The 214,938-nt window shown below is 46.4% G+C and overlaps 2 protein-coding genes and 1 pseudogene across 2 annotated transcripts; 2 read left to right on the top strand and 1 right to left on the bottom strand.

The window, feature by feature from the left end:
• Positions 1-13,697: 13,697 nt before the first annotated feature.
• LOC132581076 (uncharacterized) lies at positions 13,698-16,906 on the bottom strand (annotated as a pseudogene).
• Positions 16,907-24,924: 8,018 nt separating this feature from the next.
• On the top strand, positions 24,925-123,970 carry MXRA7 (matrix remodeling associated 7). The gene is made up of 4 exons (XM_060253498.1): positions 24,925-25,392; positions 67,140-67,200; positions 88,107-88,203; positions 123,742-123,970. Exons 1-4 carry the CDS (start codon positions 24,925-24,927, stop codon positions 123,854-123,856), a joined length of 741 nt encoding a protein of 246 aa, XP_060109481.1. The 3' UTR covers positions 123,857-123,970.
• Positions 123,971-131,194: 7,224 nt separating this feature from the next.
• ST6GALNAC1 (ST6 N-acetylgalactosaminide alpha-2,6-sialyltransferase 1) lies at positions 131,195-160,558 on the top strand. Its single transcript, XM_060253219.1, has 9 exons — positions 131,195-131,313; positions 136,643-137,423; positions 139,254-139,422; positions 141,787-141,955; positions 146,411-146,549; positions 151,060-151,163; positions 151,694-151,780; positions 159,587-159,686; positions 160,348-160,558. Exons 1-9 carry the CDS (start codon positions 131,195-131,197, stop codon positions 160,516-160,518), a joined length of 1,839 nt encoding a protein of 612 aa, XP_060109202.1. The 3' UTR covers positions 160,519-160,558.
• Positions 160,559-214,938: the final 54,380 nt, after the last annotated feature.

Genomic DNA, 214,938 nt, shown 5'->3' with positions numbered 1-214,938 from the left:
GGGCTCAGGTAGGAGTTGTGGGGAATGTTCATTTCACTTTTTTCTTTTTTTTTCTTTTTTTTGCTATCTCAGTTGGCCTCCCAGTGCTGATTGGCCTTGTAATCACCATGTGAGCACCTAAATGTAATCTGCTGCAAGACCTAACAATGGCCACATGGAGCCAACTGAGATAATAAAAATGGTCTGTGGAGAAGTAGTTAATTCCACCATCCCAAATGTCATCATTACCCAACGATAGGGGAGGTGCTGGTGCTATGGACGGGGTTTAAAAAACAAACAAACAGGATATCTGTTCATGGATCTCCATGTCTCGTTTGTCCTTGAGAGCTGCTGTGAACAGCTAAGCTTAGTAGCAAGCTCTAATGTTCCGTACTGAAATACAGTTGGAGCTGCGCAGATCTATATTGTATGTTACCAAGTTAAAGGCTAAGGCTTCGATCCACTGGTAATCTCACTGGTAATTTCGAAATTTCAGCAGAAATTTCTAAAACTTCCTCCCCCTTCCACCATTGCATCTCAAAATGTCTCCTGAAGCGCTGCTCCTGTGGGACGGAGACCCCTGGGAACAGCATAGGCTGGGGTTAGAGGTTTGCGGCAAACGTCAGTAATAATCCACCCCGTGACCACCACAGCCACCCATCCATCTGCAAAAATCCTCCACTGGATCCAAGCTATAGGGTGCTGTAACACTCAATAGAATAGTAACTCCTGTTGATGGTGGCTTGCTTTTAAGAGAATGACTGTTTTGTAGGTTTTCTGCCTATGAAAAATCTTACTGAGACATTGTGATTGCATCAACGAAAGTTGTGGTCGTAACTCTTCTTGCCGACTTCAGTCAAGCTTGATGCGCCCTGTTTTCTGGTTACTTTAAGCAACCACTTCTGCTTATTTGGAGAAATGTACTAAAAACTTTTCTTTCTTGAATTCCTAATGACCATGTCATTATGTTGATAAAAGCTTTTACCTGTCAAGTCCTTGGAGCTGCATTCTTCCCTTTGTGAGGGGAGAAGTCTCTTTGGACTCATGTTTTAACATTAAACTGCCAGCTCCACTAAGTGTCCATACATAGAGCCGGGGTTGCTCTGAATTGTCCTGTTTAGATAATAACTATGTTCCTTTTTATTTAAAATAAAGTCTGTTATTTTCCATTATCTCCGTTGTATTTTTGTTAAACCTAAATAATGAGAGATGCATCTCTTCTCTTGCATTCTTTATCAAATTTTATGTTTAGGATGCAATTCTAACTATTGTATAGATTTTGCCCCATATGTCCATGAAAGTAGCACTGTAGCTTCCCTTGAAGATGCGCAAGTCATTGTGGTTCTGCAACTCTTAACATTTAAAATAATGCCATTATATTGTGTAGTGTCTTCAGTCATTCATCATAGAGAGAGCCATCATAGAGAGAGCCAGTTTGGTGTAGTGGTTAAGTGTGCGGACTCTTATCTGGGAGAACCGGGTTTGATTCCCCACTCCTCCACTTGCACCTGCTGGCATGGCCTTGGGTCAGCCGTAACTCTGGCAGAGGTTGTCCTTGAAAGGGCAGCTGCTGTGAGAGCCCTCTCGGCCCCACCCACCTCACAGAGGTCTGTTGTGAGGGAGGAAGGGAAAGGAGATTGTAGGCTGCTCTGAGCCTCTGCCCTTGAAAGGGCAGCTGCTCTGAGAGCCCTCTCAGCCCCACCCACCTCACAGGGTGTCTGTTGTGGGGGAGGAAGGGAAAGGAGATTGTGAGCCGCTCTGAGACTCTTCGGAGTGGAGGGCGGGATATAAATCCAATATCATCATCTTCTTCTTATGAAATAAGGAAGGTTCATAGAAGGCAACCTGATGCATAATGGGAACTGTGGGTGGGCGGCACTCAATTTCATCTGGTTCGCCATAGATGCCACCCCAGTTAGACTGGAAAGTGACTTAAAAACGAACACCCACCTCCCTTGGTATGCATTGCTGCTCTCTGTATCACTAGATCATACTCATGATGTAGAGTTAGTTAAACGAAATCCTGAAGCCGATACTGACGGATCGCTCATCAGCCTACAGCAGGCAAAAGGGAATGCTCTGGGCTGTAAATGATCCACCCTGGAAATAACTGAGGCTGCAATCTTGTGCGAGTACATGTGGGAGTAAACGCCATTGAACTCTGGAAGTTACTTCCAAGCAGACCTGCGTAGAAAAGGTTGTGCTGAAGCTTAAAATAAAGGCATATTCATGATTTCATTATGGTAGAAAGAAGGCTGAAAAATAGCTACATACTTAGGCCTGTAAACTGCCCTGTATTTTTTGTCCAGAAATGTAAGTCCCTGGAGACAGGATGTAAACACCTTTATAGTAAGGAAGAGATGAAGGAATCTACCACAAAATCAGTGGGGTATTGGTGGTATGGGACATCTGGAAGGGTAAAGGAAATGGTGGTATTTGGGAATATGTTCTTTGGCAGCTTCTTCCAATTGCTTAATTAAAAATTAACATGGGGTATCTAACGGAAACCTAAAGCATTAACAGCAGCAAAGAAGCACTGTGTCCATGGGTTACCACTTCCTAGACTGAATAAAGTCTGGAAACCATCAATGTTTTCACCTGATCCAGGCAAACAACTGTTCAAAGGGGGTCATGAAGCACTGCAGCTAAGAAAGACCTGATAAGTGACACATCTCACCTCACAAAACAATCAGAGCCTCCAAGGATTATCTCAGTTGATGGTCAGATCCGTGTGTGAAAAGGTCTAGAAGCAAATCAGCAGCTAGTAACCAAATCAACAGAAGGGAAATGTGTTCCCTGTAAGGGATTCCAGTTAATCAAGCTGCCATATTCTGTGTCAGTTAAAAGCTTCTAAAATTACTTCAAAGGCAATCTCATGCACAGAGTTGTAAACAGGGTTCGATGAGAACATGGTTAACCATGGTCAAATCTTGTTTCTTAAATAACAGCCACAGCTCCCATACCGGCTGAAGTTGATAAAAAGCCGTAATTCAAGTACTATTCTCAAGTTGTGAACCTCCTTGAGTGTGCAGCTTCTTCTGTGGAACACTGATTGAAATTTATTTAGCTATATTGACCAAATGCACATGCTCAATATAAAAGTTTCAGTTGTACTAACGTTTTCCAAACTTGTGCTGCAGTTCTTCAGGCTGAACAGGCGCAAGGACAGTTTTCAGGGGCAATTGTGATGACAGCCTGGAGCATCCCTTGATTCCAGAGATTTACCAGAGCAGGGTACTTTCTGAGGGTGGCTGAGAAGTCTAGATCCATCAGTGTACTGGGGAAACCATCTGAATAGGTCCCTTACTTCTACAGAGGCTACTAGAAGACATCAGTTGAAACCTCACCATGCAGTAATTCATTGTGGCAAAGGGGATAATTTGAGGCCTATTTAACTCCATTCCAATGCAGGACATCAGATCAAATGTATGGCTTTCCATCTGCAAAGGGTTTGTTACATTGTGTGACAGTTCTGTGATAGCCACGAAGTCATAGTCATACCCAGTTAAGTAGGGTTTAGAACAAATGTTGGAAGTCCCCAGTAACTTCCAAGCTTTCCCCATCTGGCATAAGACCAGCTTAAGGAGTCCAGGTAAGCCAACTGATGAGGGGCAGTGTGGCACAGTAACCGAATTTCCAGCCTGTCAGGTGATCCAATCATTAGGCATACCTAATGAACCCTAAGCTCTGTTGATCGACGCACCTGGTGGGAAAATTATGGAAGTACAATAGGTGAAGAAGAGCTCTGTGGCGCAGTACTGCAGTCCAAGCTGAGTTCGACTCAGCAGAAGCTGGGTTCAGGTAGCCAGTTCAAGGATGACTCAGCCTTCTTTCCTTTCGAGGTCAGTAAAATAAGTACCCAGCTTGCTGGGGGGGAAAGTGTAGATGACGGGAAAGAAATGGCAAATCACCCCATTAAAAAGTTTGCCATGAAAACATCATGACGTGACGTCACCCCAGAGTCGGAAACGACTGGTGCTTGCACAGGGGACTACCTTTTACCTTTACAATAGGTGATGTGGCCTCCCAAGCAGGCTTAGACCTCAGGATAAGTCTACACAAAGAGGGCCAAACTGAGAGAACTTATCCAACCAAATGTCTGTAATACATGCTGCAGTATTAGACCTTTATCAACAACACTTTAAGGTCCAAAGGCACATTAACCTGGCTACTAGCTACCAGTTGTTTGGGTGAAAAACAGTGTTGGATAAGTCTTAAGCATTGGACCCCTTCTTCCCTTACCTGGCTTATCCTCTTGCTACTGCGGTATCTCCCTCTGCCCTCCCTGTTGTCTTCCATTCATCGTTTGCTACTTTCACCCATGATGGCTATGGGAAAGCAAGATAGTGGCACTTGCAATATTTCTCTGCTGCTTACTACCAACTGTATTTGCCAGCCAGCCATATGAAGATACACCTAACATACACATTAGTTATAGATGCCATTACGACCTTGTGTGTGCTATAGCTACCATATGGTACAGCTCCCCCCCCCACCAAACACCCCTTGAAATGTCTATCAGCCTTATTCACTATTCCTCTTTTGCTTCTCAATTCCTTTCTGGTATCAAGTAAAATCTGTATCAAATTGGCTTTGATGGCATTGAAGCTTTCTCCTTTCTCTGAATGACTTGACTGAGAGCCAGTATGGTGTAGTGGTTAAGTGTGTGGACTCTTATCTGGGAGAACCGGGTTTGATTCCCCACTCCTCCACTTGCACCTGCTAGCATGGCCTTGGGTCAGCCATAGCTCTAGCAGAGGTTGTCCTTGAAAGGGCAGCTGCTGTGAGAGCCCTCTCCAGCCCCACCCACCTCACAGGGTGTCTGTTGTGGGGGAGGAAGGTAAAGGAGATTGTGAGCTGCTCTGAGACTCTTTGGAGTGGAGGGCGGGATATAAATCCAATATCATCTTCTTCTTCTTCTTCTTGAATCTTCATAGTGGAGTATCAAAAAAATTGAGGGGCTTTTTATTGTATACCAAATAAACAATTGCCTTGCAGACATCAGGGTTTGATTGCACTGTGGCTGTCTGACATATCTGTACTACTAATAAGTGCAGCTGTGGTGTTTATGTCTGCACTGGGTTTGGAGAAATGTTATTGCTGAGCTGCCCTCTAACACCAAGTTTTTATTATGCAGCTCGATTAGTATAACAGAAAGTGCAGGTGCTATGATAAAATCCCTTCTTCAAAGATATGTTGCAGAGCCATCTTCTTCCAGTAGAGGGAAGCAAACTTCAAAAATAGAAAGCCAATGATTACCGAAATATCAGTTGAGATTTTCTAGTTGCAGATGCTTCCTTAAAATATTGAGTGGGTTTCATCTGAAACAGTAGCACAGTAGACCACATTGTTGGCACCTCAAGACCTGAACTAAGTTAGGTGAAAATGGGGTGTTGGAGAGGGGGGACTTGGTAAACAAATTATAACTAGGACTCTAGATTATTTTTATTTTAAAAATTAATAAAATGAATCTTCATGAGGATTCATAAATATTATTGGACAATCTTCTGTCAAGTTGCAAGGACCCAAAATATTTGCATGAATGTCTACATCCCTGTCTCAGAACATCAGATTCTGGCTATCCTTTATCCTGATAACTAAAATCTGGGGGTATCCTCATGAATATGTCAACACATTTCTGCCATTTTTCTTCTCATTCAGCTACCAAATGAAATTCAGAAAGCCAAACAATTAGATGGTTTGCACAATCCAGAAAACTTAATTTACAATTGTCGGGATTGTCTTTTTTAAATCTGTCAAAGTGAAACTGGAGGGTCAAGCTTCATAAGGAGTTTAGGCAGGTAGAAAGTACAGAGAATCAAACACATGTAGACTATCACTTTTATAGAGAACAATATCACTGTTTTGTTTTTGTCTCTTGTACATCATGATTTGGAACTAACTTTTCTGATAGTTTTCCTAAACTAAAAAATCTTAGCAACCGCTCTGGGACAAAATAAACACCCATCGATTGATGTTTCCCCAAATGTCTCTTGTAAATTACTTCCCCTTTGAGTTGTGCTTGGAGCCCTGCTCTGTTCATTTCATTTGAAATATAAAGCTTCATGGAAGAAAAGATTTACTGTGACTGTTTTGTTCCAAAAATGCAATCATCTGCGTGCTTAATGATCGCTGCCTTGATAGGATTACCTATATCCTAACTAGAACACTGGGGATGTTTCTCTTGCCCAGTCCACTGGTATTTAAGGTGGATTTCCTTGGTCCCTGTAGCTCAGAAAAGGAATAAACCAATTTCAATATATGAATTTATAGAGTCTGATAGTCCAGCTACATTCCTTTGATTTCTGCCAACTCTACTGACTGCAACTTAACTAAATTGGGCTAAATTGAAAGAATTTGATACCCGTTTTAGATTTTTACCTTTCTTCCGTTTTAGATTTTTACCTTTAGCACCTATTTATCTGTTTTACCTATTTTAAATAACTTATTATGTAATTGACTATATTTAAAACTGTTTACATTGTTTTACTTGAATTCTGGAATTTTACTTGAATTTACTGGAATTCCATGTTTGTGAGCCGCCCTGAGCCCGCCTTTGGCGGGGGAGGGCGGGATATAAGAATAAATTTATTATTATTTATTATTATATTCTACATGAAGCCCAAACCGAGTTTCACAGTGCAGAGATCTGGGGTTTATTTGAGGGCCTGTATAACATTGTGAACCTGAGGGGACGTACCTCCGACTGTAGGCACTATGAGGATGAGACCTGTGCCCTCGATTGCAAAGAAAGACAAAACACCACCAGTCTGCCATCAGCCAAAGAGATGCTGCATATTATAAGTATTAGTATGATGGAATACTCTGAAATGGCAAAGGGTGTCTTGCCTATGAACTGCTGACTCTGTCTCCTTTAGAACACTGTAAGTGGTTCCTGACACAGAGACTTTTAATCGGCTGACACACCAGGCAGTCTGCAGGGCGGTCATGTAGCCAGCCCGATCCCCTGTTACGTTTACGAAATCAGCAAGTCTCATAGCCTGTGGGTTTACTTGCCTCAGTGCAAAACTTTTTACCCACTATGATGTAGCAGGAAAAACCCCGCAGTAGGCAATTGATGGTCGGTTCAGTGACAGATGAGGCCTGAGGCACGGTCAGGAAAACAGCTTTTTCTTTATTGAAATAACATGCGCATGGATCAGGCCCAGGTGGCTCATGCCAGAAGGTATGGGTCTGACCCCGATTACAAATAGAACACAAGGTTTTATACTGCTTAAAGTTATACATCAGCAGAATCAAGCAAACTGGAAACACGTCGAGACACAGGCGGGACACAATTGGGCCTTTTCGGTACTTTCCACACATAGCATTACATGGCAGCATTATTTGCAGTCATAAGACAAGCTAAACCGTAGCTTTCTGGTTCAGTAAACATGTTTGGGATTCTCCAGGAATCGTTTCCCGGGGTGCAATACATATATTCATGTTTCAGCAAGCTGCCTTTCATAACATCAGTTTGCTAGCTACCTAACCACAGTCTCATTTCCTGGGGTCCTTTGGAACTTTCCAAGCAATGAAGCAAGCCCAGCTTTTCGCAACACAACAGACATATTTCACATCACTTGAAGTGCCCTTTACACTGCCCTTCAAGCAAGCTTATTTGCTTCTCTTTGGCCCAACCAGTTCGATCTCGCCCTTTTACTTATCAATTACCTATCAATAGCCAATTTTATTTTGATCCTTAATTAACACCTACCACATTCCCCCCGTTCAGGCTTGTCTGATCTATCACAGCTTAGCCTGATCCTCTAAATATTTCCCACAATTTGCTAACATTACTTCATACACAGGGTCAACTGCTACCCTCTCATGTGAGATTCGCAAACCTTTACAACTTCTTTTCAAGACTTGCGCACATCCAGGGAGGCATTGAGCACATCCACAGACCACAATACAAATCAAGATAATGAAAATTATAAATCCTCACAACCTGCTGAGATTTGGAAGCCAGCTGGTTAGCCACTTAAACAACTCTCCACCCGAGTTAAAGGCTTTATCATCGTTCTCGGCTTTCTTAACCAGGCTTTTCACACCTGTAAGTATCTGGCCGGACTCATTAACATACAAGCAGCAGACCTTGCTGAGGTAGGCACAACTTCCGCCATGCTCTGAAAGCAATTGATCCAGGACCCTTTGATTTTGAAGCACAACATTTGATATGCTGTCCACTTCCTTTTGCAAGCTAAAGAGGGACGATGCAGTGCTCTCCAGCCCTTCCTGCAGGATCTTGGACAAGTTCCTGGTGTACACTTGCAAATCATGGACTCCCCATCCGGGTATTACTGATCACAGGAGGTCCAAAAACCCAAATCCTGAATCACTTTCCAATGCACTTTGGCGTACCCTAGATTTAGGGGGTTTGGGGTTAAGCGGGTTTCCAAGATTTAACACTTTGTGCACCATGATGTCATCCCGTTTGTAACCTGAAACAGTTAAGTAGGCTACCATGCACATTCGTTTCCAGAACACGGGCAAATACTTATAGCCCATAGTTCCACAAACCCAATAGACACCTGGCAGGGTTATATATATCCCATCCACTTGGGTATAGGATTCATTGCACCAATTACCAAGCAGGGCTAGCGTCCTGGGGTGAGCAGATGTGTTAAAAACTTGCAGGTACGCCAGACTGCTGAACCAGACGGATAATAACCTCCCCATGTGGGGCTGTTACTATTTGTCACCCGCACCAGGCCCCTGGTATTCAGTTGTAAAGTATAGTTATGCTCCCCGGTCACTGAAAAATTAAGACAGATCTGCGTGCCATTCCACTTAGCTTTTCTGGCATTTGCTCCAGTGCAATTTTCCCACTCTGCTTGCATTTGGTGTGCAAGTATGCCAGATACTTTAAACCATTTGTTTGCCACCCAGCTTTACTCGGGTCCAGGTATAGGACATATTCACAGTCCTCTGCTCTCAAATATCCTACATCAGGACGAGAACCATTGCCTGTCATACACCAAGGGTAACGGTTATGGTGCTTAGCAACCATCGGGTACAAATCAAATATAAAGCCACTTGCATTTTTCACCCGAAAACGTGAGGGTTCCAAAAAGTCGTGCTTCCATTGGTTCTCTGGAAGACACGCTCTCTGGAGGTTTGAAACCCTATGTGCACATCTGGAGAACTAGAAAATGACATTATCCAATCTGGGCGATGGAGGGGCTCCCAGCTTAGGGCGCCTCTGGCTTCATGCATATGAGCACATAGCCAACATTTGGACAAATTAGCTACCTTGGAGATATATTTAATGGCTCATGAAAAGGATGGATAGGAGTGTGACCATAGGAAAGTAATTTAGCGGCCTCTTGGAGGGGAGATCTCCCAGCGTGCTCCCGAGACTGGGCGCTGTTTGGGGAAAGTGGTGTCACTGTCACTGTCGCCACCTGCAGGCTCGTTGGCACTGGTGGTGTTACCACCGACGGGTACGTTTGTCTCACTGGGGCATGCATGACTAGACTCCCCTTCCTCTGGCTCGGAATCTGCCTAATGGTGGCCACCTCCCACAGCACAATATTATGAGCAGCATCTCTCCTTTCCTTTCTTTTGCACAATAGATGAAGGCAGATATAGGCTATTATAGAAAAGCTTAAACAAGCTCCACCAATTAGAAGAAAGATGAACACGTACTCCTGAAAGAATTTCTTGACCATCTTTAGCCGAGTTTCTCTCTCTGGGTTGCCTGACCCCTCTCTAGTGGCTGTTATTTCTTGTTGGGCCTCGGCAAGCAATCGGTTACCTTCTTTATGAGCAGCCTTTATTAATTCTATGTCCTGCAGATTCCAAGGCTGCAATCCTTGCACTAAGGCCTCTTGCCATCAGAACTCGCTGGAAGTTATAGATTCTCGGGAATTAGGGAGGCTTTGCAAGGACCTACCACTCGGGGAAGTCGCTACAATTGAGCTTCTGTCGAGGCCCCTTCCTACACACCACCCCTGAATACAAAGGAAAAAACAAAATAACACATTACCTGCTACTTCCCCAGCAACAGTTGTATATACCCCAGGACCTACTTCATGCATATCATAGGAACCCTACTTAGTCTCTTGTCGGCACCTCCAACACACTCTGGACACAAAATTGTTCCACTGAAGGGGCTCATGAAGCACTTCTCTCACCCAGCTCGCAGGCCAGGACCCAAAGCAGCAATCTGGATTGCAAAGGGCCCAGGACTCTGCCGAGTGGCTTGCCTTTTGCCTCACCTTGGGCAGTTCCACAGGGCCTGTAAGACAGTCCTCTTCCGGTTGGCATATAACTGACCGGTACCTGAAAAACCCCAAAGGAAGGTTGTAGGATAGCACATTGATAGATCGTTTTCTTGCTTTAACTGCTGTAAACTACTTAATGTATTTTAATATTAATTAATCTTATTGTTAGAATTTTATGTTGTGAGCCGCCCTGAGCCGCCTCGGTGGGGAGGGCGGGATATAAATCGAATAAAATGAAATGAAATGAAAAAACAAACCATCAAAGCCTCCACCTACTGATGGTTCCTATGTCGTGAATATCTTGACTATATAGCAGTAAGGCCGTGAGGGAAGAGGTCCTATATCCCCAAACTTGCACACTTCTATGAGGGCAAAGCTGCTCTTGGCCTTCCAACCACAAAAGGTCGGTGTTGGGTGAGGTCCCGGACCCACTCAACCAAGGTCTAATAAGATTATCGAACCTATCTTGATAACTCCACTCCCTTCTTGATAACTCCACTCCCTTCTTGATAACTCCACTCCCTATGACAGGGGTCCTCAAACTTTTTAAATAGGGGGCCAGTTCACTGTCCCTCAGACTGTTGGAGGGCCGGACTGTTGTGGTGGCTGCCGTTACTGTACAAGGCCGCGGGCCGTCAGTTCTCCGTCTTCTGCATCTCTCTCCCTTCCCCACACCACACACCCCAGCCTGGGAACTCACCTCACCTCGGTATCACCTCACACTCTGTCTCTGCCGCCTCAGCCCAGTGCCGGAAGTGTGCATTGCTAACGCGAGTTTAGGTTGAACGTCACTTCCGGTCTGATTTTGCCACAACCCGGCGGGCCGCATAAACGTCCTCAGCAGGCCGCATCTGGCCCGCGGGCCGTAGTTTGAGGACCCCTGCCCTATGATATAGTTGGGGGACAATGACATGTTCCATTTATTCTGGCCCTTGGGAGTCTGGATCACTCAAGGGACACTTAATGTCTTGATTGCTAAAATACTTGTTCTTAACTTCCAACCACGACTCCAGTGATTCCAACTTGGGGCTACAGTATTTGCAGAAATATCCTTTATTCTCCCAGAACTCATGGCTTTTGTTTAACTTAGGCCAGAGCTCGGTAGAATCAGGGGTCAACAGAGAAGTCGGGCCAAATTTGTATCGTCTGGTCCACTGGCTAACCCCAGTGTCTACCCAAAACAACTCTTACGGGTGTTCTGAATCGCTCCTACCCAGGTTGTTTCGCCTGGGTCACAACAAACACTGACAATCTTAAAGCCGAGGTGGACCCATGAATACCACGTCCAGTCTTCAAACACACCTCGCTTTTTTTCAATCTTATAGTAATACAGATCTTCGTGAGGGCAAATATTATACTGACCAATCAACTGGAACCAACTGTTTCCCCTATGCCTTAACAGAAACCCTCCTGTTATCAGTTCCCAATTATCAGTCGGGGTTAGCGGAGTTGGATTTTGTAAAATCCAAGTCCAATATCTGTCCATACAGAAAAAGAATAAAGAACCACAAAATATCAGTTAGGGCTAATTGCACTTCTTCAGCTTGCCCAGCCATTTGCTCCTTTGATGGCGTCTTCTCCCAAGCGTTAAGCACGTTAGCTAACATGACGGCAGCTAGGGGTCATCTCAGTTGCTGTGAACCCCACCGTGCCAGTAGGTGAAGGTCCAGAGGTCAGTTGCCGGGTGAGTCTCAGTTTTATCCCAGTTCCGGGAACCTGCTGCACCTGCCAGTTGGATGAGGCTCGTTTAAGGTGCGACCAATGGATCTACCTGGCTAGCCCTTGGACTGCAGTTGGGGTAGAAAACAAGACAGTGAACGGGCCCCGCCATTTTGGCTGGAGCGGTAGCGCCCTCCAACTCTTTACCCCTGCAGTATCCCCAGGCTGGAATGGATGGACAGGATTGTGGGTCTGAAGGGGGAGAGTTTCCAGCACATATTTAGAAACATCATTCATGGCTCTTCCTAACGACTGAATCTCCTGGAACCACACAAGGTTCCCGATTTGCGCTGAGTCCCCTTTTATCCCTTTTGCAATCAGAGGGGTTCTGCCAAAAACTATCTCATAAGGGCTAAGCTTCAGTCCCTTTTGGGGCAAGCATCTCAGTCTGAACAGGGCGATTGGCAGGGCATCTGGCCACTTCAAGCTAGTTTCTTGGCACAGCTTGGCCACCTGGGTTTTGACTGATCTATTGGCCCGTTCACATTTACCCGACAATTGTGGCCAGTAGCTGGCATGTAAACGCCAATCAATGTGCAGCGTTTTGGACACTGCTTGCACTACCTTATGGACAAACGAGGGCCCATTATCTGAGGAAATGGCCATTGGGAGGCAGAATGTCCCTCAACAGGTGCTTAACTACCTTGGCTGCCTTTTCGGTTCTAGTAGGAAAGGCCTCTACCCAATTGGAATAGGTGCAAATAAATACAAGTAAATATTTCCAAGGGCCTGATTGGGGCATCTCAGTGAAATCTGTGATAATGGATTCAAAAGGGGTGGTGCCTACATGCTGTATTCCTGGGGGTTGGCTTGGGCCTTGCCTAGGGTTGTTTCGAGCACAGGGCACACACCTAGTGGCTGCCTTAGCACACACACTATGGAGTTTGGGAATATATAGCTGCCTATCTAACAATTCAGCCATGGCAGTCTTTCCAAAATGAGTTCCCTCATGAGTCTGCTACACTAGGGGCCAAGCGATTGCCTCGGCGACTAACTATCGCTCATCAGGTAACTGGATCCATCCCTGAACACAAGTTGAGGAGGCTGCTTGAGTCTCTGCCCATCTTTCTTCTTCTTTGGTGTATCAGGGGGCCCATTCAGACAACTGAACTTGGAAAACTGGGCAGACTGAATCGTCTGCTTTCAAGTCTTGTCCTTGCACAGCAGCTTGTTTCACAGCCTCATCTGCTTTCCGGTTTCCTTTGTTCACAGGGCTGAGGGGTTTCTGGTGAGCTTTGCAATGCACGACAGAGACTTTTCTTGGTGCCCAGACGGCTTCAAGAAGCTTCGAATTCTCTGGTCCATATCTAATGGTTTTCCCCGCAGAATTGATCAATCCTTTTTCTTTATATAGCGCCCCATGAGCATGGAGAGTCAAAAATGCATATTTAGAATCAGTGTAGATGTTAGCTCTTACGCCTTCTGCTAATTCCAGGGCTCTTGTCAGGGCAGTCAATTCAGCCTTCTGAGCTGAGGTGCCAGGTGGCAAGGGCCTGGCTTCTACAATGTTTTGCAACGTGACCACAGCATATCCAGCATATTGGATCCCATCTTGAATGTAGCTGCTCCCATCTGTATAGTATTCTACTTCTGGATCGGACAGAGGGACATCCATCAAGTCTGGGCGGCTGGAATATACTTCATCCATGGTGTGGATACAGTCATGATCAATTAGCTGGTCACTGATGGGAAGCAGGGACGTGGGATTAAGAGTGCCAATGATGGCTAACCAAATTCCGGGGTTTTCGCGCATCATAGCATGATACTTAGTCATGCGGCTGTTTGTGAACCGTTTCCTTTGTAGTCCATAAGTGTTAGGACTGCATGGGGCACCTTCACTTAGAGCTCCTGGCCCAAGGTAAGCTTGTCAGCTTCCTTAATGAGCTCCACTGTAGCCGCGACGGCTCTGAAACAGCCAGGCCAGCCTTTGACCACCGAGTCCAGTTGCTTGGAGAGGTAGGTGACTGGGCACTGCCATGATCCCAATACTTGCATCAGGACTCGAATTGCAACTCTACTCCGTTCATGCACAAAGAGAGTGAATGGCTTTTCCACGTCTGGGAGTCCTAGGGCCGGGGCCTCAAGCAGCAATCGTTTGAGCTCTTGAAAGGCATTCTTCTGCTCAGCTGCCCACTCAAATGGTTCATGCTCTCCCCCCTTTGTAGCTTCGTAAAGGGGCTTAGAGATTAGGGCGAAGTTGTGGATCCAGACACGGCAGAACCCTGCGGCGCCTAGGAACTCTCTGACACGCTGTCTAGAAGTGGGCTCGGATAGTGCACACACAGCTTCTTTTCTTTCTTCACTTAAAGCTTGAGTTCCTTGAGAGACATGGAACCCTAAGTACTTTACTTGGGGCTGGCATAGCTGGGCCTTCTTTCTAGACACCTTGTATCCAGCCCTCCACAGTAAGTCCAGGAGCTCCAAGGTCTCTTGGTAGCAGCGCCCTTGTCCTTCTGCTGTTATCAATAAGTAATCAGCATATTGAATAAGGACACATTTTTCAGGTTCTTCATTGAAGTCCTGAAAATCTCGCACCAGCGCACCGGAAAAGAGGATGGGACTATTTTTAAACCCTTCGGGTAGCCCTCTCCAGGTGTACTGGATCTTCCTCCCTGTTTCCTTTTCTTGCCATTGGAATGCAAAGATTGGCTGACTCACTGGAGCAATGCGCAGACAAAAGAAAGCAGCTTTAAGATCCAAAACAGAGAAATGGTCGGCCTATTGAGGCACTAGTCCTAGCAACACATAGGGATTAGGCACCAGAGGGTGCAAGGTCACAGTCCTTTTGTTCACTGCCCGCAAATCTGGGCAAGGCCTGAATTCACCAGTACCCGGCTTCTGAACCGAAAGCAAGGGAGTGTTCCAGGGACTTTGACACTCTTTGAGGATGCCATACTTCAGTAACCTGTCCAAGCGCTTCTGAATTCCCTCTATAGGTTTCCAGGGGATGGGCTACCGTCGCAGACGGATTGGCTGGGCTCCCGGCAAGACTTCTATCACAATTGGAGCATGATTTCTAGCCAGGCCTGGCGGGTTGTCTTCAGCCCACACTCAAGGGATCACTGAAGTCCATTGATCGGAGGCTATGGCCTTCACAGGGCACTCTTGGAAAATCTCTTCTTCCAAGGGGCAGGTTAACACATATACCCCCCCCCCCCCCGACTGGGTTCTAAATTCCAAGCTAGCCTGGCCATCCTCCTGGAAGAAAATCTGCTCTCAGCTTAGATAGGATATCTCATCAAGCAGTGAAAGAGGGCACTCAGGAACATACAGGAATTTGTGCTGGATGAGGTGGGTCCCCGAATCACATATTCAATCTTGCAAAAAGGACTTCAGACCTGACTGGCCAGTGGCTCCAGCTATGGGGATGGCTTGGGGCAATTTGAGTATTTACAACCGAGTATTCGGCTCTGGTATCAATCACGAAGGATAAATTCTGGCCCCCCAACTTGGCTTCGACCATAGGCTCCCGGGGGCCGAGCTTCAGGGAATCTGGTCTGGCCTAATCTTCCCAAGCATCCTGAGCCCCCATGGCAGCCATCCCAATAAAGTCCGCATCTTCCATTGATGCCCCCTGGCTAAACCTGGGATTTGTGTTTTGACCTCTGGCTGGCAGGAACCCCCATGGCCACGCTGTCTTCCCCGGCTTCAGGAGTCCAGGGGTCCACTCGGGGGTCTCTTATTGGGGCATGAATCCATCCAATGGCCAATCCCGTGACCCCACGCGCACTTGTTCCGTGCCGGGAGGGCTTCATTGCTCCTGGGGCCGAGCGGCACCTTTCTTGGTTCTGCCTTCCCTCTTTAGGACCCTTTGTGCTGCCTTGCTCTCCAATAGCAGCCGCGAGCAGGGCTGCCTTCATCTTAACCTTTTTCTCTTCTGCCCTCTTGGCCTCTTGGTCACGGTTTACAAACACTCTCTGGGCTATCTCTAATAGCTGGGTGATATTCATGCCTGCAAAGCCCTCTTGCTTCTGCAATTTGCATTTTATATCAGTGGCCGACTGACTGACAAACGCACAATTCACCATTCGCTGATTGTCTGTGTGCTCTGGGTCAAAGGGCGAATAGAGCCTATAAGCCTCATACAGATGTTCTAGAAAGGCTTCGTCTGGCTTTTGGAGGACTTTGGCTATCCGGCTCATGTTAGTTGCCTTTTTGGCCACTTCCTGCATCCCAGCTAGCAAGTAGCCCCTATAGGCCTTCAGCAATCTCATGTGATCTGTATTATTTGCATCCCAATTTGGATCTGTTTCTGGAAAGCTTTCCGCCAACCACTCTGCTCGGTTTGCTGCATCAGCAGGCATGCCTGCCTAAGCCTTCTTTTTAGCTGCCCTAAATATATGCTGGTGTTCCTCTGTTGTAAAAAGGGTCAGGAAAAGCTGTTGGCAATCCAGATAGGTAGGGCTGTGGGTCCCCATTATACTAGTGAGCAAATTAGTAAGAGCTTCTGGCTTTTCAGTGTGAGTGGCAGTATGGGTCTTCCAATTTAGCAGATCAGCCGATGAAAAGGGGGTGTAGATATATCGGCTCTGGCCCCCCTGAATCGCTCCATTCTGACCCAAAAACTGAGGGATCTGGACTTGATGCAAGGGCATCTCATGGGCACAAGGGGAGATCGCATGCAGACGGGAGGTCGCCCCCTCCTTCCCGGAGGGAGTATTAGGGGTGTGCAGAGCCTGAAATTCATCGGAGGAGTAGGTCAACACGCCAGAAAGGGCAGGCGAGGTTGGAAACCACGGGAACAGCTTTGTTGGGGCTTCATCTAGGTCTTCTGCCTGAGTTTCTATTCGGACACCATGCCCGGGGCTATGGCAGGACAGGGGAACCCTCACATGTGGAGTGGAATAGGAACGAGGCCTCTGACGACCATCTGGGCTCAGAAACCTTTCGTTCACAGAGCCTACTGTAGTAGGGCTCAAAGGAATCCCCAACTCTGATGGAGGAGGAAGGGCCAAGGTGGCTACTTGGGACCTTGTCATCATAGAATGTCTGACACCCGGCGGCCGGGCGCCAGGGACCAGCTGCACATCGGGCTGCTTGCTATAGGGGCCTGGGGCACCTCATCGACTCTGGGTAGAGGAGGGGGTGCAGCAGGGACATAGGGAGGAGGCCAGTCAAACTCGGCCGGGTCTACCCCTGGAGATAAGATAGGGTAGGCAGGCTTGGGCTTGGAATTTGATTTTGGCCCTTGAGCCACAGTCCGCAGTTCAGAGCGAGATGCTTCTCCAATTACAGAGGGACTCTTTTTGAGAGATGCCTTCTGCGGCATTGCTCTCGGCTTTAAGAGCAAAACAGTTTTTGTCACTTTATTGCATTGCCTAAGCGAAGGAGGCGGGTCTAAATGCAAGCTATACCAAGAGTCAATGTAGGGAAACTGATCTGGGTGGTCTCCCGATGGGGTGGTAACTACCACAAAGACTCTGCATGCTATTTCAGCGGAGAAGGTGCCTGCAGCGGGCCAGCCTACGCCGAAGGTAGGCCACTCCCTCTCACAGAACAATTTCATCCTGGCAGGGGTCTGTTCACCTTGCCCATAATCATCTGTGAATGCCCCATCAAAATGGGCTAGCATGCAATCCAAAGGTGTGTCTCTCGACTGAGAGCCTCCCATGTTTAAACAGAGTGAGAGTGACTCGGGGCTATGGCCGGCTCTTACATATGAACATATGAAGCTGCCTTATACTGAGTCAGACCCTTGTTCCATCAAAGTCAGTATTGTCTACTCAGACTGGCAGCGGCTCTCAAGCTGAGATTTTTCACACCAATTTGCCTGGACCCTTTTTTGGAGATTCCAGGGATTGAACCTAGGACCTTCTGCTTACCAAGCAGATGCTCTACCACTGAGCTACTGTCCCTCCCTTCTTCAGCAACAGATTCTGCGGCTGCATCTAAATAAACCTCCCTCACCGCTTGTATGTCCACAGGGTCCCAAGGGTGCAACCCAAGGCTGAGAGTTTTGTCCCACCAAAAAAAAGTCTGACTCCACAGGGCCTGATGAATTTAAATCCAGCAGGCTTGTACAGCCAAAACACCAGTAGCAGTGTAAAGAATGGAAAACTTCCAAGTATGGCTCAGCCTGAACAATCTGATCTTCCCAACCTTCTGTGCACTCTGTGATTTCTTGTCCAGCGTTCCGGTGGGTCACTTCCCACGCATGGATATGGTCCCTCACCTTTTGCCTGAGGAAATACCAACGAGCCCAAAAGGGACCCCCAGACGCCGCAGGAAGCCTTGCTTCGACGTTTTAACACCCAAGCAGTCGTGGTGTGGTCTGTTCCTTTCCACAATTGTATTTTATAGTTGGGACACAAAGCCACTTCCCCGCAGCAGGCCAATTTTTCTTGGGTGTCAACCCAGGGGCTAACCAAGTTAGTAAACCTTTCTGGTGGGCTCCAGAAAACCAATCGTCTTTGTGGAAGTCGAGGGGGCCGCTCATATAGCACTATAGGGCCAACAAGCCTTTCAACCCGCCTGGGGTCCCAGACAGACAAGACAGCTAGGACACAAGTAAGAGGGAGGGTGACACAACAGGAGCCTCAAACAACCGCTTCCCTGTGTTTGCCGCCCACTGCAGTCGCCTGAGTGGGAACTGGGCTACAAACAGGTACAAAAATCGCTTTGTAATGGCTGCTGCTTTCAGCAAATGTCACGTCATCCACGCTCCATGCACACTCTCACATTCCACAGATTCCTTCCCAGCTCTTCTACTAGGAAGGCACCGGTCCAAGGCTGCTGTCAGGGGAAACACTTCCCTCTCGTTCAGCAGGCTTTTAAAGGGTGCTGCCACGGGGTGATCAGTCTCGTCTTCCCTCTGAGACGGGCAGTAGCTAAGCGGTCTCCAACAGAGGGGTCCTATTCCCAAGGCGACAGATTCATACTTACCCTCCGGAGGCCTTCTAACCACTGCTGGTTCATGTTGCCTCTTCAGGTCCGATTAGGCTCGCAGCTCAGCCCGGCTGAGAACAGGGTAGACAGAGGATGGTCAGCCAAATGAGACCGGGAGCTCCTACAGATACTCTGGTCTCTCCCAGCCACCAGCTATGGCTGGCCGGGGCTAATCAGTGGGGGGATAAGTCCCCCCTTTAGACCGGTCACATGTGCCAGAAAAGAAGTAGCAGGAAAAACCCCGCAGTAGGCAATTGATGGTTGGTTCAGTGACAGATGAGGCCTGAGGCAGGATCAGGAAAACAGCTTTTTCTTGATTGAAATAACATGTGCATGGATCAGGCCCATGTGGCTCATGCCAGAAGGTATAGGTCTGACCCCGATTACAAAAAGAACACAAGGTTTTATATTGCTTAAAGTTATACATCAGCAGAATCAAGCAAACTGGAAACACGTCAAGACACAGGCGGGACACAATTGGGCTTTTTCGGTACTTTCCATACATGGCATTACATGGCAGCATTATTTGCAGTCATAAGACAAGCTAAACCGCAGCTTTCCGGTTCAGTAAACAACATCTTTGGGATTCTCCAGGAATCGTCTCCCAGGGTGCAATACATATATTCATGTTTCAGCAAGCTGCCTTTCATAACATCAGTTTGCTAGCTACCTAACCACAGTCTCATTTCCTGGGGTCCTTTGGAACTTTCCAAGCAATGAAGCAAGGCCAGCTTTTCGCAACACAACAGACATATTTCACATCACTTGAAGTGCCTTTTACACTGCCCTTCAAGCAAGCTTATTTGCTTCTCTTTGGCCCAACCAGTTAGATCTCGCCCTTTTACTTATCAATTACCTATCAATAGCCAATTTTATTTTGATTCTTAATTAACACCTGCCACAAAGACAAGCCAACAGGAAGAAAGTAGATTCCTTGGAAATGTGCTGGAGGAGAGGTTTATGGATACCGTGGACAGCCAAAAAGACAATAAGTGGGTTCTAGACCAAATCAAACCTGAACTCTCTCTAGAAGAGAAAATAAACTGCGGCTACCGTACTTTGGTCACATTATCAGAAGACAAGAGTCATCGGGAAAGACAAGAATGCTAGGAAAAGTTGATGATAGCAAGAAAAGAGGAAGACACAGCTTGATGGATTGATTCAATAAAGGAAGCCACAGCCCTCAGTTTGCAAGACCAGATCGAGGCTGTTAACAACAGGACATTTTGAAGGCCATTAATTCATAGGTTCACCATAAATCACAAGCAACTTGATGGCACTTAACACCCACACATAACACATCTCAAATAGTTCCTAGTTTCCTATATTCCAAACAAAACTATAAACTGTCAGTATGCAGTTGTGCTTTCTATTAAGCAATGAAATTGGGCTCATTTGTACATCTCTACTGAAAATGTGGGGGACTGTGCTGTTGATGTTGGGGGTGGGGTGGGGGGATGAAAGTCTGGGTCTTTCTAAAGTTCTATGCAATGCTATTTGTTTTTGTTTGGCTTACAGTTCTACAATTTCTCACAGAAGTCCCAGAATGTAGATATGAGGCTTGGGGTGGACTTCTCCAGCAGACCTTTATATTCTGCTTGCTTCAGTTAGTTGCATCCCTCTCCTTTGGGGAGGGACTGTGGCTCAGTGGTAGAGCATCTGCTTGGGAAGCAGAAGGTCTCAGGTTCAATCCCCGGCATCTCCAAAAAAGGGTCCAGGCAAATAGGTGTGAAAAACCTCAGCTTGAGACCCTGGAGAGCCGCTGCCAGTCTGAGAAGACAATACTGACTTTGATGGACCCAGGGTCTGATTCAGTAGAAGGCAGCTTCATATGTTCATATATGTTCTTTCAAAAAGGGGGGGATAAAAGCTCTGTTTTCTCTTCCAGGTCTCTACAAACAATAAAAGCAGGCCACCTCACACCACCATCACCACCACCCCTACTAAAACAATCATTGTCTGGCTATGTATCAGCCTGGCAAATAATGGTTGTACTGTAAGAGTGTTGTGTTCTCTCTCTCTCTCTCTCCCTCCCTCCCTCCCTCCCTCTCTCTCTCTCTCTCTCTCTCTCTCTCTCGCTCTCTGATGCAGGAGAGGGAGCTCTTGGACTTAATTGTCGCTGTTTTACAGGAGAGCACAACAGCCCCAGGAGACAAGTTTGGCATGAACTTTTTTAAATTTCCCTTTCCTGCCTTATGTCTTGCGCACAGGCTGTGGGACAAGTCAAATAATGTTCCTCTCCTGTGAAAGTGCTTTTACCTTCGGGTGAAAATACATTTTAGTCCTAGGCAACAATTAGCATCCTTCCTTATAAACCCAGCGGGGTTTAATTACTGTTTAGTACTCTTTGTGCTTTATTCCATGTCTATTTAAGGGTCATTCTTCCCACCTTGCCATTGTAGGACACTGGACTGTTTCCTACCGCTACACTCTGCAAAGTCTGAAACCGCCCTCTGCCCTAAGGGGCCTTCCACCAGCTTCCTCTGGTCACAAAGCTCTTTAAGATGGAGGAAAGCTTCAAACTCTGCTGAATGCAGAGGGGCTGGGTTAAAGGATAGGAAAGGGGGCATCATTTATACAGTGCTCTGAATTGACAAAGCGATCTTGATCTTGTTCATTCTCACAGCAACTCCATGAATCAGATATTTCATATTCCAGTTGTGTGTATGAGAGGGGTTGTTCCAAGGTCACCCATTTGTTCCAAGCAAGCAACTGAGATGCATGTACAAAAGTGGGCTTCTTCTGCATGCAAGTTCCACAGTGGATAAGGCACTGCATGCACTGATCAGAAGCACAACCATGTTGTGATGTGTATCGGTGAACTCCCCTGGTTCTGAATCCAAATTCGTCCACGAACAGTACCATTTTGATTATGTGAAGTGAAAGTTCACTTGATGGTGAAAGAAAAGTAAATGGGTCTAGGAATGCAATGATGAGAATAGGTAGGGCTGATACATACTTGTTGATTAATTGATCTGATAGGCTGAGGTAGAGTCTCTACAAGCATACTGGTATTGAGTGATTCAGAGGGCTGGTGTGCTGGTGGCGTTAGAGAGTGATGGACTAGGACCTGGGATGACCAGGTTCGAATCCTTTGCTCAAGCATGGAGGCCTGCCAGGCGATCTTGGGCCCGTCACAAGCTCCCAGCCTACCTAGTCTAGCCTCACAAGGTTGTTGTGAGGATTAAGCAGAGGAGGGAGGAATGATGGGGAAAGCCATTTTGGGCCCCTGACCAGGGAGAAAAGTGGGATTTTGTTTTAAAAACATAAAAATGAAGCACCAGATATTTATGTTGCAAGCAAATTAACAAAGAAGGCCAAGGGAAGGCTTACATGAAGACCGAGGGCTGGACTGAAGAATGCATTATGTAGCCAATTTAAAACATCCATTTGGCAAAACCCTACAACATCCCCTGTAGCTTCAGCTAGGCAAATTAGCTGATCGCATTTTGACTGCTCTGCAGCCGACAGACAAATCGCCCAATAAAATGCCTGTCTGCAGCCCTTATGCGCAAACAAGGATTACTGTGGAAGCCAGGATTGGATTAACTCCCTGGAAGCAGCGGGGGAAGTGCTCGGACAGAGCCATCTTCGCTCAAGCCTGATTAGAGAACTTGCTTACTGCACATCCCTGTCTCCACCCCCTCCTCACGGGTCTGGGTAGGAGAGAGGGCATTTCATTACCCAGTTTTATACACTCTTGTAGAAGATACTGGATTTATATCCCACCCTCCACTCCGAAGAGTCTCAGAGCGGCTCACAATCTCTTCCATCTCCCTCCCCCACAACAGACGCCCTGTGAGGTGGGTGGGACTGGAGAGGGCTCTCCCAGCAGCTGCCCTTTCAAGGACAGAATCTCAGAGCGGCCTACAATCTCCTTTACCTTCCTCCCCCACAACAGACACCCTGTGAGGTGGGTGGGGCTGAGAGGGCTCTCACAGCAGCTGCCCTTTCAAGGACAACCTCTGCCAGAGCTACGGCTGACCCAAGGCCATGCCAGCAGGTGCAAGTGGAGGAGTGGGGAATCGAACCCGGTTCTCCCCCCCACAACAGACACCCTGTGAGGTGGGTGGGGCTGATAGGGCTCTCACAGCAGCTGCCCTTTCAAGGACAACCTCAGCCAGAGCTACGGCTGACCCAAGGCCATGCCAGCAGGTGCAAGTGGAGGAGTGGGGAATCAAACCCGGTTCTCCCCCCACAACAGACACCCTGTGAGGTGGGTGGGGCTGGAGAGGGCTCTCACAGCAGCTGCCCTTTCAAGGACAACCTCTGCCAGAGCTACGGCTGACCCAAGGCCATGCCAGCAGGTGCAAGTGGAGGAGTGGGGAATCGAACCCGGTTCTCCCCCCACAACAGACACCCTGTGAGGTGGGTGGGGCTGGAGAGGGCTCTCACAGCAGCTGCCCTTTCAAGGACAACCTCTGCCAGAGCTACGGCTGACCCAAGGCCATGCCAGCAGGTGCAAGTGGAGGAGTGGGGAATCAAACCCGGCTCTCCCCCCACAACAGACACCCTGTGAGGTGGGTGGGGCTGAGAGGACTCTCACAGCAACTGCCCTTTCAAGGACAGAGGCTCAGAGCGGCCTACAATCTCCTTTCCCTTCCTCCCCCACAACAGACACCTTGGGAGGTGGGTGGGGCTGAGAGGGCTCTCACAGCAGCTGCCCTTTCAAGGACAGAGGCTCAGAGCGGCCTACAATCCCCTATGTCTTCTCCCCCCACAACAGACACCCTGTGAGGTGGGTGGGGCTGAGAGGGCTCTCACAGCAGCTGCCCTTTCAAGGACAGAGACTCAGAGCGGCCTACAATCTCCTATGTCTTCTCCCCCCACAACAGACACCCTGTGAGGTGGGTGGGGCTGAGAGGGCTCTCACAGCAGCTGCCCTTTCAAGGACAGAGACTCAGAGCGGCCTACAATCCCCTATGTCTTCTCCCCCCACAACAGACACCCTGTGAGGTGGGTGGGGCTGAGAGGGCTCTCACAGCAGCTGCCCTTTCAAGGACAGAGACTCAGAGCGGCCTACAATCCCCTATGTCTTCTCCCCCCACAACAGACACCCTGTGAGGTGGGTGGGGCTGAGAGGGCTCTCACAGCAGCTGCCCTTTCAAGGACAGAGACTCAGAGCGGCCTACAATCCCCTATGTCTTCTCCCCCCACAACAGACACCCTGTGAGGTGGGTGGGGCTGAGAGGGCTCTCACAGCAGCTGCCCTTTCAAGGACAGAGACTCAGAGCAGCTTACAATCTCCTATGTCTTCTCCTCCCACAACAGACACCCTGTGAGGTGGGTGGGGCTGGAGAGGGCTCTCACAGCAGCTGCCCTTTCAAGGACAGAGACTCAGAGCAGCTTACAATGTCCTATGTCTTCTCCCCCCACAGCAGACGCCCTGTGAGGTGGGTGGGGCTGAGAGGGCTCTCACAGCAGCTGCCCTTTCAAGGACAACCTCTGCCAGAGCTACGGCTGACCCAAGGCCATGCCAGCAGGTGCAAGTGGAGGAGTGGGGAATCGAACCCGGTTCTCCCCCCCACAACAGACACCCTGTGAGGTGGGTGGGGCTGAGAGGGCTCTCCCAGCAGCTGCCCTTTCAAGGACAACCTCTGCCAGAGCTACGGCTGACCCAAGGCCATGCCAGCAGGTGCAAGTGGAGGAGTGGGGAATCGAACCCGGTTCTCCCAGATAAGAGTCCGCACACTTCACCACTACACCAAACTGGCTCTGCAGCCTATTGTCAATTACAGTCCCCAAGGATCAGGACACACGCACACGCCCCCCCCCCCAGAAGGAGCAAGGAAGCCCCCGCAACTTTTTGTCGCCTGAGCGGCAGAAGAGGCGGCCGTGGGCAGGGCCCAGGGAAATGACGCGCGCCTCGTGCAACCCTGCCCAGTTTGAGAAAAGCAGGGCTTTCGCCGGCTGCCGCGGCCAGACTATTGTGCGCCTGCAGCCCTCTGAGATTAACCAGACGCGGCGGCCGGTCGCGCAGGGGCTCCGCCGCAGAGGAGAGCCTGGCAGGGAGGCAGCGGACAATCCCTCCGCCCGAGCAGTAGCTTCCCCCGGTCGGCTGCCGAGCGCACCGCCGCCGAGCCTGCAGCCGAGCCGCTGGAGGGAGGGAGGGATGGACGTGGCGCTGGAGTGGTACTACGCGGTGCCGCTGCTCTTCACAGCCCTGGCCGTCCTCCTCGCCTCGGCCTTTGTGAAGCTGCGAGCGCCGGCGGGGGACAAAGGGGCGGCCGCGGGAGAGCCCCGAGCCCCCGGCGCTGCGGCGAAGCGGCCGGGCGGAGGGGAGGAGCCCCCGCGAGGGCAGGAGGCTGAAGGGGCCGAGGAAGCCGCGGCCGAGGCGGGGAGGCCCGCGGAGGAAGCAGCCGCGGCTGGAGGGAAGGAGCAAGACGAGCGGCCAGAGCAGCACCGGCGGCAGCAGCAGGAGGACGAGGACGCCGCTGCATCTCGCACCGCGAACGCAGAAGCGCCGAGTCCCCCTCCGGAGGGGAAGGTTCCCAGCCACGCGGCTGCCGCTGCGCTCCAGGGAGAAGAGGCGGAGGACGACGAAGACGACGACGAGGAGGAGGAGGAGGAGGGAAGCAAGGTAAAGTCGACGCTGGGGGGGGGAGAGGGGGGAATGGGAGGTGGCGTCGGAAGCAGCCCGGGCAGGCCGCTTTTCCCGGAGCCCCCTCCGCGCCCGGTAGTGGCCGCTCTGCCCGCGCGTCTGTTGGAGCGGCGGGCCAGGCTTTTGCAGAGGCAACACTCTCCCCGCCCCGTGCAAGTGCTTGAACTGCGGGATGGGGGGGCCGAGAGGATAAAACGCCGCTCTCTTTCTGCTGCAGCCACATGAGACCCCCTGCTTCCGGGCGAAGGCAGCAAATAATGCTGATCTTAAAGACTCCCCTCGCGGGAGTGGGGGTGAACATGTGAAGCTGCCTTCTACTGAATCAGACCCTCGGGTCCATCAAAGTCAGTCTTGTCTACTCAGACTGGCTGCGGCTCTCCAGGGTCTCCAGCTGAGGTTTTTCACACCTATTTGCCTGGACCCTTTTTTGGAGATGCCAGGGATTGAACCTGGGACCTTCTGCTTACCAAGCAGATGCTCTGCCACTGAGCCACCATCCCTCCCCTGCTCTCCAGGGTCTCCAGCTGAGGTTTTTCACACCTATTTGCCTGGACCCTTTTAGTTGGAGATGCTGGGGATTGAACCTGGGACCTTCTGCTTACCAAGCAGATGCTCTGCCACTGAGCCACCATCCCTCCCCTGCTCTCCAGGGTCTCCAGCTGAGGTTTTTCACACCTATTTGCCTGGACCCTTTTAGTTGGAGATGCTGGGGATTGAACCTGGGACCTTCTGCTTACCAAGCAGATGCTCTGCCACTGAGCCACCATCCCTCCCCTGCTCTCCAGGGTCTCAAGCTGAGGTGTTTCACACCTATTTGCCTGGACCCTTTTTAGTTGGAGATGCCGGGGATTGAACCTGGGACCTTCTGCTTCCCAAGCAGATGCTCTGCCACTGAGCCACCGTCCCTCCCCTGCTCTCCAAGGTCTCCAGCTGAGGTTTTTCACACCTATTTGCCTGGACCCTTTTAGTTGGAGATGCCGGGGATTGAACCTGGGACCTTCTGCTTCCCAAGCAGATGCTCTGCCACTGAGCCACCATCCCTCCCCTGCTCTCCAGGGTCTCAAGCTGAGGTTTTTCACACCTATTTGCCTGGACCCTTTTAGTTGGAGATGCCAGGGATTGAACCTGGGACCTTCTGCTTCCCAAGCAGATGCTCTACCACTGAGCCACCGTCCCTCCCCTAATATGAACATATGAAGCTGCCTTCTACTGAATCAGACCCTCAGTCCATCAAAGTCAGTATTGTCTTCTCAGACTGGTAGCGGCTCTCCAAGGTCTCAAGCTGAGGCTTTTCACACCTATTTGCCTGGACCCTTTTTAGTTGGAGATGCCGGGGATTGAACCTGGGACCTTCTGCTTCCCAAGCAGAGGCTCTACCACTGAGCTACCGCCCCTCCCTCCCTCCTTGCCCTTTGCTTCGTTGTTGAGTGTTTCTTCAGCCTTGCAGACAACTGCTGTGCAGAATTCCAACTGTTCGGATGCCAGGCTCTAAACCAGGCAATTGTTTTTAGTATTTTGGCTAAACTGGTCAACCTGCATTATGTAGGAGATAAGGAAGGAAGAGGGCTCCTGGGTCCTGAATCTCTGCAAAAAATAAAGACCACGCGCACACACACACAGTTATAAAACAAGTTGCTTTGATGGGTTCTTGCAATTCTTTTGTATCCATTTCTTCTCTGCGTAGAGAGTGAGAACATCCTTCCACCCACTTCCCAAAGTCATCAGCACAGAAGGCCCACCTGTTGCTTCATTTCAGAACATGGGTGCAAAGATAGTTTTCTGCTGCTACCAGTGAAGGTTTCAGTCTCCTCTACCCTTGAGAAAATACAGCTTGAGAACATATATGAAGCTGCCTTATACTGAATCAGACCCTTGGTCCATCAAAGTCGGTATTGTCTTCTCAGACTGGCAGCAGCTCTCCAGGGTCTCAAGCTGAGGTTTTTCACACCTATTTGCCTGGATCCTTTCAGATTTCCAGAGAAAAGGCTATGCTCAGTAACTAGACAACTAAAAAGTATTGCACCCTCCTCATGCATGGTACCGATGCCTAACTGTAAGCACAGAAAACTGTATATCACATGAAGTAAACCTGTACACGAGATTCACAAAGACACTTCAGACAAAGGACAGATCTGTGCTTAGAGCCAGTTTGGTGTAGTGGTTAAGCGTGTGGACTCTTATCTGGGAGAACCGGGTTTGATTCCCCACTCCTCCACTTGCACCTGCTGGAATGGCCTTGGGTCAGCCATAGCTCTGGCAGAGGCTGTCCTTGAAAGGGCAGCTGCTGTGAGAGCCCTCTCCAGCCCCACCCACCTCACAGGGTGTTTGTTGTGGGGGAGGAAGGGAAAGGAGATTGTGAGCCTCTCTGAGACTCTTCGGAGTGGAGGGCGGGATATAAATCCAATATCTTCATCTTCTTCTTCTTCTTACAGTTAGTCTCTTTTCTGTCACTGGCCTTAATTCCAGAGGAGAAAGATAGCCTTGGAAACTCTACACCAGGGGTGGCCAATGGTAGCTCTCCAGGTGTTTTTTTTTGTCTACAACTCCCATCAGCCCCAGCCAGCTCTACACCTTCCTCACCATGAAATGTGAAATCCCCCCTCTGGTGGTCTCTTGTGCAGATCTAAAGAATGACATATCTGATTCCCCACTTCCTGCAGCCTCATGTTTTCCCATAGTCTAGAGGCACGCATCATGATGTCACCCCTCCCCCCCCAAAAAAAATCCCTGGCCACATGCAGAGCATGAGACAGTGGCATGCATTGAAAGTAAATCAGCTGCCCACATGCAGCATGGGATAGTTTCTGATTAAAAATAAATGGGCACAAAGAGGACATGTGCCATGTGCCAAAAAACACCAGCATTTTACACAGCAAGCTAGGCTTAGACAGGAAGCTAGGTTTTATTTGCCAGCTATGGGACAGCAGAGATCTAGTTTTCTATCTGGGAGTTGTTTCTGAATAACAAATATCCCTTTGCATTCCTGAGATTGCTTGAATGAACAAGTCCAAAGGAGGGGGAAGGGGATAAAAATGTCTCTTGCTTGGAACTGGTCAGGATGACCAAAAGACCAGAATCCCAGCTTCTGTTTCTATGGACCACATTCCCCGGTGGTGGTGATAGAACTAGTGATTAATTTCCAAAATAGGACATGTTGAGATTAAGCTCTCTGACTAGAAGCTGTTTCCTCACTTTTCCAATGTGGGCGCTGGTCATAATTAGTAGCAAAGGAAAGGCATTCCACAAACTATTATCTTTGTCCTGTATTTCAGGGCTGGCATTGGCAATGTCTTCTCTTGCTAACTCAAATTAACCCCCCCATTTATGACAGGTGCGCATTTATCTCACTTGGAAAACGAAGATAATCACAAGGGTTGGGGAGCTTCATTAAGGGCTTAAGTTCAGCCTTACCACTGCTGCAGGATTCTTGGTTGGTGAGGGAAAATCTTCATTCTTTTCTTATTCATTTATTTGATTTTTAGCTCACCCTTCGCTGCACAGCAAGCCTCAGGGCCGGTTACAACAATAAATATAAGACAATAAATTGAAAATAATAAAAGATAAGTAATTACACTATCACTAAAATCTGTACAAACATCACATAGCTAACTAATTAGATGGCAATCAGGCACAAGTTAACAACTGTTTCCATAAGTTCTATAAATGTGTGCCTTTGGATGATTAATATTAAGGCAAATGGGCTGCGAAGAACAGCAAAGCAGATGGCACCAGGCACATAGTATAGTACAAGTACCATGCAGAGCAATTTAGAGCAGGGGAAGCCAAACTAAATGACCTTTCACTGCTTCAGCCATAGGCCTGGCGGGATGTCTCCATTTTTTAGGCCCCCGTGGAACTGCAATAAGTCCTACAGGGACCTGAAATCACTTGGGAGAGTGTTCCATCAGGCCAGCTCCAGAGCTGAGAAAGTTCTGTCTCTGTGTGATGCGAAGCATATATCTTTTGGGCGGGAATTACCAGAAGATGTAGGGCCATAAAGTACAAGGCTCTTTGGGGGACATATTGTGAGAAACAATACTGCAAATAGTCCCAGGCAGCACAGGGCTTTGAAAGTTAGCACCATCACCTTGAATCTGATCCAGTATTCAACTGGAAGCCAATGCTGCTGGTGGAGCACTGGCTGTATGTGAGCTCTTAATGGCGTCCCCGTGAGGATATAGCACTGCTGAATTTTGGACCATTGGAAGTTTCTGGGTCAGTCTCAAGGGTAGACCCTTGTAGAGTGAGTTACAGTAATCCAGCCTGGGCGACAACTGCATGGATCACTGTGACTAACAGTGCAATCCTAAAGAGAGTTGCACCAGTCTAAGCCTATTCATTTTAATGGGCTTAGACTGAAGTAAGTCTCTTTAGGATTGTACTGTAAGTTGTGGGGAGAGAGATAGGGAGACGTTACTTGACCTGCCAAAGTTGGTAAAATGTAGATCTAACAGCATTTGTGATTTGGGCCTCTGCTGAGAGAGAGGCATCCAAAATCACACCCAAACTCTTCATCGTTGTCATTGGTGTCAATAACACCCCATCCAGAGTTGGATCCCTGCCCTTATCCCCCTATGGCACCCAGGAACCCCATCTCTGATTGATTTAATTTCAGTTTACTCTAACCACTGCCTCCAAATCCCTGGCCAAAATATCTGGGCCAGCCATCCCATCAACAGATACAGCTGGGTGTAGGCTTGCCAGTCCCCAGGTCCCAGCCGGGGTTCTTCCGCTTTCCCAGGCTCCTTCCTGCCCCCAGTCTGCTGGCCAGTGGGGGGGGGGAAAGCCCTGCCCCCAAAGCCACCATGTGACTTTCCCCCTCCGGAGGCTCCAGTCTCCGATTGGAAAGACTTCCTCTTGGGACAGGGTGTCTGTGTTACTTGGAAGAAGTTGGCTGCAACTTGTGAGTAGAGAGGCCAATCCCTCACTTCAGAGTCGCCAGAAACAGAGGGGGGGGGAATGTCTGCTGAGCACTTCATTATTTCCTATGTGGAGATCGATTCTCATAGGGTATAATGGGGAATTGATCTGGAGGTTTCGGGGGCTCTGGGGGAGCTGTTTTTTGAGGTAGAGGCACCAAATATTCAGTATAGTATCTAGTGTCTCTCCTCAAAGTACCCCCCAAGATTCAAAACGATTGGACCAGGGGGTCCAATTCTATGAGCCCCAAAAGAAGGTGCCCCTATCCTTCATTATTTCCTATGGTAGGAAGACATTTAAAAAGGTGTGCTGTCCCTTTAAATGCGATGGCCAGAACTCCCTTGGAGTTCAGTTATGCTTGTCACACCCTTGTTCCTGGCTCCACCCCCAAAGTCCCCAGATATTTCTTGCATGGGACTTGGCAACCCTAGCTGGGTGTCATCAGCATACTAGTGATAACCTGGCCCAAACTCCCAGACCAGCTGAGCAAGAGGGTGCATATAGATACTGAAAAACATAGGAGAGCATTCTGGAAACCAGTGGGATCCATCCATCTCTGGGGGTGAGCATAAATCAGCTTACCACCTAGACAAAGTGGAGTTGGGATATTCAAAGGAGCCTAGCTGGGCCCTGGAGTCTGAGGACTTTTTAAAGAACAGCCTCACCACAGCCTCCTTTAAAGCCCTGAACTCCAGAAGAAGTTGATGGATGTTAATAGTATCATTAAAAAAAAAGAACTGTTGTTGGGGCTTAGCAGTGTGATCCATAAGCTGGGAAGGAAGACTGCAATCATAAGGAATAACATAGGACTTACTTCTGATTATACCTGCTTAGGCTTGTTCCCCGCGTCCTCAGTTCACATTGATCTCTAATCATTCAGTGACAATCGGCAGTCTTGCTATGTCAGCTTTCTGTCTGTAAAATGGGGCTAATAATATCAGTCTTCCTTACACATCTGGGCAAACGTTACTGAAACGAGGGATGTCATGTTCTCTGAATATCCGAAAGTGCTATATAAGGGCATTATCATGATTATTACACATTGTTATGTTATGCACTGGCAAAGCAGCCAGGAATAAAAATAGGCTAGGGAGGGGGAAAGTTTCAGTTAAATTCTTTGGAAGGCCCAGTGTGGTCTTACCTCAGACAAAACATCACCGAAGTCTCTTCTCACTGGGTAGTTAGGAAGAGAGTTAGAAATGTTGCAGAGGGAGAAGGAGGGGACCAGAGTGGAGAAAAATCACAGCCGTAGCATGGGAAGGAAGATTTTGATACATAGACAGAGGAGAAAAGTTTTGACAGAACAATTTACTATTCCAAAGCTGTTTAGGGGTTTTCTGTCAAGTTTCCCTCCCCTCCCATTTTCAACAAATCAAGTCAGGTAAAGCCAGCTCGTTAAGGAAGCAAAAAAGAAAGAAAAACAAAATAAAGGCAATCAAAAGGCTTCCTTGGTTACAGCCAAATGGGTCACTGAGAATTTAAATTTATAGAGGACCGTCTGTTATTCCCCCCTCCTCTGCACCCCAGAATCAAATCTACAGCAAATGCTGAACTGGTAATTAAAGAAAAAAAATTTTTTTTTACAATAGTGACTTATCTATGCTACTCCAAGGCGTGCATAGAATGGCATCTATTATCCGTAGAGCTTTCTCCACACCCTTGTATCCTCCTCCACCTTTTGTATTTAATTTTAAAGTCAGTGTACTTCAAGAAAGCTGGATGCAAGATAGATACTATATTAAAATGTACTGTTATTTAAGATGTAATAAAGCAGTTTGACATGAAAAAAAAAAAAAAAAGGAAGAGAGTTAGAGAAATGGGCCTGATGAAAGAGGCTGGCATTTATACCGCTGGTTTTGCTTCTTGCTCATCCGTTTCCCGTGATACCATGTCCCTCCAGCATAAGCATCATCTTTGCTTGGTGAAGTGAATGGAAGCAAAGCAGTCTCAGCACATCCTAAAAACAGACCCCTATAGCCCATATGCCAGGAGGAGGAGACTTATTTGTTTTTATTTCTTATTCCTGGGCCCAGCGGTTACCTTTCAGGTCTCTAGTTTTGCGCCTGTGCATATTTACGCCTCCAGGCTCCGCAGGGAAAACGCTGGAGCAGTGCCCTCAGCAGCCTTGCTGATTATGACGGAGTTGTTAACCAGATGGGTTTCCGAGCACTGCTCAGACTAGCTGTTGGGTACAGAAGAGGCCAGGGCCTTTCCGGCTGGAAATGTACAGCGATCTCAGGGAAACAGCTGACAGTCCCAACAATCAGCTTGCTTGGAGTTGTACCACCACTGTGTTATGTTTCTTGCGTATAGGGTTGCCAATCCTCTGGTGGGGGCAGGGGATCCCCCGGTTTGGAGACCCTCCCCCCGCTTCAGGGTCGTCAGAAAGCGGGGGGAGGGGAGGGAAATGTCTACTGGGAACCCTATTATTCCCTATGGAGATTTATTCCCATAGAAAATCATGGAGAATTGATCCGTGGATATCTGGGGCTCTGGGGCGGGGGCTGTTTTTTGGGGTAGAGACACCAAATTTTCCATATAGCATCTAGTGCCTCTCCCCAAAATACCCCCCAAGTTTCAAAAAGATTGGACCAAGGGGTCCAATTCTATGAGCCCCAAAAGAAGGTGCCCCTATCCTTCCTTATTTCCTATGGAAGGAAGGAATTGAAAAGGTGTGCCGTCCCTTTTGAATGTGATGGCCAGAGCTCCCTTTGGAGTTCAATGATGCTTGTCACAGCCTTGATCTTGGCTCCACCCCTAATGCCTCCTGGCTCCACCTCCAAAGTCCCCAGATATTTCTTGAATTGGACTTGGCAACCCTACTTGGCGGAGGGATTTGGCGGGCATTCTGGGAGGGGCGTGAACATCCCCAGTGTGATGACATCACGCAAAGTGATGTCATCACGTCCCAAACGAAGCCCCTGCATCCCCTGCTTTTTTCCCAACCGTTTAAAGGGAAACTTCCCTTTAAATTCTGAGGGGTAAAGTGGGGGCTGCAGGCTCCTGCCCTGCAAGAGGCAAAATGCCTCTTGGAAGGTGGGCGCTGGTGGCACCTGCTTGTTAAGAGTGGGCCCCACCTGCTCCCACCTTCCAAGAGGCGACTGTGTCTCTTGCAGAGCAGCGGCACGTGGTGCCTGCTCTTTCCAAGCGGGTGCCGCCGGCTGCCTTGCAAAAGGCGACAGGGTCTCTTGCAAAGTGGGAGCCGATTACACCTGCTTGGAAAGAATGCTCCCACTCTGCAAGAGGCATAATCACCTCTGAGAAGGTGGGAGCTGGTGGGACCCGCTTGGAAAGAAGAAGATATTGGATTTATATCCCGCCCTCCACTCTGAAGAGTCTCAGAGCAGCTCACAATCTCCTTTCCCTTCCTCCCCCACAACAGACACCCTGTGTGGTGGGTGGGGCTGGAGAGGGCTCTCACAGCAGCTGCCCTTTCAAGGACAACCTCTGACCCAAGGCCATGCTAGCAGGTGCAAGCGGAGAAGTGGGGAATCAAACCCGGTTCTCCCAGATAAGAGTCCGCACACTTAACCACTACACCAAGCTGGTGCCGCATATTCCCACCTTGCAAGAGGCTCCCAGACAACTGTTGGGGGTGGGGCTTCCCCTGAGGGCCAGCTGGCTGGTGTTGGGGGGAGCCATAAAAACCACAGGAACCCCCACCAGCACCTGGGGACTGGCACCCGTAGAAGGGATGACCTTCCCCCCCCCCCACTTGTCTTGACCCTGTTCTCACCTTTTCCATCACGCTTTCCTTCCCTGCATTAGCCACAGCTCAGCCAGACATCCTCTGGTGTTTACAAACCCATGTACTTCAACTCTGTACATAAGATTGCTTCATTTTACTGCCTCTTGACTGGCTGCACCGATTCTATTATAATCATCGCTAAGGGGCAGTTTCTTCTGCCTCCTGGCTCTGTGTCAATTGAACTTTGCTCACAAACGAGGCTGTAGCATGAACAGGGGTTGGCTTTTGTGATTCCAAGTGATCTCCAGTGAAGAATGTTGATTCCTGTTCCTCTCCATTTTCAAGATTTTAAAAACAAAGTTTCTACCCCTCGTGAGTGTGAAGAGACTTTTAGAAAAATATGGTGGTACTTAGGAGTACTCAGCTCGCTGGGGGGGAAGTGTAGATGACTGGGGAAGGCAATGGCAAACCACCCCGTAAAATGTCTGCCATGAAAACCTTGTGAAAGCAACGTCACCCCAGAGTCGGAAACGACTGGCGCTTGCACAGGGGACCTTTCCTTTCCTATACTTAAGAGCCCCGCGGCGCAGTGTGTTAAACCTGCAGTACTGCAGTCCTAAGCTCTGCTCACGGCCTGAGTTCAATCCCCGGCGGAAGCTGGGTTTTCAGGTAGCCGGCTTGAGGTTGACTCAGCCTTCCATCCTTCTGAGGTCGGTAAAATAAGTCCCCAGCTTGCTGGGGGGGGCGGGGAAGTGTAGATGACTGGGGAAGTCAATGGCAAACCATCCCGTAAAATGTCTGCCATGAAAACCTTGTGAAAGCAACGTCACCCCAGAGTCGGAAACGACTGGTGCTTGCACAGGGGACCTTTCCTTTTCCTTTCTGCCTTTTAAGGCACAAGAGTTTTGCACTAAGTCCCCCATGTATTCTTTCTCAAGCTGGTAGTGATGGTGGTGGTGACTGGTGACTGGGGAGGAGAAATATGATCAAAGATTCTGGCATATTTCCTACCACTTCACTCATCAAAGCTGGAAGGCTTCCTGCAGTCTACTGATCCTCCTTAGGCTGGAGGAAGACTTAAGCTTTGAGCAATGGAGTAGAAGGATATTAAACTGTCTTTCCAATCGTATTTCTCCTACCCCAGCACAATCATAACTTTCCTTCACCTATAACACTTCTCCTGCTACTCTGGTTCCTTGTTGCTCTAAAATTTATTTCATTCGATTTATATTCAAATTGCAATTAAAAGTTGATCATCGTGTTCTGAATAAAGCATGCAAATCTATTCACAAAGAAATTTGCTCGGGCTAGCTGCTTTGCATAATTTATTTGCCTTATTATTTAAATTTTTCCTCCTGGATCATCTTCACACTGAACTAGTTACCCATGGCTATGCCCAAGAGTAAGAAAGTCAGTCAGTTTGAAAAACGAAAAAAGCAAGAAAATGGTCGACAAAAATTAAAAACAGCAGCAGCACTGATCTTTTCTAAAGGTCTTGCAGAATAGATAAAACTTAAAACAACTCTGTGAAGAAGTTGTATGATGGGTGACTCTGTGGAAGCCATTCCACATTTCTGTCACTTATTACAGAGAATGCCCTGCCGTGAATTCTGCATACTGAATATCTAGACAGGGTTACTTGGAGCAGGTTACTTCTCTGCCATTTTCAGCGTGTTTAGATTACTTGCTTTGCACAGCTTCTCTTAGCTGGTTCCAGAAGGAGGGAAAGACATTATTCTCTAGTGTCCTGGGCCTAGGTGCGTTAGGGCTTTATTATCAAAACCAATGCCTAATAATTACTAGAAATAAACTGTCTATAAGTGGTGCCCAGTTCCTGTTCAAAGACAAGCAACAACAGTCTTGATGGGCAGCACCGTGCAGAGGTTGGGAGCTGGTTGCAAAGTGCTGGGAGCCCTGATTTTTGTTGGTTGGCTGTGGTTTGCCATCATAATTTTTAAAAATGAGGTGAAATAGAGTATGGTTTCCTTCTGGTTTGGGAGTTACAAGGGTGGTGAACCCTGCTTTGTGTAAAAGTGGGAGTGCACAAAGAGTGGTGGAGATGGTCAGTCTTCAGTCTTGAAATCCACAATCATAGACCAGACTTGAAGCTATATTGCCTCCAGTATGAGTACCACACAAGCACACATCGCATCGCATGTGTCTGTCTGTAGCAGTATGCACATTCCATTAAAGGAGGAGTCTCAGTCTAGTTAGTTTATAGTTAGGAGACTTAAAAGAATCATGCTTGGTTTTTGTGTGTGAAAGTATATACTAGGTCAAAAGGGATTTATGGGGAGAGATTGAGAGACAGCTGGAATTCAAGTCTGAATACTGAATACTTTGAGATAGGATAATTTAATCCCATTGAGGATCAGCTGGGTGACCTTGGGTCAATCACAGCTCTTTCAGAGCTCTCTCAGCCCCTAAAAACAAGTCCACTTAGTGATGCATAATGCTAACAGCTAGAACTTGCAGCTGTCAGACAATCTTAGGATCTCCTGGTTATTCTACATGTAACGCCATATGACAATAATTACTATTATCAGTCTCACACCACTCTCTTCCCATCTCAGCCCATCCCCAGTCAGGATATTTTGATTTATTACTTCTCTTCCATTTGCAGCATGTTCTTTGTAGAAAGAATGGCCCCATTTATGTTACTTGCTTTGCACAGCTTTTCTGGGCTGGTTCCAGAAGGAGGCTGTGTCTGGCATCAAGGGAAAGGTAGCAGAGCGAGAGACATTTTTCTGTACTGAGTAAGAGTCTGAAAGGACTGACTCGGCAGAATGCATTTGAGATCTGGCACATGCCAGGGATCCTTTGAGCAAGAAATTTGTTTACTTGGTATTCAAGCAAATTATGTCCTCAGGATTCCAGATGGGTGGCAGTTTGTGGCAGTGCAGAGAAGCGCTGTCCCTTGATCCTTGAAAAGTTGACCTGAGACATTTTTGGTCTCTAATGTCTCTCATTAGAACTAAATTAACCTGTTAAAATTTTAGCTGAAAATAAGAGAGCTTTTGGGCAGAACGCACTGTTTTAACCATATGATTACCCGCTTTGTATTCAGTCCCCAGAAGACGATTTCCTGGAACTTGCTTTTGGGTTGCTAATTTTCATAAATTCCGTGACTTCTAGATAGGGTTGCCAAGTCCAACTCCAGAAATATCTGAGGACTTTGGGGGTGGAGCCAGGAGACACTGGGGTGGAGCTAGGGGGGAGGGGGAAACGGCGCCGGGGAGCGTGGCGAGCCGCCCCGTCTCGGAGCGGGCAACGCCGCTGCGCAGCTGCTGCCTCTTCTCCGCTCGCTGTGGCTGCTCCTCCGAGATGGGCTCAGGCTGGGCCCATCTCGGAGGAGCAGCTGCGGTGGAATCGGAGGGGGGGTGGAGGTGGGCCAGGGGCGTGGCAAGCCGCGAGTCCGGGTCCTAGAAGGGCCCAGATTCGCGGCTCGCCATGCTCCTGGCCTGCCTCCGCCCTCCCCTTCTCTGGTTTTGCCTCGGAGGCGGGGCGGGTGATGCCGCTGCGCAGCTGCCGCCTCTTCTCCGCTCGCCGTGGCTGCTCCTCCAAGATGGGCTCAGCCTGGGCCCATCTCGGAGGAGCAGCTGCGGTGGGCGGGGAGGGGGCGGCAGCAGCACGGCGGCGTTACCCGCTCCGGGATGGGGCGGCTCGCCATGCTCCTTGGCGCCGTTTCCCCCCCTCCTCCCACTTCTGTTTTTTGGGGAGCGGGGGAAGAGGCTGGAAATCCTGGGGTCCCCCACCAGGGCAGGAGGGTTGGGAAGCCTACATCTAGATCAGCCCTGTTAATTTTGTCAGCTAATCAAACTGTAATTTTAGTATATTTCATTGGCTCATCTGACTCATTCAGTCATTTAGTTGTACTATCTTCTATTTGAAAACTTTTAAATAAGAGGAAATGGCTTGGATCCATCTGAAAGTGTTTATGGATGGAAGGAATTTCTATCTTTGAAGGATTTTTTACTGTCTTTCTCCTCCCACTGAAGTCCAACTCTCAGGCGGTGAATAGTCTCACCCAATACCTACAATCTCTAATCCTTTCACTGGAGATACCAAGGATGGAAATTTCTGCATGCAAAGATGTATACTGTTAAGCTCAGCCCCTCTTCCAATGTAAATAAATGGTTTGGTCACCAGAAAGGGGGAATGCCACCCAGCTTTTAATAACTGCTTAAGTAGAAGATATCAATAGAAATATCAAGCAATACTAAGCAATCCTTCACGCTAAAAAATATGCTAATTTTACCAGGCTTTAGGAGACAAAAAACATAGCATAGAGATTTGGTAAGGCAGTGCCACAGGAGGGACGGTGGCTCAGTGGTAGAGCATCTGCTTGGGAAGCAGAAGGTCCCAGGTTCAATCCCTGGCATCTCCAAAAAAGGGTCCAGGCAAATAGGTGTGAAAAACCTCAGCTTGAGACCCTGGAGAGCTGCTGCCAGTCTGAGAAGACAATACTGACTTTGATGGACCAAGGGTCTGATTCAGTATAAGGCAGCTTCATATGTTCATATGAAAGGTCTCCTGTAAAGCCACAACTGCCTTGAATGCCAGGAAAGGTGTGGGAAAAGATTTGGTTATCCTGGCCATAACAACACTCCATGCCTTATGAGTAAGTTTTACATTCTGTAACGACCTTAGGGGTTCACTCAGAAGGCAGAGTTTTTGGATGTGGTCAGATGACAAGCTTAGTGTATTTTGGCTGCATGTCTAATTTTAGCCTCTCTATCTCTCTCTCACACACTCACTCTCTCTCGCTCTCTCTTTTGTGCTGGAGAATTTTGTCTGAACATCCTCCCATAACCCGCTGCTCCACATGCTCACCCTGTAGTTAACGGTTTGAATTATTGCTGTGCAGTAACCACGGTGAACAGCTGGGCAGCATCCTTTTTTCTCCCTTTCATGCATGCACATTAGTGTGTATTCAAAGCACCAGCTCCTTTTTGACAGCTTCTGGCACAGAGAGTTAAAGCTGCAGTACTGCAGTCCTAAGCTCTGCTCATGACCTGAGTTCGATCCCCAGTGGAAGCTGGGTTTTCAGGTAGCTGGCTCGAGGTTAACTCAGCCTTCCATCCTTCCGAGGTCAGTAAAATGAGTACCCAGCTTGCTGGGTGTAAAGCATAGATGACTGGGGAAGGCAATGGCAAACCACTCTGTAAAAAGTCTGCTGTGAAACGTTGTGAAAGCAATGTCTCCCCAGAGTCGGAAACAACTGGCGCTTGCACAGGGGACCTTTCCCAATCTCTCCACCAAGTACTGAGACCATTTGTTCCTATACAACTGTATTTCTCTGCCAGAAATCATTCTTTCCTGCCTGATCTTACTTCCTTTCCCACTCATTTCACAGGACTCTGTATATTTCTATGGCACTGCCTGAGCGCATCCTGCACCTGGCAGAATAATATTATGAAGTGGCTTGGAGCAAAGTTCCAGGAGTGCAATCCCGGCTGCCGATATGGAAGCCTAAATAGGGACTATTTCCAGTGCCATCCCATCCCAAGAAATGACAGAAAGGGTCATTTTCCTTGCATTTGTATCTCTAAAACAAACCCCCATGGGCTCCCAATAACAACAAAATGCTGTGTTGAAGAAGTACGCAAGCAGTGATTCAAAACCCTTGTGTGAAGATCCAGCGATGTGCACATTGCTTTTTTTGAAACAGCAAAAATGGAAGGGAAGGTTCAGATTTCGCAGACAGCTTGACTTTGCAACAGGGAAGTTCAGACATCCAGAAATGTGGGATGAAACCATGTATATCCATAAAACCTGAACTTTCCCCAGTGTTAGAAAATTCACAATTGAGAGGGGGTTACAACTGGGGAACAGGATACTGATAATGCTGTTTGAACATGATTTTTAAATCCTCAGGGTCGCAGCAATGACATCAGATCAAACAACTTGTCTGTCTGCAGCCTCTTGGTGTAGTGGTTAAGTGTTTGGTGTAGTGGTTAAGTGTGCGGACTCTTATCTGGAAGAACTGGGTTTGATTCCCCACTCCTCCACTTGCACCTGCTAGCATGGCCTTGGGTCAGCCAGAGCTCTGGCAGAGGTTGTCCTTAAAAGGGCAGCTGCTGTGAGAGCCCTCTCCAGCCCCACCCACCTCACAGGGTGTCTGTTGTGGGGGAGGAAGGTAGAGGAGATTGTGAGCCGCTCTGAGACTCTTCGGAGTGGAGGGTGGGATATAAATCCAGTATCTTCATCTTCATCTTTAAATTGAACCACTATAGATTGGGGTGGCCAACGGTAGCTCTCCAGATGTTTTTTGCCTACAGCTCCCATCAGCCCCAGGCAGCGTGGCCAAGGTCTGGGGCTGATGGGAGTTGTAGGCAAAAAAACATCTGGAGAGCTACCGTTGGCCACCCCTGCTATAGATGAAGAGCAGCAGGACAACAAGAACGAGTGTCTCCCCTTTAACTTTCTAGATACGCTGCACTGAGACATTCATGGATTTTGCCACAAGCATTCATCGGGTCACTAAAATGTTTATTGATAAATGTTTATTGATATTCTCAGAGTGTATGGAACTAATGGGCTGTCATCGATGTCAAACCAGAATGCTTTTGCCACACACCCTCGTTATATGAAATAAGAGCGGGCTTATACATACCAGTTTGTCACTTGATAACTTTATTATTAATTAATATATTTAGCACCATCCTTGTACACTGCTCTGTATCGAATAACTTCAGCAAAACAACAACAACAACTAGTATTTTCTTTTAAAGAATCACCCGCTAGATTAGCAGCAGAACAAGGAAAAGAACATGTGATCGATAACCACTGGGCTATACCATGCGTACGATGACCTTGCTTGCCATCTGGCGACCTAAAATGCTTTTAGACCATTTTGTCAGAGAGGCTTCCGGGGAGAGACTTCAGCTTATTCCTCAACCACATGTACATATGTACACACATCCTCACCCCCCATTCAGCAGATGAAATGCAAAAGGGATTTAATGGAATTATTTAGGAATAGAAGATGTTAAGCGGGAAAATTACCCTCTTTGAAATAAAGGCTGAGAAAAAGGACATACCGTATCTACAGAAGATGTGCTGCTAGGCCCCTATTCAGATGAGACGCCTTCGTCTTTATAAAATCTGATTTTTAAAAGAGCCATCTCCATGCTAATGAAAGGACAACTGGCAAGCATTTAAATGAATTTGCATGTGCAATTATACTTGTCATCACGTTTTGTGGGGTTGCATATGGAACGGCAGCGCCTAATCCTGCCAGTTGGCAAATCTAAACCAGTTATTACTAGACATGCAGAATATAGGGTATGAATTCTAAATGGATTCTGAGTGGCTAAGTTTGACGAGACCGTGGAAAGTGGCCTGCCAGAAAATCCTACTAGTATGGTTGCTGTTACTGAGCTTTCCTTCTTGTACTCTCTAGAAGGGCACAGCTTGATAGATTTTGACTGGAAATGGCTCTGCGTGTTTTGTTTTCAGTTCTCCAGGAAGCAGCAAAAAAAAAAAAAAAACAGGTGAGGTCACTACCTAACAACAGCCACATGTAACAATAGTTCCGCCTCCTCTGCCGCAAGGAGACAAAAAGCTAGAGACTGTAGAGATGGAAGGAATTCCTGAACTTAGTTCATGAAATTGGTTAAGCAGAATGTGATTTTTTCCTCTGGATGGCCTTGATTTCTGGAACTGTATTGTCATCCTGGATGCAAGACTGAGCCGGCTCACACAAGTTGATGGCATTAGCAGTTAGGAGGTGACACGGGAGGCCCCCCCACGTGCTTTGCAAGGTTCAGAAAAGCAAGGTTAATCTCCCCTGCACATTCCTCTGCTGCCCATCCTGCATGCCATTTCAGGTAATGGGAAGGGAAGGAGCATCCACATCGTTTCCTCCCAACATTCTTTGAATTGCTGAAAGCGATGTGAGCCTCCTCCGCAGTGTTTCTCCTCCTGCTCAAGACAGTACTTTTAATTCCCGTCTAACAATGTGCTCTTCAAAGCTTTCTTGGCTCCTTACAGATGGCTGTGGAGACGGAATACATTCCAGTGCCATTTCCCTCACTTCACTTCCTCTGTAGATCCAAGCCATCACAGTCCACCGTATCTAAACATCAGCTGCTATTACCCATTGCGCTGCCATTGGCCTTCAGAGACTTCAGTCAGCAAGCGTTGGCAGTAGGGTTGCCAATCTCCAGGTGGAAGCAAGGGACTCCCCTGGTTTGGAGGCCCTCCCCCTGCTTCAGAGTCATCAGAATGCAAGTGGGGGGGGGGCTGAGGGAAATGTCTGCTGAGACCACTTCTCATAGGATATAATGGAGGATTGACCCACGGGTATCTGGGGGCCTGTTTTTTGAGGCACAGGCACCAAATTTGCAGCATAGCATCTGATGCCTCTCCTCAGATGGCCCTCCAAGCTTCAAAAAGATTGGACTAGGGGGTCCAATTCTATGAGCCCCAAAAGAAGGTGCCCCTATCCTTCATTATTTCTGTTGGAGGGAAGGCATTTTAAAGGTGTGCAGTCCCTTTAAGTGTGATACCCAGAACTCCCTTTGGAGTTCAAATATGCTTGTCCCAACCTTGCTCCTGGCTCCACCCCCAAAGTCCCCAGATATTTCTTGAATTGGACTTGGCAACCTTACTTGGCAGTCCATACTGACACCCAATTTATCTGCTTTCAAGTGCACCTCAAGGATAGGTTGTGAGTGGCTCAGCAGCAGAGCGCATTCTTTGCATTGCTGGAGGCCTCAGCTGTAATCCTTGGCATCTTCGTCAAAACAGATCTCAGGTAAAAAGCTCTGAGAAAGACCCGCCTGGGCAGAGAGAGCTACTTTTTTTCAGAGTAATATCTACCTAGAGAAACTAATTTCTCAGTGGTGGCTTAGGGATGGACTACATAAGTGGTATGCAGAAAGTCCCAGGTTTGATTCCTGGCCCTTCTGGTTACTAGGGTTGCCAAGTCCAATTCAAGAAACATCTGGGGACTTTGGGGGTGGAGCCAGGAGACATTAGGGGTGGAGCCAAGATCAAGGCTGTGACAAGCATAATTAAACTCCAAAGGGAGTTCTGACCATCACATTTAAAGGGACGGCACACCTTTTCAATTCCTTCCTTCCGTAGGAAATAATGAAGGATAGGGGCACCTTCTTTTGGGGCTCATAGAATTGGACCCCCTGGTCCAATCGTTTTGAAACTTGGGGAGTATTTTGGGGAGAGGCACTAGATGCTATACTGAAAATTTGGTGCCTTTACCCCAGAAATTTCCTTCCCCTCCCCCCACTTTCTGAGGACCCTGAAGCAGGGGAAGGGCCTCCAAACCGGGGGATCCCCCACCTAGGGATTGGCAACCCTACTGGTTACTGTACCTCAGGTAGTAGGTGCTGGGCAAGCCCTTTTCCTGCCTGGGATCCTGGAGAGCAGCTGCCAGTTAGAATGGATGATACTGGCCACTAGGTGGACCAATGTCTGGCTCAGTTTGGTGTAGTGGTTAAGTGTGCGGACTCTTATCTGGGAGAACCGGGTTTGATTCCCCACTCCTCCACTTGCACCTGCTAGCATGGCCTTGGGTCAGCCATAGCTCTGGCAGAGGTTGTCCTTGAAAGGGCAGCTGCTGTGAGAGCCCTCTCCAGCCCCACCCACCTCACAGGGTGTCTGTTGTGAGGGAGGGAGATAAAGGAGATTGTGAGCCGCTCTGAGACTCTTCGGAGTGGAGGGCGGGATATAAATCCAATATCTTCTTCTTCTTCTTCTTCTCAGTTTAAGGCAGTGTCATGTGACCAGCATACAGTGATGACTTGTACTTGTGAAACAGTTATCTTAGTTCAAACGCCATTCTCATAACTCGACACTGACGAAAATGCAATGTTTTTCAATGTGAGGCCATTCCCATGTTCATTTGAGTAATCCATATACATCCCATGATGCTATGCATGTGCTAATCCACCCTTAAATGCTTCCATGCCATGATGATGAGGATGTGCTGTCAAGTCACAATCGACAAGGCACACACACTCTGGGGTTTTCAAGGCAAGAGATGTTCAGAGGAGGTTTGCCATTGGCTGCTTCTGCTTTGCAACCCAAGACTTCCTTGGCGGCCTCCTATCCAAGTACCGGCTAGGGCTGACACTGCTTAGCTTCCAAGCTCTCACAACATCTAACTAGCCTAGGCCATTCAGACTGCCTCCCTGCCTTGTTAGGGATTAATAATAAATTAATAAATGAAAGATCTGGACAACTGGGCCCATCGCCAACCAAGTAAATATGTCAAGACCACAATGCATCAGTCTTGGTCAGGGAGCACCTCTGACAGGCTCAGCAATGTGGGAAGCGAATGGCGCTAGACAACGGTGGTCTTGTTCACACAGTAAACTGACACTTCCCTTGCAAAGTCAGCTGGCTCCTAACTCAAGCACTGCTTTTCAGTCAGACAAGGTCCTGATTAATATGTAGGGGAGGGATGTTATCTCAGCTGCTCTGCAGGAGTCTGGGGGGAGGCAAGGGAAGTAGATAGCAGGGTTGCCAGATCTTTCTTGGACCGTTTTCGCACACAGCTCACCTTGCAGTCACAATCCTGTTCCCTACTCAGGGTCTGGTCAGATTTCCCACCATCTGTGCCGAAGTTACAGGAAGTGCCGCAGCTTCTGCGTAGCAAACGTAAACTGGGTTTTAGCGGTTTACATTTGCTACGCAAAAGCCGCGGCACTTCCTGTAACTTCGGCGCAGATGGTGGGAAATCCGACCGGACGCTGCGGATTGTGACTGCGTGGTAAGCTGTGTGCGAAAACGGTCTCCGTATAAGACCTTCCTTGGTTTTTTTTGGGGGGGGGGGGTATATATGTATGAGTCTCTTTTTCTGAATATCTTGATTTTTTTATAACACAATTACTGCAATGAGGTTTATATTTCTCTTTGTGATCTTGCAGTCTAGTTGAGTAGAAATATGGGGGTCATTATTTAGCATCATGTGTTGGTTGCGTTTGGTAGGAAATCAGTAGAGAGACATGGAGGACGAGATATCAAGTAGTGGCGCTTGAAAGAAGCACTGGAATTAATAATTATTATTATTTTATGTGTGTTCATTTAAAATCACTACAGTCCAGGGGTAGCCAATCTGCAGCGCAGGAGTGCAGTCTTAAAATATTTGCCCTAATGTAAGTTCCATTTATTTGACACTTACTTCCAAATACCAATGCTCAGTATTTTAGTCTGACTGTGCACACAGGGCCCCTAAAAAAAGAGCCATGTGGTGTCTCTGTGAGAAAGTTATGTGAGAGATTATGTGAGAGTTGAAAAAAGAGAAAAAAGTGTCAGCAGAGAGTCTTGACTACTAAACATATAATCAAACAGGCTGGGGATGAAGTGGAATAACAGAATATTGATCATAGCAAAATGAATGTCCAAGTCACCCAAAGGGCATTGTGAAGTTAGTGCCTGCTTTATGAAGTACTAACTTTCATGCTAAGAACCCTGCAAGTTCCCTACTTTTCTTGCAGGTGCAGTAGTGAATGGAGCCGGATATTATTTATTCTTCACTTTATACATTATTAGCTGTGCCTCCCTCCCAAGAAAACAAGGGTGCCAGACGGACACTATTCCCTTTTATCCTAACGACGTCTGTGAAGAAAGACATGTTATCCTAGGAGGTTGGCAAAGGGCAAAGCCTCCACTTTGCATTTTAACTGTTTTTTCCCCTTTCTCTGGGCAGAGAACAGGCTTACCTCAGCCCACCTTCATACAAATGCTGATGGTCTAGCGAGAGACAATGGAATGTGCGAGTCCTCCACTTTCTCCTTCCTTCAAGCAGAGAACAAAGATTTTTGGAGGAATGAAATGCTAGAGGAACACGAGGGAAGAAATGGTTGGAATTTTCAGAAAACGTTTTTTTTTTAATCTGGCATGGCCTGATCAGTGGGTGGAATAAGAGAGATTATAAAATCTCCTTTCAGGAGGAAGGTGATCTCTTTTCCTTGGGTGCCGTGACCAGGGGCAGCCCTAGGGCACACGACACCCTAGGCAGGGCTCTGCCTTTCACCCCACCGCTGCACCACTGACCACCCTTCTCTGGGCGCCCAGCCTGCCACCCACACCCTTCCGCCCCGCCCACGGGCTGGGGCAGAAGGGGTGCAGGCACCATGGAGGAAGATCTTTGTGAGACACCCAGGGAACTGAGACCGCTTTCTTGAGAATGCAGAAGGGCAGTGGGTATTACAGCAGGGGCATTGCCAATGGTACTGGACCGGGATGGGGGAGAGCCCAATTCAGTGCACCCCCAGGCCTGGTGCCCTAGGCAAATGCCGCCTCTGGCTGTGACCAGGAGCACACACAGACCTCTCCTTTGGAGCAGGCAGCCATTTTGACCATGGGCTCGCCTGGAGAATTTTATAACTTTTGATGCTGGGAGCAGTTCTCTGTACCACGCTCCCAGTCTTTGGAGAGCCAGTTTGGTATAGTGGTTAAGTGTGCGGACTCTTATCTGGGAGAACCGGGTTTGATTCCCCACTCCTCCACTTGCACCTGCTGGAATGGCCTTGGGTCAGCCATAGCTCTGGCAGAGGTTGTCCTTGAAAGGGCAGCTGGTGTGAGAGCCCTCTCCAGCCCCACCCACCTCACAGGGTGTCTGTTGTGGGGGAGGAAGGTGAAGGAGATTGAGCCGCTCTGAGACTCTTCGGAGTGGAGGGCGGGATATAAATCCAATATCTTCATCTACCTCACAGGGTGTCTGTTGTGGGGGAGGAAGGTGAAGGAGATTGAGCCGCTCTGAGACTCTTCGGAGTGGAGGGCGGGATATAAATCCAATATCTTCATCTACCTCACAGGGTGTCTGTTGTGGGGGAGGAAGGTGAAGGAGATTGAGCCGCTCTGAGACTCTTCGGAGTGGAGGGCGGGATATAAATCCAATATCTTCATCTACCTCACAGGGTGTCTGTTGTGGGGGAGGAAGGGAAAGGAGATTGTGAGCCACTCTGAGACTCTTCGGAGTGGAGGGCGGGATATAAATCCAATATCTTCATCTACCTCACAGGGTGTCTGTTGTGGGGGAGGAAGGGAAAGGAGATTGTGAGCCGCTCTAAGACTCTTCGGAGTGGAGGGCGGGATATAAATCCAATATCTTCATCTACCTCACAGGGTGTCTGTTGTGGGGGAGGAAGGGAAAGGAGATTGTGAGCCGCTCTGAGACTCTTTGGAGTGGAGGGCAGGATATAAATCCAATATCTTCATCTACCTCACAGGGTGTCTGTTGTGGGGGAGGAAGGTGAAGGAGATTGTGAGCCGCTCTGAGACTCTTCGAAGTGGAGGGCGGGATATAAATCCAATATCTTCATCTACCTCACAGGGTGTCTGTTGTGGGGGAGGAAGGGAAAGGAGATTGTGAGCCGCTCTGAGACTCTTTGGAGTGGAGGGCGGGATATAAATCCAATATCTTCATCTACCTCACAGGGTGTCTGTTGTGGGGGAGGAAGGTGAAGGAGATTGTGAGCCGCTCCGAGACTCTTCGAAGTGGAGGGCAGGATATAAATCCAATATCTTCATCTACCTCCCAGGGTGTCTGTTGTGGGAGAGGATGGTGAAGGAGATTGTGAGCCGCTCTGAGACTCTTCAGATTGGAGGGCGGGATATAAATCCAATATCTTCATCTACCTCACAGGGTGTCTGTTGTGGGGGAGGAAGGGAAAGGAGATTGTGAGCCGCTCTGAGACTCTTCGGAGTGGAGGGAGGGATATAAATCCAATATCTTCTTCTTTCCTTAGAAGGGCTGTGTATGTAGGCTTGTTAGGCTGGAAAAAAAGAACAAAAAAACCCTTTAAAAAATAAAATTGCTCAGCAATCCAGTCGTGGCCATAGCTAGTATTAGAACAATGCAGTAACACTTATTTGAGTCCACTGTCTCAGCCTGTTTATGCAACATAATGTAAATACACACACACCCCTTTAAAATGTATTGCAGTTCTTATCCCATTCTTCTTCACCATTTTAGGGCAAGTCATCCCCATTTTACAGATGAAAGATCAACAGTGTAATATATACTCCGATGTAAATCCCACTAAGTTCAACAGCATTTGTAAATAGCGTTGGCAGCCACAGGTTGGACTTAGGGCCCATGATGTCTAATTTGGCTCTTGGTGTCTTATTGTACCAAGACATCACCTGCAGCTATCCGTGATTCATGTCTGGGCGGGGAGTTCCCTCCGCTAGCATAGGCCCTTCAGTTGGGAGACAGATACCTATTCTGGCTGCCTGATAACTTTAGTAATTGCATAGAAGAAAAGCTTTTGACAGGAAGAGCTTGTCTTGATGGTGTGTGGGAAAAGTTCGCTCAACCTACTCTGACTGACAGTAGCCCTCAGGCAGAAAGGATTCTTTCCCAACACTCAAAGAGTCCTTCATGGGAGATGCCAGGGACCGAATCTGGGATTGTATACATCCAATATTTGTGCTCTGTCACTAACCAACAGACTTTTTCTGAACAACTATGGAAGATACAAGTGCCCACTAACTTAGTTACCTAATGTTTCCAGGTGAGTCCAAGTGGGTAGCTGTGTTGGTCTGAAGCAATAGGACAAAGGTAGAGTCCAGTGGCACCTTTAAGACCAACAAAGTTCTATTCAGGGTGTGCACACATTATTTCTCTGAGATGTGCCTGTACACGAAAGCTCATACCTTGAATAAAACTTTGTTGGTCTTAAATGTGACACTGGACTCCAAACTTGTTTCCAGATGCATGTGTGCTTGAAGTTCAGCTCTGTAGCAAAGTATTCAGCTGTGTGTACAGAGTCATTCCCTTAGGTTTGCCAACCTTCAGATCTGCTATTAATTCATCTTCAGAGGACCAAGTTTAGTTCCCCTGGAGAAAATGGCTGCTCTGGAGGGTGGCCTGCATGGCATTATACCCTACTGAGGTCCCTCTGTTCCCCAAATCCTGTCCTTCTCAGGCTCCACCCCCAAAATCTCCAGGTACTTCCCAGCTCAGAGGTGGCAACCCTACAGGATGGGCTTTTCACTTCCTCTGGAAATTCTCCAACTGCCACTCACAGGAAGCTTTTAAATCTCTATTTAGAAGTGTCCAAAGCTTTCTCAGGGTGACCAGAGGCAAAGGGTTCATTTAATGAGCTGTATAAAGAAGAGAAATCCACAACTGGCAAACTGCAGCTTCCAAAATAAAAATAAAATAAAATTCTTGTTCTCCTTGGCATCTGCTCTCCATTTCCCATCTGGTCACCATTTCCCACCAGGAAACAAAGAGAGGTGTTTATCTTCTCCATTTTTATGGAACTCCTTCTTTGAGTTCAGCTTATGTGTATCCATGCACATAGGACACATATACACCTACACAAACAAGGCAGCAATTTCAATTGATTGCTTCCCTCCTCTTGCTGTCTGCACGACAACCATCTTTCTTGTGAAGGAGACTGCACACTCATTGGCTCCTTGCTTCTCCTTTATATCAGCAACCGAGTGATCTAAGGAGTTTGCTTGTGCAGCTAAGTCCTTTAATAAAAGAGATTTAGATGCAGTATGAGTGAAAGGCAACAATCCATTATGTAGTTGTTTATCTGGCCATTGTCCTTGAATTGAATGGCTACCTCTTTCCTGCCTTCATTTCCAGACTCCATTCTTTCCCCTTTCCTCTTGCAATGTCTTGCATCAGGCGTAAATCAGAAAGCAGAGCCATAAATGGCAACATACAACATACTTCAGTAATGTTGCTAAAAGTTATTTTTCCAAGCTATGGCTTCCCTTAAACTCCTTTTTTCAAAGCTGGGTACTTGCATTCCTTCCTCTTCTCTTGGATGGAGGGATTGTACATCTTTCTTTTTTTTTCCAGCCCTTCTGCTTGAAATTGCAGCTTTACTTTTAATTTAAAAAGTAGGCAGGCAGACTTTGTTTCTTGTTCTTCTTCTGAAAGAAACATCAGGCATCTTTACCTGTTGCTACTAGACTGAATATGGGCTGGGATGTGCGTGTGAGAGAGAGAGAACAAAAGAAAAAGAAAAAAGGAGATCTCATGGATCTTTCTTTTCAGCAAGAAACTTAAAAATATACTACTGACTAGGAAAAAGGATCCCAGCATAGCTAAAACGTGTTTTTCTGCCCTTCATTTCCCCCTGTCATGTTGTTTGGATCATAGCTGCCAGTATTGAACAATGTTCAAAAGAAGCAGATCAAGATGGGTAGCTGTGTTAGAATCATAGAGTTGGAAGGGGCCTCTAGGGTCATCTAGTCAAACCCCCTGCACAATGCAGGAAACTCACAAACACCTCCCCCCTAAATTCACAGGATCTTCATTGCTGTCAGATGGCCATCTAGCCTCTGTTTAAAGACCTCCAAGGAAGGAGAGCCCACCACCTCCTGAGGAAGCCTGTTCCACTGAGGAATAGCTCTAACGGTCAGGAAGTTCTTCCTGATGTTGAGCCGGAAACTCTTTTGATTTAATTTCAACACATTGGTTCTGGTCCTACCTTCCGGGGCCACAGAAAATAATTCCACACCATGCTCTACATGACAGCCCTTCAAGTACTTGAAGATGGTGATCATATTACCTCTCAGCCATCTCCTCTCCAGGCTAAACATCCCCAGCTCCTTCAACCTTTCCTCATAGGTCTCCAGACCCCTCACCATCTTCTTCGCCCTCCTCTGGACCCGTTCCAGCTTGTCTATATCCTTCTTAAAATGTGATGCCCAAAACTGAACACAATACTCCAGGTGAGGTCTAACCAGAGCAGAGTAAAGCAATACCATCACATCATGTGATCTGGACACTATACTTCTGTTGATACAGCCCAAAACTGCATTTGCCTTTTTAGCCACCGCATCACACTGTTGACTCATGTTCAGCGTATGATCCACTAAGACCCCTAGATCCTTTTCGCACATACTACTGCTAAGACAAGTTTCCCCCATCCTATAACTATGCATTGGATTTTTCCTACCTAAATGCAGAACTTTACATTTATCCCCGTTAAAATTCATTTTATTGATTTTAGCCCAGTTTTCCAGCCTGTCAAGGTCATCCTGTATTTTGTTTCTGTCTTCTGTGTTTGCAACCCCTCTCAATTTAGTATCATCGGCAAATTTAATAAGCATTCCCTCTATTCCTTCATCCAGATCATTTATAAAGATGTTGAACAAAACAGGTCCCAGGACAGATCCTTGAGGCACTCCACTTGTCACTCCTCTCCAAGAGGATGAGGAACCATTCACAAGCACTCTTTGGGTGCGATCTGTCAACCAGTTACAGATTCACGTAATGGTAACAGGATCCAAACCACATTTTACCAACTTGTCAACAAGGATAGCATGTGGAACCTTATCAAAAGCCTTACTGAAATCAAGATAAACGATGTCTACAGCATTCCCCTAATCCAGCAAGGTAGTCATTTTCTCAATAAAAAGAGATCAAGTTAGTCTGACATGACTTGTTCTTGAGAAACCCATGCTGGCTCTCAGTAATCACATCCATTCTTTCTAAATGTTCCAGGACCAACTGTTTGATGATTTGTTATAAAACTTTTCCAGGTATAGATGTCAAGCTGACAGGTCGGTAGTTACCCGGATCATCTTTTTTCCCCTTCCTGAAGATGGGGACAACATTCGCCTGCCTCCAATCTTCCGGCACCTCTCCTGTTCTCCAAGAATTCTCAAAAATAATAGCCAGAGGCTCAGAAATTACATTTGCAAGCTCTTTTAGAACCTTTGGATGCAATTCATCTGGCCCTGAGGACTTAGTTTCATTTAAAGAAACTAGGTGTTTATGTACTACCCCTATGCTGATCCTAGGTTGGAACTTGATACCCTCTTTATATGTTCTGTTTTTGCCATGTTGAGCACCGTTTCCCTCCAAAGAGAAGACTGAGGAAAAGTAGAAATTGAGCAGTTCCGCCCTCTCATTACCCATTACAATTTCACTTTCTTGCCCTCGCAATGAGCACACTGTGTCCTTGCTCTTTTTCTTACTCTGAACATAAGAAAAGAACCCTTTTTTGTTGTTTTTAGCATCTTTGGCCAGCCTAAGCTCATACTGAGCTTTAGCTTTCCTAACTTTTTCTCTACAAGCACTGGTAATTTGTTTAAATTAGTATCATAATGCCCCTGTATAAATCGATGGTGCGGTCTCATTTGGAATACTGTGTACAATTCTGGTCACCGCACCTCAAAAAGGATATTATAGCATTGGAAAAAGTACAGAAAAGGGCAACTAGAATGATTAAAGGTTTGGAACTCTTTCCCTATGAAGAAAGGTTAAAATGCTTGGGGCTCTTTAGCTTGGAGAAACGTCGACTGTGGGGTGACATGATAGAGGTTTACAAGATTATGCATGGGATGGAGAAAGTAGAGAAAGTAGTACTTTTCTCCCTTTCTCACAATACAAGAACTCATGGGCGTTCATTGAAATTGCTGAGCAGTCAGGTTAAAACGGAAAAAAGGAAGTACTTCTTCACCCAAAGGGTGATTAACATGTGGAATTTACTGCCACAGGAGGTGGTGGCGGCTACAAGCATAGCCAGCTTTAAGAGGGGAGCAGAGGTCCATAGTGGCTATTAGCCACAGTATATATATGTGTGTGTGTATGTGTGTATATGTATGTATGAATATGTGTGTGTGTGTATACACACGCACACATATATTGGCCACTGTGTGACACAGAGTGTTGGACCGGATGGGCCATTGGCCTGATCCAACATGGCTTCTCTTATGTTCTTATCCTTGGTTATAAGGCCCTCCTTCCTAAAGGAGTCTTTTTTTATTTGCCCCCCCAGTTGAAATAAGAGACAGACACCAAGTATTGGGTTTAAAACCGGGCCGCTTTATTAAATTCATTAACCTGTGAACTCGGCAGGGATGAAACCTAACCAGACAAGCCCCTGGGGTCACCCACGGACCCCGCCTTGTCCAAAGGGCGAGCAACCCTGCCCCCAGCACAAACCCGCCGTATTCGGGTTGTAACTGAGCGGCCAGGCCTCCGCCTTTCTCCACCTGGGCCAGCATCGATCCCCCATGGAAAGATCCGCCCGAGGTGAGGCTCTCCGTGATCTGCAATCCCCGCACTGAGCCGTTTAGCCCATCTGCGGTTCATACAGACCACCCGCACCACAGGTGCTAGGCCATAGGTGCTCCCCTGAAAACACTATGGCCAACACATCCCCGGCCACCGCCAATGCCAAGCCTCCGCTTAGGCATTAGCGCCCGAACGGGCGGCCCAGAGCCGACCGCAACCCCTGCCGAATCTCCTCTATGAAGGCCCGGTTGCCCAATTCTGACAGATGCACCCCATCTGACCGATACAGGTCAACGTCGTCGACCCGTATGGCCAGATGAGGGAGGAAAATGCCCAAGCCATCTTCCATGGCTTTTTGTAATGCCCTGTTAGCCTTGCGCCTAGCGCGCTCAATCCCACCAGGGGAAAGGGCATACCTCCACACCCTGCGTGGCAGAATAGCTGACCACACCAGGACCACCCAAGGCCATCTACGTTTTATTTCACGGAGATCGGCCAATGCCTGCTGCGAGAGAGCTTTTCCCCGCAGCATCCCAAGGTCGTTACCACCTAGGTGAACAACCAATATGTGTGGAGGTGGACCAGCCCTTTCCCTGAACAATAAGGGCATAATACCCGGCCATCTCAGGCCACGTCGGCCAAGCCAATCCACAACCGCCCATGCACTGAGGCCCAGCTGGGTGCCCACTGCCGACCGCCGCGCTTGATGAGCGGCCCAAAACACCATGCTGTGCCCGCAGATGAGAATACGCCGCCTCTCACCACGAGCCACAGCACCTGAAAGACAAAAAAGGGGTCAGACCGGTGAACATAAACAGCAATACCAACCGCGCTCTGACCCACCGCCCCTTATGGCCCCAACGGGCGAACATACGTCTTGAAGGCCGCCGACCGCCAGCGCCCAATGCGCTGTATGGAAGCCGGCGTGTAACCCATTGCAGCCGCCGTGGAGGCGGCTCCAATGCGAAACGAATGGGTTCCAAACTTCACCCCCTTCAAGCCTATCGCAGCCAGGGCCCGACAGGTCACCGCCCAGAACTGGTACCTGGTGAGGGGTGAGGCATCCTCATGCCGGAAGAAGGAGCCCTCCCCAGCACCTCTAAACCGAAGATACTGCCTAACAGCCCACACCGGGCACAGCTCCTGGACCACACACTCCCCCAAAGTGATGACGGACCCCTTTTTCCATTGGTCGGTCTTGGACCGCCGTATCGTCAATACGACCTGCCCCTGACCCAATTTGACGTCTCCTGCCTGGAGCGCCCGCATAGAAACGTCCGTCTTGGATTGCAACACCAACTCACTAATCCTTAGGGCACCGAAAAAAGCCACCAACGAAGCCGCATGAAACAACACGGCCTCGAAGGGGGAAGAACAGATTGCCGGCCAGCTGCTGAAAAGCCCCTTCAAAATAGATGGGGAGATAGGCTGCCGGTCATCCGTGCGTGGGCCACGCTCCCTGGCCCAGCCCTCCAGCATTTTCCTGATCCGAAAGTCAGCCGTACTATCCACAAACCCCCGGGCCTTGCTAACGAAGGCCAACGCTGCCAGTTGGCCCCTAATCGTCTTTAGCCCCAAGCCCTTTTGCTTCTGATATACACAGAATTGCATAATGTGGGCCGTAGGAATCGGCCAGCAATCTTTCAATACAGCAGCCCTCCTAAAATCCCCAAATTGAGAGGCCGCCCTATCATAAGCCCTTCTCGTGCTAGGGGCTAAAGCCAACTGAATGGCCCTACCGGCTTCCGCTTCCCAAGCCGCCATAGGTCCAAGGGCATCCGCTCCGGGCGCAAGTCCGCTTCTGGGGCGAGCTGCCGAAAACGCTCCATCTGTAATCGAGATAGAGCGTCCGCCACCCCATTGCAGACCCCCGCAACATGCCTTGCCGTGAACAATATGTTCAGTCAGAGGCAACGCAGCGTAAAAGATCTCACCAGGTTCATGACAAGCGGGGACTTTGACGTTAAGGAGTTGATAACATGTACTACTGCCATGTTATCGCACCAAAAGAGCACGGAATGGTTGGCTAGTTGCTCACCCCAGAGCCAAACAGCGACTAGGATAGGGAAAAACTCCAAGAAGGTCAGGTCCCTACAGAGCCCACTGTCCAACCATTCCGGAGGCCATTGCTCTGCACACCAATGCCCCCGAAAGTACACACCAAACCCAGTAGAACCGGAAGCGTCAGAGGAGATCTGAAGCTCGGCTTCAATCCTCAGCTCCTCCCTCCAGAATGAAACTCCATTGAACGCTTCCAAAAACAACTCCCAAACCTCGAGATCCGCCCGCATTCCTGCGGTCACGCGGACCCGATGGTAGGGGGAACGCAGCTGCCGCATAGCGTCACAAAGACGCCGCAAGAAGGCCCTCCCTGGTGCCACCACTTTGCATGCAAAGTTGAGGTGACCCACCAATTGTTGCAGCTCCAACAACGAAACCTTGCGCCGACCCTTCAAGGTGGCCAGCCGGCCCCTGAGGTCCCTTACCTTCTCCACTGGCAGCCGAGAAGCCTGTGTATGGGTGTCCAGCTCAACCCCCAGAAAAGTGAGAACCGTACTGGGACCCTCCGTCTTCTCCTGTGCCAGGGGAACCCCAAGCTCGCTGGCCAAATCTTGAAAAGCCCCCAACAACATGGCGCACTGCCCAGTACCCGGAGGACCCACCAGAAGGTAGTCATCCAGGTAATGCGCTGTGGCATTGCACCCCGTCCTGTCCCGAAGCACCCACTCAATAAAGGAACTAAAACGCTCAAATGCGGCACAGGATACTGAGCAACCCATAGGGAGGGCACGATCCATGTAGAATTTGCCCTCGAAGCAAAAACCCAGGAGCTCAAAATCCTCGGGGTGAACTGGCAAGAGACGAAATGCTGACTTAATGTCACATTTCGCCATCTCAGCCCCAATTCCACAACCCCGCACCACTTTGACCGCTTGGTCAAAGGAAGTGTACCGCACCGAACACAGTTCCTCAGGTATAGCGTCGTTGACCGACGCCCCTTTGGGGTAGGACAGGTGATGAATGAGGCGAAACTCCCCCGGTGCCTTCTTAGGCACCACCCCCAGGGGGGATACCCGCAATGTTGTGACTGGAGGCGAATTAAAGGGTCCAAGGACCCTACCCTCCTTACACTCCTTGGCAATCTTTGCCCGGACTATATGTTCCAGCCCAACAACGGACTTAAGGTTAGGAGCCATAAAAGGGGCCCTAGGCCCCTGATAAGGAATCCTAAATCCGAATGAAAACCCCTCCCACAAATATTGCCCATCGGCTTTCCTCGGGTACCTCCTCAAAAACTTATTGAGGACCCTCAGCCGAATGGGACTGGGCCCCTTTTCCAGGGGGCTGCTGATTGTTGCCACCGCCCCCGGGACGTTTGCCCCAAGGTTTTGGCTTGGACCTGTTACAGGCGGACTGGGCATGAGCCCGCTACACAGCAGGCACTCATGCTTGAACTTACAGAGCTTCCGGGAGCACACTCCCTTAGAAGTGAACTCCCAGCATAGCAGCCGGGGTTGAACCGGCTGGCCCGCCGACGGGCGGGCTCCCATAGCAAGCTGCTGATGTTGTTTATGGACTAAATGTCCACTGTCCGACCTGTCACCAGGATTAGGCCTCGCTGGGGACATCAGCTGCAGCCACAGCTGCTGGTTGACTTGGTCCCAAGGCAACCCAGGGTTCACTGCAGCCCTCATCCTGAAGGCTTCGTCATATTGCAGCCACGCTGCCCCGACGAAGTCTGTGTATGCCCTATAGATGATGTCAATATATTGGAAAAGGGCAGCGGCCCGGGCCGGCTGCGCCCTAGCGATAACGCCCGCAAAAATCAAGAAACCAGGCAGCCAGTTTGCCCAGGTCCTATCAACTTTGCGACGTTTTAACTTTTCTTTGTCCTTCTCGTCGAGCTCGTCTTTACTTTTCTTTTCGAGCTCTCTATAGAGAAGGCCGAAGACATCAACATACTCCCCCCGGAGGATCCTTTCCCTGGTGGCCCCAGTTAAGTGATCCCCAAGCGGCAGGGAAGTGTCCCCGAAGGGGAAAGCATGCACTGGTATGCTGGTGTAAGGGGTTGGCGGGTAAAACCAACCGCTTCCAAACCCACCAGGCGACAGTCCCTGCATCTGAGCGTATTGCTTCCCCCCCCAAGGCAGAACCCCTTGGGGGGGCGGCCCTGTGGGAACTACTGGTGTCGTCGCCCCCGTCTGCGAACCTGCCATCTGCAAGCCAGCACTGCTCAGCCCCAGCCCCTGGATGCCAGAACTCTGTAGGCCCCATAGCCAGGGCAGGGCGGCGCCCCACTGACCGGCGGGTGTGCCGGGCTGCCCTGCACCCCAAGCTCCTCCCCCCATCCCCTGGGGGAGGGCGGGCAACTGTACCGGCGCCCAGGGCCACCCGTGAGTTTGTTGTGGAAACAACTTACCCCCAGCGCCAACCGGAGTTCCTCCACCTGCCGGGTTTTGTGGCCCTAAGCCACCGCCAACACCACCACTCAGCTGCTCACCAGATGGTCCCTCGCCAGGGTCCTCCTCCTCGTCCGGCTCTGGCTGCTGCTCAGGAATCGCCACTCCACCCTGCAATGCAGACAGCCTGGCAAGCATTTCGGTTTCAAAAGCAAGGCGCGTCGACCGCCCTGAAGCGCAACGACGCCCTTGCCAAATGGGGGCCCCCGCTGCAAGCTGTTGCTGCTCTAAAGCATCAACCTGGTTGATGATAGCCAACCGGACCTGCTCGCTCTGAGCCCGCTCATCCACAGAGCGCACACGGGGAGGGCGTGCAGGCTGCTTGCCCTTGCTTTTCCCTTGACCCTTTTTAGGAGCCATACTAATAACCCTGCCCTTATTACTGTTCGTCGGTAATACCCCTACACACCAGCACCCCTCTGCCAAGCAGCAGATACTTATGTGTTCCCTTTTAAAGATGTGTTCCTTTTAGCAAGGACCCCACAGGGCAAGGCACTCCACCCACCGGGCAAAGTAGCAGATAGCTATGTGTTCCTTTCAAACGGGGAACACACAGGGCGAGGCAACTCCACCCCCACCAAAGATTTCGTCCTCAAAATGGCCGCCCCCCACAGCAAATTCCTCCTCACAGGGTCTTAATCCGATGTCAGTTGGCACAAAGCAGGCCCCCCGAGGAACAGAAACCCCCCCGGATCAGGGCCCCGCCTCCAGGCCCCCGCTTAGTCTATCGTGCCCAACTGGGGACCAAAACCAACCCCTGCAAGCGCCTGTAAACTGGACCAAGTTTAAAATGCCCCTCGCTGCGCACAGAAAATGGCCGTTTATAACGGCCAGGCAAGATGGCCGCCGTGACTCCTTGCCGCCGAAAAAATTCGCAAAATGGCCGCCGCGCGCGCCTCGTGCAAAGCACGGGGTTACCCAACCGCCCCGAGAAGAGGGCTACCCAGTAACCAGGGGCTCCGCCGTGAGATTGACCGCCACCAGCACCCAATGCAGTGCCCAAGGAAAAACCCCCAACCAAATGGACTACGCCACGCAACGCGGCTGCCGCCCGCTCCAGGGCCGAGCCCGGCCGCCGATAGCCCAGCTAAGCTCCCCTCAAGCTCCCCCGGGGCCCTCTAATTCAGCCGCCGCTAGCGCCAAGAGCCACCCGCGCCTGTCACCAAACCGCCGTTCGCGACGATCCACCACCGGCCGCCAGCGCTAACGCCCACGCCTGCGCCAGTACTCCGCTCCCGACGCTCCGATCCCTCGTCGCTCCAAGACCCGCCGGCCTAAGGACGACGCTGCAACACCCGAGGCTCTCCTTCAGAGAGCCAAAAGACAACCACCCCCATTTAGGGCGGGGCCAAGGCTTATATAGCCTTGACGCCACACCCCTCCTAAACCCCGGATTGACTTACCTGTCAATCACTGTCCCTATTCTTCCGCGGGGGCAAAAGCGGCCCTCAGCCCGAACGCCGGCTACGCCGGCTTGGCTGAAAGGGCCGAGCCTTCTCAAGTCTTTAGAGAGCTGTTTATGGAGCCACTTCGGGTTCTTTAGGCTTTTTCCATTTTTTCTTCTCATAGGAATCGTCTGTGATTGCGCTTTCAGTATTTCGCTTTTAAGAAACTCCCACCCCTCCTGAACCCCCTTCCTCCTAAGTATTTCTGACCATGGGATTTTACCCAGCATAGTTCTAAGTTTATCAAAGTTTGCCTTTCTGAAGTTCAACTTATAAGTCTGACTATGTATAGCCTTTCCCTTCCCTAAGACTGTAAATTCCAAAATCACATGGTCACTACTGCCCAGGGTGCCCACTATTTCTACTTCTTCAATCAATTATTCCTTGTTGGTAAGAATCAGATCCAAGATAGCAGATCGCCTTGTTTCCGTCTTCACTTTCTGGAAATGAAAGTTGTCAGCAAGACAACTTTTTTTTTTTAATTTGACTTTTCATTTTTAGCAGAGATGGACTTCCAACAGATGTCCGGGTAATTGAAATCTCCCATGATCACTGTATCCCTTCTCTTGGAGAACTTTGCAGTCTGCTGTAGAAGTATCTCATCCAGTCCTCTGCCTGACTTGGTGGTCTATAGCAGACCCCCACAATAATATCACTGTTCTTTCTTACTCCTTTTATTTTTACCCAGAGACTCTCAACTGAGCTGCCATGCTCAGATTCACCCTTTTCCTCACAAGTAAATACCGTATTTTTCGGTCCATTGGATGCTCCGGACCATTAGGCTCAGGTGCCTGGCTGGGAGACAAGCGGCGAGATCACTCCCTCCGCCCCCACCGCAAACCCAGCACTTCGCAGGGAGTGATCTTGCCGCTTGTCTCCCAGCCAGGCACGCAGGCGCCGGCGTGCTTCCCTTGCACTTGCATGCCTGGCTGGGAGACAAGCGGCGAGATCGCTCCCAGTGAAGTGCTGGGTTTGCGATGGGGGCGGAGGGAGCGATCTCGCCGCTTGTCTCCCAGCCAGGCACGCAGGCACGGAGAAAGCACGCCGCCCCCTCCACAGCCGGCGCTAGTGAAGCACTGGGTTTGTGGAGGGGGTGGCGTGCTTTCCCCGTGCCTGCCTCCCTGGCTTCAACTGATGCTTACAGCAAGCGCCAGGATCGCTCCCTCCGCCCTCCGATCCCAGCACTTGCTATAAGCAGCAGCTGAAGCCAGGCAGACAGGCACAGAGGAAGCACCCACCCCCTCCGCAAACCCAGCGCTTCGCGAGCGCCGGCTGTGGAGGGGGTGGCGTGCTTTCTCCCTGCCTGTTTGCATGGCTTCAGCGCTGATGCTTAAAGCAAGCGCCGGGATCGGAGGGCGGAGGGAGCGATCCTGGCGCTTGCTGTAAGCGTCAGAGCTGGAGCCAGGCAGGCAGGCACAGGGAAGCGCCGGGACGGAGGCAGCGGATCGCCCCCCCCCCCCCCCGGAGGAAGGTACGTACGGTACCTTCGCTCCATAAGATGCACACACTTTTCCCCCCACTTTTTTTTGGGGGGGGGAAGTGCGTCTTATGGTGTGAAAAATACGGTACCTCTTTCATATATACTGCTATGCCTCCGCCCTTTCTCATTTACCTGTCCCTTTTAAATAAGTTGTACCCCTGAATCCTAATATTCCAGTTGTGAGTGTCATTCCACCAAGTTTCACTAAGGCCTATTATGTCATGGTTTCCTTCCTGTATTAGGACTTCCAGTTCCTCCTGTTTGTTTCCCATACTCTGTGCATTAGTGTAGAGACATCAGAATCCACGAGGGTTTAGTTTCCGTACAAGCCTGCAAATTATTACTTAGCATATGTGCCACTCTTTGCAAATCTTTAATGTTCTTATCCCCAGTTTGTGGCATCATACGAGGCTTTGAATTATTGTCTCGCTCCCCCGTACAATTTAGTTTAAAGCCCTCCTTATTAGGTTAGCACGGCAGTTACCAAACACCCTTTCCCCTACCGCTGTAAGGTGCAAACCATCTCCCGATAGAAGACAACCATCTTGAAAGTGTAAGCCAAGGTCCAAAAATCCGAATCTTTCCTGACGACACCATCGACGTAGCCAGTCGTTTATTTGAAGTATTCTTCTTTCTCGTCATCTTACAGTTGCATACAATTTACAGTTATGTCCAGTAAAAAAATGGTGTATAACCTTTTTAGAGGGGTGTGTAGCCTAATATGCAAAGGAGTTCCTACTACAAAAAAAAAGTCCTGCTTTGCATCCCAGCCAATTAACTCTAGTTCTAAAGTAACTATCCAGCCAAGAGCCATAACTATGTGATGCCCAAATGATCAGCTGTGCCTTAGTGTTAGCTTTGGAGTGAAGGCTGCAAAGAGCAAATGTCTGCAAGGTACTTCTGTGGCTGAAGACGTATTGAGAGAGTGAGATTGGTGGAAAGAGAAAGAACAAAAACAGCTGCAGAAATCCAGAGGACGATTCAGGAGCCTGGGCAGCTGTTGGGTAAGGAGGCCCCTTCATTAAGCCTCCAGAAAAACGACCTTTGTCTTTTACGGCAGCTGTCTAAACTGCCAGTGGACATGGCAGTCCTCCAGATGTCCCCAGATGGCAGTCCTCCAGATGTCCCTGTGCCTCCTCCCCCAGGCAGAAAAGTTTCCATTGCCCTCTTTCTTCCTCGCTGTCCGTGTGGATGCCATTCTCCAAGTCACAGCAAACAACAAGAGATCGTGAACTCAAGGGTGCCACGGTCCATGACCCAGGAAAGCTGAGCGGCTGCTCCTTTGCATGCTGCCTTGCCAAGTGGGCCAATCTCCACCCCCCACTTCCCCATTCCAGATTACAGAAGGGAGATTTGGCTTAAGAACTCTATGGGGATTTCTGGAACTACTTTGTGGGGCTGAATGGGTCCCAGATGCCAGTTTGGTGTGGTGGTTAAGTGTGCGGACTCTTATCTGGGAGAACCGGGTTTGATTCCCCACTCCTCCACTTGCACCTGCTGGCATGGTCTTGGGTCAGCCATAGCTCTGGCAGAGGTTGTCCTTGAAAGGGCAGCTGCTGGGAGAGCCCTCTCCAGCCCCACCCACCTCCCAGGGTGTCTGTGGTGGGGGAGGAAGGGAAAGGAGATTGTGAGCCGCTCTGAGACTCTTCAGAGTGGAGGGCGGGATATAAATCCAATATCTTCATCTACCTCACAGGGTGTCTGTCATGGGAGAGGAAGGTAAAGGAGATTGTGAGCCTCCCTGAGACTCTTCGGAGTGGAGGGCGGGATATAAATCCAATATCTTCATCTACCTCACAGGGTGTCTGTTGTGGGGGGAGGAAGGGAAAGGAGATTGTGAGCCGCTCTGAGACTCTTCGGAGTGGAGGGCGGGATATAAATCCAATATCTTCTTGTACCTCACAGGGTGTCTGTTGTGGGGGAGGAAGGGAAAGGAGATTGTGAGCCACTCTGAGACTCTTCGGAGTGGAGGGCGGGATATAAATCCAATATCTTCTTCTTCTTCTTCTTCTTCTTCACACAGCACACTTGACTGCAGGGGATATCAGGCTGGGCATACCAAGCCTATGCAGGGGAATGTGCAATGTGAGCATGAGAAACCCCATGCCCCCTTACCTACCCCCACTGATGGCTTCCCATGCTTTCAACTGTATGCTAAGGCATAACCATTCAAGTCATTTTCCATTCCAGTGTGCCCTTGGGCTGCATCCAAAGCTCCTGGCACCTCAGCGTGGTGGAAAGGGGGAGCTGCAAGGTACATGAAGACTGGAGGCTTGTTACTGGCAATGTAACAGGCAGTATCCTGCACACACAGTCTGCAGAAGACTCATAATAGCACTGAAGGCATTCACTGGGGTGCGGTGGGAAAACAGTATCTTCCTCTCAGCCCAGCTGGTTCCCTAAATTCTGTTGCTTTTAGTCGTGGGCTCTTTCAGTTCTCATTTTGCCTGCCTTGCATTTTTTTTGTCAGAGGCTGTGCGTCTCCTGCTGTCCTAATTTGGACAAAAAAAAAATTAAGGAAGCCTGTTTAGCTTTTATAGCTTCCTTAACTCTGCTAGTTAACCACACTGGCATTCTTGTAGGGCTGACGATACCTTTCCTAGCAGAACCGAACTGGCTCTCCCTCAGCTAAACCCAACACTCTCTACCATGCCACTCTGGTTAGAAAGCATTTTTCATTATAAGATTTGGTAAAGGGAAGGTGACAAATGCTTTGAAATATACTACTTCATCACAAAATAAACTAATTCAAGCACTGACTTTCTTCACTGCTTGGTATTCAGTTTATGGCAGACCTTGTTAGAGCCTAAAAGAGCATCACCAGGATCTGAAGCTAAAAAAGACGAGTCTGCAAAAAAGTTTTCAAAGAACTGAGAGCTGATCCAAGTGGTTCTTCTGCATGTTTGAACTGAGAGATACCATGGACAAAAGCTGTAAGAAGAAAGCACAAAAGAGTCCCAGGAATTCCTTGAGTGATTGAAGGCTAGTCACTCTCTCTCATTTAGCCTACCTCCTGGGGCCATTGTGATAATAAAATGGAGGGAAGGACCATATACATAGCCCTGAACTCACTGGAGAATGGGCAGGACAGAAATCATAGAAAGAACACCAAGAGATGAAATGCCTCTCAGCCTAGTGTATACTTTCTGGATTGAAGTATATGCAAACATTTAGAGAGATTTGCAGCGCAATCCTAAACAGAGGTACACCCTTTACATCCACTGAATTTAGTGGGCTTAGGAAAAGGAAAGGTGCCCTGTGCAAGCACCAGTCGTTTCCGACTCTGGGTTGATGTTGCTTTCACAACGTTTTCACGGCAGACTTTTTACGGGGTGGTTTGCCATTGCCTTCCCCGGTCATCTACACTTTCCCCTCAGCAAGCTGGGTACTCATTTTACCGACCTCGGAAGGATGGAAGGCTGAGTCAACCTGGAGCCAGCTGCCTGAAAACCCAGCTTCCGCCGGGGATCGAGCTCACGTCGTGAGCAGAGTTTAGGACTGCAGTACTGTAGTGGGCTTAGAAAGGCATAATTCTGCTTATGATTGTGCCTGTAATCATGTATTTTCCATGTAACTCCATGTAGCTCAAAGATCCAATTCAAAACTTGTATTTTGCAGACATGAGAGTGATTCCTAACCCTGCCTACATGAGGGGAAATGCATCACATGGACATGTGGGTCTAATTTGTAAGAACTGCATTAGACTCAAAAGGTCCCTGTACTTAGGCACTTTATTGCTGCTATGATTAGGTAGATACCCCTGGGAAATTTACAGCAGGGTACAATGGAGAACCCCTGGCTTTCGTCCCTAAAAGCTTTAAGTGAGTTAGGACTCTGTTTTACTGATGTTTTGCACGTATGAGCATTTTGCAGAAGGCTTCACATTCTTGGAACAGCATTCCTCCATCACAGAATTCCTGGACTTGTGATGGTCTTGAACAGCTTCCCTGACTGTTTAATGGGATCTTGTGGATCAGGGCTTTTGCTCCAAATGCTATGCTTGTATGAGGGATATAGAGCCAAGATCAAGAGTCTTGTGAAAGAACATACAGCATTGGCACAGCTTTTAAGAAGCTCATGTTGTCTGAGTACTCAAAGTATAATACGCGGGGCTTTTTTGTAGAAAAGGCTCAGCAGGAACTCATTTGCATATTAGGTCACACCCCCTGATATAACTATTGTTTTACACAGGGCTTTTTGTAGAAAAACCCCAGCAAGAACTCATTTGCATACTCATTTGGAACTGCATTGCTGTGCGTTTCTGATAATAAAAAAAAACCCTGATAATACTAAAAATACAGTATGGGTGTTTTCGCACTGACCTTACGCCGGAGCGACGTCCCTCTTCACCGCACAGCGTCTGCGTGGATTTCGCAGTAATTGCTCCGCAGAACCCGGAAGAGCCGCAAAGTCCCGCGGCTTTTGCGTCGCAAATGTAAACTGGTTTTTGGCGGTTTACATTTGCGACGCAAAAGCCACGGGACTTTGCAGCTCTTCCAGGTTCTGCGGAGCAATTAGTACAAAATCCGCGCAGACGGTGCGCGGTGAAGAGGGACGTCGCTCCGGCGTAAGGTCAGTGCGAAAACGCCCTATGAGTCCCAGATAATGCAGTCATGGTTATTTCATATTGCATTATCATGAGAAGGCAGCTAAAATGAACAAAAGGATCTCCCCCAATCTGGTCAACAATTAATCCTTAAATTCATTGCCGTGTGATATGGGCCTTCACATAAACACATACCTCTGCCTTATACTGAATCTGTCAGTGGCTCTCCAGGATTCTCCAGGCAGGGGTCTTTCACATTCCTAATACTTGACCATTTAAACTGAAGATGCCGGTGATTGAACCTAGGACCTTATGCATGCCAAACAGGCGCTCTACTACTGAACCACTGGAGATGACTAACAACTTGGTACCTCAAAAGCACTAGATCAGTTTTCCGTTAGGTCTGGAAAAAATCAATTTTCTAAAATGTCACAAAAAGTAGGCCTTATAGAGGAAGGCAGACCTGATCCCTGCTGAACTTAGCTGTTTCCTTGTTGTAACCCCCCCACACACGCACACACACAGACCTATCTGTCTAGAAAGTACTTTGCATTTCTCATTCATTCTTGCAACATCTCTATACTAACTATGTTTCAATCTTGTCAGCACTGTGTCACACCTACGGAGTAATCTGGTGGGGACACAGGGGCTCTACGCTTCTGGTCTACTTTAGGTCCACCTCCTTGTCTGAACCTCTTCTTTTCAGTATCGCACACACCTGGTAACACACCAAGAGAGATGGTTGATAAAGGCAGGACAGATGAAAGATTCTGTAGATGAGGACCAACAACTTAACCAGTGGGATGAAACTACTATGTGCTGTAGCCAGAACTTTACAATAACAACCACTGCCATGTATAGAGCCATGTCTGGTATATTCCTTACTGTGCAAAGGGACCAAGCTGAGTCATCTTGTCCCTGGAATTCTTTCCAGAACGATGCATTAAAGAAATCCTAGCTTGTTGGGTCATAACTTCCTCTTTCCCTCAAATATGGGCTGGGGAAAAACATGAATGAGAAGGCTAAGGAAGCTTCCATTTTTGGAATCATTGTCTAAAATAAATATGTGTGCGTAGGAGGTGAAGATGCAGGGCTTCTGTCTGTTTGGTGAGTCAGGAACCAGAGAATGCAAGAAGCAACCAAAAGGCAAATGAATAATACACATTCCCCAACTTGGCCAGGATACAACAATGTTTAAAAACTTTTTTCTCCAGTTGCTTTTAGAGTTCCCAAGACCTTTCCTGGAAGGAGGCAACTCCTGTTTTAGTTCCTTTCTCACCACATTCCTGACAAAAAGCATACTCTTTATGCTTGCATTAGCTGCCTTTGTTCTCCTTCGGTGGGGGAAGGCATGGCTCTACTCATTCCAAGCAGGGCCGTGAACATTTTATATGCCTTGCTTGGACCCAGTAAGGGCGTCCTTCCAGTTTGAACAGCCCTGCTGCTTCAGAAGGGCACTAGAGCAGAGGGGGCCAAACTTGCTTAACGTAAAACATTTTTCTGACACAGTGAGAAGTTGTCCATCATTCACTTGTCAAAGGATAGTTGTGTGCACTTCTGTATATGTTAAATGTAAAGTAGAAGAGAGGCGTTTTAAGACTATATACATGCTAGCCATGGAAGGGTTTACCTTTGCTTTAGAAAGCGCCCCCTCATATATATATTTCATGTCCTATAGGGAAACATCCACAGTACTCTCTGTTTCAGGCTCATTCCTTGGGTCCACTTATTCTGTCACTGTGTTTTAAGAAATAGCAGGTGTGCACCCAGGGTTTGTTACGGTGTGGATTTTGGGGAGGCTTGCCAGCTCCACGTTGGGAAATACCTGGAGATTCTGGGGGTGGGGCCTGAAGAGGGTGGGATTTGGAGAAAGGAGGGACTTCAATGGGTATAATGCCATCGAGTCCACCTACCCAAGCATCCATTTTCTCCTGGTGAACTGATCTCTGTCATTTGGAAGTCAGTTGTAATCCCAGGAGATCTCCAGCCACTATCTGGAGGTTGGCAACCCTAAATTAAACTTGCATTGCCTCATTTTTGCTGTGGAGGGAAATAAAAGTTGAACGAGGGATTTATTTAAGGCTGTTTTTCTGAGAGATCAAAGGAGACCTGCCTCTGAGCTGTTATGACTTGTGATATGCGGTGGTTCAGTTTGCTTTGCGATGTGCCTTTGCAATCAGTAACTTGACAGCAAGCCTGTGTTTAATTCTCCTGTTGCAGGAGGAAGACCAAGAATCAGAAACTGAGAAACTGGTGGAGAAGGAACTTGATTCTGAAAATGGTAAGTTCTGGGTTGTATCATGATTGGTGGCAGGGAACCAACGTTCTTTACAGCCAACCAAGCAATTTGGGGAAAGTTGATGTCCCTCCCAAAATATGACGCTTACCCCCTCCCTCTTCTCATAACGTACAAGGAGACTGTGTAGAGCAACTGGAAAACTTTCCAGCGGCAAACCTCAGTTGTATTGCTACCACATTAAAAGAACACCAGAAATCCTACTGGGGGTAGGGGTGGGGAGGGCTGCTGTGCACAGACGCCCACAGTCCCACATACACCAGCCTTGGGATGCAACTGAAGGGACTGATAAAGAACTGTAGTGTTTAAGATCAGAATCCGATATATTCTATGCTCCGGGCCTCTCCCTTGACCCAGTAAAGATGAGAGTCCAGTGAGCTGTTGCTTCCCATTTCTTTCTTCCTAACAGAGAAAGGCACAGGGAGGAGGAAGAATGTGGCAGGCAAGCGTTCCTCTTTGTGTCCATCAGAGCCCTGCATGCTGCGCGTGAGCTGGAGAGTCTGAGTTGAATCCTAGGCTCTACCAAAAGACTAGGGCAACGCTGTCACTTTCTATAAATATGGCTTCCAGTGAAGCAGGCCAGGGCACTGCCACATCCCTCTCAGGGGAAGGCAGAGGATTAACTGCGTGCCCCCAAGCAGCTGATACGCAAAGCAGGCTGCTTCCTCCTCCTGCTTATTGAGCTGTTAATTCTTTCAGTTGCTATGAAAAGCAGGGGAAGAACAAAAGGCAAGACTGCTGCTGGAAATTATATTTTTTTTAGTGAAATAATGGCAGTTTCCCAGGAGACCTGTGTAATAGGGGATCCTTAGGATAAGTTAGGGTGCTGTTGAATTAACTGGGCAAAAGATGGGAAACTGGGTGCTTGCCAAGCCTGTAAATTAATGGCCAAGTGGGTGGATGTCACGTTAAGGCGACTGCCAGACCAGCACTGCCCTTAATTCTGTAAGACTGTATGCAATAGCCAGGCTGTGGGTGCTCTTACAAGATTCTTGCTGCCACCCTATGTCCCTTCTGTGACCCCAGGACACGATTTCCACTTAGCAGTAATTCTAGCTCAACTGAAAAACAGATATTGGGGCTATTGTCATTTCTGTACGGTTACATTTCATCAGTCTAGAATAAGGGAATCCCATGTAGACTTCCTAACTGATTCTAGGTCTGCTGGCAACATTACTTTACAAAAGGATGGACGCTTGGTCACTGCTTGAAACAGTTTCGGTAGATTTTTTTAAATTAAACACAAACAAAAAGTGTCTCCAAAAACACCAGCTCTAGGCATCTCATTAGAATCCCAGTTTTCATTTTATTTAAAATTAAGTTCTAGTCCTCATGGTTTCAGAGAAAATGTTGAAATATAGGGATGTGCATGTTTTGTTTTTTTTAAAAAAATCAGTGTTTTTCAAATTTGGATTTCAGGACAGATCTAAATGCTAATATTCAGATGTATTCAAGTCCCCTGATACCATTCTGGAATTTGGGTTCAATTTGGGGGGGTAAGATTCTATAGGTTCAATTATTCCTTATGGGGGACATTTTCCAGAGAAACTGCAGAGACTGCTATTCAACCAAATGAAACTAAAATTGTGGGAGATCTAGCACAACCTGGCCATTACAGATTCCCCCAAGTTTCAAGCAAACTAGACCAAGGAGTCCAATCCGTAGGACCCTGAACAAGGTATCCCCAGCCATCCTATTTGTCTCTATTGTTTCTTACGGGAGGGGGATATTCAAAAGCCAATAACCAAACACACAGGTCAAATCCAAAAGCCAGTAGCCAAATACACATGCAAACAGAGCCAACAAGCCCAACAGAACCACCATCAAATCTGAGAATCACAGGAGTCACATATTTAAACCAGAAGTGACACGACACTAGCATTCTGCAGAAACTCTGTGATAAAACCATAGCATTTTTGTGAAATGCTAGAGCATGTCTTTATGTCACTTTCAGTTTAAACCAGAAGTTATATAGCGGTGCTGGCATAAAGCTGGTGCACTAGGCCTTGCCCTCACTTGTTCTTGGGGGTTGCCAGCAGCCACCTGGCACCCTTTCATGTCCCTGCCCCTTAACTTCTGCCAGTTGCCAGGCTGTGCCTGCCAACCTTGATGTAAAATAAGTTGCCCATTTTTAGTTCCAAAACGAAAATATTTAAAATCAAGAGCTTTCTTGAAGACCATCTCCATAGTGATATCCCTCAAGATATCACTTGAGAGCTGGTTTGGTGTGGAGAGCTGGTTTGGTGTAGTGGTTAAGTGTGCGGACTCTTATCTGGGAGAACCGGGTTTGATTCCCCACTCCTCCACTTGCACCTGCTAGCATGGCCTTGGGTCAGCCATAGCTCTGGCAGAGGTTGTCCTTGAAAGGGCAGCTGCTGTGAGAGCCCTCTCCAGCCCCACCCACCTCACAGGGTGACTGTTGTGGGGGAGGAAGGTAAAGGAGATTGTGAGCCGCTCTGAGACTCTTTGGAGTGGAGGGCGGGATATAAATCCAATTTCTTCTATCTTCTTCAACATTCCGCTTCAACATGTTTTCAGCTACTACCACCATCTTTTGCTTTACAGCAACTTAAAAAGCCACCCAAATACTACTTGCCAAGTCTGGAAGGGATCTGATCTCTGGAGTGGTTTATCTGGTGTGTTTAAGTGATTAGTCAGTCAGCTAATTAGAAAATGATTACTTGACTAATTTGAGAGGGTAACACAAAACGTTACCCAGATGGTGACATACAAAACATGTGGATGCTTAAGACCTTTTCAGGAAGTTTTTTGCAAATTGTATATTTTATGCAATGATCCTGCTTCAACAACTTGCTAGCATGTATCCCAGCAAGAGTTGCTGAATTTTTAATTGGCCTCTATAGCTGTGCTGTTTACAGTAGTTTGGCAATTACATTCATCTCCATTCCATAAACAACTTTGCAGATCAGAGTAGGCTGGGTCCCTCCCGCCAGTCAAATTGGCAACTCTGAACCTGATGTCTTGTCCCAGCGTCACTAGGGTTGGGCATGTATGAGAGAATCACGGATGCTGGCTTACAAAGGAGCCGTCAAGCAGTTATTGACAGTTTTTTCTTGTAGTTACATTAACTGGAAGAAGATTGATAAACTTATGCAGAACACATTGTTATCCCACTCTTCTACTAAGGAGCTTAAGAGGATATACATGGAGCAGGCCCGTATCTACGAGGGGGCCTGTGGGGGCACAGCCCCCTGACTTCTGGGTGAAGCCCCCTGACTTTGGACCCCCTCCCAGCCCCCAGGGTCTCTGCTCTCTTTCCCGCTGCCCTCCCTTCCCCATCACTCAAATCCTGAGCGGGGTGAGCGGCAGAAGCAGCCCTCAGCATCCGGCTGCCAGTTAAAGGGCCCACCGATCAGCTGATCATTGGGCCCTTTAAATGGGTGGAAGGCCAGGACTGCTTCTGCCACGGGTTGGCCCCTCATGCTGTTTTAGTAGCAGGGAAAGGAGAGCAGCGTTGCTGAGCCAGAAAGCGAGGAGCAGTTTCAGTGCCCCCAGAGGAGTCACCCGAGGCTGGTACCCCACCCCGGCATTGCCGTTGGGGTGCGGAGAGGTGAGACACATCCGGCCTTGTGGCTGCCTGGGCCAGAGTCAGGTCTGTGGCTGCTCTGCACTGCGCCGCTGCCTGAAGGTGCACCCCCTTGCTTACTTGCGGCCAGCCAGTGCCGGGAGGCTGAAGCCGACTCCACTAGGGTGGGAGGGGAAGGATCATGGGTGGAGCAGCTGGGCTTCCCTGCCTGCTGCCGGGCTCAATGCAGTCACCTTTCCCAGTCGGGCTTGACATGGACTTTTTGGGGAAAGGTGCCGAGGTCAAAAGGCTGTTCATTCAACCTCTTCTCCCTACACACTCCGGGTCCCTCCTCCTTCTCCCTGCTAGCACAAGACAGGCTCCGGCTTTTGCACCCCTCTGTGAGAACGCCAGATGGACTCTCTTGCTTTCTTTCCTGCCCGGGCAGCCTTGCAGCCGGTCACTGGCTGTCTTCCGCTCCCTGGGCTGGGTGAAACACAGAGAGAGGGGGCTTTGCAAACCCAGGAGGGGTCGAGCCCACCTCCCCTACCCGCCTGGGTGACTCTCTAGTCATCCAGGATCTCCTCCTAGTCCTCCTGGTTGAGTGGCTGGCACTTCAGAGCTTCCTTTCCAACCTCCCATCACCCTGCCTCCTGGGAGTGCCCCCCACCTCTGCGTTGCAGGCTGGCCCAGGCCCTGTCCACCCTCTTGAGCCTCCCCCCTCAGCGCAGGTATGCAGGGGTTGTGCAGCTGGGGGGAGTGCACTTCAGCCCCAACCCCAGACATGCTCACTCACTCATACGCACTCTCTTTCTCTCCAGGTGAGACCTAGGGATCCCCTGGAATGACTTCTCTCCAGACTACAGAGATCAGTTCCCACAGAGAAAAATGGCTGCTTTGGAGGGTGAACTCTATGGCATTGTGCCCCACTGAGGTCCCTGAGTGATAGGGAAGAGAGGGCAGCAGCGATGAGAGTGGCAGGGAGGGAAGAGAAGAGTCTTCTCTTCCCTACCTGCCATTCTCATCCCCGTTGCCCTCCCTTCCCTGCCACTCAAATAGTGTGTGGGGCCCTTTAACTCGCAGGGGGAGGCTGCTTTTGCTGCCAGCCCCATGTGCTATTTGAGTGGTCTGCTCGTTGCTGCTGCTCTCCCTTCCCCGTCACCCACAGGGTGGGCAGTACTTTGATTTGAAGGGAACCAAAGAGAAGGCTATGGGGTGGGGCTGCTGAGTGCCCCCTGAAAAATTCAGAGGCCCCCCTACCTTCCGTATCCTGGCTACAGCGCTGACATGGAGGCTAGCTGTTTTTATCCCGTGCCCAATCTTTTGATGCAGGTTAGGCCAAAAGACAGCAACTTGTCGAAGACCAGTGAGATGGCTTTGCAACAGACCAGGAATTTTGACTCATGGGATTCCCCATCTAAGGCCAACTGGCTGCACTGTCATCTGAACATTTAAGTGCTACTCTTTTCCCCTCCCCACTGATCAATACATCATCGCTGCTCATTTCTTGCTGTGTCCATGCTGTGTCTGTCTTGCAAAAAAGGGGGACGAGCACAGATGGACCCTCCTTGTCCCACTTTGTTATTGTCCCCTTTAGGCTCCATGCATATCTGTAATCCTATTGGCTCAGGAGGATTATAATACTTATGGACCATTTTTAATCCTCACACATCATGGCCACATGGCCAGGGGAAGAGGAGGAGGAGAAGAAGGAGGAGAAGGAGGAGGAGGAGGAGGAGGAGGAGGAGGAGAAGAAGAAGAAGAAGAAGAAGAAGAAGAAGAAGAAGAAGAAGAAGAAGAAGAAGAAGAAGAAGAAGAAGAAGAAGAAGAAGAAGAAGAAGCAGCAGCAGCAGCAGCAGCAGCAGCAGCAGCAGCAGCAGCACTGTACATGAAATTTGCTGAAGCTCATAACAGAAACTAGGAGTTGCTCCCATTTCTTTACTGGTCCTGATCCTCTAACTGCATGTTCACATTAGAAACTAAGCACATGTATGTTATCTTCATGACAGGAAGTTTCTTCTGGTCCGTTCCTGTGTATTGCACTGCTGTAATAAACACGGGAGCAGAGACAAGGTGGCACTCCTAAAAGTGTTGCCTGGAGAACACTAGAATTCCCGCATTCAATCAGTTAGAAGGCTTTTGTGTCTTAATACAATTTTATCCAGAGCAGTTGAACTTTGCTGAGCAGTTACAAGGAACAATCTCTAGGAACTTTTGCTTCAAAGTTTCCAGATGCAACAGGAAGGAGGGTGCCGGTGCCTTTAATAGTTCCTCTGTATAAAGGAGCATTTCACACCTACAGAGCAGAAGGGGAAATCCAGCTCTTGAATCTTCACTTGCAATGCAAGTGTTAAGGGAACTGGAGCCCATTCAGAAGACAAAAATCAGCTTCCCTTATGTAACCCAGTAAACATCTGGCTACATAAATCTCACTGTTTCTGAATTTTTCCAGATGAAGAAATAAGGTTGGTTCAAATAACGACAGACCTTTGTGACTTGCGTAGCAGCCAGTCTACTTAGAAGTTGCTCCAAAGATAGTAAACTTTTAAAGATTATCTATTTTAGTATCAAATTGAAATGTAGTAACTTACAATCACATGGATAACTGAAGTGTCAGTGCTGTGTCTACAGCAACCTTTCTAATAACAGTTTCTTCAGCTGTTCCGATTACTGTTCCAGAAAGAGTAATTGAAACACTGTCAGATTCTAGCAGGTTGGTGCCCAGTAAAATGAGAAAGTCCAAAGCAAGCTCTTAAGGACTTGCAGAACACCTTTCTTCTCTTAACGCTATGGAGCAGCTCTTTCACTACTGTTGCTTAGTATTTGACATTCTTTCTTTCAGTTTGGGCCTGTAAACAAGTGATTAGAAATCTCAGTTGGCCTCCGGGCTACAACTTTCTGTTGTGGGCTGGCTGACTGAAAGAGTTTGCAGTGGATATAACACAGGAACAATGTTATTTAACTGCATGCACCGAGTATAGACCAATTGGAGCCATTCTCTCAAACTTCATCTCCCATTCCCTTTTTTAAAATAAGGAACTAAAACGATAGCCATCAGCTTGAAAGAGATAGTAACATGGTTACAATGGAACTGGACAAATAAATTATATAGCTGAGGCAGACTGTGTAGGTGTCTCCTGCTATGTGTGTGTGAGGTGAACCTTTCGCGTGCAGCATGGTAGGTAATTAAGGCGAGTTCTCATGGGAGATTGCAGAGCTATTCTTCCTTGGTAAGGTTCAAATGGATGATGTGGCAAAAGCCAAAGATGACAGGGCTTCTGAATCCTTAATAACTGTTTAGAAGAGGGAGTTTTGCCGTTGTTGTTTTGCAGGTTTGAACAGGGCCTCTGACAAGGGGGAATGAGGAGACAAAATTTTGGAGGCACAAGTAGGGTTGCCAAGTCCAACCCCAGAAATATCTGGGGACTTTGGGAGTGGAGCCAGGAGACTTTGGGGTGGAGCTAGGGGGAGGGGGGGGAAACGGCGCCGGGGAGCGTGGCCAGCCGCCCCGTCTCGGAGTTGGCGACGCCGCTGTGCCACTGCCGCCTCTTCTCTGCTCGCCGTGGCTGCTCCTCCGAGATGGGCTCAGGCTGAGCCCATCTCGGAGGAGCAGCCACGGCGAGAGGAGAAGAGGCGGCAGCGGCGCGGCGGCCTCACCCGCTCTGCTCCGCCTCTGGGGTGGAATCGGAGTGGGGGGGTGGAGGCGGGCCGGGGGCGTGGCGAGCCACAAATCCGGGTCCTAGAAGGGCCCGGATTCATGGCTCGCCATGCTCCTGGCCTGCCTCTGCCCTCCCCTGGTTTTGCCTGTGCTGCTGCCGCCTCTTGGCTGCTCCTCCGAGATGGGCTCAGCCTGGGCCCATCTCGAAGGAGCAGCTGCGGTGGGCGGGGAGGAGGCGGCGCGGCGGCCTCGCCCGCTCTGGGATGGGGTGGCTCGCCATGCTCCCCGGCGCCGTTTCCTCCCCTCCCCCCGCTTCCGTTTTTTTTGGGAGCGGGGGAAGAGAGTGGAAATCCTGGGGTCCCCCGCCAGGGCGGGAGGGTTGGGAAGCCTAGGCACAAGTCAGCTGGATGGCCCCTGAAACCAGCAATGTGCTATATTTGCAGAGCAGGCATTCCCCTTCCCCCCCCCCCCAAATTTTCCTAGTGCAGTTCTGGCTGCAGCCGCTAGGAATTCAGGCAAGACAGAGCACAGCAAAGAGCTCCTGAGCCTTTCTGCAAAGTTTACTGGGGGTGCGGTCAGATGAACTGTTTGATCGGATATCATCTCATCACTGTTAGCCTGCAGACTGTCTATATCCTGTTCCCCAGTCATCCCCTCCCCCCATTGTCACCACTGTCCAGTTGCGAATTTTGCAACACTGAGGAGAGCCCAGAGTTTATGGATGTTTCCAGATGTCTGAACTCTCACTTGCAAACTCAAGCTGTTTGGGAAGTCTGAAACATCCATCCAGTTTTTGCTGTTTAAAAAAAAACAGTTAGTGCTGCTATATTTTGTTGGGATCAGGAGCTCCTGAGGGGGTTGTATTTGAGCAACAAATTCAATGAAACAAATTCTTTCTCCTGTTTTTTGTGGTGGGACAGTGGTGGAAATAGTCCCTACTTAGCTTTCTGTACTGGCTGCCATGATCTTGCCTCTGGAACTTAACTCCAAGCCATGTCACAATATTCCTCTGGCAGGAAAGTTTGCAGGCTAAACATAAGAAGTCCAAAAGAAGTCTCCTCAGGATCCTGAAGAAGTCTCCTGAAGTCTCCTCAGGATCCATATTTTTGAGGTTGACCAATCTGACAGCCAAGATTCAAAGAAGATTAGGAAAAGGAGTGAGTTCAGGCAGAAAAGGGAGTGATTGCTGACAAACGACAGTCGAACCAATGAGATCACGGTATTTGGCGGAGGGATTGCTGAGCTGTCAAAAAGGAACAGTGCTTTGAATATGTGCTTCTGAGCATGTACGAAAACCAAATTTTAAAAAAGGATGCTGCCTGCCCACTCCATGGTTACTGCGCAGTAATAATATGCAATAATCTGACTGTGCAGCAATAGCCTGAACAGTCAGCCATGGGGTTAGCATGCAGTGCAGCAGGTTAAGGGTAGATGTTTGGATGAAACTCTTTGGCACAAAAAAGCGGGGGGGGGGGGGGATAAAATTAGAAGCACAGCAAAAGCCACCAAGCCTGTCTTCTGACCGCGGCCTGGGAAGAACCCATTTGCTGATCAGATCTTGCTAAACCCCTCATCAGACAAACCAGCCCTGGAGCAATGGAAGACCAGCCAGGACAGGGTGCTGCCTCCTAACAGGGTCTAGAGCCTAGTTTGGTGTAGTGGTTAAGTCTGCGGACTCTTCTCTGGGAGAACCGGGTTTGATTCCCCCCTCCTCCACTTGCAGCTGCTGGAATGGCCTTGGGTCAGCCAGAGCTCTAACAGAGAGCCAGTTTGGTGCGGTGGTTAAGAGCACGGACTCTTATCTGGGAGAACCGGGTTTGATTCCCCCCTCTTCCACTTGCAGCTGCTGGAATGGCCTTGGGTCAGCCAGAGCTCTGGCAGAGGTTGTCCTTGAAAGGGCAGCTGTTGGGAGAGCCCTCTCCAGCCCCACCCACCTCACAGGGTGTCTGTTGTGGGGGGAGAACTGGGTTTGATTCCCCACTCCTCCACCTGCACCTGCTGGCATGGCCTTGGGTCAGCCATAGCTCTGGCAGAGGTTGTCCTTGAAAGGGCAGCTGCTGGGAGAGCCCTCTCCAGCCCCACCCACCTCACAGGGTGTCTGTTGTGGGGGGAGAACCGGGTTTGATTCCCCACTCTTCCACCTGCACCTGCTGGAATGGCCTTGGGTCAACCTCTGGCAGAGGTTGTCCTTGAAAGGGCAACTGCTGTGAGAGCCTCTCCAGCCCCACCCACCTCACAGGGTGTCTGTTGTGGGGGACGAAGGTAAAGGAGATTGTGAGCCACTCTGAGACACTTAGTGAAGGGTGGAATATAAATCCAATGTCGTCTTCTTCCTGTTGCCTTTAGTTCCACCCACCTCCTGCACAGCCAGATCTTGCCAGGGCAGCCTTGTTAGTGTAAGCTAGCAAAAAACAAACTACCCCAACTTCTAATTTTACTCTCCCCTCCCTTTATTTTTCAGTATTAAATACTGCCTCACTCATCCTGGTTGGCAACTTAGAATGTATTTATTATTAGTATAGAAGCAAATCACTTTTAATATTATGGACAGGGAGGAGGAGTTACTATTTCCCCATAATCTATTAAAGTAGTAAAAGGATGCTCCCCCTTCACCCTTAACATGCCTTAATCTGCCTCAGTGGTAACAAATTAGGGGGGAAAGTTGGAATTTATTTATATTCCACTTTTATCCTCGGGAGGGGGAGCCAAAATAACTTTCATTGTTTTCCTTTTTTCTGTTTTATCCTCACAACCACCCTGTGAGGTAGGTTAGGCTGAGTGGGAGTGACGGGCCAAAGGTCACTCAGCAAGCTAAGTGGGGATTTGAACCTGGGTTTCCCAGATCCTGGTCAGCACTTCAACCACTGCACAACCTTGGTTTACATTGCAAATAGCATGGGGATCTGTCGATAACCTGGGCCAAAATCATCCATTCCCTTTCATTTTTGGAATGAAACTCTGTAAGGATCTACCAAAGGCAGATGAAATGGTTCCTTAGGTACACCGGTAGTGAGGGCAGGGACTCTGTGAGCCTTTAGTCCCTTGAGCAGATATAAAAACTTTGGCATACAAGACACTGGCATTGCACAAGTATACACGGCTGTTCTTTCCCCTCCATGCCTTGAAGGAAAGCATTCAATAACAATTCAGGCCTATTAAGGGGCTAGGTAAGGCCAAGAAGTGGAGGCCTCCAGCAGAACCACATGCTCTTGCATTGTTAGCCAGCAAATGTGCTTTCCTAATGTGCTGTGTTCTCATGCATTTGTTCTGCCTGCAGCACCCCAGATTTTAAGCATCTGTCCCTTGCAAATGGATGTATCTGCTTGCACATCCTTAGCTCTGTGGAGAGCAGCCCTTTTTATGATAGTTTGAATGGCTGCGTGTGCGCGCACATGTGCCTTTTGTCCCCAGTGAGAACTTGAGTTTGGGTAAACATTCAGCAGGAGCTTGCGGCAACTTTCAGCACTAGATGTCCTTGCTGAATCAGCTTTCGGCCAATCAGTTTCAGTGTGCCTGACTAGATATGCAGAACTGTGTCAAAAACATTTATTCCTCTGTCTCACATATGTACCACTAGAGTTGCCAGGTCCATCCTGGCCACTGGTAGGGGGTGGAGAGGTAGAGTTGCTAGATTTTGATTGGGAAACTCCTGGAGATTGGAGGATGGAGCCTGGGGAGGATGGGATTACAGTGAATTACAATGCCATAGAGTCCACCCTCCCAAGCATCCATTTTCTCCAGGGGAACTGATCTCTGTAGTCTGGAGACAAGCTGTAATTCTGGAGGATCCCCAAGTCCCACCTGGAGGCTGCCATCCCTAATACCCCATCTTTCCTCCAAGAAACTCAGGCAGCATTCATACTTTTATGCAATCCCCATTTCCTCGTGGGCAGACCTTCCAGCCATGCTATCTCTGTTGATTCCCTTTGGATGAAAGAGAGCACTGAAGACTTTTGTTGCTTTGAACAAAAGAGGCATTTCTGAAACTAGTGGCCCCCCTAAACCACATCAGATCATGAGAGAGAGAGAGAGAGAAAGAGTCTGTGTGTGTTCGGTCAACTCACAGCTCTGTCTGTGTGCCTTTTTTTCAAATTCAGACCTGTCATCTCTTTCCACACTGGTTCCTCCCTTCTGCTAATATTAGCCATGATGGATATCTCCTCACTCCAGTGCCAGAGACAGTATGCTTCTTTGTATCAGTTGCTGAGAAGTATGGGCAGGTGGATGGTATTGCAGTCATCCTGCTTGTGGGCTTTCTAGAGACAGCTGGGTGGCCACTGTGAGGATCAGATGCTGGACTTGGAGGGCCTTTGGTCTGATTCAGCGTGGCTCTTCTTAGGTTCTTATATTCTTAGCACACCTTCTTCAAGACTTGATGTTATTTAACAAAGCTAACAATCAGCCACTTAGCACCCACTGGAGATATGGCAGCCATTCTTCCTAAGAAAGGAAAGATTATGACTAGTTTAGACGAGCTGATAGAGTTTAATAAAATTATACATTTGCGTTGGTGACTAGGGAGAACTTTCTGTCTTCTATAATACATAACTGTAGTACAATCCTACATCATAATAATATTATCAACAAAGTCACCAACAGAATCAGCAACACATGTAAGAAAATAAGTACATTCAGCAAAAATTTAGTAAAAATTCATCGCCTTGACAAACTAATTTCCATGACGCAGGCATAATTACTAATAAAAATTAATAATAAAATAATAATAAACAATTAATTTAAAATTTTAACAGGTGCTGAAGTGTAACATTTAGCTACCCCAAGGATGGTTTCTTTGGAATGATCAGAAAGGAGAAGGAATATGTAAAATTTGTCTTCAGATGTATTAAATTGAGACTGTGGGAATCGGAGGAAACGAAATTACGGCCAACAGACCCTTATATTTGCTCTCCAGCTTCCTTAGGTCTCTATGCTTTCTGTGGCAAAATGCCCAATTATCTATCCGACTTAACCATTCCAAGTCATCGCAGGGCATTTATGTTGGCTAGACTAAATGCGTTTCCCTCCAAAGTTTTACAAGGGAGATATCAGCGAGTGCCTTTAGCCGACAGACTTTGCTCCTGTGGAGCGAATACTCCCAACTCAATCCAGCATATATTGCTTGATTGTTCTTTTTACCATAACCTCCGTAAAGATTTATTTGGCAGTCTTTCTTTTTCCCCAGATTTGTCTATTCTGCCACCCTGTTATTATTTATTGAGTGATACTGAGGGGGTGGTTAGCGAGGCTGTGGCAAAATTTCTGGCTGACATCCTTCAATTTAATTCTGACCACGTTTGAATGCATCTGTAAGCTCGGTTTCATTTTGATTTTATCTCCAATGTTTAAATTTTTATATTCTGTGTATTTTTATTTGAATCTATTATGCCATTAAAGGTTTGGTATGGTATGGTATAAAATTTGTCAGATCTGCCTGGAAAATTGGATAGAATTAGGGTGAAATATAAGGAATGAATGTTCTTTTTGATTGGTAAGGACAGACAAGCAAGGCCGGCTCTGCCACGAGGCAAATGAGGCTATTGTTTTAAATAAATGAAATAAATAATGAAATTGAAATTTGCTTCCACTGAATTAAGTGACGGCCACTAGATTAATAGAGGATAGGTCTATCATGGCTACCGCCCTTGTGATTAAATAGAGCTTCCATAGTCAGTCAGCAAACCACTGTGATAAGAAGGAACATCTGAGGAAAAGCCTTGCCTTCTACGTCCTATTTATTGGCCCTCCAGAGCAATTGGTTAGCCAGGGTATGAAACAGAACGCTGAGCTAGCTGGATCAGTGGTGTGAACCAGCAGAGCACCTTGTAGGTTCTTATAGCAAAGATACCTTAAGTTTCTAGTGCTCTTTTAACTCCAAAGGAAATGAACTGCAGTAGCTTCTTTGAACATTCTTTTGAAAGCAAAACAAGCATGTGATCATGCTTTAAGCAACCCAAATGCAGAATAGGAAATACTTTCTTATTTTTGTATCCTTGACAGATGGTGAGGCCGGGTTTTCTTTAACTCCATACATCGCTGGGATATGACCGCTGATATGTATGAATGGCTGTTTGAATCACTCTTTCTAGCATTTATTGAGGAACTCCAAGATCAGTGACCCATTACAGCCCCTTTTCAAGGTCTCTTTTTGTGTGTAATAATTAAATGAGCTAAATTTCTGTTCATTTCCAGTTGATCAGGCATGTATGCCTGCTAGGGAACAGCATTGGTTTTTCCATGAAGGGAAATGACACTTTACAAAACTGAATTTTTTGATGCTCCTTGTGGAGTATTGTCTCCTGGAGAGCTGGCCAGCAGCCCAGAGCCTTTCCTATATATTTTACCAATTTTTATCTGTTTTTTCTCTAGTTAGAAGAGGAAGTCCATTTGTGGGCACATCAACTCACCTTTTTACAAATGCTATTGCCTCCAGCGGGAAAGACAATGAGATGGGTCTTCCCCCTTTCTCTCACCTCTTCAGGCAGAAAGCAGCAGGTTGGAAGGTGCAAAATGCTGGATATTCTTTAGGAAGCCATTTTCTGGAGATAGGGTTCCCAAGTCCCCCATGACCTCTGGTGGGGGATGTTTTGCGCATGCGCAATACATGCACAGCACGATGACATCACCCAGAAGAGATGTCATCATGCTGGTGATGTCGGGGGAGGTTCCCCCCCACCAGCCCAGTGTAGGCCGGTGGGTTGGGAACCTCCGGGTGGGAGAACCCCCGCCCAGCCAGGGAGCTTAGCAGCCCTACCTGGAGATAGGGTTGCCAATCCCCAGGTGGGGGCAGGGGATCCCCCAGTTTGGAGACCCTCCCCCCGCTTCAGGGTCGTCAGAAAGCGGGGGGAGGGGAGGGAAATGTCTGCTGGGAACTCTGTTATTCCCTATGGAGATTTATTCCCATAGATAATCATGGAGAATTGATCCGCGGGTATCTGGGGGGGGGCTGTTTTTTGGGGTGGAGGCACCAAATTTTCAGTATAGCATCTGGTGCCTCTCCCCAAAATACCCCCCAAGTTTCAAAAAGATTGGACCAGGGGATCCAATTTTATGAGCTCCCAAAGAAGGTGCCCCTATCCTTCATTATTTCCTATTGAAGGAAGGCATTGAAAAGGTGTGCCGTCCCTTTAAATGTGATGGCCAGAACTCCCTTTGGAGTTCAATTATGCTTGTCACAGCCTTGAGCTTTGCTCCACCCCCAAAGTCTCCTGGCTCCACCCCCGAAGTCCCCAGATATTTCTTGAATTGGACTTGGCAACCCTACCTGGAGACCATAGAAAAAGAAGCCTTGGCCTGGGCTGACTGGGGTCAAGTGGTTGGAGACACAGGGTTAATAAAACCTCCTTGATAGAAGAAGTTGCTCTGTTTCCTTGGGAGTGCAGCTGACAGGAGAATTCTAAGTTGGGGCCTACAAGCAGGCAGACTTTTTTTTAGCATGTGGTTGCGTTGAAGGATGCTGGAAGGTAATGGCTGCTCTGTAGAGAAATTAGGTTAGCTAAATTAAAGAGCCTGTCCTATATTTTACCACCAGAAAGGGCATGTTTAGAGCAGGCACAGGGGATTTGCATTTCTTACCAAGTTCTTTTGTTTTCCTTTGCTCAATCTAGTGCTGTGCTAAAAGTATGCTTTTCAATTTTTTTCTTTTAAATAAGTACTTTATAACTTTTCATTCTGGCAGTGGTTCTCTGTACCACATAGACCTCTACTGCTTTGGACACATTGTTTTTAAATGGGAGCCCTAGAGAGTTAGCGAGAGTTGGAAACTGGCTATTACTCCAGGGGTGCACAAAGCAGTAAACTGTCTCCATGGTAGCCTGGCATTGGGCTAGTGGAAAACAGAGATGAGGCCTCTGAGCTAGGAAGGGAAGCTGAGGGTTCTGATCCCCTCAGTGGGAAATCCCTATATTAATCAGGCGGTGGTGGCAGCTACTGAAGAGTAAAAGGAAAGTCTCCAGGGAGCTGGGAACCCCCTAGGAGGGCAGGGTGGAATGGGGCGTGAAGGTCAGAGTGGGCACATTCTGCCACATTCCTGAACCAAGACTTGGGTGTTTAGGGTAGTTGTAGTTATTGGCTGTAACACTGGCAATTGGGATGTGGGAAAGGAATCCATTTGTATGGTGCTGCTTTTTAGTGCTATGGACCAGCTGTTGAAATTCAAATGAAAATGCTGACAAATTGAGGTAAAGGGGAAAGAGGTTGGTTGGTACAAGAGAGTAGATTTCCTCCAGAAGAATGTTACGGTTTGTCCACCAGTGCCCTGCTTTAACAGCTCTTTATGGCCCAGGTTATTTAGGGTTGCCAATCCCCAGTTGGGGGCAGGGGATCCCCCAGTTTGGAGGCCCTCCTCCCACTTGAGGGTACTCAGAAAAGAGAGGGGGTTTGAATGTCCACTGGGCACTCCATTATACCCTATAGAGATTGATCCTCATAGGATATAATAGAGAATCAATCCATGGGTGTCTGGGGCTTGGGGGGGGCTGTTTTTTTTTAGGTAGAGGCACCAAATTTTCAGCATAGCATCTGGTGCCTCTCCTCACCTCCTCACCCCAGTTTCAAAAAGGTTGGACCAGGGGGTTCAATTCTATGAGCTCCCAAAGAAGGTGCCCCCATCCTCCATTATTTCCAGTGGAAGGCAAGCCATTCAAAAGGAGTGCAGTCCCTTTAAATGTGATGGCCAGAAGTCGCTTTGGAGTTCAGTCATACTTGTCACAACCTTGCTCCTGGCTCCACCCCCAAAATTTCCTGGCTCCATCTCCAAGTCCCCAGATATTTCCTTAGTGGAACCTGGCAACCCTAGGTTATACGTTTATGTATAGTGTTAGTGTACAAGATACAGTTACTTGAAAATGTTACAGTGTTTGTGGCCTTAGAAATATCTGAAAAGCAACACAACTGATCACTTAGTCCATCAAAGGGAGGGAGAACCGTGAAGCTGAGTCTAAATAAAACCAAATTATTTGCTCAAAACTGGGGGGGAAGGGGGGTTCATCTTTGGGTTTGCTTTGAGATTCTTTGTAATCTAACCAGTTCCATCAGAATACCCAATATTCCCTTCTGCATGGTCCAGTATTTTCCATGTGGAGCTTGGAAATCTCCTGCTATTACAACTGATCTCCAGACAGTAGTTTCCCTGGAGAAAATGGCTGCTTTGGAGGGTATGCCATTGTACCCTCCTTAGGTCCCTCCTCCAAATCCCAACCTCCCTACGTTCTGCTCCCCAAATCTCCAGGTATTTCCCAAGCCAATGCTGGCAACCCTACATATGTTATACCAGTGGATTTCTGAGATCACTGATTGTTTCTTCCTTGGAACTTGAATGGCCTAATCTGGGAATAGAGCAAGGGGGGCAGTGATGGGACAGGGCTTTATGCATCACTTGGGGGGCACCAATGACCACTGTGACCCTTTAAATTTATGTCTATCTGACATAATTGAAGTGATCGGACATGAAGTTCTAGAACTATTGGGGAAATTAAAACCAATATCTCCATATCCTGATGGAATACACCCAAGAGTTCTTAAGGAACTCACATGTGAGACAGTTGACCTACTAACTTATATATATAACCTATATAACTATATAACCTATATAACTAAATTCAGCTGCTATACCAGCAGACTGGACATTATCAAATGATACAGCATTTTTTTAAAGGGATTCAGAGGGAACCAGAAATTACAGGCCAGTCAGCCTAATGTCTTTCCCACCAAATTAGTAGGAACTGTAATCAAAGATAGACTTGTTAGGGTCAAAGCCTCCTGAGGGAAAATCAGCATGGCTTCTGCAAAAGGAAGTCCTGCCTCACCGACCTTTTGGAGTCCTTTGAGAAAATGAACAAGCATGTAGACAGCAGTTGTAGCAGGTAAATAACGAAGCCCCACACATTGCTTGGTTTGAAGCAAGGTATTTTACTTTGACATCAAAGTAGAACTTGTCAGCATAAGCTCAAAATGACTAAGTTAAAATCATCAGCCTTCTGACCATTTTTATTCATCCCCAAAACAAGCAGACAAGCTCCCTCTTATCTAATTCAAATGCTCCACCTCCTGCTTTCCTTCCAGTAATTTCTTGTAGCTTTCCCCTGCTCTGTCCCTCTGTGTTATCAGCAAGAAGCTCCTTCTCTGCGAGGCCCCTGTTATCTTGCATTCACACCCTTAGCTTGTCTGGTTTTAACAGTTTAGCAGAAGCTCCTCTGAGGGGCCTCTTAACAGTCACTCTGAATGTTGCATCAGACATTCTCTTTTGAAGGCACAACCATAGTTTCCATTATTATTATTGAGGTATTCATTAATTATTCAGGGGTCCCTCTTCGCAGTGACCCGGTACACATATACATGGACTTTCAAAAGACTTTTGACAAGATACCTCACCAAAGACTCCTGCGTAAACATAGTAGTCATGGGATAACAGGACCAGTTCTCTTATGGATTAAAAACTGGTTAAATGAGAGGAAGCAAAGAGTAGGAATCAATGGACAGTTCTCCCAATGGAGGGAAATAAGCAGTGGGATATTGGTATTGGGGCCAGTACTATTTCATTTCTTCATCAGTGATCTGGAACTAGGGGTGAGTGGCCAGGTTTGCAGATGACACAAAATTATCCAGGATTGTGAATAACTCCAAAAACTGGGTGAGTGGATGTGTGGCAAATTGAGTTCAATGTTGTTAAGTGAAGGGGATGTGCGCCGGCGGGGGCGGGGGGTTGAATCCCAACTTCAAGTATAGGCTAATGGGGTCTGCACTTGCTGAGACTGAAAGGGGAAAAGATCTTAGGGTTGTAGTGGATAGCTCAATGAACGTGTCAACCCAGTGTTCTGCGGCAGTGAAAAAGGCAACCTCTATGCTAGGAATTATTAGGAAAGGAATTGATAATAAAACAGCTGATGTTGTAATGCCCCTGTATAAATTTATAATGCAGCTTTATTTGGAATATTGTGTATGCTTCTAGTCACCATATGTCAAAAAGGACATTGCAGAGCTGGAAAAAAGTACATGATGCTTGAGGGGAACCTCCACATTCTGAGGCGCTAAGCCTCTGAATCCCAGAGCCTGAGGCAACACCAGGGAAAGGCCTTGGCCTCTATGCCCTGTTCTTGATTGTCCAGAGAAACTGGTCAGCCACTGTATGAGACAGGATGCTATGCTAGACGTAGGCTTGCCAATCCCCAGGTCCCAGCGGAGGTTCTCCCCCTTTCCCAGGCTCCATCCCGCCCCCAGTCAGCTGGGCAGCAGGGGGAAGCCCCGTCCCCCCACAGCTACCATGTGACTTTCCCCTTCAGAATGCTAGGAGAAAACTTGCAAAGGCATCCTTTTTGGATGGTGTGTCTGTCTTTAAGGCTGAATGGGGGCGGGGTGAGCAGACAGAACAATGTGGCTGCTCCCAGTAGCTGTGATTGTGAAAGCAGCCCAGACCCTCCGTTTGTTGTACAAGCCTTTCAGAGGTTGTTTGCATAGTATACGATAAACTTGAACCTTTGGTTTCCCTGTGTTATTGGAAGTTCAACAACTCATGAGTAAATTACCCCAGTGAGACCACACGAGTGTGGGATTACAGACTGTTTTATTTTTGCTTCTGTGTGTGTGTGTGTGTGTGTGTGTGTGTGAGAGAGAGAGAGAGAGAGAGAGAGAGAGAGAGAGAGAGAGAGAGAGAGGATTTGCAGCTGCTTGGGTGAAGAAATGAAGACTGTATTCGGGGGAACTGCACTGCTGAGTTTTTATTTATTTATTTTAGGGAAAGTCTCCTGGCTCCACCTCCAAAGTCCCCAGATATTATCTGAGTCAGACTTGGCAACCCTAACTAGATGGAACATTGGTCTGATCCAGTAGGGTTCTTTTTATGAAAATGAATAAATTAGTTGCACGCAGCAACGCTGTTAATTCCTGCCCTTCTATATGCCATTGGCTGTTTACTGTCATTCTTATCAAGGTCTTTAATTTGTACATTCCACCTTCCTACTCCTCTGAATATGGCTCAGAAGCTGAAGACTACATGATTTGCAATGAACCATAATTTGTTGTTTCATCTGAATTGGAGAAATGAAAAACTATGATTGTTACTGTTGTCTACAAACCAAGATTTCAGGTGGTTTGTAGGCAAGAGAAACGGTAGCTTTTAATCTGTCTGAATCTAATGAAATGATATAATGGTTTGTTGCAAATCAATCTTATGCTATGCATGAAAGGAGGGGAGTGTGTAAATCCAAGGTCTTTTCAGGCTAGTTGTAATTCCTGAATGTAGCGCCTGTCAGCCTTTGTTACAGGTTAGTCAACACTGGACCCTTCCTTTTGGTGCCCAGATTCCCCGTCTAGCTGTTGAGGTCCAGAAAGCATAGTTTATTTCTAGGCAACCTCCTGGTGCTTGCCTCCTTCTTGCATATTCTCTAGCCGAAAGATAAAGGCAGCTTGGAGCTTTAACTGAAGTGACATAATCCCATAATAGTCTGTAACACAGAATATATGCAAAGTGGCATTTGACTAGTCTGTTCTTCTAAATGAGATGCAAATTGCTGAAGGTATGTAATTATGTTGATGGCATGACATTAGTATATAAAATTAGCTGCAGTCTTTTGACTCATGATGAGTTCGTATTGTGGCTCACAGTGGTGAACAAGCTGCTTAGTTTACAATACCTTTAGTAGGAAGGTTGCAAAGGCTCATTAATGGTAAAGTTAAATTCCAAATAAAGCTAAATTCTAAGAATAGACTTTTCTTCACTTCCCTCGTCACTCCTAGGAAGAACCTGTGCCGCACTGGAATGTCTAACATGAGACAACATGGCTCCACAGTCCATTGCTTTCAGTGTTTATTTAAATCTTGCCCTTTTGTACAGGCACAGATGCAACCCTTGCTTTGATGCCTTTTAATTGATCTCTATTGTTTACTGAGATTCTTGTAGAAAGATAACCAAGAGAGTAAGCAAAGAGTTGTTTTTGTTTAGTTGTTTTGCTTTGCCCCATTGCTTTCTATGGACAACAGGGCTTTACCAAAAATTTCCGAATACCACTGATATTATCCAGAATTCAACTATTTGGAATTCCAGAAATAGGCTCAGATGCCTATCTGAAATTCTCTAATTCCGAATTTTACCGAAAAGGCAGTTTTCGGTAAATATTTGTTAAACCCTGTACTGAATTGACAGCCCTAGGATAAACTAAACTATCTGAACACACAGGGAGATAACCTCCAGTTGGAGTGTTAAGGTTGAATAATGCAGGGCAATCACAATGAGCATTTGCTTCTTTGTGGATTTGTGGGGTGTAGAAATGCAAACAGTTTCATCTCTTTCTGACAGCTCCGCGGGGGGGGGGGGGAGTGGGGGGGGGGGGACAAAGCAAAAAGAAGGAAAAAGCAAAGTCCAAGTCAAGTATGTAAATGACAGCCTGACACTTCATTTTACTTTGAGAGTAAATCCCACTGAGTTCTGTGATGCTGAATCCCAAATGGGTTTATGATTGAGGCTTTAGTTGTATTTCATTCCATAGGGGGATTAAACAGCTTGAAAGTCATTGTGGATTAAGTCCAATGCTATTAGATTTTTGACTAAGAACTGTATTTGTATTTTCCATGTTACCACTTTATATGAAAAAGTGAGATTGTTCAGAATGTACATTAGATTCATAAAATGGATCTGCTCTGTTTTCTGTTAGCACTTGGACAGCTGCCTCCCAGGAACAACATTTCTTGACGTTTCCCCCCCTCTTTCTTCTGTAGTAGATGAACAGTTCTCCTTTAAATATAGTCCTGGGAAACTGAGGGGAAACCAGTACAGAACCCTTCTGACCAAAGAAGAACTTGAAGAGGAACAAAGGTAGGTTGGCTTCCCTTTGTTTTTGGCAGAACATTTGATGATTATATGTGTATATGTGTGTGTATATGTATGTATGTTGGCCACTGTGTGACACAGAGTGTTGGACTGGATGGGCCATTGGCCTGATCCAACATGGCTTCTCTTATGTTCTTATGATTCTAACATAATTTCTGTTGTTTGCAACCTGCAACCAGGAACTATTTGGCTAGTATAGTTGATGCTGTCTTCTAAGGATATCATTACTGGCCTGGTTGTGCAAGCACTCTGGAAACTCAACATGACCCAAATATATTATTAATTATTTTATTGTAGTGTTTTTTCTTGGCAAGGTACTTCAAGCTGGATTTTGGAGAGTCAGCATATAGATTATCTAAATAAATAACGTGGGATAGTTCGTGAGCATAGATTGCCTTGACACACAACAGGGTCACACTTAAAGACCACCCTATGGCTCGGTTCATAGTAGGGATGACAGGCTGCTGCCAGAATGTAAAGCTTCTTTATTAAGCACTGTTAGTCTTAACAGTGGATTTGTGGGGTGTTTTGTGTTATGTTTAAGATGAGTCAGAGGTTCCCTTCGCAGCCAGGTTATGCAAAGGGATAAAGGAACCCTGCCCCAAGGAACGGGATTTCCTGATACCAGATGTTGCATGACCCCCCAGAAAAGGGAAGAGTTCATACCCATATAGATAAAATATAACTTGTCAAACTAACAAGCACTTCAGTAATACAACAGTAGGGCAGCTTTGTCTGAACTGACATCTCAGACACTGTGATTTTACTGTGATCATCTCAGTGGTTGTGCTGCTTTGGTGTCCCAAGGACAGGAGGTAAAGTTTAACTAGCGGGCAGGCGGGCAGAGACTCAACCGTGATTGTTTTCCTAGTGTGGAGGTACATTCATATGAACACTTTCATCTCTTATATTTCCAATATGAAAATATTAATAACATGGGAATCTTGCAAAGAAAAAAGATGGCAGCCTTTAGCAGTGCGTATGCTGTGTGCCCATCTGAAGCTGCATCAGTAAGCATTATTAAAGTAAACCTGAACAACAGAACGGCCGTTTTCCCACCGAGCTTACCTCGGAGCGACGTCCCTCTTCACCGCGCAGCGTCTGCGCGGATTTCCCACCAACTGCTCCGAGTAACCAAGTAGAGTCGCGGCTTTTGCGTCGCTAACATAAACTGGTTTTTAGCAGTTTCCATTTGCGACGCAAAAGGTCGGGAACTTCCTGGTTCCTCGGAGCAGTTGGTGGGAAATCTGCGCAGACGCTGCGCGGTGAAGAGGGACGTCGCTCCGAGGTAAGCTCAGTGGGGAAACGGCCAACATGTTTGAAACTCAAAATAATGTCTGCTAATGAGAAACAGGGTCTTCCACCTTTATCCGTTGTTCACTGTTGCACATTCTTGACCACTGAGTTCTTCCTGCTGCTTGTACTTGATTCCTCTGTGGCAGGCACTTACTAAAGGCAGCAGGGTGCTCTGCTTTGTGAACTATACCACAACTTGAAAAGAAGCAGCTCCTTTCCAGCTTCACTTTTGGGGATCTCAGATGATTGGATGTAAAACAGAAATTGATTGAGAATTAAGCATCATTCATATTGAATCAGTTGCTTAAGCTTCTTGTGTGGATGGTTACATTGGTTAATAATATGAATGGATCCTAGGCTCTAATCTGAGGCAAATTTAGACCTATGATTCTCCGTATTTCCCTCTAAAGCATGAGTCACAGCCAGGCCTCAGATTCAGCAGGAGCTCAGCTCCTGAACCTTTCTGAGAGTTCCCCCTCCTCCTCCCCACCTACCTTGTCCATTGAATAGTAGGTGTAGCTGCATAACAATCCCTGGATTAGGAGAGTGGGCGGCCAGCCAGCCACCAGGGGCTTTGCCATGCCCTCAGCAGCCCTCATTTACCCCTGGAGAAGCCTGCTCCACCCTTTCTCCACTTCTTATGTGATTTTGGGTGGCGGGTGGCTTGCTGGCCTTTTGACTGGGGTGTGGGCAGCAGCCAAGGAGAGCCCCTGGTGAGTGAGGCCTGCTTGGGCTGGCTGGATCTCTAGCCAGCCCAAGCAGGCCCTGCTCGCCTGAGGTTCTCCTTTCTTGCATCAGGCCGCTTTTGACTGGTGGGGGGCATATACTAATGAGTCATGCTAATGAGCTCCACCCCACCTACTTTTCTACAAAATGACCCCTGGTCACAACTCATTGTTGGAATGTTTAATCCTTGGGGAAGTACCATGGTTCAGTGGCAAAGTATCTACTTGGCATGCGGAAGGTCCCAGGTTCAATCCCCAGTTAAAAAGACTAGGCAGTAGGTGATGTGAAAGTGCTCTGCCTGAGATCCCGGAGAACTGCTGCCAGTCTGAGTAGACAAGACTGTACTGACTTTGATGAACCAAAAGATCTGAGTCAGTGTAAAGCAACTTCGTGTGTTCGTGTGCACCTGCCTCCTATAGCATTGCTTATTTTTTTTTCCAACAATAAAACAGTTTATTGAAACTTGTTTACAGTACAAAATACTTGTAAAAAATAAATTGGTTCAGCTATATAGTACATTTGGTACATTCAAAACACCCCCACCACCATTCCCACCCCACCACCAAGAGCTTACGGGGAGTTACCAAAACATAAATTCAAATTCCTCATTTCAATTCCCACGCTTTTTATCCATAGATACAGTGGATTCCAAATCTCTTTACAAGCCGAGTAAGACTGTCCTCTTAATTTCATTGTTAAAATATCTAGTTCTACAGCCTCTAATAACTTTTGCACAAACTCATCCCTTTCTGGGATTTCTGCAACTTTCCAGTACCTGGCATATAGGATTCTAGCCACAGTGACAATATATAACAGACGTTTTTTTTTCTAATTTGGGGAGATTTTCCTTTACTATGCTTAACGGGTAAAATTCTGGTGTATGCGGAAGCCTTATTTTAAAAAATTTTCGGCACCAGATATTGACTTGGGCCCAATATTTTTTGGCGTGAGCACACTGCCACCAAATATGAAATAAGGTTCCTTTCACCTTTCCACATTTCCAACATAACCTTCAACTAACTCTGGCTAATGAATTTAAGGAAAACCTGTATAAAATGGCCTATAGATGGTACTTAACCCCAGAGAGATTGGCCAAGATGTACCCAAGCTATTCCAATAAATGTTGGAAATGAGCATTGCTTATTTTTTAGCTGCATAGTGCAGATAGGCAGGCAGGCACACTACCCGCTTGAACTTTCCACCACAGAGGAAGACGCTGAAGCATGCCCTCCTGACTTTGGAAGGCATGCGACTCAATCCTAAGCATGTTTACTCAGCGGGTCTCACTGCACAAAATGGTATGAACAGCATTTTCTCCTGAGCTAGAAGTAATTAGGAAGACAGAGATGCAGAGGTAGTTCAGCATGGAGCCAGATGGATGGGGGCATCGTTTCTGTATGATGATGTAATTCTTGTGACCCTTCCCCTCTTGGTAGAATTTACAAGCATTCGCATCAAGAACTAAGTAAAGAACTTTTACTAGAAAAACTAGCATATGGTCAAGGGGCTCCCTTATCTTGCTAACATCCTGGTGATTCCCTCTTGTGTTGTTGCTTCTTCCTGCATTTTGCCTGGTCAGAGTTGTGCTGAAATGCGAGATTCATAACTAACTCTGAATAATGAATTTGGAAGCTTAAATATTTAGCCTTGTAGCTCTTTAAATCATGGGCTTGTTTTGAAAATTATTTTTTAATAATAAAATAACAGAAACAATAACACAGCATGGATTTAATAATTTCTCAGCAGTTACTGTGGTTTTCAGTTTCACTTTTAAGTTCTTTCCCTGCAACAATGAGGGCAATACATTCTACTGTTTAAAACAGCAATAGATTTTTCCAGTGTTTTGTTAGAGCCTAGATCAGAATTCTATTGGGGTTAGAATTCTGTTGAGGTTTTTCAGAACCTAAATGGTTTTGAAAATAACTTTGTGATAGGAGTAGGGTTGCCAATCCCCAGGTGGGGGCAGGGGATCCCCCGGTTTGGAGGCCCTCCCCCCGCTTCATGGTCATCAGAAAGCGGGGGGAGGGGAGGGAAATGTCTTCTGGGAACTCTGTTATTCCTTATGGAGATTTATTCCAATAGAAAATCATGGAGAATTGATCTGCGGGTATCTGGGGCTCTGGGGGAGCTGTTTTTTGGGGTAGAGGCACCAAATTTTCAGTATAGCATCTGGTGGCCTCTCCCCAAAATACCCCCCAAGTTTCAAAAATATTGGACCAGGGGCTCCAATTCTATGAGCCCCAAAAGAAGGTGCCCCTATCCTTCATGATTTCCTATGGAAGAAAGGAATTGAAAAGGTGTGCCGTCCCTTTCAATGTGATGGCCGGAACTCCCTTTGGAGTTCAATTATGCTTGTCACAGCCTTGATCTTGGCTCCACCCCTAATGTCCACTGGCTCTACCCCCCAAAGTCTCCTGGCTCCACCCCCAAAGTCCCCAGGTATTTCTTGAATTGGACTTGGCAACCCTAACGGGGTGGATGGGCAGATTCAGATGGGAGTAGGCAGTCTTTCTGTTGTGCTGACCCCATGCCATACAAGGCTTTAAAGATCAACATGAACACTTTGAATTGGACCCAGAAGTAAAGTGTAGCCCAGAAGCCATTGTAGATTATACAAGACTGGGGTGGCAGATGATACAAGACTCAGCTGCCCTGAGCCTGCTTTGGCAAGGGAGGGCAGGATATAAATCCAATAAAATAAAATAAATCTTTATGACTGCACTCTAGTCAAACTGTACTAGGCTTGCCAATCCACAGGACCCAGCAGGAGTTCTTCCGCTTTCCCAGGCTCCTTCCCACCCCCAGTCAGCTGGCCGGCGGGGGGAGAAACCCCGTCCTCAGAGGACCGTGTGCCTTTGCACCTCCGGAGGCTTCAGTCTCCGATTGAAAGGCTTCCTCTTGGGATGGTGTGTCTGTGTTGCTGTGAAGAAGTTGGCAGCAACTCGTGAGTAGAGAGGCCAATCCCTCGCTTCAGACTCACCAGAAAGGGAGAGGGGAGGGAAACGTCTGCTGAGCACGTCATTATTCCCTAGGTGGAGATCGATTCTCATAGGGTATAATGGGGAATTGATCTGGAGGTTTCGGAGGCTCTGGGGGAGCGGTTTTTGCGGTAGAGGCACCAGATTTTCTGTATAGCATCTAGTGCCTCTCCCCAAAGTACCCCCCCCCCAAGTTTCAAAACGATTGGACCAGGGGGTCCAATTCTATGAGCCCCAAAAGAAGGTGCCCCTATCTTTCATTATTTCCTGTAGAAGGAAGACATTTAAAAAGGTGTGCTTTCCCTTTAAATGTGATGGTCAGAACTCTCTTGGAGTTCAATTATGCTTGTCACACCCTTGTTCCTGGCTCCGCCCCCAATTTCTCCTGGCTCCACCCCCAAAGTCCCCAGATATTTCTTGAATTGGACTTGGCAACCCTAAACTGTAGCTTCCAGAAAGTCTTCAAGGACATATATATATATATAGAGAGAGAGAGAGCACATTGAAGTAATCTAATCCAGATGTTACCAGACCATGTACCACAAAATTTTCCCTGACCAGCTGCAGGTAATGAAAGGTCCCTTGGCGATTTCTACCATCTGTTTATCCAACAGGAGGCCTGGGTTTAGCAATACTTCTAAGCTATGAACCTGCTCCTTTAGGGGGAGTGTAACCCCATCCGGCACAGGAGATATCCCAATTCCTGGATCAAACCTTTTCCCTGCCAGTAACACCTTCATTTTGTTAGGTTTTAGGGTTGCCAGGTCTGTGTTAGAAAATACCTGGAGTCTTTGGGGGTGGATCCAGGAGAGGGGGAGCCTCCGCATGATACAATGCCGTAGAGTCCACCCTTCAAAACAGTCATTTTCTCTAGGGGAGCTGATTTCTGCCAGCTGGAGATCAGTTGTAAAAGTGGGAGATCTCCAGGCCCCACCTGGAGGCTGGTAACTCTAAATGAGTTTCAGTTTGTTGGCTCCTATGCATCCCCAAATTGCCTCTAGGCACCAGTTCATGGTTTTCCTAGCCTTCCTGGGATCTGCTGGAAGCACAAGATACAGCTGAGCAGGGCTTGTTTTGTAGAAAAAGCCGAGCAGGAACTCATTTGCATATTAGGACACACACCCTGACACCAAGCCAGCCGGGACTGCGTTCCTGTGCGTTCCTGCTTTAAAAATTAAAAAAAAGCCCTGGAGCTGAGTGTTCTTTATGTTGATGTTGAAAAATGGGAGACAACATGGAATCCTTTTGGACCCAGCAGTCTGCATCTGTTTACCATCTGTTTATCCAACAGGAGGCCTGGGTTTAGCAATACTTCTAAGCTATGAACCTGCTCCTTTAGCGGGAGTGTAACCCCATCCGGCACAGGAGATATCCCAGTTCCTGGATCAAACCTTTTCCCAGAGCCAGTTTGGTGTAGTGGTTAAGTGTGCGGACTCTTATCTGGGAGAACCGGGTTTGATTCCCCACTCCTCCACTTGCACCTGCTAGCATGGCCTTGGGTCTGCCATAGCTCTGGCAGAGGTTGTCCTTGAAAGGGCAGCTGCTGTGAGAGCCCTCTCAGCCCCACTCACCTCCCAGGGTGTCTGTTGTGGGGGAGGAAGGGAAAGGAGATCGTGAGCCGCTCTGAGACTCTTCGGAGTGGAGGGCGGGATATAAATCCAATATCATCATCATCATCATCATCATCTTCTTCTTCTTCTTCTTCTTCTTCTTCTTCTTCTTCTTCTTCTTCTTCTTCTTCTTCTTCTTCTTCTTCTTCTTCTTCTTCTTCTTCTTCTTCTTCTTCTTCTTCTTCTTCTTCTTCTTCTTCTTCTTCTTCTTCTTCTTCTTCTTCTTCTTCTCCCAGTACCACACTCTGAAACCTGTCTTTGAGGTTGAATTGAAACCACTGATCAGTCCCAAACCCTGAAGGCAGCCAAGTTTATTATGATCTGAGATCAAAATCGAATCAGCAGCAAACATTTACATTGGCTCCATATCTTAAATACACTAGAGACTGCTGCTTGCACAGTGGATTATCATTACTTTTTTTACACTAAGCATAGAATGAAAGGCTGGGTTAAAATGTTAAGACTGGGTCACATGCTTCTGTCTGATTACATATGCCTGAGCACAAAATCTGGCTACTTTTAGGGTTATTTTGTTACAACAATCTCCAAGAAGGATAAAAATATAAAACTGATAGGTTCTACCTGAGAAACTGGAGGAAATTGGAATAATATAAATATTTTGAATATTCTGGTAAAATAACAGTATAATAAAACATGTTCAATTGTTTCTACCATATCTGAGTGGCATGGGCAGAAATGTTGCTCATATGGAATTCAAACAAATCAAGAAGGGCAGATGGAGGACATTCAACTGGGCAAGGATGAAGGCTCTGCAGTGCTTAGGGTATTCCAGTTTATAGAGGTAGATGGGTGGATCGAAGTTTTGACTACAATTCCCAACAGCTGGGTCAAGATGTGCTTTAACTCTGTCCAATAGGTATCCCATAATCCCTGGTTTATTTATAGTTTTAACTCCTTGATAGTCAAGATACAAGAGACAAGCTGGAATCCCCTCACCGTTGGAGTTTGTTCTCTATTGCCTCCGACCACCTTGAACAAAAACTGTCTACTAGAATGAAGAGAGTTAATTTAGAAGGGTAAAGATTTAGCTTCAGCCAAAAACAAATGGCTTGCAGCCAAACCTGTGATTCTAGGGTTACCACGCCTGATCATGGCAATTGGATACACACTGAGGTACTCCAAATAAGTATTTTAAAAAGTTTAGACTGAACAGCTTCCAATTTTCTGTAATCCCTATATAAACAGACTCGTGATCCATACATAACTTTGGGTACAGCCTTGCCCTGAAAAACTTTCAGTGCATGAACTCGTGGGCATTCAATCACAATACAAGAACTCGTGGGCATTCAATGAAATTGCTGAGCAGTCGGGTTAGAACAGATAAAAGGAGGTACTTCTTCACCCAAAGGGTGATTAACGTGTGGAATTCACTGCCACAGGAGGTGGTGGCGGCTACAAGCATAGCCAGCTTCAAGAGGGGGTTAGATAAAAATATGGAGCAGAAGTCCATCAGTGGCTATTAGCCACAGTGTGTATATATATATGTGTGTGTGTGTGTGAAGAATATTACAACTAATGTTATCAAAAGCTGCTGAGAGGACCAGGAGAATTAGAATCATAGAGTTGGAAGGGACCTCCAGGGTCATCTAGTCCAACCCCCTGCACAATGCAGGAAACTCACAAACCCCTCCCCCCAAATTCACAGAATCAGCATTGCTGTCAGATGGCCCTCTAGCCTCTGTTTAAAAACCTCCAAGGAAGAAGAGCCCACCACCTCCCGAGGAAGCCTGTTCCACTGAAGACAACATGGGATTAGCAGGGTTGCACCCCGCCATCCATCTCCTGATGCAGCTCATTTACCACAGTTCTGAGCTTGTTTTGGGTAGCAGCATCTCTCTAAGGGAGAGTTTTCAGTTAACCTGGGTGGTGCTTAACTCAAACGACCAAAAATGAAATGAAGGCACAAACATATCGCCTTCATTTCCTCTGCTCCCTGAACAGTGGCCCTCGTTTTGGCATCAGCATTGCAATAAGGATATTGTGCACCTCAGTCTTAAATTCATTTACTTAGAAGTTTACTTAGAAAATTCATTTACTTAAATTCATTTACTTAGAAGTGTCGGCATTCTACTGACTTGTATTTTCTGTCATTTACTTAGAAGTTTAACTGAAATTCAGAAATTCTGCTGACTTGTACTTTCTGTCGTTCCAACGACAGAAAGTACAAGTCAGCAGAATTTCTGAATTTCAGTAGAATTTCCAAATTTCAGTAGAATTTCTGAATACAGGAAATACATGTTAGTAGATTTTCTGAAGTTATGCATGCGTACTAGAGATTTGCACATTTCCTGTTATCAGGACAGGGGTTTCTTTCCTTCTTTTGCTGGTAATTTTAAAAGGATCCATAAAGATCTGACCTACTGGCAGGGCCGGATCTAAGGGGGGGCAGAGGGGAGTGCTTGCCCTGGGCGCCGATGGAGGGGGGGCATGGAGTCCATTGTATTTTATGGGATCATAAGATAGAATGGCCCATAAGGGGGCGCCATTTTTTAGTCCCCCCCCCCAAAAAAAAACCATGCAGATCCGGTCCTGGACTCTTTACATCTCTTCTGCTTACTAATGCACAGGCTAGCTAGCAATGATTAGTTCTCTCTGATGCATCAGCAAGTAAAAGAGTCTAGGTGACTATTCCTTTTATATATTGATTTTTACAAGCCGTTGCATTGATTTAGTGTTAGTAACAGATGTAAAATCTTATTTTATATCTCCCTGTTGGAAACTCACATAATATGACCCTATAGTTCCTTCTGAGACATTCCTTATCCATGTTTCCCATACAAACAAAAAATATGCTGATAGGTTTCTATGAATTAGATTTGGCAATAGTTACTTGCCTGCTTGAAAGTTTCACCCTGTTACTCTGTAAGAACCCTGCAGAACATGCAGTCTTATGGCAATATGTTGCACACCAGTTATGGATGGGAGCGCTTAACAGGTTCTTGCTAAAGTGTCTATTGGTGGTGGGGGGGGAATGCCTGAACTTCACTGCAGAGCCAAGTGGTGTGATGTTATCCCTGAGTGCTTGAAAAGTGACAGAGCAGGTTATATATATTCCAGAATCCCCATATGGTGCCAAGCCTTCTCTGTAATAATCATGTCCATTCATTGTATAGATGCTAATAGAACAAAAATGTTAGAGAACAGATGCAAAAATAACTACATGATGCTCTCTAGCCTCCATTAGAGAGGTCTTTGAAAGCGATTGTGACAGTTCTTTTGACCTTCCATTCAACAGAAAGGCAATTAATTCTGTGCGACAGCTTTTCCACAGAGGACAAATGTATACTCTTGACACTCCTTCTGCACTGTCATGCTAGTGTTGTAAGCAAAAGCTTAGCTCATGGTTGACAACATTTCCTGTGCCAAGTATTACCTGCCAGGATTCACCTAGAAGACTGACGGCCTGCTTGCTGTCTCTGTGCAAAACTCCCCCCAGCCGCCTGCACTAATGGGCAGATTGTGTTACATTTCTTCTAACCAATTCTCTGTTTCTTGTCAATGTTTTTCTCTTGAGTGTTTCATTTTCCAAGCTGTGGCTTTATTCCATTTTTTTCCTCCCCTGCCTCCAAGTGCTGGCTGTGGCATCAGCAGTTTTTCATTTCAGGCTTCTCCACACCATCCTCTTTTCTAGCTGGTTTGTTGGGGCAGGGCTGCCCTCAGGTAAGGAGCGATACTGAATCAGCGGAGGGAAGCATACGACCCCTCTTATTTGCAGTCCCATCTGCACATGCACACACCTTTTCTTTTTGCTGCCAGGCTCTGCCTGATAATGCTGCTGTTGTGATGTGACCCAGGTTTGCTGCGTTTATGTTGCAGGATTGAGCTGACCTCTGACCTCACATCCCTGTAGCAAGTACCTTAGGTCCTCGGCCACAAAAAATCTTACAAATCTTTTTGGTAAGGAGACGATGCTTTTTAGAAGTAGTGGTACCACCTATAACCTCTGCTAATGTGATTTGAAACTAAAGTTGATAATGTTTTTCTCCCCTGCACCTCCTTCCCTCACTTCTTCCTCTTCATAACTAATGAATCGGTCTCCTCCTTTCCCTCTGTGCCCCTACTTGGTGTTCCATGAGGACCACAAATCAATATAGTGAAATGACATATGCTGGCCCTTTTCCTAGTGGAACGTCTGTGCTGACATTTATTGTCTATTCTGTGGGGTGCTGCCACTGGGCACCAAGACCTTAGAAGATCAGGAAAGAAGACTCCAGCACTTAGGGTCATTTTCCAGACCTCAACTATCACAAGCTTTTGCCTTCCAAGCTTGAAAAGTTTCAGTCCGGCTGACTGTCTCCATCCTGGACTCATCACTTATTTCCATTTAGCATTAGGATATGTTTTTGACTGTAGTCTTTGAGCCACCTTTTGTGCCTGGAGAAACTCTCCATCAAGGATGAAAGATGAATGACTTGTAGCAGGATGGGGATGATTACAATACTAAGAGTTCTTGTCTAGGAAGCAGAGAGTTCTAGGCACCTGGACCTGATTTTCCCAGCTCAAAGCTCATTTCTTATTTACTATCACATACCAATGGTACAATCCAGCCAAAATTAGGTACTGCTAGGTACTGCAGCGGGAGAGTGAAGGACATGGTTCAATTTCGGGGAAATCGCCGAGAGATTAAGGTGTCTAACTTTGGATGGATCATACCCTAGCACTTTAATACTGAAACATACTTGGTTTACAGGATGCATTGCCTTTAGTCTAATAATGTTTACTGTTCTAATTTGCTTAGTTATTTACAAGCTATGCTTGCATTTTGGAACAGATAGACATTAAAGGACAATAAACTGCTTAGCTTGTAGTATATGCTTCAAAAATAAGAGGGAGAACCAATTTCCCAGGAGCTACAAAGATTTTCATAATGGGGCGGGGGGGAAGCCATGCTCATCTGAAAATTATTATTACTTAGTGTTTACATCGTGCTGCGTGCTGAAAAGTACTTGCATATATTATGATAGCAGCAGTGCTACGAGGTAGGTCTCCATTATTCTGGGAAGGAGGGGAGGTTGAGGCTGAGAAACAGTAGCTTGCCTAAGGCCACCTACTGAGTTCACGGTAGCAGTAAGGCTTGCAATTTCCCAAACACAGCTCAGGCCCTTAAGGCTCCAAGGTTCTATAGCGGCTAATAGGATGGCATGGAGGGCACTTATGAGATGTACAGGCATGCCACTTTTCTGAGAGACAGCCATTTTAGTATCAGAACAAAAATGCATGCTGAATATGTTCAGTGCTTCATGTGGAGTGTTGTGGAAAGGGAATAAAGGGGTAAAGTTGAAGTTGGTCCAAGTCAGATGCCAAGGCAGTAGGCAAGTACTCAAGACTGTGGCCGATTGCCATGCCAGGAAACAAATCTTACTTCCTCAATGGGATCGGGAAGGAAGACACACTTCTAGGTACAAGGGGTAAGAGGCTGAAGCGACCTATGATGCAGGAGCAGGGGTTAGCAGCAAGTGAAGCTCTGAGAAGCAGAGAGGCAAAAAGCAAACTGGCGCAGGTTCCTAGCTCTGCCAGGTATCTAGCTGCCCACCAAGCCTGTTTCTTAAAGCTTGCGTCTTCTTGGCTCAGTTCATTCATAGAACTTGTCTTGATGCCTGTGAATCAATGTTAGTCTCACATATATTCCAATGAGACTATGGAGCTATTCTGTAATAAGTAGCTTTCGGATTGCAGCCATAAAACACAGGCCAACGATCGTTTACACTGGCATGGTGGTAGTGGAAAGTGCTGTGGAGTCACAGCTGACTTGTGGCAACCCCGGAGGGCCTCTAGGATGTACTTACACTTAAACAAGATTAGTCCCATAGATCTCAAGGGAATTATCACTCCATTCTAATCCTAAACACATGCCTGGAAGTACATTTGATTGATTTCAGTGGAGTCAAGCCTCGTTTTGGGCAAGAGCTCACAGAAGCAGAGCTCTGGAACCTTTCAAATTTTATTGTTCTCTTTCTTTCTTACCCTCCCCGTCCAAATACTTGCTTCTGGGCTTCATTGTTCAAACCCTCTGTGAGCATTTTGCTGAACTCTTAAGATCTGACAAACTTTCTAATATTTTCCCCCCCACAAAAAATGGGAAAATAACCAAAACATATAAAGCAGACAGATGGAAACCTTGATCATGTCACTGTGGCTACATAGGATAAAGTAATTTGAAAAGCATGACGGGAGCAAGATTTTATTAGAACAATTATAATTCAAGAAGCATTTTAAGGTAGATGCTGAGCTGATATGAATTAGTACACCTTCTGGTGATGTCAGAGGTGTGTGGTGGCATATGCAAATGAGTTGTGCTAATGAGCTCTAGCACCTCGTATTCTACAAAATAACTCCTGAGCAGTGTTCCCTCTAGGCTGAATTAGTGTGAGCTAGCTCAGGTTTTTAGCCTCCAGCTCACACATTTTTGTCTTCGCTCAGGGAGGATGACCCCAGAGCACAATGATTTATGCAGGAGCTCACAATTTTAATGCCAGTAGCTCACAAAGAAGAATTTTTGCTCAAAAGACTCCACAGCTTAGAGGAACATTGCTCCTGAGTGGAGTGTTATCTATTCCCTCTCTTCCCCAATAAATTTAGAAGTCAAAAACAATTATGTATATCACCAGTTCTGAACTCTGGGAATATGCAATTTCCCAATTCTCCTGCTTTTTAGGAAAAAATCTGAATCTAGGAAAAAACAAGTACAGGTACTTTTTATTTTTGTTTGTTTAGGATCCAAGCCGAATTTGCACCAGGATAACTCAGTATCTGAATATCTGCATTTGGGTCCTGAAAGTTGCAAGAATTCAAAGGATCTGATTGTAGATGTGGTTTGCTGGGTTCCCATGAAGACTGTAAAATTCCTGACACCGGAGCGCCCCCTGTAGGCTTTGGCAAGGTTTTCTGATTTGAAATCTGGTTCCAAATCCACAGCAGCAAAATCCCTTCATTTTATGGTTGCTCTGGGCATATTCACAGTTCAGATTTAAATTTATTTAATGACTGCTGCTTCACCACAGGGAAGCCTGGGAGTTGTAGTTCTTTGTGTGAATATACGTGTGAGAGATCTTTAATCAAATCCTCAGCGTCTAATTGATCTACAATTCCCAGGCATGACAACAGTATAAATACAGTGTAGTCATGTCCTATACATAGCAAATGGCAGAAACAGAGATTTGATGGATCACCCCACTGCAGCTCCTAACTGAAGTCCAGCATGTTCTGCAGGCTGATACAGCTAAATTTGCAAGTTTTATTTATTGCCCAGGATCAATAAAGCAGCAAGAGGCTTGGCAGAGTTAGAGCACTGTGACTTCGTCTAGCTATTCCATTGCAAAATTTTCTCTTAGTGCCCCATTTCAGTGTTGTGGATACGAGAAACAGAGACCAGCTTTTCTACTGAGTATTAATGTAAGATTTGGGTCTAAGCTTTAGCTGAGAGTTACAAACTCAAGGGGTGGTTTGCATGGATTTCCGTTTGAGGGAATCCACATGCTTGAGCTTAAATATTGATCCTTCGTTGTTTTAGAATAAGAAAGAGTCTAGGGACAATGTAAAAAAAAATCTCTGAGGTTCATAGAGTAAAATGTGACTCAGCATGTTTTTAGCTGTTTCACTTTTCTGGAGAAATATCAACAGATTCTAATCTGGCACAATTTAATCATGTTAGCATTGTTAGAGTCTGATAATGCTAGGTGATAGGCAAGTTTTTTTTTAAAAAAATGGCTAAACTAGGCACTATGGGAAATAAGCGATGGCTTCTGAAAACAACCACCACACTTCTGCCTTTCTCTCCACTTCCTGAATTCTAGTAGAACTTACTTCACAGAGAGCCAGTGTGGTGTAGTAGTTCGAGTGTCAGACTAGAATCCGGGAGATCCAGGTTCAGATCCTCACTCTGCCATGGAAAGTGGCTGGGTGACCTTTGGTCAGTCATACACTCTCAGCCTAACCTACCTTACAAGGTTGTTGTGAGGATAAAGTGGAGAAAAGGAGGGCGATATGAGCCGCTTTAGGTCTCCACTGTGGAGAAAGATAGCATATAAATACATAATAATACGTTATGATATCACAATGCTGAATGTTTCTGCCATCAGCAGCCAGTGAAATGGGACAAGGAAATGCAGATTATTATGACATTACAATACAAGATGAGTTCTGTTAGAAATTACAAGGAGAGGGGAATTTTGATAGGAGGCAGCTGTTTTCACTTATACAACCCTGGTGCTAGGGATTCTGCCACCCCAGGCAGAACCCCATGCCCCCACCCCCCATGAATGTGTGGCATCGTGATGGCGCTCTTTGCGCAAATGTTCTTTCTTGGCTATGGTCACTCAGAGCCAAGAAAGAACACTCAGCCTGCCCTCTGCTCAGCCTCTCCCGCTTCAGAGGGAGTTTGGCAGGGGCTGCATCCTTCTTCCTTTGCTCCAATTCCTCTGAGCAACGGATGTAGGGTGCGGGCAGCCACTGCCCAGCCAGCTCCCTCTGAAGCGGGAGAGGGCCGGGCAAGGGGCAGGCTAAGTGAGAATGCTCAACCCGCCCCTTGCCCAGCCCTCTCCCACTTCTCAAGAAGCTGGCTGGGCAGCAGCCGTGTCCGCCTTCCTTCACTCCGATTGCTCAGAGTGAAGAAAGAATGTTCAGCCCGCCCCTTGCCCAGCCCTCTCCCGCTTCAGAGGGAGCTGGGCAGGGGCTATGTCCTTCTTTCTTCACTCTGAACAATTGGAGCAAAGAAAGAAGGATGCAGAGTATCAGGGTCGGCATGAGTGGGGATGGAGATGGGGCGCCTGCCCCTGACCCCCGCAGCGAGGTGGCACCCTAGGGGACTGCTTACCTTGCCTACTCCCATGTGCTGGCCCTGGTCATATATTTAACATTGCAGCTGATCCGGTTTTGAACTTAAGGAACAGGAGAACGGTTCGGATGTGCGTGAGCACAAGCAGACGTGGAAGACACTTTCTTATTCTGTTCTTCATCAAGAGGGAAACGCTTCCAACAGTTCTGGCACCCGAAATTGGAACTGCTCCTATGGAAGGAGCTATTCTTTCTGTCCTTGAGAGTATTAAATTATATCCATTTGCAGAAACTCAATAGCGTAGAGTAGAATGGAGCAGAATTGTCCGTTTTGGATTCTGCCTCTTTTTTAGGGACCGCTGATAGGATTTTTATTCGTATACACAGCGTATCATTGTTGCTTTATTGCTGATTCCAGCAACGTTTGAACTAGAACCGTGATGCCATCTTCTCTTCGTGGCTTAAAAAAAAAAGAATGGCTGCAGAGTCTACAGCAGCTTTAATATTTTGCCAGCTTCTCATCCACAAATACAGCTAGGCTTTGAAGGTGGTCGTAGAGGATACATTTTGGGCAGGTTCCCTTTGGCATCCGCTGACCCCGCTGTCCAGTGCATGCTCCCACCTCTGCTTGCTCCTCCATGACTTCTGCTTGCTTATGTGTGTGTGTGTGTGTGTGTGTAGCCTTGGAATGGTATAAATCTCCTTGCATAGTCATTTGACCTTTCACTGCTTGCATTCCTGTCTTCCCACTTTCTTCTCAGCAGCTTTGCTTTTCTGTCCAGCATGGTGCTTAACTTTGGGATGAGAGAGGCTGGTAAGTTTTTGTCCTTTTTTGCTTTTATCTTCTGCAGCATGATAGAACCCTCCAAGGTAGGGGGAAAAAACCAGGAGTCTAAGGCCATTACTGGAATATTGCTATAATAAGCATAATTGACAGGCATTTATTTCTCTACAAGTATAGTCCATGACACTGTTCAAATGGTTAGACAGCATAAAAAACTACCACGCCAGAGAACATCTAATAACCTATTCATCCTGGGGGTGAAGTTAGCCGCAGTTGTACGTGCAAACACATTGACCACAGTTCGGGTTGCCATGTAATCAGTTCCAGCAGGCAACCTACCACCAAAACTCCATGTCCCCTGCCTTTGCTCAGTGGGGGAGGGGAGGGAGGGGGAATGGCATTGATTGGTGCAGGAAGTAATGTCACAAAGATCTAGAAATTTGCAAATCTCTGTAGAGAAAGCCAGAGAAATGTGTAAATTCCCAGATTGTTGTGACATGCTCTGAATCTAAAAGCGCCAATCTGACAATCTCCATCCACCCCAGTGCTCTTGAATGACTGAATGATTCAAACTATAGTTACAGGAACAAACTGTGATTTGTCATGGGAATAAGCTCAGGTTTATACAATCCCCTTTCCATTCACATGTGGCTCAAAAATAGAAATTTCCAATGAAATGGGAAATGATATTTTTGTTATGCTCAAATCATGAGCAAAGTTGGTTTTGCTCACAGCTCCAAATTGTGGCTTAATCCTGGTTTATAGGAACGAGAACCATAATTTCTTATTCCGACTTAACCAAAACTGTAATTTCCTACAAAAGCAGAGTTCTTTCATTATTGAGCCCTGGGTAGGGTTCCCAAGTCCAACCCCAGAAATATCTGGGGACTTTGGGGGTGGAGCCAGGAAACACGGGGGTGGAGTTAGGGGAGAGGGGGGGAAACGGCGAGCCGCCCCGTCTCGGAGCGGGCGAGGCCTCGCCCGCTCCGCCTCTAGGGTGGAATCGGAGGGGGGGGTGTAGGCGGGCCGGGGGCGTGGCGAGCCGCAAGTCCGGGTCCTAGAAGGGCCTGGATTCGCGGCTCGCCATGCTCCTGGCCTGCCTCGCCCTCCCCTGCGCTGCTGCCGCCTCTTGGCTGCTCCTCTGAGATGGGCTCAGCCTGGGCTCATCTCGGAGGAGCAGCTGCGGTGGGCGGGGAGGGGGCGGCAGCGGCGCGGTGGCCTCGCCTGCTCCGGGATGCGGCGGCTCGCCATGCTCCACGGCGCCGTTTCCCCCCTCCCCCCACTTCCGTTTTTTTGGGGAGTGGGGGAAGAGGGTGGAAATCCTGGGGTCCCCAGGGCGGGAGGGTTGGGGAGCCTAGCCCTGGGAGAGGTATGCAATGCTCAAACCCAAGATTCCCACAGGCTGTTTCCCATAATAGCAAGCCATGATTTCTTGTTCTGTGTGAACTGTGTCTGTGCCTTTTTAAAATATGCCTTGCAAGTGCCTACTGGGTCAAAAGTTGATTGCAATTAATAAAATGACATAGGAATGGGGGGGACCCTAAACACAGTTAAAACTGCCGTTTTCCTATGAATTTCCTATCCAGCATTTAATGAAAGGCCACTTGATATTCCTTCTAGCACTGTTCTGCTATCATGTTTCCCAAGGCATTAAGGGCACAATAGTTAAAGTGACAACCAGAAATAATTAGAGAGTTTTAGAAAGTAATGGCCAAGTAGCTTTGTATTAAACTTGCTGTTATTTTCAGGAACAGCCTCCATATTATGATGCAGGCTGGGTAATCTTATACAGGACTGAGCTGATATCACACAGGCTACATTCAGAAGTCACAAGAAGCTCCAATTAAACCAAAACATGCACAAAACCTGACTGGTTGCTGTGTTTGTGTTTTCACTGCAGTCTTCCCTCTTCCCCCCCTCCTTTGTCACACAAAGCACAATTAAGTATTCCCAGTCTGAAACATGTTGTATAAATGCGTGCATTCACACGCGCCTTTAGCTCTGTCTTACCCACGGTTCCCATCCAGATTTTATTAGCACGTCCAGGCAACCACATCTGTCCCTCGAATGCAACTCGTCAGCATCCCGACTTGCCCCAATTTGATGTTGGCGTTATTGGACACCAGAGAAAGTCCGGTCCTTTTCCACAGAAGCGGCACACATTCGGGTTATTCCTGTTTGGACAGCTCATGCGGGATACTGCCCCTTGGGATGTTTGGCATCTTCTGCCCCTCCCAGGAGACATGCACACAACCAGATCATCAGGAATCTGAGGTGAGGCTTCTGCTTCTCCAGTCAACACAGAATCCACATGAGTGGAAGAACAGGAGGGGGGGGGGAATCTTTTTTCAATGTGGAGGATTTCCAGATATCATTGTCACTGCCCGTTTTCAGAAAAGTAGTTCCTGGCAGTCCCCTAGTTTGAATCAGCAACGTTAATTCCTGGAACTCCTCACCCCCCCTTTGAAGCAACGTTTGATTCCCCACCTCCCAACGGTTGGGTGCATGTTGGGAGAGCCAGTTTGGTGTAGTGGTTAAGTGTGCGGACTCTTATCTGGGAGAACCGGGTTTGATTCCCCACTCCTCCACTTGCACCTGCTGGCATGGCCTTGGGTCTGCCATAGCTCTGGCAGAGGTTGTCCTTGAAAGGGCAGCTGCTGTGAGAGCCCTCTCCAGCCCCACCCACCTCACAGGGTGTTTGTTGTGGGGGAGGAAGGGAAAGGAGATGGTGAGCCGCTCTGAGTCTCTGTCCTTGAAAGGGCAGCTGCTGGGAGAGCCCTCTCCAGCCCCACCCACCTCACAGGGTGTCTGTTGTGGGGGAGGAAGGGAAAGGAGATTGTGAGCCGCTCTGAGACTCTTCGGAGTGGAGGGCGGGATATAAAGCCAATATCTTCATCTACCTCACAGGGTGTCTGTTGTGGGGGAGGAAGGTAAAGGAGATTGTGAGCTGCTCTGAGACTCTTCGGAGTGGAGGGCGGGATATAAATCCAATATCTTCTTCTTCTTCTTCAATGAAAACCCCATGGCAGAAATCGCCGTATGATTGCTCAGCAACTGAATGAGAGTGAGACGACTTTGAATCTGCTTGATCTGTTGTGTGCATGCTCCAAGAAAAGAGCGTGATAGCATTTTATATGTCTGATCATTCAATAACAGGATGATATCAGGACGAGACGTATTCTTAGATGCTCGTCTGATCGGCCCTGCATTGAATCAATATTCAGCGGTTCAAATTGGAGCGCTACACACCCGCTTTTAATGTGACGTGTGACTGCACCCCTGCTAAACCAAAGATTGTTTACTTCCTACAAACTGGCGTTCCAAGCCTGTTTTAAAGCTTGCGGAAATAATCTCTCATTCAGTTGTGTTAAATGTTAAAAAAAAATCATTTGCCTTGAAAGCACAGAAGCTTTTTCTCAGCATTCTCAATTCTCCACATTTTCCCAGTTAAAGGAAAAATGCCGTTCATACACATTACAAAGATGATCAATTCCAATGGTAACAAGAGAAAGAAATTTTACTTACAAAAATAGACTCACATTTTACAGTAAGGACATTTAACTTACCGTGAACAAATTAACTTCAAAAAGGTCAACTTGTTACAGCTCAAAGCCCATTAAAGAGAGAGAAGAGAAGTCCTATATAAGATAAAACAGAAGGCAAGCAACCACCAAAGAGGCTCAAAATCTAACCATTGAGATAGAAGGGCCAAGTGCCAAGTGTACCTGTGAATTCTCTTAACCCTTTCCCTCCCAGATCCTCTTGCATGCAGAGTTAGAATATCCAACATCCCTTCTTACGGTCGCATGCAAGAGTTCTCAAGTTTCAGTTTTTCTCATAGTTTTTCAAATCTATCTCTTAATAGAGGTTTGGTCAGGATGTCAGCCACCATCTCTTCTGTTGAGCAGTACTCCATCTCTATTATGCCCTTCCCAGTTAGGTCATACACTAAGTAAAACTTCACACTAATGTGTTTAGTGATTGCAGCCATTTTTTAAATTGAGAAATCTTAATGCAGCTCTGGTTGTCTTCTTTAAGCTGAACAGGCTTTTTCTTATCAACTCCAAAGTCCTTTAGTGACTGGTCTAGCCACAACAGTTCTCTGCATGCTTCAGCAGATGCTATGTATCAGGCTCTGTGGAACACAAACTTACTGTAGTTTGCTTTCTACTGGAGATTGGTTCACCTACATACAGAAACAAGTATCCACTTCTGGATTTATAGTTTACATCCATGTAACCAACTTATTTTTGGATTCTCTATAGTCCTTTGTTAGTTTTCTATAGTCATTTGCAAAGTGGTCTCTTCTGTTGCAATTAAAACAGTTGGTTTTTCTTCCTTTCTCTGGGTGGGACTTACTTGTTTAAGTTCTTTCTAGAAATGTAGCTTGAGCCATTTGGTGATTCAAACTTAGTAAACTGTTTTGAGCGTCTCTCAAAAGACTTTTTTGAGCGTCTGTTTTGAGCGTCTCTCAAAACAAACTGTTTTGAGCGTCTCTCAAAAGTCTCCTGCTATTCCTTTAGTGCCTGATTGAAAGTTTTTGTATAGTGGTTTGGTGCAGTGGTTAAGTGTATGGACTCTTATCTGGGAGAACCAGGTTTGATTCCCCACTCCTCCACTTGCACCTGCTGCAATGGCCTTGGGTCAGCCATAGCTCTGGCAGAGGTTGTCCTTGAAAGGGCAGCTGCTGTGAGAGTCCTCTCAGCCCCACCCACCTCACAGGGCGCCTGTTGTGGGGGAGGGAGATAAAGCAGATTGTGAGCCGCTTTGGAACTTTGAGTGGAGGGCGGAATATAAATTCAATTTCTTCCTTCTTAGCTTTGACTCTGCACACTTACAAATGCAGAAAAATCTTTCCTCAAAGTCCCAAGCATAAAATTTGCCTTTTGTTCATCAGTTAGAGTAAAGCTACAGATTGCTAGATTTTCAAACACCTGCCTCAGTTCTTATATATATATATATTCACAATATTCCCTGTTATGTAGTCTTATTTTGCAAAGTTTTCTTTTCCATATTTCTTGTGATTTAATGCTAGTAAACCCAAAAGGCTCTTCAAGGGTCTTAAGCATTTCTTTTGCTGTCTGGGAGTTTTCAAACATGAAAGTCTCACTGTCATCCAATGATCCCATAATTATGTTCCTGACAATCCCATTTTTGATTATCCAAGAGTTCAGTCTTTTAAGCCAACTTCTACTGTTTTCAGCAGTAAAATCCAAGATCTTCAAATATCTGCTTGATTCAACCATCCTTATCACAACAGCATGGAGAAGAATGAAGAATTTTTACGATAAAAAATATGGATATCTGTTGATCAAAGAATTTAAGTCCTTCTTAAACATTAAGTTTAATCTAAGCGCCTGAGATATTCTGGATCCATAACCTATTGGGTTAAAGCTTTTTCACAGTATCTGATTCCCCATGTTCCCCAGTTAAGGGGAAAATGCTGTTCAAACAAATTACAAAGATGATCTGTCTCCAATGGTAACAAGAAAAAGAAATTTTACATAAAAGACAAAAGCATATCTTACATGACATATTCATGTAGATACATTTAACTTACTGTAAACAGATTAACTTCAAAAAGGTTAACTTGCTACAGCTCCATGCCCATGTAAGAGAGAGAAGAGAGGTCTTATATAAGATGAAACAAAAGACAAGGAACAGCCAAGAGGCTCAAAATCTAACCATTGAAAGGGGTGGGGCCAACTGCCAAGTGTACCTGAGAGAATTCTTTTAACCCTTTCCCTCCCATATCCTCTTGCATTCAAAGCAGGGTGCCAATCCCCAGGTGGGGGCAGGGTATCCTCCTGTTTGGAGGCCCTCCCCCTGCTTCAGGATCATCAGAAAGTGCAGGGGGTGAGGAGAGGGGAATGTCTGCTGGGCACTTCATTATTCCCTATGGAGACCGATTCCCATAGGGTATAATGGAAAATTGATCTGTGGGGATCGGAGGGGGGGGGGTCCTGTTGTTTTAGATAGAGGCACCAAATTTTCAGCATAGCATCCCGTGCGTCTTCCCAAAACACCCTTTAAGTTTCAAAAGAATTGGACCAGGGGGTCCAATTTTATGAGCCCCCAAAGAAGGTACCGCTATCCTTCACTTAGGTTACGCAAAAAGCTTGCTGTGATGTCTGAATGCAGTCACAATGAATTTTCTGCCTTATAACAACATATCTGGGTGCTCTGTTGGCTATGTGCATATCTGAAGCTTGCTCCATCAGACTCCACAAAATTTCTCTGATGCGCTGATTGCCATGTCTTTCTAAACTCAGGAGCCACATAATTGGTTGAATCCTTCTTTCAGCCATGCAGAAGTTTCCTCTTGCCCACACAGATACACATAGAAACAGGAGTGGGTACAGGTACTTCACCTGTTCCACCACCTTTGTTCCTATAGTGATAGGTCTACCTGGCTTCAGACTGAAAGCTGATTGCTTTAGGTGAGGCTGTGGGCTCTGTTTCCCTAACTGCTTGCAAGTTTACTAGATCTAAAGATTGTGGGTGCTTCATTTTAGAGGTATTTTCTTTTCTTTTTTACACTCTGAAATCTGCAGAGGAGAGGGGTTTTGTGACACACAGAACATGGCCAGCCTTGTTCTAAGAAATGGGGGAGGGGGAGTTGCTTTATTACTGATGCAAGGACCAGCCAGTCAATCTGTGCAACTTCAGCTTCTTCTCCAAGAGGGGAAAAAGGTTCCTTACAGCAGATGCACAACTCAAAGTGTGTATTCGTCCTTTTTTGTCAGCTGAATGCTTGCACTAGTCGTACTGAACACTGATATTACTCCTACAGGGAAAGACGGGAGGGCACTCACTTTTCAGCACACTAGGTCAAAATCTCTCTGTTTTCTTAGTGCAATACAGAGTCTGATGGGAGTGCTGTTGCTCTAAGCTTTTGAGGCTTTTTCGTTTATGCTCATGTGTCTGTTCTCCTCTGATCTTTATTAATCATCTGTGCCCCACCTGACAGTCTTTCTCGCTGCATGTTTCTCATGTGTTCTGCTTTATATGGAGTCTTCCTACAGGCAGCCTGCCATTCTCTAGCTGCTAACTCGTTCCTGGGCACTCTTACATGGTGTCAGCAGTATTTTAAACTTTGACTCCTTTTGTAGTTCCCCTTGCAAAACAGACAAGGGGACTTGCTAATATTGCATCAGATTGTCTGCATTGTGGGGCATGATGCAGTTTCTTATGATCCAGGTTAAAATATAAATGCCCTTTGCTTAATTTAATTGGGCTATATGGATTGGATTGATAGGACCAGGTCAGAAATATGGAGGCACTCTAGATTCCTCAGCGTGGTGGGGGGACATGCACTTTCCCCCTTCCCTTTCAGTGGGGGGGACATGCACTTTCCCCCTTCCCTTTCAGTGGGGGGGACATGCACTTTCCCCCTTCCCTTTCAGTGGGGGAGACATGCACTTTCCCCCTTTCCTTTCAGTGGGGGGGCATGCACTTTCCCCCTTTCCTTTCAGTGGGAGGGACATTCACTTTCCCCCTTCCCTTTCAGGGGGGGCATGCACTTTCCCCCTTTCCTTTCAGTGTGCCTGTTCTGCTTCTGAACATCTACTGCAGAGAACCAGACCTTACGTGTCTATTCTGTGCATCTGATTTCTCTTTAAGAAGTGAGAATGGAGTATGTCATCAGTGCACACACACTCAATTTGGATATTAAACCTTCTTCAGAGGTGGGCCAGGTACACTAGACAGGGAAAGCAAGTATGCCTGCCCTTCCTCCCCACTATGAACATTACTTTCTCATCTTCCAATTCAATCCCAGCTTGTGCAGAAATAGACCTCCTCCTCAGGAGGCTGTGCAGGCAAATCGTACAGTCCCCAGCTCCCACAGTGATCCAATGGATTGTGCCTGGCTATCCTCCTTTTACTGTTCATAATGAAGATCTCTCTTAATCCCTGAGCCAGTAGACGTGAGCTGGAAGGTCCATGCTTAAGCTTTCTCAGGGTGAGGGGGATGGTCAGTTTGGGGCTATGATGTTGGAGAAGCATCCTTTCTCTTCCAGGTGCTCCAGGACCAAAGCTGGATGAAACTAGCTACTGGCATGCTGTCTTTTCTTGTGGATAGAACGTCTAGTCTTTGCTTGCCTGCTATAGCACCACATATTTCATATAAGACAGAAGAGGCAGGCCAGCCATTTAGCTATGCCTTATCCTAAGTAGTAACAGCCCCAAGGCGCAGGGTGGTAAAGCTGCAGTACTGCAGTCCTAAGCTCTGCTCACAACCTGAGTTCGATCCCAGCGGAAGCTGGGTTCAGGTAGCCGACTCCAGGTTGACTCAGCCTTCCATCCTTCCGAGGTTGGTAAAATGAGTACCCAGCTTGCTGGGGGGGAAGTGTGGATGACTGGAGAAGGCAATGGCAAACCACCCCATAAAAAAGTCTGCCGTGAAAACGTTGTGAAAGCAACGTCACCCCAGAGTTGGAAACGATTGGTGCTTGCACAGGGGACCTTTCCTTTCCTTTCCTATACTTAAGAGCCCCACGGCGCAGTGTGTTAAACCTGCAGTACTGCAGTCCTAAGCTCTGCTCACGGCCTGAGTTCGATCCCTAGCGGAAGCTGGGTTTTCAGGTAGCCGGCTTGAGGTTGACTCAGCCTTGCATCCTTCCGAGGTCGGTAAAATGAGCTTGCTGGGGGGAAAGTGTAGATGACTGGGGAAGGCAATGGCAAACCACCCCGTAAAAAGTCTGCCGTAAAAACATTGTGAAAGCAACGTCACACCAGAGTCGGAAACGACTGGTGCTTGCACAGAGGACTGCCTTTTTACCTTTATCCTAAGTATCTTTACTCAGCAGCAGGTCTCACTAAATTCAGTGGGGGTTTACTCCTGAGCTAAGTGTGATTAAGAATACACATATAAAGGGAAAGCAGCATGGAGCCACTTGGGAGGGGGCATCATATTTATATGATAATGTGATTCTTGTGGCACTTTATCTCTTTTTTTACTTCCCTGGAGCTATTTATCCCATGGCGAAAATGTACAAACATCCATATGGTACCCATATATTTCCTCCTGTGGGGTAAATAGCTGCTCTGTATACATGTGAGACTTTCATCAGAAAAAACAGTGCAGGGGGAGGAACTGCTCTGCCAGCATTGTAGACCTGATTGTATTTGCCCTCTTCCCATATTCCTTCTTTTTGGATGCATATACATACACGTGCACACGCAAAAAGGAAGTCCTAATCATGGAACTTTGGTTTATGCCCATTTTGTCCCTGCACATATATATACAAACATACTCCTCACAGATAGAATTCTGAAGAGCTATATTCTCTGAAAGGTTGTCCTTTTGTTGCCTTAAATTATTTCAATTTTGGTAGTGTGTGAAGAAGACTGGATGATAAAGACGCTCATATTTGAAAGCGTGACGGTATCTCTGATGGTGGAATTCACTTCCTAAAGATCTTTAGGAAAAACAGTTCCAAAGAATAGCGAATACATATCTGAGACTCATGGTGTGTGAATGTAACAGTTGTTTTGGCTGAGCAGCTTACAAAGACTTGACAGAACCTTGCTGATCATTAGGTTTAAGACTCCCACACAAAGCTATTTCAAGAACAAGTGTTCTGAAGAGAGCAAAAGAGACTTCAAATGCACACTATCACTAAGCCATTAAGCTACCTTGACACAGATGAGGTAAAACAGGTTTAAGTAGAGGCATTCCAACTTTAAGCAGCTTGTTGACTGTATTCTCATGGACCTATTATCACTTACATTGCTTTAGTCTAATTCCCTTCAGCAGGGCCATCATAGCAGAGTAAAAGTTATTGGGCGTTTTCGCACTGACCTTATTCAGCAGCGACGCCCCTCTTCAGCGCGCAGGATCTGCGCGGATTTCGCACTAATTGCCCCGGAGCACCCGGAAGAGCCGGAAAGCCCCGCGGCTTTTGCGGCGCAAACGGAAACCGCCAAAAACCAGTTTCCATTTGAAGAGGGGCGTCGCTGCTGAATAAGGTCAGTGCGAAAATGCCCATTGAGTCATCCCCCACCTTTCTACTCTATAAAAGGAAACTAATGTTTTGGATCATTAACAGATTCATCCTTATAAATCACCGCAAGCCCTTCCTGCATAAATAGTGCAGCATGCACTTTGTATACTGAATGCCTTGATATAAACGCATTTTGTCTGTTACGTTGTCCTGACCAAGCATGTAGAAATATATAAAAGAAGGATATAATGCTGGAAAACGTGCATTTTCAAGAAAGAATTTTGACACTGTTGATGGAAAGGTTGTTTTTTGCTGGGCACTGTAGTAATTCATTGCAAGCTCTAGTTTCTTCAGCCATTGAAAATGGCTTCCGACAACACTATACACCTATTTTATTAATTCTGGAGCTCCCTTAGTGCCACATCTGTGAATCATAAAACTTGTCATGAATCAGCAGCCCCATTAATTTGAGTATGTATCCCACAGAATAGCATTTGGTCAGGAGATCCAGTTTTCCTGGGACATTCTGAGTATGAAATGCTTTGGGAATTATTAAATGTAGATGCCAAAATGTCAAGGATTGTTCATGAGTTTATGGGGCTAGTGATGTTTGAAACACAACTGGCTACAAAGGGTTTTTACAAATTCTCGCTTCACTGAGGTGTTTGGGATTAGCCTATCCTGCTGCAAATGATGAAGCAAAATGCCATAAATCTTGAAGCAGTCTCTCTGCTAACTTGCTTTGTGTGTGTGCTTAAGTAATTCAGAAATTTTTAGAAATTCCCTCACTGCACGGAGTTCTTCTCCACTTACCACAGAAATGAATAGCAATATCCCGCCAAAGGTGAAATAACTGAAATGCATTCTCTTTATTTTTCTTCTTGTTTCTTTTTGCAGAACTGAAGACTATATGAAGTTATCCCTAGAGTCTCCCTAAGACTTTTCCTTTGGCATCTTTAAAGGCATGAAAGAAAAACAAAACAAATTCTACCAGATATATGCATACACAACAGAAAACTAAATATCCCCTCGTAATATGGGACTTTCTGTTTGGCTGAAGTGGAGTTCCTCAGAATAAGTCATGATAATAACATGACTGGAAAGAAGTCAATGTGTTCAGTCCCAAGAATTCTGTGGGCTAGAGAAAGTGACTGTGAAATGATATTTGAGGGTTCTGTTCTTAGATGTGAGAGTAAGACCCTTGAACAAAATCAGGCACACAATGTTGTGTTTGTCACTTCATATCTGCTCTGTCTCCATCACAATAGAATCCATTACATCAGACCACTCCACTTGCTGCTATATCTAAGTGTTTAGTCTTTCTTCACTTCTGACCCAGGACCAGAATTTTTCTTGGTATCTTTGAAGACTGTGCACTAAGATTTAAAACATTGTATAGGTTCTCTCTGCATCCTGGTGGAGAGATGGTTGTACAATGCAAATTTCTTGTGTAGTCAGTTTAATCCTGCTTTATAGCCTTTCAAAAAAGAAAAAATTCTCCATCATTAAGTAGGAGAAGGTCCTGAAAATTAAGAATGGCTTAGTGTTATAGTTAATGACAGACTTTCATCATGAGGACTTGAGCTTCATTAATGCTTGATAGGCAGTGCTTCTATTTACTTGCTCCTTGTTCCCAAGAGGGAAGTGTGAAAATTTAAATCCTGAAATGGAAACTTTTTGTTTGGGTATTAATGCTAAGTTTTCTGGAATAACAGGAGCAATATATCCCTTTCCTTTTACACCACCACACTACCACAGCGTCGTCTTCCTTTTTGTGGCACTCTCCTTCCCCAAATTTCCCTGTGTCGATTCATTAACCCTTTCAGATAATGCAGTCTGTTCAGCCTTAATGGTTAGTAGACTGAGACCATAATTCCACACAGACTGTAATTGGTTTTCAATATGTCTTTTCTTCTACAAAAGGAAGCACTTTGGTATTATACTGATGTCACTTTCTGCTCTGTAGAATTGCCATGAAGTTTGGAATTTCTCCGGCATACTTCTGTTTTCCCGTTAGGTTTTGAGGTCACGCTGCTTCCTTTCGAATGCTTCAAAATATATCAAACCCATGCAGTTTTTGCAAAAACAAAATTTTATGCAAACTATACTTGAAATTTAGTCAGTTATTCGAGGAACACCTAAGTTTGGGGATTGTTTATCTCTAGTGTTATTTTTTTTAAGGGCTTATTTAGGAAACAGCAGGAAGCTTTAGCTACAAAGAAGCAAAACTTCTGCTTCTGTATTCACTAGCATATTACAGTTTGCAATTGATTCATATTTATACATGCATATATAAAAAGACACTCGGCTTTGAAATACCCGTTAGCAACCACTCTGCCTCCAGTTCATGATGTCTGACAGATTCAGTGTTCTGAACACCATTAACTATGCAAAGAATGCCTTATATTCAACATATTGTTTCAGTTATACAGCAGTATGTGCATACATTGTACAAGGGACATCAGTAGCTGAGCCCAGATACTGCTAGTGGCAGAGAGCAAAGCTATCTCCTTAGTAATGACAAAAAAAATGGCTGTCTGGGTATTTTTTACATTTTTTTTTCTAAATGTGAAGGTGGATCTTATACAGAGGACTGTCATTTTTAGTGGCTTGAAATGTATATTGCCATTATTCAGTCCAATAAACCTTTAAGCAGTTTATATGAATGGTTGTTGTTGTTTGTTAACAGTTTTGGTATTCCTGGTTTTTTTGTTGGGGGGGGGGTGGCGTTTAAACACTTTCCAGCACCTTTAGTGTTGTGAACTCTGGGTTTGAAAATACCTGGAGATGAGAGAGTCGGGTTTAGGGAGGGGAAAGATCTTAGTAGGACATAATGCCGCACAGTCCACCTTCCAAAGCAGCCATTTTCTCCAGAAGATGTGGAATAAATGTTTTAAATAAATAAATATTAAATAAGCATTCTACGTAGTATGGAGATCAGCTTTAATTCTGGGAGATCTCCAGCCGACGCCTGAAGGTTGGCAGCTTTAAACAGCTTGGTTTATTTCAAAGATCAGGGCTTTTTAAAAGCAGGAACGCACAGTGACGCAGTTCTGGCTGATGTGGCAACAGGGTGTGTGGCCTAACATGCAAATAAGTTCCTGCTGGGTTTTTCTGCAAAAAAAGCCCTGTGTGAAATAATGGTGACATCAGGGGGTGTGGCCTGATATGCAAATGAGTCCCTGCTGGGCTTTTTCTACAACAAAAGCCCTGTCAAAGATTAAATAGTTATTTTCTAGTGGGAAAATACCAAACATACCTATAGCCCAGGACTGGGAGGTAGAAGACGAAGCCATATTTCAAAGACAGTGTCATGAGATTCTAAAATGGCAAGTTCACACCAGCTATGATTTCTTTCTGGCCTCGAGTATACACAGCACTCAGTCACATATAGCTCTTCCCTGACTTGTGTTTGGATTCTATATGTCATGTCTAGTTCGGGACAGGCATGCACAAGCACAAGCAGATGCCCACGTGAGTAATCTACTTATGTTAGCAATATTGCGGGGAGGGGGATTTGCAGAAGGCTGCAGTTCCTTGGCCATGATGTTCCCATCCAGTGAGGAAGGGCTGCAACTTCCTGCAAGTCCCTTCTTTTGCCATGATGCAAGTAGAGCACTTGGATATACAAGTAAGCTACCTAATAGATTACTGAAGCAGCTCAAAGTTATGCCAGGAAGAACATGACAGATACCACTTATCATTCCAACCATAATGCAGTGCAGCAAGTCTAAAGACCTGGGCGGAATCTGGGCAGCTACTGTAAGGGAACTCAGGAAGGCTCAAAAGTAATTACCGGTAACAAGCATGCAGGAATGAGGTGTACCTTATCGGACTGATGTTTATGAAGACTAGTTGAGAAATTGAGACTGTGGTCAGCAGGGAAAGAGGCAACCACATAGGAAATAGTGAATGAGGCTGTATCTGGATGGCAGCTACCAAACTGTAGCATTAAACTAGAAAGAAGAGAGGGGATGGTAACTTTGCAGAAAAGACACCAATAAGAATGGGAGAGGGGGTTGTAGCTTGGACAGTATAGTCTTGACTGCTGGCACTTTTGGACTAGCACAGATTAATGCAGTCCACATATGATTCGGAGGCATAAGAATGCTGATTTAGAGCACCTGAATTTCACAGTATTGTGAGGAACCCAGTCAGAGACTTTACTCAGGAGGTGACCACTTCAGATTTCTTCCGAGTCACCTTCCCTCAGTCTCTCAATCAGACTCACAGAAATCCTGTCAGAACTATTAATAATTGGCACCAGACGGTTTTAAAGTCAAAAACCACAAAATATTTATTAAGAAACAAAAGACAAGGAAGAGGGATGAAAGAATATAGATTGGAACTGTTTACTATGCAAGAGGCAAATCAGTTGGCAGCTGGTTGGCAGAATAAAACAATTACAGAGAGTAGAGACTAATCAGGCTGAGGTAAAATATAACACAACTTTGGCAGAGGATCTTTGAAATAAACTATAAACCAGGCAGGTTTCAGAGTCCCACGAGACTCGGCTTCACACAGGCTGTCTGTGCCTTCTGGGCACTCAGAATGCTGTTTCTTCAGATGTCTTACCCTAACTTAGGCAGTGTCAAATCATATAAATAACAAACTTCAATCACTTTTCCACACACACATAGAGAACTCTTGACTGGTGTCAGTATTCTTCCTCACAGACCCTTTCACACTAGCTATCTTCCAGGACTCACACCTCTCAATTCCGATGCATCTCAGCCCCACAGCTAGTCCTCTGGTCTGAGTCTTGGGCAACCCTGCTGACCACCAGAATCCAGTTCTCCCCTCAGTGTGTATGTGTGATCTAGTTTGTACCTGGAGATTGCCTGATGCACTGACAAAATCTCCCTCAGAGTTTCAAACCGTCTGACAACTCCCTCTTCCAGACAGAGTCTACTCAGTTCTGTCTCCCACAAGGAGCTCAGCCACTCTGGCCGCTCTCAGCCCCTTGTCCAGTTGGTTTTACAACTGCCCGGCCTAAGCCCACTGTCTTCACTTCAGACTGGTATACTGAAGACTTCTCTCGAAGACCCCCTGGCTAAGACTAAAAATCCTGAGGTGATTTTCTGCTGAGCAAACCTCCAAAGGATACTTTTCCATTGCTTGGGCAACGTTCCAGCCATTTGCTGCAAGCCTGTTTCTCAGCTACTCAGGCTAAGGGCCTGAGTCCGTCACAAGTATGCTATTGGAAAAGAGCCTAAGAGGCACCGGATATATCCTTACATTGCTTTAAAAAGATGTTGGTTGCACAGTCAGTCAAGAATGTCCAAGAATATCAACTACCAAATATGGGAACCTGGCTTGCAATAGATTTCTACAAGCCAAGTACAATGGATTGTTAACAGCGCATATCAGCTATTCTACTACATAAAAGCTGGTAACTAGGGATGGGCACAAACCAAATTACAATCTGAAATTCATTAGTTTGTGCTTCCCAAACCTCGGTTCATGCCATCCCATCTTCACAAACCTCCCAGGTGGCAAAGCCACACCAGCACTGCCATGGTGGCATGAACTTGTGAGTTGTGCTGTGGCATTGCCGCTTGCAAAAGCCATTTAAAGAGATCCCTTCAAATGGTTTTTGCAAGCCACACCACCACCAGCTCGCAAGCGTGACTCACAAGTTCCTGCCTGGTGGAACTCTCTACATGGTGATATCCGTGCCCTGTGGGACATTATACAGGGCATGCAAGACAGAGATGTTTGCCAGGCTATGGTTGAGAACAGCAATGGTCCCCCTCCCTGTTGCACCTGAACCATTCTTCGCCTTGTATGGAGGGAGAGAAATATACTAAATGCCATCAATGATTATATTTTAATGGTTTTATTTTGGAATCAATCAATTAATTGATATTTAATTTAATTTATATGTTTTAGCATGATGTACAATGCCCTGAGTCCTTTGGGGGAGAGTGGTTTATAAATTGAATAAATAAATAAATGCCTTCTGAGTTCACTTGCAAGTTGCACCACTGTGGTAGTATGGCTTGCAAAAGTCATTTAAAGGGATCCTTGAACCGGTTCTTTGGTGAGGGACGGTGGCTCAGTGGTAGAGCATCTGCTTGGGAAGCAGAAGGTCCCAGGTTCAATTCCTGGCATCTCCAAAAAAGGGTCCAGGCAAATAGGTGTGAAAAACCTCAGCTTGAGACCCTGGAGAGCCGCTGCCAGTCTAAGTAGACAATACTGACTTTGATGGACCGAGGGTCTGATTCAGTATAAGGCAGCTTCATATGTTCATTAAATGGAAAGATTTGTGGAGGTCTGTGGTTTGTGAGATATCACAAACCTTTACAAATCTCCATTTTCCCAGTTCATGCCCTTCCCTACTGGTAACCACTTTTCAGTCCACAATGACTAAAGGCCAAAAGTGCACATGATGCTAAACTGTGTGTAGTTTTTCTTCAGCATTTTCTTCTCTTACAAGATGTAACTATGGAGGCTGCAGTCTGCAATAGAAGGTCGCTCAATGGACTTAAGATTTTCCTACCCAGCTGTCTGTTGCTAAAAAAGGACTGGGAGAAAGCAGCAAGATTTTGCCATTTTATATGGAGCATCATTGCGGGGGGGGGGGGGGGAGTGTTAAGAAGCCCTTACATTGCATATTCATTTTAAAAAGCATTTCTAATGCATTTGTATGACTTACAAATGCTTCTTTATGTTGCCGCCTGAGAATCTGTTATTCTTCACCCTCATCGTGTCAACATTTCTACATTTCCCAATAAAGAAATTACCAGAGTGAAACTGCAGAAATTCAAGATGGCAGGTGCCTTTTAGCTCTTTGAAGCAGTGGCGTGGGGAGCTACTTTTCCATAAGTTCATCCCACAGCACTGATTCAACATTCAAAGGGCTCTCAACCCAGGGAGGTGGTGAGCCATGTTGGTATTTACCAAAGCTTTTTTTCCTGGGGAAACATGGTAGAATGGAGTTCCAGAACCTCCTTGTGTAAACAAAATTCTAAAACAAAAATGTTTTAAGTTCATGAGGAGCACCCGTGTGTTTCTCCTTCATTTTCCTTTTGAGAGTTCTGGCACTCCTTTTCGCAGAAAAAAAAGCCCTGATATTTACCTTGCAGTCATTACCTAGCTTGGACTGGGGTCAATGATAGGGTGGCAAGGACCTATACAATTTGACCAGCCCACGTGGAGATGGGCCTTTAAACATTTCAGCAGTATCACTGGATAAATTCATGGGGAAGTGGCTTCTGTGAGTTATGTGTAGGGTACTGTATAGAACAGGGGTGGCCAACGGTAGCTCTCCAGATTTTTTTTGCCTACAACTCCCATCAGCCCCAGCCAGCATGGCCATGCTGGCTGGGGCTGATGGGAGTTGTAGGCAAAAAAAAATCTGAAGCGCTACCATTGGCCACCCCGGTATAGAACATATATGATACCGTCAACTCCTTGTGTACTTCTGTTCTTGGATCTACTACCTTGGATATAAAGGCATGCCACAGACCTCCATGACTTCTCTGTGATTTGCTGGGTTGGGACAGGTGTTATTCCAGAATAAGAGCTGCATTAGTCTGTTGTAGAAAATAACAATAAAGTTCATGTCACAGTAATCTTATTAGCTTTTAGGATTCCAAATCTGCCTTAGAATTTGACTCAGTCAGTATCTTACATTGCAAAAAAGCCAGTACTAGTTTCCATTTTAAGCCTCAGCAGACTTCTAATGTGACTGTATAAGGGAAGGAACATATACTTGATTTTTGAATTGAACTGGGATTTCTAAAGTGCTGCTGAAATACTTTTCTATGGCAAAAGTGTGTTTAGGATCAGAGCCCCAAGCGGAAAGCACCTTCTAATGTAAGATGTTCTGAATACATTATGACCAATATATGGTATTTACATATAAAGAATTTGCAAAGTGGGTCTTCTTGAAACAGAAGAATTGCTTTTGAACAAGTATCCCATTGTGCTCTGCTCAGATCTTGTATCAACCTCCCATGAATTAAACCTGTGTTGCCCCTATGGGATTATGGCTGCATTTTGACAAAGATTAATTACTGGATCTGTTTATCAAGACTTTATGGAAGATTAGACCTTTTAAAAAGTCCATGAAGAAACCATATCTGTTGTCAAGAGCAATACATTCATTTCTGTAGAATTAAGATTCGTTCCAAGTTCAGGCTGTTCAGAGAAAATTCATTTCACATACATGAAACTGGCATGGAGCACAGTGAGGTGCATGACCACTATTTAAGGGATGGGGGAAATTACAAAACAAGGTCCTTACTGAGATTATGCCTTTGCTTGAAGTGCAATACGTTCCTCCACATCATACTCAACACTGAAGTTCTGCTCTCTTGTGGTCTGTGCATGCTCTGTTGGGACTCTCTGCTTGTGGAGACTGTCCATTAATGTCAACTTAGTATGTAATATAGTAGTTCAGCAAACTAGGACCCTTCCTCAGAATGCAGCACTAAATTAGAAAGGGAGGAAGAGAGACAATTCTCCATGCAGTTTGTGCTTACAGTGGTAATGACACATCCACAGGAAAGTTTCCTTGCTTCATCCCTCAGTGGCTGTCATTTCCACCAAATGCCCCCGAGGGAAATTATGAAAGCCAAGGCAAAAAAGATCTCATATTACACCATGTATCTGACAAAGGGGCTCTGGTGAATAACAAAAGAGGCTGAAGGTGATACTCAATGAAGAACTGCAAGGCCATCTCCTGATAATACATGAGCACACTCAGGATAAATCAAGCATCCAAAGTAATCTGTTAAGTAATAGTAGTGCCTTTCTCTGACACAAGGAACCTTCCACCTGCACAAAGAAGCTTCCTCCGAGCTTCTATAGCTCTACCATTAGCAGAACTGAATATCTGGCTCTAATACATAAAGAGCGTTTTTGCACTGACCTTAATCGGCAGCGACGTCCCTCTTCACCGCGCAGCGTCTGCGCGGATTTCGCACTAATTGCTCCGCAGAAGCCGGAAGAGCCGCAAGGTCCCGCGGCTTTTGCGTCGCAAATGTAAACCGCCAAAAAGCAGTTTACATTTGTGACGCAAAAGCCGCGAGACCTTGCGGCTCTTCCGGCTTCTGCGGAGCAATTAGTGCGAAATCCGCGCAGACGCTGCCCATTAAGGTCAGTGCGAAAACGCTCAAAGTTTCTAGCCTCTTTTAGGCTATCTTCTATTCTGTATGTCAGAGAAAGGCTTTGTTAACATGTCCAACCATAACAGGCTTTTGATTTTGAATGCATTTCATCACATTACATGCCCCTGACGCGCGCACACACTCTCTGTAATGACACCGGACATTACTGCAAGCTGTCATGATGTGTCTTGTTTAACTCCATCGATCCGATTCAGAAAGACTCTTGGAATTTCCATTTTTCCTTTTTTGTTATTTTTCTTCTCTTCTTGGCAGGATTCAGAGACAGCAGTTGGCTGCCATCTTCAGTCTCATGAAGGAAAAAGCAGAAACATTTGGGGAGATGACTGAAACTGATATCAAAGAACAGCTTAAGCTTTATGACATGTAAGCCACCAAGTCTCACCACCGTTTCCTTAGTCCTTTGGTACACTGAAAGCTGCAGAGTACTTCAAGATAACGCTTGAGATTGTTTAGGCCTCTGGAAAAGAAGTTAAGACCTGCTTCCTCAGAAGAAAAGCGTTTTACATAAATGTCTTGTGATTGTTTTTGGCTAGTGAAGAATCTCTTAATCCTAAAATTAACTGGGCTTTAAAATGTACTTAAAACAGAATGTACCAATTATAGCCCTAGGTTACATAGGCCATTACTTTGTAGTGATGCTTTGAGATAACTTTTGTGCAAAGATATGACGGATCTCAACAAAGATGTTTCTGAAGCCATGTGTACCAAGGAGAAGAGAGGAGCTGTGGCTCAGTGGAAGAACACATGCTTGGTGCACCAGTCTCTGAGCCTATCAGTTAAGGATCACCTTTCTCTGGCTCTGCTGCTGCCAGTCGTAGTAGTATCAAACTAGAAACAGACTAATGGTCTGACTCAGTACAAGAAAGTTTCATATATTCAAGATGCGAATGTACGAGCATAGCTCAAAATGTGAATGATTCATGTTGACAGAATGTCTGGAAATCAGACAGCTTTATAAATACTCAGCTCTTCAGAAACACATTATTGCTAAGAGTAAAGAATTTCTACTACATATTCACCATATGATCTCTCATTTGTTTCCAAAGAAATCAATTTTCTACAATCTTTTCTTCTAAAAAAATTCTGTGTTACAATTTCTTCAATAAATTTATCCTAGTTTAACATAAATTGAGCCTGGTGGTGAGACTGTATGTGTGTAATTAACTATAAGAGAGACTGCCTGAATACTTGGGATTTGTCCTTAGACTATTTAGAGCCATGCTAGCAGATTGGGACTCATGCAAAAGTAGAGAAGACTTCCCAGAGAACTCTGTGAACCTAGTAAAATTCTAATCTTGCCCTAATCTATCTTTATCTGGAGAGCATCCACAATCCCTCCAATATTTTATTAAAAAGCATGTTTGTTTTATGTAACAATTAACAAAAGATTCATAGCATGGTAGCAAACAAAGCAACTAACTAAGGTGCTTCTGTAATGTCTATGAACTAGCCAAAACAACATCAGTAACTCCTATAAACAATATATTTCCAGTTATCCAAAAAACATACTTTCAAAGACAAGAGCTTATCAGTTTTGTGTATTTTCATGGTCAAAACACACACATGTATTGAAATATTTACATTTTAAGAATTCTGTATATACTAGAAAATTTCTCAAAACCAGTTAGGCAGCACTACCCCTGCCAAATTAGATATATTTGGCAGGCAATGCCAAAATGAAACACAACTTAAGTAACACCGACATTCTTTACCCATAACAACAAGGTCCTGTACCTATTTCATTGATACAGTGTGAAAGTGTGCTAGTAGGGATAATAGCAACCAGACATTAAAACTATCGCACTTACTGAATCAGTTCTGTTTCAGCTGTGACTACTGCTATTCTAATTTCATCCTAGTTTGGATCAATAAAAGGTAGATAATTGCTTTAACCACCAGTTAGTGCAATCCTATATAAGTACTGCTCCAGTGTAAGCCTGTGGATTTAGAGAAGCCCACTTTCTCCTAGGCAAGGGCACATAAGAAAGAATTGTATAAATGCTTAGCGTTATTACAGCCATAGTACTTAGCATACTATTGATCACATTATCAGAATACAAGAGTCATTGGGAAAGACAATAATGCTTGGAAAAGATGAAGACAGCCGGAAAAGAAAAAGACCCAACATGAGATAGATTCTGGTGTTGAAAGCGATATTGGTTTGAAGCAGCAGAACAAAGTTTGCCTCTGATGGCTCCTTTAAGACTGACAAAGTATTACTCAAGGAATAAGCTTTCATGTGTACGCACACTTCTTCAGATACAGGGTGCACGCACCTGAAAGCTTATACCTTGAATAATAATAAGAAGAAGAAGAAGATATTGGATTTATATCCCGCCCTCCACTCCGAAGAGTCTCAGAGCGGCTCACAATCTCCTTTACCTTCCTCCCCCACAACAAACACCCTGTGAGGTGGGTGGGGCTGGAGAGGACTCTCACAGCAGCTGCCCTTTCAAGGACAACCTCTGCCAGAGCTATGGCTGACCCAAGGCCATGCTAGCAGGTGCAAGTGGAGGAGTGGGGAATCAAACCCGGTTCTCCCAGATAAGAGTCTGCACACTTAACCACTACACCAAACTGGCTCTCCATTTTGCTGTCTTTGCTGGTCTTAAAGGTGTCACTGGGCTCAGACTTTGTTCCCCAGCATCAAATGGATTGACTCAATCAAGGAAGCCTCAGTTTGCAAAACCTGAGCGAGGCTATTTTGAAGGTCATTAATTCATAGGAGCTCCATAAACTGGAATCAGTTCCATGGCACTTAACACACAAATATAGCATGCACAGATCATCTTCAGTGTTTTATTTACTTAAGGAACTTCTTCCCTGCTTTTCTCCAGGAGAGCCAGTTTGGTGTAGTGGTTAAGTGTGCGGACTCTTATCTGGGAGAACCGGGTTTGATTCCCCACTCCTCCACTTGCACCTGCTGGCATGACCTTGGGTCAGCCATAGCTCTGGCAGAGGTTGTCCTTGAAAGGGCAGCTGCTGTGAGAGCCCTCTCCAGCCCCACCCACCTCACAGGGTGTCTGTTGTGGGGGAGGAAGGGAAAGGAGATCATGGGCTGCTCTGAGACTCTTCAGAGTGGAGGGCGGGATATAAATCCAATATCTTTATCTACCTCACAGGGTGTCTGTTGTGGGGGAGGAAGGAAAAGGAGATTGTGAGCCACTCTGAGACTCTTCGGAGTAGAGGGTGGGATATGAATCCAATATCTTTATCTACCTCACAGAGTGTCTGTTGTGGGGGGAGGAAGGAAAAGGAGATCATGAGCCGCTCTGAGACTCTTCGGAGTGGAGGGCGGGATATAAATCCAATATCTTTATCTACCTCACAGGGTGTCTGTTGTGGGGGGAGGAAGGTAAAGGAGATTGTGAGCCACTCTGAGACTCTTCGGAGTGGCTGGCGGGATGCAAATCCAATATCTTCTTCTTCTTCTTCTCCACACAATGTGGACCCAAAGTAGTTTACAATATGCAAAAAGGACATACAAAAGAGACCCAAATTTCACAATTACTACTTGCATCAACAAACTAATCAGCAGGTCAATGCAGGCAGCAGCAGCTCTGCCCTTGATAAAAGTCTCTCCCAAGGCAGACACTCACTTCTGAATACTTTGCATATATAACGTCACAAGAGTCCCACAAGGTAGGTCAGTATTATTCTCCTATTGCAGATGGGGGAGGGGGGGCAAATTTGAACCTGGGACCTCCCCTATTCTTGTTTACTCTTAGGTGCTACATTGCACCCGTTCCCTATGATGATGAACATGACATAAATATTTTTCAGCACTCCTTATAATATTCCCAGTAGCACCGTAGCCTTCTTGACGGACCTTTGTGGAAGCAACAGGCATTCCTCTCACTTTGACACAGACCTGCTGACTGTCTCATGCACAAAATAGGCAGCAGAAGTTGGAATCCACCCCATTCTCGCAAGTTGAAACTCGTGGGCTCCATTCTGAGCCAGGCCTGCAATCCTGCAACTTCTGCTTCAACTATTTTTGTGCAGTCCTCCCTTTACCTATCACGTTAAGGATGGAGCACGACGAACATATGAAATGCAGCCGCTTTATTTTATTGACTCTGACTCCCACGAAGCAGGCACACACCCAACGAAAAACCGCCCTCCCGTGATACGCATCTTATGTGCTGTTTTCTAACAGGAGCTTTTTTAAAAAAAAAACAAAATTGGATGTCGATCGACGAGAGAAAGAGCTGGGCCTTTACTGCGCTTGTACTTGGAAATAATCCTTAAATTGCCCGGATGTGAGGGCTAAGTGAAACGAACTATCCGAGATTAATGTGACGTGTGGGTATTCCCCGATATGGCCCGGAAGGATATGTTTGCCAAGGCAGCGGTCTGAGTTCGGATAGAGTTGCCAAGTCCAATTCAAGAAATACCTGGGGACTTTGGGGGTGGAGCCAGGAGACTTTGGGGGTGGAGACAGGAGACATTAGGGGTGGAGCCAAGATCAAGGCTGTGACAAGCATAATTGAACTCCAAAGGGAGTTCTGGCCATCACATTTAAAGGGACAGCACACCTTTTCAATTCCTTCCTTCCATAGGAAATAATGAAGGATAGGGGCACCTTCTTTGGGGGCTCATAGAATTGGACCCCCTGATCCAATATTTTTGAAACTTGGGGGGTATTTTGGGGTGAGACACTAGATGCTGTACTGAAAATTTGGTGTATCTACCCCCCAAAATAGCCCCCCCAGGGCCCCAGTTACTCGTGGATCAATTCTCCATGATTTTCTATGGGAATAAATCTCCATAGGGAATAATAGAATTCCCAGCAGACATTTACCTCCCCTCCCTCCGCTTTCTGATGACCCTGAAGCGAGGGGAGGGCCTCCAAACCGGGGGTTCCCCTGCCCCCACCTGGGGATTGGCAACCCTAAGTTTGGAGTAAGCTAGCAGTTGGTGAGTTGGCGGCTTGTCGCTTTTCTGCTGTTTTGACTGCCTGACAACTGAGCGCGAAGCGATTGGGATGACCGGTCACTGCTGAGTGGTCTAGTTCAGAACAGGTGGGGGGAGACTGGCGGGTGATTTGTCCCTTAGTTAAAGAAGACCGCATGAAGTCACCTTTCCCCAAAATAAGAACTGGCTGCAGCAACTCTCTCCAAAGAAAGTTCCGAGCTGGGGAAGAGGGCTGCGCTTCGCTCTCTCCCTAGCAGCACAGTAACTATTGTCTATGCCTTGGGAGGTTGCCCCTCTAATGTAAAGCCTGTTATACCGGCCCAGCGCTTCAGGACTGGTAGTGATGCAGTCATCTCAAAAGTAAAGACTGCAAAGCTCAGCCTCCAAGTCGTTTTGAGTGTGTTTCGGTGGCTGCAAAGCAATAGTACAGGTGAGGTGGAGTGGGGTTTTCTCATACCTGCAGTAAAAATAAGTAAAAGTATTTTTCCAGCAATGCAGCCCCCCCATGAGAAGTAATGGCATTGTTAACAGCTCATATCCTCATTCTTTGTGGAGCTCCAGCAAGAAAGGTGCCCAAGCTGCCCATGTCTAATGATGACTCCAGCAAGCCATCCATTTTGAAAGCCTTGGAGGCAGTTGTAGCAGCTGATAGACAAAGCTTGCTTGGTCCAGAAGCAATGGTGGTAGTGGAAGCCATGCCAGACTTGAACCTGGAATTTTGCGATGGAAAGATTAGTCAAAAAACCCCCAAGTTCTATTCAACTTGTGGAAGAAAAGAAAATTGTGAAGGAAGGTTGTAATACTGTTGTGACTGGCAGACCACCAGTGAAAGGTAACCTGTGGGGTTACAAGCTCCAATATGCTCAGGGCAGTTTCAAGCAAATGCTTTTATTCTGTGTTTATATATTTTAACACATTTATAGATTGCCTTTTCCCCACATAGTGAGACTAAAGTGGTTTTAAAAGAGTTTACATTTCCAGTACAGAGAACTGTGCACTTTGACTTCAATAGGGCATGCAAAATTATAAAGGAGGGTATAAAGGACTGGTATTTAATCATAAAATGTGGGACTAAGGACTGCAGATGGAATCTGAAACAGTGGCATTTAAAATAATATCATCATCATCATCATCATCATACCCTATGGTGGTGGCCAAACGGAGCTCTCGCATTGGCACCCCATGCACTCCATAAACCATTGGCCCATCACAGCTAACTCAGCATCTCTGGCTTCCCGGCATGTCCCCTCCCCTGCCTCCAAAAAAGTCTTACCTCAGAGACAGACACATCTCAGATACTTCTCTGTGTCCTCTCTGTCAACCTGCCTCAGAAAAGGCTGCCGCTCTACTGCAGCCTCATAATGGCCACCCAGCACACGGAGCCTCCAAAGGGGTGGACCATTGCTTCTGGACCAAGCCTCCAAAATTAATCCAACGGTTTGGGACAGGTTGTCACCAGTATTCTGATGACACCAAGCTGTATCTTTTGATGGAGGGATGGCCAGACTGCACACCAGATATCTTGCCTAGGGTGCTAGAGGCTGTAGCTGAATGGTTAAAACAGATCCAGCTGAAGCTAATTTAGTAAAGACGGAGATCCTGTTACCGTGTCATGAATCCAACTAGGTCATGAATAGGCTCAGGAATCCAACTTCCAGCCCTTGGTGGGGTGCCATTGATCCAGCATCAACAATGAGGAGTTTGAGAGTGACCCTGGATGCCTGCCTTTCTATGGAGGCACAGGTCCCTATGGTTGCCTGATCAGTTTCTCCTCCCATGACTTGGCAACAGTGATCCATGCAATGATCACTTCCAGGCTTGATTACTTCAACTCTCTTTATCTACCCTTAAACCTAACCCAGAAACTCCAGCTGATACAAAATACAGTGGCACACGTGCTGACTGGGACACTTGTGTGGGTGCACATTGAGCCAGTGCTGGAAACTGTCTATTTTATAATCTGCTCTGATAGATTAAATGTGGCAAAAATCTTCATGCTTGACAGTCTTTTCATATTTCTGTGGAAGTTCTTCAAAATACCCAATATATGCATGGTGCACTATACCTCTTGCTTTAGTAATTGTACTTAATTAAAAATACGTATCAAAATTACTGCATTCTCATAATGTCTAAATGGCAGTCTTCCCAACTAGTGTAACTGTGGAATAGGAAGTTCCAGTTTTCTCTCCATCATGGTCTAATGCAGCTGCAAACATTGCTTCCTCTGTGCAGCTATTAAACTGTACGTGAACTGTGTCCTCCTTCACAACTAGTCACCATCACTCAGCTGCCAGTAAAATCATTACCACGCCATTACCTTTGAAAATAGTGACAGTTGTGTAGAAGAAGGAATTCTGGTAGATGCAGCTTCAGATACAGTGGGGAGAAACACCCCTGTTTGAATTAACTTCTTTCTATAGAACTGTCAAAGGGGCGGGAGCACAGGTGATATTATCTGCTCAAATAATATTTGCCTACAACAAAAGAGTTGCATTTCTTTCAACAGACCTGTTTCTGTGCGGAAAGCTCTAGTTTGATTTGTGGGTGTTTCTCTGCCCCACACAAATCTACACACAAAAGAAATCAGCCTGACATGAAGAAAAAACCTTCCTTATCTGTCTTTTCTGAAAGAAAAACTATTCTGAATAATCCCTAGAGCACCCAAATGGAATGTTTGTATTGCCCTCCCTTCCTGAGGGGAAACAGAGCTGTAGGTTTGATCATCTGTGCAATATACGTGTGGCAGGGAAGGCAGAGAGAGCACTTTGGGGCTGTTTCTCATGAGACCATGAGACCAACCAGGAGGATGCTTCCTAGAGTATCCTTCAAGCTGCTTCTCATCACCTTTTTGTTCCTCTTTGTGTCGTTTGCTGCATACATTGGCTTTGCAGAAAAACACCCATTAAGGTAAGAAGAGATCTGTCTTCTTAAACGTTCTTTATAGATTGCCCACCGTAAGTCATTTAACTATACTTTGTTTAACTGTTTGTCCCTCTCTTCTTTCCTTCAAGGTGTTCAGAATGGCATACAGGCCTCCCTCCCCCTTTCCCTCCAACAATCCTGCAGGATAGATCAGCCTGGGAGCGAAAGACTAACCTAAAGTCACCTAGTGAATTTCATGGTTCCCCACGGGGAACTGAACCCAGGTTTTTTAGAACCCAATCTGACATTCTAATCACTATAATACACTTACCCACTTAAAAGCATACAAGGTATCCTTTACTCATTTCTTTCTTCTTGTTAATAGACATGTCAAGGTATTCCCCAAGCAAATAAAACTTCTGTACAATCTAAAGTTAAAAGAATGTTTTAAAACAAATTTGCGCTTACCTGCCTCGCTGTTTAACCCTGCAGATTCCAAGTCATCATGTGTCAGGTTATGCGTAAGTGACACATCACCCATTGCTACACAACTGTATTATTTATGCACACTTGGTGAGTGTCACACTCTTGGGGAGCGGCGATCCCAAAGATATGCTGGTCCCAGACTATGTAGAGCTTTAAAGGTTAAAACCAACACCTTCAACCTGATCTAGTAATCAATCTGGAGCCAGTGCAGCTGGTGGATCACTGGTTGGGTATGGGTTCTTACCGGAGTTCCAGTGAGAACTCTTACTACCTCATTCTGGACCAGCTGAAGTTTCCAGGTCAGTCTCAAGGGTAGCCCTGTGTAGTGTGAGTTACAGTAGTCTAATCTGGAGCTGACTGTTGGTTGCATGGATCACTGTGGCTAAGCCGGGATGAGACAGGAAAGGGTCTAGTTGTCTGACCTGGTGCAGATGTAAGAACACCAATCTGGCGACATTTGTGATCTGGCCTCCATTGAAAGGGAGGTGTCCGGAATCATACCCAGACTCTTCACTGTTGGTGCTGGTCTTAAAGGCACTTTGTCAAGAGTTGGAAATTGACACTCCAATTCTGAGTCTCCCTGGCTCAGCCACAGGACCTCCATGATTGCAGGATTCGGTTTCAGCTGACTCTGCTTCATCCATCCAACCACAGACCCCAACCTGCATATTTGTACAACCACTACAACATACAAAGAGTATCACGGCAGAAAGGAACAAGGAAACAAAAAGCCCCACGTGAAACCAGCTTCTATATCCAATTACATAACAAGAAAAACCATATATTACTTTCATCAAAACAACTGTAATACTCAGTCCTTAGAACAAAAGGAAGCATTTACACCAAGAGTTCTTTTCCTTTATATGGTAAAATTGTCCAGCTTTTTCCATGTAATCCTGGTGTGATATTCCAAATGATGAATGTCTCATCAGTTAGAAAACATTTGGGCTATGATTGCCTTTGCTTTAAGAATTTGCTAAGAGGTTTATTGCAGCTTGAAGAAGCTCTCTGCTAAGAGGTCTATTACAGCTTGAATAAGCTCTCTACCAAGAGGTTTATTGCAGCTTGAAGAAGTTCTCTGCCAAGAGGTCTTTTATAGCTTGAAAAGGCTTTTGTGAAACAAGGGTATTAGTACAACCTTGTCCCTTTCCTCTTTGAAAATTGAATTATTTGGCTGCATCCATTGAGAGGCATTCATCATTTGGAATATCACACCAGGATTACACGGAAAAGCTGGACGTGGGGCTTATTGCTTTTTGTTTCCTTGTTATTTGTACAACCACAGCAGTTATGATAATGAGTAATCTGTGTAATGGGTCATCCATAAAGGCAAGGAAAGGACTTTTTAAGTTTAGTTACAAACATCCCGTCCTCCAATAGTGCAGGAATTGCATATTGGGAAATCCCCCTTATATCGAGGATCTGTGCGTATAGACTGATCTCATCTGCCGTGCCAGCAGAAGCACCTGTTCTGGTTCCATTGGATTGAAAATATGGAACAAGGGACTGGAGAATGGAAGAAGTAAAAAGGATAGTCATTGTTCCTCTAGCTGTTCCAAGACACAACAGGGCTGGAAGGGGTAGATGGAAACAGAACAGTAACTCCTTTCCTCCAGCAATTACACTTGCACTCCCAAACTGTTTTCCTTTCTTATTGTCTTTTCCAAGTGGTTCTATATATAAGCAGCCCCCCCCCCCGCACATTAATTTTGGCAGCTGCATTTCACAATGCAGCAGCTGTCCACAGTGTCACACCATCAAGCCCATCTATGCAGTTTCAGCTCTGCAAGTTTGTGTGAGTGTGAGTTTAATTAACTCATCTTCACTGCTTATAATTATTTTTTTAAAAGGTTTCCCACTCTGGGGTGACGCTGCTTTCACAACTTTTTCACAGCAGACTTTTTACGGGGTGGTTTGCCATTGCCTTCCCCAGTCATCTACATTTTCCCCTCAGCAAGCTGGGTACTCATTTTACCGACCTCGGTAGGATGGAAGGCTGAGTCAACCTGAGCCGGCTACCTGAACTAGGGATGTGCAAAAAAAAAAAAAAAATCAGTATTACACGGATTCAGAAGTATACAGGGGGAGAAAATTTCGGAATCCCCGTATACTGTTGAATACCGCATTCGGAATAGCCGCATATATGGTAGATGCGCGGCTATTTCCAAATATACGGCCCTATTATACCCTATGGGCCATTGAAATCAATGGCAAATAGGGTATATTTGAGGCCATCTGGAGGGGAGGGGGTTTGAGGGAGAGCCCCCAAATTTGCAGGGGACCTGCAGGGGACTCTCCCCTCCAAGCCCCCCAAGTCCCAAAAAGATTGGGCCAGGGGATCCCATTCCAGGGGCACCCAAAAAGGGTGCCCCTATTCCATCATTATACCCTATGGGCCATTGAAATCAATGGCAACATAGGGCATAATTAGAGGCTACTGGGGGGCAGGGGGTTTGAGGGAGAGCCCCAAAAACTGCAGGGAACCCGCAGGGGACTCTCCCCTACAAAACCCCCAAGTCCCAAAAAGATTGGGCCAGGGGGTCCCTGTCTTTGGGCTCCCCAAAAGGCCCATTGCCAACAATGATGGGGAAAGCCCAATTAGCCACTTCCTCACTGTAATTGTCGTGGGAAAAGTGGCTCTGGGGAGCAGGGGGTTTTGAGGAGAGCCCCCCAAACTGCTGTGCAGCTTCAGGGCACTATCCCACACAAAACCCACAAGGCCAAAAAAAAATTGGGCCAGGGGGTCCAATTCCTGGGGCACCCAAAGCCAAACCTAACTTCACACCAGAGAATCTCTATAGGACCCAAATGCACTACATCCCTCTATCTACTCTATGAACCCTGCAGGCCTGGAACCAATATAAACTCAGTTGCCAACATCACTGCCACAGAAAACACAATTGGCTCAAGGTCTGCTCTGCAGTGCAGACCTGGCTGCAGCAAACCCAGATGCCAGCTCTCCAGCTCTGCCCCAAATAACACAGGGAGAGCTGGCCAACCACAACAAGCCTGTTGGTTCTGGGTCTCTCACCCAGGTGCCAGCTTCCCTGCCACAGAACACACAATCTACAGATGCCAGCTCTCCAGCCCTGCTCCAAACAACATGGGGAGAGCTGGCCAACCACAACAAGCCTGCTGGTTCTGGGTCTCTCACCCAGGCGCCAGCTTCCCTGCCACAGAACACGCAATCTACAGATGCCAGCTCTCCAGCCCTGCCCCAAACAACACGGGGAGAGCTGGCCAACCACAACAAGCCTGCTGGTTCTGGGTCTCGCACCCAGGTGCCAGCTTCCCTGCCACAGAGCACACAATCTACTCTATAAAAACAAGAAAGTGACCCAGCCCACACAGCCCACACACACCCTCGCCAACCCCCACACCAACCAAATCAAACAGTAAACAAATCAAACAGTACTTTTAAAACAGTAAAAAAATTAACTTTTAACAATACGGGAACTTAGGAAATTAGGCCAAACAGCACCCCCCTGCCAAGAACCAGAAGAGAAGAGTAACAGCAGCAGCACAACACAGCAGCAACAAATCAAACACTGAATACTTTTAAAACAGTAAAAAACTCAACTTTTAACAATACAGGAACTTTGCCAACCCCCCCTCCCCCAAAAAACCCCCCTTCACCCTAACCCCAAGAAATCCAAGCCACCCAAATCAGGAGAAGTAAAAGGACACTGCACTTTTAAAAGTCCTCTCACTAAATTAAGATATGGGCAAATTAGCAACCCACCCCCACCCCCAGCAGAACCTAACCCCAACCCCAAATAGGCTACCCACCCAGTACTCACCCACCCAAATCTGGATAAGTAAAGGGACTCTAGTCCTTTTACCAACAAAAACTAAAACAAGAAGAACCCCAAAACTGTCGTACCTTGTCTTCTCTACTCCAGGGAAGTCTGGTAAGTCTGAGTGAGAGAGCAGCAGGCAGCAGCTGAAGCCAAGGGCCAGCCAGCAGCAGCACAATCTCTCACACCAACCAACATATACCAACACAGCAGCAATGGAGGAATCCAGCCAGGAAGACTCCTTAAAAAGGTTCTCTGGCCCTACAGAGAGCAATTTCAAAAAATAGCACTGCTCTCTGATTGGCCAGACAACAGTGCTTACTTGGATATCCAAGTAAACAAAAGATCAAAATAACAACAATGTAGCTGATGGCTGGGCCATCAGCTACACACAACAGCCCTGCAAAGCATGCATTTACAATGCATTTTGCAAATGCATGCTTTGGATTGGCTGCTGGGGCTCCTCTTCCCCCTCCCCCTCTCTCTGATCCCAGGGAGGCTATGGGAGAGGCGGGAAGAGGCTACTAAAGGCGGAAAAGTAGGCAAGCAGCTCCCCTGAGGCTGCAGAAGCTACTTTCCCGCCTTTTGCATTGACAGCCGTATACTTCCGAATAGCTATTCGGAGGTATACGGCGAGCCGTATTCGGCTGCCGTATAATGGGCGCCTATGGGAATCGGCTGCAGCCTATTCCTTATACAGCCGAATCAGTGGTGATTCAGCTGTAAATACGGTTCGGCCGAACCGAATGCACATCCCTAACCTGAACCCAGCTTCTGCCAGGATGGAACTCAGGTTGTGAGCAGAGAGTTCAGACTGCAGTACTGCAGCTTTACCACTCTACACCGGGGGCTCTTATAATTATTTTTACTGAGGTATAAAATCTTTCAATAGCCTTTCCACAATTATACAGTGGATTCCCACTTACTCCAGAAATGCTGTTTGTATGGAGTTCATTATGGACCAGAGTGGGTGGATATCGCATGGTTACCAGCGGTCTCATGCAAGCAGCAATCTGCAAAAATCTTTAGTATGAGTTTGCAATCCTCTATGAAAGTATTTTGGCGGTAAATGTTTTTTGAACTTCCCTTAGATCCTTTGGTTTTTTCCATCCTGCCACCCGAGTGCCGCAAATGAACATCCAGCAGCATGCCCAAAGAGCTGTGGCATCCCACCAGGAAAGAGTAAAGAGACTAAAGGTGATACTCAGCCCTGACAATATTGCACAAGAGCAAGCTGCTGTTAAGAGACTGGCACTTAACAACAACCTGGATGCCAAAGAACAGCATGCCAAGGAAGGAGGGCGGGCATCTGCATCTATTGAGCAGCAAACCAGGGATAGTTTTGTGGTACCAGCAGACAACAAAAAACAAGCTGTGGAGGAATTAAGACTCCAAGCCAATGAGATGCAAGCTAAAAGTAGAGCCGGGACACCTGTAACCGATCAAAATCTTGGTAAGGGTGCAACACCACCTGCCAATCAAAAGCAAGATTGGAGCATAGCGCCAATATCCAGTTCAAAGGAAGAGAAAAATAAAGATGTAATGCCAGATCACAAACGAGGGAAGCAATCTGAGGCTACGTATATGGCACCACCATCCGCTACAAATCAAACCAAGGGACTGTTAAAGGAAGCAGACACATCTGAACAGCATTTGGTGACTTCAGATCCTCTTTCAATGAAGTTGTCTGCCAAAGAAAAGTCAGTATCTGTTGCTGATTCTCACAATGCGTCTGCACCTGGAGCTCGACAAGGAACTCATACCATTTCTTCAGCAATCCACAATACAAGGTTCAAAGCATCTGACTTCAAATCTGAGCCCCATTGGGACTTTGATGACCAGTATCTTCTGGACAATGTAACTTCACAGTCCGTAAGTAGATACATGATCATAAATCGAAAGGTACTCGTGGTTTATTATCATTCAGATACAAAGCTGGTTTGGTGCCGTTAATAACAATCTGTGATAGAATCAAAAGCTTGTCTGTGTCTTTGTTCCAAGGTTTGTTTTTGTGCACTGAGAACCGTGTGGCTCATGGCCTTTCTCTCAGCTCCTATCACTGGTCAGGTTCAAGATGGTGAATAAAGCAACACAGTACAATAGAGTCTGACTGTTTTTAGGGTGCATTGTTCTTATTTGTGCTTCAGTTTTCTCACAAAATCCCAGTAAGATACAGATGGAGAACTTAGAGTGACGTGCCCACCTAGATAATTTCAAAGGGTAGCTATATTATTTTGCCGTAGCGAAATAAAACGAAGTCCAGAGTTTCAAGGCTACTGTTGTTAGTCTTTAAGGTGCTGTTGCACTTCTGTTTTATTTTGCCCACCTAGGACATCTAGTGAAACTTTGGCTAATCTAGGACTGGACATCAGTTCTGCAACGGTGAAGCCACCTTTACACCTGATGGTATATAGCATTTAGCCATGCAATGACTCGTGATCCAAGGCCCTCATCCATGCACACACACACATACATACACATGAAGCTGCTTTATACTTAACTAGACCATTGGTCCATCAAAGTTAGTATTGTCTACTCAGACTGGCAGCAGCTCTGCAGGGTCTCAAGCAGAGGACTTTCACATCACCTACTCCCTGCTCTTTTTTTAAAAAAACAACACAAGCCTGGGATTAAACCGGCTCCATAGGTACAGACTGGTTCTCCATGCAGCCAGAGACACCAAGCAAGTTTCTACATAGGTTATATTTATTTATATTTATATCCTGGCTTTCTCTGGAGGCGCTCAAACCAGTTTATAACTAGGGTTGCCAACAGGCCTTGAGAAAAGGCTCCTCTCCCTTTCACGTGTGTAAATGAGCAGAGGAGGCTTTCCAAAGCAGGAGAGGAATTACAGCAACTCGTAAATGAGATCTCATTAAGCCTCAATTAACGGGAAAGGATGTTTTTTCTCTCCAGGCAGCTGGCAACCTTATTTACAACCAGTATTGAAAACACAGGAAGAAAAATAATAGAAATGTAACAGTTATCTGATTTCTGTAAATTAATACCCCCTCCCTCCCGGTAAGTCAAATAGCTAATGAACTCTGTGTCTAGTGAATCCTTGACCAAAAAGATACATTTTAATGCCAGTCACCTAAAGGTCTCAGTTGAGCAGGCATGGCGGATCTCACTGGGGAGGGATTTCCATCCCACAAGTGCTACCGCTTAAATTGTTCTTTTTCTTCATGGAGGACAGTCTTAGAGCATAATGTGGAACAGGATTCTTATGGGGACCATGTATGAGAAAAGATGCTGTCTAAACTATCCAAGACCGATGCTGTAGAAATAATGCCAGAGTCAAAAAAAGCACCAGGAGAACTTGGGCATTCATAATATGTAAATAGCAGTCATGAGAAGATGGGCCACAGCTCAGTGGTGGAGCACCTGCTTTGCATGCCAAAGGTTTCAAATCAATTCGTTGGCATCTGCAGCTAAAAGGATTTCAGGTACCAAAAACTGAGAAAGGTCATTTTCTGTCTGAGAGTGAGGAGAGCTGCTGCTGGCCACAGTAAAACAATCCAGAGCAGGAGAAGGTATCATCATGTGTTCTGCTCTTAGAATGCTTAACACAGCATCAGATACATACTGAATTTCAGCTGCATTAATAGTCCTCTGTGAGAGAGAATACCGCTATTGATTGTGCAAATCCTCTGTGTTCAATTGTCACCTCCCAACTTTGTTTCCTTTTCTTTGTCTTTCAAGACCTGTCCAAATTCACTGCGGGTCAAGTCTGCCAAGTCTGACTGGCTGCAGGGCATTTTCCTGCCTAACATCACAATCTTTATGGACAGAAGTCACTTCAGTGACAGTGAATGGGAACGCATGGAGCATTTCCCACCACCTTTTGGGTTCATGGAGCTAAATTACTCATGTGAGTAACTCAACCAGGGGAGAGAAAGAAGGGGCTAATAATGGGTCTTCTTCCCACTGGAACAAAAAATTCTGACTTGTATACTGAGCAGGCTGTAGAGCCTTGTAAGCTTCCCACACCACAACTCAGAACCTACTCCTTCCTCCTCTCACACCCGATGAAGCAATGAACAGTTGCCAGTTTTTCCAAGCTGTGGGGAACTTTACAGAAGTCCAAGCTGAGAAGAAATGTAAGCCTGCCTAGCACCTAACACAAGCACTCAGAGTCATCCATTAGTCATCCCTTTCTCAATGCTGGAAGCAAAGCAGACCTTACTACAAAGTAGAGTTAGAGTGGGGCACATTTGAAGATTTTTGATTGCCTTTAAAGGGCAGCAAATGGTCAGTTATTGTAACTGGAAAGCACCATTTGGATTTTCCACTTCCAAAGCCAAAAATGTCTTGGGCTGCCCCTGTCAAAAAATGTCTGTGCTCTCAGCGTATTTTTACAGTTTGTACTGCTGGGTGAGCAAAATACTGCCATATCCTCAGTATCAGTGCTACCTCTAGAGGAAGACGCCTTATTGATAGGGGCCCGCTTCTGACAACAGCACAATGTATGTGCTCCACTGAGCTACTATGTAGTCACGAAAGCTTCCCTGTTTTGGAGGAAGAGGCTGGCATGCACAGTGATGGTATGGGTTAAGTCATATTACATTCCTCCTCCAGCTACAATATTTACTTATTCAGTACATTTTGCCCCACCTTCCTTCCAAAGAACACAGAGCAGTGTACATCGTTCTCCCCTCCATTTTATCCTCATAATAACCCTGTGAGGTGGGTTGGGTTGAGAGAACGACTGGACCAGGAACATGCGGCACGTTTCCTGGCAGAGTGGGAATTTGAACCTGGGTCTTCCAGATCATAAATAATCCTCATAGGTCATACCAGTGTCTGCTGTAGACCCAGGAGCTTCTGGTATTGGAAAGCCAGTTTGGTGTAGTGGTTAAGTGTGCGGACTCTTATCTGGGAGAACCGGGTTTGATTCCCCACTCCTCCACTTGCACCTGCTGGAATGGCCTTGGGTCAGCCATAGCTCTGGCAGGGGTTGTCCTTGAAAGCGCAGCTGCTGGGAGAGCCCTCTCCAGCCCCACCCACCTCACAGGGTGTCTGTTGTGGGGGAGGAAGGGAAAGGAGATTGTGAGCCGCTCTGAGACTCTTCGGAGTGGAGGGCAGGATATAAATCCAATATCTTCATCTACCTCACAGGGTGTCTGTTGTGGGGGAGGAAGGGAAAGGAGATTGTGAGCCACTCTGAGACTCTTCGGAGTGGAGGGTGGGATATAAATCCAGTATCTTCATCTACCTCACAGGGTGTCTGTTGTGGGGGAGGAAGGGAAAGGAGATTGTGAGCCGCTCTGAGACTCTTTGGAGTGGAGGGCGGGATATAAATCCAATATCTTCATCTACCTCACAGGGTGTCTGTTGTGGGGGAGGAAGGTAAAGGAGATTGTGAGCCGCTCTGAGACTCTTCGGAGAGGAGGGCGGGATATAAATCCAATATCTTCATCTACCTCACAGGGTGTCTGTTTTGGGGGAGGAAGGGAAAGGAGATTGTAGGCCGCTCTGAGGCTCTGTCCTTGAAAGGGCAGCTGCTGTAAGAGCTCTCTTAGCCCCACCCACCTCACAGGGTGTCTGTTGTGGGGGAGGAAGGTAAAGGAGATTGTGAGCCGCTCTGAGACTCTTCGGAGTGGAGGGCGGGATATAAATCCAATATCTTCTTCATCTTCTTCTTCTTCAAAGCATATGGCAGCAACACTTCCAGGAGAGTGAGTACAGGGAGCAATTCCCTGAAACTCCCAGTGCCTGTAACTGGAAGCTTGTACCTCTGGGAGTTATGGAGATGAAGCATGTACTCTGAGTACCAGAACATTTCTCAGGTAGGAAAAGAGGCGTGTCCGTTGAAAGGGCTGCAAAGCCATTTATTCCAGTAAACTTGGCATTTGCTTTAGATGGATAAATAGGCGATGTGTGAAGTTCCTCTCTGGCCTGTGGGTTCCTTGTAGTCCAAGCCAAACATACTAGAGGAAGGGCTGCATGCACTAGTGAATCTTCATGACCCATTTCCCCTCTCTCCAACAGACTACATGGACTCCAGTTCATTTCCTTAATTCTGTTATATTCTCACAGTTCAGAGTACGGCTGGATTCACACATCACTGGATATTGTGCCATCGTAATCATACACCTCCTGTGCAAGCAAGACTATCAGGAAGTGGATAATGCGTGCAGAGCAACAATTGTGCAATATATCCAATGGTGTGTGGATCTGGCGTGTGTTCCTGCTAGCCCTTTACACTGAACAATGATGCGTTGGTCTTTTTCAGTGGTAAAAGAAGTCATAACCATGCTTCCTCCTAAACCCTACCACCAAATTCTCATGGCACATAGCAGCCAGGCTTCCAGGTGTATTACCTGTGCTGTAGTAGGAAATGGGGGAATACTGAACAATTCCAGAATGGGCCCAGTGATTGACTCCCATGATTACGTCTTCCGGTAAGATGAACCTGTTTCTTCTTATTTTATTCTCCCTTCATTTATTGCCTGCCGTGACCTATGCAGAGAGAACTGCATTTGAAACACTCCTCTTTCACAGTTTACAGTTTTCCCATATTGGTTCTGTTACACTGCGGGCAGTAATGTGCATGGGCAACTGGGAGTTTGGTAGGGGGCCGAAGTTGGTTCCCTGTTCCTTATTTGTGAACCCATCCAAAAACACTCATGAAAAGCTGTGCACCCCCCCCCCCAAAAAAAAAAGTTTGGACTACCACATATCATTCACCCACATGATCAGGGGACTTTCAGCCTCCTGAATTGGGGGGTGTTTCTTTATTAAAGTACGCCCTTCTTCAGAGGCCATCCTCAAGCGGGGGGAAGGAGTTGCTTATGTCAGGATTCACTTTCCTTCTTGGTGGTAGATTTAGGTGTTGCCTGTGCATGTAGCATAATGAGGAAGGGCCACCTGCAGTAGTGATTAAGGGAGAAGATTCCTTTGGTGGTAGAACAGATTGCATAAACAAAGGGTTGAGAAACAACGGAACAATATAGGATGCAATATAAAATAATGATCCATTTCAGTTGTGTGCACAAAGCACCACATAGGTAATGCAAATATTCAAAAACAAAAAGCAAATATCCACATACAATGAGACAAAACAAAAGTTCATAACATATTTCAAGTGTGTGTGTGTATACACACACACACACACATACTTGGAATATGTTATGAACTCTTTATAACAGAACACTAGGGACTGTACTGATTATTTTTACAGTGTAAGCCACTGATGAAGACTGCTTGCCAAAATGCATATACCATTTTGTTTTGTCTCATTGTATGTGGATGTTTGCTTTTTGTTTTTGAATATATTACCTATGTATAGCTATTTCCTTTAGATTGGATAGGGATTGCCCCTCTTTTCTAGGAGCTGTTTCCCTCAGGCTTGAATGGGGATACTTCTTGATCTTCTCACTCCCTTAGCCTTCCTTCCCAGTCTGCTGTCAACTGTCAACTCTTAACTGCCCAGTCTAACTGACTCTCTCAACTGAGAGTTGTTGAAGGTTCTCAGATCAGGTTACAGCATTAACCATTTACTGTCCATCACAGCAGCCTATGTTGTTAGTTTGTTTTTGGAAAGGAGTGGGTTCTGACGCCAGAGTGATTTCAGCATAGCTCTTCATTAGCGAGAAACACCACTGAAAACACACACAGCTAGCCACAACTGTATACACAGAAACTCCACTCAAAACACACCTCCAGCAGTAAACAACCCAATAGAAAAACAGGTGCTCGGAACCCTCATTTACATGGGTTTCATTCAAATAGATATTATCTAATTGCACTCTGAGTGTAGCTGCAAGGAGCCTCTCAAACAATGGGCCTGATTCAAATGGATATTACCTGATTGGCTGGCTTAGCAAGAGCGGAGGATCTGAATGCACCTGCCTCTCAAGCAATGGGTCTTTGTTTGAAGCTTCCAGTACTCTACAGTTTCTTCACTCAACATTTTGTTTTATCCTATCTTTTTTTTGGTTAGGTGTTTCTCTCTCTCTTTTTGTGGGGTAGAATAGATTGTACTACTTCAGAGTGCAAGTGAAATTGACTTTTCTGAACTTGAACTGTATGTGAAAGATTATCCCAGCAAGTATTTATTTATTTAACTTTGTTTTTGAATCACCTTACTCCACAAAGGAGACCCAAAGCACCATTCATCATTCTCTCCTCCATTTTATTCTCCCAGCCCTTTGAGGTAGTTTAGGCTTGAGATACTTTAGGCTCAGGTGGAACCTGGAGATCTTTCAGAATTACAACTGATTTCCAGAAAACAGAGATCAGTTCCCATGAACAAAATCGGTGCTTTGGAAGATGGTCTCTATGGCACTGTACTCCACTAAGGTTCCCCTCCTCACCAAGCCCCAGTCTCCCCAGTTCCAATCCCAACTCTCCAGGGATTTTGCAACTCTTGTTAGGTTGGTGGTATATGACTGGTCATTCAGCAAACTTCCATGACAGAGTAGGGATTTGAACCTGGGTCTCCCACATCCTAATCTGACATTCTAGTTACCACTACGCACTCAGAGTCATCCATTAGTGTACACTGAAGGAAGCAAGGCAGACCTTATTACAAGGCAGAATTAGAGGGCTGCACATGTGGATTTTTTTTTTTTTTGCATGCCTTTGAAGGGCAGCAAATGGTTGAGACTACAAACAGGGTCTCAGTGAAACTGGTACAGCAAGGAATGTACTGGCCTAGACCCTTTCCCCCTGACATGCTACTTTTATATATGTGTGTGTGTGTGTGTGTGTGTGTGTGTGTGTGTGTTATTTTATATGTGAGTGTTCAAAAATGAGATTCCTCACTGCAGTCTGAAATAGCACAGACCAATTTACATTCACAGGAGTCTACCAGCTCACTGCTGCCTGTATAAATTAAGGTAAAGCACCAGTCATTTCCGACTTTGGGGTGACGTTGCTTTCACAATGTTTTCACGGCAGACTTTTTATGGGGTGGTTTGCCATTACCTTCCCCAGTCATCTACACTTTCCCCCCAGCAAGCTGGGGACTCATTTTACCCACCTCAGAAGGATGGAAGGCTGAGTCAACCTTGAGCCAGTTACCTGAACCCAGCTTCCACTGGGATCAAACTCAGGTCGTGAGCAGAGCTTAAGACTGCAGTACTGCAGCTTTATTACTGCACCACAGGGCTCTTCTGTCTTATATAAATTAGGCTGATTTGATTAACAAAGCACTCCCCTTTCCGGACTTGAATTATCACAGTTCTCAAACATTGTCAAAGGCTTATCTAGGAAACATATAATGACTGTTGTTGTGGCCATGGGGTACACAATCAAGGTTTAGCTATACCTCAAGTATGAAGCAGTCTCCTGCTGCTGGGGCCATACTTTTGATTGGTATTGCCTCATGCAGACAGTGGTCTGTCATTTCGGGTAAGTCTGATGACCACATTTTAACAGTGAAAACTGAGATTTTAATATGGGTCGTTTTCGCACTGCCCTTAATCGGGAGCGACGTCCCTCTTCACCGCGCAGGGTCTGCGCGGATTTCACACCAATTGCTGCGGAGCACCCGGAAGAGCCGGAAAGTCCCGCAGCTTTTGCGTCGCAAATGGTTTTCGCCGAAAACCAACTTTACATTTGCGACACAAAAGCCGCGGGACTTTGCGGCTCTTCCGGGTGCTCCGCAGCAATTGGTGTGAAATCCGCGCAGACCCTGCGCGGTGAAGAGGGACGTCGCTCCCGATTAAGGTCAGTGCGAAAACGACCATGGTCTGATTGGGATGACCACAATGACCTCACTTAGCAACTGATGAAGTGAGAAGAGACATTTAGGTCAGTCTGTTCTTCACATCTAATCTGGAATGAAATCTCTTTGGCTTTAAATTCTTCCTGAAATTGTAGGAAGAGGGTGGATTTACCAATCTCATTTAATTCAGTAGCTGGCTTTACAAAATCTGAATGTATTATTCCAAACTAAGTCAATTTGAAGGTTCCAAAACTATTTTGGCTACATTTCATTCAAAATGTGAGGGGATTCCTGCAGTTTATATAAAGTTTGGTATCAGAATCTGGTCATACACTTAGGTATATTTGGATTTCACTGAATTTCAAATTCTAGAAAACATCCATTATACTTGAACCATCTGTAACATGTAGGATGAGTGTGGTCTTAACTAGGATTTCTCTTTTCTATATGTTAGGACAATTAAATATCCTGTAGGCCTTCCTCTAGACTTATTTTTCCATAGAAACCCTAAGTCAGTTACGTTGCATAGGGTTGCCAAGTCCAATTCAAGAAATATCTGGGGACTTTGGGGGTGGAGCCAGGAGACTTTGGGGGTGGAGCCAGGAGACTTTGGGGGTGGAGCCAGGAGAATTAGGAGTGGAGCCAAGATCAAGGCTGTGACAAGCATAATTGAACTCCAAAGGGAGTTCTGGCCATTGCATTTAAAGGGACAGCACATCTTTTAAAATGTCTTCCTTCCATAGGAAATAATGAAGGATAGGGGCACCTTCTTTTGGGGCTCATAGAATTGGACCCCCTGGTCCAATCGTTTTGAAAGTTGGGGGGTATTTTGGGGAGAGGCACTAGATGCTATATGGAAAATTTGGTGCCTCTACCCCAAAAAACAGGCCCCCCCAGAGCCCCGGATACCCGCAGATCAATTCTCCATGATTTTCTATGGGAATAAATCTCCATAGGGAATAACAGAGTTCCCAGCAGACATTTCCCTCCCCTCCCCCCGCTTTCTGACGACCCTGAAGTGGGGGGAGGGCCTCCAAACCGGGGGATCCCCTGCCCCCACCTGGGGATTGGCAACCCTAATGTTGCATCAGCTATTAAAGTTCCTCAACCCTAAAATAGAGAATGAAGTCCAAGGATGCAGCCCTGCATGGCTAACTTAACAATTCAATATGGTCTCTTGGTGCAGGGTGAGTGGGGCCGTGATCAAGGGTTATGAGAAAGATGTTGGAACAAGAACATCCTTCTATGGATTCACAGCCTATTCCTTAATGTCTTCCCTCATGATACTGGGGGACCATGGATTCAATAAGATCCCAATGGGAACGGTAAGACAGTTGTATAATGTTTGTCCTTTTCTCCCTTGTTAGGACTTCAGGGTGGTTACTTTTAATTTGTTCTTGTGATGGACAGCAAACAGAGGCATGCTCATAGGCAGTGCTGCTTGGATGAGACTGAGTTAGCTGACCTGACTGACAGCTCGTGGAACTCAATGACTGGGGAACTGCAGCTAACTGTTGGGAAGAGGGTGACAAGCAGTTGGAGAGTTAGAGTGGGAGTTGGAGAGCTGGATGGAAAAGTGAGTGGGGTTTTTTGAGAGTAGTATCTGTAGTATGAGAAGAGTTTGAGAAACAGAGTCTGTTTCAGAGCCAGTGTGGAATAGCTTTGGAATAAGAAAAAACTCTGGAGGAGACTGTTCAAATCATATAAACACAGTCTCTCTGTGTGTAAAACCGAGAATCAGTACTTGAGAGGGGAATTAGTTCTCCGGTTTTAAGCTTAATATCAAGTGTAAGAAGACTGTCAATCTGGAAGATAAGGATTTGGCAAATGGTTTGAAGTGGCATTAAAAGACTTTAAATACGTCAAAAGCCTAGGTTATTGATTTTAAAGAGAAGATAATAATGATCTTGCCAGAGAAAAGGGTCTAGTTGAAAAACCCTAGTCTTAAATGAAGGGATAAAGCTGAGTATATTCTCAAGACTGTGTGATTAACCAGTGTGAAGTTCAAAAGGTAAACTAAAACAAGCATTGTAACATCTGTTATACCTTCAGTGAAAGCCAAATCAGCCCTAAGTCTAAAACATCTCTGGTTTATTCAGCAGCATAAGATACAGTTCTGTCATTATATGTAAGTTTCTGTCTATTAATTCCAAATCCCAAACACTGTGTAATTATTGATTCCCTTCCCTGCCAGCTTGTTTAAATAAACCTAAAAACTGTTTAAATAATGAAGAGTACCTAACATGCCATTTCAGGAAGGTAATTTTGGTAAATTGAGACATCATGATGATCATTTTATAGAGATAATTAATAAGACAATCACCTTGTTACAGGTCTCTATAATTTAGCTGCCAAAGAGCAGATCTATATCCCAGTTCTACCTACAGCACTCTATAAAGTAGAAGCTTTGGGTCCTTAGTCATTTTTCTGGAGTCTCAGCTATTCAGCTATTTGAAAAATTATGGACACTATGGTAAACCCCCAATATTAAATTGAATTAAATTAAAATTAAATTATGCATCTGTTTATTTTAAAAATGCTATTTATTTAATAAATAATAACAAGCTATTTCAACCAAGACAGTTTTGCAAATTTCATATTATGAGTTATAGCATATCAAAGAATATATATGGGCAGATTCCATATAAGGTTTTAGAATTTAAGGTTCTAGAACCTGTTCGTTAGCCCCTAAAAGTTTGTGATGGTTCGTGGTTTACAAACTGGGCATGCAACGAACTGAACCACATTTTCCTGTTTCATGCCCATCTCTACTCCAAATTTTGCAGAATTTATTCCCTCATACATTTTGACCCTTTTCTGCTGCTCTGAAAAGCTTGCATTATTTACATAATTTATTCAAAATGAGGTCTGGATCAGAATTTGAATTTTGGGGCGCTGGTATGCAGTATGTTCAGTCCTGCCCAATGATTAAATGCATTAGTAGTAAATAGACCTCCACACATTATTAATGAAGGGGGAGTGGCCAGAAACTGTGCCAACCCCATGCATAATTAATGAAGGGGGTGTGGCCAGTGACATCACATCTGGTGACATCACTGGAAACTGTGTCATCAGGGTCATGACCCCAATGACATCACCCAGATCATGACCCCAGAGTAACGTGACCAGAAACTGCGTCAAATAGCGGATGGAATGACCTATTTGGGGGGCGCTACCATGATGTAGGCACCCCGCATATTTAATTAAGCACCTCCCACCAGGAGGTGTCCTGTCTAGCCCCACCCCCATGTGACCTAGCCCCGCCAATCAGCTCATTAGCTGTGGTAGCCATCTGTATTGTTTCTTTAAGTTCAGCTGCTAAGTCTGTAACAGCTTCCTTGACTGTTCTAATTTCCGCTCTTATCTGTTCCTGAGAAGTTACAATATTTTGAAATACATAAGAACATAAGAACATAAGAGAAGCCATGTTGGATCAGGCCACGGCCCATCAAGTCCAACACTCTGTGTCACACAGTGGCAAAAAATTTTATATACACACATACACTGTGGCTAATAGCCACTGATGGACCTGTGCTCCATATTTTTATCTAAACCGTTCTTGAAGGTGGCTATACTTGTGGCCGCCACCACCTCCTGTGGCAGTGAATTCCACATGTTAATCACCCTTTGGGTGAAGAAGTACTTCCTTTTATCCGTTTTAACCTGTCTGCTCAGCAATTTCATCGAATGCCCACGAGTTCTTGTATTGTGAGAAAGGGAGAAAAGTACTTCATCTTCATACAGACAGATGTTCGGAAAGCTCTTTTATAGTCTTCGCCATTTCACCCATTATCTTCCATTGAGCCTAATGAGAGCTTTGTGTTCGCCCTGGGTGTTACCGCCTTAAAAGGGTAATAAATAATTGCTTTCTTACCCTCTGAACACTCAAAAATTCCTTCATTCTCCAGAGACTCCTACATCAATTTTTTTCTTTTAATTATCCCTGAGGACGGACTAGTCACATTCTTTTTGAGCTTTTAAGATAATAGTTCTAAGGAGAGGTTGAGCAAGCTGCCGGCTTCTCTCAGCACATGCGTACAACTCAGCAGTATTAATTTCTAATCACTTAGGAAAAATAGTAGCACACGGCTTACTTGCAGCCTCAAGGTAAATATGTCTTCTGATCTTCTCCTCCTCTGGCCAAAAAGAATGTGACTCTCCCCACCCCCCCAATCTAATCAAGACCAACTGACCACTACTGTGTGTGAAGGAACACTGTGATTAGTCCCCATTGGCCATGTGACTTGCTAATCCAATAGAAATTGTCCATGAATTGTAAAGGTAACCAGGTTCCATCCATGTGACTGCAAAATACCCCCTCTTCCTTTCGCCTCCCACACAATCTCAGAGAAGAAGCAGCCATGGTTTCAGGAAGCACATGGGAAAGAGGGTAAGTAATTTTTCAGAATACACTGCAATATATATATATATATATATATATATATATATATATATATATATATATATATATATATATATATATATATATATATATATATATATATATATATATATATATAAAAATTAGGCTCTCCCTTCCCAAACCTTTTTTTTAAAACAGCAGCAAGTAAATATGGGGGCTAACCATCCTAGCAATTTTTTAAATGCTGCCAGATTTAATCAGAGTGCAGCCCCCCTTCCTCTCTCCCTTGCAACCACCAGCCCTTCATTTCATGGGGGCATGTAATAACAACATTGATTTCTTTAAAACGGTTCCTTTCTATTTGCAGGCTTTTTTCATTTACAGACAGTGAAAAATGGAGTTGCAATCTATTTACAAGGTTTATTTCAAAAACAGAAAGTAAAAAGCAGCTGCAATCTCTCTTTTATTTACATCACAGAAACGCCGTTTTTTTCTGGCACAGAAAAAATGAACGAAAATGCAAATCTTTGATATAGCCTTGAACATATTTAACCATTGCACTGTCAGAGTTTTTCAAAATTGTGTCAAGAGTTCTGCGCGAATTTGACGCGTCTCCAACTTTATTCAATAAATCAAATTTTTGGTCCATATTCTCTTGCGTGAAGAGCAGATATTTCCATGAATAGGCAACCAAGGTCACAACTTGTATTATCGAATGTACTGACATTTCATCAATTACAAATTTCAACGTGGTCTACTATTTGTTCAGACCAAGAAACACATACGTGAGATTTCTGCCCGGGCGGTTGAAGCTGGCATCCTTCACAAGAATCATATAAAAATTCATTGATACAACGCATTGTTGTCAAATAGACCACAGCACGAACTAATGCTGACATTGCTGATTTCTGTTTTTGGGGTGGTATACAGTCAGAATCTTCAAAAAATTCCATGTTTAAAAGCTTTCTCATGGCATTGACTCATTCCCCGGGCATCATGCCAAATGGAATTTTTTGCTGTTCCTGTTAAAAAGACAGCATTTATTTTTAGTTTTACAAGCCTTGACAAGCCCCCACACCCACCACACAAGACTCAACAACTGGGGTCCTTACCTGAGTGGAGATCTTCGCTTCTGAAGGAATATTCTCCTCTGTGGCTTCAGCCAATTTTAAATCTGGAATTTGTGACTTAATGCAGGCAGAATACTAGAAAATTAAAAGCAGATTTTTTTAGTTAAAAGCACTATGCAAAGTCTGTTTCCAATTACCTTTTCTACTCCCCCACCACACACCCCTATCCCCCTTTAATTATGCATGAGGTTGACACAGTTTCCAGTGATGTCACCGGAAGTGCCGTCATTGGACACACACCCTTCATTAATAATGCGTGGGGGGTCTATTTACTACTTGCATTCTTACAGTCCTTCTTTCCTTCTGTTGAGCCTCCCTATCAACATTTGATGTGTTTCCTAGGAGATCAAGTATCTTCACTTCCTGGAAGGGGAAAGAGATTATGAATGGCTGAAAGCTCTTCTGCTGAACAAGGATGTCAGGAAAGGATTTTTGGATTACTATGGGTGAGATGGCTGTGTAGTCAAGGCCCTGTTCAGAACTCTTTTCTTTCAGCATTGTTGCAGTTTTAGCTCTCCTTTATAAAATGCTCTGTGGCTGTTCTTTAACTATTAATCCACTATTCCCCCATTCTTTATTTATTAAAATCTGTATATGCCACTTCTTCATACCACCCAGGGTAACTGAAAGCAGCCAACAAAAAAAGCCTGGCCCACAGGTAACAGGCAAATACATTTTAAAAGTAGATCTGGATATTGGAAACTAAATGGCCTTGCATGAGATTATGGTGTATGCAGGTGTAAGCATAGAGGAGTGATAGAAGTGTCAGAATGGGATCTGGGAGGCCCAGGTTCAAATCCTCATTCTGCCATGGAACCTCACTGGGTGACCTTGGGCCAGTCACTCGCTCTCAGCTTAACCTACCCACAGTGTTGCTGGGAGGATAAAGTGGAAGAGGGAAGAATGTTGTAAGCTGCTTTGGGTCATTATTGGGATAAAAGCAGGGTATAAATATTTTTTTTGCTTCCTTTCCTAGGAAAAAGCCAAGGGACAGATTTGATGATTTCAGCTTGGATAAATACTTTGTGATTCATCCAGATTTTCTCAGATACACCAAAAACAGGTAGATCATTTTTTTTTTCCTTTTAAATAATCAAAATGTGGTACGATAAGTTATGGGACCAGTATGTAATGGGAAAGACAATGGATAACCCTTTCTTCAATAATGATACTGATTTGGTTATAGATTATCATTAGCTTTGGGCCCCGGTTTTGAAATTCTTTGGAGAAATTTCTTTTTTGCCTAATAGAATAAATTATAGGCTATTTCTCAATTCTTAATACCTAGCATATTATGTACTGTTTTTGTAAATTGTTTGTTATATGCATCCAATGGTCTAAATTGGATCCTTGCATGTTAGATTTATATTTTTATTATTTATTTTCCCTGTGCTTTCTTTGTGTTGGATTAGATTTAATAAAATAAAATGTATTTAAAAGATCATAAATAGAGTTAACTTCAATAATAAAGAGCCCTTTGTCGATGCAATGTCCAAAAGAAGTGTGATTGCCAGATTCACTGCATGTGAGTGATCTTGGGTTTTAATAACTGTAGCAACATCGGGCAGGCACAGCTTCTCCATCTGCAATGCCACAGTGTTAGGAGTAGCTGTGCTGACTGAAACTCTTGCTTCCACATAAGTTTTCCAGAGTTTACCAATAGTAGCTGATGAACTTGAGGGGAAGGGGTCACTATATGAATGGGTGCCCCATAAAAGCCATGCTGGGAATGCTAGCCAGCCCCATCATCTACTTTCTCCTCTGGGTTATAACTGTCAAAGGATAGCAGTGTATGTGAAAGAAATGTATTTGTTTATTTTTTATTTAAAACCTTTCTATGCTTTCCTTCTACCCAAATAAGGCCCCCAAGGCAACAGATATCAAGGCATTAAGACATTGAAACTGCATTTAAAATGCATATGTAAAATATTCAACAATACAATAAGACCATATATACGGTACATAGAAACAGAATACAACAAGGGAAGAGTGCTAATTAGAGTTTGCTGATGGTATGGCCAAACAGAACAAACCCTGAGAAAGGGTGCCTAGGTGCAATCATGGCAATTGCCTGGGTCTCTTCCCCATTCCAGAGGTCAACCAGGGCATCCACAGGACAGAAGTCAACCAGGGCATCCACAGGACTACCAACCATATCAACAGGAAAATCCCCTAATGTCATCTGAATACCTATTAGATCCATCAGGCTATGGGGGCAGAACGTTTCAACTGATTCCCCCACCACTGTGGAGTTTTGGTATCCCTGTAAGTCTAAACCTCAGCTAGTGGTGTCCATGACAAGGGGAACATGTTCAATCCCCCCACACACACCTTCAGATCACCTTCTTCCTGCTGAGACCAAAACACTAGATCAAGAGAGTGATCTGAACAGTGTGTGGGGTTGTACCTGAGATAGGCCCATGATTGTGATAGAGACCATGAACTCCCAAGCCACTCCTGGCAAGGCAATCTCAGCATGGATGTGAAGTTCCCCCAAACAACCAGCTTAGGAATCTTCAACAACAAGCGCAGGTAGGGAAACACTTGGGCAGCAGAGATCCAAAGTTTTGGGACCACAACTGTGAAGACCCTGTCTACTCTCAGATGGCAGGGCACCCAAAGCAACGCCTCTGAAGATGATCGGAGTGGATTCATATAGGAAGAGGCAGTCCTTAAAATACACTGCCCCAAGCATTTAAGGCCTATAGGGCTTTTAAAGTCAATACCAGCACTTGAATTGGGCCCAGAAGCAAATTGAGAGCCAGTGGAGATGGAAGGGGAGGGGGTGTGGCTCAGTGGCAGAGCCTCTGCTTGGCTTGCAGGAGGTCCCAGGTTTAATCCCTGGCATCTCCAGTTAGGAATCAGGAAGTAAGTGATGTGAAAGACCTCTGCCTGAGGCCCTGGAGAACTGCTGCCAGTATGAGTAAACAATAGGGATAGGCATGAATCATGATTCGTGCTAAAAATGGCTGATTCATGGTTCGTTCTGCACTGGTTTGGCGGATCCTGCCACACCTGAACATGAACTGACTTGTTCAGTTCATGTTTGTTTTGTTTTTCCAGACAGCCAGGCACCAGCATGTGCACTTCTGGTCAGTTTCCAGTGAAACTGACTAGATGCCGCAGCTCCACTCTCTCCAGCCTCTGTGCTTTTCATCAGTTTCCAGTGAAACTGATGGGAACTGCAGAGACCAGGAGAGTGGAGCTGCAGCATCTAGTCAACTTACAAACTTCCTGGAGGTGAAACCGACCAGAAGTTGCAAGGTAACTTCCCTTTCCTTCTCCAGCTCTTAGGAGAGCAGTTTACTGGAGGCACTTGCTTTGGCCTCCCCAAAATCCAATTTGCACTAAACTTGGAAAGCAGGTAGAGGAGAGTTTGCTGCAAGTCTGGCATCTCTAGCCCACTTGGGCTGTCCTATGCCTTCCCAAAATGAATGAACCAATGAGCCACAAATATATTGGGAAATAAAAACATGAAATGAACTGAACCACTGAAATGGGCAATCCAACGAACCATGAAACAAATCACCATTTTTGTGTTCTGTGTCCATCCCTAGTAGACAATACTGACTCTGATGGACCAAGGGTAAGGTTGCCAGGTCCAATTCAGGAAATGTCTGGGGACTTTGGGAGTGGAGCAGGGCAACTTTCCAATTCCCTAAAAATAAATAAACAAAAATACAGCAGTCCATTTCCCCTGATGCAGTTTTGTATAGTGGTTAACTGCATGGACTCTTATCTGGGAGAACCAGGTTTGATTCCCCACCCCTCCATTTGCATCTGCTGGGATGGCCTTGGGTTGCCCATAGCTCTTGCAGAGCTGTCCTTGAAAGGGCAGCTTCTGTGAGAGCTCTCTCAGCCCCACCTACCTCACAGGGTGTCTGTTGTGGGGGAGGAAGGTAAAGGAGACTGTAAGCCGCTCTGAGACTCTGAGATTCAGACTGAAGGGCGGGGTATAAATCCATCTTCTTATTATTGTTCTTCATTATTATTATTGTTCTTCATTATTATTATTATTGTTGTTATTATTATTGTCCTTGTTCTTCTCCTAGTCTGTTTTGCATTCAAATAGTTCCACAGCAACTGCACTTCCACTAAAATGAAAGTCAACTCTCTCTCAAGCACACTCACAAAGCAGCCAAAATAAACAGTTTGCATGCCCACACTTTTGTGATCTCCCTGAGGCAAAGGTAGCTTTTACTCACCAGTGTTGCTGAATGTAACAATCTGCTATATTTCAGCCAACTTAGAGGTCTAGGGAGTGTTTTCCTCTATCCCATACTCAGGTTCTAGCTAACTTTTTACTATCCCTTTTACTACACAGCTTCTGAAAGGAATGCAAAACAGAGGGATTGGGCTCTCTGGCTTCCTCTCTCATACACACATGTGGCTCTTCCTGCTTGTCTCCCCCCCTCCCCCGCAGCTTCTGTTTCACTGAAATTTAAACCACACACACACCTCTTCCAAAACAGAAGCAGTTGTAAACTTCTGAACCTGCCTGAGATCTAAAGGCATATAGTGGCTGTTGGGGTGGGGCTTTCCCCTACCAGCCAGCTGGCTGGTGGTGGGGAGCCTGCAAAACTGAGGGATCCTCACATTCTGATCTGCCCTGGGGCCATCTATAACTATTAAATATGAGAACATGAGACTCAATTACATCTAAAAAAGCCTGTCCCCCCCAAAAAAAAACATTCTGGGGATCTGGGGTTTTCTTGGACAATTCAGCCTACCAGCTCTTGAGTCTACACTTGCCCATATGAAGTTATTAAAGTTTACCCCTCAGGGGATGGGGTGATTGGCTAATAAATTAGTTAATGCTTCTTTGAAGAAGGGAGTTTGTTCCAGTTGCCTTGATGGAGACAGTTTCAGCTGGTTGAACCCCCCATTTGGGCGTTCTGAGAAATTTAAACTTGATCTTCCTAACTGATTACCAGTTTTCATCAGGATTAGTTTACCAACTACTATTTTTCTGCATACCTAGAAAGTTTCCTAACTTTGTCTGTTGATGACTCCCTCTGCTGGTCTGTTGATGGCTCCATCTGCTGGTAAAAAAAACTGCAAACCTGTAAATAATTTACTAAAGCAAAACTATGAATCTATGTGAACAAATTTTTAGGAGTAATTCTTAATGACATTACATATAAATAGAAATAGCATCAACCAAATTATATGTCATATGATACAAACCTCTTACAAAATTCTTTAAGTGGATTCTTTTGACAAGCACAATGTACACTTTGGCTTATTCTGAAAAGTTGTTTTTTTTAAGTTTGGATTTCTCTGTTCCTATCTGGATTTCTTTTTCTTTCAAATAGACCCTGATTAGGAATTAGAGCACCTGGATTGGCCCTTATACCTTAGAGAGTGGAGTGGTTTCAGGTGCCAAATTAGGCTTCCCAACCCTCCCGCCCTGGCGGGGGACCCCCAAATTTGCAGCCTCCTCCCCCGCTCTCAAAAAATCTGGGGGCGGGGGGCAGGGGGAGCGGGGGGGAGAGAGAACATACCTGTAGGCATCATGTTATTGTAGAGCTTCTGATCCATTTTTAAAATGTGTCCCTTTAAGGCTGCACAGGAAACAGGAAGGGCTTAATGGGAAAGGGTCAGTAACAGTTTCCATGGAGAACGGCCCCTCCCTTTCTTTTCCTGTGCAGCCTTGCTTTCGTTTTCACAGCAAAGTTCTGCTGGAAAAAGACCAAGTAAGTATTTGTGTGTGAGAGAGAGGGAGGGGGGATTCCCTGGTATGGAGGCCCTCCCCCCCTTTAGAAAGCATAGGGGGGAGGGAAATGTCTACTAGGCACTCTGTTATTCCCTATGGAGAACGATTCCCATAGGGAATAATAGGGAATTGATCTGTGGGTATTGGGGGCTCTGGGGGGGGGGCTATTTTTTGAGGTTGAGGCACCAGATTTTTAGTATAGCATCTAGTGCCTCTCCCCAAAATACCCCCCAAGTTTCAAAACGATTGGACCAGAGGGTCCAATTCTATGAGCCCCAAAAGATGGTGCCCCTATCTTTAATTATTTCCTATGGAAGAAAGGCATTTAAAAAGGTGTGCTGTCCCTTTAAATGTGATGGCCAGAACTCCCTTGGAGTTCAATTATGCTTGTCACATCCTTGTTCCTGGCTCCACCCCCAATGTCTTCTGGCTCCACCCCCAAAGTCTCCTGGCTCCGCCCCCAAAGTCCCCAGATTTTTCTTTAATTGGACTTGGCAACCCTATGCCAAATGATAATGGCACACACTAGTAATGAGACAGGAAAACTAGCTCCCAATTCATTCCAGGAGGATGCGTTGTCTTGAGCTTCATTATCAATTGCAATTCAGCAGTCTTTCTTTATAATTTCCCTTTGAAATTCCTTTGTAAAAGCACTGCCACTCTTAGGTCAGCAACTGAATATTGTCGTTTCTAATGTCAGATTTATGTCCATTTTTTCTTTGCATCCTCCTGGATGGAACTGAGACCTAGGTTTCCTGTCTCATTGCAAACACTGGTATCTCCACACCTCTTGCCCCTCTACATATCACACCTAATCCAATCAATTTATTTATTTATTTGATTTATATCCCGCCCTCCCCACCGAAGGCAGGCTCAGGGCGGCTCACAAATGAAAGGTCACCCAGTCACAGTAGTGTGACCAAATAAAATAAAACAATGATACAAACATAAAGCATAAAAACAATTTCTAAAACATCTACGTGTGCTAGGATCATGGTTTCAGACAGCGATCAAGTTCTAACGGTGGTTAGCCATTCTGAGAGGTCCTAAAATCACCATATCGGGATGAGGTAGACTGCTGGCAGTGTTTTTATGAGCTGATCCCATTGCTGCAGGTGTTGTCATCATGAAAATGCATGGTGGAAGAGTGCTGTTTTGCAGGCCCTGCTGAACTGTGGAAGCTCTCACAGGGCCCTCACCTCCTCCGGCAACTCATTCCAACAGCTCGGGGCGGCAACGGAAAAGGTTTTGGTTCTCGTTGATTTGAGCCTCACTTCTCTGATGCTGGGAACGGTCAACGGGTTTTGAAACCCGGACCGAAATGCTCGCTGGGGCATGTGCAGGGAAAGGTGGTCCCTAAGGTATGCAGGACCCTGGCCATATAGGGCTTTAAAGGTAATAACCAACACCTTGAAGCGAATCCGGTACATTATTGGTAGCCAGTGCAGCGCTTTCAGCCCAGGCTGAATGTGTTCCTGTAGAGAAACTCCCATTAACAGCCTGGCTGCAGCATTCCGCACTAGCTGGAGTCGCCAGATTTGGGACAAGGGCAGCCCCATGTAGAGGGCATTACAGTAATCCAGTCTCGAGGTGACTGTGGCATGGATCACTGTTGCCAAGTCGTCGCATTCGAGAAAGGGGACCGACTGCCTTGCCATCCGCAGAAGGTAAAGGGCTGACTTGATGGTGGCAGCTACTTGGGCCTCCATTGTTAAAGAGGGACCCAAGAGCACCCCCAAGCTTTTAACTTTGGGCGCCAGGGTGAGCTGCGCTCCATCGAAGGTCCGTAAGCGTACCTCCAGTTCCGAACCATGGTGACTCAGATACAGGACCTCAGTCTTCATCAGATTTAATTTCAGTCTACTCAGCCTGAGCCACCCCGCCACAGCTTGCAATGCTGCGGACAGATCTTCCAGGCTGGAGTCGGACTGGCCATCCATCAACAGATAGACCTGGGTGTCATCTGCATACTGGTGACAACCCAGCCCATACCTCTGGGCAATCTGGGTGAGGGGGCGCATATAGATGTTGAATATCATCAGAGAAAGAACCACTCCCTGCGGCACACCACAGATAAGTGGGTGTCATTGGGACAGTTCATCTCCTAGTGCCACCCTCTGTCCCCGACCCTGGAGAAAGGATGAAAGCCACTTCAAGACCAACCCATAGATCTCAGCGTCAGTGAGGCGACAAGTCAGTAGCCAGGGCTGGCGCTAAGGGTTCTGCTGCAGAGGCAGACCCCTGCGCCGCGCCCCCCAGCTGCTATTTAGGTTTTTTTTTTTTTTGCACACATGCCATGATGACGTCATTAAAAGTGACATTATTGTGAGGGGGACTAGAGAGTGGCGGGTGGTGCACGAGAGTGCTGCCATGCCGCTGCTTTCCCCCTGTACTACATTCTTGGGAGGCTTCCTTGGAAGAGCATAGTTTTTAAAAGGCGACCGGCCACTTTAGGGTTGAAAGCGGCTGAGCAGCGCCTTCATGGAAAGGAACCCCTCGGCCGCTTTCCACCTGAAAGTGGCCGGGCACTGTTGAGAAACGACGCTCTTTGGAGGCTTCCAAGGAAGCCTCCAAAGGGTGTAGGGGAGTAAGGGGGAGCCTCATAGCGCCCCCAGGTGGGGTAGCTCCCGAGACCACCGCCTACCCCATCTACTCCCACGCGCTGGCTCTGTCAGTAGCTGATGGTCGACTGTGTTTAATGCCACCGACAGGTCTAGCAACATCAGCACTGCCGAGCCACCTCTGTCCAGGTGCCTCAGGAGGTCAACTGTGAGGGCAACCAGAACCAGAATCAAACTTGCTATTGTCGTTCACTTGCTATTGCCATTCGACATCTGAAATCACCTTTATAAAGTTTATATCTGGTATCTTGTGTTACATTTTATGCCACACATGGCCCGGCCCCACAAGTGACATTAATTTCAGATCCGGCCCCTCGTGACAAATGAGTTTGACACCTCTGAGCTAGTGCTTCAGGCAGCCATACAATCTTCAGATCTCCAAGCTATGTCACCCACAACACCATATGATAATTATTAATTATTATTGCCTACATTCTGTGAGGTAGATGCGTACCATTTTTTTACCACATAAACATTGTGTCTCACATACACACAGCAAGAATGTCACCTGATATCTTCTGTCCCATTGCAGGTTTCTAAAATCCAAAAGTCTGGACAAACCTTACTGGCGGCTCTATAGACCCACAACAGGTGCATTTGTTTTATTAACTGCGCTCCATCTCTGTGACCAGGTAAGGACTTGGGGATGCTCCACAGGATGAAGGACCCAATAAATAAATCCAAATTTGATGTAACTTCAGTCCCCTGTACTTTAAAATGAGTATTTTACACCAAACTGGAAGCCAGTTTGGTGTAGTGGTTAAGAGTGGTGGAACTCTAATTGGAGAACTGGGTTTGATTCCCCACTCCTCCACATGCAGCTGCTGGGTCACCTTGGGTCAGTCACAGTTCTCTCAGAGGTGTTCTCTCAAGAGCAGTTCTCTCAGAGCTCTCAGAGCTCCACCTACCTCACAGGATATCTGTTGTATGGAGAGGAAAGGAAGGAAGTTGTAAGCTGCTCTGAGACTCCCAAGTGAAGGCTGGGGTATAAATCCAATCTCTTCTTCTCCTCCTTCTTCTATTTGGTTTCAGTCTGAGTCCAGTGGCAGCATGTGTGTTTTCTGCGTGGGAAATTTATGCCCATTTTCCATTTTTCCCATGCTTTGCGCTGCCACCATCTTTCAGTTCTGTGCTTCCCCCAATTTGATAAGCCAACTGTTTCCTTAATCACATCCCATCATTTGTAAATCTCCCTTTAGAAATTCATGCCCCCTCCTCCAGTCCAATTTTCGGCAGCCAACACACATTTTCCTCTGTAACTCTTTAATGTTTTGCACTTTTTTCCTTCCCTAGGTAAGTGCTTATGGGTACATCACAGAAGGTTACCAGAAGTATTCTGATCACTATTACGACAAGGAATGGAAGCGCTTGATCTTTTATCTCAACCATGACTTTGATCTGGAACGAAGAGTGTGGGAAAAACTTCATAATGCAAACATCATGAAGCTCTACCATCGATCCTGATAGAGAAGGCAGCAGAGACGTCATGCCAACAGCAGCCTTTTGGAGGGGGGGGGGTTGCTCCCAGACTCAGAGGGGGTTTTTTTATGTGTGTGTGGAGGCAAGAATGTTATCCAGAGCTAACCCATATTTTTTATTATTTATGTCTATAGATAATAGCTCTTTGACATTAAAGATTTTGAATCTATGGGTTTCATTGTTGCAGGAAGAACTGCAACCATAAACAAGCACAAAAGCTCGAACAAGCCATGATTCTACCACTTGAGAACATATTGGTGGGCCTGTCATATGCAAAGAATCCATTTTTATTGTAATGGACTGGACTATCCATTAATCTACTTAACAACTTCTTTCCAAAGAATCAGGCAAACGGCCTTCTCGTTGCTGTTATCTTATGTTCCTCAAGTTGAATTTGGAACCAAAGGCGTGCAAAGCTTGTGTGCTACCTCTGAAGGGTAGTCTCTTTCCCTTTGTTTCAACTGACTGAAATAGTAAGATGTTGCAAGGATTGTCTATTGGCGCCCTCTCTGTTTAGTTATGATTTGTTCAACCAAAGATTAGTGCAACACATCTCTTCCTTTTTTAGCAGGAACATCTTGGGCATGGGGGCATTCTGGGCTATTTACAATTCTGAAAAGCACTTGTCTACAACATTGATCCACTGTGTGCATGGTATTGGTGGCTTCCTGTTTTCTATTTGGGATCCTCCTGGCAGTTACAAGATTATGATATTATGGGTTATCACTTGCTTCCTGCTCCCCCTGTTCTTTAGGATGTGAGTTTTTATCAAGGATCCAGTTTCAAAAGTGCAATGTCTATCCCTCTAGGGACCTGAGGCTCATAGTTTATAGAGGATGGCTTGGATATATCCCAGAAGTTTTTCCTCCTTGTCTGCTGCCACCCTAAACTCTGATCCTTTCATTTTACTTACATTGACTATTACTTACTTCAGTGGACTTGGGGTGGGAGTGTAACTCTGTTTTGGATTGCACCATAAATCAAGTCAGTTCAGCATTCCAGCAGATTTGCAGCTTCCTGACCACTGTATATATTTCTCACTGTATATATTAGGCAATTTTTGCTGCTACATTACAATACTACTCAAGAAAGGTGGTGAGAAAGACTTGAAGATTCTATTCCAGGTGAAAGAGTACCAAAGGCATATTAAAAATATGCCAAAAAAGATTATCTAAGACATATAGAAAATATGCATTATATTTATGTATTTCACACCAATTAATGTATGTGCCTATTTGTGACAGAGCAAGGAGGAATTGTCTTCTGATTTGAATGAGCTCCAGCAGCTGTCTAGGAGAAGTGATTGTATTCCACGATCAGCTGAGCTGCACATTGCCAAGTGCCCAACTTTTCTGGAGGGTTTTTACTGCATAGTATAGAAACATATATGTTTAAAGGCCATAAAATGTTCATGAATTTTTTTTTTTGGTAATTCCTTTGACTTTTCAGTCTCAGACCATGCAATTTTATGTGAACCCAAGTAGCTTCCAGAGATAGAACTGAAAAGTCTCACAGGCCTTGTGGATCCAGAAAGGCTAGCCCACTACGAAGGCAGAATTCTTAGTCTGTCAGCACTGAAGAAAGACATTTCAGCCAGCCTGTCTGAAAGGACCGGGATGTATTGAACTATTTCAGAATCTCCTGGGACCTGGTTGTCTCCCCACCACCCTCACTCCAATTGAGGCTTCTAGTTGACAAGGAGTCCTACTTAAAATCCTTCTATGTCATATCAGCTCCACTCTCATTCCCTACCTTGACTAGCCTTAGTTGTCTCCTCCCACGTTCCTTTACCTGTTTCCATCCCTGATTCAGCCTGGCTTCTGCAAACTTCAGTGTTTACTTCTCCACAGAACTTGCCTTAGCTCCCCATGCATACTTGACCCTCAGATCACTGCTTCCAATCAGGTTCTTGACAATTTGGATCCTAGATACTGATTATTATTTATTTATTTATTTATTTATTACTTTCCATTTATATCCCGCCCTCTCCGCAAGCGGACTCAGGGCGGCTTACAACATCATAAAAACAATCAATCCAATAAAACATATAAAACCATAATTTACATATCAACTTTAAAATGTAAATTACTGACAGTGAGCCCACTAAGTGTGCAGGAACACCCAGAGAGAGAAGCTAGTCCATGCTGGGCTTCAACAGCTGAAATATCTAGGCCAAAAAGGACAAGAATCAAAACTAAGGAAGGGGGTACAGAAGTTTGTAATCAGGATGTTCAAAATCTCCGTTTATCAATATTTTAAAAATCTGTTTCCTCCAGGAAAGGGATTTACCATTACATAAATTCTGTAGGAAAGGCACAAATTATACATTGTGAAGAAGCAAGTCTAACCATCCCAGATATGGGCCTTACTCTTTCTTCCTTGGGTGCCCTTGGTACAAGAATGTAAATAAGAATAAGCCTCACAGTATTCACCTCAGCTGTGTTTCCACCCCCTTCCTCTCTTGTCTCAGTTTGCACCAGTGTAACTTTGCTGTACTTACTTAATTTTTTTATTTAGACCAGATAAGAGCAAAGCCAAATTATGAGTCTTTTGTCATTTTCACCTCATATTTGAGGGGGATAGGCTGCATGAGCATTACATTTGCCATTTCTCCAATATAGCTAATTTCTGTCATAAGGCATTTTTCCATCTCTTAAGCTTGATCCCTGCTGTATAGAAGAAGGTCTCCAGGCTTTGAGCTCTCAGTATGTTAGCAAGGAATCATTGTTTCTCCCCCCCTCTGGAATCCAGGCCATGCCACATTACTCCAGGTTGCTAGGTGACCATCTTCATGCTTGTATTCAAAGCTGAATAGGATCTTTTCAATTCCCAAGAAGTTTTTGATGTTTTTCTCCTCAAAGGACCATTCTCCCTTGTACTTGTCCATTATTGAGGCGGGATTATTCTCACTCTCCTCCACAACAGCATAGGGTGATGGAAAATCCTCTACAGCAGCAAGGCTGGCTATGAATTCAAGAAAACTCCAGTGCAAATCTAGATCAGCAAGATATTAATTTCTAGTCTGATTAAAGCCAAGAACTCTTTCCAACTTCATAGGTTGATTTGAGACTAGGCCTTTATGGATAGAAAAGCTCCTGTGTATAGATACACAGCTTTAAAAGTTCCTCATATCACAAGCAATAACAGTTTAAGTATTTCATCTTTTTAGATGTCTATGAATCAGCATGACAGGCAGCTCAGCTAATGGGAGAGTAGGGAGAACCAGTAACTCCCAGAACGAAGATTGGTTGCCTTTTACTGACAGAATCTGCTCTGCTGGTTAGCAACAGCCGCTCGGGCAGGAGAAAGGAGCTGACTCAACCAATGGCACACAAGTACTCTAGATTGACAGTTTGATGGGCCAAAGGTTGATGCGCCACAGTCTCACCCAGTCCTAACCAATCAAATTGCTCAGTTTTTCCAAGACAAAAGAGCTTTTATTATATTAATAGATTAGAATCGTAAACTCTGATCTGGATAGCCCAGGCTAGCCCAATCTCACCAGATCTCCAGAACTAAACAAGGTCAACCCTGGTTATTATTTGGATGGGAGACCACCAAGGAAGTCCAGGGTCACTACACAGAGGCATGCCAAGTCCTATAAGAAAAGGTTGAAGGAGCTGGATATGTTTAGCCTGGAGAGGAGATAACTGAGAGGTGATATGATCACCATTTTCAAGTACTTGAAGGGCTGTCATATAGAGGATGGTGCAGAATTGTTTTCTGTTGCCCCAGAATGTCAGACCAGAACTAATGAGTTGAAATTAAATCACAAGAATGTTCAACTAAACATTAGGAAGAATTTCCTGACAATAAGAGCAGTTATTCAGGGGAACAAGCTTCCTCGGTGAGGTGGTGGGCTCTCCTTCCTTGGATGTTTTGAAACAGAGGCTAGATGGCCATCTGACAGCAGTGGTGATTCTATGAATTAGGCAGATCATGGGTGCGGTCAGACGTCCAAAAAACCCCGCTACGGGCATGAGTTAAGCCCGCAAGCATGTCGGATTTTACCCGGACGTTCACACGTCCGCATCTGTGAAGCGTGCTTAGCCCGTGCCGGTCCCACGCTGATGCGCCTTGCTCGCGGATTAATTTGCTACCGCTTTTAATCCGGAACAAGACGCCTCCTGAGCGCTTCCTGAGCGCTCTGCTGCATCTGAACGGGCAATCGTTGCTGAGTCGCAACAGCGCTTCCCGCTTCCAGCTTCCCGCCACAAACAAAATGCATATCACTGCGCCATCGAAGGAAGGAACTCGAAAAAAATGCTTCTTAGCGTGCGTGCACGGCCTTTTTTTAAAAAATGTGTTAGTTTATTGCGTAATAGCGATATATCGAAATCTCGATATGTGAGTATCGCGATTTCCAGTATGCGAGGCGATCTTTTCCGAAAAGTAGTGCAAACGGAGAAACACATCTGTAATACATCTGTGTAAATCGGCACATTTAAAAGCGATGCGTGCATCGCGATCCTCAGCAACGAGGGGACATGGCTGCTGCACGAGGTCTTTCGTGGAGGAGGCATGAGACGCTGGATCTGCTTGCCATCTGGGGCGAGCGAAGGATCCAGATAGCCTTAAGGCAGTCTCACAGGAACATCGACCTGTACGAGGAGATTGCTACCGAGATGCGTTCCCGCGGTCACAACAGGACCGCGCAGGAGTGCCGTAACAAGACGAAAGCCCTTCGTCTAGAATACAAGAAGGTGGTCGGGCTCAATGCTAAGTCAGGGCAAGATAGGAAGACCTGCCCGTTTTATGAAGAGATTGATGCCATACTCCATGGGGATGCAGATGTGTGGCCCAAAAGGGTAACACAGAGCTCTGATGCTCCGGAGCCCCGCAGCCCCGAAGAACCCAATGCACCCGCACCGACTGAAACGACTGAAACTCTACTTCTTTTCACGGGACCGACTGCAGATGAGACGGTGCAAGTGGAGGCGACCGATGGCGCAGGTGAGTCCTGATTATTGCGTGCCCGGCCATTTTTTTTTTAATTTTAGTTTATTGCGTAATAGCGATATATCGAAATCTCGACTCTACGTTATCACGTAGTAATGGCACCAGACGCGCTTATTACAGAGAAAAAATTGGCATCGCACTCGAGTCGATGGTAGTGCGGGAACGATGGGGTTGTTGAAAGCGACTGCGCAATAGAGGGCATAGAGGGCCTCTCGGTGCCCACCGGTGTGGGTGTGGGATTCTTCCCTTCACTTTCTATGATCTTTCTTTTACATTTTAAAATTTATACCTTTACATTTATACCTTGCATACTTCTAAAAGTGATTCGTTGCAGCCATTTCCTGCCACAAGGAGCTCAAGTCCAGACCACGAGGCTTAGAAGGCATGGCGCCAACGCACAATGGTGGTTGGCGGGCTGGAGGTTTGCGCCATGCGCTTCAGTTCAACTGACCCTTTTAGACCCCGGTTGTGCAGCACTGCAAGCTTCACAGCAGCAGGGACCGGTTTACTCTAAGGCTGAAGTTGCCCACCTATTGCTTTGGGCCATAAGCCAAAAGTCAGCCTGATTCCTTTTTTGTGTATCAACTCCCCCTATCCAATCTATAGATTTGTGGAATCCCCTCTGTAAGATTTTTAACTTGCGGAAGCCATTGCCCCACCGCTCCAGATTTTTCTTTTTACTAATCCATGATTTTAGTATACTATGTCCTGTGTTTCTAGGCAGGTGCCCAGCTAATCTTTCATCCGAACTGTGCATTATTTCCTTACTTTAGATGTTGTGTACCTTGTTTCAGAAATTGTGGATGGCTCATTGGAAGACAGCGACCAAACCCAAATCGAGGTTCTACTGCAGGGAGGTGAGTCTTGGCAAAGATTCTTCTATAGCTGCGTTATAAGTGGGGGTGATGCAGATTTATCCCTCTCTGTCCAAGGAGGGCTATCTTCAAAGTCAAGTGGACCTTCCTCCCTAGAAATGCCACCCCAAGTGGCCTGCAAAGCAGATTCTCCTCACCTCCCAAAGGACCTGCTTTCCACTTGATAGCTCAGGTGAGGGGCAGCTGCCTGACTGCCTTTGCAGGGCCAACACCACTCAGGAAAAGTTATGGTTTTCCTCATCTGGCAAAGGCAAGGAAGGATACCTATTGGGGTGCATGGGATGGCTGCCTGCCTGGGCTGGAAGGAACGGTTGAGAGTGCTCTCCTACTGTGGGGGCTCAGTCTGCCTCCATGCCTGACCTCTCTACCAGACCAGGCAGCCAGGAAGTGAAGATGCACCATTACACCACTAGTGAGAGGAATAACACTCCACTCATACTCTGATTTAGAACCAAGAAGTGAAGCTGCTGGAGTTCACACAGCCGAGGGACACGTTGCAGTCATGGATAAGGGCAGTGCCGGGGATGGTAAGTTTTCATGTCGAATGTGAATGGGTTCAATTTTTACATTGCACTAGCAGCCTTCCTAATTGCCCTGCAAGGCTTCCTTTCCTCCCTCCCACCAAAGCCCTGGCAGGAAAGCCCCCCTGGCCCATGTTGAGAGTGCTCTCCCACCTTGTGGGCTCACCATGCCTCCCTGCCTGGCCTCTCTACCAGACCAGACCAGGCAGCCAGCCAGTGAAGACGAACCATTGCAAATTAAGTGAGAGCACTAACACTCCGTTCATACTCTGCTCTAGAACCAAGAAGTGAAGCTGCTGTAGTTCACACAGCAGAGAGACACGGAGTCCTGGATAAGGGCGGTGCCGGGGACGGTCCAACTCCCTCTACATCTGGAAGGAAGGCAACAAAAAAAAGCAACAACACTTCAACAGGCAAATCTAGGAGCCCCGAAAGAGACCCTGATCGTGAGTATATCATACTTGTTTCCCTTTACAAAGTGAGCTTTCATCGTTCCACCGTGCATCAGGCAAGTGTGTATTGATGTGAATATTTCTTTCTTTCAACCATAGGTATTCCGCCTGGAGCAATAATGGCGGAGTTGTCACCCAAATCCCGGCTGGCTCTCATCAAGGCACGCCACAAGAAGGTGTCTGCCATACAGAGAGTGGGGGAGACACTGGCAACCCAAATTAGAAAGGAAAACGCATTAATGCTTGAGGCTGGAAGAGCGGAGCACCAAGACTTCATGGCTGAGATGCGGGCATCCCGAGAGGCGGAAATGGCTCTCATGCAAGAGGAAAGGGCGGCCAGGGAAAGCAACAGTGCTCTTGTGCTCGCTGCGGTGAACTGCCTGAGGGACCTTTCAAACACAATGGTTCCTCTTGCACAAGCCATAGGTGCGAGATATTCCTCCCTTGGTGGTACACCAAGGCGTACACTCCTTGAGGGCAGTCAAGCATCGCCTGCAATGGGTGATGATGATTCCCAAAACGCTGCACCACAGAGGACTGTGTCCAGCAGTCAGCAGAGGTCACGTAGGGCCGCAAAGAGGAAGATTCCATATTCGCCTCCAGAACAGTGACACAAGGCAGGTGCTGCTGATGTCTGGAGCGTGATCCATGAGATCATTATTTTCAAACCTGCATCGCTTTATCATGGCATGCTGCTTTGCTGAGCAATGCTGAAAATCCTGCTTTGCTTCAGTGTTTTGACTGCTGCCTTATTGTTGTTATTGAACTTTAATTTTTAAATGTAAACTATGGGAAATTGCCAAGTAAATGCAGTTCTCAAGAAATAACTGATGAGGCTTACCATTGTTAGAATTCCTTCCACAAAAAAATAAAATGCTGTAAGGCAAAAAAAGGTGCAATCAATCTCTGCAGCTTACACATCTGTGGTTCTACACATGGGGAGAGCATGCGAATGCATGGCACATGTGTCCTTGGGTGCTTGCTATGAACTCCTGAAGCCATTTCCCCATGATCCCAACAGGTTTATTTATTCAACCCATCTATCTTTTACCAATTTAAGGGCTGGGCTTGCTAGATCAAAGGGGTAGGCATGGGGGGGGGGAGGAAGTCCAAAATGGCCAGGAATAACTCCTGGCAACCAAACAGGTGGAGGATTGCTCTGTGCAGACTTGCATGGCAGCTTTGGAGCTCTATCACCACAAGTTCCAGAGTAATCTGTCAAACAAAACCAAGGGCACAGGAAAACATCTCAGATTTTTCCTTTCCCCCCAAGATCTTTCCTTTACTTTTTGGGAAGGGCATGAGAGCCCTAAGAATAGAAGACATGAACCAGAGAGTGTATGTCAGCAAGAGGGAGATGAGCCCCAGACTAGAAGATATGGAGCCAACACACAAAGACCATCTCCCGGAAGATCTCTGTTCCCCCTCTCCTCGTTGTGATGCCCATCGCCCTTTCGCTCCCAGATTGCCATAGGCTTGAGTCAACTGCATGATCCCGCCCCGCACATGCTCCAGCTCTCAGCCGGGGAGCGAGGGACGAGGGGAAATGAAGTGCTCTGAAGCCATTTCCCCATGGTCCCAACAGTCTACCTTTTACCAAGGGTGGGCTTGCTAGCCCAAAGGGGTAGGGAGGGTGGTGGAGGAAGTCCAAATAGTCAGAACAGGCACCCTGGCGAGGGCGGGATAGCCAGGGCAGAATTGCATTTGCATGAACTCCTCCCCGCTTCCTCCTCAAACAATCCTATGTAATCCCCTCCCTGGCGCCTCAGGAAACTGCCGTCTGCCGGTAGGAGGCGGCGGTCGGCGGGATGCATGACATGTCAGGTCGCCGGTCGCCATCTCCCTGGCGGGAGGGGTAGCTGAAATGGGGAAATGTCCGTGTTAGCGAGCAGTCTACCGAGTTAGAATGCCTGCAGACATGTGAGAATGGGGCTGCTTATACAGATAACTGCTTTTCGGTTCCTGGATAGACGTGTGCGAGCTCACTCCTCCACGCGCCCTGTCAACCATGCACCAGAGATGTCTTATATGCGCTCTTGCCCTGCATAGTTTGTGCCCTCTCGACCTCCCTATTGTTTTGCCGCCTGATTGGATAATTCAAAGGAAGGGTGGGCGCTATTTAGTTACTATTTATCCCACTAAATCAAAAGAGCGTTATTTCGTTATTTCGAAATTATGGCTGTCCGAAGACGACGCGGGACCTTCTGGCAGCGGGAGGAAGTCCTTGCTATGCTGGACATAGCGGAGAGGGGCGGCAACGCTGACCAGCTGATGTCCAGCACTCACCTGAACACCAGGCGGATTTATGAGGCAATGGCCAGGAGCTTGCGGCGGAGGGGGTTTGACCGGACTGCAGAGCAGTGCCGGTCAAAATTCAAACGCCTCCGCTGCGAGTTCATGGCCAGCCTCCAGGCCTGGGGCGGGATCCCGAGGGCGTCCGGGAGGACACCATACCACGACGCAATGATGCGTCTGTGGGAACTGGCGGGGAGACCGCGCTGGGAGGACAGACACCATGAATGTGAGTAATAGCAGAACACACTCCCCCCCCCCCCCCACAGCGAAGCAATGAATGGAGCTGAATGTGAAAGTTAGTGTGCACAAACATGACTTCTCAAATGCCTGTTAAATGCAGCACTGCAAATTGCACTGACGTTTAGCCAACGGTGGCCCTTACACGTGTGCTGTCACTCACTGAACTTGCATGTGCTCATGTAAGGGTGCTATTACTTGCATGTTTTTCCATATCGTAGCACAACACACACAGCCCACCCCCCCTTCTCCAGTAATGCTTCGCCCCCCCCCACAGCGAAGCAATGAATGGAGCTGAATGTGAAAGTTAGTGTGCACAAACATGACTTCTCAAATGCCTGTTAAATGCAGCACTGCAAATTGCACTGACGTTTAGCCAACGGTGGCCCTTACACGTGTGCTGTCACTCACTGAACTTGCATGTGCTCATGTAAGGGTGCTATTACTTGCATGTTTTTCCATATCGTAGCACAACACACACAGCCCACCCCCCCTTCTCCAGTAATGCTTCGCCCCCCCCCCCCACAGCGAAGCAATGAATGGAGCTGAATGTGAAAGTTAGTGTGCACAAACATGACTTCTCAAATGCCTGTTAAATGCAGCACTGCACACAGTGTTATTACTTGCATGTTTTTCTATATCATACCACAGTTCACAACCGTCCACGAGGTGCGGAGGAGCAGCCAGGGCCACCCGTGCAGGAAGAGGAGCAGGATCCCGAGGGTGATCCCGAAATGGAGGGTCATCAGATGGCTGCGGAGCAGCAAGAAGGTGCATCAACTGACAAAGCAGCCACCTCTGGGTTGCTTGATGCACACTAAGCGCATTAAGCAGGGGCGTGCGCAGGTGCTCCAAAACCTAATATGTGTCTTAGCAAGCGGATGTGGGATTAAAATGGGCAGTGCTTAAAATCATGCATTGCGAATATTGCCTCTCACGCATTCATTTAATGAGCAAGGGAGGGTTGGTGAGGGGTTGAGGAAGGGTTGGTGATGGGTTGAGGAAGGCATTCATTAATGCATGCAGGAGGGAGGGAGGGAGGGTGGCAGGTACGGAGCTTACAGGTGGAGCCAGGAAGTTAGACGGAGAGGGCCATAAGCTGGAATGTATATCATATATATGCGTGCAGGTGAGAACTGCTGTTTCCACAGTATTAACAGATTAATGTTGCAAATCTTAGGTGCAAGTAGCCCAGGAGGCAGAGCGGAGGAGGAAGCTGCACGGCCTGCACCAGCGCCATCACCAGCACCAGCACCAGCAGCAGCGGCAGCAGCGGCAGCTGTGGCGGCGGCTGAAGAGGAAGCAGGTTGGTTTGGCCGATCATGGATATGAGCTGCACATAGAAAGCAATAGCATTTGAATGCAAGGTTGAACTTAAATTGATGTGCAGCGCCCCTTCTAAACTGCTATGTTAGATGATTATAGGACTGCGCTTCCTGCTGCAATTTTCCTTTCGGAGCCCTGCGCAAGCAACAACTCCAGTTTCCTGAAAGTAATAAAAATAGGCAAGGCTTATTGAGGAATGCATCGCATGCTTAAAATATTCCAATACTCATGGTGTGATTGCGTTTCAGGGCCATCCAGAGTTGCACATGTGGCAGAGCCTGCGCCTGTGGTCCCTGCAGGAACCTCGCTGGAAGCCATCGCACGTCTAGAGGCACTGTGTCGGTCTACATGTGAGTGCTAAATGTTTTGTGTAGATCGTGTGAGTGCATGATTGAGTGCTCTGATTGCATTCCTAAGGACGTTGCAGTGACTTGCTTTCATCTTAAATTACAGTCAGCGCCTTCACCAGAAGAATGGACACCTTTGACCGACGGTTGCGTAGAGTGGAACGGCGGGTTCAAGGGGGGGGGCCTGCGAAATAATGTTGCTGTTGTTGTTAATAGTTTGTTGTGATAAAGTGTTGTTATTGTTGAAATCCTGAGATATTGTTTTCCTTTATGTATTTCCAAAGTAGGCAACATCAGCTGTACAGCTGTTGTACATTAATAGTTAAGGTAGGGACACCCTCAGCTATAACAGCATGCACAACAAGTAAACAAAGGATGCAACTCACTCCCTCACTCCCTCCCTCTCCGCAAAGGTTATATCAGTGCTCATTTGGAATCAGCAGCATGTAGGTAGGCACATAGTGTCACGGCCCGAGTCTCTGACACGAAGCTGCGGCTGCTATCGTCCTGGCAACGAGCCAGGACCTCTCGCAGACAGCTCAGGCGAAGCACAGGGAGTGGTCGTAAAACAGTCCAGTTGATTGATAACGTAAACAGGCAGGCTGGAGGGTGAGACGGAAGCTTGGTCAGGGAAGCCGAGAGTCAGAAGCCGGGGAGCCGAGCCGAAAGTCAGAAGCCGGGAAACAGAGCCGAGAGTCAGAAGCCGGGAAGCAAAGCCGAGATCAAACGATACCTAAGCCAGTCCGATAAGCAAAGCCAGAGTCCAGAATACCAGTCTATGAGTCAGGCCGGGTCAGGAATGCACAGGTTCTTTCCGAAGCAAGGGGTGCGAGACGCAGACACATCCAAGGGTGTTCGCTTGTTGCCAGCACAGTTTGGCCTGAGGCCAGGATCCCAGATATACTGCTGGCTAATTGGCTCGTTAGAACTCCGGGCTCAGATCTCTTCTAGCCCGCATGCGCGCCTCTCTACGCCTGTTCCTGAATTCTAGGCGTCTCCTCTCGCGCAGGCGGGCCCCAGGTGTTGGTGAGTCTGGGGGAGATGAGCTAGTACCTGGTGTGGCCAGATTGGTTTCAGGTGGCCCCTGCTGCTGGCTGGCTCCTTCAGGACTTACGTCCTCTGTTGCTGAAGGCATCTGCACAGCAGGGGCGGGGTCAGAAGCAGGCACCTGCTCTGAGTCAGCAGGGGCAGGCATGACACATAGGTGGTGAGGTGTACATTATCTCCGTCGTCCACGACGTTCCCAAATCAGTGTTGTTATGGCAGCTCTGACCCGCCTTCCCTCCTGCAGCTGTCTTTCATCATCGAGCGGTGGGTCAGGCTCCACCTCGTCATTGGCCACAGTGCTGTTATTTGAGTTCACCGATTCGTCAGGTGCAGCGTGCCCACGTTCCTCACACAGGTTGTGTAAGATGACGCATGCGGCTATAACTGAATTAATGTTCTCCTGCTGCACTGGTAGAAGAGTCCCAATGCATCTCCAACGCGCCTTTAGACGACCAAACGCCCTTTCCACCACGTTGCGACAACGACTGTGCACAGTGTTGAAACGAAGCTCTTGTGGGCCTACATGGCCACCATATGGTGTCATCAGCCAGCGTCTTAAAGGATATGCAGAGTCCGCAAGAATGACAGGAGGCACATGTACACCGTTTATGGTGATTGTGGGGTTTCCTCGCACCCAAACCCCCGCATCCATTAGGTCTATAAGGTTAGAGCAACGCAGAACGTGAGCATCGTGATTTTTCCCGCTGTGCCCAATCACAACGTCAGTGAATCGTCCGCGATGGTCAACGGTGCCCTGCAGCAGTACCGAATAGAACTTCTTCCTGTTGATATATTCATTCGCCTGCCCCGGGGGGGCCCGTATCGCCACATGACATCCATCCACGGCCCCAACGGCTTGCGGGAATCCCATGGCTGCAAACCCAGCAATAATCTATGTGGTGAAAAAAAATATCATCCTTAATGGCTGATCAAATCCGGTAAATTGGTAGTTGGCCGTTAAGTAGGAAGCATGCTAGTCACATTGTTAATGCAACAATATAGAGACATATAAAATCACCTGATAGTGCTGATTAAGAGAAGATGATATTATTAAGCAACCGTGAACATCGCTAGCACCCTATAAATATATGTAGCTCTATGCTATAACATCATGTTGTGTTTGTAGATTTCTGCTATGAGAACTAACGCACATCTGCCGGACATCTGCATGAACAAGGAGCTGTACAGCAAGTTGCAAAGCCAGTAGAGGGGCAAATGAAAATACAGAAGTCATTGTTATGTAGGCATGCATGCACATTTTATTTGTGACCTCACTCACCTGTTCATGTGGTCCCAAATGCACCATTTTCTTCAGCAGCTTTAGCTCCATTGCAAGTGCCACCTCTGCAACAATGCCTGCCACTGTCGAACGTGCGAGACCAAACTGATTGTCAACCAAGCGGTAGTTGGTAGTGTTTGCAAACCACCACAATGCCACCGCGACACGTTCCTCCACTGATACTGCTGTGCGCATATCCGTGTCCGATCTTGTGAGTTGCTCACGAAGCTCGTCCACCAGCCACTGGAATGTAGCCCTGAGAGGTGTGATTGGAAAAAAGGTGTTGTCAGCAAATGAAGACTGGAGACCACACTCCTCCCCCTCTCAACCATCATGGGACAATTTCTGTGATGGCACATGGAGTTGACTATCCATAAAGAAGCTGCATTCAACAAGGAGGTTGCTTGGCAGAGAGGTGATAGGCAATGTTAAAAAGATCATGCTTTATCTTAATAAGAGAGCAGCTACCAGATTTCCCACTTTTACTTCTGATTTACGTGTTCTTGGGGTAGGGCAGGAATGCAATTTCCAGGCAGACCACTGTGCTGGAAATAAATGGCTAGATGATCATGCAAAGAGCAAAGAGCAATTTAAGAAAGGTATGTTCCATGGCCATGCCATAGTTGGGGTTGCCAAGTCCACCTGCCAACCACACAAGCATAATTGCACTCCAATGCCTTCCTTCAATAGGAGATAATGAAGCTTAGAGGCACATTTTGGGGGGGCTCAAAGAATGGGACGGCCTTGCCCAATCGTTTTGAAACTTGGGGAGTATTTTGGGGATAGGCACTACATGTTGTACTGAAAATCTGGTGCCTATATCTCAAAAAGCAGCCCCCCACATAGCCCCAGATACTTGGCAGCAAATTTGAAATAGCAGGTAGCCCCCCCCCCCTTAGCCAAAGCATTGCACAAGGCGGCAGCACGCTTCCCTATTCATCCTTATACATATACCTTATACACCTACCTCGACATCCTGAAATTCAGAATCCAATGCTCGTCCTGCCAGACCCAGTTCACGAAGACCCTCCACCACTGCGAAGACCTAGGGAAAACCCACCACCGGCGGGCAGGCACCTCCTCCGCTATTCGAGTTATGCTGGAACAAGAGAAGGACCAACAAGAATGCAAATAGCGGCAGCGAGCTCTGTGAATGGCGATATAACGACGCATCAGAGCAGCACGCCGCCGCCGCCGCCTCATAACACTCCTGCTCAATCGGCGTCTCTTGGAAAGCAGCGCACAAAGCAGCATGGCAATGAGAGCCATGGCATTTGATACCGAGCACGCTAATGTGACAAGGGCATCAAGTTCCATTTCGATATATCGATATATCGATATATCGATAGATCAGCGGGGGGAAACAAAAAAAAAGGTTTAAATAACCCGAAACCCCCCACTGCAAACGCGCAGCGGTGCGCCTGCGCAAATAGGGAAACACAAACACGCATGCGCCCAGACAGAAACCTAACAGGCATAACCGCGCCTGCGCTACTTTGGATTGACACCATTTTAAATTAGGCCAGCCAGCGCAAACACAAACGCGCATGCGTTTTAGAAACGAATCCAAACCTCCTGTCAGCCCCCAGCACTGCGCCTGCGCTAATGCGGATTGCCGCCATCTGAAAAAAGGTCCGGAGGGCGCTGTGTGATCGAGCCGGGGACGGGATCTACACGGCATGCCACCGGAACTCCATGCTGTCTGATCGGGAAACAGGATGCGGCGGATTATCTGACAGACGAAATACCGGCGCTTTAAAGATGGGTTGCAGCTGGATTTAATGTAAGTGTGACCGCACCCCATGAGAAGAAGGGCAGGAAAGATTACATCAGTGCTCTATTCTTGTGGCCCTTTCTTACATGCAGATTTCCACTTTGGGGTCAGTCAGCAATTTTTCTCCAGGCCAGTTTGGCAAGGCCATTTTAGATGTTTTTGCCATCTTCTGGGCATGGAGCGAGGGTCATTGGGGATGTATGTGTGTGTGGGAGATATTTGTGAAGTTCCTGCGTTGTGCAGTGGGTTGGACTAGATGACCCTGGCAGTCCCTTCCAACTTTGATTCTATAATTCCATGGTGGCCGTCATCCTGATGCTTAGATCCAGCCCGGCTTAGTCACAATAAGGCTGCTGTAGCAAGTGCCATAGAACCATGGCCTGTCTTATGGTTAGGGGAGCTCACAAAAATATCTCTTGTAAATGTGCAGATACTGACAGGTACTTTTTAAAAAAAAATCTCAGTTGCAAAAGCAGGATCCCTGAGCTGCTTTGTATTGAGCCAATCTCACTTTAGCATTTATCATAATTATGTCACTTAGGAAATACAAAGTATGACAGAGTATAAGAATGATATATTGCCGTCTGCATATACTGTGTACATGCACCCTCATTTACCATGGCAGTTGGGCAGTTTAGTGACTGTTCAGTGTCAGGGACTGAGGGTAGATTCTGCCTCACTATAGTGTTCTGCTTTGTGCCACAGGCATGAACGGCAGCCATGCACTTGTGGGGGGGGGGGTGTAAAAGGATGCTGTGACAAACTGCAAGCCTATGCATGAGAAAGGGGCAGTGCATATGATGGGATTTTCAGTGAGTGATGGGTCACCACGGATCTCACTGTGATTGGGCAACTGCTTCTAACAGTCGAACTGTGGCAGTTAGAGAAGCAGTTGGAGAGAGTTGTTCAGTTGAATAGGGTCTGCAGGAGACAGCAGTGGCTCTTGTGAGGCTCTAGAGTGACAGTGTGTCACAGAAGCAGAGTCAGGTTCAGGGTGAATGTGGTGTAGCTCTGAATACCGGAGACTCTAGTGAGAGACTGATTCAAGAAATTAAGGGCAGTCTCTGATTGTGTACCAAAAAAAAAAGACATACATCTCGAGAGGAACAAAGGTTCCTCTATTAAGCCTAGTATCCCAAGGGAAACATTGGTTGTCTGGCAGAGTAGGACTCGGCAAAGGGTTTTGAGGTGTCAGAGAAGGGCCCTCAAAGGTGCCAAAAGCCAGAGTTATCTTATTGAGAAGAGAATAACAAGTTTGCCAGAGGAAAAAAAGGGGTTAGAAGTGAGAGAACTCGTGGGCATTCGATGAAATTGCTGAGCAGTCCATTAACCCAAGGTTCGAGGCAGATACCCTCAAGCTTGTGTGACTAGAAAGAGGGAAAGTTCCTCAGAGATCTAAGAACATAAGAGAAGCCATGTTGGATCAGGCCAATGGCCCATCCAGTCCAACACTCTGTGTCACACAGTGGCCAAATATATATATATATATATACACACACACACACACACACGCGCACACACACACACTGTGGCTAATAGCCACTGATGGACCTCTGCTCCATATTTTTATCTAAACCCCTCTTAAAGGTGGCTATGCTTGTGGCCGCCACCACCTCCTGTGGCAGTGAATTCCACATGTTAATCACCCTTTGGGTGAAGAAGTACTTCCTTTTATCCGTTTTAACCTGTCTGCTCAGCAATTTCATCGAATGCCCACGAGTTCTTGTATTGTGAGAAAGGGAGAAAAGTACTTCTTTCTCTACTTTATCCATCCTATGCATTATCTTGTAAACCTCTATCATGTCACCCCGCAGTCGACATTTCTCCAAGCTAATGAGTCCCAAGCGTTTCAACCTTTCTTCATAGGGAAAGTGTTCCAGCCCTTTAATCATTCTAGTTGCCCTTTTCTGGACTTTCTCCAATGCTATAATATCCTTTTTGAGGTGCGGCAACCAGAACTGCACACAGTACTCCAAATGAGACCGCACCATCGATTCTATACAGGGGCATGATGATACTGGCTGATTTGTTTTCAGTTCCCTTCCTAATAATTCCCAGCATGGCGTTGGCCTTTTTTTATTGCAATCGCACACTGTCTTGACATTTTCAGTGAGTTATCTACCACGACCCCAAGATCTTTCTCTTGGTCAGTCTCTGCCATTTCACACCCCATCAACTTGTATTTGTAGCTGGGATTCTTGGCCCCAATGCGCATTACTTTGCACTTAGCCAAGATTATCTACAAAATAGATAATAATAGATTATAAAAATATAAACTTTTAACATTAAGGTTACTTTTAGTGAGTGCTGAGGGAAACTCTGTATCTTATGAAATAAGTTGCCTGTGAAAGAATTCTGAATTGTTTTTGTTCTGTCTACCCGTAGATTTTCTAAATCCCAGAGACCTCTGTACAAATCTCATCCCTTACCTGTCAATCTGTTTTAAATAAAGCAATTCTTGTTCTGAAATGCTACCAGTGCCTAGTGTGTCATATTTCTGACAGGTAAAAATTTCGGCGCCTGAGGTAAAAGCCAAGGTGATTGTTTTGTGGCGATAGGAAAGAGCAGTCACCCTGCCTCATCTTGTAACAGATGCCCTAAAGGACGGTATTGGAATGAGAACTACAATTATGGCCTGCCCTTGGTGAGCCAGTGTGTGGCGTGACAGGGTAAGTGCACATCAATAACAGCATGTTGATGGCAGGTGATAAACCAGGCTCTCTCCACCTGGCAGAACTGCAGTGGTGCTATGGCCCATGAGGTGGCAGCAGGCCTTTGGTTTGCTGATAGCAGAACCAAAAAAAGTAACCCACAATCAATGCACAGCACTATGTGTCTTATCACAATGCCACAGCCCATAGAACAATGCACTATTCTCATAGCAATATGTAGTTCTGCAAAAAACTGCAATGCAAAACACAGTTCCCCAGTGCATACTACACACCTCTTGATTATTCAGGCTGGGCTATGAACTCTTGCAGCAGCCGAAACCCAAAATATCATAGGACCTATTAATATACAGATTTCCTACAATGCATCACAGTGTGTTAACTGTGTTTCTTGTTTAGGGGCAAGGGTGGAATTCTAGCAGGAGCGCCTTTGCATATTAGGCCACACACCCCTGATATAGCCAATCCTCCAAGAGCTTACAAAAAAGAGCCTTGTAAACTCTTGGAGGATTGGCTACATCAAGGGTATGAGACCTGATATGCAAAGGAGCTCCTGCTAGAATTCCACCCCTGCTTAGGGGGGGAGGATGGAGGAGCACTCTGACCCCTGCAAACAATGGGGCACCTTTCATAAATCTCCTGCCCTCTTTCATGTTCAATGGAAGGAAGACTTTTTGAGCATGATCAGCATAGTTCAGACAGAGACAGAAGCTATATGGATAATCCTGGGAGCTTCATACCATCAAGCACTAAATGGAAAAAGAAACTCCCATTAATAAATAGCCCTCTTGCTTCTATGTTATTTAAATTGATCTAGCTGTTGGAACTATTATTTTGGTTTTATAAGTCTATCCTTTCAAGCACTTACTAAATAATAAAGCAAAGTAAATAAATAATTAGCTGTATTATTGGAGACCAAGTCCTTTGGGGAAAGGTTGAAAGAGCTAGGTATGTTTAGCCTGGAGAACACTTGACTAAGAGGCGATATTATCACCATTAAGTTACTTGAAGGGCTGTCATTTAGAGGATGGTGCAGAATTATTTTCTGTTGCCCCGGAAGGTTGGGCCAGAATCAACGGGTTGAAATTAAATCAAGAGTTTCTGGCTAAACATTAGGAAGAACTTCCTGACAGAGTGGTTCCTCAGTGGAATAGGCTTCCTTGGGAGGTGGTGGGCTGTCCTTCCTTTGAGGGTTTTTTTAACAGAGGCTAAATGGCCATCTGATAGCAATGCTGACTCTGTGAATTAGGCAAATCATGAGAAGGAGGGCAGGAAGGGTTGCATCAGTGCTCAGATCTTGTGGCCTTTTCTTACACGCCCAGGGAAATGCCATTTGCCACTTTGGGGTCAGTCAGCAGTGTTTCTCCAGGCCAATTTGGCAAGGGATCCTGGATGTTTTTGCCATTTTCTGGGCATGGAGCAAAGATCACTGGGGATGTATGTGTGAAGTTCCTGCATTGTGCAGTGGGCTGGATTAGATGACTCTGGAGGTCCCTTCCAACGCTATGATTCTATTTGCTCTCAATTCAGTGAAGGGAATGTAGATGCTATGTGTTCCTGGGGTTTACTATCCATTCAATCAAATGAACTTTCAGGGGGTGGGATGTGGCAACAATAGCTGATGTTAGGGGTCCCAATCCCCCCGCTTTAGCGGGAGACTTCTGGGTTCCCAGCTTAATCTCCCGGTCTTCAAAAATTGAGAACCGGGGGGGGTGGGGGGGTGGAGGGGGGGAGAACATACCTATAGAGCTCCTGAGCAGTTTGTAAAATCCCTGTCCCTTTAAGGTTGGGCAGGAAGGAGGAAACAGGAAGGGCTTCGGAGAACGGCCCCTCCCTTCTTTGCTTTCGTTTTCACAGCAGGCACAGTTCTCCGGAAGAAGACCAAGTAAGTATTTGTGTGTGTGTGTTTGTGAGAGAGGGAGGGGGCAGGGAGGGGGATTCCCTCGTATGGAGGCCCTCCCCCCCTTTAGAAAGCGTGGGGGGGGGAGGGAAATGTCTACTGGGCACTCTATTATTCCCTATGGAGAATGATTCCCATAGGGAATAATAGGGAATTGATCCGTGGGTATTGGGGGCTCTGGGGGGGCTATTTTTTGAGGTAGAGGCACCAGATTTTTAGTATAGCATCTAGTGCCTCTCCCCAAAATACCCCCCAAGTTTCAAAACGATTGGACCAGAGGGTCCAATTCTATGAGCCCCAAAAGATGGTGCCCCTATCCTTAATTATTTCCTATGGAAGAAAGGCATTTAAAAAGGTGAGCTGCCCCTTTAAATGTGATGGCCAGAACTCCCTTGGAGTTCAATTATGCTTGTCACACCCTTGTTCCTGGCTCCACCCCCAGTGTCTCCTGGCTCCACCCCCAAAGTCTCCTGGCTCCGCCCCCAAAGTCCCCAGATTTTTCTTTAATTGGACTTGGCAACCCTAGCTGATGTGGACATTTCTCTCTGATTCAGTCACTTTGTGAATGCATTGATTCTTCTGCATTGTTAGCTATTTGCCTGATCCCCAAGGTTTGGGTCCCAACTGGTATGACCAAATGTTTAAAACAAGCCCCACCCAATTCAGAGATGAGTCAAGAGGCAATACACCTACCTCAGATCGTCATGGTAATAAATGTGTTCCTTTTCATCCTGACATGCTGCGTGACTAGAAGTACTATTTGCCCTGCAGCTTGTAGGTTTGCAGCTACATGTGTGAAAGCATCCAGTGAAAACGTAATCTACTTAAAAGCTATCAAGCATGGCATGAGATCGTTTTAGCAACTGTCTTTTCAGTGACAACAGTACACTGTCCTTGCATTACTGCAGGAGTGGGGAACCTTTTTTCTGCCAAGGGCCATATGGATATTTATAACATCATTCGCGGGCCATAAAAAATTATCAACTTAAAAAACAGTGGTCCGCCGAAGGAGAATGATTCAGGACAGCAAAATTAATGCAAATAATTGTTTTTTATTTGAAGGCACGTGGGGAGAGACTAATCTGGCACACACACACACACGGCCCGCTGCCCTAGGCAAATGCATAGGCTTTTTTGTAGAAAAAGCCCAGTAGGAACTCAGTAGCATATTAGACCACATCCCCTAATATTAGCATATTAGGTCACACACTCATAAGCATATTAGGCCACACCCTCTGGGATAATCAATTGCAAACTGAACTGTTACAGTAACTTTCCAGGTCCTGCAGCAATTCTGGCCAGCCAGGCAGGCCTTAGGGAGGCTGCCGCACAGTACATCTGGGTCCTGTGATCCCTGCCTGGCCCTGGGGAGGCTGCTGCACAGCGCAGCTGGGTCCCACAATCCTCGCTGGCCACATGGCTCGGTTCAGCCCAGCAATCCCCGAGGGCCACACCAAGTGACCTCGAGGGCCGTTCCCCACCCCTGCATTACTGGAAAGATGAGTTTTGGAAAAGACAGCCCTTGTGCCAGAGATGCAGCAGGGGACTGCACAGCCATCCATTTTGTTTTTAAAATTAAAAAAAAAATTGAAAGATTCATCATAAAGTGCCATGCTGGATAATAAGCAATAAGTTATTGGATATTGCGGAGATATATAGAACATTGTTTCTCAGAGACCTGACTGCAATGCTTAATTGCCCACCATGGGCTCACATGCTCATGTTGGGGTGCACCCACCCCCTTTTTTGTCATCGGTTCACAGCTGTCTTATTGCAGCCACCTAGGGTTTCAAGGCAAGAGACATGAAGAGGTGGTTTGCCGTTGCCTGCCTCTACATCATGTCCCTGGTATTCCTTGGAGATCTCCCATCCAAATACTAGCCAGGGCAACCTTGCTTAGCTTCCAAGATCAGATGAGAATAGGCTAGCCTGGGCTATCCAGGCTATATCCTGAAAAAGGCAAAGCTATTGTAAGCCAAAATGCCCTCAAAAAAGGTTGGGGAATGGACAGGTGGGCAACTTTGGCTCAAAAGGACCTAGAATCTATGTATACAGGATTCCACTTCCAGAAATTATTGCTAAATTTACCAAGGACATTAATTAAACAATTATGCTTTTATTACAGAAACTTATAGAACACACATACAAGGTAATGAATACATATAACACACATACAGACCTAATAAAAATAGAGAGAAATGCACAGAGGTAACACAGGGATAGACAAACGGTGATAATTATCTATCGTGGTCTTCGAGGAAGGCTCCAATGGCGACAAACTAGGACGATGTGGGAAGGGACCCTCAACTGATCAGGAATCGGGGATGTATCTAAACAGCAAGAATGGGGTACTGCTAGATGCACACATGCAGAATGTAGGATCAGAGTCTACCTTGACCCCTAAGGGGGTAGGAGGTTCGGGGTGGATGACAGGTGGTCAGCTGGTACATGACCTCAGAAAAAGGGGCGGCTCCGCAATGACCATAAGGGCTGGACTTGTGCGGTAGCCAATGGCCAGTTTATTGGGGGCACCTGATTGGATACCCATACCTGGCCAATGAGCGGACCTGGACCTGGTTACCTAATTGGGCTTCCAGGTAACAATGGGCAGGGGGAGGCTCCAATGTGACAGTTAGGGTAGGGCATGGGTGGAGGTATTGGGTGGAGGTGATTAAACAAGCTATCCAAACTTATCTATAAGTGACAATAGAGGGTCAAATTGATTCCTAAGGTGACACCCGATTTATACAATAACTATGGCTCTGAGTGAAGCTGTTCTTCCTCTTCTTTACTCCTCTGCTGGCACCATCCTTTGTCTTGGGTTCCGATGGACAAAAGCTTAGGCAGTCTGGCAGGATTCACACCTAAGATTGTTGGAGCAAGAATCTACATAAACCCAGTCTGACAGCCACAGTATGACAGCTGGTGATCTAGCTGCCAGGCTAGGTCACAGTGACCTGATCAGCAGACCGGCTTGAGCCGGCAGAAGCCAAGTGATGCAATCTGCTGAGTCAGCATGGCCAGGATTGGCTGCTTGGACTATATATGATCTGTGTGTGCATCACACAGGTCTCTCCCTGTGAGATGGTGGTTAGGCGAAGCACTTTGTCCGTGGAGGTGATATTGTATAGACTGCACAAGAGAGCACTTGTCGTGTATATATGTTAATACACCTTTTGGCACTAGTTGCACGTGTCTGCCTGATTTTCTTTCCTGAAGCCCTGCGTCGGGCAAGTCATCTCCCTCACTCTGCTACTCCCGCTCCGACAGGGTTATGGGCCCAGCACGCTTCCGCTGCGCGGAGGAGAGAGTTGAGAGTTGAGCCGACTGTGAGGTTGGAAAGAGCCGGAGGCGAGGAACGCCGGTGAAGGACACAGAAGCACCACCGTTCTCTGTTTGAGAGCCAGAGGGACGTCGGCAGCCAGCTGTGAGGAGGAGTCGGCACGATGGCTCAGCAACAGCTTGGAGTAGCCGTTGAGAAGCTCACCTCAGCCAACTACGCGGTGTGGAGCCTGAGAATGCAACACTACCTCAAGCGTGAAGGGCAATGGCTGTTCGTGAGTAACCCCCCTGCTGACTTATCTCCTGCCGAGACTGTGTTATCGGATAAGGCACTGGCCAACATAGTGCTGTCTATAGGAGATGACCAGCTGGTTTATGTGCGAGGGAAGGACACTCCCAAGGCTGCCTGGGACGCGTTGAGTGCGGTGCATGTTAGCACCACTGCTGGTTCCCTCATGGCCTTGACAAGGAGGATGTTCCGCACCGTTATGCCGGCTGGAGGGTGTGTGAAAGATCACATCAAACGGCTAACGGACTGTTTCGTTGAGCTGGAGGCAAGAGGCAAGACTGTAGCTCCAGACGACAGAGTGTACATTTTGCTGTCGTCGTTGCCACCTGAGTACACTCCCCTGATAACTTCTCTGGAGACGGTGGACGTAGCGACCCTGACCATGGAATACGTCTGTGCCCACCTGCTTGACTTCCAAGAGAGAATTGCGGCCGTGAGCTGTCCGGGGGTGTCGGCCGGGCAGCGTGCTGTTATCGGTGTGTCCGGGAAGACAGCCAAGAATGAGCCAGCTTTTGCTGCTGGCAGGCGTCCGAAGGTGGAGGAAGTGGAGCCGACTGCGTTTGCAGTCCGTCGCTGCTATGGATGCGGGTCGTCGCAGCACCTGCTCCGAGCTTGCCCTGAGAGGGAGAAGAGGCGGGGGCGTGTGCGGCGAGAGCGGAGGACCGCCAGCCCGTGTGAGGAAGCAACCCGGCTGGTCACGTCTGCAGTAGAGAGCACAGGGTCTGCTTGGATTTTAGACTCCGGGGCAACGAGCCATCTCTGCTGCGAGAAGGAGTTGTTGAAAAACATTGACAGTCCTGAGCATAAGTATGTGAGATTGGCTGATGGGACCACTGCCAATTCTGTTTGCTCAGGCAATGTGGAATTTCCTGCACTGAAATGTATGTTGCAAAATGTGTTGTATGTACCCTCACTGCAGTCTAACCTGTTGAGTGTTAGCACACTGTTTGACCAGGGATACCAGGTGAGATTTGAGAAAACCTGCTGCAAAATCCTGGGAGGTGGGGGAAAGTTGCTTGTGACAGGAAAGAGGGAAGGTAAACTGTATGTGGTCCAGAGTGATTGTGCCCAGGTGGCTCAGGTGTCGAATGAGCCTGTGCACAATAATTGTATACATTTGCTCCATAGGAGACTTGGGCACTGCGGATTTAGGGCGTTAAAGAAAACCCTGGAGCTTGTGCCTAGTTTGAAAGTAAATCCTTGCAAATGTTACTTGGATTGCCAGGTCTGCAAGAAGACCAAAAGCAAGGCGTGTGCTGTTGCTAAAGAAAGCTCAAGGGAAAGCACACGAGCCCTGGAACTAGTCCATTTAGACGTTATTGGCCCATTGCCAAAGAGTCTGTCGGGGAGGAGATACTGCTTGGTGGCCACCGACGACCACACGAGGTACGCGTGGGTTTTCACCATGGTGCATAAGTCTGAGGTGTATAAGACATTCACCAAGTGGGTCAAAACAGTGGAGAGACAATTAGGGGTTAATCTCCTAGCTGTACAAACCGACAGAGGGGGGGAATTCTTATCTAACCAGATGAAACGTTGGCTGGAGAACAAGGGCATTGCCCACCGTCTGACGAACCCGGCAACGCCCCGAGAAAATGGGCATGGGGCTGTATTGCAGAATGTGATGTATTGCATGTTAGAGGATGCACAACTGCCAATGACCTATTGGGCAGAAACCATACATGCAGCTGTTTTTTTGCAAAATAGGGTTTGGTGTAATACTGTGAAAAATGTGCCTTACAGGTTACTGTTGAACAAGACCCCAGATTTGAGTTCTTTAAAAGTCTTTGGGTCACGGGCTCGGGTTGGCATCCACTCCACGAGTAGCGGGGAGGGGGATGTCCGGGCAGAGAGCCTAATTTTTCTGGGCTACAAGCCAAGGGCCAGGTGTTATCGTTTCTGCAATAGCAAAAGCAAGATAACACTTAGTAAGAGTGCCCAGTTCAATGAAGAAAGCAGCTGGCCAAGGTTGCACTCCTTGCAGAAACAATTTGTCCTGCTGCCAAGTAGCGATAACGATGTTGGAGCGCAGCCCAGAACTCCAGCCCAGGAGGTGGCACCCAGTGGGGCTGGAGAAGGTGAGCCGAATGCTGGCACAGAGCCCGACGAGCAGAGTCAGGAGGCAGAGCCTCAAATGCAGGAACTGGAGGTAAAGTGTGAGAGTCAGGAGGTTCAACACCCAATTACAGGGGCAGAGCAACCAGCCCAGGAGGTGGGAACAGAGCAACCCGAAGAAGACAAAGCTGGTCCAAGCACAGGGCCACGGGTGTCTGCCAGGTCCACCAAAGGCCAACGTCCCGCTAGGTACAAGTGTCCCTATGTCACTCTGACTGTCAATCCAGACCCACCCGGATTTGAGGAAATGTTAAAAGAAAAGGCTAAGAAATGGAAAGCCTGGGTGGCAGAGTGCGAGGCAAGGGAGAAGGAGGCTGAAGCCAGGCGTCTGAAAGAGCTGGCTGAACAGGAACACGATGATGTGTTTTACAATCATGATGAGTTCCTGAACGAATTCCGGAAAGGGTTCCGAGCTACGTAAATATGAACTGTAATGTTGCTGGTGGACATGTATGTAAACTGTGTGAAGTGTTTCGGTGCACTGGGTTTAAATAGATTAGGAGGTGTGTTGGAGCAAGAATCTACATAAACCCAGTCTGACAGCCACAGTATGACAGCTGGTGATCTAGCTGCCAGGCTAGGTCACAGTGACCTGATCAGCAGACCGGCTTGAGCCGGCAGAAGCCAAGTGATGCAATCTGCTGAGTCAGCATGGCCAGGATTGGCTGCTTGGACTATATATGATCTGTGTGTGCATCACACAGGTCTCTCCCTGTGAGATGGTGGTTAGGCGAAGCACTTTGTCCGTGGAGGTGATATTGTATAGACTGCACAAGAGAGCACTTGTCGTGTATATATGTTAATACACCTTTTGGCACTAGTTGCACGTGTCTGCCTGATTTTCTTTCCTGAAGCCCTGCGTCGGGCAAGTCATCTCCCTCACTCTGCTACTCCCGCTCCGACAAAGATAAGCTTGATTGCCTTATGCAGAAGTTGAAGCAGCTTTTGGATGCGTGAGTCTATTGCTTTGCTGTAGTGGAGTCAGGAGTGGGGATTCCTGTGGTGTTAGCCTTTGGTTCATGGAAGATGGATTCTGGTGGTGTTAGCCTTTGGTTCATGGAAACAGGCTGGAAACTGTTTGCCTGTACAGTTCATGGCGGCGTGGCTTCTTCCACTACAACGGCCAAGATACTGCACGCAAGGAGCGGCTGGAGGCTCGCCTGTAGTTCTGGCTAACACCCATCCAGAGATGTAGAACGCTGCGGCAAAGCTCAGGCTTATAGTATTCACATAAGCCTTAGAAACCGTGGGCAAAGTCCACTTCTTAGAGCAGATGTGTGTGTCAAAACTCCAGGCACCCTGGCAACCAGACTGGTGATCACGATGTCCATGTGTATGAAAAGTAGGGGGCTTTTTCTTACACTATCCGCAAAGTGAAGCTAATACTGCAGCAACAGATGTGTGCATACTTTGATATGGGATTTTACCACACAATATCTATGACAAAGCAATCTCTACCATTCCACATCCAGAGCAGGTTTGGAAATTTTTATGCAGGGGTCAGAATACCAGTGACAGAGGGATGAGGCAGCGGTGGGTTTAGGAGATATTCAATTAAACAGAACGGAAGAGATCGGAGATATGGTACTGCTTAAACCTCCTCCCTCCTATATCCCATCCTGAGAAATGTCGATTGTGGGGCTAGGAATAATCACCTGTCTCTGGCAATGGTGTTGTCCAATGCCAGGTGTATAAATGCCAAGATCTCCATTCTGCAAGAATATTTTGCAGAGCAAAATGTAGACCCGGCTGGTGTGACTGACAACTGGGTGTAGGAGGGCAGAACTGTCACTCTTAACCAACTTGCCCCACCTGGGTTCTTGGTTCTGCACCAGTCCTGGACAACCAGGTGGGGGGCATGGGAATCTTTTTCCTTTAGGGCACTCCCCACACCAAAAATTTCTGGCATTGAATATGTTGTCCTGGAGTGGAAGGCTGAGGAGAGTTGGCTATCTGGCTGGCGTACTGATTGCCTAATCCCCTTACCTGTTAGATGTGGTATCTAATTGGGTGCTGGAATACCTCAGACTCTTAGTCTTGGGGGACTTCAATGTCCACATTGATGATGCAGCATCTTCTCAGGCCAAGGACCTAGTGTCATCAATGGAGGTGCTGGGACTCTCCCAGTTTATATCAGCTCTCACACATCAAGCAGGTCACATGCAGGATTTGATTTTTGGGATGGGGATTAATGTGGATCTAGTGGTGGCTGAAGCAGTCCCATGGACAGACCACTTTAACTTGAAGGTCCGGCTGGGCATGCCAAACCCTCCCTGTTTAGGCATTAAGCACATCTATGCTTGCCTGCAGAGCCAAATGGACCCTGATCAGTTTTAGGCTGCTCTGCAGGTCCTCTGGTGAATTATTAGATGTGCTGGTGGAGGACTGGCACTCCCAGCTCTCTGAAGCCATCAAGAATATGGCCTCCCCAGCACCCTCTCCACCCTCAGCCCAAAGCTGCTCCAAGGTATACCCCAGAGCTGCAGAGGATGAAGCAAGAGCTGAGACGGCTTGAGAGAAGAAGAAGAAGATATTGGATTTATATCCCGCCCTCCGCTCCAAAGAGTTTCAGAGCGGCTCACAATCTCCCTTCCTCCCCCACAACAGGCACCCTGTGAGGTAGATGAAGATATTGGATTTATATCCCGCCCTCCACTCCGAACAGTCTCAGAGCGGCTCACAATCTCCTTTCCCTTCCCCCCCCCCACAACAGATACCCTGTGAGGTAGATGAAGATATTGGATTTATATCCCGCCCTCCACTCCGAAGAGTCTCAGAGCGGCTCACAATCTCCTTTCCCTTCCCCCCCCCCCAACAGACACCCTGTGAGGTAGATGAAGATATTGGATTTATATCCCGCCCTCCACTCCGAACAGTCTCAGAGCGGCTCACAATCTCCTTTCCCTTCCCCCCCCCCAACAGACACCCTGTGAGGTAGATGAAGATATTGGATTTATATCCCGCCCTCCACTCCGAAGAGTCTCAGAGCGGCTCACAATCTCCTTTCCCTTCCCCCCCCCCAACAGACACCCTGTGAGGTAGATGAAGATATTGGATTTATATCCCGCCCTCCACTCCGAACAGTCTCACAACGGCTCACAATCTCCTTTCCCTTCCCCCCCCCCACAACAGACACCCTGTGAGGTAGATGAAGATATTGGCTTTATACAGTGGTGGGATTCAAATAAATTAACAACAGGTTCTATGTCCTAATGACCATTTTAACTATATCAAAAGATATACCGAAAGGTAGTTTAGTAATTCACGCATTAAATACTGCAATAAGAACAGTAAAAGAGGTAAAGACAACTAGATTATGTTTAAAGAAAGATTTATTGAAGATATTTCCATATTGGGAGTTCTGGCCCTCACATTTAAAGGGATGGCACACCTTTTCAATGCCTTCCTTTCATAGGAAATAATGAAGGATAAGGGCACCTTCTTTTGGGGCTTATAGAATTGGACCCCCTGGTCCAATCTTTTTGAAACTGGGAGGGTATTTTGGGGAGAGGCACTACCGTCCTCCACTGCGAAGACTGCCCATTTATACTCACTCTCTGTTTACTATTACTCAGCCAGTTTTTGATCCACAAGAGGACCTGTCCTTTTACTCCATGACTCTCAAGCTTTCTAAGGAGCCTTTGATGAGGAACTTTATCAAAAGCTTTCTGGAAGTCAAGGTAAACAACATCTATTGGGTCCCCTTTGTCCACCCCCTCAAAGAACTGTAACAGGTTAGTGAGGCAAGATCTTCCCTTACAGAACCCATCCTGAGTCTTCCTCAATAACCCGTGTTCATCAATGTGCCTGCTCATTCTGTCCTTGATAATGGTTTCTAACAACTTTCCCGGTATTGAAGTCAGACTGACTGGCCTGTAATTTCCCGGAAATCCTCTGGAACCCTTTTTAAAGATGGGGGTGACATTTGCTACCTTCCAGTTTTCAGGAACGGAGGCAGATTTCAATGAAAGATTACATATTTTTGTCAGAAGATCAACAAGTTCAACTTTGAGTTCTTTCAGAACTCTCGGATGTATGCCATCCGGACCTGGTGACTTATTAGTTTTTAATTTGTCTATCAGTTGTAGAACCTCCTCTCTTGTCACCTCAATCTGACTCAGGTCTTTCAACACCCCTTCCAAAATTAGTGGTTCTGGAGCGGGCAAACACTTCTCGTCTTCCACAGTGAAGGCAAAAAATGCATTCAACTTCTCAGCCATTTCCCTACCCCTGATGTAGCCCATCTTTGTATTCAGGTACTCATGATGTTATACATGGTTTACTAGCCTTCCCCTTTAAATCCGCACAACCTTGTGCAGTAGGTGGGGCTGACAGACACAGCACCATCCTTAGGAGATCTAACTCAGACTCTCACGCAGGTCTATGCAACTGGGCTGCATAGGGAAATGGCTTTAGGATTGCACTGATAGTGACTGATTGAAATCAGCCTGTGAGTTTTGCAGGAATCTGACCTTCAGTCTTCCCAGTCCAGAATTCTGATTGCAACAAATCTTGGCTTCTTCTTCTGGCCAATTAAATAAAACACGATTGCTCCTAACTTTGAACAATTTGAACAATTGCTTTGAACAATTTTGAGGAAGAGAAGAAGAAGAAAAAGAAGACCATAGATTTATACCCCACTCTTCTCTCTGAATCAGTCTCAGAGTGGCTTACAATTTCCATTATCTTCTTCCCCCACAACTGACTCCCTGTGAGGTAGGTGGAGCTGAGAGAGCTCTTCCAGAAGCTGCTCTTTCAAAGACAACCTCTGCAAGAACTATAGCTGATCCAAGGCCATTCCAGCAGCTGCAAGTGGAGGAGTGGGGAATAAAACCCAGTTCTTCCAGACAAGAGTCCGCACACTTCACCACCACAACAAACTGGCTCTTGATAGAAAGGATAAACAGGATAGAAACCTGGTAAACTAGTCACTAACTGCTGTTAATACACCTATGTCCTTAGTAATGTTTGATTTTTTCCCTCTTCAGTGTTGGATCCAACCATTTTCTCGCCATAAATACCAACAACTGTCCATAACAATATAATTCCCAGGGTCCTGGGTGGGACGTGCCAAAAAAGTACCTTTTCAGGTTCAGGTATATTGGACTGGGAATATATTGGTAATTCCAATATTCCTGAATTCCAGATACCTGTATGGTAATTGGATTTGGAGGGTTCCCCCCCCCCCATTTCCAGTTTTTTCAAGACCATTATTCTGAATGGGGAATGGCTGGGGAAATGGAACAGTTGTTTTGAAAGATTTCCAGGTGGCCAGGGGAGTTGTTTTTAGAAGAAGAAGAAGAAGATATTGGATTTATATCCCGCCCTCCACTCAGAAGAGTCTCAGAGGGGCTCACAATCTCCTTTCCCTTCCTCCCCCACAAAAAACACCCTGTGAGGTGGGTGGGGCTGGAGAGGGCTCTCCCAGCAGCTGCCCTTTCAAGGACAACCTCTGCCAGAGCTATGGCTGACCGAAGACCATTTCAGCAGGTGCAAGTGGAGGAGTGGGGAATCAAACCCGGTTCTCCCAGATAAGAGTCCGCACACTTAACCACTACACCAAACTGGCTTTTAGAGGCATAAGCACCACAATCGCAGGGAAGCTGCTGGTGCCTGTCCTTTCAATCAGTGGCTCCCAACCTTTTTGGCACCAGGGACCAGTTTTGTAGCAGACAATTTTTCCACGGACTGTGGGGGGTGGTGCAGAGGTTCTTGCTGCCCCAGGCCACCCTGCTCCCATGTCCCTGCCCCCATGGGGGTCTTTAAATACGGGGGAGACTGGGGCTGCTTCTGGCCACCTCCCCTGGAAGGGGAGGCAGCCTCAGAGCGAGGCCACACTGCCTCTTTCGTCCACCACCGTCTTTGGAGTGAGGCTGTGTGGGTGGGCAAAAGGGGTGGTGGAGCAAGCCTGCTCTTCTCTATGCCTGGGAAGCAGGGCTTGGAGGAGAGCACACGCTGCTGATCCATCCCACCGCTCTCAGCTTCCCAGATCTGTGACCCAGGAAGCCAAGAGTGCTGTCCCTGTGCAGCCTGGATGCTAACACACCACGGACCGGGACCGGTCCATGGCCTGGGGGTTGGGGACCCCTGCTTTAAATAACCCCCAAGTTTCAAGTTGATTGGATCAAGGAGTGAGTCCAATTTTATGGGCCTCTGAACATTATTTCCAGTGGAAGGGGGGACAGAAAACCCTGCAAGCTGCTTCCAGGGCAACCCCCCCCCCCCATGTCTGCAAGTAGGAATCACTGACAGACAGCGAGTTCAGCAGAACTTCTACAGAACTCAGTAATCCCAGAGGAACCACAAGCCAATGTGTCAAGCCAGAGAACCAAAATCAAACCAGAGAATCTTGCAGTGGAACCTGAAGCGGGGTGGGGGTGGGAGGTTCAAGCCCGTTACAACCAGTGTACAGACTGCTATGGAAGTGTCAAACTCATTTTGTTATGAGGGCCGAATCTGACATAAAGGAGACCTTGTCTGGCTGGGCCATGTCAGGCTGGGCCATGTGTGTTCCTATTTAAAGATTAGGTAGCAAAGATACAAACTTTATAAAGGACACAAACACAAATATATTTCCTAAAAAACTTAAAACATGCTAAAAGCATTACCACTTGTTGGTCTTAAAGGTGCTTTCTTTGTATTTCTCCCACGGGATCCAGGGAACTGGGCAAAGGAAGCTCTGGCTCTTTCCTTCCTTCCCCAGGGGACTGGGGGGGGGGGGAGCCTCAGAAAATAGAAGGAAGAGAGGCTTCACTCTGTATCTCTGCTGTGCGATTGAGGGAGCCTGGCAAAGCAAGCTATTCTTCCTCCTTCCTCCCCAAGGGAGGAGCCTCAGCCAATGGAGAAAATAGAAGTTTTGCTCTGCAGTTCCTGTGCAATTGAGGGAGCCTTGCAAAGCAAGCTGTTATACAGAAAGGAGAAAGAAGGAAGCAGATGACAGTCAGTTGCTCAGGGACCTGATAGGAGCCCTCCGAGGGCCTGATTCGGCCCCCAGGTCAGATGTTTGACACCCCGGCTTTGCAGAACGAAGTGTCACTTTGGCAATGTGAGCTTAAAAGGCTGGCCTCCCTAAAAAAGCAGTGTGCCAACCAAAGCTGGTTATACAAGCTTGAGCAAACACGGGTGGAGGACTCACATGTCCAGGCAGAGGTTTTTTTTTACCATCACCTGAAAGCTACTACAGTTGGGGCACCCAAACGCATGCCACAGAACCCATCTGAACAGATCAACCGTTGGCTGGGGAAAAGCCCGGCTATCAAGCCTTGTTTTGCATACATGGCAACACGCTCCAATATTTATCTCTCTGCAAAAAGAAAAATCTGTCACTTAATTTGACTGCCATTTGCAAAAAAACCAAACAAGCCTGACGCCCCCACAAGTGTTTGCAGCCCACAGACCTTCGCCTACTCATCCTTCCAGGAATGAAAGTGGGCGGGGCTTCCTGACTCCGCGAGCGCACACGAGCGAGCGAGCGGAGCCCTTCTTTGCCGAGGGGCATACCGGGTCTGGTAGTCTTTCGAGCCTCCTGCCTGCTGCGCTACCGAGCTCAAGGACTACGAGTCCCAGAAGGCGCCGCGGTGGTTAGCTTGAGCTGCTTTTTCCTCAGCGCCTGGGTTTTAATCACACGTGGGAGTGGTGAAGCTGGAAGGGGCTGGAGGGAGTGAGACGCAATTCCTGGCAGGGCGCGCGTCTAACTTGTTCGCTTGGGCTTTTTTGCAGTCTGGTAGGGAAAAGAAACTGGTGAGTTTTAGGCACTTAGAGGGGAAAGTCCCCGTTGATCCGAGGGTGCCCGACCAACAAACGGTTCTATAGAACCGATAGCGCATTAGGTAACGGTTCCATAGAACTGGTGCAAACCTGCTGAATCCCACCACTGGCTTTATATCCTGCCCTCCACTCCGAAGAGTCTCAGAGCGGCTCACAATCTCCCTTCCTCCCCCACAACAGGCACCCTGTGAGGTAGATGAAGATATTGGCTTTATATCCTGCCCTCCACTCCGAAGAGTCTCAGAGCGGCTCACAATCTCCTTTACCTTCCTCCCCCACAACAGACACCCTGTGAGGTGGGTGGGGCTGAGAGGGCTCTCACAGCAGCTGTCCTTTCAGAGCTATGCCTCTGCCAGAGCTATGGCTGACCCAAGGCCATGCTAGCAGGTGCAAGTGGAGGAGTGGGGAATCAAACCCGGTTCTCCCAGATAAGAGTCCATGCACTTAACCACTACACCAAACTGGAGTGTGGCAGCGTGCTCGTGATTGAGTGACAAGAATATCTTACAGATCATTTATGAAGGTCTATTATATGGCAGTGAAGTCCACAAAGAGAGAGTTCTATGTGGCCTCCATTGCATCTATGAAGTTGCACCAAGCCCGATTATTTAGAACCTTTGGGTCACTAACTTCATTGCTGTGAGGTAAACCAAACGATAGGGAATTTGATACTGGATGTAAGACTTTTGTGATGTCTTTCACTGATAAAGTCTTGACACCATTTCAGCTAGCTCTCAGGAAGATGTTGACAAAATCCTGGCAGCTGTGAGGCCAGCCACTTTCCTCCTTGACCCATGTCCATCCTGGTTGGTCAAGGCCTGTGGAGATGGTATTTGGGCACCACTGGGAGATATTATCAACTTGTCCCTCTCATATGGGATTTACCAACTCTGGACCCAATGGGCCTGGCCAACTACCACCCAGTTTCAAATCTTCCATTTCTGGGTAAGGTAGTTGAAAGGGTGGTTGCTGAACAGGTCCAGGTTTTCTTTGATGAGGCATGTATCCTTGATCCTTTCCAGTCCGGTTTCTGTCCTCGTCATGGGATAGAGACAGCGCTGATCACCCTCACAGAAGACATCTAGAGGCACCTGGATCAGGGTAGGTTGGCGCTGCTGTTATTGTTAGATTTAATGGCTGCAATCAACAAAGTAAATGATGATCTCATGACCCCCTCTCTCACCAACATAGGAGTTCAGGGGACTGCCCTTCAATGGCTTTCTTCCCTTTTCCATGGTCAGGGACAAAGGGAGGCACTTGGCAAGAGGATCTCCTTGTGGCACCCAGTTAAATGTGGGATGCTGCAGGGGATGATCCTATCATCAAATGTTGTTTAACATCTACATGTGCCCCTTGCCTAGTTGGCCTGGAGGTTTGGCCTGGGATGCCACCAATATGGGGAGGGACGGTGGCTCAGTGGTAGAGCATCTGCTTGGGAAGCAGAAGGTCCCAGGTTCAATCCCCGGCATCTCCAAAAAAGGGTCCAGGCAAGTAGGTGTGAAAAACCTCAGCTTGAGACCCTGGAGAGCCGCTGCCAGTCTGAGAAGACAATACCGACTTTGATGGACCCAGGGTCTGATTCAGTAGAAGGCAGCTTCAATATGCGGATCCAGTGGTATTTTCTTTAAATGCAAGGGATTTGTTAGCAAAGAGTGAATTTCTTGCCTCCCCTTTCTCACTGCAGACCAAAGTACTCCCTGAAATGCTGCTTTTGGGACCTCTAACGACACCATGGCGGGGGGAATCAGAGGTCTGCAGCAGGAAGGGAGAATCAGCAAAATCCTCTAGTGAGGCAACCTATTGTGCACAAAGAGACAAAGGGCCAAACTCGACATTGTGGTGTCCACGGCTTAGACCCATGGTAGACACTGAAGGCTTTTAGAGATGAACTTGGTCATTTGAAAATGCCGCGAGAGCATGGCACAGCAGAATTAGGTGATCTTGCCCCCGCACACACTATGCCTTTTCAAAAGCCAAATCAGCCATGAGGGGACTGGCTGTTTCGCAAGACCCCCTCCCCCAGCAAACAGTCTCAGAGGGCTGGAACTGCAAGGCCTTAAGGAGACAGCTCTGGCAATGGCAGCGATAGCTGTAGCCTATACACACTGCCATTGTTGTAGCAGCCCAGATCTGAGTTGAGTGACCACTGCCAAAATGCCAGTCCCCCTAGGGGCTGCTTGGCTCCATTTGGTTGAACTGATACGCCAATCTGGCCCTGACAAGACACTTGCAGCAACCACATTAAGCACATCTCTCCTGCTTCCCTTGTGTGCATCACACACACACACACGGTTGGTGCCAGGAACACTAAAAGCCAGAAAGGTATTGAAGGCAAGTTAACAGCAACTGTTCTGGAAGAAGGAGGAGGAGGAGGAGGAGGAGGAGAAGAAGAAGAAAAAGAAGAAGAAGAAGAAGAAGAAGAAGAAGAAGAAGAAGAAGAAGAAGAAGAAGAAGAAGAAGAAGAAAGACTGCAGATTTATATCCCACCCTTCTCTCTGAATCAGAGACTCAGAGCAGCTTACAATCTCCTATATCCTCCCCCACAAGACACCCTGTGAGGTAGGTGGGGCTGAGAGAGCTCTCACAGCAGCTGCCCTTTCAAGGACAACTCTGCAAGAATGATGGCCGACCCAAGGCCATTCCAGCAGCTGCAAGTGGAGGAGTGGGGAATCAAACTCGGTTCTCTCAGATAAGAGTCTGCGCACTTAACCACTACACCAGGCTGGCTCTCCATCACTCCAGTTGACACTCCAACCAGGAAATTGGCAAACTCCTGTCAAGTCACTCCTGTTTCCTGCACATGATCCACATGCAGCTGGTTGGTGGTAGGCTCTCTGCCATATAGTGGGCCTTAAAAAAAAGCCTGGGGTCACAGTTTATATCACAGGAAATACAAACCAACAAACATTGTGATGCACTGCTTCCAATAACAACACTGAATTGTAAGAAGAGGCTGATAACTTTGAAGAAAATAGGAATATTCCTGAGGAAGACTTTGACTAAATGAACCTACATCAAGTCGCTCATTGTAATGTCATGAGGATGTAGTACTCTATAATGTGACAAAAGATGTATATGATTATTGTAAAAACTTTGACTGGATGTGTTGGTCAGCATATCACTGTGTTTGTTTGTATTTCATGTAGTGGGCCTTGGCAAATGCCAGTCCATGCTGACCCCAGATTCTGACCCTGGCTGAACTGAGCAAACAAAAGACGGACCAACCCAAGCTCATCTTTGCCTAAAGAAGAACACTTGAAAACTTAAATAGGTGAATAGGTGTTGCAAAAGCAGTGTAGATGCTATCAGCTCAGCTGTGGTTCTGTTGCATGACCAGGATGGGGTGGAAAACAGGCCGAGAACATGGACTCATCAGCTGCCAAAGCTATATGTAAGTTTAAGAGAGTTTCCAAAAAGATAATGGAACAAAGTCCTGGTCAGATGACAGCAGATGGTGTACCCGTGGCAAAGCCACTAATCAGCAGAGCCAGAGAACAAGAGAGGAGCTGGGAAAGCTAGGAAGACAAAGAATGCCAAAAGTCAAACAAAAAGCAAAGGTCGTAGTGTTCAGTCAGTATAAATCAGTATAGCTACATTGAACCCAAATAGGCTGGTATCAGCAAGGCTCTTCATGCCTATCATTGCGCTTGCGTTACACAACAACAAGCAAACACAAGCCCTGCATGACACCAAGGAGCCAAGTTCAGATCCCTTGGTGTCACTGAGCTGCAAAAACCAGCGTGTGCATGGGGGAGGGGGGGTTATGACATAGATCAAGACTGTGGCATAGGATTTAAAAAAAAAACACAACAACCCTGTTCCTCTGCATTGTTCCCCTGATTGGAAAATGTCATTCTCTGGATGTTTGAAGTCCCAGGAGGAGAAGATAACAAGCACAATAGCAACACCTATCTTTTCCCCTCCTTGGGCTTAAAGCAATTGAGGGAAAAGGGATATCCTGTCAGAGAAATTATGGCCGGGGTGGGGAGAGAATTAATCCCTCTTTACCCGCTTTATGTCAAGTCGGCAGATTCAATAATGAGTCGTTGTTGATACAAAGAAACTACTTTATTGATACTGATACTTGAGGCTAAGCCGGCATTGAAAGACTAAAGAGTATATCATGATACATTGCATATAAGGGATACTTCTGAGGAATTCCTAAGGGAGGGGGGATTATGCAGGAAACATTCACACATTGATGTTACCAATTCGTTCTCAGGCTTGCATGGCCTTGATCGTCTTGGGCTCTTGACTCCCTCCTGAGAGCCAGGCCTGAGAAGGCACAGATAAGACTTTCACATCTTTCCATTTCAAAGCAAAGCTATCCACTACAGGAAAGGAGGGGGTAGGGAAGGTTTGAGCTAGCAGCATTTGGTTATACTTTGGTTCTACCCAGAATGCTCTCTGACTGAGCCAGAGTTTACAGACAGACTTGACACTTTACAGCCCTTCTCAATAGTCCTTCCCAACAGCCTGCATATTGTATACTTCTGAGGATCAAGACATGGCTCCCCAGTGCTCTGTGTGTGTGTGTGTTTAAAAGAATAGAAGAGAATGTACGTTTCCTTATTTCTTGCTGCAGTGGTACTTGTCTCCTCATGTGTGCCCTCAGCAGTGCTCAACTTCCAGAGCACAAGGGAAGGAATAAACTGCAAGACAGTCTCTTGCCACAGCTGACATTCTCAGTCTCCATCCTCTCACAGCCCTCTTGTCAGGAGTGCAAAGGGAAAGAAAGGGCAGGCCTGGAATCTCCCCAGGCTGAGCGTTCAGTTGGAAGTCCAGATGGCACAGGCATGGTTGAATGTAGCTTTTGCAGTCCAGTGCCTTTACTCTGGTTTTAGTCATTTATTATTACAAAAAGCTAGAGGGGAAACGATTGCTAAGGTCTTGGTTTTGCATCCAGTAGTTTCCATGCCATCTAGAAAACGAAGGAGCCTTAAGTGACCAGTTGAAAACCACAGATGTTAATGCCTGAGGTAATCTGATTTCTGAGGGATAACGAAGGACTTGGTAAATACAGCAGAAACTCCTTGAAAAGTGCCCCTTGAGACAAGAAGGTGTGGGGCAAGAGAAAGTTGATCATATGAGACAACATATAGAATTCCTTTTGCCTCTGAGCAACTATCTGGGAATTGTTCCTCAGCCCTGCCTTACCTTCAAATGCAAACACACCTGAGACCACTTGTTCCGTCCTGCCCTCTGATTCTAACCTGCTAGAAGCCCCTGGGTTGTGCCTCACCTTGAGGGGATACCCAAACCAGAAGAGACTTCTGATTGTGTGCTGAATCTTCCCAGCCTAGTTTGTTTCATTGTTCCTTGCTTGTTTGTCTTTAGCTTCCTGGACCTTGTCCAATCTTCCTTCTTCAGTTCTTTGATTCACTGAGCTATGCACCCTATATTTCCCTGGGCCATCAAAGAGGAAGAATAGATAAACCCATATCTGCAAGAAGAAATCCTTAGTGCATACTGCAAAGAACAGTTATTCTTTGAATCCAAATTCCAGTCAGTGCACAGACTAGAAGTTCTGGAAAAGCGTTTTAAGCCAATATACACCTGTCAATAACAATAATTTGCATAATGGGAATCTTTGATTCCAAATGAACCTTTGCTTTGAATAGTACCCTAGGATATATTTCTCCCCACAAGTTTGTGCTTGAATCTGCTTCTTCACTCCTTTTCTTTTAAACACATCACCATTTTCAGTTTGATGACCTACCACAATTGAAAATACATGAACATTTCCCTGGGTTTTGTGTGTGTGTCAAATTTGCAATTTGCTTAAGTCTCCCAAGACACATGCTGTTGATTCTATCATTTTACTGCAACACTGTCTTTCCCAAAGTCCCATATGCTACAGCCCACATTCTATGGTGAGCACAAAATGATGGGGGGTGGGGGAGAGTGACGCACAACCTAGGGGTTTCTGGCAGGTTAGAGTCAAAGAGGGCAGGACAAAACAAGTGGCTCAGGTGTGTTTGCATTTGAAGGTAAGGCAGGGCTGAGGAACAATCCCAGATAGTTTCTCAGAGGCAAAAGGAATTATATATGTTGTCTCATATGCTCAGCTTTCTCTTGCCTCCCACCTTCTTGTCTCTGCATTTCCCCAAAAAGTGGTGGGAGAGGCTGTTTCTGAAACCTCCAGGGCATGCTTTTTGTCCTCCCATTATCCTTTTTCCTTCATGAGCTGAAAAGGGAGGGGGAAGGGAGGTCACCATCCCACACCTTCCTGACACTCACTCTGCCTCCTGGCTCTGCAGATGTTCAGACATACAGTGGTAACAGCTGAGGCCCCCTTTTCTTTCATTCCTCCACTTGCTTCTGAAGCCAGAACATCTTTCCCCTCAGAGCAACATGCAAGGGGTGCCAACCTCCAGGTGGGACCTTGAGACCCCCCAAAATTACTGCTCATCTCCAGACTACAGTGACTGGTTATCCTAGAAAATGGATGCTTTGGGGGGTGGACTCTGGCATTTCACCCCACTGAAGTCCCTGTCCTCCCCAGGTCCACCCCCAAATCTCCAAGCATTCCTTCACCTGAAGCTTGCAACCCTAACCCCCACTCCCTGTCTGTGGACGGGGGGACCTGGCAACCCCTAAGCATTCACAAGACAATCCAGTTGCCTCTCAATCCATACACCAGCCTCCTTCCTCCTCTTTTCCCTGCTAGGCCTCTCCATTCATCAGCAAATTGCCACTCTGCATGCCTGCTCTCATGGTTGCCGTTTGGTGAAGCGGTGGCAGCATTGGCAGGTCAGCTACATTTCCCTACGCCGTCCCCCCTCCCCTCCCCTCCCCTCCGTGTAGTGGCTTCTCCAGTCCTTGCTGAGCTGGAGTTGGGGGAAGTGGGAAGAATGCCTCTTCTTTCTCCACCTTTGCTGCCATTCCCCCACACACGCTATTTTACCTCAGCCTCTTAGTTCTGCCCCTAGCCATTTCCTTTCTATTTCTTGACATCTTCAGCCACACACACCTTACTGTGTGAGCCCCCTCCCCCCCAAGCTGCCTCCTGCCTTTCCTCCACTGCAACAATTGTTTGGACGCTGAATAAGAGCCCGGGGTGGGCCAGTTCTGGTCGCCCATGCCATATGTTTGACAACCCTCCCTTAAGCTATTTGTCCAACGAACCATCTTTCTATAGCACACTTGATTGTCCTTTTGTGGTTGGGACTGCACACACTGCTCAAAGGACACCTGGTGGGTAGAGAACTCTGTTGTGGGCAAATTGGATGTTCTGGGCAAAGCTGCATTTGCTGAACTTCTGCCTTTCATGTAACAGTTCCATATGGAGCTTCTGTGAGAAACCATGTTGCATCCTAATATGTAAGGTTGCCAAGTCCAATTCAAGAAATATCTGGGGACTTTGGGGGTGGAGCCAGGAGACTTTGGGGGTGGAGCCAAGAGCAAGGCTGTGACAAGCATAATTGAACTCCAAAGGGAGTTCTGGCCATCACATTTAAAGGGACGGCACACCTTTTAGATGCCTTCCTTCCATAGGAAATAATGAAGGATAGGGGCACCTTCTTTTGGGGCTCATAGAATTGGACCTCCTGGTCCAATATTTTTGAAACTTGGGGGGGGGTATTTTGGGGGGAGGCACTAGATGCTATACTGAAAATTTGGTGCCTTTACCCCCAAAAACAGCCCCCCCAGATACCCGCAGATCAATTCTCCATGATTTTCTATGGGAGTAAATCTCCTTAGGGAATAATAGAGTTCCTAGCAGACATTCCCCTCCCCTCCCCCCGTTTTCTGACGACCCTGAAGCAGGGGGAGGGCCTCCAAACCGGGGGATCCCCTGCCCCCACCTGGGGATTGGCAACCCTACTAATGGCGAGCCTATGCCACTGACAGACAATTACATTTCATGGTGTTCCAAACAAAGTATTTGGGTTGGGCCTAGAAACGAAACTTCTTCCTTCACAAACAGGTATTTTCTTTTATATCGCAGGCTGATGGTCTGGATTTGGGTAATCTGCTGACTGTACTATAGCCATTTAGTCTGATGGTTATTCTAGTGTTAGGCATTTTAGGATTAAGTCAGTGTGATAACATCAGTGTGGCAAGAGTAGGGTTGCCATATCCAATTAAAGAAAAATCTGGGGACTTTGGGGGCGGAGCCAGGAGACTTTGGGGGTGGAGCCAGGAGACATTGGGGGTGGAGCCAGGAACAAGGATGTGACAAGCATAATTGAACTCCAAGGGAGTTCTGGCCATCACATATAAAGGTTCAGCATGCCTTTTTAAATGCTTTTCTTCCATAGGAAATAATTAAGGATAGGGGCACCATCTTTTGGGGCTCATAGAATTGGACCCTCTGGTCCAATCCTTTTGAAACTTGGGGGGTATTTTGGGGAGAGGCACTAGATGCTATACTAAAAATCTGGTGCCTCTACCTCAAAAAATAGCCCCCCCAGAGCCCCCAATACCCACGGATCAATTCCCTATTATTCCCTATGGGAATCGTTCTCCATAGGGAATAATAGAGTGCCTAGTAGACATTTCCCCCCCCCCCCACGCTTTCTAAAGGGGGGGAGGGCCTCCATACCAGGGAATCCCCCCTCCCTCTCTCACACACACACACAAACACTTACCGTACTTGGTCTTCTTCCAGCAGAATGTGCTTGCTGGGAAAACGAAAGGAAGGCTGCACAAGAAAAGAAAGGGAGGGGCCGTTCTCCATGGAAACTGTTACTTTCCCATGAAGCCCTTCCTGTTTCCTGTGCAGCCTTAAAGGGACACATTTTAAAACGGATCAGAAGCTCTACAACATGATGCCTAAAGGTATGTTCTCTCCCCCCCCCGCCCCCAGATTTTTTGAGAGCGGGGGAGGAGGATGCAATTTCGGGGGTCCCCCGCCAGGGCGGAGGGGGGGGGTTGGGAAGCCTAGACAAGAGACATGATTCTGCATCACATCTGCAACTGTCTCTTAGGTTTTACCTGAGTGGGAGCAAATGTGAATGAGGAACAGGAAAGGTCATTGCCACTTCCATAAACCCACTGACAGAGATGTCAATTCTATGTGTAGGCTTTGAGGGGTAAATAACATAACAATGCAGTAGCTCCCGGTGGCCCTGCCGGCTCTTAGGGGCTATGCTGTGGCTTTGGAGGGCCCTGCCAGCTGCCAGTGACCCTACCACTGACGTGGCAGTTTCTGGCTGGCTGCCCGAGCCCTGCTGCCAAAGCAACAGTTGAAGAGGAGGTTAAGGTAAGGGGGGTGGAAAAGAGATGGGGGCAATATTTTTTTATATATGAATATATTTATTGTTTTAGTCATTTACATTGAGCTTATCCTTTTTCTCATACAGAGTATACATCTGAATCTCTATCTCCCTTTACAAGGTATTCTTGCTCGGTCCTTTTAATTTAAATGTTCTTATATCAGTCCATATTGAGGTCTTCTTGCTTCCAAATAGTACCGTCGTTCTTTAGTCTTCTCCTTCTAGGCCTTATTAAGTCCATTTTCTCTTTCACCTTCATATTCTTGTCACTTCCGAGCTTTCCTGCCCTGACGGTAGGGATGAGAATGTTTTAGTACATAGGATTTGATTTCCTATCACATTCATCAATCTATTTTTCTTCCCTAATCCCTCCCTCCCTCCCTTGCGTGCTCAACTTTCTAGCCAGGGGCACAAATTAAGAAGCTTCCACCGAATGTCCCGCCGTTGACCTTCTAGTGACCACTTTAAATATGGATACCATTTCTCCTTTATCCTTTTTGTTTTTGACCCCCATTGTTCATCACGATTAAGCATGGCTATAATGTCCGACTGAACGTATTCAAATAAATAATTATGCCAGTTTTGCTCCGTCCATTTGGTTTTATCCTTCCAGCCAAAGGCTATTACAGCCTTGCCAGCTAGCACCATTGCTTTGAATAGATCCAGCCCTTCTTTATTGATTCCGTATTTATTTAGTATGCTCCCGAACATTAAATCTAGATCTATCGTTGGTCTTATGGCAAAAAAATTATGGATATGCTCTATTACCTTTTCCCAAAAGGGTTTAACTTCTGAGCATTCCCACCACATGTGGGAATACCATCCTTTTTTCTTTCCACAGTGCCAACAGTTGGAATTCAAACCCTGGAACATATTGGCTAATGCTGCTGGTGTTCTGTACCATTTTGTGAGGAACTTTAGCTCCAGTTCTCTAAATTTATGCGTTTTGAGCTGATGTATACCTTTCTTGAGACTGTCAAATACATTATCTGCTAAGTTAGTTTCAGAGCTCCATTTTTTTTAACTAAATTTTTTATCTCCTCCTTATCCGTCGTCATTTTCCTATATATCCTTCCTACTGTCCCTTTCTTTGTTTTTATCATCCCTTTTAACAACTCCTCCATTGGTTCTCCTTCAGTCACCAATCTGTCTTCTATTGTCTTCCTAATTCTGTTATATAATCCTGTTATTTTCAGCCAATATTTCCTACCTATTTCATCGTATAGCGTTTGCAATGGTTTGAGTGTCTGCCCAACTAACATATCTTGTAGCTTGTTATACCCTTTTTTACTGAGTAGTCTCCACCATCCTTTATCGTCATTCTTTTCATCCAAGGCCTCTAATGGGGTTTGTTTAGATGTTCCCTTTAACCATTTTAATTGCCATTTTCTCCAAATCATTAGTGCTGTTTTCCTCGGTCCTGTTTCTAATATGTTAACTTTGATCTTGCGTCCAGTGAAAACCCCTAAATTCCCTATTCCATTATTTGCCTCATTCTCTACTCTTACCCACTTCCTCTCCCTTTCCTCTCCTATTTCCATTAATGCTTTTAATTGAAATGACTCATAATAACTCCTCAGATCTGGGGCCCCCCAACCCATGTTTGTATTATGCGCATATATGAAATGCCTTGAAACTCTACTTTTTTTGCTACCGAATATCCATTCTTTTATTTTCGCGTTCCAACTATCGAGTTTTTGTTTTTTAATTTCTAAAGGTATCGTTTGGAATAAGTACAGTAGTTTCGAAGTCCAAAACATTTTCGCTATATTAATCTTGGTTGTTATGTTTAACATCTTCTTGCCCCATCTCTTCATATATTTTACTATCGTACTCCATATTCTGTTATAATTCTTTTCTACCAACTTTTTAACATTTTTGACTAAGTCTATTCCTAAATATCTGATTTTCTTGACCCCTAGTCCTATCCCCGTTCGTTCATGAATCTCTTTCCTTTCCTCTTTTTTTACATTAATGTACATTATTTCTGATTTTGCCATATTAATTTTTAGTCCTGAGTTTGATTCAAAGTCCTCTAATATAATCTGTATCTCCTTTACTGCTTCTTTGGGATTAACTATGACTATAATCAGATCGTCTGCAAACAAGTTCAACTTAATTTCTTCCTTGCCTAAATGACATCCTTCAATTCTCCCCGAATTTCTGAGACGTTGGGCTAACTGTTCCATTGCCATTATGAAGAAAAAGGGGGAGATCGGGCATCCCTGCCTAACTCCCCTCTGGATTGCGAATTGTGCCGTGTGTTCTCCATTAAGTCTAACTACAGCTGTACCTTCTCTATATATCTCCTTAAATACCCTTATTGTTGATTGACTTATCCCATATTTATCCATAACTGTCCACAAAAAATTATGTGACAATGTATCGAAGGCTTTATAGACATCTAGCTTCAATAACGCCAATTTCCCGGACTTGTTATGGCTCAAAACATTTATTATGTTTCGGATTGGATGTGCAATGTTCCTACCTTCTACAAAACCATATTGATCTTCTTTTATAACTTTTTGTATAATATTTTTAAGCCTATTGGCCATTACTTTGGCAAAGATTTTATAATCCTGATTCAATAGGCTAATTGGTCTGTATGATCCTACTTCTTGAGGATCCTTTTGGGGTTTTAAAATCACTGTGATTTCTGCCTTTCTCCATTTGTCTGGAGCTATGCCCCCTTTAAGTATATTATTAAATACTTCTTGCAATTCTGGTACTAATATTTCTCTCATTTCCTTATAAAATTCTGCTGAAAATCCATCCAGTCCAGGAGATTTTCCTACCTTTAAACTATCTATCACTCTTTCAATCTCTTGTCTTGTTATATTGTCCTCTAATCCTCTCTGCTCTGTATCTGTCAACCTTACTCCTATCTCTTCTTCAAAATCTTTCACTCCTTTTTCTCCATATAAATCTTTATAAAAAGTCTCAAATGCTGCTTTTATTTCCTCTGAATTCTGTGTTAGCTTTTTATCCACTCTGATACTTGTCACACTTTGCCTTTGTTTCTTATTTTTTAGAAAATTTGCTAGTCTCTTAGCTGAGTTAAGAGTATTTCTCTGGTATTCATTTTTTACCATGACCTGTTTCCTCCATAATGCCATAGAGTCTAGATCATCTAGTTTTTTCTGTAAATCCCTAATTAACTTGTGTCTAATGGGGCAAAACTTCTGAGCTTGGTCTTTTTGCAGTTTACCTAATTCTTGAAGCCTGCCTTCTCTGTCTGCATACCATTTTTTCTTTATCTCCTTTTCTTTCATAATACATTGCCCTCTGATCACCGCCTTAGCTGCATCCCATAAGATATTTGTTCCCACTGTACCTCTATTCTCTTGAAAGAATAGCTTCGTTTGTTCCATAATATGTTTTTTATCCTTATCCTTAACCATAACCATATTATTGTATCTCCATATTCTTTTAGTTTGCTTATGTGTTGTTTTAAATTCTACACTTATCGGGGCATGATCCGATATCCATATTGGGTGGGTAATAACTTTTTTAATTTCCCAATTGCATGTTCTATTAATTAATACATAATCTAAACATGAAGTCGTTTTATATCTCCCTGAGAAGTATGTGGGTTCAGGTACCAATTTAAGGGCTTTATATACTTCAATAAAGTTCCATTGTCTCCAATTTATTATTTTATCCTTATTAACATCCTTATTAAAGTCCCCCGCTAATATCACCTCCCCTTCAATAAATTTACTAGCTTTTTTTAAAACTTTTAATAAAAAGGTTTTCTGTCCTGTATTTGGAGCATATATATTTATCAATGATGTTAACCTATTTTCAATCAAACACTTAACCATGACAAATCTCCCTTCAGCATCTCTTATCACCTCTATTGTTCTTATATCATACCTTTTATGAGTTAGGATTGCTACCCCCCTTGCTTTATTTGATCCTCGTGCCTCTGCCAAAATTTCCCAATTTGGGTCACTAATCAAGGGTCTCTTATCTCTTTTAGATTTATGAGTTTCCTGGAGCCAAACTATGTCTATATTCTGTTGTTTAAGGAATCTAGAGAGCTTGTATCTCTTTAAGTCTGATCCCAAGCCATTGACATTCAGTGTCAGCATCCTTAATGTTTTATCCATATTTAGATCGAAAACTACCATTCTTTTGTACCCCTGGCTGAATACCTAGTTTGCTTTTGTACCCCTTCCCATTCCCAAATACCTCTTCCCTCCCCTTCCCCATCTCTCCCCCCCCTTTGTGTAGAGCCATAGACTGAGGATGATCACTCATCCCTTCTCTACACCTTGAGCAAGCGCACTCCCCCCCCTCCCGGGTTATGTTACTACTTATTTAACCATTTTGTTTTTATTTGGATACTTCCCTTAATATGTCTCAGTCTCGAGACAGTCTTATCCTTTTCTCCGATCGAGTGGATGCTCCTTCTTCTGGGTCCTGCTCCTGTGACTGGGGTTGGTGAGGTTCCTCCATAGGCATTGGTTCACTGCTCCTCTCATCTGCTCCCAATGTCTTTAATAGCTCCCGTGCCTCTTCAGGGTGCCGTGCACAAAGTCTTCTTCCCTCCTGGTAGATAACTAAAGACGCTGGATATGCCCAGCTAAATTTAATGCCGCTTTGATTAAGTTTCTGTGCATAGGGTTTCATTTGAGACCTTTGGTGTAATGTTTCTTTACAAAAGTCTTCTTTCACATAAACTTTTCTGCCTTTAAAAGTTAAGTCTTTGGCTTTTTTAAGTGTTTTGAGGACTCTTTGCTGCAGTTTCTCTCTTGCTAGTTTCATTATAACTGGGCGGGGCGCCCCGCCCTGCCTTCTTGTTTGAAGTCTGTGAGCACGTTCTACTTCTTCTAGTTGTATCTCCATGCCCTGGTCTAATAACAAATCCACCAGTGTTTGCTCTAAATCGCAAGACTTAACTTCTTCTGAAATGCCAAAGAAGATAACATTCTTCCTCCTGCTTCGGTCTGAAAGTTCTGTGGATTGTTTTTTCAAAAGGTCAATTTCCCCTTTATTTTGCAGTGAAAGAGCCTTTGCTTCTGTCGCAATGGCAGCGACTGACTTAAGTTCTGTGCCTAAGCTCTGCATCTGTGTTGTTAAGTCAGCCAACGTTGCATGTACTTTAGCTTGAGATTCAAGCATTAAAGTCTGGAACTGTGCTAATTGCTCTGAGAGGCTTTTCACAGTGACCGCCATGTTATCTCAGCTTCCTCAACCTCCCCTCCTTTTCTTTGATATTATTGCTTATTTAAGCTTGCTTATCTTTAAGCCACTTATCTTTTCACTCTGCTCCTCCTTATGTTAGACGTCTCGCAGCCAGTTTCGATGACTCCAGCTTTTAATTACGTTCTTTTACAGCTTGTATCTTTGTTTTCTTAGGGAGAGTGGGGACGAGGCGTCCGAGTCTTAGCGCGTGCGCATTGCTCCTCCAGACAGCCGAGATGGGGGCAATATTGACAGAGAAGATGAAGAGGGGGGTATTTTATTTTGAAAAAGGGGGGAAGAGAAATAGTGTGGGGGAGATGGAAGAAAACAAATGCAGGAGAAATGGAGTGCACTCTCCCCACAAGTTTTTGTAAATTATTTTAAATATTTTATAGGGGAACAGAATTTTAAAAGGGGTGAAGGGAAAGATTAGAGGGGGGGAAAATCATCATTTTTTTTTGCAAAAGTTAAGGGCAAACGTTAATTTGAAAATACAATCAATTAAAAGTCATAATAAATTGCTAGCCTGTATATATAAAAATGCAAGCGTATTGGCACTTTCGAGCTCTCCCATTGGTTGTGGTGTGCACTCCATCAGCCATTGGCCCATCAACTGCCATTCTGCTTCAACGGATTCAGAAATAATTCTTGTCACAAGTCTCCTATAGGAGCCAGCAATGTGAGACTCGTGGCAAGAATCATTTCTGAATCCATTGAAGCAGAGTCACCCCTTTCTGAATATCTGACGAAGCGGACCAGTGAAACGGCCAGCTCCAGCGTGCGGCTCCGTCACTGGAACACACTGGTGTTTGTTTGCTGCAATTCTACTCACTTGCTGTTTCTAAAATGTGGACTGGTTCCAGATACAGACTTTGTGTAGTTTGCATTGGGATATAGAAAGATATTCAGTCTCTGGTCTTGATCCGCTTTTTTGCAGCTTTTGCACAAGTCTTGATTGTTACATAAGATTACTGTACACGTGTATTTATACACTTTCTGAATGTCTGGGCATTGTGAGCTTTTGTACATAAGTTGCTTCATGTGCTGGTCAACCAGTGGAGAAAACAGAGGTTTTTGCTCTGTAGCTCCTGTGTGACTGAGCAAACCTGGCATTTTGTGGCATAGGTGTTAGGACTTTGGCGCAGGATCTGCCAGACCCAGGTTCTTATTGTGGAAGCTCACTGGATGATTTCAGACCAGTCACAGACCTTCAGCCTAGCTTACCTCACAGGGTTGTTGTGCAGATCAAAAGGGGGAGAGGAGAATGATATAAGCGAGGGGTGTTGAACTCATTTGTTATGAGGGCTGAATATGACAAAAATGAGACCTTGTTGGGCTGGGCCATGTTGGGTTGGGCCATGTGTGTACCTATTTAAGATTAGGTAGCAGAGATATAAACTTTATAAAGGACACAAACAAACACAATTAAAGATGTTTTAAAAAGCAAAAAACCTTAAAACATTAGCACTCCTCTTAAAGGTGCTTTCTTTCTATTTCTCCTATGGGATCCAGGGAACTGGGCAAAGGAAGCTGTGGCTCTTTCCTGCCTTCCCCAGAGGATGAGAAACCTCAGCCAATAGAAGGAAGAGAGGCTTGCCTCAGTAGCTCTGCTGTGCGATTGAGAAAGCCTGGCAAAGCAAGCTATTCCCCCCCTTGCTCCCCAAGGGAGGACCCTCAGCCAATGGAGAAAATAGATGCTTTGCTTTATAGCTCCTGTGCAATTGAGCAGGCCTGGCAAAGCAAGCTGTGATGCAGAAGGAAGCAGAGGGAGAAGGAAGCAGATGACAGCCAGTCACTCGGGGGCCTGATAGGAGCCCTCCGGGGGGCCTGATTTGGGACCTGGGCTACATGTTTGAAACCCCTGAAAGCTGCTTTGGTCCCCCCCTCAAAAAAATGTGGAGAATGACTGTCCTTTTCCTAGGCAGAGGCTAAGGAGTGTGGACATTGTGTATTAATGAGAAAAGTGTACTTTGATTTTTTTTCTGTGTTATTTATATGGTGTAGGATATATAGTAACAATGAATTCCACCTTGTGGAAGGTGATTGTTGCTGATGGGGGAGGTCAGGGCCATAGCAAGGATTTCAACTTTGGTGGGGCATATGACCAGGGTTTTTTGTTTGGGGGGCCAGCGGGCCGGGCAGCAGCCTCCTCTCTCCCGCCCGCCCCCCTTGCCTAGGATTGCCAAGTCCAATTCCAGAAATATCTGGGGACTTTGGGGGTGGAGCCAGGAGACTTTGGGGGTGGAGCCAGGAGACATTGGGGCAGAGCCAAGAGCGAGGGTGTGACAAGCATCATTGAACTTCAAGGGAGTTCTGGCCATCACATTTAAAGGGACGGCACACCTTTTCAATGCCTTCCTTCCATAGGAAATAATGAAGGATAGGGGCACCTTCTTTTGGGGCTCATAGAATTGGACCCCCTGGTCCAGTCTTTTTGAAACTTTGGAGGTATCTTGGGGAGAGGCACTGGATGCTATACTGAAAATTTGGTGCCTCTAACTCAAAAAACAGCCCCCCCAGAGCCTCCGATACCCGCAGATCAATTCCCCATCATTCCCTATGGGAATCGTTCATGGAGGTGCATGATGGCTCTGGGGGCGGGGCTTCCCCTGCCGGCCAGCTGGCTGGGGGAGGGGGGAAGCCTGTAAAACCGGGGGATCCCCCTCTGGGACCTGGGGATTGGGACGCCTACCCTTGCCACACCTGGCTGCTCCAAGGAGCAATCCTTCAGATGGTCTAGATGAGCTCCCAACCACTTTCCCAGGCTGACTCTGAGTTCTGGTGCATTTAGAAAGGGAAGAAAGTTTCTGTGCACTTCCCCTCATTTTTATACACTTTTAAAAACTATCTGCCCCCCACAATCATTTTTGTCATAAATAAAATCCTCCATCACCCTCCCCCTGCCCCACAAGACAGGCGCTACAATTCTGGGGAAAGAACAACAGCAGCCCCAGGATCCTCTGGGAGGAAGCTCAGATGTTTGGAGAAGGGGAACACGCCATCCTCCTCCCTTTGCTGGACTTTTGCCAGGCCCCCACCCCAGAGTGCTTACAAACATGCCAGCAGCAGGAAAAGGAGAGATGACCTTCAGTAGGGTTTGGCCGCAGTACCTTTTGGCAGGTCCGCTTGTTGGTGTGTTTTGTAAGTGAAAGTGTCCCAGCCCTTCCCTGGAAGAGAGTCACAGGTGTGCATGCAAGGTGACTGGAGCGCAGCCTCTTCTCTGTGTGTTTTCCTGCAAAGTGGCTGAACTTTAGATAAAGGACAAGGCAAGGGCACCACGACAGCATCCTCATCTTGAATGGACATGTGCAAACTTGACATACACATGGGCACTGGGGGAGCATCAGGAGTCTGGAGGATGTGTTTCTGCAGGAGAGCAATTCTTGCACTTAGTGGGTGTGGACTTTCTAGACAGAGCAGCAGCTTTCCTTAACTCCAGGCTTTCCTTGTGTGCAGGTGTCCACGGGGACATGGAACCCAGTGGCTCCAGACCTTTTGCTGGAGCTTGCGGAGCAGGCGATGCTTTGCACACTTGTCTGAGTGGACAGAGCTTCTGTGAGACTGGCGAGAGCAGTCCTATCTCTAGAAACATCAGCATCTATAATATGTTCATTAGTTATCATTGCCCACTACTTTATGTTTTCTAGGCGAAGTGCTTTGAGCACTCCAGATTTCTTCTATTAACTGAGACTTTAAGAATATTTTGATTTTAAAGGACCATTTTGCTAATTTTGTGGATCCTGTAGTGCAGTATCTAGAACAGTTTTATATCTGCTTTAAGTTTGCCAGTGTGCATAGGATTTGACAGTGGCTACATGGGGAGCACCAGGCAAGGGAAGGGCCTCTAATTAAAGGGGGGAGCTCCACCTGAAAAGCAAACAAAATAAATCACATGAATTTTTTAAAAAAACAGCAACATAATCTTTGATGGAATCTTTCATCCTGCGGCCCAAAATTTTAATCTGTTCTAATGGAATAGCCAGTTTCTCATATCCTTAAAATAAGGAATGCTTTTTCACATGCTGACCTAATAACAAAATATTTATCAAAGATTTCAGGTTTTCATGGCTGGTAACATCATTAGGGTTTGTAGAATCTTTCGGGATCAAGTGCCGTGTTCTACTGGAGAAAGTTTTCCTTCCAGACGTTTCGTTCTCAGCTTTCTAACAGAAAGGAAGAAGGCATTTTCATCCACCATTCTTGGTACCCAGCTCTGCAAAACACCCTACAGACTATAAATTGCAGAAAGTCTCAGAACAACCAGCAAATTCCACAGAACAATCAGCACAGTCAACAACCATCTTCCTTATCTTCACACCCCTTCCAACCCTCCCAGCAATTAACACGGAACAATGGTCACATTCAACAGCCAGTTTCCTTATCACTACCCTTCCAGGAAGCCCCACCAAACAATGGGCACATCCACAAACCAATTGCCCTTTCATCATACCCCCTCCAGCCTAGAAATAGCAGCTCTCCAGCAGCCCTGGCCCCACTCAATGCACAGCAGCCAAGAAGGTCTGAGCGCCTGCTCCGGCTGCAACGCCACTGAGGATGTTCTCCGCAGCTGAGAACGAAACGTCTGGAAGGAAAACTTTCTTCAGTAGAACACGGCACTTGATCCTGAAAGATTCTACAAACCCTAACAAAATATTTGTTTTAAAAGTATGGATGTTTATTAAGATGCACTGCTTTAATTTGCTAAATTAAGTGGGTCCTGCAGCTAAGTAAAAAATGGCAGTTACATGTACAAAATACTCCTGCCTTTAGCACCTCATTTTCTCTTCTACCGTCAAGATTGTTAGCCCACTCTTATGTTGTGTTGTATTATTCATTTCTCCAAGTTTGTTGAGAGTTTTGATTCATGAGGTACTTAGCCAAATTTATACGCAGAACCAGAAACAGTTTAATCAATCATGATGCTTTTCATACACAAATAAGAACAAAAATAAGTATTGAAGATATTGGTCATATGATCCCACTTTGGAGAGAGTGTATTGACCCACAGACTCATTTTTTTTGACAAGCCAAAGCTTTACTTTCTACTAAGTACCAACACAGAATAGCAGAACAATACAGCCTGCTATTCTGACCAGGGATCTAGTAAAAGAAAGCAAAAGCATTTAGATCCTGCTTTCTTCCCCTAAGCAGTCTCCTCTGCTCTATTGTTATCCTTACAGCAACCTTGTGAGATAGGCTGGCTCACAATTTTTATGTTAGTAGCTCACAAAGTAGAACAAGGGTTTTGAACTCATTTGTTATAAGGGCTGGATCTGGACCTTCTCAAGCCAGGCCATGTGTGTCATAAAATGGAATGCCAGTGGATATGTAAACTTGAGACAATGCCTGTGCTGTAGCTATCTTGAGTAGGTTGTTCAGGTGATGTTCAGGTGTGTGCCTGTAAGCTGCAACCCTACTTTTGATTTATTGATATTCATTACAGAAATCTCATAGTCAATGCTTTGAGCCTAGGACCCAGGGGAAAATATGAAATGTCTGGGCATTGTGAGCTTTTGTACATAAGTTGCTTCATGTGCTGGTCAACCAGTGGAGAAAATAGAGGTTTTTGCTCTGTAGCTCCTGTGTGACTGAGCAAACCTGGCAAAGCAAGTTGTGATGCAGAAAGAAGCAAGAGAGAGACAAGGAAGCAGATGACAGTGGGCCTGATAGGAGCTCTCCAGGGGGCTGATCTGGTCCTCCGACCAGGGTTTGACACCCCTGAGAGAATTGCTGCTCACGCCATGCCACAGCATAAAGGGAACATTGCTCCCCAGACCGCAGGGCCGGATCTGGGCGGGGGGCAGAGGGGGGTGCTTGCCCTGGGCCAACAGGGGGGAGGCGCCAAATTGAGTATGGAGTCCATTGTATTCTATGGGACCATAAGATAGAATGGCCCATAAGAGGGGGGCATCATTTTTTAATTTTGCCCCCCCCCTCAAAAAAACATGTAGATTCGGTCCTGCCAGCCTGGCAGGAACTCATTGGGTGTTTTCGCACTCACCTTCAGCCGGCGCGACCCCCCCCTTCACCGCGCAGGAACTGCGCGGATTTCGCACTAAATGCCGCGGAGCAGCCGGAAGAGCCGGAAGCTCCCGGCGCAAAAGCCGCTCAAACGTAAACCGCCAAAAAGCAGTTTCCGTTTGCGCGGCTTTTGCGACGGGAGTTTCCGGCTCTTCCGGCTGCTCCGGGCATTTAGTGCGAAATCCGCGCAGATCCTGCGCGGTGAAGAGGGGGGTCGCGCCGGCTGAAGGTGAGTGCGAAAACGCCCATTCATATATTAGGCCACATCCCTTGATGTCACCATTGTTTTACACAGGGCTTTTCAATAGAAAAATCTCAGCAGGAACTCATTTGCATACTAAGCCACACCCCCTGATGCCAAGCCAGCTGGAACTGCCTTCCTGTGCATTCCTGCTCAAAAAAGCGCTGCTCCCCAAGCAGTAAAAAGGAGGAGGGAACCCTACTCACTATTCCAGCAGCTATCTTTCCTGCTCTTTATCAGAGTAAAGCTGACTGAGGTTTGCCTCTGGGGAGGAGGAGTCTTATACAGTTCAAGGCTCACCCAGCAGAGGTTGGGGCCAGCAGTCATCCCCAGGCAAAAGGGACCTTCCCCAATCAGCAACAATCACCTCCCACAATTAGTTACAATCAGCACTCTAGCAATTCTCTTCCCAGCACCTTCTTGGAGCCCAATTGACTGAGGTAGGTTGCTGTTGGGTAAGAAGAAGGAGAGGAGGATATGGGGGCTTTCAGAGAAGGGAAAAAGGAAATACTGGGGAAGGGGGAAATGAGATCAACCCGCCTGTCAGCCCTTCCTGGCTCCCACTTGTATTTTCTTAAAAAAGGTGCCTGTGTCTCAA

The sequence above is a fragment of the Heteronotia binoei genome, chromosome 13 (genome assembly GCF_032191835.1).
Source record: "Heteronotia binoei isolate CCM8104 ecotype False Entrance Well chromosome 13, APGP_CSIRO_Hbin_v1, whole genome shotgun sequence".
NCBI classification, from domain to species: domain Eukaryota; kingdom Metazoa; phylum Chordata; class Lepidosauria; order Squamata; family Gekkonidae; genus Heteronotia; species Heteronotia binoei.
This window is presented reverse-complemented; position numbering and strand designations above follow the sequence as displayed.

Bases quoted from the DNA above. Each gene is read 5' to 3' on its own strand.
- MXRA7 (XM_060253498.1), top strand. From the start codon at position 24,925: ATGGACGTGGCGCTGGAGTGGTACTACGCGGTGCCGCTGCTCTTCACA. The intron at 67,201-88,106 runs GTAAGTTCTGGG...TTTCTTCTGTAG, and splicing joins GGAACTTGATTCTGAAAATG to TAGATGAACAGTTCTCCTTT. The intron at 88,204-123,741 runs GTAGGTTGGCTT...TCTTCTTGGCAG, and splicing joins GAACTTGAAGAGGAACAAAG to GATTCAGAGACAGCAGTTGG.
- ST6GALNAC1 (XM_060253219.1), top strand. From the start codon at position 131,195: ATGAGACCAACCAGGAGGATGCTTCCTAGAGTATCCTTCAAGCTGCTT. The intron at 141,956-146,410 runs GTAAGATGAACC...CTCTTGGTGCAG, and splicing joins TCCCATGATTACGTCTTCCG to GGTGAGTGGGGCCGTGATCA. The intron at 159,687-160,347 runs GTAAGGACTTGG...TTCCTTCCCTAG, and splicing joins CGCTCCATCTCTGTGACCAG to GTAAGTGCTTATGGGTACAT.